Raw genomic sequence first — 288,358 nt, 5'->3', positions numbered from 1 at the left:
AACGGCGGAGAAAAATAATGAGTTTTACGAATTTTCAACGACATGCAAACCCAAATTACAAAATCCTATCAGCTCACAGCAGCCAGAAGGGCCATTAGCATACAGGCTGCAAACAATAAATGCTGAAGCGATTGTGGAGAAATGCGTACCCTCGATTCTAAGGGGGACGTGGTAAGTGCCACTAATGAAAACGCAAAGAAGGTGCTTTGAAAAGGGAAACACGGTGCTACCAGTCAGTCAATCACACCCACTGCTGGGCCTATCACCTGAGAACATGAGAATCAAAAAGTCACAGGCTGGCAATCCTGCACTCCAACAATATTTAACATCGCCAATGCTTGGAAGCAATGAAAATGTCCATCAACCGAGGAATGCACAAAGTAGAAGTGGTCCACGTACACAGTGGAAAATTACTCCAATAAGAAATAAAAATTAAGTTTAAAAATCCAACAAAAGTAAGGAGACATCAGATTGTGTGGGTGTGTCCGGGCACACTCCACTCTAATTTATAACCGAGAAACACCACAGGCCGCAAGGGCTTTTCCCTAGGTACCAGGGTGGGGAACATAGAAAGGCTGCCACCCTCTGGCAGTTACCTGCACAAGCAGCTTTAAAGCCTGTGCTAATGGTCATTGCATAGGAACAAGTACTGCAGAACTGTAAATGAAACCTGCCCTCAAAATGTCTTGAGGGAGGTAATGGCCAAAACATTTCAAAATGTGACACATACTTTAAGAGAACCCTCTGAAGAACGAAGGGGTAATCACAGCTTGAAAAATAAAAAGGACATGTCTTAAAGCTCAATTTCAACGGATTATGAGGCACGTGCGAATTCAACCACAAAGCGGTATCAGCTCACAAGTGGCAGAATAACCATCAGCAAGAAAACTACAAACAATAAATGCTGAAGGTGTTGTGGAGAAATGCCTACCGTCAACTTCAAGGGGGACGTAACTTGGAAAGGGCCACGAACGAGAACAGAAGGGAGGTGCCTTAAAAAGGTAAACATTGAGCTACCATATGATCCAGCAGGCCCACTCCTCGACCTATAATCTAAGAAGAGAGAATTGGAAAGACACAGGCAGGCAAATCTGCATGGCACAGTATTACAATAGCCAAGATATGGAAGTAACCAAGAAGTCCACCAACAGACGGGTGGACACAGAAGAACTCCTCCATGTACAGATGGAATATTCGCTAGTGAAAAAAATGAAACAATGCCATTTGCAGCACCATAGATGAGTCTAGACGTAATCACGCCACCTGTAGTAAGTGAGAAAGCAAAAGACACATATCCTATCATATCACTTTCAGGAGTTACTTCAAAATTGATACCAGTGAAGATATTTCCACAGAGAAAGGCAATCACAGATTCATTAAAAAACTTATGGTTCACCAAATAGAAAGGGATGAGGATTGGACACACTACCATATTGGGGTTAACAGAGATATACAAACCATGTGAAATATATAATCACCAAAGATGTACGGAAGACCAGGAGAAGACTACTCAACATTGTGTCATAACCTACATGGGAAAAGGATGCGAGGAAGAATAGATACACGTATATGTGTGAAAGAAGCACATCTTGCACACCTAGAACAAACAAGGCATTGTAATCAAATGTGCTGGGATAAAAAATAAAAAGTAAATTACAAATATGAACAAGAAGTAATGAGACATAACCTTAAAGGGCTTTTTCCTGGCACATTCCATTCTAATTTACAACCTAGAACACCACTTCCATTAAGCCTCTGTTTCCCTAGTAACCAAATTTGGTAAAGGAGAAATGCTGCCACCTTGTGGCCGTTTCCTGCAAGAGCAGCTTTAAACTCACAGCTAATGGTCACTTAACACTCAGAAGGACTGAGGGCTGTAAAGGACACCTGCCCTAAAAAAGTGTGCTGAAGTAGTGAGTGGACAAAAAAATTCAAAACAGGCAAATGTTTCAAGAGGAGGGTATGAAGAGTTAAGTTTTATTCACACTCTTTTTAAAAAGAAGGAAAATGGATAAAAGCTCAACCTCAGGGAGCGTTAGACCCATGCAATCTAATCTACAAAGAGTTTCAACTTACACCAGTCGACTGACCATCAGCAAAAAGTCTACAAACAATAAATGCTGAAGGGGTTTTAGAGAACTGTGTACCCTCTACCTGCTGGTGAGACGTAAAGGGGTCACAGCCAATAATGAGAACAGAAAGGAGCTGTGTTTCAAAGTAAAAATGGAGGTACCGTTCAATCCAGCAGGCGCACCATTGGACCTCTCACCTGAGAAGACAAGAATCGAGAAGACACAGGCCGCAAAAGCTGCAGAGCAGCCTTATTCACAATAGCCAAGAGAGTAAAGCAATCAAAATGTACAACAACAGGTGAATGGATAAAGAAGAAGTGGTCCATGTACACAATGGAATATTAGCTACGGAAAACAATGAACCATTGCTCTCTGAGGCACCACAAATGAGTCTGGAGATAATCATGAAACATGAGGTAGGTCGGAAAGCAAAAGACCTATACTCTATGATATCACTTATAGGCGTTATCTAATAACTGACACAAATGAACATATTTCCACAGAGAAAGACACTCACAGAGTTAGAAAACAAACTATGCTCATCTAAAAGGAAAGGTGGGGGGAATGGATAAATTAAGATTAGTGTTACTATATGTATACAAACACATATTATATACATATCTCAAAAAGACCGACAATATAGCAAGGGAGGTCTGCGGAACCCTCTGTATCATTTTACAAGGGAAGAGGATCTGTACTTGAATAGACATATGTAATGTACAAATGAACCAGATTGTGTACACCTAGGACAAACAATATGCTAAGCTTTGCCCCAATTAAAAAAAAATTTTAAAACCAAGAAGAAATAATGAGACATAAACTTATGGGGGTTTCTCCATGCACATTCCAATGTAATTTACAACCTAGGAACACGACTTCCAGAAAGGCTCTGCTGCCCTAGTACCCAGATTTGGGAATGGAGAAATGTTGCCTGCTTGAGGCCTCTTCCCACAACAGCAGCTTTAAACCCATTGCTAAAGGTCACTAAATATTCACCACACTTGCAGTTCGGTAAATGACACCTGCTCTCTAAAAAAATTCTGGGGTGGAAAATCGACCAAAAATTTCAAAAGACGGCAACCTTCCAAGACGACGATTTCAAGAGTTCTACTGTACTCCCAACTGTTTCCTTTTTTGAACAGAAAAGAAAACGGCGGAGAAAAATAATGAGTTTTACGAATTTTCAACGACATGCAAACCCAAATTACAAAATCCTATCAGCTCACAGCAGCCAGAAGGGCCATTAGCATACAGGCTGCAAACAATAAATGCTGAAGCGATTGTGGAGAAATGCGTACCCTCGATTCTAAGGGGGACGTGGTAAGTGCCACTAATGAAAACGCAAAGAAGGTGCTTTGAAAAGGGAAACACGGTGCTACCAGTCAGTCAATCACACCCACAGCTGGGCCTATCACCTGAGAACATGAGAATCAAAAAGTCACAGGCTGGCAATCCTGCACTCCAACAATATTTACCATCGCCAACGCTTGGAAGCAATGAAAATGTCCATCAACCGAGGAATGCACAAAGTAGAAGTGGTCCACGTACACAGTGGAAAATTACTCCAATAAAAAATAAAAATTAAATTTAAAAATCCAACAAAAGTAAGGAGACATCAGATTGTGTGGGTGGGTCCGGGCACACTCCACTCTAATTTATAACCGAGAAACACCACAGGCCGCAAGGGCTTTTCCCTAGGTACCAGGGTGGGGAACATAGAAAGGCTGCCCCCCTCTGGCAGTTACCTGCAAAAGCAGCTTTAAAGCCTGTGCTAATGGTCATTTCATAGGAACAAGTACTGCAGAACTGTAAATGAAACCTGCCCTCAAAATGTCTTGAGGGAGGTAATGGCCAAAACATTTCAAAATGTGACACATACTTTAAGAGAACCCTCTGAAGAACGAAGGGGTAATCACAGCTTGAAAAATAAAAAGGACATGTCTTAAAGCTCAATTTCAACGGATTATGAGGCACGTGTGAATTCAACCACAAAGAGGTATCAGCTCACAAGTGGCAGAATAACCATCAGCAATAAAACTACAAACAATAAATGCTGAAGGTGTTGTGGAGAAATGCCTACCCTCAACTTCAAGGGGGACGTAACTTGGAAAGGGCCACGAACGAGAACAGAATGGAGGTGCCATATGATCCAGCAGGCCCACTCCTCGACCTATAATCTAAGAAGAGAGAATTGGAAAGACACAGGCAGGCAAATCTGCATGGCACAGTATTACAATAGCCAAGATATGGAAGTAACCAAGAAGTCCACCAACCGACGGGTGGACACAGAAGAACTCCTCCATGTACAGACGGAATATTCGCTAGTGAAAAAAATGAAACAATGCCATTTGCAGCACCATAGATGAGTCTAGACGTAATCACGCCACCTGTAGTAAGTGAGAAAGCAAAAGACACATATCCTATCATATCACTTTCAGGAGTTACTTCAAAATTGATACCAGTGAAGATATTTCCACAGAGAAAGGCAATCACAGATTCATTAAAAAACTTATGGTTCACCAAATAGAAAGGGATGAGGATTGGATACACTACCATATTGGGGTTAACAGAGATATACAAACCATGTGAAATATATAATCACCAAAGATGTACGGAAGACCAGGAGAAGACTACTCAACATTGTGTCATAACCTACATGGGAAAAGGATGCGAGGAAGAATAGATACACGTATATGTGTGAAAGAAGCACATCTTGCACACCTAGAACAAACAAGGCATTGTAATCAAATGTGCTGGGATAAAAAATAAAAAGTAAATTACAAATATGAACAAGAAGTAATGAGACATAACCTTAAAGGGCTTTTTCCTGGCACATTCCATTCTAATTTACAACCTAGAACACCACTTCCATTAAGCCTCTGTTTCCCTAGTAACCAAATTTGGTAAAGGAGAAATGCTGCCACCTTGTGGCCGTTTCCTGCAAGAGCAGCTTTAAACTCACAGCTAATGGTCAGTTAACACTCACAAGGACTCAGGGCTGTAAAGGACACCTGCCCTAAAAAAGTGTGCTGAAGTAGGGAGTGGACAAAAAAATTCAAAACAGGCAAATGTTTCAAGAGGAGAGTATGAAGAGTTAAGTTTTATTCACACTCTTTTTAAAAAGAAGGAAAATGGATAAAAGCTCAACCTCAGGGAGTGTTAGACCCATGCAATCTAATCTACAAAAAGTTTCAACTTACACCAGTCGACTGACCATCAGCAAAAAGTCTACAAACAGTAAATGCTGAAGGGATTTTAGAGAACTGTGTACCCTCTACCTGCTGGTGAGACGTAAAGGGGTCACAGCCAATAATGAGAACAGAAAGGAGCTGTGTTTCAAAGTAAAAATGGAGGTACCGTTCAATCCAGCAGGCGCACCATTGGACCTCTCACCTGAGAAGACAAGAATCGAGAAGACACAGGCCGCAAAAGTGGCAGAGCAGCCTTATTCACAATAGCCAAGACAGTAAAGCAATCAAAATGTCCAACAACAGGTGAATGGATAAAGAAGAAGTGGTCCATGTACACAATGGAATATTAGCTACGGAAAACAATGAACCATTGCTCTCTGAGGCACCACAAATGAGTCTGGAGATAATCAGGAAACATGAGGTAGGTCGGAAAGCAAAAGACCTATATTCTATGATATCACTTATAGGCGTTATCTAATAACTGACACAAATGAACATATTTCCACAGAGAAAGACGCTCACAGAGTTAGAAAACAAACTATGCTCATCTAAAAGGAAAGGTGGGGGGAATGGATAAATTAAGATTAGTTTTACTATATGGATACAAACACATATTATATACATATCTCAAAAAGACCGACAATATAGCAAGGGAGGTCTGCGGAACCCTCTGTAACATTTTACAAGGGAAGAGGATCTGTACTTGAATAGACATGTGTAATGTACAAATGAACCAGATTGTGTACACCTAGGACAAACAATATGCTAAGCTTTACCCCAGTTTAAAAAAAAAAAAAATTAAAACCAAGAAGAAATAATGAGACATAAACTTATGGGGGTTTCTCCATGCACATTCCAATGTAATTTCCAACCTAGGAACACGACTTCCAGAAAGGCTCTGCTGCCCTAGTACCCAGATTTGAGAATGGAGAAATGCTGCCTGCTTGAGGCCTCTTCCCACAACAGCAGCTTTAAACCCATTGCTAAAGGTCACTAAATATTCACCACACTTGCAGTTCGGTAAATGACACCTGCTCTCTAAAAAAATTCTGGGGTGGAAAATCGACCAAAAATTTCAAAAGAGGGCAACCTTCCAAGAAGACGATTTCAAGAGTTCTACTGTACTCCCAACTGTTTCCTTTTTTGAACAGAAAAGAAAACGGCGGAGAAAAATAATGAGTTTTACGAATTTTCAACGACATGCAAACCCAAATTACAAAATCCTATCAGCTCACAGCAGCCAGAAGGGCCATTAGCATACAGGCTGCAAACAATAAATGCTGAAGCGATTGTGGAGAAATGCGTACCCTCGATTCTAAGGGGGACATGGTAAGTGCCACTAATGAAAATGGAAAGAAGGTGCTTTGAAAAGGGAAATACGGTGCTACCAGTCAGTCAATCACACCCACAGCTGGGCCTATCACCTGAGAACATGAGAATCAAAAAGTCACAGGCTGGCAATCCTGCACTCCAACCATATTTACCATAGCCAACGCTTGGAAGCAATGAAAATGTCCATCAACCGAGGAATGCACAAAGTAGAAGTGGTCCACGTAAACTGTGGAAAATTACTCCAATAAAAAATAAAAATTAAATTTAAAAATCCAACAAAAGTAAGGAGACATCAGATTGTGTGGGTGTGTCCGGGCACACTCCACTCTAATTTATAACCGAGAAACACCACAGGCCGCAAGAGCTTTTCCCTAGGTACCAGGGTGGGGAACATAGAAAGGCTGCCCCCCTCTGGCAGTTACCTGCAAAAGCAGCTTTAAAGCCTGTGCTAATGGTCATTGCATAGGAACAAGTACTGCAGAACTGTAAATGAAACCTGCCCTCAAAAGGTCTTGAGGGAGGTAATGGCCAAAACATTTCAAAATGTGACACATACTTTAAGAGAACCCTCTGAAGAACGAAGGGGTAATCACAGCTTGAAAAATAAAAAGCACATGTCTTAAAGCTCAATTTCAATGGATTATGAGGCACGTGTGAATTCAACCACAAAGAGGTATCAGCAAACAAGTGGCAGAATAACCATCAGCAAGAAAACTACAAACAATAAATGCTGAAGGTGTTGTGGAGAAATGCCTACCCTCAACTTCAAGGGGGACGTAACTTGGAAAGGGCCACGAACGAGAACAGAATGGAGGTGCCATATGATCCAGCAGGCCCACTCCTCGACCTATAATCTAAGAAGAGAGAATTGGAAAGACACAGGCAGGCAAATCTGCATGGCACAGTATTACAATAGCCAAGATATGGAAGTAACGAAAAAGTCCACCAACAGACGGGTGGACACAGAAGAACTCCTCCATGTACAGACGGAATATGCGCTAGTGAAAAAAATGAAACAATGCCATTTGCAGCACCGTAGATGAGTCTAGACGTAATCACGCCACCTGTAGTAAGTGAGAAAGCAAAAGACACATATCCTATCATATCACTTTCAGGAGTTACTTCAAAATTGATACCAGTGAAGATATTTCCACAGAGAAAGGCAATCACAGATTCATTAAAAAACTTATGGTTCACCAAATAGAAAGGGATGAGGATTGGATACACTACCATTTTGGGGTTAACAGAGATATACAAACCATGTGAAATATATAATCACCAAAGATGTACGGAAGGCCAGGAGAAGACTACTCAACATTGTGTCATAACCTACATGGGAAAAGGATGCGAGGAAGAATAGATACACGTATATGTGTGAAAGAACCACATCTTGCACAACTAGAACAAACAAGGCATTGTAATCAAATGTGCTGGGATAAAAAATAAAAAGTAAATTACAAATATGAACAAGAAGTAATGAGACATAACCTTAAAGGGCTTTTTCCTGGCACATTCCATTCTAATTTACAACCTAGAACACCACTTCCATTAAGCCTCTGTTTCCCTAGTAACCAAATTTGGTAAAGGAGAAATGCTGCCACCTTGTGGCCGTTTCCTGCAAGAGCAGCTTTAAACTCACAGCTAATGGTCACTTAACACTCACAAGGACTCAGGGCTGTAAAGGACACCTGTCCTAAAAAAACTGTGCTGAAGTAGGGAATGGACAAAAAAATTCAAAACAGGCAAATGTTTCAAGAGGAGAGTATGAAGAGTGAAGTTTTATTCACACTCTTTTTAAAAAAAAGGAAAATGGATAAAAGCTCAACCTCAGGGAGTGTTAGACCCATGCAATCTAATCTACAAAAAGTTTCAACTTACACCAGTCGACTGACCATCAGCAAAAAGTCTACAAACAGTAAATGCTGAAGGGATTTTAGAGAACTGTGTACCCTCTACCTGCTGGTGAGACGTAAAGGGGTCACAGCCAATAATGAGAACAGAAAGGAGCTGTGTTTCAAAGTAAAAATGGAGGTACCGTTCAATCCAGCAGGCGCACCATTGGACCTCTCACCTGAGAAGACAAGAATCGAGAAGACACAGGCCGCAAAAGCGGCAGAGCAGCCTTATTCACAATAGCCAAGACAGTAAAGCAATCAAAATGTCCAACAACAGGTGAATGGATAAAGAAGAAGTGGTCCATGTACACAATGGAATATTAGCTACGGAAAACAATGAACCATTGCTCTCTGAGGCACCACAAATGAGTCTGGAGATAATCAGGAAACATGAGGTAGGTCGGAAAGCAAAAGACCTATATTCTATGATATCACTTATAGGCGTTATCTAATAACTGACACAAATGAACATATTTCCACAGAGAAAGACGCTCACAGAGTTAGAAAACAAACTATGCTCATCTAAAAGGAAAGGTGGGGGGAATGGATAAATTAAGATTAGTGTTACTATATGGATACAAACACATATTATATACATATCTCAAAAAGACCGACAATATAGCAAGGGAGGTCTGCGGAACCCTCTGTAACATTTTACAAGGGAAGAGGATCTGTACTTGAATAGACATGTGTAATGTACAAATGAACCAGATTGTGTACACCGAGGACAAACAATATGCTAAGCTTTACCCCAATTTAAAAAAAAAAAAATTAAAACCAAGAAGAAATAATGAGACATAAACTTATGGGGGTTTCTCCATGCACATTCCAATGTAATTTCCAACCTAGGAACACGACTTCCAGAAAGGCTCTGCTGCCCTAGTACCCAGATTTGAGAATGGAGAAATGCTGCCTGCTTGAGGCCTCTTCCCACAACAGCAGCTTTAAACCCATTGCTAAAGGTCACTAAATATTCACCACACTTGCAGTTCGGTAAATGACACCTGCTCTCTAAAAAAATTCTGGGGTGGAAAATCGACCAAAAATTTCAAAAGAGGGCAACCTTCCAAGAAGACGATTTCAAGAGTTCTACTGTACTCCCAACTGTTTCCTTTTTTGAACAGAAAAGAAAACGGCGGAGAAAAATAATGAGTTTTACGAATTTTCAACGACATGCAAACCCAAATTACAAAATCCTATCAGCTCACAGCAGCCAGAAGGGCCATTAGCATACAGGCTGCAAACAATAAATGCTGAAGCGATTGTGGAGAAATGCGTACCCTCGATTCTAAGGGGGACATGGTAAGTGCCACTAATGAAAATGGAAAGAAGGTGCTTTGAAAAGGGAAATACGGTGCTACCAGTCAGTCAATCACACCCACAGCTGGGCCTATCACCTGAGAACATGAGAATCAAAAAGTCACAGGCTGGCAATCCTGCACTCCAACCATATTTACCATAGCCAACGCTTGGAAGCAATGAAAATGTCCATCAACCGAGGAATGCACAAAGTAGAAGTGGTCCACGTAAACTGTGGAAAATTACTCCAATAAAAAATAAAAATTAAATTTAAAAATCCAACAAAAGTAAGGAGACATCAGATTGTGTGGGTGTGTCCGGGCACACTCCACTCTAATTTATAACCGAGAAACACCACAGGCCGCAAGGGCTTTTCCCTAGGTACCAGGGTGGGGAACATAGAAAGGCTGCCCCCCTCTGGCAGTTACCTGCAAAAGCAGCTTTAAAGCCTGTGCTAATGGTCATTGCATAGGAACAAGTACTGCAGAACTGTAAATGAAACCTGCCCTCAAAAGGTCTTGAGGGAGGTAATGGCCAAAACATTTCAAAATGTGACACATACTTTAAGAGAACCCTCTGAAGAACGAAGGGGTAATCACAGCTTGAAAAATAAAAAGGACATGTCTTAAAGCTCAATTTCAATGCATTATGTGGCACGTGTGAATTCAACCACAAAGAGGTATCAGCTCACAAGTGGCAGAATAACCATCAGCAAGAAAACTACAAACAATAAATGCTGAAGGTGTTGTGGAGAAATGCCTACCCTCAACTTCAAGGGGGACGTAACTTGGAAAGGGCCACGAACGAGAACAGAATGGAGGTGCCATATGATCCAGCAGGCCCACTCCTCGACCTATAATCTAAGAAGAGAGAATTGGAAAGACACAGGCAGGCAAATCTGCATGGCACAGTATTACAATAGCCAAGATATGGAAGTAACGAAAAAGTCCACCAACAGACGGGTGGACACAGAAGAACTCCTCCATGTACAGACGGAATATGCGCTAGTGAAAAAAATGAAACAATGCCATTTGCAGCACCGTAGATGAGTCTAGACGTAATCACGCCACCTGTAGTAAGTGAGAAAGCAAAAGACACATATCCTATCATATCACTTTCAGGAGTTACTTCAAAATTGATACCAGTGAAGATATTTCCACAGAGAAAGGCAATCACAGATTCATTAAAAAACTTATGGTTCACCAAATAGAAAGGGATGAGGATTGGATACACTACCATTTTGGGGTTAACAGAGATATACAAACCATGTGAAATATATAATCACCAAAGATGTACGGAAGGCCAGGAGAAGACTACTCAACATTGTGTCATAACCTACATGGGAAAAGGATGCGAGGAAGAATAGATACACGTATATGTGTGAAAGAACCACATCTTGCACACCTAGAACAAACAAGGCATTGTAATCAAATTTGCTGGGATAAAAAATAAAAAGTAAATTACAAATATGAACAAGAAGTAATGAGACATAACCTTAAAGGGCTTTTTCCTGGCACATTCCATTCTAATTTACAACCTAGAACACCACTTCCATTAAGCCTCTGTTTCCCTAGTAACCAAATTTGGTAAAGGAGAAATGCTGCCACCTTGTGGCCATTTCCTGCAAGAGCAGCTTTAAACTCACAGCTAATGGTCACTTAACACTCACAAGGACTCAGGGCTGTAAAGGACACCTGCCCTAAAAAAACTGTGCTGAAGTAGGGAATGGACAAAAAAATTCAAAACAGGCAAATGTTTCAAGAGGAGAGTATGAGAGTGAAGTTTTATTCACACTCTTTTTAAAAAAAAGGAAAATGGATAAAAGCTCAACCTCAGGGAGTGTTAGACCCATGCAATCTAATCTACAAAAAGTTTCAACTTACACCAGTCGACTGACCATCAGCAAAAAGTCTACAAACAATAAATGCTGAATGGTGTTTTAGAGAACTGTGTACCCTCTACCTGCTGGTGAGACGTAAAGGGGTAACAGCCAATAATGAGAACAGAAAGGAGCTGTGTTTCAAAGTAAAAATGGAGGTACCGTTCAATCCAGCAGGCGCACCATTGGACCTCTCACCTGAGAAGACAAGAATCGAGAAGACACAGGCCGCAAAAGCGGCAGAGCAGCCTTATTCACAATAGCCAAGACAGTAAAGCAATCAAAATGTCCAACAACAGGTGAATGGATAAAGAAGAAGTGGTCCATGTACACAATGGAATATTAGCTAGGGAAAACAATGAACCATTGCTCTCTGAGGCACCACAAATGAGTCTGGAGATAATCAGGAAACATGAGGTAGGTCGGAAAGCAAAAGACCTATACACTATGATATCACTTATAGGCGTTATCTAATAACTGACACAAATGAACATATTTCCACAGAGAAAGACGCTCACAGACTTAGAAAACAAACTATGCTCATCTAAAAGGAAAGGTGGGGGGAATGGATAAATTAAGATTAGTGTTACTATATGTATACAAACACATATTATATACATATCTCAAAAAGACCGACAATATAGCAAGGGAGGTCTGCGGAACCCTCTGTAACATTTTACAAGGGAAGAGGATCTGTACTTGAATAGACATGTGTAATGTACAAATGAACCAGATTGTGTACACCTAGGACAAACAATATGCTCAGCTTTACCCCAATTAAAAAAAAAAAAAAATTAAAACCAAGAAGAAATAATGAGACATAAACTTATGGGGGTTTCTCCATGCACATTCCAATGTAATTTACAACCTAGGAACACGACTTCCAGAAAGGCTCTGCTGCCCTAGTACCCAGATTTGGGAATGGAGAAATGCTGCCTGCTTGAGGCCTCTTCCCACAACAGCAGCTTTAAACCCATTGCTAAAGGTCACTAAATATTCACCACACTTGCAGTTCGGTAAATGACACCTGCTCTCTAAAAAAATTCTGGGGTGGAAAATCGACCAAAAATTTCAAAAGAGGGCAACCTTCCAAGAGGACAATTTCAAGAGTTATACTGTACGCCCAACTGTTTCCTTTTTTGAACAGAAAAGAAAACGGCGGAGAAAAATAATGAGTTTTACGAATTTTCAACGACATGCAAACCCAAATTACAAAATCCTATCAGCTCACAGCAGCCAGAAGGGCCATTAGCATACAGGCTGCAAACAATAAATGCTGAAGCGATTGTGGAGAAATGCGTACCCTCGATTCTAAGGGGGACGTGGTAAGTGCCACTAATGAAAACGCAAAGAAGGTGCTTTGAAAAGGGAAACACGGTGCTACCAGTCAGTCAATCACACCCACAGCTGGGCCTATCACCTGAGAACATGAGAATCAAAAAGTCACAGGCTGGCAATCCTGCACTCCAACAATATTTACCATCGCCAACGCTTGGAAGCAATGAAAATGTCCATCAACCGAGGAATGCACAAAGTAGAAGTGGTCCACGTACACAGTGGAAAATTACTCCAATAAGAAATAAAAATTAAGTTTAAAAATCCAACAAAAGTAAGGAGACATCAGATTGTGTGGGTGTGTCCGGGCACACTCCACTCTAATTTATAACCGAGAAACACCACAGGCCGCAAGGGCTTTTCCCTAGGTACCAGGGTGGGGAACATAGAAAGGCTGCCACCCTCTGGCAGTTACCTGCACAAGCAGCTTTAAAGCCTGTGCTAATGGTCATTGCATAGGAACAAGTACTGCAGAACTGTAAATGAAACCTGCCCTCAAAATGTCTTGAGGGAGGTAATGGCCAAAACATTTCAAAATGTGACACATACTTTAAGAGAACCCTCTGAAGAACGAAGGGGTAATCACAGCTTGAAAAATAAAAAGGACATGTCTTAAAGCTCAATTTCAACGGATTATGAGGCACGTGCGAATTCAACCACAAAGCGGTATCAGCTCACAAGTGGCAGAATAACCATCAGCAAGAAAACTACAAACAATAAATGCTGAAGGTGTTGTGGAGAAATGCCTACCCTCAACTTCAAGGGGGACGTAACTTGGAAAGGGCCACGAACGAGAACAGAAGGGAGGTGCCTTAAAAAGGTAAACATTGAGCTACCATATGATCCAGCAGGCCCACTCCTCGACCTATAATCTAAGAAGAGAGAATTGGAAAGACACAGGCAGGCAAATCTGCATGGCACAGTATTACAATAGCCAAGATATGGAAGTAACCAAGAAGTCCACCAACAGACGGGTGGACACAGAAGAACTCCTCCATGTACAGATGGAATATTCGCTAGTGAAAAAAATGAAACAATGCCATTTGCAGCACCATAGATGAGTCTAGACGTAATCACGCCACCTGTAGTAAGTGAGAAAGCAAAAGACACATATCCTATCATATCACTTTCAGGAGTTACTTCAAAATTGATACCAGTGAAGATATTTCCACAGAGAAAGGCAATCACAGATTCATTAAAAAACTTATGGTTCACCAAATAGAAAGGGATGAGGATTGGACACACTACCATATTGGGGTTAACAGAGATATACAAACCATGTGAAATATATAATCACCAAAGATGTACGGAAGACCAGGAGAAGACTACTCAACATTGTGTCATAACCTACATGGGAAAAGGATGCGAGGAAGAATAGATACACGTATATGTGTGAAAGAAGCACATCTTGCACACCTAGAACAAACAAGGCATTGTAATCAAATGTGCTGGGATAAAAAATAAAAAGTAAATTACAAATATGAACAAGAAGTAATGAGACATAACCTTAAAGGGCTTTTTCCTGGCACATTCCATTCTAATTTACAACCTAGAACACCACTTCCATTAAGCCTCTGTTTCCCTAGTAACCAAATTTGGTAAAGGAGAAATGCTGCCACCTTGTGGCCGTTTCCTGCAAGAGCAGCTTTAAACTCACAGCTAATGGTCACTTAACACTCAGAAGGACTGAGGGCTGTAAAGGACACCTGCCCTAAAAAAGTGTGCTGAAGTAGTGAGTGGACAAAAAAATTCAAAACAGGCAAATGTTTCAAGAGGAGGGTATGAAGAGTTAAGTTTTATTCAAACTCTTTTTAAAAAGAAGGAAAATGGATAAAAGCTCAACCTCAGGGAGCGTTAGACCCATGCAATCTAATCTACAAAAAGTTTAAACTTACACCAGTCGACTGACCATCAGCAAAAAGTCTACAAACAATAAATGCTGAAGGGGTTTTAGAGAACTGTGTACCCTCTACCTGCTGGTGAGACGTAAAGGGGTCACAGCCAATAATGAGAACAGAAAGGAGCTCTGTTTCAAAGTAAAAATGGAGGTACCGTTCAATCCAGCAGGCGCACCATTGGACCTCTCACCTGAGAAGACAAGAATCGAGAAGACACAGGCCGCAAAAGCTGCAGAGCAGCCTTATTCACAATAGCCAAGAGAGTAAAGCAATCAAAATGTACAACAACAGGTGAATGGATAAAGAAGAAGTGGTCCATGTACACAATGGAATATTAGCTACGGAAAACAATGAACCATTGCTCTCTGAGGCACCACAAATGAGTCTGGAGATAATCATGAAACATGAGGTAGGTCGGAAAGCAAAAGACCTATACTCTATGATATCACTTATAGGCGTTATCTAATAACTGACACAAATGAACATATTTCCACAGAGAAAGACACTCACAGAGTTAGAAAACAAACTATGCTCATCTAAAAGGAAAGGTGGGGGGAATGGATAAATTAAGATTAGTGTTACTATATGTATACAAACACATATTATATACATATCTCAAAAAGACCGACAATATAGCAAGGGAGGTCTGCGGAACCCTCTGTAACATTTTACAAGGGAAGAGGATCTGTACTTGAATAGACATGTATAATGTACAAATGAACCAGATTGTGTACACCTAGGACAAACAATATGCTAAGCTTTGCCCCAATTAAAAAAAAAATTTAAAACCAAGAAGAAATAATGAGACATAAACTTATGGGGGTTTCTCCATGCACATTCCAATGTAATTTACAACCTAGGAACACGACTTCCAGAAAGGCTCTGCTGCCCTAGTACCCAGATTTGGGAATGGAGAAATGCTGCCTGCTTGAGGCCTCTTCCCACAACAGCAGCTTTAAACCCATTGCTAAAGGTCACTAAATATTCACCACACTTGCAGTTCGGTAAATGACACCTGCTCTCTAAAAAAATTCTGGGGTGGAAAATCGACCAAAAATTTCAAAAGAGGGCAACCTTCCAAGACGACGATTTCAAGAGTTCTACTGTACTCCCAACTGTTTCCTTTTTTGAACAGAAAAGAAAACGGCGGAGAAAAATAATGAGTTTTACGAATTTTCAACGACATGCAAACCCAAATTACAAAATCCTATCAGCTCACAGCAGCCAGAAGGGCCATTAGCATACAGGCTGCAAACAATAAATGCTGAAGCGATTGTGGAGAAATGCGTACCCTCGATTCTAAGGGGGACGTGGTAAGTGCCACTAATGAAAACGCAAAGAAGGTGCTTTGAAAAGGGAAACACGGTGCTACCAGTCAGTCAATCACACCCACAGCTGGGCCTATCACCTGAGAACATGAGAATCAAAAAGTCACAGGCTGGCAATCCTGCACTCCAACAATATTTACCATCGCCAACGCTTGGAAGCAATGAAAATGTCCATCAACCGAGGAATGCACAAAGTAGAAGTGGTCCACGTACACAGTGGAAAATTACTCCAATAAAAAATAAAAATTAAATTTAAAAATCCAACAAAAGTAAGGAGACATCAGATTGTTTGGGTGGTTCCGGGCACACTCCACTCTAATTTATAACCGAGAAACACCACAGGCCGCAAGGGCTTTTCCCTAGGTACCAGGGTGGGGAACATAGAAAGGCTGCCCCCCTCTGGCAGTTACCTGCAAAAGCAGCTTTAAAGCCTGTGCTAATGGTCATTTCATAGGAACAAGTACTGCAGAACTGTAAATGAAACCTGCCCTCAAAATGTCTTGAGGGAGGTAATGGCCAAAACATTTCAAAATGTGACACATACTTTAAGAGAACCCTCTGAAGAACGAAGGGGTAATCACAGCTTGAAAAATAAAAAGGACATGTCTTAAAGCTCAATTTCAACGGATTATGAGGCACGTGTGAATTCAACCACAAAGAGGTATCAGCTCACAAGTGGCAGAATAACCATCAGCAATAAAACTACAAACAGTAAATGCTGAAGGTGTTGTGGAGAAATGCCTACCCTCAACTTCAAGGGGGACGTAACTTGGAAAGGGCCGCGAACGAGAACAGAATGGAGGTGCCATATGATCCAGCAGGCCCACTCCTCGACCTATAATCTAAGAAGAGAGAATTGGAAAGACACAGGCAGGCAAATCTGCATGGCACAGTATTACAATAGAAAAGATATGGAAGTAACGAAAAAGTCCACCAACAGACGGGTGGACACAGAAGAACTCCTCCATGTACAGACGGAATATGCGCTAGTGAAAAAAATGAAACAATGCCATTTGCAGCACCATAGATGAGTCTAGACGTAATCACGCCACCTGTAGTAAGTGAGAAAGCAAAAGACACATATCCTATCATATCACTTTCAGGAGTTACTTCAAAATTGATACCAGTGAAGATATTTCCACAGAGAAAGGCAATCACAGATTCATTAAAAAACTTATGGTTCACCAAATAGAAAGGGATGAGGATTGGATACACTACCATATTGGGGTTAACAGAGATATACAAACCATGTGAAATATATAATCACCAAAGATGTACGGAAGGCCAGGAGAAGACTACTCAACATTGTGTCATAACCTACATGGGAAAAGGATGCGAGGAAGAATAGATACACGTATGTGTGTGAAAGAACCACATCTTGCACACCTAGAACAAACAAGGCATTGTAATCAAATTTGCTGGGATAAAAAATAAAAAGTAAATTACAAATATGAACAAGAAGTAATGAGACATAACCTTAAAGGGCTTTTTCCTGGCACATTCCATTCTAATTTACAACCTAGAACACCACTTCCATTAAGCCTCTGTTTCCCTAGTAACCAAATTTGGTAAAGGAGAAAGGCTGCCACCTTGTGACCATTTCCTGCAAGAGCAGCTTTAAACTCACAGCTAATGGTCACTTAACACTCACAAGGACTCAGGGCTGTAAAGGACACCTGCCATAAAAAAACTGTGCTGAAGTAGGGAATGGACAAAAAAATTCAAAACAGGCAAATGTTTCAAGAGGAGAGTATGAGAGTGAAGTTTTATTCACACTCTTTTTAAAAAAAAGGAAAATGGATAAAAGCTCAACCTCAGGGAGTGTTAGACCCATGCAATCTAATCTACAAAAAGTTTCAACTTACACCAGTCGACTGACCATCAGCAAAAAGTCTACAAACAATAAATGCTGAATGGTGTTTTAGAGAACTGTGTACCCTCTACCTGCTGGTGAGACGTAAAGGGGTAACAGCCAATAATGAGAACAGAAAGGAGCTGTGTTTCAAAGTAAAAATGGAGGTACCGTTCAATCCAGCAGGCGCACCATTGGACCTCTCACCTGAGAAGACAAGAATCGAGAAGACACAGGCCGCAAAAGCGGCAGAGCAGCCTTATTCACAATAGCCAAGACAGTAAAGCAATCAAAATGTCCAACAACATGTGAATGGATAAAGAAGAAGTGGTCCATGTACACAATGGAATATTAGCTAGGGAAAACAATGAACCATTGCTCTCTGAGGCACCACAAATGAGTCTGGAGATAATCAGGAAACATGAGGTAGGTCGGAAAGCAAAAGACCTATACACTATGATATCACTTATAGGCGTTATCTAATAACTGACACAAATGAACATATTTCCACAGAGAAAGACGCTCACAGACTTAGAAAACAAACTATGCTCATCTAAAAGGAAAGGTGGGGGGAATGGATAAATTAAGATTAGTGTTACTATATGTATACAAACACATATTATATACATATCTCAAAAAGACCGACAATATAGCAAGGGAGGTCTGCGGAACCCTCTGTAACATTTTACAAGGGAAGAGGATCTGTACTTGAATAGACATGTGTAATGTACAAATGAACCAGATTGTGTACACCTAGGACAAACAATATGCTAAGCTTTACCCCAATTAAAAAAAAAAAAATTAAAACCAAGAAGAAATAATGAGACATAAACTTATGGGGGTTTCTCCATGCACATTCCAATGTAATTTACAACCTAGGAACACGACTTCCAGAAAGGCTCTGATGCCCTAGTACCCAGATTTGGGAATGGAGAAATGCTGCCTGCTTGAGGCCTCTTCCCACAACAGCAGCTTTAAACCCATTGCTAAAGGTCACTAAATATTCACCACACTTGCAGTTCGGTAAATGACACCTGCTCTCTAAAAAAATTCTGGGGTGGAAAATCGACCAAAAATTTCAAAAGAGGGCAACCTTCCAAGAGGACAATTTCAAGAGTTATACTGTACGCCCAACTGTTTCCTTTTTTGAACAGAAAAGAAAACGGCGGAGAAAAATAATGAGTTTTACGAATTTTCAACGACATGCAAACCCAAATTACAAAATCCTATCAGCTCACAGCAGCCAGAAGGGCCATTAGCATACAGGCTGCAAACAATAAATGCTGAAGCGATTGTGGAGAAATGCGTACCCTCGATTCTAAGGGGGACGTGGTAAGTGCCACTAATGAAAACGCAAAGAAGGTGCTTTGAAAAGGGAAACACGGTGCTACCAGTCAGTCAATCACACCCACTGCTGGGCCTATCACCTGAGAACATGAGAATCAAAAAGTCACAGGCTGGCAATCCTGCACTCCAACAATATTTACCATCGCCAACGCTTGGAAGCAATGAAAATGTCCATCAACCGAGGAATGCACAAAGTAGAAGTGGTCCACGTACACAGTGGAAAATTACTCCAATAAGAAATAAAAATTAAGTTTAAAAATCCAACAAAAGTAAGGAGACATCAGATTGTGTGGGTGTGTCCGGGCACACTCCACTCTAATTTATAACCGAGAAACACCACAGGCCGCAAGGGCTTTTCCCTAGGTACCAGGGTGGGGAACATAGAAAGGCTGCCACCCTCTGGCAGTTACCTGCACAAGCAGCTTTAAAGCCTGTGCTAATGGTCATTGCATAGGAACAAGTACTGCAGAACTGTAAATGAAACCTGCCCTCAAAATGTCTTGAGGGAGGTAATGGCCAAAACATTTCAAAATGTGACACATACTTTAAGAGAACCCTCTGAAGAACGAAGGGGTAATCACAGCTTGAAAAATAAAAAGGACATGTCTTAAAGCTCAATTTCAACGGATTATGAGGCACGTGCGAATTCAACCACAAAGCGGTATCAGCTCACAAGTGGCAGAATAACCATCAGCAAGAAAACTACAAACAATAAATGCTGAAGGTGTTGTGGAGAAATGCCTACCCTCAACTTCAAGGGGGACGTAACTTGGAAAGGGCCACGAACGAGAACAGAAGGGAGGTGCCTTAAAAAGGTAAACATTGAGCTACCATATGATCCAGCAGGCCCACTCCTCGACCTATAATCTAAGAAGAGAGAATTGGAAAGACACAGGCAGGCAAATCTGCATGGCACAGTATTACAATAGCCAAGATATGGAAGTAACCAAGAAGTCCACCAACAGACGGGTGGACACAGAAGAACTCCTCCATGTACAGATGGAATATTCGCTAGTGAAAAAAATGAAACAATGCCATTTGCAGCACCATAGATGAGTCTAGACGTAATCACGCCACCTGTAGTAAGTGAGAAAGCAAAAGACACATATCCTATCATATCACTTTCAGGAGTTACTTCAAAATTGATACCAGTGAAGATATTTCCACAGAGAAAGGCAATCACAGATTCATTAAAAAACTTATGGTTCACCAAATAGAAAGGGATGAGGATTGGACACACTACCATATTGGGGTTAACAGAGATATACAAACCATGTGAAATATATAATCACCAAAGATGTACGGAAGACCAGGAGAAGACTACTCAACATTGTGTCATAACCTACATGGGAAAAGGATGCGAGGAAGAATAGATACACGTATATGTGTGAAAGAAGCACATCTTGCACACCTAGAACAAACAAGGCATTGTAATCAAATGTGCTGGGATAAAAAATAAAAAGTAAATTACAAATATGAACAAGAAGTAATGAGACATAACCTTAAAGGGCTTTTTCCTGGCACATTCCATTCTAATTTACAACCTAGAACACCACTTCCATTAAGCCTCTGTTTCCCTAGTAACCAAATTTGGTAAAGGAGAAATGCTGCCACCTTGTGGCCGTTTCCTGCAAGAGCAGCTTTAAACTCACAGCTAATGGTCACTTAACACTCAGAAGGACTGAGGGCTGTAAAGGACACCTGCCCTAAAAAAGTGTGCTGAAGTAGTGAGTGGACAAAAAAATTCAAAACAGGCAAATGTTTCAAGAGGAGGGTATGAAGAGTTAAGTTTTATTCACACTCTTTTTAAAAAGAAGGAAAATGGATAAAAGCTCAACCTCAGGGAGCGTTAGACCCATGCAATCTAATCTACAAAGAGTTTCAACTTACACCAGTCGACTGACCATCAGCAAAAAGTCTACAAACAATAAATGCTGAAGGGGTTTTAGAGAACTGTGTACCCTCTACCTGCTGGTGAGACGTAAAGGGGTCACAGCCAATAATGAGAACAGAAAGGAGCTGTGTTTCAAAGTAAAAATGGAGGTACCGTTCAATCCAGCAGGCGCACCATTGGACCTCTCACCTGAGAAGACAAGAATCGAGAAGACACAGGCCGCAAAAGCTGCAGAGCAGCCTTATTCACAATAGCCAAGAGAGTAAAGCAATCAAAATGTACAACAACAGGTGAATGGATAAAGAAGAAGTGGTCCATGTACACAATGGAATATTAGCTACGGAAAACAATGAACCATTGCTCTCTGAGGCACCACAAATGAGTCTGGAGATAATCATGAAACATGAGGTAGGTCGGAAAGCAAAAGACCTATACTCTATGATATCACTTATAGGCGTTATCTAATAACTGACACAAATGAACATATTTCCACAGAGAAAGACACTCACAGAGTTAGAAAACAAACTATGCTCATCTAAAAGGATAGGTGGGGGGAATGGATAAATTAAGATTAGTGTTACTATATGTATACAAACACATATTATATACATATCTCAAAAAGACCGACAATATAGCAAGGGAGGTCTGCGGATCCCTCTGTAACATTTTACAAGGGAAGAGGATCTGTACTTGAATACACATATGTAATGTACAAATGAACCAGATTGTGTACACCTAGGACAAACAATATGCTAAGCTTTGCCCCAATTAAAAAAAAATTTTAAAACCAAGAAGAAATAATGAGACATAAACTTATGGGGGTTTCTCCATGCACATTCCAATGTAATTTACAACCTAGGAACACGACTTCCAGAAAGGCTCTGCTGCCCTAGTACCCAGATTTGGGAATGGAGAAATGCTGCCTGCTTGAGGCCTCTTCCCACAACAGCAGCTTTAAACCCATTGCTAAAGGTCACTAAATATTCACCACACTTGCAGTTCGGTAAATGACACCTGCTCTCTAAAAAAATTCTGGGGTGGAAAATCGACCAAAAATTTCAAAAGAGGGCAACCTTCCAAGACGACGATTTCAAGAGTTCTACTGTACTCCCAACTGTTTCCTTTTTTGAACAGAAAAGAAAACGGCGGAGAAAAATAATGAGTTTTACGAATTTTCAACGACATGCAAACCCAAATTACAAAATCCTATCAGCTCACAGCAGCCAGAAGGGCCATTAGCATACAGGCTGCAAACAATAAATGCTGAAGCGATTGTGGAGAAATGCGTACCCTCGATTCTAAGGGGGACGTGGTAAGTGCCACTAATGAAAACGCAAAGAAGGTGCTTTGAAAAGGGAAACACGGTGCTACCAGTCAGTCAATCACACCCACAGCTGGGCCTATCACCTGAGAACATGAGAATCAAAAAGTCACAGGCTGGCAATCCTGCACTCCAACAATATTTACCATCGCCAACGCTTGGAAGCAATGAAAATGTCCATCAACCGAGGAATGCACAAAGTAGAAGTGGTCCACGTACACAGTGGAAAATTACTCCAATAAAAAATAAAAATTAAATTTAAAAATCCAACAAAAGTAAGGAGACATCAGATTGTGTGGGTGGGTCCGGGCACACTCCACTCTAATTTATAACCGAGAAACACCACAGGCCGCAAGGGCTTTTCCCTAGGTACCAGGGTGGGGAACATAGAAAGGCTGCCCCCCTCTGGCAGTTACCTGCAAAAGCAGCTTTAAAGCCTGTGCTAATGGTCATTTCATAGGAACAAGTACTGCAGAACTGTAAATGAAACCTGCCCTCAAAATGTCTTGAGGGAGGTAATGGCCAAAACATTTCAAAATGTGACACATACTTTAAGAGAACCCTCTGAAGAACGAAGGGGTAATCACAGCTTGAAAAATAAAAAGGACATGTCTTAAAGCTCAATTTCAACGGATTATGAGGCACGTGTGAATTCAACCACAAAGAGGTATCAGCTCACAAGTGGCAGAATAACCATCAGCAATAAAACTACAAACAATAAATGCTGAAGGTGTTGTGGAGAAATGCCTACCCTCAACTTCAAGGGGGACGTAACTTGGAAAGGGCCACGAACGAGAACAGAATGGAGGTGCCATATGATCCAGCAGGCCCACTCCTCGACCTATAATCTAAGAAGAGAGAATTGGAAAGACACAGGCAGGCAAATCTGCATGGCACAGTATTACAATAGCCAAGATATGGAAGTAATGAAAAAGTCCACCAACAGACGGGTGGACACAGAAGAACTCCTCCATGTACAGACGGAATATGCGCTAGTGAAAAAAATGAAACAATGCCATTTGCAGCACCGTAGATGAGTCTAGACGTAATCACGCCACCTGTAGTAAGTGAGAAAGCAAAAGACACATATCCTATCATATCACTTTCAGGAGTTACTTCAAAATTGATACCAGTGAAGATATTTCCACAGAGAAAGGCAATCACAGATTCATTAAAAAACTTATGGTTCACCAAATAGAAAGGGATGAGGATTGGACACACTACCATATTGGGGTTAACAGAGATATACAAACCATGTGAAATATATAATCACCAAAGATGTACGGAAGGCCAGGAGAAGACTACTCAACATTGTGTCATAACCTACATGGGAAAAGGATGTGAGGAAGAATAGATACACGTATGTGTGTGAAAGAACCACATCTTGCACACCTAGAACAAACAAGGCATTGTAATCAAATTTGCTGGGATAAAAAATAAAAAGTAAATTACAAATATGAACAAGAAGTAATGAGACATAACCTTAAAGGGCTTTTTCCTGGCACATTCCATTCTAATTTACAACCTAGAACACCACTTCCATTAAGCCTCTGTTTCCCTAGTAACCAAATTTGGTAAAGGAGAAATGCTGCCACCTTGTGGCCATTTCCTGCAAGAGCAGCTTTAAACTCACAGCTAATGGTCACTTAACACTCACAAGGACTCAGGGCTGTAAAGGACACCTGCCCTAAAAAAACTGTGCTGAAGTAGGGAATGGACAAAAAAATTCAAAACAGGCAAATGTTTCAAGAGGAGAGTATGAGAGTGAAGTTTTATTCACACTCTTTTTAAAAAAAAGGAAAATGGATAAAAGCTCAACCTCAGGGAGTGTTAGACCCATGCAATCTAATCTACAAAAAGTTTCAACTTACACCAGTCGACTGACCATCAGCAAAAAGTCTACAAACAATAAATGCTGAATGGTGTTTTAGAGAACTGTGTACCCTCTACCTGCTGGTGAGACGTAAAGGGGTAACAGCCAATAATGAGAACAGAAAGGAGCTGTGTTTCAAAGTAAAAATGGAGGTACCGTTCAATCCAGCAGGCGCACCATTGGACCTCTCACCTGAGAAGACAAGAATCGAGAAGACACAGGCCGCAAAGCGGCAGAGCAGCCTTATTCACAATAGCCAAGACAGTAAAGCAATCAAAATGTCCAACAACAGGTGAATGGATAAAGAAGAAGTGGTCCATGTACACAATGGAATATTAGCTATGGAAAACAATGAACCATTGCTCTCTGAGGCACCACAAATGAGTCTGGAGATAATCAGGAAACATGAGGTAGGTCGGAAAGCAAAAGACCTATACACTATGATATCACTTATAGGCGTTATCTAATAACTGACACAAATGAACATATTTCCACAGAGAAAGACGCTCACAGAGTTAGAAAACAAACTATGCTCATCTAAAAGGAAAGGTGGGGGGAATGGATAAATTAAGATTAGTGTTACTATATGGATACAAACACATATTATATACATATCTCAAAAAGACCGACAATATAGCAAGGGAGGTCTGCGGAACCCTCTGTAACATTTTACAAGGGAAGAGGATCTGTACTTGAATAGACATGTGTAATGTACAAATGAACCAGATTGTGTACACCTAGGACAAAAAAGATGCTAAGCTTTACCCCAATTAAAAAAAAAAAAATTAAAACCAAGAAGAAATAATGAGACATAAACTTATGGGGGTTTCTCCATGCACATTCCAATGTAATTTACAACCTAGGAACACGACTTCCAGAAAGGCTCTGCTGCCCTAGTACCCAGATTTGGGAATGGAGAAATGCTGCCTGCTTGAGGCCTCTTCCCACAACAGCAGCTTTAAACCCATTGCTAAAGGTCACTAAATATTCACCACACTTGCAGTTCGGTAAATGACACCTGCTCTCTAAAAAAATTCTGGGGTGGAAAATCGACCCAAAATTTCAAAAGAGGGCAACCTTCCAAGACGACGATTTCAAGAGTTATACTGTACTCCCAACTGTTTCCTTTTTTGAACAGAAAAGAAAACGGCGGAGAAAAATAATGAGTTTTACGAATTTTCAACGACATGCAAACCCAAATTACAAAATCCTATCAGCTCACAGCAGCCAGAAGGGCCATTAGCATACAGGCTGCAAACAATAAATGCTGAAGCGATTGTGGAGAAATGCGTACCCTCGATTCTAAGGGGGACGTGGTAAGTGCCACTAATGAAAACGCAAAGAAGGTGCTTTGAAAAGGGAAACACGGTGCTACCAGTCAGTCAATCACACCCACTGCTGGGCCTATCACCTGAGAACATGAGAATCAAAAAGTCACAGGCTGGCAATCCTGCACTCCAAGAATATTTACCATCGCCAACGCTTGGAAGCAATGAAAATGTCCATCAACCGAGGAATGCACAAAGTAGAAGTGGTCCACGTACACAGTGGAAAATTACTCCAATAAGAAATAAAAATTAAGTTTAAAAATCCAACAAAAGTAAGGAGACATCAGATTGTGTGGGTGTGTCCGGGCACACTCCACTCTAATTTATAACCGAGAAACACCACAGGCCGCAAGGGCTTTTCCCTAGGTACCAGGGTGGGGAACATAGAAAGGCTGCCCCCCTCTGGCAGTTACCTGCAAAAGCAGCTTTAAAGCCTGTGCTAATGGTCATTTCATAGGAACAAGTACTGCAGAACTGTAAATGAAACCTGCCCTCAAAATGTCTTGAGGGAGGTAATGGCCAAAACATTTCAAAATGTGACACATACTTTAAGAGAACCCTCTGAAGAACGAAGGGGTAATCACAGCTTGAAAAATAAAAAGGACATGTCTTAAAGCTCAATTTCAACAGATTATGAGGCACGTGTGAATTCAACCACAAAGAGGTATCAGCTCACAAGTGGCAGAATAACCATCAGCAATAAAACTACAAACAATAAATGCTGAAGGTGTTGTGGAGAAATGCCTACCCTCAACTTCAAGGGGGACGTAACTTGGAAAGGGCCACGAACGAGAACAGAATGGAGGTGCCATATGATCCAGCAGGCCCACTCCTCGACCTATAATCTAAGAAGAGAGAATTGGAAAGACACAGGCAGGCAAATCTGCATGGCACAGTATTACAATAGCCAAGATATGGAAGTAACGAAAAAGTCCACCAACAGACGGGTGGACACAGAAGAACTCCTCCATGTACAGACGGAATATGCGCTAGTGAAAAAAATGAAACAATGCCATTTGCAGCACCATAGATGAGTCTAGACGTAATCACGCCACCTGTAGTAAGTGAGAAAGCAAAAGACACATATCCTATCATATCACTTTCAGGAGTTACTTCAAAATTGATACCAGTGAAGATATTTCCACAGAGAAAGGCAATCACAGATTCATTAAAAAACTTATGGTTCACCAAATAGAAAGGGATGAGGATTGGATACACTACCATTTTGGGGTTAACAGAGATATACAAACCATGTGAAATATATAATCACCAAAGATGTACGGAAGGCCAGGAGAAGACTACTCAACATTGTGTCATAACCTACATGGGAAAAGGATGCGAGGAAGAATAGATACACGTATGTGTGTGAAAGAACCACATCTTGCACACCTAGAACAAACAAGGCATTGTAATCAAATTTGCTGGGATAAAAAATAAAAAGTAAATTACAAATATGAACAAGAAGTAATGAGACATAACCTTAAAGGGCTTTTTCCTGGCACATTCCATTCTAATTTACAACCTAGAACACCACTTCCATTAAGCCTCTGTTTCCCTAGTAACCAAATTTGGTAAAGGAGAAATGCTGCCACCTTGTGGCCATTTCCTGCAAGAGCAGCTTTAAACTCACAGCTAATGGTCACTTAACACTCACAAGGACTCAGGGCTGTAAAGGACACCTGCCCTAAAAAAACTGTGCTGAAGTAGGGAATGGACAAAAAAATTCAAAACAGGCAAATGTTTCAAGAGGAGAGTATGAGAGTGAAGTTTTATTCACACTCTTTTTAAAAAAAAGGAAAATGGATAAAAGCTCAACCTCAGGGAGTGTTAGACCCATGCAATCTAATCTACAAAAAGTTTCAACTTACACCAGTCGACTGACCATCAGCAAAAAGTCTACAAACAATAAATGCTGAATGGTGTTTTAGAGAACTGTGTACCCTCTACCTGCTGGTGAGACGTAAAGGGGTAACAGCCAATAATGAGAACAGAAAGGAGCTGTGTTTCAAAGTAAAAATGGAGGTACCGTTCAATCCAGCAGGCGCACCATTGGACCTCTCACCTGAGAAGACAAGAATCGAGAAGACACAGGCCGCAAAGCGGCAGAGCAGCCTTATTCACAATAGCCAAGACAGTAAAGCAATCAAAATGTCCAACAACAGGTGAATGGATAAAGAAGAAGTGGTCCATGTACACAATGGAATATTAGCTATGGAAAACAATGAACCATTGCTCTCTGAGGCACCACAAATGAGTCTGGAGATAATCAGGAAACATGAGGTAGGTCGGAAAGCAAAAGACCTATACACTATGATATCACTTATAGGCGTTATCTAATAACTGACACAAATGAACATATTTCCACAGAGAAAGACGCTCACAGAGTTAGAAAACAAACTATGCTCATCTAAAAGGAAAGGTGGGGGGAATGGATAAATTAAGATTAGTGTTACTATATGGATACAAACACATATTATATACATATCTCAAAAAGACCGACAATATAGCAAGGGAGGTCTGCGGAACCCTCTGTAACATTTTACAAGGGAAGAGGATCTGTACTTGAATAGACATGTGTAATGTACAAATGAACCAGATTGTGTACACCTAGGACAAACAATATGCTAAGCTTTACCCCAATTAAAAAAAAAAAAATTAAAACCAAGAAGAAATAATGAGACATAAACTTATGGGGGTTTCTCCATGCACATTCCAATGTAATTTACAACCTAGGAACACGACTTCCAGAAAGGCTCTGCTGCCCTAGTACCCAGATTTGGGAATGGAGAAATGCTGCCTGCTTGAGGCCTCTTCCCACAACAGCAGCTTTAAACCCATTGCTAAAGGTCACTAAATATTCACCACACTTGCAGTTCGGTAAATGACACCTGCTCTCTAAAAAAATTCTGGGGTGGAAAATCGACCAAAAATTTCAAAAGAGGGCAACCTTCCAAGACGACGATTTCAAGAGTTCTACTGTACTCCCAACTGTTTCCTTTTTTGAACAGAAAAGAAAACGGCGGAGAAAAATAATGAGTTTTACGAATTTTCAACGACATGCAAACCCAAATTACAAAATCCTATCAGCTCACAGCAGCCAGAAGGGCCATTAGCATACAGGCTGCAAACAATAAATGCTGAAGCGATTGTGGAGAAATGCGTACCCTCGATTCTAAGGGGGACGTGGTAAGTGCCACTAATGAAAACGCAAAGAAGGTGCTTTGAAAAGGGAAACACGGTGCTACCAGTCAGTCAATCACACCCACTGCTGGGCCTATCACCTGAGAACATGAGAATCAAAAAGTCACAGGCTGGCAATCCTGCACTCCAAGAATATTTACCATCGCCAACGCTTGGAAGCAATGAAAATGTCCATCAACCGAGGAATGCACAAAGTAGAAGTGGTCCACGTACACAGTGGAAAATTACTCCAATAAGAAATAAAAATTAAGTTTAAAAATCCAACAAAAGTAAGGAGACATCAGATTGTGTGGGTGTGTCCGGGCACACTCCACTCTAATTTATAACCGAGAAACACCACAGGCCGCAAGGGCTTTTCCCTAGGTACCAGGGTGGGGAACATAGAAAGGCTGCCCCCCTCTGGCAGTTACCTGCAAAAGCAGCTTTAAAGCCTGTGCTAATGGTCATTTCATAGGAACAAGTACTGCAGAACTGTAAATGAAACCTGCCCTCAAAATGTCTTGAGGGAGGTAATGGCCAAAACATTTCAAAATGTGACACATACTTTAAGAGAACCCTCTGAAGAACGAAGGGGTAATCACAGCTTGAAAAATAAAAAGGACATGTCTTAAAGCTCAATTTCAACGGATTATGAGGCACGTGTGAATTCAACCACAAAGAGGTATCAGCTCACAAGTGGCAGAATAACCATCAGCAATAAAACTACAAACAATAAATGCTGAAGGTGTTGTGGAGAAATGCCTACCCTCAACTTCAAGGGGGACGTAACTTGGAAAGGGCCACGAACGAGAACAGAATGGAGGTGCCATATGATCCAGCAGGCCCACTCCTCGACCTATAATCTAAGAAGAGAGAATTGGAAAGACACAGGCAGGCAAATCTGCATGGCACAGTATTACAATAGCCAAGATATGGAAGTAACGAAAAAGTCCACCAACAGACGGGTGGACACAGAAGAACTCCTCCATGTACAGACGGAATATGCGCTAGTGAAAAAAATGAAACAATGCCATTTGCAGCACCATAGATGAGTCTAGACGTAATCACGCCACCTGTAGTAAGTGAGAAAGCAAAAGACACATATCCTATCATATCACTTTCAGGAGTTACTTCAAAATTGATACCAGTGAAGATATTTCCACAGAGAAAGGCAATCACAGATTCATTAAAAAACTTATGGTTCACCAAATAGAAAGGGATGAGGATTGGATACACTACCATTTTGGGGTTAACAGAGATATACAAACCATGTGAAATATATAATCACCAAAGATGTACGGAAGGCCAGGAGAAGACTACTCAACATTGTGTCATAACCTACATGGGAAAAGGATGCGAGGAAGAATAGATACACGTATGTGTGTGAAAGAACCACATCTTGCACACCTAGAACAAACAAGGCATTGTAATCAAATTTGCTGGGATAAAAAATAAAAAGTAAATTACAAATATGAACAAGAAGTAATGAGACATAACCTTAAAGGGCTTTTTCCTGGCACATTCCATTCTAATTTACAACCTAGAACACCACTTCCATTAAGCCTCTGTTTCCCTAGTAACCAAATTTGGTAAAGGAGAAATGCTGCCACCTTTTGGCCGTTTCCTGCAAGAGCAGCTTTAAACTCACAGCTAATGGTCACTTAACACTCACAAGGACTCAGGGCTGTAAAGGACACCTGCCCTAAAAAAACTGTGCTGAAGTAGGGAATGGACAAAAAAATTCAAAACAGGCAAATGTTTCAAGAGGAGAGTATGAGAGTGAAGTTTTATTCACACTCTTTTTAAAAAAAAGGAAAATGGATAAAAGCTCAACCTCAGGGAGTGTTAGACCCATGCAATCTAATCTACAAAAAGTTTCAACTTACACCAGTCGACTGACCATCAGCAAAAAGTCTACAAACAATAAATGCTGAATGGTGTTTTAGAGAACTGTGTACCCTCTACCTGCTGGTGAGACGTAAAGGGGTAACAGCCAATAATGAGAACAGAAAGGAGCTGTGTTTCAAAGTAAAAATGGAGGTACCGTTCAATCCAGCAGGCGCACCATTGGACCTCTCACCTGAGAAGACAAGAATCGAGAAGACAAAGGCCGCAAAAGCGGCAGAGCAGGCTTATTCACAATAGCCAAGACAGTAAAGCAATCAAAATGTCCAACAACAGGTGAATGGATAAAGAAGAAGTGGTCCATGTACACAATGGAATATTAGCTATGGAAAACAATGAACCATTGCTCTCTGAGGCACCACAAATGAGTCTGGAGATAATCAGGAAACATGAGGTAGGTCGGAAAGCAAAAGACCTATACACTATGATATCACTTATAGGCGTTATCTAATAACTGACACAAATGAACATATTTCCACAGAGAAAGACGCTCACAGAGTTAGAAAACAAACTATGCTCATCTAAAAGGAAAGGTGGGGGGAATGGATAAATTAAGATTAGTGTTACTATATGGATACAAACACATATTATATACATATCTCAAAAAGACCGACAATATAGCAAGGGAGGTCTGCGGAACCCTCTGTAACATTTTACAAGGGAAGAGGATCTGTACTTGAATAGACATGTGTAATGTACAAATGAACCAGATTGTGTACACCTAGGACAAACAATATGCTAAGCTTTACCCCAATTAAAAAAAAAAAATTAAAACCAAGAAGAAATAATGAGACATAAACTTATGGGGGTTTCTCCATGCACATTCCAATGTAATTTACAACCTAGGAACACGACTTCCAGAAAGGCTCTGCTGCCCTAGTACCCAGATTTGGGAATGGAGAAATGCTGCCTGCTTGAGGCCTCTTCCCACAACAGCAGCTTTAAACCCATTGCTAAAGGTCACTAAATATTCACCACACTTGCAGTTCGGTAAATGACACCTGCTCTCTAAAAAAATTCTGGGGTGGAAAATCGACCCAAAATTTCAAAAGAGGGCAACCTTCCAAGACGACGATTTCAAGAGTTATACTGTACTCCCAACTGTTTCCTTTTTTGAACAGAAAAGAAAACGGCGGAGAAAAATAATGAGTTTTACGAATTTTCAACGACATGCAAACCCAAATTACAAAATCCTATCAGCTCACAGCAGCCAGAAGGGCCATTAGCATACAGGCTGCAAACAATAAATGCTGAAGCGATTGTGGAGAAATGCGTACCCTCGATTCTAAGGGGGACGTGGTAAGTGCCACTAATGAAAACGCAAAGAAGGTGCTTTGAAAAGGGAAACACGGTGCTACCAGTCAGTCAATCACACCCACTGCTGGGCCTATCACCTGAGAACATGAGAATCAAAAAGTCACAGGCTGGCAATCCTGCACTCCAAGAATATTTACCATCGCCAACGCTTGGAAGCAATGAAAATGTCCATCAACCGAGGAATGCACAAAGTAGAAGTGGTCCACGTACACAGTGGAAAATTACTCCAATAAGAAATAAAAATTAAGTTTAAAAATCCAACAAAAGTAAGGAGACATCAGATTGTGTGGGTGTGTCCGGGCACACTCCACTCTAATTTATAACCGAGAAACACCACAGGCCGCAAGGGCTTTTCCCTAGGTACCAGGGTGGGGAACATAGAAAGGCTGCCCCCCTCTGGCAGTTACCTGCAAAAGCAGCTTTAAAGCCTGTGCTAATGGTCATTTCATAGGAACAAGTACTGCAGAACTGTAAATGAAACCTGCCCTCAAAATGTCTTGAGGGAGGTAATGGCCAAAACATTTCAAAATGTGACACATACTTTAAGAGAACCCTCTGAAGAACGAAGGGGTAATCACAGCTTGAAAAATAAAAAGGACATGTCTTAAAGCTCAATTTCAACGGATTATGAGGCACGTGTGAATTCAACCACAAAGAGGTATCAGCTCACAAGTGGCAGAATAACCATCAGCAATAAAACTACAAACAATAAATGCTGAAGGTGTTGTGGAGAAATGCCTACCCTCAACTTCAAGGGGGACGTAACTTGGAAAGGGCCACGAACGAGAACAGAATGGAGGTGCCATATGATCCAGCAGGCCCACTCCTCGACCTATAATCTAAGAAGAGAGAATTGGAAAGACACAGGCAGGCAAATCTGCATGGCACAGTATTACAATAGCCAAGATATGGAAGTAACGAAAAAGTCCACCAACAGACGGGTGGACACAGAAGAACTCCTCCATGTACAGACGGAATATGCGCTAGTGAAAAAAATGAAACAATGCCATTTGCAGCACCATAGATGAGTCTAGACGTAATCACGCCACCTGTAGTAAGTGAGAAAGCAAAAGACACATATCCTATCATATCACTTTCAGGAGTTACTTCAAAATTGATACCAGTGAAGATATTTCCACAGAGAAAGGCAATCACAGATTCATTAAAAAACTTATGGTTCACCAAATAGAAAGGGATGAGGATTGGATACACTACCATTTTGGGGTTAACAGAGATATACAAACCATGTGAAATATATAATCACCAAAGATGTACGGAAGGCCAGGAGAAGACTACTCAACATTGTGTCATAACCTACATGGGAAAAGGATGCGAGGAAGAATAGATACACGTATGTGTGTGAAAGAACCACATCTTGCACACCTAGAACAAACAAGGCATTGTAATCAAATTTGCTGGGATAAAAAATAAAAAGTAAATTACAAATATGAACAAGAAGTAATGAGACATAACCTTAAAGGGCTTTTTCCTGGCACATTCCATTCTAATTTACAACCTAGAACACCACTTCCATTAAGCCTCTGTTTCCCTAGTAACCAAATTTGGTAAAGGAGAAATGCTGCCACCTTTTGGCCGTTTCCTGCAAGAGCAGCTTTAAACTCACAGCTAATGGTCACTTAACACTCACAAGGACTCAGGGCTGTAAAGGACACCTGCCCTAAAAAAACTGTGCTGAAGTAGGGAATGGACAAAAAAATTCAAAACAGGCAAATGTTTCAAGAGGAGAGTATGAGAGTGAAGTTTTATTCACACTCTTTTTAAAAAAAAGGAAAATGGATAAAAGCTCAACCTCAGGGAGTGTTAGACCCATGCAATCTAATCTACAAAAAGTTTCAACTTACACCAGTCGACTGACCATCAGCAAAAAGTCTACAAACAATAAATGCTGAATGGTGTTTTAGAGAACTGTGTACCCTCTACCTGCTGGTGAGACGTAAAGGGGTAACAGCCAATAATGAGAACAGAAAGGAGCTGTGTTTCAAAGTAAAAATGGAGGTACCGTTCAATCCAGCAGGCGCACCATTGGACCTCTCACCTGAGAAGACAAGAATCGAGAAGACAAAGGCCGCAAAAGCGGCAGAGCAGGCTTATTCACAATAGCCAAGACAGTAAAGCAATCAAAATGTCCAACAACAGGTGAATGGATAAAGAAGAAGTGGTCCATGTACACAATGGAATATTAGCTATGGAAAACAATGAACCATTGCTCTCTGAGGCACCACAAATGAGTCTGGAGATAATCAGGAAACATGAGGTAGGTCGGAAAGCAAAAGACCTATACACTATGATATCACTTATAGGCGTTATCTAATAACTGACACAAATGAACATATTTCCACAGAGAAAGACGCTCACAGAGTTAGAAAACAAACTATGCTCATCTAAAAGGAAAGGTGGGGGGAATGGATAAATTAAGATTAGTGTTACTATATGGATACAAACACATATTATATACATATCTCAAAAAGACCGACAATATAGCAAGGGAGGTCTGCGGAACCCTCTGTAACATTTTACAAGGGAAGAGGATCTGTACTTGAATAGACATGTGTAATGTACAAATGAACCAGATTGTGTACACCTAGGACAAACAATATGCTAAGCTTTACCCCAATTAAAAAAAAAAAATTAAAACCAAGAAGAAATAATGAGACATAAACTTATGGGGGTTTCTCCATGCACATTCCAATGTAATTTACAACCTAGGAACACGACTTCCAGAAAGGCTCTGCTGCCCTAGTACCCAGATTTGGGAATGGAGAAATGCTGCCTGCTTGAGGCCTCTTCCCACAACAGCAGCTTTAAACCCATTGCTAAAGGTCACTAAATATTCACCACACTTGCAGTTCGGTAAATGACACCTGCTCTCTAAAAAAATTCTGGGGTGGAAAATCGACCCAAAATTTCAAAAGAGGGCAACCTTCCAAGACGACGATTTCAAGAGTTATACTGTACTCCCAACTGTTTCCTTTTTTGAACAGAAAAGAAAACGGCGGAGAAAAATAATGAGTTTTACGAATTTTCAACGACATGCAAACCCAAATTACAAAATCCTATCAGCTCACAGCAGCCAGAAGGGCCATTAGCATACAGGCTGCAAACAATAAATGCTGAAGCGATTGTGGAGAAATGCGTACCCTCGATTCTAAGGGGGACGTGGTAAGTGCCACTAATGAAAACGCAAAGAAGGTGCTTTGAAAAGGGAAACACGGTGCTACCAGTCAGTCAATCACACCCACTGCTGGGCCTATCACCTGAGAACATGAGAATCAAAAAGTCACAGGCTGGCAATCCTGCACTCCAAGAATATTTACCATCGCCAACGCTTGGAAGCAATGAAAATGTCCATCAACCGAGGAATGCACAAAGTAGAAGTGGTCCACGTACACAGTGGAAAATTACTCCAATAAGAAATAAAAATTAAGTTTAAAAATCCAACAAAAGTAAGGAGACATCAGATTGTGTGGGTGTGTCCGGGCACACTCCACTCTAATTTATAACCGAGAAACACCACAGGCCGCAAGGGCTTTTCCCTAGGTACCAGGGTGGGGAACATAGAAAGGCTGCCACCCTCTGGCAGTTACCTGCACAAGCAGCTTTAAAGCCTGTGCTAATGGTCATTGCATAGGAACAAGTACTGCAGAACTGTAAATGAAACCTGCCCTCAAAATGTCTTGAGGGAGGTAATGGCCAAAACATTTCAAAATGTGACACATACTTTAAGAGAACCCTCTGAAGAACGAAGGGGTAATCACAGCTTGAAAAATAAAAAGGACATGTCTTAAAGCTCAATTTCAACGGATTATGAGGCACGTGCGAATTCAACCACAAAGCAGTATCAGCTCACAAGTGGCAGAATAACCATCAGCAAGAAAACTACAAACAATAAATGCTGAAGGTGTTGTGGAGAAATGCCTACCCTCAACTTCAAGGGGGACGTAACTTGGAAAGGGCCACGAACGAGAACAGAAGGGAGGTGCCTTAAAAAGGTAAACATTGAGCTACCATATGATCCAGCAGGCCCACTCCTCGACCTATAATCTAAGAAGAGAGAATTGGAAAGACACAGGCAGGCAAATCTGCATGGCACAGTATTACAATAGCCAAGATATGGAAGTAACCAAGAAGTCCACCAACAGACGGGTGGACACAGAAGAACTCCTCCATGTACAGATGGAATATTCGCTAGTGAAAAAAATGAAACAATGCCATTTGCAGCATCATAGATGAGTCTAGACGTAATCACGCCACCTGTAGTAAGTGAGAAAGCAAAAGACACATATCCTATCATATCACTTTCAGGAGTTACTTCAAAATTGATACCAGTGAAGATATTTCCACAGAGAAAGGCAATCACAGATTCATTAAAAAACTTATGGTTCACCAAATAGAGAGGGATGAGGATTGGACACACTACCATATTGGGGTTAACAGAGATATACAAACCATGTGAAATATATAATCACCAAAGATGTACGGAAGACCAGGAGAAGACTACTCAACATTGTGTCATAACCTACATGGGAAAAGGATGCGAGGAAGAATAGATACACGTATATGTGTGAAAGAAGCACATCTTGCACACCTAGAACAAACAAGGCATTGTAATCAAATGTGCTGGGATAAAAAATAAAAAGTAAATTACAAATATGAACAAGAAGTAATGAGACATAACCTTAAAGGGCTTTTTCCTGGCACATTCCATTCTAATTTACAACCTAGAACACCACTTCCATTAAGCCTCTGTTTCCCTAGTAACCAAATTTGGTAAAGGAGAAATGCTGCCACCTTGTGGCCGTTTCCTGCAAGAGCAGCTTTAAACTCACAGCTAATGGTCACTTAACACTCAGAAGGACTGAGGGCTGTAAAGGACACCTGCCCTAAAAAAGTGTGCTGAAGTAGGGAGTGGACAAAAAAATTCAAAACAGGCAAATGTTTCAAGAGGAGGGTATGAAGAGTTAAGTTTTATTCACACTCTTTTTAAAAAGAAGGAAAATGGATAAAAGCTCAACCTCAGGGAGCGTTAGACCCATGCAATCTAATCTACAAAAAGTTTCAACTTACACCAGTCGACTGACCATCAGCAAAAAGTCTACAAACAATAAATGCTGAAGGGGTTTTAGAGAACTGTGTACCCTCTACCTGCTGGTGAGACGTAAAGGGGTCACAGCCAATAATGAGAACAGAAAGGAGCTCTGTTTCAAAGTAAAAATGGAGGTACCGTTCAATCCAGCAGGCGCACCATTGGACCTCTCACCTGAGAAGACAAGAATCGAGAAGACACAGGCCGCAAAAGCTGCAGAGCAGCCTTATTCACAAGAGCCAAGAGAGTAAAGCAATCAAAATGTACAACAACAGGTGAATGGATAAAGAAGAAGTGGTCCATGTACACAATGGAATATTAGCTATGGAAAACAATGAACCATTGCTCTCTGAGGCACCACAAATGAGTCTGGAGATAATCATGAAACATGAGGTAGGTCGGAAAGCAAAAGACCTATACTCTATGATATCACGTATAGGCGTTATCTAATAACTGACACAAATGAACATATTTCCACAGAGAAAGACACTCACAGAGTTAGAAAACAAACTATGCTCATCTAAAAGGAAAGGTGGGGGGAATGGATAAATTAAGATTAGTGTTACTATATGGATACAAACACATATTATATACATATCTCAAAAAGACCGACAATATAGCAAGGGAGGTCTGCGGAACCCTCTGTAACATTTTACAAGGGAAGAGGATCTGTACTTGAATAGACATATGTAATGTACAAATGAACCAGATTGTGTACACCTAGGACAAACAATATGCTAAGCTTTGCCCCAATTAAAAAAAAATTTTAAAACCAAGAAGAAATAATGAGACATAAACTTATGGGGGTTTCTCCATGCACATTCCAATGTAATTTACAACCTAGGAACACGACTTCCAGAAAGGCTCTGCTGCCCTAGTACCCAGATTTGGGAATGGAGAAATGCTGCCTGCTTGAGGCCCCTTCCCACAACAGCAGCTTTAAACCCATTGCTAAAGGTCACTAAATATTCACCACACTTGCAGTTCGGTAAATGACACCTGCTCTCTAAAAAAATTCTGGGGTGGAAAATCGACCAAAAATTTCAAAAGAGGGCAACCTTCCAAGAAGACGATTTCAAGAGTTCTACTGTACTCCCAACCGTTTCCTTTTTTGAACAGAAAAGAAAACGGCGGAGAAAAATAATGAGTTTTACGAATTTTCAACGACATGCAAACCCAAATTACAAAATCCTATCAGCTCACAGCAGCCAGAAGGGCCATTAGCATACAGGCTGCAAACAATAAATGCTGAAGCGATTGTGGAGAAATGCGTACCCTCGATTCTAAGGGGGACATGGTAAGTGCCACTAATGCAAACGCAAAGAAGGTGCTTTGAAAAGGGAAACACGGTGCTACCAGTCAGTCAATCACACCCACAGCTGGGCCTATCACCTGAGAACATGAGAATCAAAAAGTCACAGGCTGGCAATCCTGCACTCCAACAATATTTACCATCGCCAACGCTTGGAAGCAATGAAAATGTCCATCAACCGAGGAATGCACAAAGTAGAAGTGGTCCACGTACACAGTGGAAAATTACTCCAATAAAAAATAAAAATTAAATTTAAAAATCCAACAAAAGTAAGGAGACATCAGATTGTGTGGGTGGGTCCGGGCACACTCCACTCTAATTTATAACCGAGAAACACCACAGGCCGCAAGGGCTTTTCCCTAGGTACCAGGGTGGGGAACATAGAAAGGCTGCCCCCCTCTGGCAGTTACCTGCAAAAGCAGCTTTAAAACCTGTGCTAATGGTCATTTCATAGGAACAAGTACTGCAGAACTGTAAATGAAACCTGCCCTCAAAATGTCTTGAGGGAGGTAATGGCCAAAACATTTCAAAATGTGACACATACTTTAAGAGAACCCTCTGAAGAACGAAGGGGTAATCACAGCTTGAAAAATAAAAAGGACATGTCTTAAAGCTCAATTTCAACTGATTATGAGGCACGTGCGAATTCAACCACAAAGCGGTTTCAGCTCACAAGTGGCAGAATAACCATCAGCAAGAAAACTACAAACAATAAATGCTGAAGGTGTTGTGGAGAAATGCCTACCCTCAACTTCAAGGGGGACGTAACTTGGAAAGGGCCACGAACGAGAACAGAAGGGAGGTGCCTTAAAAAGGTAAACATTGAGCTACCATATGATCCAGCAGGCCCACTCCTCGACCTATAATCTAAGAAGAGAGAATTGGAAAGACACAGGCAGGCAAATCTGCATGGCACAGTATTACAATAGCCAAGATATGGAAGTAACCAAGAAGTCCACCAACAGACGGGTGGACACAGAAGAACTCCTCCATGTACAGATGGAATATTCGCTAGTGAAAAAAATGAAACAATGCCATTTGCAGCACCATAGATGAGTCTAGACGTAATCACGCCACCTGTAGTAAGTGAGAAAGCAAAAGACACATATCCTATCATATCACTTTCAGGAGTTACTTCAAAATTGATACCAGTGAAGATATTTCCACAGAGAAAGGCAATCACAGATTCATTAAAAAACTTATGGTTCACCAAATAGAAAGGGATGAGGATTGGATACACTACCATATTGGGGTTAACAGAGATATACAAACCATGTGAAATATATAATCACCAAAGATGTACGGAAGACCAGGAGAAGACTACTCAACATTGTGTCATAACCTACATGGGAAAAGGATGCGAGGAAGAATAGATACACGTATATGTGTGAAAGAAGCACATCTTGCACACCTAGAACAAACAAGGCATTGTAATCAAATGTGCTGGGATAAAAAATAAAAAGTAAATTACAAATATGAACAAGAAGTAATGAGACATAACCTTAAAGGGCTTTTTCCTGGCACATTCCATTCTAATTTACAACCTAGAACACCACTTCCATTAAGCCTCTGTTTCCCTAGTAACCAAATTTGGTAAAGGAGAAATGCTGCCACCTTGTGGCCGTTTCCTGCAAGAGCAGCTTTAAACTCACAGCTAATGGTCACTTAACACTCAGAAGGACTGAGGGCTGTAAAGGACACCTGCCCTAAAAAAGTGTGCTGAAGTAGGGAGTGGACAAAAAAATTCAAAACAGGCAAATGTTTCAAGAGGAGGGTATGAAGAGTTAAGTTTTATTCACACTCTTTTTAAAAAGAAGGAAAATGGATAAAAGCTCAACCTCAGGGAGTGTTAGACCCATGCAATCTAATCTACAAAAGGTTTCAACTTACACCAGTCGACTGACCATCAGCAAAATGTCTACAAACAATAAATGCTGAAGGGGTTTTAGAGAACTGTGTACCCTCTACCTGCTGGTGAGACGTAAAGGGGTCACAGCCAATAATGAGAACAGAAAGGAGCTCTGTTTCAAAGTAAAAATGGAGGTACCGTTCAATCCAGCAGGCGCACCATTGGACCTCTCACCTGAGAAGACAAGAATCGAGAAGACACAGGCCGCAAAAACTGCAGAGCAGCCTTATTCACAAGAGCCAAGAGAGTAAAGCAATCAAAATGTACAACAACAGGTGAATGGATAAAGAAGAAGTGGTCCATGTACACAATGGAATATTAGCTATGGAAAACAATGAACCATTGCTCTCTGAGGCACCACAAATGAGTCTGGAGATAATCATGAAACATGAGGTAGGTCGGAAAGCAAAAGACCTATACTCTATGATATCACTTATAGGCGTTATCTAATGACTGACACAAATGAACATATTTCCACAGAGAAAGACACTCACAGAGTTAGAAAACAAACTATGCTCATCTAAAAGGAAAGGTGGGGGGAATGGATAAATTAAGATTAGTGTTACTATATGGATACAAACACATATTATATACATATCTCAAAAAGACCGACAATATAGCAAGGGAGGTCTGCGGAACCCTCTGTAACATTTTACAAGGGAAGAGGATCTGTACTTGAATAGACATGTGTAATGTACAAATGAACCAGATTGTGTACACCTAGGACAAACAATATGCTAAGCTTTACCCCAATTTAAAAAAAAAAAATAAAACCAAGAAGAAATAATGAGACATAAACTTATGGGGGTTTCTCCATGCACATTCCAATGTAATTTACAACCTAGGAACACGACTTCCAGAAAGGCTCTGCTGCCTTAGTACCCAGATTTGGGAATGGAGAAATGCTGCCTGCTTGAGGCCTCTTCCCACAACAGCAGCTTTAAACCCATTGCTAAAGGTCACTAAATATTCACCACACTTGCAGTTCGGTAAATGACACCTGCTCTCTAAAAAAATTCTGGGGTGGAAAATCGACCCAAAATTTCAAAAGAGGGCAACCTTCCAAGACGACGATTTCAAGAGTTATACTGTACTCCCAACTGTTTCCTTTTTTGAACAGAAAAGAAAACGGCGGAGAAAAATAATGAGTTTTACGAATTTTCAACGACATGCAAACCCAAATTACAAAATCCTATCAGCTCACAGCAGCCAGAAGGGCCATTAGCATACAGGCTGCAAACAATAAATGCTGAAGCGATTGTGGAGAAATGCGTACCCTCGATTCTAAGCGGGACGTGGTAAGTGCCACTAATGAAAACGCAAAGAAGGTGCTTTGAAAAGGGAAACACGGTGCTACCAGTCAGTCAATCACACCCACTGCTGGGCCTATCACCTGAGAACATGAGAATCAAAAAGTCACAGGCTGGCAATCCTGCACTCCAAGAATATTTACCATCGCCAACGCTTGGAAGCAATGAAAATGTCCATCAACCGAGGAATGCACAAAGTAGAAGTGGTCCACGTACACAGTGGAAAATTACTCCAATAAGAAATAAAAATTAAGTTTAAAAATCCAACAAAAGTAAGGAGACATCAGATTGTGTGGGTGTGTCCGGGCACACTCCACTCTAATTTATAACCGAGAAACACCACAGGCCGCAAGGGCTTTTCCCTAGGTACCAGGGTGGGGAACATAGAAAGGCTGCCACCCTCTGGCAGTTACCTGCACAAGCAGCTTTAAAGCCTGTGCTAATGGTCATTGCATAGGAACAAGTACTGCAGAACTGTAAATGAAACCTGCCCTCAAAATGTCTTGAGGGAGGTAATGGCCAAAACATTTCAAAATGTGACACATACTTTAAGAGAACCCTCTGAAGAACGAAGGGGTAATCACAGCTTGAAAAATAAAAAGGACATGTCTTAAAGCTCAATTTCAACGGATTATGAGGCACGTGCGAATTCAACCACAAAGCGGTATCAGCTCACAAGTGGCAGAATAACCATCAGCAAGAAAACTACAAACAATAAATGCTGAAGGTGTTGTGGAGAAATGCCTACCCTCAACTTCAAGGGGGACGTAACTTGGAAAGGGCCACGAACGAGAACAGAAGGGAGGTGCCTTAAAAAGGTAAACATTGAGCTACCATATGATCCAGCAGGCCCACTCCTCGACCTATAATCTAAGAAGAGAGAATTGGAAAGACACAGGCAGGCAAATCTGCATGGCACAGTATTACAATAGCCAAGATATGGAAGTAACCAAGAAGTCCACCAACAGACGGGTGGACACAGAAGAACTCCTCCATGTACAGATGGAATATTCGCTAGTGAAAAAAATGAAACAATGCCATTTGCAGCACCATAGATGAGTCTAGACGTAATCACGCCACCTGTAGTAAGTGAGAAAGCAAAAGACACATATCCTATCATATCACTTTCAGGAGTTACTTCAAAATTGATACCAGTGAAGATATTTCCACAGAGAAAGGCAATCACAGATTCATTAAAAAACTTATGGTTCACCAAATAGAAAGGGATGAGGATTGGACACACTACCATATTGGGGTTAACAGAGATATACAAACCATGTGAAATATATAATCACCAAAGATGTACGGAAGACCAGGAGAAGACTACTCAACATTGTGTCATAACCTACATGGGAAAAGGATGCGAGGAAGAATAGATACACGTATATGTGTGAAAGAAGCACATCTTGCACACCTAGAACAAACAAGGCATTGTAATCAAATGTGCTGGGATAAAAAATAAAAAGTAAATTACAAATATGAACAAGAAGTAATGAGACATAACCTTAAAGGGCTTTTTCCTGGCACATTCCATTCTAATTTACAACCTAGAACACCACTTCCATTAAGCCTCTGTTTCCCTAGTAACCAAATTTGGTAAAGGAGAAATGCTGCCACCTTGTGGCCGTTTCCTGCAAGAACAGCTTTAAACTCACAGCTAATGGTCACTTAACACTCAGAAGGACTGAGGGCTGTAAAGGACACCTGCCCTAAAAAAGTGTGCTGAAGTAGGGAGTGGACAAAAAAATTCAAAACAGGCAAATGTTTCAAGAGGAGGGTATGAAGAGTTAAGTTTTATTCACACTCTTTTTAAAAAGAAGGAAAATGGATAAAAGCTCAACCTCAGGGAGTGTTAGACCCATGCAATCTAATCTACAAAAGGTTTCAACTTACACCAGTCGACTGACCATCAGCAAAATGTCTACAAACAATAAATGCTGAAGGGGTTTTAGAGAACTGTGTACCCTCTACCTGCTGGTGAGACGTAAAGGGGTCACAGCCAATAATGAGAACAGAAAGGAGCTCTGTTTCAAAGTAAAAATGGAGGTACCGTTCAATCCAGCAGGCGCACCATTGGACCTCTCACCTGAGAAGACAAGAATCGAGAAGACACAGGCCGCAAAAACTGCAGAGCAGCCTTATTCACAAGAGCCAAGAGAGTAAAGCAATCAAAATGTACAACAACAGGTGAATGGATAAAGAAGAAGTGGTCCATGTACACAATGGAATATTAGCTATGGAAAACAATGAACCATTGCTCTCTGAGGCACCACAAATGAGTCTGGAGATAATCATGAAACATGAGGTAGGTCGGAAAGCAAAAGACCTATACTCTATGATATCACTTATAGGCGTTATCTAATGACTGACACAAATGAACATATTTCCACAGAGAAAGACACTCACAGAGTTAGAAAACAAACTATGCTCATCTAAAAGGAAAGGTGGGGGGAATGGATAAATTAAGATTAGTGTTACTATATGTATACAAACACATATTATATACATATCTCAAAAAGACCGACAATATAGCAAGGGAGGTCTGCGGAACCCTCTGTAACATTTTACAAGGGAAGAGGATCTGTACTTGAATAGACATATGTAATGTACAAATGAACCAGATTGTGTACACCTAGGACAAACAATATGCTAAGCTTTACCCCAATTAAAAAAAATTTTAAAACCAAGAAGAAATAATGAGACATAAACTTATGGGGGTTTCTCCATGCACATTCCAATGTAATTTACAACCTAGGAACACGACTTCCAGAAAGGCTCTGCTGCCCTAGTACCCAGATTTGGGAATGGAGAAATGCTGCCTGCTTGAGGCCTCTTCCCACAACAGCAGCTTTAAACCCATTGCTAAAGGTCACTAAATATTCACCACACTTGCAGTTCGGTAAATGACACCTGCTCTCTAAAAAAATTCTGGGGTGGAAAATCGACCAAAAATTTCAAAAGAGGGCAACCTTCCAAGACGACGATTTCAAGAGTTATACTGTACTCCCAACTGTTTCCTTTTTTGAACAGAAAAGAAAACGGCGGAGAAAAATAATGAGTTTTACGAATTTTCAACGACATGCAAACCCAAATTACAAAATCCTATCAGCTCACAGCAGCCAGAAGGGCCATTAGCATACAGGCTGCAAACAATAAATGCTGAAGCGATTGTGGAGAAATGCGTACCCTCGATTCTAAGGGGGACGTGGTAAGTGCCACTAATGAAAACGCAAAGAAGGTGCTTTGAAAAGGGAAACACGGTGCTACCAGTCAGTCAATCACACCCACTGCTGGGCCTATCACCTGAGAACATGAGAATCAAAAAGTCACAGGCTGGCAATCCTGCACTCCAACAATATTTACCATCGCCAACGCTTGGAAGCAATGAAAATGTCCATCAACCGAGGAATGCACAAAGTAGAAGTGGTCCACGTACACAGTGGAAAATTACTCCAATAAGAAATAAAAATTAAGTTTAAAAATCCAACAAAAGTAAGGAGACATCAGATTGTGTGGGTGTGTCCGGGCACACTCCACTCTAATTTATAACCGAGAAACACCACAGGCCGCAAGGGCTTTTCCCTAGGTACCAGGGTGGGGAACATAGAAAGGCTGCCACCCTCTGGCAGTTACCTGCACAAGCAGCTTTAAAGCCTGTGCTAATGGTCATTGCATAGGAACAAGTACTGCAGAACTGTAAATGAAACCTGCCCTCAAAATGTCTTGAGGGAGGTAATGGCCAAAACATTTCAAAATGTGACACATACTTTAAGAGAACCCTCTGAAGAACGAAGGGGTAATCACAGCTTGAAAAATAAAAAGGACATGTCTTAAAGCTCAATTTCAACGGATTATGAGGCACGTGCGAATTCAACCACAAAGCGGTATCAGCTCACAAGTGGCAGAATAACCATCAGCAAGAAAACTACAAACAATAAATGCTGAAGGTGTTGTGGAGAAATGCCTACCCTCAACTTCAAGGGGGACGTAACTTGGAAAGGGCCACGAACGAGAACAGAAGGGAGGTGCCTTAAAAAGGTAAACATTGAGCTACCATATGATCCAGCAGGCCCACTCCTCGACCTATAATCTAAGAAGAGAGAATTGGAAAGACACAGGCAGGCAAATCTGCATGGCACAGTATTACAATAGCCAAGATATGGAAGTAACCAAGAAGTCCACCAACAGACGGGTGGACACAGAAGAACTCCTCCATGTACAGATGGAATATTCGCTAGTGAAAAAAATGAAACAATGCCATTTGCAGCACCATAGATGAGTCTAGACGTAATCACGCCACCTGTAGTAAGTGAGAAAGCAAAAGACACATATCCTATCATATCACTTTCAGGAGTTACTTCAAAATTGATACCAGTGAAGATATTTCCACAGAGAAAGGCAATCACAGATTCATTAAAAAACTTATGGTTCACCAAATAGAAAGGGATGAGGATTGGACACACTACCATATTGGGGTTAACAGAGATATACAAACCATGTGAAATATATAATCACCAAAGATGTACGGAAGACCAGGAGAAGACTACTCAACATTGTGTCATAACCTACATGGGAAAAGGATGCGAGGAAGAATAGATACACGTATATGTGTGAAAGAAGCACATCTTGCACACCTAGAACAAACAAGGCATTGTAATCAAATGTGCTGGGATAAAAAATAAAAAGTAAATTACAAATATGAACAAGAAGTAATGAGACATAACCTTAAAGGGCTTTTTCCTGGCACATTCCATTCTAATTTACAACCTAGAACACCACTTCCATTAAGCCTCTGTTTCCCTAGTAACCAAATTTGGTAAAGGAGAAATGCTGCCACCTTGTGGCCGTTTCCTGCAAGAGCAGCTTTAAACTCACAGCTAATGGTCACTTAACACTCAGAAGGACTGAGGGCTGTAAAGGACACCTGCCCTAAAAAAGTGTGCTGAAGTAGGGAGTGGACAAAAAAATTCAAAACAGGCAAATGTTTCAAGAGGAGGGTATGAAGAGTTAAGTTTTATTCACACTCTTTTTAAAAAGAAGGAAAATGGATAAAAGCTCAACCTCAGGGAGTGTTAGACCCATGCAATCTAATCTACAAAAGGTTTCAACTTACACCAGTCGACTGACCATCAGCAAAATGTCTACAAACAATAAATGCTGAAGGGGTTTTAGAGAACTGTGTACCCTCTACCTGCTGGTGAGACGTAAAGGGGTCACAGCCAATAATGAGAACAGAAAGGAGCTCTGTTTCAAAGTAAAAATGGAGGTACCGTTCAATCCAGCAGGCGCACCATTGGACCTCTCACCTGAGAAGACAAGAATCGAGAAGACACAGGCCGCAAAAACTGCAGAGCAGCCTTATTCACAAGAGCCAAGAGAGTAAAGCAATCAAAATGTACAACAACAGGTGAATGGATAAAGAAGAAGTGGTCCATGTACACAATGGAATATTAGCTATGGAAAACAATGAACCATTGCTCTCTGAGGCACCACAAATGAGTCTGGAGATAATCATGAAACATGAGGTAGGTCGGAAAGCAAAAGACCTATACTCTATGATATCACTTATAGGCGTTATCTAATGACTGACACAAATGAACATATTTCCACAGAGAAAGACACTCACAGAGTTAGAAAACAAACTATGCTCATCTAAAAGGAAAGGTGGGGGGAATGGATAAATTAAGATTAGTGTTACTATATGTATACAAACACATATTATATACATATCTCAAAAAGACCGACAATATAGCAAGGGAGGTCTGCGGAACCCTCTGTAACATTTTACAAGGGAAGAGGATCTGTACTTGAATAGACATATGTAATGTACAAATGAACCAGATTGTGTACACCTAGGACAAACAATATGCTAAGCTTTACCCCAATTAAAAAAAATTTTAAAACCAAGAAGAAATAATGAGACATAAACTTATGGGGGTTTCTCCATGCACATTCCAATGTAATTTACAACCTAGGAACACGACTTCCAGAAAGGCTCTGCTGCCCTAGTACCCAGATTTGGGAATGGAGAAATGCTGCCTGCTTGAGGCCTCTTCCCACAACAGCAGCTTTAAACCCATTGCTAAAGGTCACTAAATATTCACCACACTTGCAGTTCGGTAAATGACACCTGCTCTCTAAAAAAATTCTGGGGTGGAAAATCGACCAAAAATTTCAAAAGAGGGCAACCTTCCAAGACGACGATTTCAAGAGTTATACTGTACTCCCAACTGTTTCCTTTTTTGAACAGAAAAGAAAACGGCGGAGAAAAATAATGAGTTTTACGAATTTTCAACGACATGCAAACCCAAATTACAAAATCCTATCAGCTCACAGCAGCCAGAAGGGCCATTAGCATACAGGCTGCAAACAATAAATGCTGAAGCGATTGTGGAGAAATGCGTACCCTCGATTCTAAGGGGGACGTGGTAAGTGCCACTAATGAAAACGCAAAGAAGGTGCTTTGAAAAGGGAAACACGGTGCTACCAGTCAGTCAATCACACCCACTGCTGGGCCTATCACCTGAGAACATGAGAATCAAAAAGTCACAGGCTGGCAATCCTGCACTCCAACAATATTTACCATCGCCAACGCTTGGAAGCAATGAAAATGTCCATCAACCGAGGAATGCACAAAGTAGAAGTGGTCCACGTACACAGTGGAAAATTACTCCAATAAGAAATAAAAATTAAGTTTAAAAATCCAACAAAAGTAAGGAGACATCAGATTGTGTGGGTGTGTCCGGGCACACTCCACTCTAATTTATAACCGAGAAACACCACAGGCCGCAAGGGCTTTTCCCTAGGTACCAGGGTGGGGAACATAGAAAGGCTGCCACCCTCTGGCAGTTACCTGCACAAGCAGCTTTAAAGCCTGTGCTAATGGTCATTGCATAGGAACAAGTACTGCAGAACTGTAAATGAAACCTGCCCTCAAAATGTCTTGAGGGAGGTAATGGCCAAAACATTTCAAAATGTGACACATACTTTAAGAGAACCCTCTGAAGAACGAAGGGGTAATCACAGCTTGAAAAATAAAAAGGACATGTCTTAAAGCTCAATTTCAACGGATTATGAGGCACGTGCGAATTCAACCACAAAGCGGTATCAGCTCACAAGTGGCAGAATAACCATCAGCAAGAAAACTACAAACAATAAATGCTGAAGGTGTTGTGGAGAAATGCCTACCCTCAACTTCAAGGGGGACGTAACTTGGAAAGGGCCACGAACGAGAACAGAAGGGAGGTGCCTTAAAAAGGTAAACATTGAGCTACCATATGATCCAGCAGGCCCACTCCTCGACCTATAATCTAAGAAGAGAGAATTGGAAAGACACAGGCAGGCAAATCTGCATGGCACAGTATTACAATAGCCAAGATATGGAAGTAACCAAGAAGTCCACCAACAGACGGGTGGACACAGAAGAACTCCTCCATGTACAGATGGAATATTCGCTAGTGAAAAAAATGAAACAATGCCATTTGCAGCACCATAGATGAGTCTAGACGTAATCACGCCACCTGTAGTAAGTGAGAAAGCAAAAGACACATATCCTATCATATCACTTTCAGGAGTTACTTCAAAATTGATACCAGTGAAGATATTTCCACAGAGAAAGGCAATCACAGATTCATTAAAAAACTTATGGTTCACCAAATAGAAAGGGATGAGGATTGGACACACTACCATATTGGGGTTAACAGAGATATACAAACCATGTGAAATATATAATCACCAAAGATGTACGGAAGACCAGGAGAAGACTACTCAACGTTGTGTCATAACCTACATGGGAAAAGGATGCGAGGAAGAATAGATACACGTATATGTGTGAAAGAAGCACATCTTGCACACCTAGAACAAACAAGGCATTGTAATCAAATGTGCTGGGATAAAAAATAAAAAGTAAATTACAAATATGAACAAGAAGTAATGAGACATAACCTTAAAGGGCTTTTTCCTGGCACATTCCATTCTAATTTACAACCTAGAACACCACTTCCATTAAGCCTCTGTTTCCCTAGTAACCAAATTTGGTAAAGGAGAAATGCTGCCACCTTGTGGCCGTTTCCTGCAAGAGCAGCTTTAAACTCACAGCTAATGGTCACTTAACACTCAGAAGGACTGAGGGCTGTAAAGGACACCTGCCCTAAAAAAGTGTGCTGAAGTAGGGAGTGGACAAAAAAATTCAAAACAGGCAAATGTTTCAAGAGGAGGGTATGAAGAGTTAAGTTTTATTCACACTCTTTTTAAAAAGAAGGAAAATGGATAAAAGCTCAACCTCAGGGAGTGTTAGACCCATGAAATCTAATCTACAAAAAGTTTCAACTTACACCAGTCGACTGACCATCAGCAAAAAGTCTACAAACAATAAATGCTGAAGGGGTTTTAGAGAACTGTGTACCCTCTACCTGCTGGTGAGACGTAAAGGGGTCACAGCCAATAATGAGAACAGAAAGGAGCTCTGTTTCAAAGTAAAAATGGAGGTACCGTTCAATCCAGCAGGTGCACCATTGGATCTCTCACCTGAGAAGACAAGAATCGAGAAGACACAGGCCGCAAAAGCTGCAGAGCAGCCTTATTCACAAGAGCCAAGAGAGTAAAGCAATCAAAATGTACAACAACAGGTGAATGGATAAAGAAGAAGTGGTCCATGTACACAATGGAATATTAGCTATGGAAAACAATGAACCATTGCTCTCTGAGGCACCACAAATGAGTCTGGAGATAATCATGAAACATGAGGTAGGTCGGAAAGCAAAAGACCTATACTCTATGATATCACTTATAGGCGTTATCTAATAACTGACACAAATGAACATATTTCCACAGAGAAAGACACTCACAGAGTTAGAAAACAAACTATGCTCATCTAAAAGGAAAGGTGGGGGGAATGGATAAATTAAGATTAGTGTTACTATATGGATACAAACACATATTATATACATATCTCAAAAAGACCGACAATATAGCAAGGGAGGTCTGCGGAACCCTCTGTAACATTTTACAAGGGAAGAGGATCTGTACTTGAATAGACATATGTAATGTACAAATGAACCAGATTGTGTACACCTAGGACAAACAATATGCTAAGCTTTGCCCCAATTAAAAAAAAATTTTAAAACCAAGAAGAAATAATGAGACATAAACTTATGGGGGTTTCTCCATGCACATTCCAATGTAATTTACAACCTAGGAACACGACTTCCAGAAAGGCTCTGCTGCCCTAGTACCCAGATTTGGGAATGGAGAAATGCTGCCTGCTTGAGGCCCCTTCCCACAACAGCAGCTTTAAACCCATTGCTAAAGGTCACTAAATATTCACCACACTTGCAGTTCGGTAAATGACACCTGCTCTCTAAAAAAATTCTGGGGTGGAAAATCGACCAAAAATTTCAAAAGAGGGCAACCTTCCAAGAAGACGATTTCAAGAGTTCTACTGTACTCCCAACTGTTTCCTTTTTCGAACAGAAAAGAAAACGGCGGAGAAAAATAATGAGTTTTACGAATTTTCAACGACATGCAAACCCAAATTACAAAATCCTATCAGCTCACAGCAGCCAGAAGGGCCATTAGCATACAGGCTGCAAACAATAAATGCTGAAGCGATTGTGGAGAAATGCGTACCCTCGATTCTAAGGGGGACATGGTAAGTGCCACTAATGCAAACGCAAAGAAGGTGCTTTGAAAAGGGAAACACGGTGCTACCAGTCAGTCAATCACACCCACAGCTGGGCCTATCACCTGAGAACATGAGAATCAAAAAGTCACAGGCTGGCAATCCTGCACTCCAACAATATTTACCATCGCCAACGCTTGGAAGCAATGAAAATGTCCATCAACCGAGGAATGCACAAAGTAGAAGTGGTCCACGTACACAGTGGAAAATTACTCCAATAAAAAATAAAAATTAAATTTAAAAATCCAACAAAAGTAAGGAGACATCAGATTGTGTGGGTGGGTCCGGGCACACTCCACTCTAATTTATAACCGAGAAACACCACAGGCCGCAAGGGCTTTTCCCTAGGTACCAGGGTGGGGAACATAGAAAGGCTGCCCCCCTCTGGCAGTTACCTGCAAAAGCAGCTTTAAAACCTGTGCTAATGGTCATTTCATAGGAACAAGTACTGCAGAACTCTAAATGAAACCTGCCCGCAAAATGTCTTGAGGGAGGTAATGGCCAAAACATTTCAAAATGTGACACATACTTTAAGAGAACCCTCTGAAGAACGAAGGGGTAATCACAGCTTGAAAAATAAAAAGGACATGTCTTAAAGCTCAATTTCAACGGATTATGAGGCACGTGCGAATTCAACCACAAAGCGGTTTCAGCTCACAAGTGGCAGAATAACCATCAGCAAGAAAACTACAAACAATAAATGCTGAAGGTGTTGTGGAGAAATGCCTACCCTCAACTTCAAGGGGGACGTAACTTGGAAAGGGCCACGAACGAGAACAGAAGGGAGGTGCCTTAAAAAGGTAAACATTGAGCTACCATATGATCCAGCAGGCCCACTCCTCGACCTATAATCTAAGAAGAGAGAATTGGAAAGACACAGGCAGGCAAATCTGCATGGCACAGTATTACAATAGCCAAGATATGGAAGTAACCAAGAAGTCCACCAACAGACGGGTGGACACAGAAGAACTCCTCCATGTACAGATGGAATATTCGCTAGTGAAAAAAATGAAACAATGCCATTTGCAGCACCATAGATGAGTCTAGACGTAATCACGCCACCTGTAGTAAGTGAGAAAGCAAAAGACACATATCCTATCATATCACTTTCAGGAGTTACTTCAAAATTGATACCAGTGAAGATATTTCCACAGAGAAAGGCAATCACAGATTCATTAAAAAACTTATGGTTCACCAAATAGAAAGGGATGAGGATTGGACACACTACCATATTGGGGTTAACAGAGATATACAAACCATGTGAAATATATAATCACCAAAGATGTACGGAAGACCAGGAGAAGACTACTCAACATTGTGTCATAACCTACATGGGAAAAGGATGCGAGGAAGAATAGATACACGTATATGTGTGAAAGAAGCACATCTTGCACACCTAGAACAAACAAGGCATTGTAATCAAATGTGCTGGGATAAAAAATAAAAAGTAAATTACAAATATGAACAAGAAGTAATGAGACATAACCTTAAAGGGCTTTTTCCTGGCACATTCCATTCTAATTTACAACCTAGAACACCACTTCCATTAAGCCTCTGTTTCCCTAGTAACCAAATTTGGTAAAGGAGAAATGCTGCCACCTTGTGGCCGTTTCCTGCAAGAGCAGCTTTAAACTCACAGCTAATGGTCACTTAACACTCAGAAGGACTGAGGGCTGTAAAGGACACCTGCCCTAAAAAAGTGTGCTGAAGTAGGGAGTGGACAAAAAAATTCAAAACAGGCAAATGTTTCAAGAGGAGGGTATGAAGAGTTAAGTTTTATTCACACTCTTTTTAAAAAGAAGGAAAATGGATAAAAGCTCAACCTCAGGGAGTGTTAGACCCATGCAATCTAATCTACAAAAGGTTTCAACTTACACCAGTCGACTGACCATCAGCAAAATGTCTACAAACAATAAATGCTGAAGGGGTTTTAGAGAACTGTGTACCCTCTACCTGCTGGTGAGACGTAAAGGGGTCACAGCCAATAATGAGAACAGAAAGGAGCTCTGTTTCAAAGTAAAAATGGAGGTACCGTTCAATCCAGCAGGCGCACCATTGGACCTCTCACCTGAGAAGACAAGAATCGAGAAGACACAGGCCGCAAAAACTGCAGAGCAGCCTTATTCACAAGAGCCAAGAGAGTAAAGCAATCAAAATGTACAACAACAGGTGAATGGATAAAGAAGAAGTGGTCCATGTACACAATGGAATATTAGCTATGGAAAACAATGAACCATTGCTCTCTGAGGCACCACAAATGAGTCTGGAGATAATCATGAAACATGAGGTAGGTCGGAAAGCAAAAGACCTATACTCTATGATATCACTTATAGGCGTTATCTAATAACTGACACAAATGAACATATTTCCACAGAGAAAGACACTCACAGAGTTAGAAAACAAACTATGCTCATCTAAAAGGAAAGGTGGGGGGAATGGATAAATTAAGATTAGTGTTACTATATGTATACAAACACATATTATATACATATCTCAAAAAGACCGACAATATAGCAAGGGAGGTCTGCGGAACACTCTGTAACATTTTACAAGGGAAGAGGATCTGTACTTGAATAGACATATGTAATGTACAAATGAACCAGATTGTGTACACCTAGGACAAACAATATGCTAAGCTTTACCCCAATTAAAAAAATTTTTAAAACCAAGAAGAAATAATGAGACATAAACTTATGGGGGTTTCTCCATGCACATTCCAATGTAATTTACAACCTAGGAACACGACTTCCAGAAAGGCTCTGCTGCCCTAGTACCCAGATTTGGGAATGGAGAAATGCTGCCTGCTTGAGGCCTCTTCCCACAACAGCAGCTTTAAACCCATTGCTAAAGGTCACTAAATATTCACCACACTTGCAGTTCGGTAAATGACACCTGCTCTCTAAAAAAATTCTGGGGTGGAAAATCGACCAAAAATTTCAAAAGAGGGCAACCTTCCAAGAAGACGATTTCAAGAGTTCTACTGTACTCCCAACTGTTCCCTTTTTTGAACAGAAAAGAAAACGGCGGAGAAAAATAATGAGTTTTACGAATTTTCAACGACATGCAAACCCAAATTACAAAATCCTATCAGCTCACAGCAGCCAGAAGGGCCATTAGCATACAGGCTGCAAACAATAAATGCTGAAGCGATTGTGGAGAAATGCGTACCCTCGATTCTAAGGGGGACATGGTAAGTGCCACTAATGAAAACGCAAAGAAGGTGCTTTGAAAAGGGAAACACGGTGCTACCAGTCAGTCAATCACACCCACAGCTGGGCCTATCACCTGAGAACATGAGAATCAAAAAGTCACAGGCTGGCAATCCTGCACTCCAACAATATTTACCATCGCCAACGCTTGGAAGCAATGAAAATGTCCATCAACCGAGGAATGCACAAAGTAGAAGTGGTCCACGTACACAGTGGAAAATTACTCCAATAAAAAATAAAAATTAAATTTAAAAATCCAACAAAAGTAAGGAGACATCAGATTGTGTGGGTGGGTCCGGGCACACTCCACTCTAATTTATAACCGAGAAACACCACAGGCCGCAAGGGCTTTTCCCTAGGTACCAGGGTGGGGAACATAGAAAGGCTGCCCCCCTCTGGCAGTTACCTGCAAAAGCAGCTTTAAAACCTGTGCTAATGGTCATTTCATAGGAACAAGTACTGCAGAACTGTAAATGAAACCTGCCCTCAAAATGTCTTGAGGGAGGTAATGGCCAAAACATTTCAAAATGTGACACATACTTTAAGAGAACCCTCTGAAGAACGAAGGGGTAATCACAGCTTGAAAAATAAAAAGGACATGTCTTAAAGCTCAATTTCAACGGATTATGAGGCACGTGCGAATTCAACCACAAAGCGGTATCAGCTCACAAGTGGCAGAATAACCATCAGCAAGAAAACTACAAACAATAAATGCTGAAGGTGTTGTGGAGAAATGCCTACCCTCAACTTCAAGGGGGACGTAACTTGGAAAGGGCCACGAACGAGAACAGAAGGGAGGTGCCTTAAAAAGGTAAACATTGAGCTACCATATGATCCAGCAGGCCCACTCCTCGACCTATAATCTAAGAAGAGAGAATTGGAAAGACACAGGCAGGCAAATCTGCATGGCACAGTATTACAATAGCCAAGATATGGAAGTAACCAAGAAGTCCACCAACAGACGGGTGGACACAGAAGAACTCCTCCATGTACAGATGGAATATTCGCTAGTGAAAAAAATGAAACAATGCCATTTGCAGCACCATAGATGAGTCTAGACGTAATCACGCCACCTGTAGTAAGTGAGAAAGCAAAAGACACATATCCTATCATATCACTTTCAGGAGTTACTTCAAAATTGATACCAGTGAAGATATTTCCACAGAGAAAGGCAATCACAGATTCATTAAAAAACTTATGGTTCACCAAATAGAAAGGGATGAGGATTGGACACACTACCATATTGGGGTTAACAGAGATATACAAACCATGTGAAATATATAATCACCAAAGATGTACGGAAGACCAGGAGAAGACTACTCAACATTGTGTCATAACCTACATGGGAAAAGGATGCGAGGAAGAATAGATACACGTATATGTGTGAAAGAAGCACATCTTGCACACCTAGAACAAACAAGGCATTGTAATCAAATGTGCTGGGATAAAAAATAAAAAGTAAATTACAAATATGAACAAGAAGTAATGAGACATAACCTTAAAGGGCTTTTTCCTGGCACATTCCATTCTAATTTACAACCTAGAACACCACTTCCATTAAGCCTCTGTTTCCCTAGTAACCAAATTTGGTAAAGGAGAAATGCTGCCACCTTGTGGCCGTTTCCTGCAAGAGCAGCTTTAAACTCACAGCTAATGGTCACTTAACACTCAGAAGGACTGAGGGCTGTAAAGGACACCTGCCCTAAAAAAGTGTGCTGAAGTAGGGAGTGGACAAAAAAATTCAAAACAGGCAAATGTTTCAAGAGGAGGGTATGAAGAGTTAAGTTTTATTCACACTCTTTTTAAAAAGAAGGAAAATGGATAAAAGCTCAACCTCAGGGAGTGTTAGACCCATGAAATCTAATCTACAAAAAGTTTCAACTTACACCAGTCGACTGACCATCAGCAAAAAGTCTACAAACAATAAATGCTGAAGGGGTTTTAGAGAACTGTGTACCCTCTACCTGCTGGTGAGACGTAAAGGGGTCACAGCCAATAATGAGAACAGAAAGGAGCTCTGTTTCAAAGTAAAAATGGAGGTACCGTTCAATCCAGCAGGCGCACCATTGGACCTCTCACCTGAGAAGACAAGAATCGAGAAGACACAGGCCGCAAAAGCTGCAGAGCAGCCTTATTCACAAGAGCCAAGAGAGTAAAGCAATCAAAATGTACAACAACAGGTGAATGGATAAAGAAGAAGTGGTCCATGTACACAATGGAATATTAGCTATGGAAAACAATGAACCATTGCTCTCTGAGGCACCACAAATGAGTCTGGAGATAATCATGAAACATGAGGTAGGTCGGAAAGCAAAAGACCTATACTCTATGATATCACTTATAGGCGTTATCTAATAACTGACACAAATGAACATATTTCCACAGAGAAAGACACTCACAGAGTTAGAAAACAAACTATGCTCATCTAAAAGGAAAGGTGGGGGGAATGGATAAATTAAGATTAGTGTTACTATATGTATACAAACACATATTATATACATATCTCAAAAAGACCGACAATATAGCAAGGGAGGTCTGCGGAACCCTCTGTAACATTTTACAAGGGAAGAGGATCTGTACTTGAATAGACATATGTAATGTACAAATGAACCAGATTGCGTACACCTAGGACAAACAATATGCTAAGCTTTGCCCCAATTAAAAAAAAAATTTAAAACCAAGAAGAAATAATGAGACATAAACTTATGGGGGTTTCTCCATGCACATTCCAATGTAATTTACAACCTAGGAACACGACTTCCAGAAAGGCTCTGCTGCCCTAGTACCCAGATTTGGGAATGGAGAGATGCTGCCTGCTTGAGGCCCCTTCCCACAACAGCAGCTTTAAACCCATTGCTAAAGGTCACTAAATATTCACCACACTTGCAGTTCGGTAAATGACACCTGCTCTCTAAAAAAATTCTGGGGTGGAAAATCGACCAAAAATTTCAAAAGAGGGCAACCTTCCAAGACGACGATTTCAAGAGTTCTACTGTACTCCCAACTCTTTCCTTTTTTGAACAGAAAAGAAAACGGCGGAGAAAAATAATGAGTTTTACGAATTTTCAACGACATGCAAACCCAAATTACAAAATCCTATCAGCTCACAGCAGCCAGAAGGGCCATTAGCATACAGGCTTCAAACAATAAATGCTGAAGCGATTGTGGAGAAATGCGTACCCTCGATTCTAAGGGGGACATGGTAAGTGCCACTAATGAAAACGCAAAGAAGGTGCTTTGAAAAGGGAAACACGGTGCTACCAGTCAGTCAATCACACCCACAGCTGGGCCTATCACCTGAGAACATGAGAATCAAAAAGTCACAGGCTGGCAATCCTGCACTCCAACAATATTTACCATCGCCAACGCTTGGAAGCAATGAAAATGTCCATCAACCGAGGAATGCACAAAGTAGAAGTGGTCCACGTACACAGTGGAAAATTACTCCAATAAAAAATAAAAATTAAATTTAAAAATCCAACAAAAGTAAGGAGACATCAGATTGTGTGGGTGGGTCCGGGCACACTCCACTCTAATTTATAACCGAGAAACACCACAGGCCGCAAGGGCTTTTCCCTAGGTACCAGGGTGGGGAACATAGAAAGGCTGCCCCCCTCTGGCAGTTACCTGCAAAAGCAGCTTTAAAACCTGTGCTAATGGTCATTTCATAGGAACAAGTACTGCAGAACTCTAAATGAAACCTGCCCGCAAAATGTCTTGAGGGAGGTAATGGCCAAAACATTTCAAAATGTGACACATACTTTAAGAGAACCCTCTGAAGAACGAAGGGGTAATCACAGCTTGAAAAATAAAAAGGACATGTCTTAAAGCTCAATTTCAACGGATTATGAGGCACGTGCGAATTCAACCACAAAGCGGTTTCAGCTCACAAGTGGCAGAATAACCATCAGCAAGAAAACTACAAACAATAAATGCTGAAGGTGTTGTGGAGAAATGCCTACCCTCAACTTCAAGGGGGACGTAACTTGGAAAGGGCCACGAACGAGAACAGAAGGGAGGTGCCTTAAAAAGGTAAACATTGAGCTACCATATGATCCAGCAGGCCCACTCCTCGACCTATAATCTAAGAAGAGAGAATTGGAAAGACACAGGCAGGCAAATCTGCATGGCACAGTATTACAATAGCCAAGATATGGAAGTAACCAAGAAGTCCACCAACAGACGGGTGGACACAGAAGAACTCCTCCATGTACAGATGGAATATTCGCTAGTGAAAAAAATGAAACAATGCCATTTGCAGCACCATAGATGAGTCTAGACGTAATCACGCCACCTGTAGTAAGTGAGAAAGCAAAAGACACATATCCTATCATATCACTTTCAGGAGTTACTTCAAAATTGATACCAGTGAAGATATTTCCACAGAGAAAGGCAATCACAGATTCATTAAAAAACTTATGGTTCACCAAATAGAAAGGGATGAGGATTGGACACACTACCATATTGGGGTTAACAGAGATATACAAACCATGTGAAATATATAATCACCAAAGATGTACGGAAGACCAGGAGAAGACTACTCAACATTGTGTCATAACCTACATGGGAAAAGGATGCGAGGAAGAATAGATACACGTATATGTGTGAAAGAAGCACATCTTGCACACCTAGAACAAACAAGGCATTGTAATCAAATGTGCTGGGATAAAAAATAAAAAGTAAATTACAAATATGAACAAGAAGTAATGAGACATAACCTTAAAGGGCTTTTTCCTGGCACATTCCATTCTAATTTACAACCTAGAACACCACTTCCATTAAGCCTCTGTTTCCCTAGTAACCAAATTTGGTAAAGGAGAAATGCTGCCACCTTGTGGCCGTTTCCTGCAAGAGCAGCTTTAAACTCACAGCTAATGGTCACTTAACACTCAGAAGGACTGAGGGCTGTAAAGGACACCTGCCCTAAAAAAGTGTGCTGAAGTAGGGAGTGGACAAAAAAATTCAAAACAGGCAAATGTTTCAAGAGGAGGGTATGAAGAGTTAAGTTTTATTCACACTCTTTTTAAAAAGAAGGAAAATGGATAAAAGCTCAACCTCAGGGAGTGTTAGACCCATGCAATCTAATCTACAAAAGGTTTCAACTTACACCAGTCGACTGACCATCAGCAAAATGTCTACAAACAATAAATGCTGAAGGGGTTTTAGAGAACTGTGTACCCTCTACCTGCTGGTGAGACGTAAAGGGGTCACAGCCAATAATGAGAACAGAAAGGAGCTCTGTTTCAAAGTAAAAATGGAGGTACCGTTCAATCCAGCAGGCGCACCATTGGACCTCTCACCTGAGAAGACAAGAATCGAGAAGACACAGGCCGCAAAAACTGCAGAGCAGCCTTATTCACAAGAGCCAAGAGAGTAAAGCAATCAAAATGTACAACAACAGGTGAATGGATAAAGAAGAAGTGGTCCATGTACACAATGGAATATTAGCTATGGAAAACAATGAACCATTGCTCTCTGAGGCACCACAAATGAGTCTGGAGATAATCATGAAACATGAGGTAGGTCGGAAAGCAAAAGACCTATACTCTATGATATCACTTATAGGCGTTATCTAATAACTGACACAAATGAACATATTTCCACAGAGAAAGACACTCACAGAGTTAGAAAACAAACTATGCTCATCTAAAAGGAAAGGTGGGGGGAATGGATAAATTAAGATTAGTGTTACTATATGTATACAAACACATATTATATACATATCTCAAAAAGACCGACAATATAGCAAGGGAGGTCTGCGGAACCCTCTGTAACATTTTACAAGGGAAGAGGATCTGTACTTGAATAGACATATGTAATGTACAAATGAACCAGATTGCGTACACCTAGGACAAACAATATGCTAAGCTTTGCCCCAATTAAAAAAAAAATTTAAAACCAAGAAGAAATAATGAGACATAAACTTATGGGGGTTTCTCCATGCACATTCCAATGTAATTTACAACCTAGGAACACGACTTCCAGAAAGGCTCTGCTGCCCTAGTACCCAGATTTGGGAATGGAGAGATGCTGCCTGCTTGAGGCCCCTTCCCACAACAGCAGCTTTAAACCCATTGCTAAAGGTCACTAAATATTCACCACACTTGCAGTTCGGTAAATGACACCTGCTCTCTAAAAAAATTCTGGGGTGGAAAATCGACCAAAAATTTCAAAAGAGGGCAACCTTCCAAGACGACGATTTCAAGAGTTCTACTGTACTCCCAACTCTTTCCTTTTTTGAACAGAAAAGAAAACGGCGGAGAAAAATAATGAGTTTTACGAATTTTCAACGACATGCAAACCCAAATTACAAAATCCTATCAGCTCACAGCAGCCAGAAGGGCCATTAGCATACAGGCTTCAAACAATAAATGCTGAAGCGATTGTGGAGAAATGCGTACCCTCGATTCTAAGGGGGACATGGTAAGTGCCACTAATGAAAACGCAAAGAAGGTGCTTTGAAAAGGGAAACACGGTGCTACCAGTCAGTCAATCACACCCACAGCTGGGCCTATCACCTGAGAACATGAGAATCAAAAAGTCACAGGCTGGCAATCCTGCACTCCAACAATATTTACCATCGCCAACGCTTGGAAGCAATGAAAATGTCCATCAACCGAGGAATGCACAAAGTAGAAGTGGTCCACGTACACAGTGGAAAATTACTCCAATAAAAAATAAAAATTAAATTTAAAAATCCAACAAAAGTAAGGAGACATCATATTGTGTGGGTGGGTCCGGGCACACTCCACTCTAATTTATAACCGAGAAACACCACAGGCCGCAAGGGCTTTTCCCTAGGTACCAGGGTGGGGAACATAGAAAGGCTGCCCCCCTCTGGCAGTTACCTGCAAAAGCAGCTTTAAAACCTGTGCTAATGGTCATTTCATAGGAACAAGTACTGCAGAACTCTAAATGAAACCTGCCCGCAAAATGTCTTGAGGGAGGTAATGGCCAAAACATTTCAAAATGTGACACATACTTTAAGAGAACCCTCTGAAGAACGAAGGGGTAATCACAGCTTGAAAAATAAAAAGGACATGTCTTAAAGCTCAATTTCAACGGATTATGAGGCACGTGCGAATTCAACCACAAAGCGGTTTCAGCTCACAAGTGGCAGAATAACCATCAGCAAGAAAACTACAAACAATAAATGCTGAAGGTGTTGTGGAGAAATGCCTACCCTCAACTTCAAGGGGGACGTAACTTGGAAAGGGCCACGAACGAGAACAGAAGGGAGGTGCCTTAAAAAGGTAAACATTGAGCTACCATATGATCCAGCAGGCCCACTCCTCGACCTATAATCTAAGAAGAGAGAATTGGAAAGACACAGGCAGGCAAATCTGCATGGCACAGTATTACAATAGCCAAGATATGGAAGTAACCAAGAAGTCCACCAACAGACGGGTGGACACAGAAGAACTCCTCCATGTACAGATGGAATATTCGCTAGTGAAAAAAATGAAACAATGCCATTTGCAGCACCATAGATGAGTCTAGACGTAATCACGCCACCTGTAGTAAGTGAGAAAGCAAAAGACACATATCCTATCATATCACTTTCAGGAGTTACTTCAAAATTGATACCAGTGAAGATATTTCCACAGAGAAAGGCAATCACAGATTCATTAAAAAACTTATGGTTCACCAAATAGAAAGGGATGAGGATTGGACACACTACCATATTGGGGTTAACAGAGATATACAAACCATGTGAAATATATAATCACCAAAGATGTACGGAAGACCAGGAGAAGACTACTCAACATTGTGTCATAACCTACATGGGAAAAGGATGCGAGGAAGAATAGATACACGTATATGTGTGAAAGAAGCACATCTTGCACACCTAGAACAAACAAGGCATTGTAATCAAATGTGCTGGGATAAAAAATAAAAAGTAAATTACAAATATGAACAAGAAGTAATGAGACATAACCTTAAAGGGCTTTTTCCTGGCACATTCCATTCTAATTTACAACCTAGAACACCACTTCCATTAAGCCTCTGTTTCCCTAGTAACCAAATTTGGTAAAGGAGAAATGCTGCCACCTTGTGGCCGTTTCCTGCAAGAGCAGCTTTAAACTCACAGCTAATGGTCACTTAACACTCAGAAGGACTGAGGGCTGTAAAGGACACCTGCCCTAAAAAAGTGTGCTGAAGTAGGGAGTGGACAAAAAAATTCAAAACAGGCAAATGTTTCAAGAGGAGGGTATGAAGAGTTAAGTTTTATTCACACTCTTTTTAAAAAGAAGGAAAATGGATAAAAGCTCAACCTCAGGGAGTGTTAGACCCATGCAATCTAATCTACAAAAGGTTTCAACTTACACCAGTCGACTGACCATCAGCAAAATGTCTACAAACAATAAATGCTGAAGGGGTTTTAGAGAACTGTGTACCCTCTACCTGCTGGTGAGACGTAAAGGGGTCACAGCCAATAATGAGAACAGAAAGGAGCTCTGTTTCAAAGTAAAAATGGAGGTACCGTTCAATCCAGCAGGCGCACCATTGGACCTCTCACCTGAGAAGACAAGAATCGAGAAGACACAGGCCGCAAAAACTGCAGAGCAGCCTTATTCACAAGAGCCAAGAGAGTAAAGCAATCAAAATGTACAACAACAGGTGAATGGATAAAGAAGAAGTGGTCCATGTACACAATGGAATATTAGCTATGGAAAACAATGAACCATTGCTCTCTGAGGCACCACAAATGAGTCTGGAGATAATCATGAAACATGAGGTAGGTCGGAAAGCAAAAGACCTATACTCTATGATATCACTTATAGGCGTTATCTAATAACTGACACAAATGAACATATTTCCACAGAGAAAGACACTCACAGAGTTAGAAAACAAACTATGCTCATCTAAAAGGAAAGGTGGGGGGAATGGATAAATTAAGATTAGTGTTACTATATGTATACAAACACATATTATATACATATCTCAAAAAGACCGACAATATAGCAAGGGAGGTCTGCGGAACCCTCTGTAACATTTTACAAGGGAAGAGGATCTGTACTTGAATAGACATATGTAATGTACAAATGAACCAGATTGCGTACACCTAGGACAAACAATATGCTAAGCTTTGCCCCAATTAAAAAAAAATTTTAAAACCAAGAAGAAATAATGAGACATAAACTTATGGGGGTTTCTCCATGCACATTCCAATGTAATTTACAACCTAGGAACACGACTTCCAGAAAGGCTCTGCTGCCCTAGTACCCAGATTTGGGAATGGAGAGATGCTGCCTGCTTGAGGCCTCTTCCCACAACAGCAGCTTTAAACCCATTGCTAAAGGTCACTAAATATTCACCACACTTGCAGTTCGGTAAATGACACCTGCTCTCTAAAAAAATTCTGGGGTGGAAAATCGACCAAAAATTTCAAAAGAGGGCAACCTTCCAAGACGACGATTTCAAGAGTTCTACTGTACTCCCAACTCTTTCCTTTTTTGAACAGAAAAGAAAACGGCGGAGAAAAATAATGAGTTTTACGAATTTTCAACGACATGCAAACCCAAATTACAAAATCCTATCAGCTCACAGCAGCCAGAAGGGCCATTAGCATACAGGCTGCAAACAATAAATGCTGAAGCGATTGTGGAGAAATGCGTACCCTCGATTCTAAGGGGGACATGGTAAGTGCCACTAATGAAAACGCAAAGAAGGTGCTTTGAAAAGGGAAACACGGTGCTACCAGTCAGTCAATCACACCCACAGCTGGGCCTATCACCTGAGAACATGAGAATCAAAAAGTCACAGGCTGGCAATCCTGCACTCCAACAATATTTACCATCGCCAACGCTTGGAAGCAATGAAAATGTCCATCAACCGAGGAATGCACAAAGTAGAAGTGGTCCACGTACACAGTGGAAAATTACTCCAATAAAAAATAAAAATTAAATTTAAAAATCCAACAAAAGTAAGGAGACATCAGATTGTGTGGGTGGGTCCGGGCACACTCCACTCTAATTTATAACCGAGAAACACCACAGGCCGCAAGGGCTTTTCCCTAGGTACCAGGGTGGGGAACATAGAAAGGCTGCCCCCCTCTGGCAGTTACCTGCAAAAGCAGCTTTAAAACCTGTGCTAATGGTCATTTCATAGGAACAAGTACTGCAGAACTGTAAATGAAACCTGACCTCAAAATGTCTTGAGGGAGTCATGGCCAAAACATTTCAAAATGTGACACATACTTTAAGAGAACCCTCTGAAGAACGAAGGGGTAATCACTGCTTGAAAAATAAAAAGGACATGTCTTAAAGCTCAATTTCAACGGATTATGAGGCACGTGCGAATTCAACCACAAAGCGGTATCAGCTCACAAGTGGCAGAATAACCATCAGCAAGAAAACTACAAACAATAAATGCTGAAGGTGTTGTGGAGAAATGCCTACCGTCAACTTCAAGGGGGACGTAACTTGGAAAGGGCCACGAACGAGAACAGAAGGGAGGTGCCTTAAAAAGGTAAACATTGAGCTACCATATGATCCAGCAGGCCCACTCCTCGACCTATAATCTAAGAAGAGAGAATTGGAAAGACACAGGCAGGCAAATCTGCATGGCACAGTATTACAATAGCCAAGATATGGAAGTAACCAAGAAGTCCACCAACAGACGGGTGGACACAGAAGAACTCCTCCATGTACAGATGGAATATTCGCTAGTGAAAAAAATGAAACAATGCCATTTGCAGCACCATAGATGAGTCTAGACGTAATCACGCCACCTGTAGTAAGTGAGAAAGCAAAAGACACATATCCTATCATATCACTTTCAGGAGTTACTTCAAAATTGATACCAGTGAAGATATTTCCACAGAGAAAGGCAATCACAGATTCATTAAAAAACTTATGGTTCACCAAATAGAAAGGGATGAGGATTGGACACACTACCATATTGGGGTTAACAGAGATATACAAACCATGTGAAATATATAATCACCAAAGATGTACGGAAGACCAGGAGAAGACTACTCAACATTGTGTCATAACCTACATGGGAAAAGGATGCGAGGAAGAATAGATACACGTATATGTGTGAAAGAAGCACATCTTGCACACCTAGAACAAACAAGGCATTGTAATCAAATGTGCTGGGATAAAAAATAAAAAGTAAATTACAAATATGAACAAGAAGTAATGAGACATAACCTTAAAGGGCTTTTTCCTGGCACATTCCATTCTAATTTACAACCTAGAACACCACTTCCATTAAGCCTCTGTTTCCCTAGTAACCAAATTTGGTAAAGGAGAAATGCTGCCACCTTGTGGCCGTTTCCTGCAAGAGCAGCTTTAAACTCACAGCTAATGGTCACTTAACACTCAGAAGGACTGAGGGCTGTAAAGGACACCTGCCCTAAAAAAGTGTGCTGAAGTAGGGAGTGGACAAAAAAATTCAAAACAGGCAAATGTTTCAAGAGGAGGGTATGAAGAGTTAAGTTTTATTCACACTCTTTTTAAAAAGAAGGAAAATGGATAAAAGCTCAACCTCAGGGAGTGTTAGACCCATGAAATCTAATCTACAAAAAGTTTCAACTTACACCAGTCGACTGACCATCAGCAAAAAGTCTACAAACAATAAATGCTGAAGGGGTTTTAGAGAACTGTGTACCCTCTACCTGCTGGTGAGACGTAAAGGGGTCACAGCCAATAATGAGAACAGAAAGGAGCTCTGTTTCAAAGTAAAAATGGAGGTACCGTTCAATCCAGCAGGCGCACCATTGGACCTCTCACCTGAGAAGACAAGAATCGAGAAGACACAGGCCGCAAAAGCTGCAGAGCAGCCTTATTCACAAGAGCCAAGAGAGTAAAGCAATCAAAATGTACAACAACAGGTGAATGGATAAAGAAGAAGTGGTCCATGTACACAATGGAATATTAGCTATGGAAAACAATGAACCATTGCTCTCTGAGGCACCACAAATGAGTCTGGAGATAATCATGAAACATGAGGTAGGTCGGAAAGCAAAAGACCTATACTCTATGATATCACTTATAGGCGTTATCTAATAACTGACACAAATGAACATATTTCCACAGAGAAAGACACTCACAGAGTTAGAAAACAAACTATGCTCATCTAAAAGGAAAGGTGGGGGGAATGGATAAATTAAGATTAGTGTTACTATATGGATACAAACACATATTATATACATATCTCAAAAAGACCGACAATATAGCAAGGGAGGTCTGCGGAACCCTCTGTAACATTTTACAAGGGAAGAGGATCTGTACTTGAATAGACATATGTAATGTACAAATGAACCAGATTGTGTACACCTAGGACAAACAATATGCTAAGCTTTGCCCCAATTAAAAAAAAATTTTAAAACCAAGAAGAAATAATGAGACATAAACTTATGGGGGTTTCTCCATGCACATTCCAATGTAATTTACAACCTAGGAACACGACTTCCAGAAAGGCTCTGCTGCCCTAGTACCCAGATTTGGGAATGGAGAAATGCTGCCTACTTGAGGCCCCTTCCCACAACAGCAGCTTTAAACCCATTGCTAAAGGTCACTAAATATTCACCACACTTGCAGTTCGGTAAATGACACCTGCTCTCTAAAAAAATTCTGGGGTGGAAAATCGACCAAAAATTTCAAAAGAGGGCAACCTTCCAAGACGACGATTTCAAGAGTTCTACTGTACTCCCAACTGTTTCCTTTTTTGAACAGAAAAGAAAACGGCGGAGAAAAATAATGAGTTTTACGAATTTTCAACGACATGCAAACCCAAATTACAAAATCCTATCAGCTCACAGCAGCCAGAAGGGCCATTAGCATACAGGCTGCAAACAATAAATGCTGAAGCGATTGTGGAGAAATGCGTACCCTCGATTCTAAGGGGGACATGGTAAGTGCCACTAATGAAAACGCAAAGAAGGTGCTTTGAAAAGGGAAACACGGTGCTACCAGTCAGTCAATCACACCCACAGCTGGGCCTATCACCTGAGAACATGAGAATCAAAAAGTCACAGGCTGGCAATCCTGCACTCCAACAATATTTACCATCGCCAACGCTTGGAAGCAATGAAAATGTCCATCAACCGAGGAATGCACAAAGTAGAAGTGGTCCACGTACACAGTGGAAAATTACTCCAATAAAAAATAAAAATTAAATTTAAAAATCCAACAAAAGTAAGGAGACATCAGATTGTGTGGGTGGGTCCGGGCACACTCCACTCTAATTTATAACCGAGAAACACCACAGGCCGCAAGGGCTTTTCCCTAGGTACCAGGGTGGGGAACATAGAAAGGCTGCCCCCCTCTGGCAGTTACCTGCAAAAGCAGCTTTAAAACCTGTGCTAATGGTCATTTCATAGGAACAAGTACTGCAGAACTGTAAATGAAACCTGACCTCAAAATGTCTTGAGGGAGGTCATGGCCAAAACATTTCAAAATGTGACACATACTTTAAGAGAACCCTCTGAAGAACGAAGGGGTAATCACAGCTTGAAAAATAAAAAGGACATGTCTTAAAGCTCAATTTCAACGGATTATGAGGCACGTGCGAATTCAACCACAAAGCGGTATCAGCTCACAAGTGGCAGAATAACCATCAGCAAGAAAACTACAAACAATAAATGCTGAAGGTGTTGTGGAGAAATGCCTACCGTCAACTTCAAGGGGGACGTAACTTGGAAAGGGCCACGAACGAGAACAGAAGGGAGGTGCCTTAAAAAGGTAAACATTGAGCTACCATATGATCCAGCAGGCCCACTCCTCGACCTATAATCTAAGAAGAGAGAATTGGAAAGACACAGGCAGGCAAATCTGCATGGCACAGTATTACAATAGCAAAGATATGGAAGTAACCAAGAAGTCCACCAACAGACGGGTGGACACAGAAGAACTCCTCCATGTACAGATGGAATATTCGCTAGTGAAAAAAATGAAACAATGCCATTTGCAGCACCATAGATGAGTCTAGACGTAATCACGCCACCTGTAGTAAGTGAGAAAGCAAAAGACACATATCCTATCATATCACTTTCAGGAGTTACTTCAAAATTGATACCAGTGAAGATATTTCCACAGAGAAAGGCAATCACAGATTCATTAAAAAACTTATGGTTCACCAAATAGAAAGGGATGAGGATTGGACACACTACCATATTGGGGTTAACAGAGATATACAAACCATGTGAAATATATAATCACCAAAGATGTACGGAAGACCAGGAGAAGACTACTCAACATTGTGTCATAACCTACATGGGAAAAGGATGCGAGGAAGAATAGATACACGTATATGTGTGAAAGAAGCACATCTTGCACACCTAGAACAAACAAGGCATTGTAATCAAATGTGCTGGGATAAAAAATAAAAAGTAAATTACAAATATGAACAAGAAGTAATGAGACATAACCTTAAAGGGCTTTTTCCTGGCACATTCCATTCTAATTTACAACCTAGAACACCACTTCCATTAAGCCTCTGTTTCCCTAGTAACCAAATTTGGTAAAGGAGAAATGCTGCCACCTTGTGGCCGTTTCCTGCAAGAGCAGCTTTAAACTCACAGCTAATGGTCACTTAACACTCAGAAGGACTGAGGGCTGTAAAGGACACCTGCCCTAAAAAAGTGTGCTGAAGTAGGGAGTGGACAAAAAAATTCAAAACAGGCAAATGTTTCAAGAGGAGGGTATGAAGAGTTAAGTTTTATTCACACTCTTTTTAAAAAGAAGGAAAATGGATAAAAGCTCAACCTCAGGGAGTGTTAGACCCATGAAATCTAATCTACAAAAAGTTTCAACTTACACCAGTCGACTGACCATCAGCAAAAAGTCTACAAACAATAAATGCTGAAGGGGTTTTAGAGAACTGTGTACCCTCTACCTGCTGGTGAGACGTAAAGGGGTCACAGCCAATAATGAGAACAGAAAGGAGCTCTGTTTCAAAGTAAAAATGGAGGTACCGTTCAATCCAGCAGGCGCACCATTGGACCTCTCACCTGAGAAGACAAGAATCGAGAAGACACAGGCCGCAAAAGCTGCAGAGCAGCCTTATTCACAAGAGCCAAGAGAGTAAAGCAATCAAAATGTACAACAACAGGTGAATGGATAAAGAAGAAGTGGTCCATGTACACAATGGAATATTAGCTATGGAAAACAATGAACCATTGCTCTCTGAGGCACCACAAATGAGTCTGGAGATAATCATGAAACATGAGGTAGGTCGGAAAGCAAAAGACCTATACTCTATGATATCACTTATAGGCGTTATCTAATAACTGACACAAATGAACATATTTCCACAGAGAAAGACACTCACAGAGTTAGAAAACAAACTATGCTCATCTAAAAGGAAAGGTGGGGGGAATGGATAAATTAAGATTAGTGTTACTATATGTATACAAACACATATTATATACATATCTCAAAAAGACCGACAATATAGCAAGGGAGGTCTGCGGAACACTCTGTAACATTTTACAAGGGAAGAGGATCTGTACTTGAATAGACATATGTAATGTACAAATGAACCAGATTGTGTACACCTAGGACAAACAATATGCTAAGCTTTACCCCAATTAAAAAAAAATTTTAAAACCAAGAAGAAATAATGAGACATAAACTTATGGGGGTTTCTCCATGCACATTCCAATGTAATTTACAACCTAGGAACACGACTTCCAGAAAGGCTCTGCTGCCCTAGTACCCAGATTTGGGAATGGAGAAATGCTGCCTGCTTGAGGCCTCTTCCCACAACAGCAGCTTTAAACCCATTGCTAAAGGTCACTAAATATTCACCACACTTGCAGTTCGGTAAATGACACCTGCTCTCTAAAAAAATTCTGGGGTGGAAAATCGACCAAAAATTTCAAAAGAGGGCAACCTTCCAAGACGACGATTTCAAGAGTTCTACTGTACTCCCAACTGTTTCCTTTTTTGAACAGAAAAGAAAACGGCGGAGAAAAATAATGAGTTTTACGAATTTTCAACGACATGCAAACCCAAATTACAAAATCCTATCAGCTCACAGCAGCCAGAAGGGCCATTAGCATACAGGCTGCAAACAATAAATGCTGAAGCGATTGTGGAGAAATGCGTACCCTCGATTCTAAGGGGGACGTGGTAAGTGCCACTAATGAAAACGCAAAGAAGGTGCTTTGAAAAGGGAAACACGGTGCTACCAGTCAGTCAATCACACCCACAGCTGGGCCTATCACCTGAGAACATGAGAATCAAAAAGTCACAGGCTGGCAATCCTGCACTCCAACAATATTTACCATCGCCAACGCTTGGAAGCAATGAAAATGTCAATCAACCGAGGAATGCACAAAGTAGAAGTGGTCCACGTACACAGTGGAAAATTACTCCAATAAAAAATAAAAATTAAATTTAAAAATCCAACAAAAGTAAGGAGACATCAGATTGTGTGGGTGGGTCCGGGCACACTCCACTCTAATTTATAACCGAGAAACACCACAGGCCGCAAGGGCTTTTCCCTAGGTACCAGGGTGGGGAACATAGAAAGGCTGCCCCCCTCTGGCAGTTACCTGCAAAAGCAGCTTTAAAGCCTGTGCTAATGGTCATTTCATAGGAACAAGTACTGCAGAACTGTAAATGAAACCTGCCCTCAAAATGTCTTGAGGGAGGTAATGGCCAAAACATTTCAAAATGTGACACATACTTTAAGAGAACCCTCTGAAGAACGAAGGGGTAATCACAGCTTGAAAAATAAAAAGGACATGTCTTAAAGCTCAATTTCAACGGATTATGAGGCACGTGTGAATTCAACCACAAAGAGGTATCAGCTCACAAGTGGCAGAATAACCATCAGCAATAAAACTACAAACAATAAATGCTGAAGGTGTTGTGGAGAAATGCCTACCCTCAACTTCAAGGGGGACGTAACTTGGAAAGGGCCACGAACGAGAAAAGAATGGAGGTGCCATATGATCCAGCAGGCCCACTCCTCGACCTATAATCTAAGAAGAGAGAATTGGAAAGACACAGGCAGGCAAATCTGCATGGCACAGTATTACAATAGCCAAGATATGGAAGTAACGAAAAAGTCCACCAACAGACGGGTGGACACAGAAGAACTCCTCCATGTACAGACGGAATATGCGCTAGTGAAAAAAATGAAACAATGCCATTTGCAGCACCATAGATGAGTCTAGACGTAATCACGCCACCTGTAGTAAGTGAGAAAGCAAAAGACACATATCCTATCATATCACTTTCAGGAGTTACTTCAAAATTGATACCAGTGAAGATATTTCCACAGAGAAAGGCAATCACAGATTCATTAAAAAACTTATGGTTCACCAAATAGAAAGGGATGAGGATTGGATACACTACCATTTTGGGGTTAACAGAGATATACAAACCATGTGAAATATATAATCACCAAAGATGTACGGAAGGCCAGGAGAAGACTACTCAACATTGTGTCATAACCTACATGGGAAAAGGATGCGAGGAAGAATAGATACACGTATGTGTGTGAAAGAACCACATCTTGCACACCTAGAACAAACAAGGCATTGTAATCAAATTTGCTGGGATAAAAAATAAAAAGTAAATTACAAATATGAACAAGAAGTAATGAGACATAACCTTAAAGGGCTTTTTCCTGGCACATTCCATTCTAATTTACAACCTAGAACACCACTTCCATTAAGCCTCTGTTTCCCTAGTAACCAAATTTGGTAAAGGAGAAATGCTGCCACCTTTTGGCCGTTTCCTGCAAGAGCAGCTTTAAACTCACAGCTAATGGTCACTTAACACTCACAAGGACTCAGGGCTGTAAAGGACACCTGCCCTAAAAAAACTGTGCTGAAGTAGGGAATGGACAAAAAAATTCAAAACAGGCAAATATTTCAAGAGGAGAGTATGAGAGTGAAGTTTTATTCACACTCTTTTTAAAAAAAAGGAAAATGGATAAAAGCTCAACCTCAGGGAGTGTTAGACCCATGCAATCTAATCTACAAAAAGTTTCAACTTACACCAGTCGACTGACCATCAGCAAAAAGTCTACAAACAATAAATGCTGAATGGTGTTTTAGAGAACTGTGTACCCTCTACCTGCTGGTGAGACGTAAAGGGGTAACAGCCAATAATGAGAACAGAAAGGAGCTGTGTTTCAAAGTAAAAATGGAGGTACCATTCAATCCAGCAGGCGCACCATTGGACCTCTCACCTGAGAAGACAAGAATCGAGAAGACACAGGCCGCAAAAGCGGCAGAGCAGCCTTATTCACAATAGCCAAGACAGTAAAGCAATCAAAATGTCCAACAACAGGTGAATGGATAAAGAAGAAGTGGTCCATGTACACAATGGAATATTAGCTATGGAAAACAATGAACCATTGCTCTCTGAGGCACCACAAATGAGTCTGGAGATAATCAGGAAACATGAGGTAGGTCGGAAAGCAAAAGACCTATACACTATGATATCACTTATAGGCGTTATCTAATAACTGACACAAATGAACATATTTCCACAGAGAAAGACGCTCACAGAGTTAGAAAACAAACTATGCTCATCTAAAAGGAAAGGTGGGGGGAATGGATAAATTAAGATTAGTGTTACTATATGGATACAAACACATATTATATACATATCTCAAAAAGACCGACAATATAGCAAGGGAGGTCTGCGGAACCCTCTGTAACATTTTACAAGGGAAGAGGATCTGTACTTGAATAGACATGTGTAATGTACAAATGAACCAGATTGTGTACACCTAGGACAAACAATATGCTAAGCTTTACCCCAATTTAAAAAAAAAAAATAAAACCAAGAAGAAATAATGAGACATAAACTTATGGGGGTTTCTCCATGCACATTCCAATGTAATTTACAACCTAGGAACACGACTTCCAGAAAGGCTCTGCTGCCTTAGTACCCAGATTTGGGAATGGAGAAATGCTGCCTGCTTGAGGCCTCTTCCCACAACAGCAGCTTTAAACCCATTGCTAAAGGTCACTAAATATTCACCACACTTGCAGTTCGGTAAATGACACCTGCTCTCTAAAAAAATTCTGGGGTGGAAAATCGACCCAAAATTTCAAAAGAGGGCAACCTTCCAAGACGACGATTTCAAGAGTTATACTGTACTCCCAACTGTTTCCTTTTTTGAACAGAAAAGAAAACGGCGGAGAAAAATAATGAGTTTTACGAATTTTCAACGACATGCAAACCCAAATTACAAAATCCTATCAGCTCACAGCAGCCAGAAGGGCCATTAGCATACAGGCTGCAAACAATAAATGCTGAAGCGATTGTGGAGAAATGCGTACCCTCGATTCTAAGCGGGACGTGGTAAGTGCCACTAATGAAAACGCAAAGAAGGTGCTTTGAAAAGGGAAACACGGTGCTACCAGTCAGTCAATCACACCCACTGCTGGGCCTATCACCTGAGAACATGAGAATCAAAAAGTCACAGGCTGGCAATCCTGCACTCCAAGAATATTTACCATCGCCAACGCTTGGAAGCAATGAAAATGTCCATCAACCGAGGAATGCACAAAGTAGAAGTGGTCCACGTACACAGTGGAAAATTACTCCAATAAGAAATAAAAATTAAGTTTAAAAATCCAACAAAAGTAAGGAGACATCAGATTGTGTGGGTGTGTCCGGGCACACTCCACTCTAATTTATAACCGAGAAACACCACAGGCCGCAAGGGCTTTTCCCTAGGTACCAGGGTGGGGAACATAGAAAGGCTGCCACCCTCTGGCAGTTACCTGCACAAGCAGCTTTAAAGCCTGTGCTAATGGTCATTGCATAGGAACAAGTACTGCAGAACTGTAAATGAAACCTGCCCTCAAAATGTCTTGAGGGAGGTAATGGCCAAAACATTTCAAAATGTGACACATACTTTAAGAGAACCCTCTGAAGAACGAAGGGGTAATCACAGCTTGAAAAATAAAAAGGACATGTCTTAAAGCTCAATTTCAACGGATTATGAGGCACGTGCGAATTCAACCACAAAGCGGTATCAGCTCACAAGTGGCAGAATAACCATCAGCAAGAAAACTACAAACAATAAATGCTGAAGGTGTTGTGGAGAAATGCCTACCCTCAACTTCAAGGGGGACGTAACTTGGAAAGGGCCACGAACGAGAACAGAAGGGAGGTGCCTTAAAAAGGTAAACATTGAGCTACCATATGATCCAGCAGGCCCACTCCTCGACCTATAATCTAAGAAGAGAGAATTGGAAAGACACAGGCAGGCAAATCTGCATGGCACAGTATTACAATAGCCAAGATATGGAAGTAACCAAGAAGTCCACCAACAGACGGGTGGACACAGAAGAACTCCTCCATGTACAGATGGAATATTCGCTAGTGAAAAAAATGAAACAATGCCATTTGCAGCACCATAGATGAGTCTAGACGTAATCACGCCACCTGTAGTAAGTGAGAAAGCAAAAGACACATATCCTATCATATCACTTTCAGGAGTTACTTCAAAATTGATACCAGTGAAGATATTTCCACAGAGAAAGGCAATCACAGATTCATTAAAAAACTTATGGTTCACCAAATAGAAAGGGATGAGGATTGGACACACTACCATATTGGGGTTAACAGAGATATACAAACCATGTGAAATATATAATCACCAAAGATGTACGGAAGACCAGGAGAAGACTACTCAACATTGTGTCATAACCTACATGGGAAAAGGATGCGAGGAAGAATAGATACACGTATATGTGTGAAAGAAGCACATCTTGCACACCTAGAACAAACAAGGCATTGTAATCAAATGTGCTGGGATAAAAAATAAAAAGTAAATTAAAAATATGAACAAGAAGTAATGAGACATAACCTTAAAGGGCTTTTTCCTGGCACATTCCATTCTAATTTACAACCTAGAACACCACTTCCATTAAGCCTCTGTTTCCCTAGTAACCAAATTTGGTAAAGGAGAAATGCTGCCACCTTGTGGCCGTTTCCTGCAAGAACAGCTTTAAACTCACAGCTAATGGTCACTTAACACTCAGAAGGACTGAGGGCTGTAAAGGACACCTGCCCTAAAAAAGTGTGCTGAAGTAGGAAGTGGACAAAAAAATTCAAAACAGGCAAATGTTTCAAGAGGAGGGTATGAAGAGTTAAGTTTTATTCACACTCTTTTTAAAAAGAAGGAAAATGGATAAAAGCTCAACCTCAGGGAGTGTTAGACCCATGCAATCTAATCTACAAAAGGTTTCAACTTACACCAGTCGACTGACCATCAGCAAAAAGTCTACAAACAATAAATGCTGAAGGGGTTTTAGAGAACTGTGTACCCTCTACCTGCTGGTGAGACGTAAAGGGGTCACAGCCAATAATGAGAACAGAAAGGAGCTCTGTTTCAAAGTAAAAATGGAGGTACCGTTCAATCCAGCAGGCGCACCATTGGACCTCTCACCTGAGAAGACAAGAATCGAGAAGACACAGGCCGCAAAAGCTGCAGAGCAGCCTTATTCACAAGAGCCAAGAGAGTAAAGCAATCAAAATGTACAACAACAGGTGAATGGATAAAGAAGAAGTGGTCCATGTACACAATGGAATATTAGCTATGGAAAACAATGAACCATTGCTCTCTGAGGCACCACAAATGAGTCTGGAGATAATCATGAAACATGAGGTAGGTCGGAAAGCAAAAGACCTATACTCTATGATATCACGTATAGGCGTTATCTAATAACTGACACAAATGAACATATTTCCACAGAGAAAGACACTCACAGAGTTAGAAAACAAACTATGCTCATCTAAAAGGAAAGGTGGGGGGAATGGATAAATTAAGATTAGTGTTACTATATGGATACAAACACATATTATATACATATCTCAAAAAGACCGACAATATAGCAAGGGAGGTCTGCGGAACCCTCTGTAACATTTTACAAGGGAAGAGGATCTGTACTTGAATAGACATATGTAATGTACAAATGAACCAGATTGTGTACACCTAGGACAAACAATATGCTAAGCTTTGCCCCAATTAAAAAAAAATTTTAAAACCAAGAAGAAATAATGAGACATAAACTTATGGGGGTTTCTCCATGCACATTCCAATGTAATTTACAACCTAGGAACACGACTTCCAGAAAGGCTCTGCTGCCCTAGTACCCAGATTTGGGAATGGAGAAATGCTGCCTGCTTGAGGCCCCTTCCCACAACAGCAGCTTTAAACCCATTGCTAAAGGTCACTAAATATTCACCACACTTGCAGTTCGGTAAATGACACCTGCTCTCTAAAAAAATTCTGGGGTGGAAAATCGACCAAAAATTTCAAAAGAGGGCAACCTTCCAAGAAGACGATTTCAAGAGTTCTACTGTACTCCCAACTGTTTCCTTTTTTGAACAGAAAAGAAAACGGCGGAGAAAAATAATGAGTTTTACGAATTTTCAACGACATGCAAACCCAAATTACAAAATCCTATCAGCTCACAGCAGCCAGAAGGGCCATTAGCATACAGGCTGCAAACAATAAATGCTGAAGCGATTGTGGAGAAATGCGTACCCTCGATTCTAAGGGGGACATGGTAAGTGCCACTAATGCAAACGCAAAGAAGGTGCTTTGAAAAGGGAAACACGGTGCTACCAGTCAGTCAATCACACCCACAGCTGGGCCTATCACCTGAGAACATGAGAATCAAAAAGTCACAGGCTGGCAATCCTGCACTCCAACAATATTTACCATCGCCAACGCTTGGAAGCAATGAAAATGTCCATCAACCGAGGAATGCACAAAGTAGAAGTGGTCCACGTACACAGTGGAAAATTACTCCAATAAAAAATAAAAATTAAATTTAAAAATCCAACAAAAGTAAGGAGACATCAGATTGTGTGGGTGGGTCCGGGCACACTCCACTCTAATTTATAACCGAGAAACACCACAGGCCGCAAGGGCTTTTCCCTAGGTACCAGGGTGGGGAACATAGAAAGGCTGCCCCCCTCTGGCAGTTACCTGCAAAAGCAGCTTTAAAACCTGTGCTAATGGTCATTTCATAGGAACAAGTACTGCAGAACTGTAAATGAAACCTGCCCTCAAAATGTCTTGAGGGAGGTAATGGCCAAAACATTTCAAAATGTGACACATACTTTAAGAGAACCCTCTGAAGAACGAAGGGGTAATCACAGCTTGAAAAATAAAAAGGACATGTCTTAAAGCTCAATTTCAACGGATTATGAGGCACGTGCGAATTCAACCACAAAGCGGTTTCAGCTCACAAGTGGCAGAATAACCATCAGCAAGAAAACTACAAACAATAAATGCTGAAGGTGTTGTGGAGAAATGCCTACCCTCAACTTCAAGGGGGACGTAACTTGGAAAGGGCCACGAACGAGAACAGAAGGGAGGTGCCTTAAAAAGGTAAACATTGAGCTACCATATGATCCAGCAGGCCCACTCCTCGACCTATAATCTAAGAAGAGAGAATTGGAAAGACACAGGCAGGCAAATCTGCATGGCACAGTATTACAATAGCCAAGATATGGAAGTAACCAAGAAGTCCACCAACAGACGGGTGGACACAGAAGAACTCCTCCATGTACAGATGGAATATTCGCTAGTGAAAAAAATGAAACAATGCCATTTGCAGCACCATAGATGAGTCTAGACGTAATCACGCCACCTGTAGTAAGTGAGAAAGCAAAAGACACATATCCTATCATATCACTTTCAGGAGTTACTTCAAAATTGATACCAGTGAAGATATTTCCACAGAGAAAGGCAATCACAGATTCATTAAAAAACTTATGGTTCACCAAATAGAAAGGGATGAGGATTGGATACACTACCATATTGGGGTTAACAGAGATATACAAACCATGTGAAATATATAATCACCAAAGATGTACGGAAGACCAGGAGAAGACTACTCAACATTGTGTCATAACCTACATGGGAAAAGGATGCGAGGAAGAATAGATACACGTATATGTGTGAAAGAAGCACATCTTGCACACCTAGAACAAACAAGGCATTGTAATCAAATGTGCTGGGATAAAAAATAAAAAGTAAATTACAAATATGAACAAGAAGTAATGAGACATAACCTTAAAGGGCTTTTTCCTGGCACATTCCATTCTAATTTACAACCTAGAACACCACTTCCATTAAGCCTCTGTTTCCCTAGTAACCAAATTTGGTAAAGGAGAAATGCTGCCACCTTGTGGCCGTTTCCTGCAAGAGCAGCTTTAAACTCACAGCTAATGGTCACTTAACACTCAGAAGGACTGAGGGCTGTAAAGGACACCTGCCCTAAAAAAGTGTGCTGAAGTAGGGAGTGGACAAAAAAATTCAAAACAGGCAAATGTTTCAAGAGGAGGGTATGAAGAGTTAAGTTTTATTCACACTCTTTTTAAAAAGAAGGAAAATGGATAAAAGCTCAACCTCAGGGAGTGTTAGACCCATGCAATCTAATCTACAAAAAGTTTCAACTTACACCAGTCGACTGACCATCAGCAAAAAGTCTACAAACAATAAATGCAGAAGGGGTTTTAGAGAACTGTGTACCCTCTACCTGCTGGTGAGACGTAAAGGGGTCACAGCCAATAATGAGAACAGAAAGGAGCTCTGTTTCAAAGTAAAAATGGAGGTACCGTTCAATCCAGCAGGCGCACCATTGGACCTCTCACCTGAGAAGACAAGAATCGAGAAGACACAGGCCGCAAAAGCTGCAGAGCAGCCTTATTCACAAGAGCCAAGAGAGTAAAGCAATCAAAATGTACAACAACAGGTGAATGGATAAAGAAGAAGTGGTCCATGTACACAATGGAATATTAGCTATGGAAAACAATGAACCATTGCTCTCTGAGGCACCACAAATGAGTCTGGAGATAATCATGAAACATGAGGTAGGTCGGAAAGCCAAAGACCTATACTCTATGATATCACTTATAGGCGTTATCTAATAACTGACACAAATGAACATATTTCCACAGAGAAAGACACTCACAGAGTTAGAAAACAAACTATGCTCATCTAAAAGGAAAGGTGGGGGGAATGGATAAATTAAGATTAGTGTTACTATATGTATACAAACACATATTATATACATATCTCAAAAAGACCGACAATATAGCAAGGGAGGTCTGCGGAACCCTCTGTAACATTTTACAAGGGAAGAGGATCTGTACTTGAATAGACATATGTAATGTACAAATGAACCAGATTGTGTACACCTAGGACAAACAATATGCTAAGCTTTGCCCCAATTAAAAAAAAAAATTTAAAACCAAGAAGAAATAATGAGACATAAACTTATGGGGGTTTCTCCATGCACATTCCAATGTAATTTACAACCTAGGAACACGACTTCCAGAAAGGCTCTGCTGCCCTAGTACCCAGATTTGGGAATGGAGAAATGCTGCCTGCTTGAGGCCCCTTCCCACAACAGCAGCTTTAAACCCATTGCTAAAGGTCACTAAATATTCACCACACTTGCAGTTCGGTAAATGACACCTGCTCTCTAAAAAAATTCTGGGGTGGAAAATCGACCAAAAATTTCAAAAGAGGGCAACCTTCCAAGACGACGATTTCAAGAGTTCTACTGTACTCCCAACTGTTTCCTTTTTTGAACAGAAAAGAAAACGGCGGAGAAAAATAATGAGTTTTACGAATTTTCAACGACATGCAAACCCAAATTACAAAATCCTATCAGCTCACAGCAGCCAGAAGGGCCATTAGCATACAGGCTGCAAACAATAAATGCTGAAGCGATTGTGGAGAAATGCGTACCCTCGATTCTAAGGGGGACATGGTAAGTGCCACTAATGAAAACGCAAAGAAGGTGCTTTGAAAAGGGAAACACGGTGCTACCAGTCAGTCAATCACACCCACAGCTGGGCCTATCACCTGAGAACATGAGAATCAAAAAGTCACAGGCTGGCAATCCTGCACTCCAACAATATTTACCATCGCCAACGCTTGGAAGCAATGAAAATGTCCATCAACCGAGGAATGCACAAAGTAGAAGTGGTCCACGTACACAGTGGAAAATTACTCCAATAAAAAATAAAAATTAAATTTAAAAATCCAACAAAAGTAAGGAGACATCAGATTGTGTGGGTGGGTCCGGGCACACTCCACTCTAATTTATAACCGAGAAACACCACAGGCCGCAAGGGCTTTTCCCTAGGTACCAGGGTGGGGAACATAGAAAGGCTGCCCCCCTCTGGCAGTTACCTGCAAAAGCAGCTTTAAAACCTGTGCTAATGGTCATTTCATAGGAACAAGTACTGCAGAACTGTAAATGAAACCTGCCCTCAAAATGTCTTGAGGGAGGTAATGGCCAAAACATTTCAAAATGTGACACATACTTTAAGAGAACCCTCTGAAGAACGAAGGGGTAATCACAGCTTGAAAAATAAAAAGGACATGTCTTAAAGCTCAATTTCAATGGATTATGAGGCACGTGCGAATTCAACCACAAATCGGTATCAGCTCACAAGTGGCAGAATAACCATCAGCAAGAAAACTACAAACAATAAATGCTGAAGGTGTTGTGGAGAAATGCCTACCCTCAACTTCAAGGGGGACGTAACTTGGAAAGGGCCACGAACGAGAACAGAAGGGAGGTGCCTTAAAAAGGTAAACATTGAGCTACCATATGATCCAGCAGGCCCACTCCTCGACCTATAATCTAAGAAGAGAGAATTGGAAAGACACAGGCAGGCAAATCTGCATGGCACAGTATTACAATAGCCAAGATATGGAAGTAACCAAGAAGTCCACCAACAGACGGGTGGACACAGAAGAACTCCTCCATGTACAGATGGAATATTCGCTAGTGAAAAAAATGAAACAATGCCATTTGCAGCACCATAGATGAGTCTAGACGTAATCACGCCACCTGTAGTAAGTGAGAAAGCAAAAGACACATATCCTATCATATCACTTTCAGGAGTTACTTCAAAATTGATACCAGTGAAGATATTTCCACAGAGAAAGGCAATCACAGATTCATTAAAAAACTTATGGTTCACCAAATAGAAAGGGATGAGGATTGGACACACTACCATATTGGGGTTAACAGAGATATACAAACCATGTGAAATATATAATCACCAAAGATGTACGGAAGACCAGGAGAAGACTACTCAACATTGTGTCATAACCTACATGGGAAAAGGATGCGAGGAAGAATAGATACACGTATATGTGTGAAAGAAGCACATCTTGCACACCTAGAACAAACAAGGCATTGTAATCAAATGTGCTGGGATAAAAAATAAAAAGTAAATTACAAATATGAACAAGAAGTAATGAGACATAACCTTAAAGGGCTTTTTCCTGGCACATTCCATTCTAATTTACAACCTAGAACACCACTTCCATTAAGCCTCTGTTTCCCTAGTAACCAAATTTGGTAAAGGAGAAATGCTGCCACCTTGTGGCCGTTTCCTGCAAGAGCAGCTTTAAACTCACAGCTAATGGTCACTTAACACTCAGAAGGACTGAGGGCTGTAAAGGACACCTGCCCTAAAAAAGTGTGCTGAAGTAGGGAGTGGACAAAAAAATTCAAAACAGGCAAATGTTTCAAGAGGAGGGTATGAAGAGTTAAGTTTTATTCACACTCTTTTTAAAAAGAAGGAAAATGGATAAAAGCTCAACCTCAGGGAGTGTTAGACCCATGCAATCTAATCTACAAAAAGTTTCAACTTACACCAGTCGACTGACCATCAGCAAAAAGTCTACAAACAATAAATGCTGAAGGGGTTTTAGAGAACTGTGTACCCTCTACCTGCTGGTGAGACGTAAAGGGGTCACAGCCAATAATGAGAACAGAAAGGAGCTCTGTTTCAAAGTAAAAATGGAGGTACCGTTCAATCCAGCAGGCGCACCATTGGACCTCTCACCTGAGAAGACAAGAATCGAGAAGACACAGGCCGCAAAAGCTGCAGAGCAGCCTTATTCACAAGAGCCAAGAGAGTAAAGCAATCAAAATGTACAACAACAGGTGAATGGATAAAGAAGAAGTGGTCCATGTACACAATGGAATATTAGCTATGGAAAACAATGAACCATTGCTCTCTGAGGCACCACAAATGAGTCTGGAGATAATCATGAAACATGAGGTAGGTCGGAAAGCCAAAGACCTATACTCTATGATATCACTTATAGGCGTTATCTAATAACTGACACAAATGAACATATTTCCACAGAGAAAGACACTCACAGAGTTAGAAAACAAACTATGCTCATCTAAAAGGAAAGGTGGGGGGAATGGATAAATTAAGATTAGTGTTACTATATGTATACAAACACATATTATATACATATCTCAAAAAGACCGACAATATAGCAAGGGAGGTCTGCGGAACCCTCTGTAACATTTTACAAGGGAAGAGGATCTGTACTTGAATAGACATATGTAATGTACAAATGAACCAGATTGTGTACACCTAGGACAAACAATATGCTAAGCTTTGCCCCAATTAAAAAAAAAAATTTAAAACCAAGAAGAAATAATGAGACATAAACTTATGGGGGTTTCTCCATGCACATTCCAATGTAATTTACAACCTAGGAACACGACTTCCAGAAAGGCTCTGCTGCCCTAGTACCCAGATTTGGGAATGGAGAAATGCTGCCTGCTTGAGGCCCCTTCCCACAACAGCAGCTTTAAACCCATTGCTAAAGGTCACTAAATATTCACCACACTTGCAGTTCGGTAAATGACACCTGCTCTCTAAAAAAATTCTGGGGTGGAAAATCGACCAAAAATTTCAAAAGAGGGCAACCTTCCAAGACGACGATTTCAAGAGTTCTACTGTACTCCCAACTGTTTCCTTTTTTGAACAGAAAAGAAAACGGCGGAGAAAAATAATGAGTTTTACGAATTTTCAACGACATGCAAACCCAAATTACAAAATCCTATCAGCTCACAGCAGCCAGAAGGGCCATTAGCATACAGGCTGCAAACAATAAATGCTGAAGCGAATGTGGAGAAATGCGTACCCTCGATTCTAAGGGGGACATGGTAAGTGCCACTAATGAAAACGCAAAGAAGGTGCTTTGAAAAGGGAAACACGGTGCTACCAGTCAGTCAATCACACCCACAGCTGGGCCTATCACCTGAGAACATGAGAATCAAAAAGTCACAGGCTGGCAATCCTGCACTCCAACAATATTTACCATCGCCAACGCTTGGAAGCAATGAAAATGTCCATCAACCGAGGAATGCACAAAGTAGAAGTGGTCCACGTACACAGTGGAAAATTACTCCAATAAAAAATAAAAATTAAATTTAAAAATCCAACAAAAGTAAGGAGACATCAGATTGTGTGGGTGGGTCCGGGCACACTCCACTCTAATTTATAACCGAGAAACACCACAGGCCGCAAGGGCTTTTCCCTAGGTACCAGGGTGGGGAACATAGAAAGGCTGCCCCCCTCTGGCAGTTACCTGCAAAAGCAGCTTTAAAACCTGTGCTAATGGTCATTTCATAGGAACAAGTACTGCAGAACTGTAAATGAAACCTGCCCTCAAAATGTCTTGAGGGAGGTAAAGGCCAAAACATTTCAAAATGTGACACATACTTTAAGAGAACCCTCTGAAGAACGAAGGGGTAATCACAGCTTGAAAAATAAAAAGGACATGTCTTAAAGCTCAATTTCAATGGATTATGAGGCACGTGCGAATTCAACCACAAATCGGTATCAGCTCACAAGTGGCAGAATAACCATCAGCAAGAAAACTACAAACAATAAATGCTGAAGGTGTTGTGGAGAAATGCCTACCCTCAACTTCAAGGGGGACGTAACTTGGAAAGGGCCACGAACGAGAACAGAAGGGAGGTGCCTTAAAAAGGTAAACATTGAGCTACCATATGATCCAGCAGGCCCACTCCTCGACCTATAATCTAAGAAGAGAGAATTGGAAAGACACAGGCAGGCAAATCTGCATGGCACAGTATTACAATAGCCAAGATATGGAAGTAACCAAGAAGTCCACCAACAGACGGGTGGACACAGAAGAACTCCTCCATGTACAGATGGAATATTCGCTAGTGAAAAAAATGAAACAATGCCATTTGCAGCACCATAGATGAGTCTAGACGTAATCACGCCACCTGTAGTAAGTGAGAAAGCAAAAGACACATATCCTATCATATCACTTTCAGGAGTTACTTCAAAATTGATACCAGTGAAGATATTTCCACAGAGAAAGGCAATCACAGATTCATTAAAAAACTTATGGTTCACCAAATAGAAAGGGATGAGGATTGGACACACTACCATATTGGGGTTAACAGAGATATACAAACCATGTGAAATATATAATCACCAAAGATGTACGGAAGACCAGGAGAAGACTACTCAACATTGTGTCATAACCTACATGGGAAAAGGATGCGAGGAAGAATAGATACACGTATATGTGTGAAAGAAGCACATCTTGCACACCTAGAACAAACAAGGCATTGTAATCAAATGTGCTGGGATAAAAAATAAAAAGTAAATTACAAATATGAACAAGAAGTAATGAGACATAACCTTAAAGGGCTTTTTCCTGGCACATTCCATTCTAATTTACAACCTAGAACACCACTTCCATTAAGCCTCTGTTTCCCTAGTAACCAAATTTGGTAAAGGAGAAATGCTGCCACCTTGTGGCCGTTTCCTGCAAGAGCAGCTTTAAACTCACAGCTAATGGTCACTTAACACTCAGAAGGACTGAGGGCTGTAAAGGACACCTGCCCTAAAAAAGTGTGCTGAAGTAGGGAGTGGACAAAAAAATTCAAAACAGGCAAATGTTTCAAGAGGAGGGTATGAAGAGTTAAGTTTTATTCACACTCTTTTTAAAAAGAAGGAAAATGGATAAAAGCTCAACCTCAGGGAGTGTTAGACCCATGCAATCTAATCTACAAAAGGTTTCAACTTACACCAGTCGACTGACCATCAGCAAAATGTCTACAAACAATAAATGCTGAAGGGGTTTTAGAGAACTGTGTACCCTCTACCTGCTGGTGAGACGTAAAGGGGTCACAGCCAATAATGAGAACAGAAAGGAGCTCTGTTTCAAAGTAAAAATGGAGGTACCGTTCAATCCAGCAGGCGCACCATTGGACCTCTCACCTGAGAAGACAAGAATCGAGAAGACACAGGCCGCAAAAACTGCAGAGCAGCCTTATTCACAAGAGCCAAGAGAGTAAAGCAATCAAAATGTACAACAACAGGTGAATGGATAAAGAAGAAGTGGTCCATGTACACAATGGAATATTAGCTATGGAAAACAATGAACCATTGCTCTCTGAGGCACCACAAATGAGTCTGGAGATAATCATGAAACATGAGGTAGGTCGGAAAGCCAAAGACCTATACTCTATGATATCACTTATAGGCGTTATCTAATAACTGACACAAATGAACATATTTCCACAGAGAAAGACACTCACAGAGTTAGAAAACAAACTATGCTCATCTAAAAGGAAAGGTGGGGGGAATGGATAAATTAAGATTAGTGTTACTATATGTATACAAACACATATTATATACATATCTCAAAAAGACCGACAATATAGCAAGGGAGGTCTGCGGAACCCTCTGTAACATTTTACAAGGGAAGAGGATCTGTACTTGAATAGACATATGTAATGTACAAATGAACCAGATTGTGTACACCTAGGACAAACAATATGCTAAGTTTTGCCCCAATTAAAAAAAAATTTTAAAACCAAGAAGAAATAATGAGACATAAACTTATGGGGGTTTCTCCATGCACATTCCAATGTAATTTACAACCTAGGAACACGACTTCCAGAAAGGCTCTGCTGCCCTAGTACCCAGATTTGGGAATGGAGAAATGCTGCCTGCTTGAGGCCCCTTCCCACAACAGCAGCTTTAAACCCATTGCTAAATGTCACTAAATATTCACCACACTTGCAGTTCGGTAAATGACACCTGCTCTCTAAAAAAATTCTGGGGTGGAAAATCGACCAAAAATTTCAAAAGAGGGCAACCTTCCAAGACGACGATTTCAAGAGTTCTACTGTACTCCCAACTGTTTCCTTTTTTGAACAGAAAAGAAAACGGCGGAGAAAAATAATGAGTTTTACGAATTTTCAACGACATGCAAACCCAAATTACAAAATCCTATCAGCTCACAGCAGCCAGAAGGGCCATTAGCATACAGGCTGCAAACAATAAATGCTGAAGCGATTGTGGAGAAATGCGTACCCTCGATTCTAAGGGGGACATGGTAAGTGCCACTAATGAAAACGCAAAGAAGGTGCTTTGAAAAGGGAAACACGGTGCTACCAGTCAGTCAATCACACCCACAGCTGGGCCTATCACCTGAGAACATGAGAATCAAAAAGTCACAGGCTGGCAATCCTGCACTCCAACAATATTTACCATCGCCAACGCTTGGAAGCAATGAAAATGTCCATCAACCGAGGAATGCACAAAGTAGAAGTGGTCCACGTACACAGTGGAAAATTACTCCAATAAAAAATAAAAATTAAATTTAAAAATCCAACAAAAGTAAGGAGACATCAGATTGTGTGGGTGGGTCCGGGCACACTCCACTCTAATTTATAACCGAGAAACACCACAGGCCGCAAGGGCTTTTCCCTAGGTACCAGGGTGGGGAACATAGAAAGGCTGCCCCCCTCTGGCAGTTACCTGCAAAAGCAGCTTTAAAACCTGTGCTAATGGTCATTTCATAGGAACAAGTACTGCAGAACTGTAAATGAAACCTGCCCTCAAAATGTCTTGAGGGAGGTCATGGCCAAAACATTTCAAAATGTGACACATACTTTAAGAGAACCCTCTGAAGAACGAAGGGGTAATCACAGCTTGAAAAATAAAAAGGACATGTCTTAAAGCTCAATTTCAACGGATTATGAGGCACGTGCGAATTCAACCACAAAGCGGTATCAGCTCACAAGTGGCAGAATAACCATCAGCAAGAAAACTACAAACAATAAATGCTGAAGGTGTTGTGGAGAAATGCCTACCCTCAACTTCAAGGGGGACGTAACTTGGAAAGGGCCACGAACGAGAACAGAAGGGAGGTGCCTTAAAAAGGTAAACATTGAGCTACCATATGATCCAGCAGGCCCACTCCTCGACCTATAATCTAAGAAGAGAGAATTGGAAAGACACAGGCAGGCAAATCTGCATGGCACAGTATTACAATAGCCAAGATATGGAAGTAACCAAGAAGTCCACCAACAGACGGGTGGACACAGAAGAACTCCTCCATGTACAGATGGAATATTCGCTAGTGAAAAAAATGAAACAATGCCATTTGCAGCACCATAGATGAGTCTAGACGTAATCACGCCACCTGTAGTAAGTGAGAAAGCAAAAGACACATATCCTATCATATCACTTTCAGGAGTACCTTCAAAATTGATACCAGTGAAGATATTTCCACAGAGAAAGGCAATCACAGATTCATTAAAAAACTTATGGTTCACCAAATAGAAAGGGATGAGGATTGGACACACTACCATATTGGGGTTAACAGAGATATACAAACCATGTGAAATATATAATCACCAAAGATGTACGGAAGACCAGGAGAAGACTACTCAACATTGTGTCATAACCTACATGGGAAAAGGATGCGAGGAAGAATAGATACACGTATATGTGTGAAAGAAGCACATCTTGCACACCTAGAACAAACAAGGCATTGTAATCAAATGTGCTGGGATAAAAAATAAAAAGTAAATTACAAATATGAACAAGAAGTAATGAGACATAACCTTAAAGGGCTTTTTCCTGGCACATTCCATTCTAATTTACAACCTAGAACACCACTTCCATTAAGCCTCTGTTTCCCTAGTAACCAAATTTGGTAAAGGAGAAATGCTGCCACCTTGTGGCCGTTTCCTGCAAGAGCAGCTTTAAACTCACAGCTAATGGTCACTTAACACTCAGAAGGACTGAGGGCTGTAAAGGACACCTGCCCTAAAAAAGTGTGCTGAAGTAGGGAGTGGACAAAAAAATTCAAAACAGCCAAATGTTTCAAGAGGAGGGTATGAAGAGTTAAGTTTTATTCACACTCTTTTTAAAAAGAAGGAAAATGGATAAAAGCTCAACCTCAGGGAGTGTTAGACCCATGCAATCTAATCTACAAAAAGTTTCAACTTACACCAGTCGACTGACCATCAGCAAAAAGTCTACAAACAATAAATGCTGAAGGGGTTTTAGAGAACTGTGTACCCTCTACCTGCTGGTGAGACGTAAAGGGGTCACAGCCAATAATGAGAACAGAAAGGAGCTCTGTTTCAAAGTAAAAATGGAGGTACCGTTCAATCCAGCAGGCGCACCATTGGACCTCTCACCTGAGAAGACAAGAATCGAGAAGACACAGGCCGCAAAAGCTGCAGAGCAGCCTTATTCACAAGAGCCAAGAGAGTAAAGCAATCAAAATGTACAACAACAGGTGAATGGATAAAGAAGAAGTGGTCCATGTACACAATGGAATATTAGCTATGGAAAACAATGAACCATTGCTCTCTGAGGCACCACAAATGAGTCTGGAGATAATCATGAAACATGAGGTAGGTCGGAAAGCAAAAGACCTATACTCTATGATATCACTTATAGGCGTTATCTAATAACTGACACAAATGAACATATTTCCACAGAGAAAGACACTCACAGAGTTAGAAAACAAACTATGCTCATCTAAAAGGAAAGGTGGGGGGAATGGATAAATTAAGATTAGTGTTACTATATGTATACAAACACATATTATATACATATCTCAAAAAGACCGACAATATAGCAAGGGAGGTCTGCGGAACCCTCTGTAACATTTTACAAGGGAAGAGGATCTGTACTTGAATAGACATATGTAATGTACAAATGAACCAGATTGTGTACACCTAGGACAAACAATATGCTAAGCTTTGCCCCAATTAAAAAAAAATTTTAAAACCAAGAAGAAATAATGAGACATAAACTTATGGGGGTTTCTCCATGCACATTCCAATGTAATTTACAACCTAGGAACACGACTTCCAGAAAGGCTCTGCTGCCCTAGTACCCAGATTTGGGAATGGAGAAATGCTGCCTGCTTGAGGCCCCTTCCCACAACAGCAGCTTTAAACCCATTGCTAAAGGTCACTAAATATTCACCACACTTGCAGTTCGGTAAATGACACCTGCTCTCTAAAAAAATTCTGGGGTGGAAAATCGACCAAAAATTTCAAAAGAGGGCAACCTTCCAAGACGACGATTTCAAGAGTTCTACTGTACTCCCAACTGTTTCCTTTTTTGAACAGAAAAGAAAACGGCGGAGAAAAATAATGAGTTTTACGAATTTTCAACGACATGCAAACCCAAATTACAAAATCCTATCAGCTCACAGCAGCCAGAAGGGCCATTAGCATACAGGCTGCAAACAATAAATGCTGAAGCGATTGTGGAGAAATGCGTACCCTCGATTCTAAGGGGGACATGGTAAGTGCCACTAATGAAAACGCAAAGAAGGTGCTTTGAAAAGGGAAACACGGTGCTACCAGTCAGTCAATCACACCCACAGCTGGGCCTATCACCTGAGAACATGAGAATCAAAAAGTCACAGGCTGGCAATCCTGCACTCCAACAATATTTACCATCGCCAACGCTTGGAAGCAATGAAAATGTCCATCAACCGAGGAATGCACAAAGTAGAAGTGGTCCACGTACACAGTGGAAAATTACTCCAATAAAAAATAAAAATTAAATTTAAAAATCCAACAAAAGTAAGGAGACATCAGATTGTGTGGGTGGGTCCGGGCACACTCCACTCTAATTTATAACCGAGAAACACCACAGGCCGCAAGGGCTTTTCCCTAGGTACCAGGGTGGGGAACATAGAAAGGCTGCCCCCCTCTGGCAGTTACCTGCAAAAGCAGCTTTAAAACCTGTGCTAATGGTCATTTCATAGGAACAAGTACTGCAGAACTGTAAATGAAACCTGCCCTCAAAATGTCTTGAGGGAGGTCATGGCCAAAACATTTCAAAATGTGACACATACTTTAAGAGAACCCTCTGAAGAACGAAGGGGTAATCACAGCTTGAAAAATAAAAAGGACATGTCTTAAAGCTCAATTTCAACGGATTATGAGGCACGTGCGAATTCAACCACAAAGCGGTATCAGCTCACAAGTGGCAGAATAACCATCAGCAAGAAAACTACAAACAATAAATGCTGAAGGTGTTGTGGAGAAATGCCTACCCTCAACTTCAAGGGGGACGTAACTTGGAAAGGGCCACGAACGAGAACAGAAGGGAGGTGCCTTAAAAAGGTAAACATTGAGCTACCATATGATCCAGCAGGCCCACTCCTCGACCTATAATCTAAGAAGAGAGAATTGGAAAGACACAGGCAGGCAAATCTGCATGGCACAGTATTACAATAGCCAAGATATGGAAGTAACCAAGAAGTCCACCAACAGACGGGTGGACACAGAAGAACTCCTCCATGTACAGATGGAATATTCGCTAGTGAAAAAAATGAAACAATGCCATTTGCAGCACCATAGATGAGTCTAGACGTAATCACGCCACCTGTAGTAAGTGAGAAAGCAAAAGACACATATCCTATCATATCACTTTCAGGAGTACCTTCAAAATTGATACCAGTGAAGATATTTCCACAGAGAAAGGCAATCACAGATTCATTAAAAAACTTATGGTTCACCAAATAGAAAGGGATGAGGATTGGACACACTACCATATTGGGGTTAACAGAGATATACAAACCATGTGAAATATATAATCACCAAAGATGTACGGAAGACCAGGAGAAGACTACTCAACATTGTGTCATAACCTACATGGGAAAAGGATGCGAGGAAGAATAGATACACGTATATGTGTGAAAGAAGCACATCTTGCACACCTAGAACAAACAAGGCATTGTAATCAAATGTGCTGGGATAAAAAATAAAAAGTAAATTACAAATATGAACAAGAAGTAATGAGACATAACCTTAAAGGGCTTTTTCCTGGCACATTCCATTCTAATTTACAACCTAGAACACCACTTCCATTAAGCCTCTGTTTCCCTAGTAACCAAATTTGGTAAAGGAGAAATGCTGCCACCTTGTGGCCGTTTCCTGCAAGAGCAGCTTTAAACTCACAGCTAATGGTCACTTAACACTCAGAAGGACTGAGGGCTGTAAAGGACACCTGCCCTAAAAAAGTGTGCTGAAGTAGGGAGTGGACAAAAAAATTCAAAACAGCCAAATGTTTCAAGAGGAGGGTATGAAGAGTTAAGTTTTATTCACACTCTTTTTAAAAAGAAGGAAAATGGATAAAAGCTCAACCTCAGGGAGTGTTAGACCCATGCAATCTAATCTACAAAAAGTTTCAACTTACACCAGTCGACTGACCATCAGCAAAAAGTCTACAAACAATAAATGCTGAAGGGGTTTTAGAGAACTGTGTACCCTCTACCTGCTGGTGAGACGTAAAGGGGTCACAGCCAATAATGAGAACAGAAAGGAGCTCTGTTTCAAAGTAAAAATGGAGGTACCGTTCAATCCAGCAGGCGCACCATTGGACCTCTCACCTGAGAAGACAAGAATCGAGAAGACACAGGCCGCAAAAGCTGCAGAGCAGCCTTATTCACAAGAGCCAAGAGAGTAAAGCAATCAAAATGTACAACAACAGGTGAATGGATAAAGAAGAAGTGGTCCATGTACACAATGGAATATTAGCTATGGAAAACAATGAACCATTGCTCTCTGAGGCACCACAAATGAGTCTGGAGATAATCATGAAACATGAGGTAGGTCGGAAAGCAAAAGACCTATACTCTATGATATCACTTATAGGCGTTATCTAATAACTGACACAAATGAACATATTTCCACAGAGAAAGACACTCACAGAGTTAGAAAACAAACTATGCTCATCTAAAAGGAAAGGTGGGGGGAATGGATAAATTAAGATTAGTGTTACTATATGTATACAAACACATATTATATACATATCTCAAAAAGACCGACAATATAGCAAGGGAGGTCTGCGGAACCCTCTGTAACATTTTACAAGGGAAGAGGATCTGTACTTGAATAGACATGTGTAATGTACAAATGAACCAGATTGTGTACACCTAGGACAAACAATATGCTAAGCTTTACCCCAATTAAAAAAAAAAAATTAAAACCAAGAAGAAATAATGAGACATAAACTTATGGGGGTTTCTCCATGCACATTCCAATGTAATTTACAACCTAGGAACACGACTTCCAGAAAGGCTCTGCTGCCCTAGTACCCAGATTTGGGAATGGAGAAATGCTGCCTGCTTGAGGCCTCTTCCCACAACAGCAGCTTTAAACCCATTGCTAAAGGTCACTAAATATTCACCACACTTGCAGTTCGGTAAATGACACCTGCTCTCTAAAAAAATTCTGGGGTGGAAAATCGACCAAAAATTTCAAAAGAGGGCAACCTTCCAAGACGACGATTTCAAGAGTTATACTGTACGCCCAACTGTTTCCTTTTTTGAACAGAAAAGAAAACGGCGGAGAAAAATAATGAGTTTTACGAATTTTCAACGACATGCAAACCCAAATTACAAAATCCTATCAGCTCACAGCAGCCAGAAGGGCCATTAGCATACAGGCTGCAAACAATAAATGCTGAAGCGATTGTGGAGAAATGCGTACCCTCGATTCTAAGGGGGACGTGGTAAGTGCCACTAATGAAAACGCAAAGAAGGTGCTTTGAAAAGGGAAACACGGTGCTACCAGTCAGTCAATCACACCCACTGCTGGGCCTATCACCTGAGAACATGAGAATCAAAAAGTCACAGGCTGGCAATCCTGCACTCCAACAATATTTAACATCGCCAATGCTTGGAAGCAATGAAAATGTCCATCAACCGAGGAATGCACAAAGTAGAAGTGGTCCACGTACACAGTGGAAAATTACTCCAATAAGAAATAAAAATTAAGTTTAAAAATCCAACAAAAGTAAGGAGACATCAGATTGTGTGGGTGTGTCCGGGCACACTCCACTCTAATTTATAACCGAGAAACACCACAGGCCGCAAGGGCTTTTCCCTAGGTACCAGGGTGGGGAACATAGAAAGGCTGCCACCCTCTGGCAGTTACCTGCACAAGCAGCTTTAAAGCCTGTGCTAATGGTCATTGCATAGGAACAAGTACTGCAGAACTGTAAATGAAACCTGCCCTCAAAATGTCTTGAGGGAGGTAATGGCCAAAACATTTCAAAATGTGACACATACTTTAAGAGAACCCTCTGAAGAACGAAGGGGTAATCACAGCTTGAAAAATAAAAAGGACATGTCTTAAAGCTCAATTTCAACGGATTATGAGGCACGTGCGAATTCAACCACAAAGCGGTATCAGCTCACAAGTGGCAGAATAACCATCAGCAAGAAAACTACAAACAATAAATGCTGAAGGTGTTGTGGAGAAATGCCTACCGTCAACTTCAAGGGGGACGTAACTTGGAAAGGGCCACGAACGAGAACAGAAGGGAGGTGCCTTAAAAAGGTAAACATTGAGCTACCATATGATCCAGCAGGCCCACTCCTCGACCTATAATCTAAGAAGAGAGAATTGGAAAGACACAGGCAGGCAAATCTGCATGGCACAGTATTACAATAGCCAAGATATGGAAGTAACCAAGAAGTCCACCAACAGACGGGTGGACACAGAAGAACTCCTCCATGTACAGATGGAATATTCGCTAGTGAAAAAAATGAAACAATGCCATTTGCAGCACCATAGATGAGTCTAGACGTAATCACGCCACCTGTAGTAAGTGAGAAAGCAAAAGACACATATCCTATCATATCACTTTCAGGAGTTACTTCAAAATTGATACCAGTGAAGATATTTCCACAGAGAAAGGCAATCACAGATTCATTAAAAAACTTATGGTTCACCAAATAGAAAGGGATGAGGATTGGACACACTACCATATTGGGGTTAACAGAGATATACAAACCATGTGAAATATATAATCACCAAAGATGTACGGAAGACCAGGAGAAGACTACTCAACATTGTGTCATAACCTACATGGGAAAAGGATGCGAGGAAGAATAGATACACGTATATGTGTGAAAGAAGCACATCTTGCACACCTAGAACAAACAAGGCATTGTAATCAAATGTGCTGGGATAAAAAATAAAAAGTAAATTACAAATATGAACAAGAAGTAATGAGACATAACCTTAAAGGGCTTTTTCCTGGCACATTCCATTCTAATTTACAACCTAGAACACCACTTCCATTAAGCCTCTGTTTCCCTAGTAACCAAATTTGGTAAAGGAGAAATGCTGCCACCTTGTGGCCGTTTCCTGCAAGAGCAGCTTTAAACTCACAGCTAATGGTCACTTAACACTCAGAAGGACTGAGGGCTGTAAAGGACACCTGCCCTAAAAAAGTGTGCTGAAGTAGTGAGTGGACAAAAAAATTCAAAACAGGCAAATGTTTCAAGAGGAGGGTATGAAGAGTTAAGTTTTATTCACACTCTTTTTAAAAAGAAGGAAAATGGATAAAAGCTCAACCTCAGGGAGCGTTAGATCCATGCAATCTAATCTACAAAGAGTTTCAACTTACACCAGTCGACTGACCATCAGCAAAAAGTCTACAAACAATAAATGCTGAAGGGGTTTTAGAGAACTGTGTACCCTCTACCTGCTGGTGAGACGTAAAGGGGTCACAGCCAATAATGAGAACAGAAAGGAGCTGTGTTTCAAAGTAAAAATGGAGGTACCGTTCAATCCAGCAGGCGCACCATTGGACCTCTCACCTGAGAAGACAAGAATCGAGAAGACACAGGCCGCAAAAGCTGCAGAGCAGCCTTATTCACAATAGCCAAGAGAGTAAAGCAATCAAAATGTACAACAACAGGTGAATGGATAAAGAAGAAGTGGTCCATGTACACAATGGAATATTAGCTACGGAAAACAATGAACCATTGCTCTCTGAGGCACCACAAATGAGTCTGGAGATAATCATGAAACATGAGGTAGGTCGGAAAGCAGAAGACCTATACTCTATGATATCACTTATAGGCGTTATCTAATAACTGACACAAATGAACATATTTCCACAGAGAAAGACACTCACAGAGTTAGAAAACAAACTATGCTCATCTAAAAGGAAAGGTGGGGGGAATGGATAAATTAAGATTAGTGTTACTATATGTATACAAACACATATTATATACATATCTCAAAAAGACCGACAATATAGCAAGGGAGGTCTGCGGAACCCTCTGTATCATTTTACAAGGGAAGAGGATCTGTACTTGAATAGACATATGTAATGTACAAATGAACCCGATTGTGTACACCTAGGACAAACAATATGCTAAGCTTTGCCCCAATTAAAAAAAAATTTTAAAACCAAGAAGAAATAATGAGACATAAACTTATGGGGGTTTCTCCATGCACATTCCAATGTAATTTACAACCTAGGAACACGACTTCCAGAAAGGCTCTGCTGCCCTAGTACCCAGATTTGGGAATGGAGAAATGCTGCCTGCTTGAGGCCTCTTCCCACAACAGCAGCTTTAAACCCATTGCTAAAGGTCACTAAATATTCACCACACTTGCAGTTCGGTAAATGACACCTGCTCTCTAAAAAAATTCTGGGGTGGAAAATCGACCAAAAATTTCAAAAGAGGGCAACCTTCCAAGACGACGATTTCAAGAGTTCTACTGTACTCCCAACTGTTTCCTTTTTTGAACAGAAAAGAAAACGGCGGAGAAAAATAATGAGTTTTACGAATTTTCAACGACATGCAAACCCAAATTACAAAATCCTATCAGCTCACAGCAGCCAGAAGGGCCATTAGCATACAGGCTGCAAACAATAAATGCTGAAGCGATTGTGGAGAAATGCGTACCCTCGATTCTAAGGGGGACGTGGTAAGTGCCACTAATGAAAACGCAAAGAAGGTGCTTTGAAAAGGGAAACACGGTGCTACCAGTCAGTCAATCACACCCACAGCTGGGCCTATCACCTGAGAACATGAGAATCAAAAAGTCACAGGCTGGCAATCCTGCACTCCAACAATATTTACCATCGCCAACGCTTGGAAGCAATGAAAATGTCCATCAACCGAGGAATGCACAAAGTAGAAGTGGTCCACGTACACAGTGGAAAATTACTCCAATAAAAAATAAAAATTAAATTTAAAAATCCAACAAAAGTAAGGAGACATCAGATTGTGTGGGTGGGTCCGGGCACACTCCACTCTAATTTATAACCGAGAAACACCACAGGCCGCAAGGGCTTTTCCCTAGGTACCAGGGTGGGGAACATAGAAAGGCTGCCCCCCTCTGGCAGTTACCTGCAAAAGCAGCTTTAAAGCCTGTGCTAATGGTCATTTCATAGGAACAAGTACTGCAGAACTGTAAATGAAACCTGCCCTCAAAATGTCTTGAGGGAGGTAATGGCCAAAACATTTCAAAATGTGACACATACTTTAAGAGAACCCTCTGAAGAACGAAGGGGTAATCACAGCTTGAAAAATAAAAAGGACATGTCTTAAAGCTCAATTTCAACGGATTATGAGGCACGTGTGAATTCAACCACAAAGAGGTATCAGCTCACAAGTGGCAGAATAACCATCAGCAATAAAACTACAAACAATAAATGCTGAAGGTGTTGTGGAGAAATGCCTACCCTCAACTTCAAAGGGGACGTAACTTGGAAAGGGCCACGAACGAGAACAGAATGGAGGTGCCATATGATCCAGCAGGCCCACTCCTCGACCTATAATCTAAGAAGAGAGAATTGGAAAGACACAGGCAGGCAAATCTGCATGGCACAGTATTACAATAGCCAAGATATGGAAGTAACGAAAAAGTCCACCAACAGACGGGTGGACACAGAAGAACTCCTCCATGTACAGACGGAATATGCGCTAGTGAAAAAAATGAAACAATGCCATTTGCAGCACCATAGATGAGTCTAGACGTAATCACGCCACCTGTAGTAAGTGAGAAAGCAAAAGACACATATCCTATCATATCACTTTCAGGAGTTACTTCAAAATTGATACCAGTGAAGATATTTCCACAGAGAAAGGCAATCACAGATTCATTAAAAAACTTATGGTTCACCAAATAGAAAGGGATGAGGATTGGATACACTACCATTTTGGGGTTAACAGAGATATACAAACCATGTGAAATATATAATCACCAAAGATGTACGGAAGGCCAGGAGAAGACTACTCAACATTGTGTCATAACCTACATGGGAAAAGGATGTGAGGAAGAATAGATACACGTATGTGTGTGAAAGAACCACATCTTGCACACCTAGAACAAACAAGGCATTGTAATCAAATTTGCTGGGATAAAAAATAAAAAGTAAATTACAAATATGAACAAGAAGTAATGAGACATAACCTTAAAGGGCTTTTTCCTGGCACATTCCATTCTAATTTACAACCTAGAACACCACTTCCATTAAGCCTCTGTTTCCCTAGTAACCAAATTTGGTAAAGGAGAAATGCTGCCACCTTGTGGCCATTTCCTGCAAGAGCAGCTTTAAACTCACAGCTAATGGTCACTTAACACTCACAAGGACTCAGGGCTGTAAAGGACACCTGCCCTAAAAAAACTGTGCTGAAGTAGGGAATGGACAAAAAAATTCAAAACAGGCAAATGTTTCAAGAGGAGAGTATGAGAGTGAAGTTTTATTCACACTCTTTTTAAAAAAAAGGAAAATGGATAAAAGCTCAACCTCAGGAAATGTTAGACCCATGCAATCTAATCTACAAAAAGTTTCAACTTACACCAGTCGACTGACCATCAGCAAAAAGTCTACAAACAATAAATGCTGAATGGTGTTTTAGAGAACTGTGTACCCTCTACCTGCTGGTGAGACGTAAAGGGGTAACAGCCAATAATGAGAACAGAAAGGAGCTGTGTTTCAAAGTAAAAATGGAGGTACCGTTCAATCCAGCAGGCGCACCATTGGACCTCTCACCTGAGACGACAAGAATCGAGAAGACACAGGCCGCAAAGCGGCAGAGCAGCCTTATTCACAATAGCCAAGACAGTAAAGCAATCAAAATGTCCAACAACAGGTGAATGGATAAAGAAGAAGTGGTCCATGTACACAATGGAATATTAGCTATGGAAAACAATGAACCATTGCTCTCTGAGGCACCACAAATGAGTCTGGAGATAATCAGGAAACATGAGGTAGGTCGGAAAGCAAAAGACCTATACACTATGATATCACTTATAGGCGTTATCTAATAACTGACACAAATGAACATATTTCCACAGAGAAAGACGCTCACAGAGTTAGAAAACAAACTATGCTCATCTAAAAGGAAAGGTGGGGGGAATGGATAAATTAAGATTAGTGTTACTATATGTATACAAACACATATTATATACATATCTCAAAAAGACCGACAATATAGCAAGGGAGGTCTGCGGAACCCTCTGTAACATTTTACAAGGGAAGAGGATCTGTACTTGAATAGACATGTGTAATGTACAAATGAACCAGATTGTGTACACCTAGGACAAACAATATGCTAAGCTTTACCCCAATTAAAAAAAAAAAATTAAAACCAAGAAGAAATAATGAGACATAAACTTATGGGGGTTTCTCCATGCACATTCCAATGTAATTTACAACCTAGGAACACGACTTCCAGAAAGGCTCTGCTGCCCTAGTACCCAGATTTGGGAATGGAGAAATGCTGCCTGCTTGAGGCCTCTTCCCACAACAGCAGCTTTAAACCCATTGCTAAAGGTCACTAAATATTCACCACACTTGCAGTTCGGTAAATGACACCTGCTCTCTAAAAAAATTCTGGGGTGGAAAATCGACCAAAAATTTCAAAAGAGGGCAACCTTCCAAGACGACGATTTCAAGAGTTATACTGTACGCCCAACTGTTTCCTTTTTTGAACAGAAAAGAAAACGGCGGAGAAAAATAATGAGTTTTACGAATTTTCAACGACATGCAAACCCAAATTACAAAATCCTATCAGCTCACAGCAGCCAGAAGGGCCATTAGCATACAGGCTGCAAACAATAAATGCTGAAGCGATTGTGGAGAAATGCGTACCCTCGATTCTAAGGGGGACGTGGTAAGTGCCACTAATGAAAACGCAAAGAAGGTGCTTTGAAAAGGGAAACACGGTGCTACCAGTCAGTCAATCACACCCACTGCTGGGCCTATCACCTGAGAACATGAGAATCAAAAAGTCACAGGCTGGCAATCCTGCACTCCAACAATATTTAACATCGCCAATGCTTGGAAGCAATGAAAATGTCCATCAACCGAGGAATGCACAAAGTAGAAGTGGTCCACGTACACAGTGGAAAATTACTCCAATAAGAAATAAAAATTAAGTTTAAAAATCCAACAAAAGTAAGGAGACATCAGATTGTGTGGGTGTGTCCGGGCACACTCCACTCTAATTTATAACCGAGAAACACCACAGGCCGCAAGGGCTTTTCCCTAGGTACCAGGGTGGGGAACATAGAAAGGCTGCCACCCTCTGGCAGTTACCTGCACAAGCAGCTTTAAAGCCTGTGCTAATGGTCATTGCATAGGAACAAGTACTGCAGAACTGTAAATGAAACCTGCCCTCAAAATGTCTTGAGGGAGGTAATGGCCAAAACATTTCAAAATGTGACACATACTTTAAGAGAACCCTCTGAAGAACGAAGGGGTAATCACAGCTTGAAAAATAAAAAGGACATGTCTTAAAGCTCAATTTCAACGGATTATGAGGCACGTGCGAATTCAACCACAAAGCGGTATCAGCTCACAAGTGGCAGAATAACCATCAGCAAGAAAACTACAAACAATAAATGCTGAAGGTGTTGTGGAGAAATGCCTACCGTCAACTTCAAGGGGGACGTAACTTGGAAAGGGCCACGAACGAGAACAGAAGGGAGGTGCCTTAAAAAGGTAAACATTGAGCTACCATATGATCCAGCAGGCCCACTCCTCGACCTATAATCTAAGAAGAGAGAATTGGAAAGACACAGGCAGGCAAATCTGCATGGCACAGTATTACAATAGCCAAGATATGGAAGTAACCAAGAAGTCCACCAACAGACGGGTGGACACAGAAGAACTCCTCCATGTACAGATGGAATATTCGCTAGTGAAAAAAATGAAACAATGCCATTTGCAGCACCATAGATGAGTCTAGACGTAATCACGCCACCTGTAGTAAGTGAGAAAGCAAAAGACACATATCCTATCATATCACTTTCAGGAGTTACTTCAAAATTGATACCAGTGAAGATATTTCCACAGAGAAAGGCAATCACAGATTCATTAAAAAACTTATGGTTCACCAAATAGAAAGGGATGAGGATTGGACACACTACCATATTGGGGTTAACAGAGATATACAAACCATGTGAAATATATAATCACCAAAGATGTACGGAAGACCAGGAGAAGACTACTCAACATTGTGTCATAACCTACATGGGAAAAGGATGCGAGGAAGAATAGATACACGTATATGTGTGAAAGAAGCACATCTTGCACACCTAGAACAAACAAGGCATTGTAATCAAATGTGCTGGGATAAAAAATAAAAAGTAAATTACAAATATGAACAAGAAGTAATGAGACATAACCTTAAAGGGCTTTTTCCTGGCACATTCCATTCTAATTTACAACCTAGAACACCACTTCCATTAAGCCTCTGTTTCCCTAGTAACCAAATTTGGTAAAGGAGAAATGCTGCCACCTTGTGGCCGTTTCCTGCAAGAGCAGCTTTAAACTCACAGCTAATGGTCACTTAACACTCAGAAGGACTGAGGGCTGTAAAGGACACCTGCCCTAAAAAAGTGTGCTGAAGTAGTGAGTGGACAAAAAAATTCAAAACAGGCAAATGTTTCAAGAGGAGGGTATGAAGAGTTAAGTTTTATTCACACTCTTTTTAAAAAGAAGGAAAATGGATAAAAGCTCAACCTCAGGGAGCGTTAGATCCATGCAATCTAATCTACAAAGAGTTTCAACTTACACCAGTCGACTGACCATCAGCAAAAAGTCTACAAACAATAAATGCTGAAGGGGTTTTAGAGAACTGTGTACCCTCTACCTGCTGGTGAGACGTAAAGGGGTCACAGCCAATAATGAGAACAGAAAGGAGCTGTGTTTCAAAGTAAAAATGGAGGTACCGTTCAATCCAGCAGGCGCACCATTGGACCTCTCACCTGAGAAGACAAGAATCGAGAAGACACAGGCCGCAAAAGCTGCAGAGCAGCCTTATTCACAATAGCCAAGAGAGTAAAGCAATCAAAATGTACAACAACAGGTGAATGGATAAAGAAGAAGTGGTCCATGTACACAATGGAATATTAGCTACGGAAAACAATGAACCATTGCTCTCTGAGGCACCACAAATGAGTCTGGAGATAATCATGAAACATGAGGTAGGTCGGAAAGCAAAAGACCTATACTCTATGATATCACGTATAGGCGTTATCTAATAACTGACACAAATGAACATATTTCCACAGAGAAAGACACTCACAGAGTTAGAAAACAAACTATGCTCATCTAAAAGGATAGGTGGGGGGAATGGATAAATTAAGATTAGTGTTACTATATGTATACAAACACATATTATATACATATCTCAAAAAGACCGACAATATAGCAAGGGAGGTCTGCGGATCCCTCTGTAACATTTTACAAGGGAAGAGGATCTGTACTTGAATAGACATATGTAATGTACAAATGAACCAGATTGTGTACACCTAGGACAAACAATATGCTAAGCTTTGCCCCAATTAAAAAAAAATTTTAAAACCAAGAAGAAATAATGAGACATAAACTTATGGGGGTTTCTCCATGCACATTCCAATGTAATTTACAACCTAGGAACACGACTTCCAGAAAGGCTCTGCTGCCCTAGTACCCAGATTTGGGAATGGAGAAATGCTGCCTGCTTGAGGCCTCTTCCCACAACAGCAGCTTTAAACCCATTGCTAAAGGTCACTAAATATTCACCACACTTGCAGTTCGGTAAATGACACCTGCTCTCTAAAAAAATTCTGGGGTGGAAAATCGACCAAAAATTTCAAAAGACGGCAACCTTCCAAGACGACGATTTCAAGAGTTCTACTGTACTCCCAACTGTTTCCTTTTTTGAACAGAAAAGAAAACGGCGGAGAAAAATAATGAGTTTTACGAATTTTCAACGACATGCAAACCCAAATTACAAAATCCTATCAGCTCACAGCAGCCAGAAGGGCCATTAGCATACAGGCTGCAAACAATAAATGCTGAAGCGATTGTGGAGAAATGCGTACCCTCGATTCTAAGGGGGACGTGGTAAGTGCCACTAATGAAAACGCAAAGAAGGTGCTTTGAAAAGGGAAACACGGTGCTACCAGTCAGTCAATCACACCCACAGCTGGGCCTATCACCTGAGAACATGAGAATCAAAAAGTCACAGGCTGGCAATCCTGCACTCCAACAATATTTACCATCGCCAACGCTTGGAAGCAATGAAAATGTCCATCAACCGAGGAATGCACAAAGTAGAAGTGGTCCACGTACACAGTGGAAAATTACTCCAATAAAAAATAAAAATTAAATTTAAAAATCCAACAAAAGTAAGGAGACATCAGATTGTGTGGGTGGGTCCGGGCACACTCCACTCTAATTTATAACCGAGAAACACCACAGGCCGCAAGGGCTTTTCCCTAGGTACCAGGGTGGGGAACATAGAAAGGCTGCCCCCCTCTGGCAGTTACCTGCAAAAGCAGCTTTAAAGCCTGTGCTAATGGTCATTTCATAGGAACAAGTACTGCAGAACTGTAAATGAAACCTGCCCTCAAAATGTCTTGAGGGAGGTAATGGCCAAAACATTTCAAAATGTGACACATACTTTAAGAGAACCCTCTGAAGAACGAAGGGGTAATCACAGCTTGAAAAATAAAAAGGACATGTCTTAAAGCTCAATTTCAACGGATTATGAGGCACGTGTGAATTCAACCACAAAGAGGTATCAGCTCACAAGTGGCAGAATAACCATCAGCAATAAAACTACAAACAATAAATGCTGAAGGTGTTGTGGAGAAATGCCTACCCTCAACTTCAAGGGGGACGTAACTTGGAAAGGGCCACGAACGAGAACAGAATGGAGGTGCCATATGATCCAGCAGGCCCACTCCTCGACCTATAATCTAAGAAGAGAGAATTGGAAAGACACAGGCAGGCAAATCTGCATGGCACAGTATTACAATAGCCAAGATATGGAAGTAACCAAGAAGTCCACCAACCGACGGGTGGACACAGAAGAACTCCTCCATGTACAGATGGAATATTCGCTAGTGAAAAAAATGAAACAATGCCATTTGCAGCACCATAGATGAGTCTAGACGTAATCACGCCACCTGTAGTAAGTGAGAAAGCAAAAGACACATATCCTATCATATCACTTTCAGGAGTTACTTCAAAATTGATACCAGTGAAGATATTTCCACAGAGAAAGGCAATCACAGATTCATTAAAAAACTTATGGTTCACCAAATAGAAAGGGATGAGGATTGGATACACTACCATATTGGGGTTAACAGAGATATACAAACCATGTGAAATATATAATCACCAAAGATGTACGGAAGACCAGGAGAAGACTACTCAACATTGTGTCATAACCTACATGGGAAAAGGATGCGAGGAAGAATAGATACACGTATATGTGTGAAAGAAGCACATCTTGCACACCTAGAACAAACAAGGCATTGTAATCAAATGTGCTGGGATAAAAAATAAAAAGTAAATTACAAATATGAACAAGAAGTAATGAGACATAACCTTAAAGGGCTTTTTCCTGGCACATTCCATTCTAATTTACAACCTAGAACACCACTTCCATTAAGCCTCTGTTTCCCTAGTAACCAAATTTGGTAAAGGAGAAATGCTGCCACCTTGTGGCCGTTTCCTGCAAGAGCAGCTTTAAACTCACAGCTAATGGTCAGTTAACACTCACAAGGACTCAGGGCTGTAAAGGACACCTGCCCTAAAAAAGTGTGCTGAAGTAGGGAGTGGACAAAAAAATTCAAAACAGGCAAATGTTTCAAGAGGAGAGTATGAAGAGTTAAGTTTTATTCACACTCTTTTTAAAAAGAAGGAAAATGGATAAAAGCTCAACCTCAGGGAGTGTTAGACCCATGCAATCTAATCTACAAAAAGTTTCAACTTACACCAGTCGACTGACCATCAGCAAAAAGTCTACAAACAGTAAATGCTGAAGGGATTTTAGAGAACTGTGTACCCTCTACCTGCTGGTGAGACGTAAAGGGGTCACAGCCAATAATGAGAACAGAAAGGAGCTGTGTTTCAAAGTAAAAATGGAGGTACCGTTCAATCCAGCAGGCGCACCATTGGACCTCTCACCTGAGAAGACAAGAATCGAGAAGACACAGGCCGCAAAAGTGGCAGAGCAGCCTTATTCACAATAGCCAAGACAGTAAAGCAATCAAAATGTCCAACAACAGGTGAATGGATAAAGAAGAAGTGGTCCATGTACACAATGGAATATTAGCTACGGAAAACAATGAACCATTGCTCTCTGAGGCACCACAAATGAGTCTGGAGATAATCAGGAAACATGAGGTAGGTCGGAAAGCAAAAGACCTATATTCTATGATATCACTTATAGGCGTTATCTAATAACTGACACAAATGAACATATTTCCACAGAGAAAGACGCTCACAGAGTTAGAAAACAAACTATGCTCATCTAAAAGGAAAGGTGGGGGGAATGGATAAATTAAGATTAGTTTTACTATATGGATACAAACACATATTATATACATATCTCAAAAAGACCGACAATATAGCAAGGGAGGTCTGCGGAACCCTCTGTAACATTTTACAAGGGAAGAGGATCTGTACTTGAATAGACATGTGTAATGTACAAATGAACCAGATTGTGTACACCTAGGACAAACAATATGCTAAGCTTTACCCCAGTTTAAAAAAAAAAAAAATTAAAACCAAGAAGAAATAATGAGACATAAACTTATGGGGGTTTCTCCATGCACATTCCAATGTAATTTCCAACCTAGGAACACGACTTCCAGAAAGGCTCTGCTGCCCTAGTACCCAGATTTGAGAATGGAGAAATGCTGCCTGCTTGAGGCCTCTTCCCACAACAGCAGCTTTAAACCCATTGCTAAAGGTCACTAAATATTCACCACACTTGCAGTTCGGTAAATGACACCTGCTCTCTAAAAAAATTCTGGGGTGGAAAATCGACCAAAAATTTCAAAAGAGGGCAACCTTCCAAGAAGACGATTTCAAGAGTTCTACTGTACTCCCAACTGTTTCCTTTTTTGAACAGAAAAGAAAACGGCGGAGAAAAATAATGAGTTTTACGAATTTTCAACGACATGCAAACCCAAATTACAAAATCCTATCAGCTCACAGCAGCCAGAAGGGCCATTAGCATACAGGCTGCAAACAATAAATGCTGAAGCGATTGTGGAGAAATGCGTACCCTCGATTCTAAGGGGGACATGGTAAGTGCCACTAATGAAAATGGAAAGAAGGTGCTTTGAAAAGGGAAATACGGTGCTACCAGTCAGTCAATCACACCCACAGCTGGGCCTATCACCTGAGAACATGAGAATCAAAAAGTCACAGGCTGGCAATCCTGCACTCCAACCATATTTACCATAGCCAACGCTTGGAAGCAATGAAAATGTCCATCAACCGAGGAATGCACAAAGTAGAAGTGGTCCACGTAAACTGTGGAAAATTACTCCAATAAAAAATAAAAATTAAATTTAAAAATCCAACAAAAGTAAGGAGACATCAGATTGTGTGGGTGTGTCCGGGCACACTCCACTCTAATTTATAACCGAGAAACACCACAGGCCGCAAGGGCTTTTCCCTAGGTACCAGGGTGGGGAACATAGAAAGGCTGCCCCCCTCTGGCAGTTACCTGCAAAAGCAGCTTTAAAGCCTGTGCTAATGGTCATTGCATAGGAACAAGTACTGCAGAACTGTAAATGAAACCTGCCCTCAAAAGGTCTTGAGGGAGGTAATGGCCAAAACATTTCAAAATGTGACACATACTTTAAGAGAACCCTCTGAAGAACGAAGGGGTAATCACAGCTTGAAAAATAAAAAGCACATGTCTTAAAGCTCAATTTCAATGGATTATGAGGCACGTGTGAATTCAACCACAAAGAGGTATCAGCAAACAAGTGGCAGAATAACCATCAGCAAGAAAACTACAAACAATAAATGCTGAAGGTGTTGTGGAGAAATGCCTACCCTCAACTTCAAGGGGGACGTAACTTGGAAAGGGCCACGAACGAGAACAGAATGGAGGTGCCATATGATCCAGCAGGCCCACTCCTCGACCTATAATCTAAGAAGAGAGAATTGGAAAGACACAGGCAGGCAAATCTGCATGGCACAGTATTACAATAGCCAAGATATGGAAGTAACGAAAAAGTCCACCAACAGACGGGTGGACACAGAAGAACTCCTCCATGTACAGACGGAATATGCGCTAGTGAAAAAAATGAAACAATGCCATTTGCAGCACCGTAGATGAGTCTAGACGTAATCACGCCACCTGTAGTAAGTGAGAAAGCAAAAGACACATATCCTATCATATCACTTTCAGGAGTTACTTCAAAATTGATACCAGTGAAGATATTTCCACAGAGAAAGGCAATCACAGATTCATTAAAAAACTTATGGTTCACCAAATAGAAAGGGATGAGGATTGGATACACTACCATTTTGGGGTTAACAGAGATATACAAACCATGTGAAATATATAATCACCAAAGATGTACGGAAGGCCAGGAGAAGACTACTCAATATTGTGTCATAACCTACATGGGAAAAGGATGCGAGGAAGAATAGATACACGTATATGTGTGAAAGAACCACATCTTGCACAACTAGAACAAACAAGGCATTGTAATCAAATGTGCTGGGATAAAAAATAAAAAGTAAATTACAAATATGAACAAGAAGTAATGAGACATAACCTTAAAGGGCTTTTTCCTGGCACATTCCATTCTAATTTACAACCTAGAACACCACTTCCATTAAGCCTCTGTTTCCCTAGTAACCAAATTTGGTAAAGGAGAAATGCTGCCACCTTGTGGCCGTTTCCTGCAAGAGCAGCTTTAAACTCACAGCTAATGGTCACTTAACACTCACAAGGACTCAGGGCTGTAAAGGACACCTGTCCTAAAAAAACTGTGCTGAAGTAGGGAATGGACAAAAAAATTCAAAACAGGCAAATGTTTCAAGAGGAGAGTATGAAGAGTGAAGTTTTATTCACACTCTTTTTAAAAAAAAGGAAAATGGATAAAAGCTCAACCTCAGGGAGTGTTAGACCCATGCAATCTAATCTACAAAAAGTTTCAACTTACACCAGTCGACTGACCATCAGCAAAAAGTCTACAAACAGTAAATGCTGAAGGGATTTTAGAGAACTGTGTACCCTCTACCTGCTGGTGAGACGTAAAGGGGTCACAGCCAATAATGAGAACAGAAAGGAGCTGTGTTTCAAAGTAAAAATGGAGGTACCGTTCAATCCAGCAGGCGCACCATTGGACCTCTCACCTGAGAAGACAAGAATCGAGAAGACACAGGCCGCAAAAGCGGCAGAGCAGCCTTATTCACAATAGCCAAGACAGTAAAGCAATCAAAATGTCCAACAACAGGTGAATGGATAAAGAAGAAGTGGTCCATGTACACAATGGAATATTAGCTACGGAAAACAATGAACCATTGCTCTCTGAGGCACCACAAATGAGTCTGGAGATAATCAGGAAACATGAGGTAGGTCGGAAAGCAAAAGACCTATATTCTATGATATCACTTATAGGCGTTATCTAATAACTGACACAAATGAACATATTTCCACAGAGAAAGACGCTCACAGAGTTAGAAAACAAACTATGCTCATCTAAAAGGAAAGGTGGGGGGAATGGATAAATTAAGATTAGTGTTACTATATGGATACAAACACATATTATATACATATCTCAAAAAGACCGACAATATAGCAAGGGAGGTCTGCGGAACCCTCTGTAACATTTTACAAGGGAAGAGGATCTGTACTTGAATAGACATGTGTAATGTACAAATGAACCAGATTGTGTACACCGAGGACAAACAATATGCTAAGCTTTACCCCAATTTAAAAAAAAAAAAATTAAAACCAAGAAGAAATAATGAGACATAAACTTATGGGGGTTTCTCCATGCACATTCCAATGTAATTTCCAACCTAGGAACACGACTTCCAGAAAGGCTCTGCTGCCCTAGTACCCAGATTTGAGAATGGAGAAATGCTGCCTGCTTGAGGCCTCTTCCCACAACAGCAGCTTTAAACCCATTGCTAAAGGTCACTAAATATTCACCACACTTGCAGTTCGGTAAATGACACCTGCTCTCTAAAAAAATTCTGGGGTGGAAAATCGACCAAAAATTTCAAAAGAGGGCAACCTTCCAAGAAGACGATTTCAAGAGTTCTACTGTACTCCCAACTGTTTCCTTTTTTGAACAGAAAAGAAAACGGCGGAGAAAAATAATGAGTTTTACGAATTTTCAACGACATGCAAACCCAAATTACAAAATCCTATCAGCTCACAGCAGCCAGAAGGGCCATTAGCATACAGGCTGCAAACAATAAATGCTGAAGCGATTGTGGAGAAATGCGTACCCTCGATTCTAAGGGGGACATGGTAAGTGCCACTAATGAAAATGGAAAGAAGGTGCTTTGAAAAGGGAAATACGGTGCTACCAGTCAGTCAATCACACCCACAGCTGGGCCTATCACCTGAGAACATGAGAATCAAAAAGTCACAGGCTGGCAATCCTGCACTCCAACCATATTTACCATAGCCAACGCTTGGAAGCAATGAAAATGTCCATCAACCGAGGAATGCACAAAGTAGAAGTGGTCCACGTAAACTGTGGAAAATTACTCCAATAAAAAATAAAAATTAAATTTAAAAATCCAACAAAAGTAAGGAGACATCAGATTGTGTGGGTGTGTCCGGGCACACTCCACTCTAATTTATAACCGAGAAACACCACAGGCCGCAAGGGCTTTTCCCTAGGTACCAGGGTGGGGAACATAGAAAGGCTGCCCCCCTCTGGCAGTTACCTGCAAAAGCAGCTTTAAAGCCTGTGCTAATGGTCATTGCATAGGAACAAGTACTGCAGAACTGTAAATGAAACCTGCCCTCAAAAGGTCTTGAGGGAGGTAATGGCCAAAACATTTCAAAATGTGACACATACTTTAAGAGAACCCTCTGAAGAACGAAGGGGTAATCACAGCTTGAAAAATAAAAAGGACATGTCTTAAAGCTCAATTTCAATGCATTATGTGGCACGTGTGAATTCAACCACAAAGAGGTATCAGCTCACAAGTGGCAGAATAACCATCAGCAAGAAAACTACAAACAATAAATGCTGAAGGTGTTGTGGAGAAATGCCTACCCTCAACTTCAAGGGGGACGTAACTTGGAAAGGGCCACGAACGAGAACAGAATGGAGGTGCCATATGATCCAGCAGGCCCACTCCTCGACCTATAATCTAAGAAGAGAGAATTGGAAAGACACAGGCAGGCAAATCTGCATGGCACAGTATTACAATAGCCAAGATATGGAAGTAACGAAAAAGTCCACCAACAGACGGGTGGACACAGAAGAACTCCTCCATGTACAGACGGAATATGCGCTAGTGAAAAAAATGAAACAATGCCATTTGCAGCACCGTAGATGAGTCTAGACGTAATCACGCCACCTGTAGTAAGTGAGAAAGCAAAAGACACATATCCTATCATATCACTTTCAGGAGTTACTTCAAAATTGATACCAGTGAAGATATTTCCACAGAGAAAGGCAATCACAGATTCATTAAAAAACTTATGGTTCACCAAATAGAAAGGGATGAGGATTGGATACACTACCATTTTGGGGTTAACAGAGATATACAAACCATGTGAAATATATAATCACCAAAGATGTACGGAAGGCCAGGAGAAGACTACTCAACATTGTGTCATAACCTACATGGGAAAAGGATGCGAGGAAGAATAGATACACGTATATGTGTGAAAGAACCACATCTTGCACACCTAGAACAAACAAGGCATTGTAATCAAATTTGCTGGGATAAAAAATAAAAAGTAAATTACAAATATGAACAAGAAGTAATGAGACATAACCTTAAAGGGCTTTTTCCTGGCACATTCCATTCTAATTTACAACCTAGAACACCACTTCCATTAAGCCTCTGTTTCCCTAGTAACCAAATTTGGTAAAGGAGAAATGCTGCCACCTTGTGGCCATTTCCTGCAAGAGCAGCTTTAAACTCACAGCTAATGGTCACTTAACACTCACAAGGACTCAGGGCTGTAAAGGACACCTGCCCTAAAAAAACTGTGCTGAAGTAGGGAATGGACAAAAAAATTCAAAACAGGCAAATGTTTCAAGAGGAGAGTATGAGAGTGAAGTTTTATTCACACTCTTTTTAAAAAAAAGGAAAATGGATAAAAGCTCAACCTCAGGGAGTGTTAGACCCATGCAATCTAATCTACAAAAAGTTTCAACTTACACCAGTCGACTGACCATCAGCAAAAAGTCTACAAACAATAAATGCTGAATGGTGTTTTAGAGAACTGTGTACCCTCTACCTGCTGGTGAGACGTAAAGGGGTAACAGCCAATAATGAGAACAGAAAGGAGCTGTGTTTCAAAGTAAAAATGGAGGTACCGTTCAATCCAGCAGGCGCACCATTGGACCTCTCACCTGAGAAGACAAGAATCGAGAAGACACAGGCCGCAAAAGCGGCAGAGCAGCCTTATTCACAATAGCCAAGACAGTAAAGCAATCAAAATGTCCAACAACAGGTGAATGGATAAAGAAGAAGTGGTCCATGTACACAATGGAATATTAGCTATGGAAAACAATGAACCATTGCTCTCTGAGGCACCACAAATGAGTCTGGAGATAATCAGGAAACATGAGGTAGGTCGGAAAGCAAAAGACCTATACACTATGATATCACTTATAGGCGTTATCTAATAACTGACACAAATGAACATATTTCCACAGAGAAAGACGCTCACAGACTTAGAAAACAAACTATGCTCATCTAAAAGGAAAGGTGGGGGGAATGGATAAATTAAGATTAGTGTTACTATATGTATACAAACACATATTATATACATATCTCAAAAAGACCGACAATATAGCAAGGGAGGTCTGCGGAACCCTCTGTAACATTTTACAAGGGAAGAGGATCTGTACTTGAATAGACATGTGTAATGTACAAATGAACCAGATTGTGTACACCTAGGACAAACAATATGCTCAGCTTTACCCCAATTAAAAAAAAAAAAAATTAAAACCAAGAAGAAATAATGAGACATAAACTTATGGGGGTTTCTCCATGCACATTCCAATGTAATTTACAACCTAGGAACACGACTTCCAGAAAGGCTCTGCTGCCCTAGTACCCAGATTTGGGAATGGAGAAATGCTGCCTGCTTGAGGCCTCTTCCCACAACAGCAGCTTTAAACCCATTGCTAAAGGTCACTAAATATTCACCACACTTGCAGTTCGGTAAATGACACCTGCTCTCTAAAAAAATTCTGGGGTGGAAAATCGACCAAAAATTTCAAAAGAGGGCAACCTTCCAAGAGGACAATTTCAAGAGTTATACTGTACGCCCAACTGTTTCCTTTTTTGAACAGAAAAGAAAACGGCGGAGAAAAATAATGAGTTTTACGAATTTTCAACGACATGCAAACCCAAATTACAAAATCCTATCAGCTCACAGCAGCCAGAAGGGCCATTAGCATACAGGCTGCAAACAATAAATGCTGAAGCGATTGTGGAGAAATGCGTACCCTCGATTCTAAGGGGGACGTGGTAAGTGCCACTAATGAAAACGCAAAGAAGGTGCTTTGAAAAGGGAAACACGGTGCTACCAGTCAGTCAATCACACCCACAGCTGGGCCTATCACCTGAGAACATGAGAATCAAAAAGTCACAGGCTGGCAATCCTGCACTCCAACAATATTTACCATCGCCAACGCTTGGAAGCAATGAAAATGTCCATCAACCGAGGAATGCACAAAGTAGAAGTGGTCCACGTACACAGTGGAAAATTACTCCAATAAGAAATAAAAATTAAGTTTAAAAATCCAACAAAAGTAAGGAGACATCAGATTGTGTGGGTGTGTCCGGGCACACTCCACTCTAATTTATAACCGAGAAACACCACAGGCCGCAAGGGCTTTTCCCTAGGTACCAGGGTGGGGAACATAGAAAGGCTGCCACCCTCTGGCAGTTACCTGCACAAGCAGCTTTAAAGCCTGTGCTAATGGTCATTGCATAGGAACAAGTACTGCAGAACTGTAAATGAAACCTGCCCTCAAAATGTCTTGAGGGAGGTAATGGCCAAAACATTTCAAAATGTGACACATACTTTAAGAGAACCCTCTGAAGAACGAAGGGGTAATCACAGCTTGAAAAATAAAAAGGACATGTCTTAAAGCTCAATTTCAACGGATTATGAGGCACGTGCGAATTCAACCACAAAGCGGTATCAGCTCACAAGTGGCAGAATAACCATCAGCAAGAAAACTACAAACAATAAATGCTGAAGGTGTTGTGGAGAAATGCCTACCCTCAACTTCAAGGGGGACGTAACTTGGAAAGGGCCACGAACGAGAACAGAAGGGAGGTGCCTTAAAAAGGTAAACATTGAGCTACCATATGATCCAGCAGGCCCACTCCTCGACCTATAATCTAAGAAGAGAGAATTGGAAAGACACAGGCAGGCAAATCTGCATGGCACAGTATTACAATAGCCAAGATATGGAAGTAACCAAGAAGTCCACCAACAGACGGGTGGACACAGAAGAACTCCTCCATGTACAGATGGAATATTCGCTAGTGAAAAAAATGAAACAATGCCATTTGCAGCACCGTAGATGAGTCTAGACGTAATCACGCCACCTGTAGTAAGTGAGAAAGCAAAAGACACATATCCTATCATATCACTTTCAGGAGTTACTTCAAAATTGATACCAGTGAAGATATTTCCACAGAGAAAGGCAATCACAGATTCATTAAAAAACTTATGGTTCACCAAATAGAAAGGGATGAGGATTGGATACACTACCATTTTGGGGTTAACAGAGATATACAAACCATGTGAAATATATAATCACCAAAGATGTACGGAAGGCCAGGAGAAGACTACTCAACATTGTGTCATAACCTACATGGGAAAAGGATGCGAGGAAGAATAGATACACGTATATGTGTGAAAGAACCACATCTTGCACAACTAGAACAAACAAGGCATTGTAATCAAATGTGCTGGGATAAAAAATAAAAAGTAAATTACAAATATGAACAAGAAGTAATGAGACATAACCTTAAAGGGCTTTTTCCTGGCACATTCCATTCTAATTTACAACCTAGAACACCACTTCCATTAAGCCTCTGTTTCCCTAGTAACCAAATTTGGTAAAGGAGAAATGCTGCCACCTTGTGGCCGTTTCCTGCAAGAGCAGCTTTAAACTCACAGCTAATGGTCACTTAACACTCACAAGGACTCAGGGCTGTAAAGGACACCTGTCCTAAAAAAACTGTGCTGAAGTAGGGAATGGACAAAAAAATTCAAAACAGGCAAATGTTTCAAGAGGAGAGTATGAAGAGTGAAGTTTTATTCACACTCTTTTTAAAAAAAAGGAAAATGGATAAAAGCTCAACCTCAGGGAGTGTTAGACCCATGCAATCTAATCTACAAAAAGTTTCAACTTACACCAGTCGACTGACCATCAGCAAAAAGTCTACAAACAGTAAATGCTGAAGGGATTTTAGAGAACTGTGTACCCTCTACCTGCTGGTGAGACGTAAAGGGGTCACAGCCAATAATGAGAACAGAAAGGAGCTGTGTTTCAAAGTAAAAATGGAGGTACCGTTCAATCCAGCAGGCGCACCATTGGACCTCTCACCTGAGAAGACAAGAATCGAGAAGACACAGGCCGCAAAAGCGGCAGAGCAGCCTTATTCACAATAGCCAAGACAGTAAAGCAATCAAAATGTCCAACAACAGGTGAATGGATAAAGAAGAAGTGGTCCATGTACACAATGGAATATTAGCTACGGAAAACAATGAACCATTGCTCTCTGAGGCACCACAAATGAGTCTGGAGATAATCAGGAAACATGAGGTAGGTCGGAAAGCAAAAGACCTATATTCTATGATATCACTTATAGGCGTTATCTAATAACTGACACAAATGAACATATTTCCACAGAGAAAGACGCTCACAGAGTTAGAAAACAAACTATGCTCATCTAAAAGGAAAGGTGGGGGGAATGGATAAATTAAGATTAGTGTTACTATATGGATACAAACACATATTATATACATATCTCAAAAAGACCGACAATATAGCAAGGGAGGTCTGCGGAACCCTCTGTAACATTTTACAAGGGAAGAGGATCTGTACTTGAATAGACATGTGTAATGTACAAATGAACCAGATTGTGTACACCGAGGACAAACAATATGCTAAGCTTTACCCCAATTTAAAAAAAAAAAAATTAAAACCAAGAAGAAATAATGAGACATAAACTTATGGGGGTTTCTCCATGCACATTCCAATGTAATTTCCAACCTAGGAACACGACTTCCAGAAAGGCTCTGCTGCCCTAGTACCCAGATTTGAGAATGGAGAAATGCTGCCTGCTTGAGGCCTCTTCCCACAACAGCAGCTTTAAACCCATTGCTAAAGGTCACTAAATATTCACCACACTTGCAGTTCGGTAAATGACACCTGCTCTCTAAAAAAATTCTGGGGTGGAAAATCGACCAAAAATTTCAAAAGAGGGCAACCTTCCAAGAAGACGATTTCAAGAGTTCTACTGTACTCCCAACTGTTTCCTTTTTTGAACAGAAAAGAAAACGGCGGAGAAAAATAATGAGTTTTACGAATTTTCAACGACATGCAAACCCAAATTACAAAATCCTATCAGCTCACAGCAGCCAGAAGGGCCATTAGCATACAGGCTGCAAACAATAAATGCTGAAGCGATTGTGGAGAAATGCGTACCCTCGATTCTAAGGGGGACATGGTAAGTGCCACTAATGAAAATGGAAAGAAGGTGCTTTGAAAAGGGAAATACGGTGCTACCAGTCAGTCAATCACACCCACAGCTGGGCCTATCACCTGAGAACATGAGAATCAAAAAGTCACAGGCTGGCAATCCTGCACTCCAACCATATTTACCATAGCCAACGCTTGGAAGCAATGAAAATGTCCATCAACCGAGGAATGCACAAAGTAGAAGTGGTCCACGTAAACTGTGGAAAATTACTCCAATAAAAAATAAAAATTAAATTTAAAAATCCAACAAAAGTAAGGAGACATCAGATTGTGTGGGTGTGTCCGGGCACACTCCACTCTAATTTATAACCGAGAAACACCACAGGCCGCAAGGGCTTTTCCCTAGGTACCAGGGTGGGGAACATAGAAAGGCTGCCCCCCTCTGGCAGTTACCTGCAAAAGCAGCTTTAAAGCCTGTGCTAATGGTCATTGCATAGGAACAAGTACTGCAGAACTGTAAATGAAACCTGCCCTCAAAAGGTCTTGAGGGAGGTAATGGCCAAAACATTTCAAAATGTGACACATACTTTAAGAGAACCCTCTGAAGAACGAAGGGGTAATCACAGCTTGAAAAATAAAAAGGACATGTCTTAAAGCTCAATTTCAATGCATTATGTGGCACGTGTGAATTCAACCACAAAGAGGTATCAGCTCACAAGTGGCAGAATAACCATCAGCAAGAAAACTACAAACAATAAATGCTGAAGGTGTTGTGGAGAAATGCCTACCCTCAACTTCAAGGGGGACGTAACTTGGAAAGGGCCACGAACGAGAACAGAATGGAGGTGCCATATGATCCAGCAGGCCCACTCCTCGACCTATAATCTAAGAAGAGAGAATTGGAAAGACACAGGCAGGCAAATCTGCATGGCACAGTATTACAATAGCCAAGATATGGAAGTAACGAAAAAGTCCACCAACAGACGGGTGGACACAGAAGAACTCCTCCATGTACAGACGGAATATGCGCTAGTGAAAAAAATGAAACAATGCCATTTGCAGCACCGTAGATGAGTCTAGACGTAATCACGCCACCTGTAGTAAGTGAGAAAGCAAAAGACACATATCCTATCATATCACTTTCAGGAGTTACTTCAAAATTGATACCAGTGAAGATATTTCCACAGAGAAAGGCAATCACAGATTCATTAAAAAACTTATGGTTCACCAAATAGAAAGGGATGAGGATTGGATACACTACCATTTTGGGGTTAACAGAGATATACAAACCATGTGAAATATATAATCACCAAAGATGTACGGAAGGCCAGGAGAAGACTACTCAACATTGTGTCATAACCTACATGGGAAAAGGATGCGAGGAAGAATAGATACACGTATATGTGTGAAAGAACCACATCTTGCACACCTAGAACAAACAAGGCATTGTAATCAAATTTGCTGGGATAAAAAATAAAAAGTAAATTACAAATATGAACAAGAAGTAATGAGACATAACCTTAAAGGGCTTTTTCCTGGCACATTCCATTCTAATTTACAACCTAGAACACCACTTCCATTAAGCCTCTGTTTCCCTAGTAACCAAATTTGGTAAAGGAGAAATGCTGCCACCTTGTGGCCATTTCCTGCAAGAGCAGCTTTAAACTCACAGCTAATGGTCACTTAACACTCACAAGGACTCAGGGCTGTAAAGGACACCTGCCCTAAAAAAACTGTGCTGAAGTAGGGAATGGACAAAAAAATTCAAAACAGGCAAATGTTTCAAGAGGAGAGTATGAGAGTGAAGTTTTATTCACACTCTTTTTAAAAAAAAGGAAAATGGATAAAAGCTCAACCTCAGGGAGTGTTAGACCCATGCAATCTAATCTACAAAAAGTTTCAACTTACACCAGTCGACTGACCATCAGCAAAAAGTCTACAAACAATAAATGCTGAATGGTGTTTTAGAGAACTGTGTACCCTCTACCTGCTGGTGAGACGTAAAGGGGTAACAGCCAATAATGAGAACAGAAAGGAGCTGTGTTTCAAAGTAAAAATGGAGGTACCGTTCAATCCAGCAGGCGCACCATTGGACCTCTCACCTGAGAAGACAAGAATCGAGAAGACACAGGCCGCAAAAGCGGCAGAGCAGCCTTATTCACAATAGCCAAGACAGTAAAGCAATCAAAATGTCCAACAACAGGTGAATGGATAAAGAAGAAGTGGTCCATGTACACAATGGAATATTAGCTATGGAAAACAATGAACCATTGCTCTCTGAGGCACCACAAATGAGTCTGGAGATAATCAGGAAACATGAGGTAGGTCGGAAAGCAAAAGACCTATACACTATGATATCACTTATAGGCGTTATCTAATAACTGACACAAATGAACATATTTCCACAGAGAAAGACGCTCACAGACTTAGAAAACAAACTATGCTCATCTAAAAGGAAAGGTGGGGGGAATGGATAAATTAAGATTAGTGTTACTATATGTATACAAACACATATTATATACATATCTCAAAAAGACCGACAATATAGCAAGGGAGGTCTGCGGAACCCTCTGTAACATTTTACAAGGGAAGAGGATCTGTACTTGAATAGACATGTGTAATGTACAAATGAACCAGATTGTGTACACCTAGGACAAACAATATGCTCAGCTTTACCCCAATTAAAAAAAAAAAAAATTAAAACCAAGAAGAAATAATGAGACATAAACTTATGGGGGTTTCTCCATGCACATTCCAATGTAATTTACAACCTAGGAACACGACTTCCAGAAAGGCTCTGCTGCCCTAGTACCCAGATTTGGGAATGGAGAAATGCTGCCTGCTTGAGGCCTCTTCCCACAACAGCAGCTTTAAACCCATTGCTAAAGGTCACTAAATATTCACCACACTTGCAGTTCGGTAAATGACACCTGCTCTCTAAAAAAATTCTGGGGTGGAAAATCGACCAAAAATTTCAAAAGAGGGCAACCTTCCAAGAGGACAATTTCAAGAGTTATACTGTACGCCCAACTGTTTCCTTTTTTGAACAGAAAAGAAAACGGCGGAGAAAAATAATGAGTTTTACGAATTTTCAACGACATGCAAACCCAAATTACAAAATCCTATCAGCTCACAGCAGCCAGAAGGGCCATTAGCATACAGGCTGCAAACAATAAATGCTGAAGCGATTGTGGAGAAATGCGTACCCTCGATTCTAAGGGGGACGTGGTAAGTGCCACTAATGAAAACGCAAAGAAGGTGCTTTGAAAAGGGAAACACGGTGCTACCAGTCAGTCAATCACACCCACAGCTGGGCCTATCACCTGAGAACATGAGAATCAAAAAGTCACAGGCTGGCAATCCTGCACTCCAACAATATTTACCATCGCCAACGCTTGGAAGCAATGAAAATGTCCATCAACCGAGGAATGCACAAAGTAGAAGTGGTCCACGTACACAGTGGAAAATTACTCCAATAAGAAATAAAAATTAAGTTTAAAAATCCAACAAAAGTAAGGAGACATCAGATTGTGTGGGTGTGTCCGGGCACACTCCACTCTAATTTATAACCGAGAAACACCACAGGCCGCAAGGGCTTTTCCCTAGGTACCAGGGTGGGGAACATAGAAAGGCTGCCACCCTCTGGCAGTTACCTGCACAAGCAGCTTTAAAGCCTGTGCTAATGGTCATTGCATAGGAACAAGTACTGCAGAACTGTAAATGAAACCTGCCCTCAAAATGTCTTGAGGGAGGTAATGGCCAAAACATTTCAAAATGTGACACATACTTTAAGAGAACCCTCTGAAGAACGAAGGGGTAATCACAGCTTGAAAAATAAAAAGGACATGTCTTAAAGCTCAATTTCAACGGATTATGAGGCACGTGCGAATTCAACCACAAAGCGGTATCAGCTCACAAGTGGCAGAATAACCATCAGCAAGAAAACTACAAACAATAAATGCTGAAGGTGTTGTGGAGAAATGCCTACCCTCAACTTCAAGGGGGACGTAACTTGGAAAGGGCCACGAACGAGAACAGAAGGGAGGTGCCTTAAAAAGGTAAACATTGAGCTACCATATGATCCAGCAGGCCCACTCCTCGACCTATAATCTAAGAAGAGAGAATTGGAAAGACACAGGCAGGCAAATCTGCATGGCACAGTATTACAATAGCCAAGATATGGAAGTAACCAAGAAGTCCACCAACAGACGGGTGGACACAGAAGAACTCCTCCATGTACAGATGGAATATTCGCTAGTGAAAAAAATGAAACAATGCCATTTGCAGCACCATAGATGAGTCTAGACGTAATCACGCCACCTGTAGTAAGTGAGAAAGCAAAAGACACATATCCTATCATATCACTTTCAGGAGTTACTTCAAAATTGATACCAGTGAAGATATTTCCACAGAGAAAGGCAATCACAGATTCATTAAAAAACTTATGGTTCACCAAATAGAAAGGGATGAGGATTGGACACACTACCATATTGGGGTTAACAGAGATATACAAACCATGTGAAATATATAATCACCAAAGATGTACGGAAGACCAGGAGAAGACTACTCAACATTGTGTCATAACCTACATGGGAAAAGGATGCGAGGAAGAATAGATACACGTATATGTGTGAAAGAAGCACATCTTGCACACCTAGAACAAACAAGGCATTGTAATCAAATGTGCTGGGATAAAAAATAAAAAGTAAATTACAAATATGAACAAGAAGTAATGAGACATAACCTTAAAGGGCTTTTTCCTGGCACATTCCATTCTAATTTACAACCTAGAACACCACTTCCATTAAGCCTCTGTTTCCCTAGTAACCAAATTTGGTAAAGGAGAAATGCTGCCACCTTGTGGCCGTTTCCTGCAAGAGCAGCTTTAAACTCACAGCTAATGGTCACTTAACACTCAGAAGGACTGAGGGCTGTAAAGGACACCTGCCCTAAAAAAGTGTGCTGAAGTAGTGAGTGGACAAAAAAATTCAAAACAGGCAAATGTTTCAAGAGGAGGGTATGAAGAGTTAAGTTTTATTCAAACTCTTTTTAAAAAGAAGGAAAATGGATAAAAGCTCAACCTCAGGGAGCGTTAGACCCATGCAATCTAATCTACAAAAAGTTTAAACTTACACCAGTCGACTGACCATCAGCAAAAAGTCTACAAACAATAAATGCTGAAGGGGTTTTAGAGAACTGTGTACCCTCTACCTGCTGGTGAGACGTAAAGGGGTCACAGCCAATAATGAGAACAGAAAGGAGCTCTGTTTCAAAGTAAAAATGGAGGTACCGTTCAATCCAGCAGGCGCACCATTGGACCTCTCACCTGAGAAGACAAGAATCGAGAAGACACAGGCCGCAAAAGCTGCAGAGCAGCCTTATTCACAATAGCCAAGAGAGTAAAGCAATCAAAATGTACAACAACAGGTGAATGGATAAAGAAGAAGTGGTCCATGTACACAATGGAATATTAGCTACGGAAAACAATGAACCATTGCTCTCTGAGGCACCACAAATGAGTCTGGAGATAATCATGAAACATGAGGTAGGTCGGAAAGCAAAAGACCTATACTCTATGATATCACTTATAGGCGTTATCTAATAACTGACACAAATGAACATATTTCCACAGAGAAAGACACTCACAGAGTTAGAAAACAAACTATGCTCATCTAAAAGGAAAGGTGGGGGGAATGGATAAATTAAGATTAGTGTTACTATATGTATACAAACACATATTATATACATATCTCAAAAAGACCGACAATATAGCAAGGGAGGTCTGCGGAACCCTCTGTAACATTTTACAAGGGAAGAGGATCTGTACTTGAATAGACATGTGTAATGTACAAATGAACCAGATTGTGTACACCTAGGACAAACAATATGCTAAGCTTTGCCCCAATTAAAAAAAAAATTTAAAACCAAGAAGAAATAATGAGACATAAACTTATGGGGGTTTCTCCATGCACATTCCAATGTAATTTACAACCTAGGAACACGACTTCCAGAAAGGCTCTGCTGCCCTAGTACCCAGATTTGGGAATGGAGAAATGCTGCCTGCTTGATGCCTCTTCCCACAACAGCAGCTTTAAACCCATTGCTAAAGGTCACTAAATATTCACCACACTTGCAGTTCGGTAAATGACACCTGCTCTCTAAAAAAATTCTGGGGTGGAAAATCGACCAAAAATTTCAAAAGAGGGCAACCTTCCAAGACGACGATTTCAAGAGTTCTACTGTACTCCCAACTGTTTCCTTTTTTGAACAGAAAAGAAAACGGCGGAGAAAAATAATGAGTTTTACGAATTTTCAACGACATGCAAACCCAAATTACAAAATCCTATCAGCTCACAGCAGCCAGAAGGGCCATTAGCATACAGGCTGCAAACAATAAATGCTGAAGTGATTGTGGAGAAATGCGTACCCTCGATTCTAAGGGGGACGTGGTAAGTGCCACTAATGAAAACGCAAAGAAGGTGCTTTGAAAAGGGAAACACGGTGCTACCAGTCAGTCAATCACACCCACAGCTGGGCCTATCACCTGAGAACATGAGAATCAAAAAGTCACAGGCTGGCAATCCTGCACTCCAACAATATTTACCATCGCCAACGCTTGGAAGCAATGAAAATGTCCATCAACCGAGGAATGCACAAAGTAGAAGTGGTCCACGTACACAGTGGAAAATTACTCCAATAAAAAATAAAAATTAAATTTAAAAATCCAACAAAAGTAAGGAGACATCAGATTGTTTGGGTGGTTCCGGGCACACTCCACTCTAATTTATAACCGAGAAACACCACAGGCCGCAAGGGCTTTTCCCTAGGTACCAGGGTGGGGAACATAGAAAGGCTGCCCCCCTCTGGCAGTTACCTGCAAAAGCAGCTTTAAAGCCTGTGCTAATGGTCATTTCATAGGAACAAGTACTGCAGAACTGTAAATGAAACCTGCCCTCAAAATGTCTTGAGGGAGGTAATGGCCAAAACATTTCAAAATGTGACACATACTTTAAGAGAACCCTCTGAAGAACGAAGGGGTAATCACAGCTTGAAAAATAAAAAGGACATGTCTTAAAGCTCAATTTCAACGGATTATGAGGCACGTGTGAATTCAACCACAAAGAGGTATCAGCTCACAAGTGGCAGAATAACCATCAGCAATAAAACTACAAACAGTAAATGCTGAAGGTGTTGTGGAGAAATGCCTACCCTCAACTTCAAGGGGGACGTAACTTGGAAAGGGCCGCGAACGAGAACAGAATGGAGGTGCCATATGATCCAGCAGGCCCACTCCTCGACCTATAATCTAAGAAGAGAGAATTGGAAAGACACAGGCAGGCAAATCTGCATGGCACAGTATTACAATAGAAAAGATATGGAAGTAACGAAAAAGTCCACCAACAGACGGGTGGACACAGAAGAACTCCTCCATGTACAGACGGAATATGCGCTAGTGAAAAAAATGAAACAATGCCATTTGCAGCACCATAGATGAGTCTAGACGTAATCACGCCACCTGTAGTAAGTGAGAAAGCAAAAGACACATATCCTATCATATCACTTTCAGGAGTTACTTCAAAATTGATACCAGTGAAGATATTTCCACAGAGAAAGGCAATCACAGATTCATTAAAAAACTTATGGTTCACCAAATAGAAAGGGATGAGGATTGGATACACTACCATATTGGGGTTAACAGAGATATACAAACCATGTGAAATATATAATCACCAAAGATGTACGGAAGGCCAGGAGAAGACTACTCAACATTGTGTCATAACCTACATGGGAAAAGGATGCGAGGAAGAATAGATACACGTATGTGTGTGAAAGAACCACATCTTGCACACCTAGAACAAACAAGGCATTGTAATCAAATTTGCTGGGATAAAAAATAAAAAGTAAATTACAAATATGAACAAGAAGTAATGAGACATAACCTTAAAGGGCTTTTTCCTGGCACATTCCATTCTAATTTACAACCTAGAACACCACTTCCATTAAGCCTCTGTTTCCCTAGTAACCAAATTTGGTAAAGGAGAAAGGCTGCCACCTTGTGACCATTTCCTGCAAGAGCAGCTTTAAACTCACAGCTAATGGTCACTTAACACTCACAAGGACTCAGGGCTGTAAAGGACACCTGCCATAAAAAAACTGTGCTGAAGTAGGGAATGGACAAAAAAATTCAAAACAGGCAAATGTTTCAAGAGGAGAGTATGAGAGTGAAGTTTTATTCACACTCTTTTTAAAAAAAAGGAAAATGGATAAAAGCTCAACCTCAGGGAGTGTTAGACCCATGCAATCTAATCTACAAAAAGTTTCAACTTACACCAGTCGACTGACCATCAGCAAAAAGTCTACAAACAATAAATGCTGAATGGTGTTTTAGAGAACTGTGTACCCTCTACCTGCTGGTGAGACGTAAAGGGGTAACAGCCAATAATGAGAACAGAAAGGAGCTGTGTTTCAAAGTAAAAATGGAGGTACCGTTCAATCCAGCAGGCGCACCATTGGACCTCTCACCTGAGAAGACAAGAATCGAGAAGACACAGGCCGCAAAAGCGGCAGAGCAGCCTTATTCACAATAGCCAAGACAGTAAAGCAATCAAAATGTCCAACAACATGTGAATGGATAAAGAAGAAGTGGTCCATGTACACAATGGAATATTAGCTAGGGAAAACAATGAACCATTGCTCTCTGAGGCACCACAAATGAGTCTGGAGATAATCAGGAAACATGAGGTAGGTCGGAAAGCAAAAGACCTATACACTATGATATCACTTATAGGCGTTATCTAATAACTGACACAAATGAACATATTTCCACAGAGAAAGACGCTCACAGACTTAGAAAACAAACTATGCTCATCTAAAAGGAAAGGTGGGGGGAATGGATAAATTAAGATTAGTGTTACTATATGTATACAAACACATATTATATACATATCTCAAAAAGACCGACAATATAGCAAGGGAGGTCTGCGGAACCCTCTGTAACATTTTACAAGGGAAGAGGATCTGTACTTGAATAGACATGTGTAATGTACAAATGAACCAGATTGTGTACACCTAGGACAAACAATATGCTAAGCTTTACCCCAATTAAAAAAAAAAAAATTAAAACCAAGAAGAAATAATGAGACATAAACTTATGGGGGTTTCTCCATGCACATTCCAATGTAATTTACAACCTAGGAACACGACTTCCAGAAAGGCTCTGATGCCCTAGTACCCAGATTTGGGAATGGAGAAATGCTGCCTGCTTGAGGCCTCTTCCCACAACAGCAGCTTTAAACCCATTGCTAAAGGTCACTAAATATTCACCACACTTGCAGTTCGGTAAATGACACCTGCTCTCTAAAAAAATTCTGGGGTGGAAAATCGACCAAAAATTTCAAAAGAGGGCAACCTTCCAAGAGGACAATTTCAAGAGTTATACTGTACGCCCAACTGTTTCCTTTTTTGAACAGAAAAGAAAACGGCGGAGAAAAATAATGAGTTTTACGAATTTTCAACGACATGCAAACCCAAATTACAAAATCCTATCAGCTCACAGCAGCCAGAAGGGCCATTAGCATACAGGCTGCAAACAATAAATGCTGAAGCGATTGTGGAGAAATGCGTACCCTCGATTCTAAGGGGGACGTGGTAAGTGCCACTAATGAAAACGCAAAGAAGGTGCTTTGAAAAGGGAAACACGGTGCTACCAGTCAGTCAATCACACCCACTGCTGGGCCTATCACCTGAGAACATGAGAATCAAAAAGTCACAGGCTGGCAATCCTGCACTCCAACAATATTTACCATCGCCAACGCTTGGAAGCAATGAAAATGTCCATCAACCGAGGAATGCACAAAGTAGAAGTGGTCCACGTACACAGTGGAAAATTACTCCAATAAGAAATAAAAATTAAGTTTAAAAATCCAACAAAAGTAAGGAGACATCAGATTGTGTGGGTGTGTCCGGGCACACTCCACTCTAATTTATAACCGAGAAACACCACAGGCCGCAAGGGCTTTTCCCTAGGTACCAGGGTGGGGAACATAGAAAGGCTGCCACCCTCTGGCAGTTACCTGCACAAGCAGCTTTAAAGCCTGTGCTAATGGTCATTGCATAGGAACAAGTACTGCAGAACTGTAAATGAAACCTGCCCTCAAAATGTCTTGAGGGAGGTAATGGCCAAAACATTTCAAAATGTGACACATACTTTAAGAGAACCCTCTGAAGAACGAAGGGGTAATCACAGCTTGAAAAATAAAAAGGACATGTCTTAAAGCTCAATTTCAACGGATTATGAGGCACGTGCGAATTCAACCACAAAGCGGTATCAGCTCACAAGTGGCAGAATAACCATCAGCAAGAAAACTACAAACAATAAATGCTGAAGGTGTTGTGGAGAAATGCCTACCCTCAACTTCAAGGGGGACGTAACTTGGAAAGGGCCACGAACGAGAACAGAAGGGAGGTGCCTTAAAAAGGTAAACATTGAGCTACCATATGATCCAGCAGGCCCACTCCTCGACCTATAATCTAAGAAGAGAGAATTGGAAAGACACAGGCAGGCAAATCTGCATGGCACAGTATTACAATAGCCAAGATATGGAAGTAACCAAGAAGTCCACCAACAGACGGGTGGACACAGAAGAACTCCTCCATGTACAGATGGAATATTCGCTAGTGAAAAAAATGAAACAATGCCATTTGCAGCACCATAGATGAGTCTAGACGTAATCACGCCACCTGTAGTAAGTGAGAAAGCAAAAGACACATATCCTATCATATCACTTTCAGGAGTTACTTCAAAATTGATACCAGTGAAGATATTTCCACAGAGAAAGGCAATCACAGATTCATTAAAAAACTTATGGTTCACCAAATAGAAAGGGATGAGGATTGGACACACTACCATATTGGGGTTAACAGAGATATACAAACCATGTGAAATATATAATCACCAAAGATGTACGGAAGACCAGGAGAAGACTACTCAACATTGTGTCATAACCTACATGGGAAAAGGATGCGAGGAAGAATAGATACACGTATATGTGTGAAAGAAGCACATCTTGCACACCTAGAACAAACAAGGCATTGTAATCAAATGTGCTGGGATAAAAAATAAAAAGTAAATTACAAATATGAACAAGAAGTAATGAGACATAACCTTAAAGGGCTTTTTCCTGGCACATTCCATTCTAATTTACAACCTAGAACACCACTTCCATTAAGCCTCTGTTTCCCTAGTAACCAAATTTGGTAAAGGAGAAATGCTGCCACCTTGTGGCCGTTTCCTGCAAGAGCAGCTTTAAACTCACAGCTAATGGTCACTTAACACTCAGAAGGACTGAGGGCTGTAAAGGACACCTGCCCTAAAAAAGTGTGCTGAAGTAGTGAGTGGACAAAAAAATTCAAAACAGGCAAATGTTTCAAGAGGAGGGTATGAAGAGTTAAGTTTTATTCACACTCTTTTTAAAAAGAAGGAAAATGGATAAAAGCTCAACCTCAGGGAGCGTTAGACCCATGCAATCTAATCTACAAAAAGTTTCAACTTACACCAGTCGACTGACCATCAGCAAAAAGTCTACAAACAATAAATGCTGAAGGGGTTTTAGAGAACTGTGTACCCTCTACCTGCTGGTGAGACGTAAAGGGGTCACAGCCAATAATGAGAACAGAAAGGAGCTCTGTTTCAAAGTAAAAATGGAGGTACCGTTCAATCCAGCAGGCGCACCATTGGACCTCTCACCTGAGAAGACAAGAATCGAGAAGACACAGGCCGCAAAAGCTGCAGAGCAGCCTTATTCACAATAGCCAAGAGAGTAAAGCAATCAAAATGTACAACAACAGGTGAATGGATAAAGAAGAAGTGGTCCATGTACACAATGGAATATTAGCTACGGAAAACAATGAACCATTGCTCTCTGAGGCACCACAAATGAGTCTGGAGATAATCATGAAACATGAGGTAGGTCGGAAAGCAAAAGACCTATACTCTATGATATCACTTATAGGCGTTATCTAATAACTGACACAAATGAACATATTTCCACAGAGAAAGACACTCACAGAGTTAGAAAACAAACTATGCTCATCTAAAAGGAAAGGTGGGGGGAATGGATAAATTAAGATTAGTGTTACTATATGTATACAAACACATATTATATACATATCTCAAAAAGACCGACAATATAGCAAGGGAGGTCTGCGGAACCCTCTGTATCATTTTACAAGGGAAGAGGATCTGTACTTGAATAGACATATGTAATGTACAAATGAACCAGATTGTGTACACCTAGGACAAACAATATGCTAAGCTTTGCCCCAATTAAAAAAAAATTTTAAAACCAAGAAGAAATAATGAGACATAAACTTATGGGGGTTTCTCCATGCACATTCCAATGTAATTTACAACCTAGGAACACGACTTCCAGAAAGGCTCTGCTGCCCTAGTACCCAGATTTGGGAATGGAGAAATGTTGCCTGCTTGAGGCCTCTTCCCACAACAGCAGCTTTAAACCCATTGCTAAAGGTCACTAAATATTCACCACACTTGCAGTTCGGTAAATGACACCTGCTCTCTAAAAAAATTCTGGGGTGGAAAATCGACCAAAAATTTCAAAAGAGGGCAACCTTCCAAGACGACGATTTCAAGAGTTCTACTGTACTCCCAACTGTTTCCTTTTTTGAACAGAAAAGAAAACGGCGGAGAAAAATAATGAGTTTTACGAATTTTCAACGACATGCAAACCCAAATTACAAAATCCTATCAGCTCACAGCAGCCAGAAGGGCCATTAGCATACAGGCTGCAAACAATAAATGCTGAAGCGATTGTGGAGAAATGCGTACCCTTGATTCTAAGGGGGACGTGGTAAGTGCCACTAATGAAAACGCAAAGAAGGTGCTTTGAAAAGGGAAACACGGTGCTACCAGTCAGTCAATCACACCCACAGCTGGGCCTATCACCTGAGAACATGAGAATCAAAAAGTCACAGGCTGGCAATCCTGCACTCCAACAATATTTACCATCGCCAACGCTTGGAAGCAATGAAAATGTCCATCAACCGAGGAATGCACAAAGTAGAAGTGGTCCACGTACACAGTGGAAAATTACTCCAATAAAAAATAAAAATTAAATTTAAAAATCCAACAAAAGTAAGGAGACATCAGATTGTGTGGGTGGGTCCGGGCACACTCCACTCTAATTTATAACCGAGAAACACCACAGGCCGCAAGGGCTTTTCCCTAGGTACCAGGGTGGGGAACATAGAAAGGCTGCCCCCCTCTGGCAGTTACCTGCAAAAGCAGCTTTAAAGCCTGTGCTAATGGTCATTTCATAGGAACAAGTACTGCAGAACTGTAAATGAAACCTGCCCTCAAAATGTCTTGAGGGAGGTAATGGCCAAAACATTTCAAAATGTGACACATACTTTAAGAGAACCCTCTGAAGAACGAAGGGGTAATCACAGCTTGAAAAATAAAAAGGACATGTCTTAAAGCTCAATTTCAACGGATTATGAGGCACGTGTGAATTCAACCACAAAGAGGTATCAGCTCACAAGTGGCAGAATAACCATCAGCAATAAAACTACAAACAATAAATGCTGAAGGTGTTGTGGAGAAATGCCTACCCTCAACTTCAAGGGGGACGTAACTTGGAAAGGGCCACGAACGAGAACAGAATGGAGGTGCCATATGATCCAGCAGGCCCACTCCTCGACCTATAATCTAAGAAGAGAGAATTGGAAAGACACAGGCAGGCAAATCTGCATGGCACAGTATTACAATAGCCAAGATATGGAAGTAATGAAAAAGTCCACCAACAGACGGGTGGACACAGAAGAACTCCTCCATGTACAGACGGAATATGCGCTAGTGAAAAAAATGAAACAATGCCATTTGCAGCACCGTAGATGAGTCTAGACGTAATCACGCCACCTGTAGTAAGTGAGAAAGCAAAAGACACATATCCTATCATATCACTTTCAGGAGTTACTTCAAAATTGATACCAGTGAAGATATTTCCACAGAGAAAGGCAATCACAGATTCATTAAAAAACTTATGGTTCACCAAATAGAAAGGGATGAGGATTGGACACACTACCATATTGGGGTTAACAGAGATATACAAACCATGTGAAATATATAATCACCAAAGATGTACGGAAGGCCAGGAGAAGACTACTCAACATTGTGTCATAACCTACATGGGAAAAGGATGTGAGGAAGAATAGATACACGTATGTGTGTGAAAGAACCACATCTTGCACACCTAGAACAAACAAGGCATTGTAATCAAATTTGCTGGGATAAAAAATAAAAAGTAAATTACAAATATGAACAAGAAGTAATGAGACATAACCTTAAAGGGCTTTTTCCTGGCACATTCCATTCTAATTTACAACCTAGAACACCACTTCCATTAAGCCTCTGTTTCCCTAGTAACCAAATTTGGTAAAGGAGAAATGCTGCCACCTTGTGGCCATTTCCTGCAAGAGCAGCTTTAAACTCACAGCTAATGGTCACTTAACACTCACAAGGACTCAGGGCTGTAAAGGACACCTGCCCTAAAAAAACTGTGCTGAAGTAGGGAATGGACAAAAAAATTCAAAACAGGCAAATGTTTCAAGAGGAGAGTATGAGAGTGAAGTTTTATTCACACTCTTTTTAAAAAAAAGGAAAATGGATAAAAGCTCAACCTCAGGGAGTGTTAGACCCATGCAATCTAATCTACAAAAAGTTTCAACTTACACCAGTCGACTGACCATCAGCAAAAAGTCTACAAACAATAAATGCTGAATGGTGTTTTAGAGAACTGTGTACCCTCTACCTGCTGGTGAGACGTAAAGGGGTAACAGCCAATAATGAGAACAGAAAGGAGCTGTGTTTCAAAGTAAATATGGAGGTACCGTTCAATCCAGCAGGCGCACCATTGGACCTCTCACCTGAGAAGACAAGAATCGAGAAGACACAGGCCGCAAAGCGGCAGAGCAGCCTTATTCACAATAGCCAAGACAGTAAAGCAATCAAAATGTCCAACAACAGGTGAATGGATAAAGAAGAAGTGGTCCATGTACACAATGGAATATTAGCTATGGAAAACAATGAACCATTGCTCTCTGAGGCACCACAAATGAGTCTGGAGATAATCAGGAAACATGAGGTAGGTCGGAAAGCAAAAGACCTATACACTATGATATCACTTATAGGCGTTATCTAATAACTGACACAAATGAACATATTTCCACAGAGAAAGACGCTCACAGAGTTAGAAAACAAACTATGCTCATCTAAAAGGAAAGGTGGGGGGAATGGATAAATTAAGATTAGTGTTACTATATGGATACAAACACATATTATATACATATCTCAAAAAGACCGACAATATAGCAAGGGAGGTCTGCGGAACCCTCTGTAACATTTTACAAGGGAAGAGGATCTGTACTTGAATAGACATGTGTAATGTACAAATGAACCAGATTGTGTACACCTAGGACAAACAATATGCTAAGCTTTACCCCAATTAAAAAAAAAAAAATTAAAACCAAGAAGAAATAATGAGACATAAACTTATGGGGGTTTCTCCATGCACATTCCAATGTAATTTACAACCTAGGAACACGACTTCCAGAAAGGCTCTGCTGCCCTAGTACCCAGATTTGGGAATGGAGAAATGCTGCCTGCTTGAGGCCTCTTCCCACAACAGCAGCTTTAAACCCATTGCTAAAGGTCACTAAATATTCACCACACTTGCAGTTCGGTAAATGACACCTGCTCTCTAAAAAAATTCTGGGGTGGAAAATCGACCCAAAATTTCAAAAGAGGGCAACCTTCCAAGACGACGATTTCAAGAGTTATACTGTACTCCCAACTGTTTCCTTTTTTGAACAGAAAAGAAAACGGCGGAGAAAAATAATGAGTTTTACGAATTTTCAACGACATGCAAACCCAAATTACAAAATCCTATCAGCTCACAGCAGCCAGAAGGGCCATTAGCATACAGGCTGCAAACAATAAATGCTGAAGCGATTGTGGAGAAATGCGTACCCTCGATTCTAAGGGGGACGTGGTAAGTGCCACTAATGAAAACGCAAAGAAGGTGCTTTGAAAAGGGAAACACGGTGCTACCAGTCAGTCAATCACACCCACTGCTGGGCCTATCACCTGAGAACATGAGAATCAAAAAGTCACAGGCTGGCAATCCTGCACTCCAAGAATATTTACCATCGCCAACGCTTGGAAGCAATGAAAATGTCCATCAACCGAGGAATGCACAAAGTAGAAGTGGTCCACGTACACAGTGGAAAATTACTCCAATAAGAAATAAAAATTAAGTTTAAAAATCCAACAAAAGTAAGGAGACATCAGATTGTGTGGGTGTGTCCGGGCACACTCCACTCTAATTTATAACCGAGAAACACCACAGGCCGCAAGGGCTTTTCCCTAGGTACCAGGGTGGGGAACATAGAAAGGCTGCCCCCCTCTGGCAGTTACCTGCAAAAGCAGCTTTAAAGCCTGTGCTAATGGTCATTTCATAGGAACAAGTACTGCAGAACTGTAAATGAAACCTGCCCTCAAAATGTCTTGAGGGAGGTAATGGCCAAAACATTTCAAAATGTGACACATACTTTAAGAGAACCCTCTGAAGAACGAAGGGGTAATCACAGCTTGAAAAATAAAAAGGACATGTCTTAAAGCTCAATTTCAACGGATTATGAGGCACGTGTGAATTCAACCACAAAGAGGTATCAGCTCACAAGTGGCAGAATAACCATCAGCAATAAAACTACAAACAATAAATGCTGAAGGTGTTGTGGAGAAATGCCTACCCTCAACTTCAAGGGGGACGTAACTTGGAAAGGGCCACGAACGAGAACAGAATGGAGGTGCCATATGATCCAGCAGGCCCACTCCTCGACCTATAATCTAAGAAGAGAGAATTGGAAAGACACAGGCAGGCAAATCTGCATGGCACAGTATTACAATAGCCAAGATATGGAAGTAACGAAAAAGTCCACCAACAGACGGGTGGACACAGAAGAACTCCTCCATGTACAGACGGAATATGCGCTAGTGAAAAAAATGAAACAATGCCATTTGCAGCACCATAGATGAGTCTAGACGTAATCACGCCACCTGTAGTAAGTGAGAAAGCAAAAGACACATATCCTATCATATCACTTTCAGGAGTTACTTCAAAATTGATACCAGTGAAGATATTTCCACAGAGAAAGGCAATCACAGATTCATTAAAAAACTTATGGTTCACCAAATAGAAAGGGATGAGGATTGGATACACTACCATTTTGGGGTTAACAGAGATATACAAACCATGTGAAATATATAATCACCAAAGATGTACGGAAGGCCAGGAGAAGACTACTCAACATTGTGTCATAACCTACATGGGAAAAGGATGCGAGGAAGAATAGATACACGTATGTGTGTGAAAGAACCACATCTTGCACACCTAGAACAAACAAGGCATTGTAATCAAATTTGCTGGGATAAAAAATAAAAAGTAAATTACAAATATGAACAAGAAGTAATGAGACATAACCTTAAAGGGCTTTTTCCTGGCACATTCCATTCTAATTTACAACCTAGAACACCACTTCCATTAAGCCTCTGTTTCCCTAGTAACCAAATTTGGTAAAGGAGAAATGCTGCCACCTTGTGGCCATTTCCTGCAAGAGCAGCTTTAAACTCACAGCTAATGGTCACTTAACACTCACAAGGACTCAGGGCTGTAAAGGACACCTGCCCTAAAAAAACTGTGCTGAAGTAGGGAATGGACAAAAAAATTCAAAACAGGCAAATGTTTCAAGAGGAGAGTATGAGAGTGAAGTTTTATTCACACTCTTTTTAAAAAAAAGGAAAATGGATAAAAGCTCAACCTCAGGGAGTGTTAGACCCATGCAATCTAATCTACAAAAAGTTTCAACTTACACCAGTCGACTGACCATCAGCAAAAAGTCTACAAACAATAAATGCTGAATGGTGTTTTAGAGAACTGTGTACCCTCTACCTGCTGGTGAGACGTAAAGGGGTAACAGCCAATAATGAGAACAGAAAGGAGCTGTGTTTCAAAGTAAAAATGGAGGTACCGTTCAATCCAGCAGGCGCACCATTGGACCTCTCACCTGAGAAGACAAGAATCGAGAAGACACAGGCCGCAAAGCGGCAGAGCAGCCTTATTCACAATAGCCAAGACAGTAAAGCAATCAAAATGTCCAACAACAGGTGAATGGATAAAGAAGAAGTGGTCCATGTACACAATGGAATATTAGCTATGGAAAACAATGAACCATTGCTCTCTGAGGCACCACAAATGAGTCTGGAGATAATCAGGAAACATGAGGTAGGTCGGAAAGCAAAAGACCTATACACTATGATATCACTTATAGGCGTTATCTAATAACTGACACAAATGAACATATTTCCACAGAGAAAGACGCTCACAGAGTTAGAAAACAAACTATGCTCATCTAAAAGGAAAGGTGGGGGGAATGGATAAATTAAGATTAGTGTTACTATATGGATACAAACACATATTATATACATATCTCAAAAAGACCGACAATATAGCAAGGGAGGTCTGCGGAACCCTCTGTAACATTTTACAAGGGAAGAGGATCTGTACTTGAATAGACATGTGTAATGTACAAATGAACCAGATTGTGTACACCTAGGACAAACAATATGCTAAGCTTTACCCCAATTAAAAAAAAAAAAAATTAAAACCAAGAAGAAATAATGAGACATAAACTTATGGGGGTTTCTCCATGCACATTCCAATGTAATTTACAACCTAGGAACACGACTTCCAGAAAGGCTCTGCTGCCCTAGTACCCAGATTTGGGAATGGAGAAATGCTGCCTGCTTGAGGCCTCTTCCCACAACAGCAGCTTTAAACCCATTGCTAAAGGTCACTAAATATTCACCACACTTGCAGTTCGGTAAATGACACCTGCTCTCTAAAAAAATTCTGGGGTGGAAAATCGACCCAAAATTTCAAAAGAGGGCAACCTTCCAAGACGACGATTTCAAGAGTTATACTGTACTCCCAACTGTTTCCTTTTTTGAACAGAAAAGAAAACGGCGGAGAAAAATAATGAGTTTTACGAATTTTCAACGACATGCAAACCCAAATTACAAAATCCTATCAGCTCACAGCAGCCAGAAGGGCCATTAGCATACAGGCTGCAAACAATAAATGCTGAAGCGATTGTGGAGAAATGCGTACCCTCGATTCTAAGGGGGACGTGGTAAGTGCCACTAATGAAAACGCAAAGAAGGTGCTTTGAAAAGGGAAACACGGTGCTACCAGTCAGTCAATCACACCCACTGCTGGGCCTATCACCTGAGAACATGAGAATCAAAAAGTCACAGGCTGGCAATCCTGCACTCCAAGAATATTTACCATCGCCAACGCTTGGAAGCAATGAAAATGTCCATCAACCGAGGAATGCACAAAGTAGAAGTGGTCCACGTACACAGTGGAAAATTACTCCAATAAGAAATAAAAATTAAGTTTAAAAATCCAACAAAAGTAAGGAGACATCAGATTGTGTGGGTGTGTCCGGGCACACTCCACTCTAATTTATAACCGAGAAACACCACAGGCCGCAAGGGCTTTTCCCTAGGTACCAGGGTGGGGAACATAGAAAGGCTGCCCCCCTCTGGCAGTTACCTGCAAAAGCAGCTTTAAAGCCTGTGCTAATGGTCATTTCATAGGAACAAGTACTGCAGAACTGTAAATGAAACCTGCCCTCAAAATGTCTTGAGGGAGGTAATGGCCAAAACATTTCAAAATGTGACACATACTTTAAGAGAACCCTCTGAAGAACGAAGGGGTAATCACAGCTTGAAAAATAAAAAGGACATGTCTTAAAGCTCAATTTCAACGGATTATGAGGCACGTGTGAATTCAACCACAAAGAGGTATCAGCTCACAAGTGGCAGAATAACCATCAGCAATAAAACTACAAACAATAAATGCTGAAGGTGTTGTGGAGAAATGCCTACCCTCAACTTCAAGGGGGACTTAACTTGGAAAGGGCCACGAACGAGAACAGAATGGAGGTGCCATATGATCCAGCAGGCCCACTCCTCGACCTATAATCTAAGAAGAGAGAATTGGAAAGACACAGGCAGGCAAATCTGCATGGCACAGTATTACAATAGCCAAGATATGGAAGTAACGAAAAAGTCCACCAACAGACGGGTGGACACAGAAGAACTCCTCCATGTACAGACGGAATATGCGCTAGTGAAAAAAATGAAACAATGCCATTTGCAGCACCATAGATGAGTCTAGACGTAATCACGCCACCTGTAGTAAGTGAGAAAGCAAAAGACACATATCCTATCATATCACTTTCAGGAGTTACTTCAAAATTGATACCAGTGAAGATATTTCCACAGAGAAAGGCAATCACAGATTCATTAAAAAACTTATGGTTCACCAAATAGAAAGGGATGAGGATTGGATACACTACCATTTTGGGGTTAACAGAGATATACAAACCATGTGAAATATATAATCACCAAAGATGTACGGAAGGCCAGGAGAAGACTACTCAACATTGTGTCATAACCTACATGGGAAAAGGATGCGAGGAAGAATAGATACACGTATGTGTGTGAAAGAACCACATCTTGCACACCTAGAACAAACAAGGCATTGTAATCAAATTTGCTGGGATAAAAAATAAAAAGTAAATTACAAATATGAACAAGAAGTAATGAGACATAACCTTAAAGGGCTTTTTCCTGGCACATTCCATTCTAATTTACAACCTAGAACACCACTTCCATTAAGCCTCTGTTTCCCTAGTAACCAAATTTGGTAAAGGAGAAATGCTGCCACCTTTTGGCCGTTTCCTGCAAGAGCAGCTTTAAACTCACAGCTAATGGTCACTTAACACTCACAAGGACTCAGGGCTGTAAAGGACACCTGCCCTAAAAAAACTGTGCTGAAGTAGGGAATGGACAAAAAAATTCAAAACAGGCAAATGTTTCAAGAGGAGAGTATGAGAGTGAAGTTTTATTCACACTCTTTTTAAAAAAAAGGAAAATGGATAAAAGCTCAACCTCAGGGAGTGTTAGACCCATGCAATCTAATCTACAAAAAGTTTCAACTTACACCAGTCGACTGACCATCAGCAAAAAGTCTACAAACAATAAATGCTGAATGGTGTTTTAGAGAACTGTGTACCCTCTACCTGCTGGTGAGACGTAAAGGGGTAACAGCCAATAATGAGAACAGAAAGGAGCTGTGTTTCAAAGTAAAAATGGAGGTACCGTTCAATCCAGCAGGCGCACCATTGGACCTCTCACCTGAGAAGACAAGAATCGAGAAGACAAAGGCCGCAAAAGCGGCAGAGCAGGCTTATTCACAATAGCCAAGACAGTAAAGCAATCAAAATGTCCAACAACAGGTGAATGGATAAAGAAGAAGTGGTCCATGTACACAATGGAATATTAGCTATGGAAAACAATGAACCATTGCTCTCTGAGGCACCACAAATGAGTCTGGAGATAATCAGGAAACATGAGGTAGGTCGGAAAGCAAAAGACCTATACACTATGATATCACTTATAGGCGTTATCTAATAACTGACACAAATGAACATATTTCCACAGAGAAAGACGCTCACAGAGTTAGAAAACAAACTATGCTCATCTAAAAGGAAAGGTGGGGGGAATGGATAAATTAAGATTAGTGTTACTATATGGATACAAACACATATTATATACATATCTCAAAAAGACCGACAATATAGCAAGGGAGGTCTGCGGAACCCTCTGTAACATTTTACAAGGGAAGAGGATCTGTACTTGAATAGACATGTGTAATGTACAAATGAACCAGATTGTGTACACCTAGGACAAACAATATGCTAAGCTTTACCCCAATTAAAAAAAAAAAATTAAAACCAAGAAGAAATAATGAGACATAAACTTATGGGGGTTTCTCCATGCACATTCCAATGTAATTTACAACCTAGGAACACGACTTCCAGAAAGGCTCTGCTGCCCTAGTACCCAGATTTGGGAATGGAGAAATGCTGCCTGCTTGAGGCCTCTTCCCACAACAGCAGCTTTAAACCCATTGCTAAAGGTCACTAAATATTCACCACACTTGCAGTTCGGTAAATGACACCTGCTCTCTAAAAAAATTCTGGGGTGGAAAATCGACCCAAAATTTCAAAAGAGGGCAACCTTCCAAGACGACGATTTCAAGAGTTATACTGTACTCCCAACTGTTTCCTTTTTTGAACAGAAAAGAAAACGGCGGAGAAAAATAATGAGTTTTACGAATTTTCAACGACATGCAAACCCAAATTACAAAATCCTATCAGCTCACAGCAGCCAGAAGGGCCATTAGCATACAGGCTGCAAACAATAAATGCTGAAGCGATTGTGGAGAAATGCGTACCCTCGATTCTAAGGGGGACGTGGTAAGTGCCACTAATGAAAACGCAAAGAAGGTGCTTTGAAAAGGGAAACACGGTGCTACCAGTCAGTCAATCACACCCACTGCTGGGCCTATCACCTGAGAACATGAGAATCAAAAAGTCACAGGCTGGCAATCCTGCACTCCAAGAATATTTACCATCGCCAACGCTTGGAAGCAATGAAAATGTCCATCAACCGAGGAATGCACAAAGTAGAAGTGGTCCACGTACACAGTGGAAAATTACTCCAATAAGAAATAAAAATTAAGTTTAAAAATCCAACAAAAGTAAGGAGACATCAGATTGTGTGGGTGTGTCCGGGCACACTCCACTCTAATTTATAACCGAGAAACACCACAGGCCGCAAGGGCTTTTCCCTAGGTACCAGGGTGGGGAACATAGAAAGGCTGCCCCCCTCTGGCAGTTACCTGCAAAAGCAGCTTTAAAGCCTGTGCTAATGGTCATTTCATAGGAACAAGTACTGCAGAACTGTAAATGAAACCTGCCCTCAAAATGTCTTGAGGGAGGTAATGGCCAAAACATTTCAAAATGTGACACATACTTTAAGAGAACCCTCTGAAGAACGAAGGGGTAATCACAGCTTGAAAAATAAAAAGGACATGTCTTAAAGCTCAATTTCAACGGATTATGAGGCACGTGTGAATTCAACCACAAAGAGGTATCAGCTCACAAGTGGCAGAATAACCATCAGCAATAAAACTACAAACAATAAATGCTGAAGGTGTTGTGGAGAAATGCCTACCCTCAACTTCAAGGGGGACGTAACTTGGAAAGGGCCACGAACGAGAACAGAATGGAGGTGCCATATGATCCAGCAGGCCCACTCCTCGACCTATAATCTAAGAAGAGAGAATTGGAAAGACACAGGCAGGCAAATCTGCATGGCACAGTATTACAATAACCAAGATATGGAAGTAACGAAAAAGTCCACCAACAGACGGGTGGACACAGAAGAACTCCTCCATGTACAGACGGAATATGCGCTAGTGAAAAAAATGAAACAATGCCATTTGCAGCACCATAGATGAGTCTAGACGTAATCACGCCACCTGTAGTAAGTGAGAAAGCAAAAGACACATATCCTATCATATCACTTTCAGGAGTTACTTCAAAATTGATACCAGTGAAGATATTTCCACAGAGAAAGGCAATCACAGATTCATTAAAAAACTTATGGTTCACCAAATAGAAAGGGATGAGGATTGGATACACTACCATTTTGGGGTTAACAGAGATATACAAACCATGTGAAATATATAATCACCAAAGATGTACGGAAGGCCAGGAGAAGACTACTCAACATTGTGTCATAACCTACATGGGAAAAGGATGCGAGGAAGAATAGATACACGTATGTGTGTGAAAGAACCACATCTTGCACACCTAGAACAAACAAGGCATTGTAATCAAATTTGCTGGGATAAAAAATAAAAAGTAAATTACAAATATGAACAAGAAGTAATGAGACATAACCTTAAAGGGCTTTTTCCTGGCACATTCCATTCTAATTTACAACCTAGAACACCACTTCCATTAAGCCTCTGTTTCCCTAGTAACCAAATTTGGTAAAGGAGAAATGCTGCCACCTTTTGGCCGTTTCCTGCAAGAGCAGCTTTAAACTCACAGCTAATGGTCACTTAACACTCACAAGGACTCAGGGCTGTAAAGGACACCTGCCCTAAAAAAACTGTGCTGAAGTAGGGAATGGACAAAAAAATTCAAAACAGGCAAATGTTTCAAGAGGAGAGTATGAGAGTGAAGTTTTATTCACACTCTTTTTAAAAAAAAGGAAAATGGATAAAAGCTCAACCTCAGGGAGTGTTAGACCCATGCAATCTAATCTACAAAAAGTTTCAACTTACACCAGTCGACTGACCATCAGCAAAAAGTCTACAAACAATAAATGCTGAATGGTGTTTTAGAGAACTGTGTACCCTCTACCTGCTGGTGAGACGTAAAGGGGTAACAGCCAATAATGAGAACAGAAAGGAGCTGTGTTTCAAAGTAAAAATGGAGGTACCGTTCAATCCAGCAGGCGCACCATTGGACCTCTCACCTGAGAAGACAAGAATCGAGAAGACAAAGGCCGCAAAAGCGGCAGAGCAGGCTTATTCACAATAGCCAAGACAGTAAAGCAATCAAAATGTCCAACAACAGGTGAATGGATAAAGAAGAAGTGGTCCATGTACACAATGGAATATTAGCTATGGAAAACAATGAACCATTGCTCTCTGAGGCACCACAAATGAGTCTGGAGATAATCAGGAAACATGAGGTAGGTCGGAAAGCAAAAGACCTATACACTATGATATCACTTATAGGCGTTATCTAATAACTGACACAAATGAACATATTTCCACAGAGAAAGACGCTCACAGAGTTAGAAAACAAACTATGCTCATCTAAAAGGAAAGGTGGGGGGAATGGATAAATTAAGATTAGTGTTACTATATGGATACAAACACATATTATATACATATCTCAAAAAGACCGACAATATAGCAAGGGAGGTCTGCGGAACCCTCTGTAACATTTTACAAGGGAAGAGGATCTGTACTTGAATAGACATGTGTAATGTACAAATGAACCAGATTGTGTACACCTAGGACAAACAATATGCTAAGCTTTACCCCAATTAAAAAAAAAAAATTAAAACCAAGAAGAAATAATGAGACATAAACTTATGGGGGTTTCTCCATGCACATTCCAATGTAATTTACAACCTAGGAACACGACTTCCAGAAAGGCTCTGCTGCCCTAGTACCCAGATTTGGGAATGGAGAAATGCTGCCTGCTTGAGGCCTCTTCCCACAACAGCAGCTTTAAACCCATTGCTAAAGGTCACTAAATATTCACCACACTTGCAGTTCGGTAAATGACACCTGCTCTCTAAAAAAATTCTGGGGTGGAAAATCGACCCAAAATTTCAAAAGAGGGCAACCTTCCAAGACGACGATTTCAAGAGTTATACTGTACTCCCAACTGTTTCCTTTTTTGAACAGAAAAGAAAACGGCGGAGAAAAATAATGAGTTTTACGAATTTTCAACGACATGCAAACCCAAATTACAAAATCCTATCAGCTCACAGCAGCCAGAAGGGCCATTAGCATACAGGCTGCAAACAATAAATGCTGAAGCGATTGTGGAGAAATGCGTACCCTCGATTCTAAGGGGGACGTGGTAAGTGCCACTAATGAAAACGCAAAGAAGGTGCTTTGAAAAGGGAAACACGGTGCTACCAGTCAGTCAATCACACCCACTGCTGGGCCTATCACCTGAGAACATGAGAATCAAAAAGTCACAGGCTGGCAATCCTGCACTCCAAGAATATTTACCATCGCCAACGCTTGGAAGCAATGAAAATGTCCATCAACCGAGGAATGCACAAAGTAGAAGTGGTCCACGTACACAGTGGAAAATTACTCCAATAAGAAATAAAAATTAAGTTTAAAAATCCAACAAAAGTAAGGAGACATCAGATTGTGTGGGTGTGTCCGGGCACACTCCACTCTAATTTATAACCGAGAAACACCACAGGCCGCAAGGGCTTTTCCCTAGGTACCAGGGTGGGGAACATAGAAAGGCTGCCACCCTCTGGCAGTTACCTGCACAAGCAGCTTTAAAGCCTGTGCTAATGGTCATTGCATAGGAACAAGTACTGCAGAACTGTAAATGAAACCTGCCCTCAAAATGTCTTGAGGGAGGTAATGGCCAAAACATTTCAAAATGTGACACATACTTTAAGAGAACCCTCTGAAGAACGAAGGGGTAATCACAGCTTGAAAAATAAAAAGGACATGTCTTAAAGCTCAATTTCAACGGATTATGAGGCACGTGCGAATTCAACCACAAAGCAGTATCAGCTCACAAGTGGCAGAATAACCATCAGCAAGAAAACTACAAACAATAAATGCTGAAGGTGTTGTGGAGAAATGCCTACCCTCAACTTCAAGGGGGACGTAACTTGGAAAGGGCCACGAACGAGAACAGAAGGGAGGTGCCTTAAAAAGGTAAACATTGAGCTACCATATGATCCAGCAGGCCCACTCCTCGACCTATAATCTAAGAAGAGAGAATTGGAAAGACACAGGCAGGCAAATCTGCATGGCACAGTATTACAATAGCCAAGATATGGAAGTAACCAAGAAGTCCACCAACAGACGGGTGGACACAGAAGAACTCCTCCATGTACAGATGGAATATTCGCTAGTGAAAAAAATGAAACAATGCCATTTGCAGCACCATAGATGAGTCTAGACGTAATCACGCCACCTGTAGTAAGTGAGAAAGCAAAAGACACATATCCTATCATATCACTTTCAGGAGTTACTTCAAAATTGATACCAGTGAAGATATTTCCACAGAGAAAGGCAATCACAGATTCATTAAAAAACTTATGGTTCACCAAATAGAGAGGGATGAGGATTGGACACACTACCATATTGGGGTTAACAGAGATATACAAACCATGTGAAATATATAATCACCAAAGATGTACGGAAGACCAGGAGAAGACTACTCAACATTGTGTCATAACCTACATGGGAAAAGGATGCGAGGAAGAATAGATACACGTATATGTGTGAAAGAAGCACATCTTGCACACCTAGAACAAACAAGGCATTGTAATCAAATGTGCTGGGATAAAAAATAAAAAGTAAATTACAAATATGAACAAGAAGTAATGAGACATAACCTTAAAGGGCTTTTTCCTGGCACATTCCATTCTAATTTACAACCTAGAACACCACTTCCATTAAGCCTCTGTTTCCCTAGTAACCAAATTTGGTAAAGGAGAAATGCTGCCACCTTGTGGCCGTTTCCTGCAAGAGCAGCTTTAAACTCACAGCTAATGGTCACTTAACACTCAGAAGGACTGAGGGCTGTAAAGGACACCTGCCCTAAAAAAGTGTGCTGAAGTAGGGAGTGGACAAAAAAATTCAAAACAGGCAAATGTTTCAAGAGGAGGGTATGAAGAGTTAAGTTTTATTCACACTCTTTTTAAAAAGAAGGAAAATGGATAAAAGCTCAACCTCAGGGAGCGTTAGACCCATGCAATCTAATCTACAAAAAGTTTCAACTTACACCAGTCGACTGACCATCAGCAAAAAGTCTACAAACAATAAATGCTGAAGGGGTTTTAGAGAACTGTGTACCCTCTACCTGCTGGTGAGACGTAAAGGGGTCACAGCCAATAATGAGAACAGAAAGGAGCTCTGTTTCAAAGTAAAAATGGAGGTACCGTTCAATCCAGCAGGCGCACCATTGGACCTCTCACCTGAGAAGACAAGAATCGAGAAGACACAGGCCGCAAAAGCTGCAGAGCAGCCTTATTCACAAGAGCCAAGAGAGTAAAGCAATCAAAATGTACAACAACAGGTGAATGGATAAAGAAGAAGTGGTCCATGTACACAATGGAATATTAGCTATGGAAAACAATGAACCATTGCTCTCTGAGGCACCACAAATGAGTCTGGAGATAATCATGAAACATGAGGTAGGTCGGAAAGCAAAAGACCTATACTCTATGATATCACGTATAGGCGTTATCTAATAACTGACACAAATGAACATATTTCCACAGAGAAAGACACTCACAGAGTTAGAAAACAAACTATGCTCATCTAAAAGGAAAGGTGGGGGGAATGGATAAATTAAGATTAGTGTTACTATATGGATACAAACACATATTATATACATATCTCAAAAAGACCGACAATATAGCAAGGGAGGTCTGCGGAACCCTCTGTAACATTTTACAAGGGAAGAGGATCTGTACTTGAATAGACATATGTAATGTACAAATGAACCAGATTGTGTACACCTAGGACAAACAATATGCTAAGCTTTGCCCCAATTAAAAAAAAATTTTAAAACCAAGAAGAAATAATGAGACATAAACTTATGGGGGTTTCTCCATGCACATTCCAATGTAATTTACAACCTAGGAACACGACTTCCAGAAAGGCTCTGCTGCCCTAGTACCCAGATTTGGGAATGGAGAAATGCTGCCTGCTTGAGGCCCCTTCCCACAACAGCAGCTTTAAACCCATTGCTAAAGGTCACTAAATATTCACCACACTTGCAGTTCGGTAAATGACACCTGCTCTCTAAAAAAATTCTGGGGTGGAAAATCGACCAAAAATTTCAAAAGAGGGCAACCTTCCAAGAAGACGATTTCAAGAGTTCTACTGTACTCCCAACCGTTTCCTTTTTTGAACAGAAAAGAAAACGGCGGAGAAAAATAATGAGTTTTACGAATTTTCAACGACATGCAAACCCAAATTACAAAATCCTATCAGCTCACAGCAGCCAGAAGGGCCATTAGCATACAGGCTGCAAACAATAAATGCTGAAGCGATTGTGGAGAAATGCGTACCCTCGATTCTAAGGGGGACATGGTAAGTGCCACTAATGCAAACGCAAAGAAGGTGCTTTGAAAAGGGAAACACGGTGCTACCAGTCAGTCAATCACACCCACAGCTGGGCCTATCACCTGAGAACATGAGAATCAAAAAGTCACAGGCTGGCAATCCTGCACTCCAACAATATTTACCATCGCCAACGCTTGGAAGCAATGAAAATGTCCATCAACCGAGGAATGCACAAAGTAGAAGTGGTCCACGTACACAGTGGAAAATTACTCCAATAAAAAATAAAAATTAAATTTAAAAATCCAACAAAAGTAAGGAGACATCAGATTGTGTGGGTGGGTCCGGGCACACTCCACTCTAATTTATAACCGAGAAACACCACAGGCCGCAAGGGCTTTTCCCTAGGTACCAGGGTGGGGAACATAGAAAGGCTGCCCCCCTCTGGCAGTTACCTGCAAAAGCAGCTTTAAAACCTGTGCTAATGGTCATTTCATAGGAACAAGTACTGCAGAACTGTAAATGAAACCTGCCCTCAAAATGTCTTGAGGGAGGTAATGGCCAAAACATTTCAAAATGTGACACATACTTTAAGAGAACCCTCTGAAGAACGAAGGGGTAATCACAGCTTGAAAAATAAAAAGGACATGTCTTAAAGCTCAATTTCAACTGATTATGAGGCACGTGCGAATTCAACCACAAAGCGGTTTCAGCTCACAAGTGGCAGAATAACCATCAGCAAGAAAACTACAAACAATAAATGCTGAAGGTGTTGTGGAGAAATGCCTACCCTCAACTTCAAGGGGGACGTAACTTGGAAAGGGCCACGAACGAGAACAGAAGGGAGGTGCCTTAAAAAGGTAAACATTGAGCTACCATATGATCCAGCAGGCCCACTCCTCGACCTATAATCTAAGAAGAGAGAATTGGAAAGACACAGGCAGGCAAATCTGCATGGCACAGTATTACAATAGCCAAGATATGGAAGTAACCAAGAAGTCCACCAACAGACGGGTGGACACAGAAGAACTCCTCCATGTACAGATGGAATATTCGCTAGTGAAAAAAATGAAACAATGCCATTTGCAGCACCATAGATGAGTCTAGACGTAATCACGCCACCTGTAGTAAGTGAGAAAGCAAAAGACACATATCCTATCATATCACTTTCAGGAGTTACTTCAAAATTGATACCAGTGAAGATATTTCCACAGAGAAAGGCAATCACAGATTCATTAAAAAACTTATGGTTCACCAAATAGAAAGGGATGAGGATTGGATACACTACCATATTGGGGTTAACAGAGATATACAAACCATGTGAAATATATAATCACCAAAGATGTACGGAAGACCAGGAGAAGACTACTCAACATTGTGTCATAACCTACATGGGAAAAGGATGCGAGGAAGAATAGATACACGTATATGTGTGAAAGAAGCACATCTTGCACACCTAGAACAAACAAGGCATTGTAATCAAATGTGCTGGGATAAAAAATAAAAAGTAAATTACAAATATGAACAAGAAGTAATGAGACATAACCTTAAAGGGCTTTTTCCTGGCACATTCCATTCTAATTTACAACCTAGAACACCACTTCCATTAAGCCTCTGTTTCCCTAGTAACCAAATTTGGTAAAGGAGAAATGCTGCCACCTTGTGGCCGTTTCCTGCAAGAGCAGCTTTAAACTCACAGCTAATGGTCACTTAACACTCAGAAGGACTGAGGGCTGTAAAGGACACCTGCCCTAAAAAAGTGTGCTGAAGTAGGGAGTGGACAAAAAAATTCAAAACAGGCAAATGTTTCAAGAGGAGGGTATGAAGAGTTAAGTTTTATTCACACTCTTTTTAAAAAGAAGGAAAATGGATAAAAGCTCAACCTCAGGGAGTGTTAGACCCATGCAATCTAATCTACAAAAGGTTTCAACTTACACCAGTCGACTGACCATCAGCAAAATGTCTACAAACAATAAATGCTGAAGGGGTTTTAGAGAACTGTGTACCCTCTACCTGCTGGTGAGACGTAAAGGGGTCACAGCCAATAATGAGAACAGAAAGGAGCTCTGTTTCAAAGTAAAAATGGAGGTACCGTTCAATCCAGCAGGCGCACCATTGGACCTCTCACCTGAGAAGACAAGAATCGAGAAGACACAGGCCGCAAAAACTGCAGAGCAGCCTTATTCACAAGAGCCAAGAGAGTAAAGCAATCAAAATGTACAACAACAGGTGAATGGATAAAGAAGAAGTGGTCCATGTACACAATGGAATATTAGCTATGGAAAACAATGAACCATTGCTCTCTGAGGCACCACAAATGAGTCTGGAGATAATCATGAAACATGAGGTAGGTCGGAAAGCAAAAGACCTATACTCTATGATATCACTTATAGGCGTTATCTAATGACTGACACAAATGAACATATTTCCACAGAGAAAGACACTCACAGAGTTAGAAAACAAACTATGCTCATCTAAAAGGAAAGGTGGGGGGAATGGATAAATTAAGATTAGTGTTACTATATGGATACAAACACATATTATATACATATCTCAAAAAGACCGACAATATAGCAAGGGAGGTCTGCGGAACCCTCTGTAACATTTTACAAGGGAAGAGGATCTGTACTTGAATAGACATGTGTAATGTACAAATGAACCAGATTGTGTACACCTAGGACAAACAATATGCTAAGCTTTACCCCAATTTAAAAAAAAAAATAAAACCAAGAAGAAATAATGAGACATAAACTTATGGGGGTTTCTCCATGCACATTCCAATGTAATTTACAACCTAGGAACACGACTTCCAGAAAGGCTCTGCTGCCTTAGTACCCAGATTTGGGAATGGAGAAATGCTGCCTGCTTGAGGCCTCTTCCCACAACAGCAGCTTTAAACCCATTGCTAAAGGTCACTAAATATTCACCACACTTGCAGTTCGGTAAATGACACCTGCTCTCTAAAAAAATTCTGGGGTGGAAAATCGACCCAAAATTTCAAAAGAGGGCAACCTTCCAAGACGACGATTTCAAGAGTTATACTGTACTCCCAACTGTTTCCTTTTTTGAACAGAAAAGAAAACGGCGGAGAAAAATAATGAGTTTTACGAATTTTCAACGACATGCAAACCCAAATTACAAAATCCTATCAGCTCACAGCAGCCAGAAGGGCCATTAGCATACAGGCTGCAAACAATAAATGCTGAAGCGATTGTGGAGAAATGCGTACCCTCGATTCTAAGCGGGACGTGGTAAGTGCCACTAATGAAAACGCAAAGAAGGTGCTTTGAAAAGGGAAACACGGTGCTACCAGTCAGTCAATCACACCCACTGCTGGGCCTATCACCTGAGAACATGAGAATCAAAAAGTCACAGGCTGGCAATCCTGCACTCCAAGAATATTTACCATCGCCAACGCTTGGAAGCAATGAAAATGTCCATCAACCGAGGAATGCACAAAGTAGAAGTGGTCCACGTACACAGTGGAAAATTACTCCAATAAGAAATAAAAATTAAGTTTAAAAATCCAACAAAAGTAAGGAGACATCAGATTGTGTGGGTGTGTCCGGGCACACTCCACTCTAATTTATAACCGAGAAACACCACAGGCCGCAAGGGCTTTTCCCTAGGTACCAGGGTGGGGAACATAGAAAGGCTGCCACCCTCTGGCAGTTACCTGCACAAGCAGCTTTAAAGCCTGTGCTAATGGTCATTGCATAGGAACAAGTACTGCAGAACTGTAAATGAAACCTGCCCTCAAAATGTCTTGAGGGAGGTAATGGCCAAAACATTTCAAAATGTGACACATACTTTAAGAGAACCCTCTGAAGAACGAAGGGGTAATCACAGCTTGAAAAATAAAAAGGACATGTCTTAAAGCTCAATTTCAACGGATTATGAGGCACGTGCGAATTCAACCACAAAGCGGTATCAGCTCACAAGTGGCAGAATAACCATCAGCAAGAAAACTACAAACAATAAATGCTGAAGGTGTTGTGGAGAAATGCCTACCCTCAACTTCAAGGGGGACGTAACTTGGAAAGGGCCACGAACGAGAACAGAAGGGAGGTGCCTTAAAAAGGTAAACATTGAGCTACCATATGATCCAGCAGGCCCACTCCTCGACCTATAATCTAAGAAGAGAGAATTGGAAAGACACAGGCAGGCAAATCTGCATGGCACAGTATTACAATAGCCAAGATATGGAAGTAACCAAGAAGTCCACCAACAGACGGGTGGACACAGAAGAACTCCTCCATGTACAGATGGAATATTCGCTAGTGAAAAAAATGAAACAATGCCATTTGCAGCACCATAGATGAGTCTAGACGTAATCACGCCACCTGTAGTAAGTGAGAAAGCAAAAGACACATATCCTATCATATCACTTTCAGGAGTTACTTCAAAATTGATACCAGTGAAGATATTTCCACAGAGAAAGGCAATCACAGATTCATTAAAAAACTTATGGTTCACCAAATAGAAAGGGATGAGGATTGGACACACTACCATATTGGGGTTAACAGAGATATACAAACCATGTGAAATATATAATCACCAAAGATGTACGGAAGACCAGGAGAAGACTACTCAACATTGTGTCATAACCTACATGGGAAAAGGATGCGAGGAAGAATAGATACACGTATATGTGTGAAAGAAGCACATCTTGCACACCTAGAACAAACAAGGCATTGTAATCAAATGTGCTGGGATAAAAAATAAAAAGTAAATTACAAATATGAACAAGAAGTAATGAGACATAACCTTAAAGGGCTTTTTCCTGGCACATTCCATTCTAATTTACAACCTAGAACACCACTTCCATTAAGCCTCTGTTTCCCTAGTAACCAAATTTGGTAAAGGAGAAATGCTGCCACCTTGTGGCCGTTTCCTGCAAGAGCAGCTTTAAACTCACAGCTAATGGTCACTTAACACTCAGAAGGACTGAGGGCTGTAAAGGACACCTGCCCTAAAAAAGTGTGCTGAAGTAGGGAGTGGACAAAAAAATTCAAAACAGGCAAATGTTTCAAGAGGAGGGTATGAAGAGTTAAGTTTTATTCACACTCTTTTTAAAAAGAAGGAAAATGGATAAAAGCTCAACCTCAGGGAGTGTTAGACCCATGCAATCTAATCTACAAAAGGTTTCAACTTACACCAGTCGACTGACCATCAGCAAAATGTCTACAAACAATAAATGCTGAAGGGGTTTTAGAGAACTGTGTACCCTCTACCTGCTGGTGAGACGTAAAGGGGTCACAGCCAATAATGAGAACAGAAAGGAGCTCTGTTTCAAAGTAAAAATGGAGGTACCGTTCAATCCAGCAGGCGCACCATTGGACCTCTCACCTGAGAAGACAAGAATCGAGAAGACACAGGCCGCAAAAACTGCAGAGCAGCCTTATTCACAAGAGCCAAGAGAGTAAAGCAATCAAAATGTACAACAACAGGTGAATGGATAAAGAAGAAGTGGTCCATGTACACAATGGAATATTAGCTATGGAAAACAATGAACCATTGCTCTCTGAGGCACCACAAATGAGTCTGGAGATAATCATGAAACATGAGGTAGGTCGGAAAGCAAAAGACCTATACTCTATGATATCACTTATAGGCGTTATCTAATAACTGACACAAATGAACATATTTCCACAGAGAAAGACACTCACAGAGTTAGAAAACAAACTATGCTCATCTAAAAGGAAAGGTGGGGGGAATGGATAAATTAAGATTAGTGTTACTATATGTATACAAACACATATTATATACATATCTCAAAAAGACCGACAATATAGCAAGGGAGGTCTGCGGAACCCTCTGTAACATTTTACAAGGGAAGAGGATCTGTACTTGAATAGACATATGTAATGTACAAATGAACCAGATTGTGTACACCTAGGACAAACAATATGCTAAGCTTTACCCCAATTAAAAAAAATTTTAAAACCAAGAAGAAATAATGAGACATAAACTTATGGGGGTTTCTCCATGCACATTCCAATGTAATTTACAACCTAGGAACACGACTTCCAGAAAGGCTCTGCTGCCCTAGTACCCAGATTTGGGAATGGAGAAATGCTGCCTGCTTGAGGCCTCTTCCCACAACAGCAGCTTTAAACCCATTGCTAAAGGTCACTAAATATTCACCACACTTGCAGTTCGGTAAATGACACCTGCTCTCTAAAAAAATTCTGGGGTGGAAAATCGACCAAAAATTTCAAAAGAGGGCAACCTTCCAAGACGACGATTTCAAGAGTTATACTGTACTCCCAACTGTTTCCTTTTTTGAACAGAAAAGAAAACGGCGGAGAAAAATAATGAGTTTTACGAATTTTCAACGACATGCAAACCCAAATTACAAAATCCTATCAGCTCACAGCAGCCAGAAGGGCCATTAGCATACAGGCTGCAAACAATAAATGCTGAAGCGATTGTGGAGAAATGCGTACCCTCGATTCTAAGGGGGACGTGGTAAGTGCCACTAATGAAAACGCAAAGAAGGTGCTTTGAAAAGGGAAACACGGTGCTACCAGTCAGTCAATCACACCCACTGCTGGGCCTATCACCTGAGAACATGAGAATCAAAAAGTCACAGGCTGGCAATCCTGCACTCCAACAATATTTACCATCGCCAACGCTTGGAAGCAATGAAAATGTCCATCAACCGAGGAATGCACAAAGTAGAAGTGGTCCACGTACACAGTGGAAAATTACTCCAATAAGAAATAAAAATTAAGTTTAAAAATCCAACAAAAGTAAGGAGACATCAGATTGTGTGGGTGTGTCCGGGCACACTCCACTCTAATTTATAACCGAGAAACACCACAGGCCGCAAGGGCTTTTCCCTAGGTACCAGGGTGGGGAACATAGAAAGGCTGCCACCCTCTGGCAGTTACCTGCACAAGCAGCTTTAAAGCCTGTGCTAATGGTCATTGCATAGGAACAAGTACTGCAGAACTGTAAATGAAACCTGCCCTCAAAATGTCTTGAGGGAGGTAATGGCCAAAACATTTCAAAATGTGACACATACTTTAAGAGAACCCTCTGAAGAACGAAGGGGTAATCACAGCTTGAAAAATAAAAAGGACATGTCTTAAAGCTCAATTTCAACGGATTATGAGGCACGTGCGAATTCAACCACAAAGCGGTATCAGCTCACAAGTGGCAGAATAACCATCAGCAAGAAAACTACAAACAATAAATGCTGAAGGTGTTGTGGAGAAATGCCTACCCTCAACTTCAAGGGGGACGTAACTTGGAAAGGGCCACGAACGAGAACAGAAGGGAGGTGCCTTAAAAAGGTAAACATTGAGCTACCATATGATCCAGCAGGCCCACTCCTCGACCTATAATCTAAGAAGAGAGAATTGGAAAGACACAGGCAGGCAAATCTGCATGGCACAGTATTACAATAGCCAAGATATGGAAGTAACCAAGAAGTCCACCAACAGACGGGTGGACACAGAAGAACTCCTCCATGTACAGATGGAATATTCGCTAGTGAAAAAAATGAAACAATGCCATTTGCAGCACCATAGATGAGTCTAGACGTAATCACGCCACCTGTAGTAAGTGAGAAAGCAAAAGACACATATCCTATCATATCACTTTCAGGAGTTACTTCAAAATTGATACCAGTGAAGATATTTCCACAGAGAAAGGCAATCACAGATTCATTAAAAAACTTATGGTTCACCAAATAGAAAGGGATGAGGATTGGACACACTACCATATTGGGGTTAACAGAGATATACAAACCATGTGAAATATATAATCACCAAAGATGTACGGAAGACCAGGAGAAGACTACTCAACATTGTGTCATAACCTACATGGGAAAAGGATGCGAGGAAGAATAGATACACGTATATGTGTGAAAGAAGCACATCTTGCACACCTAGAACAAACAAGGCATTGTAATCAAATGTGCTGGGATAAAAAATAAAAAGTAAATTACAAATATGAACAAGAAGTAATGAGACATAACCTTAAAGGGCTTTTTCCTGGCACATTCCATTCTAATTTACAACCTAGAACACCACTTCCATTAAGCCTCTGTTTCCCTAGTAACCAAATTTGGTAAAGGAGAAATGCTGCCACCTTGTGGCCGTTTCCTGCAAGAGCAGCTTTAAACTCACAGCTAATGGTCACTTAACACTCAGAAGGACTGAGGGCTGTAAAGGACACCTGCCCTAAAAAAGTGTGCTGAAGTAGGGAGTGGACAAAAAAATTCAAAACAGGCAAATGTTTCAAGAGGAGGGTATGAAGAGTTAAGTTTTATTCACACTCTTTTTAAAAAGAAGGAAAATGGATAAAAGCTCAACCTCAGGGAGTGTTAGACCCATGAAATCTAATCTACAAAAAGTTTCAACTTACACCAGTCGACTGACCATCAGCAAAAAGTCTACAAACAATAAATGCTGAAGGGGTTTTAGAGAACTGTGTACCCTCTACCTGCTGGTGAGACGTAAAGGGGTCACAGCCAATAATGAGAACAGAAAGGAGCTCTGTTTCAAAGTAAAAATGGAGGTACCGTTCAATCCAGCAGGTGCACCATTGGATCTCTCACCTGAGAAGACAAGAATCGAGAAGACACAGGCCGCAAAAGCTGCAGAGCAGCCTTATTCACAAGAGCCAAGAGAGTAAAGCAATCAAAATGTACAACAACAGGTGAATGGATAAAGAAGAAGTGGTCCATGTACACAATGGAATATTAGCTATGGAAAACAATGAACCATTGCTCTCTGAGGCACCACAAATGAGTCTGGAGATAATCATGAAACATGAGGTAGGTCGGAAAGCAAAAGACCTATACTCTATGATATCACTTATAGGCGTTATCTAATAACTGACACAAATGAACATATTTCCACAGAGAAAGACACTCACAGAGTTAGAAAACAAACTATGCTCATCTAAAAGGAAAGGTGGGGGGAATGGATAAATTAAGATTAGTGTTACTATATGGATACAAACACATATTATATACATATCTCAAAAAGACCGACAATATAGCAAGGGAGGTCTGCGGAACCCTCTGTAACATTTTACAAGGGAAGAGGATCTGTACTTGAATAGACATATGTAATGTACAAATGAACCAGATTGTGTACACCTAGGACAAACAATATGCTAAGCTTTGCCCCAATTAAAAAAAAATTTTAAAACCAAGAAGAAATAATGAGACATAAACTTATGGGGGTTTCTCCATGCACATTCCAATGTAATTTACAACCTAGGAACACGACTTCCAGAAAGGCTCTGCTGCCCTAGTACCCAGATTTGGGAATGGAGAAATGCTGCCTGCTTGAGGCCCCTTCCCACAACAGCAGCTTTAAACCCATTGCTAAAGGTCACTAAATATTCACCACACTTGCAGTTCGGTAAATGACACCTGCTCTCTAAAAAAATTCTGGGGTGGAAAATCGACCAAAAATTTCAAAAGAGGGCAACCTTCCAAGAAGACGATTTCAAGAGTTCTACTGTACTCCCAACTGTTTCCTTTTTCGAACAGAAAAGAAAACGGCGGAGAAAAATAATGAGTTTTACGAATTTTCAACGACATGCAAACCCAAATTACAAAATCCTATCAGCTCACAGCAGCCAGAAGGGCCATTAGCATACAGGCTGCAAACAATAAATGCTGAAGCGATTGTGGAGAAATGCGTACCCTCGATTCTAAGGGGGACATGGTAAGTGCCACTAATGCAAACGCAAAGAAGGTGCTTTGAAAAGGGAAACACGGTGCTACCAGTCAGTCAATCACACCCACAGCTGGGCCTATCACCTGAGAACATGAGAATCAAAAAGTCACAGGCTGGCAATCCTGCACTCCAACAATATTTACCATCGCCAACGCTTGGAAGCAATGAAAATGTCCATCAACCGAGGAATGCACAAAGTAGAAGTGGTCCACGTACACAGTGGAAAATTACTCCAATAAAAAATAAAAATTAAATTTAAAAATCCAACAAAAGTAAGGAGACATCAGATTGTGTGGGTGGGTCCGGGCACACTCCACTCTAATTTATAACCGAGAAACACCACAGGCCGCAAGGGCTTTTCCCTAGGTACCAGGGTGGGGAACATAGAAAGGCTGCCCCCCTCTGGCAGTTACCTGCAAAAGCAGCTTTAAAACCTGTGCTAATGGTCATTTCATAGGAACAAGTACTGCAGAACTCTAAATGAAACCTGCCCGCAAAATGTCTTGAGGGAGGTAATGGCCAAAACATTTCAAAATGTGACACATACTTTAAGAGAACCCTCTGAAGAACGAAGGGGTAATCACAGCTTGAAAAATAAAAAGGACATGTCTTAAAGCTCAATTTCAACGGATTATGAGGCACGTGCGAATTCAACCACAAAGCGGTTTCAGCTCACAAGTGGCAGAATAACCATCAGCAAGAAAACTACAAACAATAAATGCTGAAGGTGTTGTGGAGAAATGCCTACCCTCAACTTCAAGGGGGACGTAACTTGGAAAGGGCCACGAACGAGAACAGAAGGGAGGTGCCTTAAAAAGGTAAACATTGAGCTACCATATGATCCAGCAGGCCCACTCCTCGACCTATAATCTAAGAAGAGAGAATTGGAAAGACACAGGCAGGCAAATCTGCATGGCACAGTATTACAATAGCCAAGATATGGAAGTAACCAAGAAGTCCACCAACAGACGGGTGGACACAGAAGAACTCCTCCATGTACAGATGGAATATTCGCTAGTGAAAAAAATGAAACAATGCCATTTGCAGCACCATAGATGAGTCTAGACGTAATCACGCCACCTGTAGTAAGTGAGAAAGCAAAAGACACATATCCTATCATATCACTTTCAGGAGTTACTTCAAAATTGATACCAGTGAAGATATTTCCACAGAGAAAGGCAATCACAGATTCATTAAAAAACTTATGGTTCACCAAATAGAAAGGGATGAGGATTGGACACACTACCATATTGGGGTTAACAGAGATATACAAACCATGTGAAATATATAATCACCAAAGATGTACGGAAGACCAGGAGAAGACTACTCAACATTGTGTCATAACCTACATGGGAAAAGGATGCGAGGAAGAATAGATACACGTATATGTGTGAAAGAAGCACATCTTGCACACCTAGAACAAACAAGGCATTGTAATCAAATGTGCTGGGATAAAAAATAAAAAGTAAATTACAAATATGAACAAGAAGTAATGAGACATAACCTTAAAGGGCTTTTTCCTGGCACATTCCATTCTAATTTACAACCTAGAACACCACTTCCATTAAGCCTCTGTTTCCCTAGTAACCAAATTTGGTAAAGGAGAAATGCTGCCACCTTGTGGCCGTTTCCTGCAAGAGCAGCTTTAAACTCACAGCTAATGGTCACTTAACACTCAGAAGGACTGAGGGCTGTAAAGGACACCTGCCCTAAAAAAGTGTGCTGAAGTAGGGAGTGGACAAAAAAATTCAAAACAGGCAAATGTTTCAAGAGGAGGGTATGAAGAGTTAAGTTTTATTCACACTCTTTTTAAAAAGAAGGAAAATGGATAAAAGCTCAACCTCAGGGAGTGTTAGACCCATGCAATCTAATCTACAAAAAGTTTCAACTTACACCAGTCGACTGACCATCAGCAAAAAGTCTACAAACAATAAATGCTGAAGGGGTTTTAGAGAACTGTGTACCCTCTACCTGCTGGTGAGACGTAAAGGGGTCACAGCCAATAATGAGAACAGAAAGGAGCTCTGTTTCAAAGTAAAAATGGAGGTACCGTTCAATCCAGCAGGTGCACCATTGGATCTCTCACCTGAGAAGACAAGAATCGAGAAGACACAGGCCGCAAAAGCTGCAGAGCAGCCTTATTCACAAGAGCCAAGAGAGTAAAGCAATCAAAATGTACAACAACAGGTGAATGGATAAAGAAGAAGTGGTCCATGTACACAATGGAATATTAGCTATGGAAAACAATGAACCATTGCTCTCTGAGGCACCACAAATGAGTCTGGAGATAATCATGAAACATGAGGTAGGTCGGAAAGCAAAAGACCTATACTCTATGATATCACTTATAGGCGTTATCTAATAACTGACACAAATGAACATATTTCCACAGAGAAAGACACTCACAGAGTTAGAAAACAAACTATGCTCATCTAAAAGGAAAGGTGGGGGGAATGGATAAATTAAGATTAGTGTTACTATATGGATACAAACACATATTATATACATATCTCAAAAAGACCGACAATATAGCAAGGGAGGTCTGCGGAACCCTCTGTAACATTTTACAAGGGAAGAGGATCTGTACTTGAATAGACATATGTAATGTACAAATGAACCAGATTGTGTACACCTAGGACAAACAATATGCTAAGCTTTGCCCCAATTAAAAAAAAATTTTAAAACCAAGAAGAAATAATGAGACATAAACTTATGGGGGTTTCTCCATGCACATTCCAATGTAATTTACAACCTAGGAACACGACTTCCAGAAAGGCTCTGCTGCCCTAGTACCCAGATTTGGGAATGGAGAAATGCTGCCTGCTTGAGGCCCCTTCCCACAACAGCAGCTTTAAACCCATTGCTAAAGGTCACTAAATATTCACCACACTTGCAGTTCGGTAAATGACACCTGCTCTCTAAAAAAATTCTGGGGTGGAAAATCGACCAAAAATTTCAAAAGAGGGCAACCTTCCAAGAAGACGATTTCAAGAGTTCTACTGTACTCCCAACTGTTTCCTTTTTCGAACAGAAAAGAAAACGGCGGAGAAAAATAATGAGTTTTACGAATTTTCAACGACATGCAAACCCAAATTACAAAATCCTATCAGCTCACAGCAGCCAGAAGGGCCATTAGCATACAGGCTGCAAACAATAAATGCTGAAGCGATTGTGGAGAAATGCGTACCCTCGATTCTAAGGGGGACATGGTAAGTGCCACTAATGCAAACGCAAAGAAGGTGCTTTGAAAAGGGAAACACGGTGCTACCAGTCAGTCAATCACACCCACTGCTGGGCCTATCACCTGAGAACATGAGAATCAAAAAGTCACAGGCTGGCAATCCTGCACTCCAACAATATTTACCATCGCCAACGCTTGGAAGCAATGAAAATGTCCATCAACCGAGGAATGCACAAAGTAGAAGTGGTCCACGTACACAGTGGAAAATTACTCCAATAAAAAATAAAAATTAAATTTAAAAATCCAACAAAAGTAAGGAGACATCAGATTGTGTGGGTGGGTCCGGGCACACTCCACTCTAATTTATAACCGAGAAACACCACAGGCCGCAAGGGCTTTTCCCTAGGTACCAGGGTGGGGAACATAGAAAGGCTGCCCCCCTCTGGCAGTTACCTGCAAAAGCAGCTTTAAAACCTGTGCTAATGGTCATTTCATAGGAACAAGTACTGCAGAACTCTAAATGAAACCTGCCCGCAAAATGTCTTGAGGGAGGTAATGGCCAAAACATTTCAAAATGTGACACATACTTTAAGAGAACCCTCTGAAGAACGAAGGGGTAATCACAGCTTGAAAAATAAAAAGGACATGTCTTAAAGCTCAATTTCAACGGATTATGAGGCACGTGCGAATTCAACCACAAAGCGGTTTCAGCTCACAAGTGGCAGAATAACCATCAGCAAGAAAACTACAAACAATAAATGCTGAAGGTGTTGTGGAGAAATGCCTACCCTCAACTTCAAGGGGGACGTAACTTGGAAAGGGCCACGAACGAGAACAGAAGGGAGGTGCCTTAAAAAGGTAAACATTGAGCTACCATATGATCCAGCAGGCCCACTCCTCGACCTATAATCTAAGAAGAGAGAATTGGAAAGACACAGGCAGGCAAATCTGCATGGCACAGTATTACAATAGCCAAGATATGGAAGTAACCAAGAAGTCCACCAACAGACGGGTGGACACAGAAGAACTCCTCCATGTACAGATGGAATATTCGCTAGTGAAAAAAATGAAACAATGCCATTTGCAGCACCATAGATGAGTCTAGACGTAATCACGCCACCTGTAGTAAGTGAGAAAGCAAAAGACACATATCCTATCATATCACTTTCAGGAGTTACTTCAAAATTGATACCAGTGAAGATATTTCCACAGAGAAAGGCAATCACAGATTCATTAAAAAACTTATGGTTCACCAAATAGAAAGGGATGAGGATTGGACACACTACCATATTGGGGTTAACAGAGATATACAAACCATGTGAAATATATAATCACCAAAGATGTACGGAAGACCAGGAGAAGACTACTCAACATTGTGTCATAACCTACATGGGAAAAGGATGCGAGGAAGAATAGATACACGTATATGTGTGAAAGAAGCACATCTTGCACACCTAGAACAAACAAGGCATTGTAATCAAATGTGCTGGGATAAAAAATAAAAAGTAAATTACAAATATGAACAAGAAGTAATGAGACATAACCTTAAAGGGCTTTTTCCTGGCACATTCCATTCTAATTTACAACCTAGAACACCACTTCCATTAAGCCTCTGTTTCCCTAGTAACCAAATTTGGTAAAGGAGAAATGCTGCCACCTTGTGGCCGTTTCCTGCAAGAGCAGCTTTAAACTCACAGCTAATGGTCACTTAACACTCAGAAGGACTGAGGGCTGTAAAGGACACCTGCCCTAAAAAAGTGTGCTGAAGTAGGGAGTGGACAAAAAAATTCAAAACAGGCAAATGTTTCAAGAGGAGGGTATGAAGAGTTAAGTTTTATTCACACTCTTTTTAAAAAGAAGGAAAATGGATAAAAGCTCAACCTCAGGGAGTGTTAGACCCATGCAATCTAATCTACAAAAGGTTTCAACTTACACCAGTCGACTGACCATCAGCAAAATGTCTACAAACAATAAATGCTGAAGGGGTTTTAGAGAACTGTGTACCCTCTACCTGCTGGTGAGACGTAAAGGGGTCACAGCCAATAATGAGAACAGAAAGGAGCTCTGTTTCAAAGTAAAAATGGAGGTACCGTTCAATCCAGCAGGCGCACCATTGGACCTCTCACCTGAGAAGACAAGAATCGAGAAGACACAGGCCGCAAAAACTGCAGAGCAGCCTTATTCACAAGAGCCAAGAGAGTAAAGCAATCAAAATGTACAACAACAGGTGAATGGATAAAGAAGAAGTGGTCCATGTACACAATGGAATATTAGCTATGGAAAACAATGAACCATTGCTCTCTGAGGCACCACAAATGAGTCTGGAGATAATCATGAAACATGAGGTAGGTCGGAAAGCAAAAGACCTATACTCTATGATATCACTTATAGGCGTTATCTAATAACTGACACAAATGAACATATTTCCACAGAGAAAGACACTCACAGAGTTAGAAAACAAACTATGCTCATCTAAAAGGAAAGGTGGGGGGAATGGATAAATTAAGATTAGTGTTACTATATGTATACAAACACATATTATATACATATCTCAAAAAGACCGACAATATAGCAAGGGAGGTCTGCGGAACACTCTGTAACATTTTACAAGGGAAGAGGATCTGTACTTGAATAGACATATGTAATGTACAAATGAACCAGATTGTGTACACCTAGGACAAACAATATGCTAAGCTTTACCCCAATTAAAAAAATTTTTAAAACCAAGAAGAAATAATGAGACATAAACTTATGGGGGTTTCTCCATGCACATTCCAATGTAATTTACAACCTAGGAACACGACTTCCAGAAAGGCTCTGCTGCCCTAGTACCCAGATTTGGGAATGGAGAAATGCTGCCTGCTTGAGGCCTCTTCCCACAACAGCAGCTTTAAACCCATTGCTAAAGGTCACTAAATATTCACCACACTTGCAGTTCGGTAAATGACACCTGCTCTCTAAAAAAATTCTGGGGTGGAAAATCGACCAAAAATTTCAAAAGAGGGCAACCTTCCAAGAAGACGATTTCAAGAGTTCTACTGTACTCCCAACTCTTTCCTTTTTTGAACAGAAAAGAAAACGGCGGAGAAAAATAATGAGTTTTACGAATTTTCAACGACATGCAAACCCAAATTACAAAATCCTATCAGCTCACAGCAGCCAGAAGGGCCATTAGCATACAGGCTGCAAACAATAAATGCTGAAGCGATTGTGGAGAAATGCGTACCCTCGATTCTAAGGGGGACATGGTAAGTGCCACTAATGAAAACGCAAAGAAGGTGCTTTGAAAAGGGAAACACGGTGCTACCAGTCAGTCAATCACACCCACAGCTGGGCCTATCACCTGAGAACATGAGAATCAAAAAGTCACAGGCTGGCAATCCTGCACTCCAACAATATTTACCATCGCCAACGCTTGGAAGCAATGAAAATGTCCATCAACCGAGGAATGCACAAAGTAGAAGTGGTCCACGTACACAGTGGAAAATTACTCCAATAAAAAATAAAAATTAAATTTAAAAATCCAACAAAAGTAAGGAGACATCAGATTGTGTGGGTGGGTCCGGGCACACTCCACTCTAATTTATAACCGAGAAACACCACAGGCCGCAAGGGCTTTTCCCTAGGTACCAGGGTGGGGAACATAGAAAGGCTGCCCCCCTCTGGCAGTTACCTGCAAAAGCAGCTTTAAAACCTGTGCTAATGGTCATTTCATAGGAACAAGTACTGCAGAACTCTAAATGAAACCTGCCCGCAAAATGTCTTGAGGGAGGTAATGGCCAAAACATTTCAAAATGTGACACATACTTTAAGAGAACCCTCTGAAGAACGAAGGGGTAATCACAGCTTGAAAAATAAAAAGGACATGTCTTAAAGCTCAATTTCAACGGATTATGAGGCACGTGCGAATTCAACCACAAAGCGGTTTCAGCTCACAAGTGGCAGAATAACCATCAGCAAGAAAACTACAAACAATAAATGCTGAAGGTGTTGTGGAGAAATGCCTACCCTCAACTTCAAGGGGGACGTAACTTGGAAAGGGCCACGAACGAGAACAGAAGGGAGGTGCCTTAAAAAGGTAAACATTGAGCTACCATATGATCCAGCAGGCCCACTCCTCGACCTATAATCTAAGAAGAGAGAATTGGAAAGACACAGGCAGGCAAATCTGCATGGCACAGTATTACAATAGCCAAGATATGGAAGTAACCAAGAAGTCCACCAACAGACGGGTGGACACAGAAGAACTCCTCCATGTACAGATGGAATATTCGCTAGTGAAAAAAATGAAACAATGCCATTTGCAGCACCATAGATGAGTCTAGACGTAATCACGCCACCTGTAGTAAGTGAGAAAGCAAAAGACACATATCCTATCATATCACTTTCAGGAGTTACTTCAAAATTGATACCAGTGAAGATATTTCCACAGAGAAAGGCAATCACAGATTCATTAAAAAACTTATGGTTCACCAAATAGAAAGGGATGAGGATTGGACACACTACCATATTGGGGTTAACAGAGATATACAAACCATGTGAAATATATAATCACCAAAGATGTACGGAAGACCAGGAGAAGACTACTCAACATTGTGTCATAACCTACATGGGAAAAGGATGCGAGGAAGAATAGATACACGTATATGTGTGAAAGAAGCACATCTTGCACACCTAGAACAAACAAGGCATTGTAATCAAATGTGCTGGGATAAAAAATAAAAAGTAAATTACAAATATGAACAAGAAGTAATGAGACATAACCTTAAAGGGCTTTTTCCTGGCACATTCCATTCTAATTTACAACCTAGAACACCACTTCCATTAAGCCTCTGTTTCCCTAGTAACCAAATTTGGTAAAGGAGAAATGCTGCCACCTTGTGGCCGTTTCCTGCAAGAGCAGCTTTAAACTCACAGCTAATGGTCACTTAACACTCAGAAGGACTGAGGGCTGTAAAGGACACCTGCCCTAAAAAAGTGTGCTGAAGTAGGGAGTGGACAAAAAAATTCAAAACAGGCAAATGTTTCAAGAGGAGGGTATGAAGAGTTAAGTTTTATTCACACTCTTTTTAAAAAGAAGGAAAATGGATAAAAGCTCAACCTCAGGGAGTGTTAGACCCATGCAATCTAATCTACAAAAGGTTTCAACTTACACCAGTCGACTGACCATCAGCAAAATGTCTACAAACAATAAATGCTGAAGGGGTTTTAGAGAACTGTGTACCCTCTACCTGCTGGTGAGACGTAAAGGGGTCACAGCCAATAATGAGAACAGAAAGGAGCTCTGTTTCAAAGTAAAAATGGAGGTACCGTTCAATCCAGCAGGCGCACCATTGGACCTCTCACCTGAGAAGACAAGAATCGAGAAGACACAGGCCGCAAAAGCTGCAGAGCAGCCTTATTCACAAGAGCCAAGAGAGTAAAGCAATCAAAATGTACAACAACAGGTGAATGGATAAAGAAGAAGTGGTCCATGTACACAATGGAATATTAGCTATGGAAAACAATGAACCATTGCTCTCTGAGGCACCACAAATGAGTCTGGAGATAATCATGAAACATGAGGTAGGTCGGAAAGCAAAAGACCTATACTCTATGATATCACTTATAGGCGTTATCTAATAACTGACACAAATGAACATATTTCCACAGAGAAAGACACTCACAGAGTTAGAAAACAAACTATGCTCATCTAAAAGGAAAGGTGGGGGGAATGGATAAATTAAGATTAGTGTTACTATATGTATACAAACACATATTATATACATATCTCAAAAAGACCGACAATATAGCAAGGGAGGTCTGCGGAACCCTCTGTAACATTTTACAAGGGAAGAGGATCTGTACTTGAATAGACATATGTAATGTACAAATGAACCAGATTGCGTACACCTAGGACAAACAATATGCTAAGCTTTGCCCCAATTAAAAAAAAAATTTAAAACCAAGAAGAAATAATGAGACATAAACTTATGGGGGTTTCTCCATGCACATTCCAATGTAATTTACAACCTAGGAACACGACTTCCAGAAAGGCTCTGCTGCCCTAGTACCCAGATTTGGGAATGGAGAGATGCTGCCTGCTTGAGGCCCCTTCCCACAACAGCAGCTTTAAACCCATTGCTAAAGGTCACTAAATATTCACCACACTTGCAGTTCGGTAAATGACACCTGCTCTCTAAAAAAATTCTGGGGTGGAAAATCGACCAAAAATTTCAAAAGAGGGCAACCTTCCAAGACGACGATTTCAAGAGTTCTACTGTACTCCCAACTCTTTCCTTTTTTGAACAGAAAAGAAAACGGCGGAGAAAAATAATGAGTTTTACGAATTTTCAACGACATGCAAACCCAAATTACAAAATCCTATCAGCTCACAGCAGCCAGAAGGGCCATTAGCATACAGGCTTCAAACAATAAATGCTGAAGCGATTGTGGAGAAATGCGTACCCTCGATTCTAAGGGGGACATGGTAAGTGCCACTAATGAAAACGCAAAGAAGGTGCTTTGAAAAGGGAAACACGGTGCTACCAGTCAGTCAATCACACCCACAGCTGGGCCTATCACCTGAGAACATGAGAATCAAAAAGTCACAGGCTGGCAATCCTGCACTCCAACAATATTTACCATCGCCAACGCTTGGAAGCAATGAAAATGTCCATCAACCGAGGAATGCACAAAGTAGAAGTGGTCCACGTACACAGTGGAAAATTACTCCAATAAAAAATAAAAATTAAATTTAAAAATCCAACAAAAGTAAGGAGACATCAGATTGTGTGGGTGGGTCCGGGCACACTCCACTCTAATTTATAACCGAGAAACACCACAGGCCGCAAGGGCTTTTCCCTAGGTACCAGGGTGGGGAACATAGAAAGGCTGCCCCCCTCTGGCAGTTACCTGCAAAAGCAGCTTTAAAACCTGTGCTAATGGTCATTTCATAGGAACAAGTACTGCAGAACTCTAAATGAAACCTGCCCGCAAAATGTCTTGAGGGAGGTAATGGCCAAAACATTTCAAAATGTGACACATACTTTAAGAGAACCCTCTGAAGAACGAAGGGGTAATCACAGCTTGAAAAATAAAAAGGACATGTCTTAAAGCTCAATTTCAACGGATTATGAGGCACGTGCGAATTCAACCACAAAGCGGTTTCAGCTCACAAGTGGCAGAATAACCATCAGCAAGAAAACTACAAACAATAAATGCTGAAGGTGTTGTGGAGAAATGCCTACCCTCAACTTCAAGGGGGACGTAACTTGGAAAGGGCCACGAACGAGAACAGAAGGGAGGTGCCTTAAAAAGGTAAACATTGAGCTACCATATGATCCAGCAGGCCCACTCCTCGACCTATAATCTAAGAAGAGAGAATTGGAAAGACACAGGCAGGCAAATCTGCATGGCACAGTATTACAATAGCCAAGATATGGAAGTAACCAAGAAGTCCACCAACAGACGGGTGGACACAGAAGAACTCCTCCATGTACAGATGGAATATTCGCTAGTGAAAAAAATGAAACAATGCCATTTGCAGCACCATAGATGAGTCTAGACGTAATCACGCCACCTGTAGTAAGTGAGAAAGCAAAAGACACATATCCTATCATATCACTTTCAGGAGTTACTTCAAAATTGATACCAGTGAAGATATTTCCACAGAGAAAGGCAATCACAGATTCATTAAAAAACTTATGGTTCACCAAATAGAAAGGGATGAGGATTGGACACACTACCATATTGGGGTTAACAGAGATATACAAACCATGTGAAATATATAATCACCAAAGATGTACGGAAGACCAGGAGAAGACTACTCAACATTGTGTCATAACCTACATGGGAAAAGGATGCGAGGAAGAATAGATACACGTATATGTGTGAAAGAAGCACATCTTGCACACCTAGAACAAACAAGGCATTGTAATCAAATGTGCTGGGATAAAAAATAAAAAGTAAATTACAAATATGAACAAGAAGTAATGAGACATAACCTTAAAGGGCTTTTTCCTGGCACATTCCATTCTAATTTACAACCTAGAACACCACTTCCATTAAGCCTCTGTTTCCCTAGTAACCAAATTTGGTAAAGGAGAAATGCTGCCACCTTGTGGCCGTTTCCTGCAAGAGCAGCTTTAAACTCACAGCTAATGGTCACTTAACACTCAGAAGGACTGAGGGCTGTAAAGGACACCTGCCCTAAAAAAGTGTGCTGAAGTAGGGAGTGGACAAAAAAATTCAAAACAGGCAAATGTTTCAAGAGGAGGGTATGAAGAGTTAAGTTTTATTCACACTCTTTTTAAAAAGAAGGAAAATGGATAAAAGCTCAACCTCAGGGAGTGTTAGACCCATGCAATCTAATCTACAAAAGGTTTCAACTTACACCAGTCGACTGACCATCAGCAAAATGTCTACAAACAATAAATGCTGAAGGGGTTTTAGAGAACTGTGTACCCTCTACCTGCTGGTGAGACGTAAAGGGGTCACAGCCAATAATGAGAACAGAAAGGAGCTCTGTTTCAAAGTAAAAATGGAGGTACCGTTCAATCCAGCAGGCGCACCATTGGACCTCTCACCTGAGAAGACAAGAATCGAGAAGACACAGGCCGCAAAAACTGCAGAGCAGCCTTATTCACAAGAGCCAAGAGAGTAAAGCAATCAAAATGTACAACAACAGGTGAATGGATAAAGAAGAAGTGGTCCATGTACACAATGGAATATTAGCTATGGAAAACAATGAACCATTGCTCTCTGAGGCACCACAAATGAGTCTGGAGATAATCATGAAACATGAGGTAGGTCGGAAAGCAAAAGACCTATACTCTATGATATCACTTATAGGCGTTATCTAATAACTGACACAAATGAACATATTTCCACAGAGAAAGACACTCACAGAGTTAGAAAACAAACTATGCTCATCTAAAAGGAAAGGTGGGGGGAATGGATAAATTAAGATTAGTGTTACTATATGTATACAAACACATATTATATACATATCTCAAAAAGACCGACAATATAGCAAGGGAGGTCTGCGGAACCCTCTGTAACATTTTACAAGGGAAGAGGATCTGTACTTGAATAGACATATGTAATGTACAAATGAACCAGATTGCGTACACCTAGGACAAACAATATGCTAAGCTTTGCCCCAATTAAAAAAAAAATTTAAAACCAAGAAGAAATAATGAGACATAAACTTATGGGGGTTTCTCCATGCACATTCCAATGTAATTTACAACCTAGGAACACGACTTCCAGAAAGGCTCTGCTGCCCTAGTACCCAGATTTGGGAATGGAGAGATGCTGCCTGCTTGAGGCCCCTTCCCACAACAGCAGCTTTAAACCCATTGCTAAAGGTCACTAAATATTCACCACACTTGCAGTTCGGTAAATGACACCTGCTCTCTAAAAAAATTCTGGGGTGGAAAATCGACCAAAAATTTCAAAAGAGGGCAACCTTCCAAGACGACGATTTCAAGAGTTCTACTGTACTCCCAACTCTTTCCTTTTTTGAACAGAAAAGAAAACGGCGGAGAAAAATAATGAGTTTTACGAATTTTCAACGACATGCAAACCCAAATTACAAAATCCTATCAGCTCACAGCAGCCAGAAGGGCCATTAGCATACAGGCTTCAAACAATAAATGCTGAAGCGATTGTGGAGAAATGCGTACCCTCGATTCTAAGGGGGACATGGTAAGTGCCACTAATGAAAACGCAAAGAAGGTGCTTTGAAAAGGGAAACACGGTGCTACCAGTCAGTCAATCACACCCACAGCTGGGCCTATCACCTGAGAACATGAGAATCAAAAAGTCACAGGCTGGCAATCCTGCACTCCAACAATATTTACCATCGCCAACGCTTGGAAGCAATGAAAATGTCCATCAACCGAGGAATGCACAAAGTAGAAGTGGTCCACGTACACAGTGGAAAATTACTCCAATAAAAAATAAAAATTAAATTTAAAAATCCAACAAAAGTAAGGAGACATCAGATTGTGTGGGTGGGTCCGGGCACACTCCACTCTAATTTATAACCGAGAAACACCACAGGCCGCAAGGGCTTTTCCCTAGGTACCAGGGTGGGGAACATAGAAAGGCTGCCCCCCTCTGGCAGTTACCTGCAAAAGCAGCTTTAAAACCTGTGCTAATGGTCATTTCATAGGAACAAGTACTGCAGAACTGTAAATGAAACCTGACCTCAAAATGTCTTGAGGGAGTCATGGCCAAAACATTTCAAAATGTGACACATACTTTAAGAGAACCCTCTGAAGAACGAAGGGGTAATCACAGCTTGAAAAATAAAAAGGACATGTCTTAAAGCTCAATTTCAACGGATTATGAGGCACGTGCGAATTCAACCACAAAGCGGTATCAGCTCACAAGTGGCAGAATAACCATCAGCAAGAAAACTACAAACAATAAATGCTGAAGGTGTTGTGGAGAAATGCCTACCGTCAACTTCAAGGGGGACGTAACTTGGAAAGGGCCACGAACGAGAACAGAAGGGAGGTGCCTTAAAAAGGTAAACATTGAGCTACCATATGATCCAGCAGGCCCACTCCTCGACCTATAATCTAAGAAGAGAGAATTGGAAAGACACAGGCAGGCAAATCTGCATGGCACAGTATTACAATAGCCAAGATATGGAAGTAACCAAGAAGTCCACCAACAGACGGGTGGACACAGAAGAACTCCTCCATGTACAGATGGAATATTCGCTAGTGAAAAAAATGAAACAATGCCATTTGCAGCACCATAGATGAGTCTAGACGTAATCACGCCACCTGTAGTAAGTGAGAAAGCAAAAGACACATATCCTATCATATCACTTTCAGGAGTTACTTCAAAATTGATACCAGTGAAGATATTTCCACAGAGAAAGGCAATCACAGATTCATTAAAAAACTTATGGTTCACCAAATAGAAAGGGATGAGGATTGGACACACTACCATATTGGGGTTAACAGAGATATACAAACCATGTGAAATATATAATCACCAAAGATGTACGGAAGACCAGGAGAAGACTACTCAACATTGTGTCATAACCTACATGGGAAAAGGATGCGAGGAAGAATAGATACACGTATATGTGTGAAAGAAGCACATCTTGCACACCTAGAACAAACAAGGCATTGTAATCAAATGTGCTGGGATAAAAAATAAAAAGTAAATTACAAATATGAACAAGAAGTAATGAGACATAACCTTAAAGGGCTTTTTCCTGGCACATTCCATTCTAATTTACAACCTAGAACACCACTTCCATTAAGCCTCTGTTTCCCTAGTAACCAAATTTGGTAAAGGAGAAATGCTGCCACCTTGTGGCCGTTTCCTGCAAGAGCAGCTTTAAACTCACAGCTAATGGTCACTTAACACTCAGAAGGACTGAGGGCTGTAAAGGACACCTGCCCTAAAAAAGTGTGCTGAAGTAGGGAGTGGACAAAAAAATTCAAAACAGGCAAATGTTTCAAGAGGAGGGTATGAAGAGTTAAGTTTTATTCACACTCTTTTTAAAAAGAAGGAAAATGGATAAAAGCTCAACCTCAGGGAGTGTTAGACCCATGAAATCTAATCTACAAAAAGTTTCAACTTACACCAGTCGACTGACCATCAGCAAAAAGTCTACAAACAATAAATGCTGAAGGGGTTTTAGAGAACTGTGTACCCTCTACCTGCTGGTGAGACGTAAAGGGGTCACAGCCAATAATGAGAACAGAAAGGAGCTCTGTTTCAAAGTAAAAATGGAGGTACCGTTCAATCCAGCAGGCGCACCATTGGACCTCTCACCTGAGAAGACAAGAATCGAGAAGACACAGGCCGCAAAAGCTGCAGAGCAGCCTTATTCACAAGAGCCAAGAGAGTAAAGCAATCAAAATGTACAACAACAGGTGAATGGATAAAGAAGAAGTGGTCCATGTACACAATGGAATATTAGCTATGGAAAACAATGAACCATTGCTCTCTGAGGCACCACAAATGAGTCTGGAGATAATCATGAAACATGAGGTAGGTCGGAAAGCAAAAGACCTATACTCTATGATATCACTTATAGGCGTTATCTAATAACTGACACAAATGAACATATTTCCACAGAGAAAGACACTCACAGAGTTAGAAAACAAACTATGCTCATCTAAAAGGAAAGGTGGGGGGAATGGATAAATTAAGATTAGTGTTACTATATGGATACAAACACATATTATATACATATCTCAAAAAGACCGACAATATAGCAAGGGAGGTCTGCGGAACCCTCTGTAACATTTTACAAGGGAAGAGGATCTGTACTTGAATAGACATATGTAATGTACAAATGAACCAGATTGCGTACACCTAGGACAAACAATATGCTAAGCTTTGCCCCAATTAAAAAAAAATTTTAAAACCAAGAAGAAATAATGAGACATAAACTTATGGGGGTTTCTCCATGCACATTCCAATGTAATTTACAACCTAGGAACACGACTTCCAGAAAGGCTCTGCTGCCCTAGTACCCAGATTTGGGAATGGAGAAATGCTGCCTACTTGAGGCCCCTTCCCACAACAGCAGCTTTAAACCCATTGCTAAAGGTCACTAAATATTCACCACACTTGCAGTTCGGTAAATGACACCTGCTCTCTAAAAAAATTCTGGGGTGGAAAATCGACCAAAAATTTCAAAAGAGGGCAACCTTCCAAGACGACGATTTCAAGAGTTCTACTGTACTCCCAACTGTTTCCTTTTTTGAACAGAAAAGAAAACGGCGGAGAAAAATAATGAGTTTTACGAATTTTCAACGACATGCAAACCCAAATTACAAAATCCTATCAGCTCACAGCAGCCAGAAGGGCCATTAGCATACAGGCTGCAAACAATAAATGCTGAAGCGATTGTGGAGAAATGCGTACCCTCGATTCTAAGGGGGACATGGTAAGTGCCACTAATGAAAACGCAAAGAAGGTGCTTTGAAAAGGGAAACACGGTGCTACCAGTCAGTCAATCACACCCACAGCTGGGCCTATCACCTGAGAACATGAGAATCAAAAAGTCACAGGCTGGCAATCCTGCACTCCAACAATATTTACCATCGCCAACGCTTGGAAGCAATGAAAATGTCCATCAACCGAGGAATGCACAAAGTAGAAGTGGTCCACGTACACAGTGGAAAATTACTCCAATAAAAAATAAAAATTAAATTTAAAAATCCAACAAAAGTAAGGAGACATCAGATTGTGTGGGTGGGTCCGGGCACACTCCACTCTAATTTATAACCGAGAAACACCACAGGCCGCAAGGGCTTTTCCCTAGGTACCAGGGTGGGGAACATAGAAAGGCTGCCCCCCTCTGGCAGTTACCTGCAAAAGCAGCTTTAAAACCTGTGCTAATGGTCATTTCATAGGAACAAGTACTGCAGAACTGTAAATGAAACCTGACCTCAAAATGTCTTGAGGGAGGTCATGGCCAAAACATTTCAAAATGTGACACATACTTTAAGAGAACCCTCTGAAGAACGAAGGGGTAATCACAGCTTGAAAAATAAAAAGGACATGTCTTAAAGCTCAATTTCAACGGATTATGAGGCACGTGCGAATTCAACCACAAAGCGGTATCAGCTCACAAGTGGCAGAATAACCATCAGCAAGAAAACTACAAACAATAAATGCTGAAGGTGTTGTGGAGAAATGCCTACCGTCAACTTCAAGGGGGACGTAACTTGGAAAGGGCCACGAACGAGAACAGAAGGGAGGTGCCTTAAAAAGGTAAACATTGAGCTACCATATGATCCAGCAGGCCCACTCCTCGACCTATAATCTAAGAAGAGAGAATTGGAAAGACACAGGCAGGCAAATCTGCATGGCACAGTATTACAATAGCCAAGATATGGAAGTAACCAAGAAGTCCACCAACAGACGGGTGGACACAGAAGAACTCCTCCATGTACAGATGGAATATTCGCTAGTGAAAAAAATGAAACAATGCCATTTGCAGCACCATAGATGAGTCTAGACGTAATCACGCCACCTGTAGTAAGTGAGAAAGCAAAAGACACATATCCTATCATATCACTTTCAGGAGTTACTTCAAAATTGATACCAGTGAAGATATTTCCACAGAGAAAGGCAATCACAGATTCATTAAAAAACTTATGGTTCACCAAATAGAAAGGGATGAGGATTGGACACACTACCATATTGGGGTTAACAGAGATATACAAACCATGTGAAATATATAATCACCAAAGATGTACGGAAGACCAGGAGAAGACTACTCAACATTGTGTCATAACCTACATGGGAAAAGGATGCGAGGAAGAATAGATACACGTATATGTGTGAAAGAAGCACATCTTGCACACCTAGAACAAACAAGGCATTGTAATCAAATGTGCTGGGATAAAAAATAAAAAGTAAATTACAAATATGAACAAGAAGTAATGAGACATAACCTTAAAGGGCTTTTTCCTGGCACATTCCATTCTAATTTACAACCTAGAACACCACTTCCATTAAGCCTCTGTTTCCCTAGTAACCAAATTTGGTAAAGGAGAAATGCTGCCACCTTGTGGCCGTTTCCTGCAAGAGCAGCTTTAAACTCACAGCTAATGGTCACTTAACACTCAGAAGGACTGAGGGCTGTAAAGGACACCTGCCCTAAAAAAGTGTGCTGAAGTAGGGAGTGGACAAAAAAATTCAAAACAGGCAAATGTTTCAAGAGGAGGGTATGAAGAGTTAAGTTTTATTCACACTCTTTTTAAAAAGAAGGAAAATGGATAAAAGCTCAACCTCAGGGAGTGTTAGACCCATGAAATCTAATCTACAAAAAGTTTCAACTTACACCAGTCGACTGACCATCAGCAAAAAGTCTACAAACAATAAATGCTGAAGGGGTTTTAGAGAACTGTGTACCCTCTACCTGCTGGTGAGACGTAAAGGGGTCACAGCCAATAATGAGAACAGAAAGGAGCTCTGTTTCAAAGTAAAAATGGAGGTACCGTTCAATCCAGCAGGCGCACCATTGGACCTCTCACCTGAGAAGACAAGAATCGAGAAGACACAGGCCGCAAAAGCTGCAGAGCAGCCTTATTCACAAGAGCCAAGAGAGTAAAGCAATCAAAATGTACAACAACAGGTGAATGGATAAAGAAGAAGTGGTCCATGTACACAATGGAATATTAGCTATGGAAAACAATGAACCATTGCTCTCTGAGGCACCACAAATGAGTCTGGAGATAATCATGAAACATGAGGTAGGTCGGAAAGCAAAAGACCTATACTCTATGATATCACTTATAGGCGTTATCTAATAACTGACACAAATGAACATATTTCCACAGAGAAAGACACTCACAGAGTTAGAAAACAAACTATGCTCATCTAAAAGGAAAGGTGGGGGGAATGGATAAATTAAGATTAGTGTTACTATATGTATACAAACACATATTATATACATATCTCAAAAAGACCGACAATATAGCAAGGGAGGTCTGCGGAACACTCTGTAACATTTTACAAGGGAAGAGGATCTGTACTTGAATAGACATATGTAATGTACAAATGAACCAGATTGTGTACACCTAGGACAAACAATATGCTAAGCTTTACCCCAATTAAAAAAAAATTTTAAAACCAAGAAGAAATAATGAGACATAAACTTATGGGGGTTTCTCCATGCACATTCCAATGTAATTTACAACCTAGGAACACGACTTCCAGAAAGGCTCTGCTGCCCTAGTACCCAGATTTGGGAATGGAGAAATGCTGCCTGCTTGAGGCCTCTTCCCACAACAGCAGCTTTAAACCCATTGCTAAAGGTCACTAAATATTCACCACACTTGCAGTTCGGTAAATGACACCTGCTCTCTAAAAAAATTCTGGGGTGGAAAATCGACCAAAAATTTCAAAAGAGGGCAACCTTCCAAGACGACGATTTCAAGAGTTCTACTGTACTCCCAACTGTTTCCTTTTTTGAACAGAAAAGAAAACGGCGGAGAAAAATAATGAGTTTTACGAATTTTCAACGACATGCAAACCCAAATTACAAAATCCTATCAGCTCACAGCAGCCAGAAGGGCCATTAGCATACAGGCTGCAAACAATAAATGCTGAAGCGATTGTGGAGAAATGCGTACCCTCGATTCTAAGGGGGACGTGGTAAGTGCCACTAATGAAAACGCAAAGAAGGTGCTTTGAAAAGGGAAACACGGTGCTACCAGTCAGTCAATCACACCCACAGCTGGGCCTATCACCTGAGAACATGAGAATCAAAAAGTCACAGGCTGGCAATCCTGCACTCCAACAATATTTACCATCGCCAACGCTTGGAAGCAATGAAAATGTCAATCAACCGAGGAATGCACAAAGTAGAAGTGGTCCACGTACACAGTGGAAAATTACTCCAATAAAAAATAAAAATTAAATTTAAAAATCCAACAAAAGTAAGGAGACATCAGATTGTGTGGGTGGGTCCGGGCACACTCCACTCTAATTTATAACCGAGAAACACCACAGGCCGCAAGGGCTTTTCCCTAGGTACCAGGGTGGGGAACATAGAAAGGCTGCCCCCCTCTGGCAGTTACCTGCAAAAGCAGCTTTAAAGCCTGTGCTAATGGTCATTTCATAGGAACAAGTACTGCAGAACTGTAAATGAAACCTGCCCTCAAAATGTCTTGAGGGAGGTAATGGCCAAAACATTTCAAAATGTGACACATACTTTAAGAGAACCCTCTGAAGAACGAAGGGGTAATCACAGCTTGAAAAATAAAAAGGACATGTCTTAAAGCTCAATTTCAACGGATTATGAGGCACGTGTGAATTCAACCACAAAGAGGTATCAGCTCACAAGTGGCAGAATAACCATCAGCAATAAAACTACAAACAATAAATGCTGAAGGTGTTGTGGAGAAATGCCTACCCTCAACTTCAAGGGGGACGTAACTTGGAAAGGGCCACGAACGAGAAAAGAATGGAGGTGCCATATGATCCAGCAGGCCCACTCCTCGACCTATAATCTAAGAAGAGAGAATTGGAAAGACACAGGCAGGCAAATCTGCATGGCACAGTATTACAATAGCCAAGATATGGAAGTAACGAAAAAGTCCACCAACAGACGGGTGGACACAGAAGAACTCCTCCATGTACAGACGGAATATGCGCTAGTGAAAAAAATGAAACAATGCCATTTGCAGCACCATAGATGAGTCTAGACGTAATCACGCCACCTGTAGTAAGTGAGAAAGCAAAAGACACATATCCTATCATATCACTTTCAGGAGTTACTTCAAAATTGATACCAGTGAAGATATTTCCACAGAGAAAGGCAATCACAGATTCATTAAAAAACTTATGGTTCACCAAATAGAAAGGGATGAGGATTGGATACACTACCATTTTGGGGTTAACAGAGATATACAAACCATGTGAAATATATAATCACCAAAGATGTACGGAAGGCCAGGAGAAGACTACTCAACATTGTGTCATAACCTACATGGGAAAAGGATGCGAGGAAGAATAGATACACGTATGTGTGTGAAAGAACCACATCTTGCACACCTAGAACAAACAAGGCATTGTAATCAAATTTGCTGGGATAAAAAATAAAAAGTAAATTACAAATATGAACAAGAAGTAATGAGACATAACCTTAAAGGGCTTTTTCCTGGCACATTCCATTCTAATTTACAACCTAGAACACCACTTCCATTAAGCCTCTGTTTCCCTAGTAACCAAATTTGGTAAAGGAGAAATGCTGCCACCTTTTGGCCGTTTCCTGCAAGAGCAGCTTTAAACTCACAGCTAATGGTCACTTAACACTCAGAAGGACTGAGGGCTGTAAAGGACACCTGCCCTAAAAAAACTGTGCTGAAGTAGGGAATGGACAAAAAAATTCAAAACAGGCAAATATTTCAAGAGGAGAGTATGAGAGTGAAGTTTTATTCACACTCTTTTTAAAAAAAAGGAAAATGGATAAAAGCTCAACCTCAGGGAGTGTTAGACCCATGCAATCTAATCTACAAAAAGTTTCAACTTACACCAGTCGACTGACCATCAGCAAAAAGTCTACAAACAATAAATGCTGAATGGTGTTTTAGAGAACTGTGTACCCTCTACCTGCTGGTGAGACGTAAAGGGGTAACAGCCAATAATGAGAACAGAAAGGAGCTGTGTTTCAAAGTAAAAATGGAGGTCCCATTCAATCCAGCAGGCGCACCATTGGACCTCTCACCTGAGAAGACAAGAATCGAGAAGACACAGGCCGCAAAAGCGGCAGAGCAGCCTTATTCACAATAGCCAAGACAGTAAAGCAATCAAAATGTCCAACAACAGGTGAATGGATAAAGAAGAAGTGGTCCATGTACACAATGGAATATTAGCTATGGAAAACAATGAACCATTGCTCTCTGAGGCACCACAAATGAGTCTGGAGATAATCAGGAAACATGAGGTAGGTCGGAAAGCAAAAGACCTATACACTATGATATCACTTATAGGCGTTATCTAATAACTGACACAAATGAACATATTTCCACAGAGAAAGACGCTCACAGAGTTAGAAAACAAACTATGCTCATCTAAAAGGAAAGGTGGGGGGAATGGATAAATTAAGATTAGTGTTACTATATGGATACAAACACATATTATATACATATCTCAAAAAGACCGACAATATAGCAAGGGAGGTCTGCGGAACCCTCTGTAACATTTTACAAGGGAAGAGGATCTGTACTTGAATAGACATGTGTAATGTACAAATGAACCAGATTGTGTACACCTAGGACAAACAATATGCTAAGCTTTACCCCAATTAAAAAAAAAAAAATAAAACCAAGAAGAAATAATGAGACATAAACTTATGGGGGTTTCTCCATGCACATTCCAATGTAATTTACAACCTAGGAACACGACTTCCAGAAAGGCTCTGCTGCCTTAGTACCCAGATTTGGGAATGGAGAAATGCTGCCTGCTTGAGGCCTCTTCCCACAACAGCAGCTTTAAACCCATTGCTAAAGGTCACTAAATATTCACCACACTTGCAGTTCGGTAAATGACACCTGCTCTCTAAAAAAATTCTGGGGTGGAAAATCGACCCAAAATTTCAAAAGAGGGCAACCTTCCAAGACGACGATTTCAAGAGTTATACTGTACTCCCAACTGTTTCCTTTTTTGAACAGAAAAGAAAACGGCGGAGAAAAATAATGAGTTTTACGAATTTTCAACGACATGCAAACCCAAATTACAAAATCCTATCAGCTCACAGCAGCCAGAAGGGCCATTAGCATACAGGCTGCAAACAATAAATGCTGAAGCGATTGTGGAGAAATGCGTACCCTCGATTCTAAGCGGGACGTGGTAAGTGCCACTAATGAAAACGCAAAGAAGGTGCTTTGAAAAGGGAAACACGGTGCTACCAGTCAGTCAATCACACCCACTGCTGGGCCTATCACCTGAGAACATGAGAATCAAAAAGTCACAGGCTGGCAATCCTGCACTCCAAGAATATTTACCATCGCCAACGCTTGGAAGCAATGAAAATGTCCATCAACCGAGGAATGCACAAAGTAGAAGTGGTCCACGTACACAGTGGAAAATTACTCCAATAAGAAATAAAAATTAAGTTTAAAAATCCAACAAAAGTAAGGAGACATCAGATTGTGTGGGTGTGTCCGGGCACACTCCACTCTAATTTATAACCGAGAAACACCACAGGCCGCAAGGGCTTTTCCCTAGGTACCAGGGTGGGGAACATAGAAAGGCTGCCACCCTCTGGCAGTTACCTGCACAAGCAGCTTTAAAGCCTGTGCTAATGGTCATTGCATAGGAACAAGTACTGCAGAACTGTAAATGAAACCTGCCCTCAAAATGTCTTGAGGGAGGTAATGGCCAAAACATTTCAAAATGTGACACATACTTTAAGAGAACCCTCTGAAGAACGAAGGGGTAATCACAGCTTGAAAAATAAAAAGGACATGTCTTAAAGCTCAATTTCAACGGATTATGAGGCACGTGCGAATTCAACCACAAAGCGGTATCAGCTCACAAGTGGCAGAATAACCATCAGCAAGAAAACTACAAACAATAAATGCTGAAGGTGTTGTGGAGAAATGCCTACCCTCAACTTCAAGGGGGACGTAACTTGGAAAGGGCCACGAACGAGAACAGAAGGGAGGTGCCTTAAAAAGGTAAACATTGAGCTACCATATGATCCAGCAGGCCCACTCCTCGACCTATAATCTAAGAAGAGAGAATTGGAAAGACACAGGCAGGCAAATCTGCATGGCACAGTATTACAATAGCCAAGATATGGAAGTAACCAAGAAGTCCACCAACAGACGGGTGGACACAGAAGAACTCCTCCATGTACAGATGGAATATTCGCTAGTGAAAAAAATGAAACAATGCCATTTGCAGCACCATAGATGAGTCTAGACGTAATCACACCACCTGTAGTAAGTGAGAAAGCAAAAGACACATATCCTATCATATCACTTTCAGGAGTTACTTCAAAATTGATACCAGTGAAGATATTTCCACAGAGAAAGGCAATCACAGATTCATTAAAAAACTTATGGTTCACCAAATAGAAAGGGATGAGGATTGGACACACTACCATATTGGGGTTAACAGAGATATACAAACCATGTGAAATATATAATCACCAAAGATGTACGGAAGACCAGGAGAAGACTACTCAACATTGTGTCATAACCTACATGGGAAAAGGATGCGAGGAAGAATAGATACACGTATATGTGTGAAAGAAGCACATCTTGCACACCTAGAACAAACAAGGCATTGTAATCAAATGTGCTGGGATAAAAAATAAAAAGTAAATTACAAATATGAACAAGAAGTAATGAGACATAACCTTAAAGGGCTTTTTCCTGGCACATTCCATTCTAATTTACAACCTAGAACACCACTTCCATTAAGCCTCTGTTTCCCTAGTAACCAAATTTGGTAAAGGAGAAATGCTGCCACCTTGTGGCCGTTTCCTGCAAGAACAGCTTTAAACTCACAGCTAATGGTCACTTAACACTCAGAAGGACTGAGGGCTGTAAAGGACACCTGCCCTAAAAAAGTGTGCTGAAGTAGGGAGTGGACAAAAAAATTCAAAACAGGCAAATGTTTCAAGAGGAGGGTATGAAGAGTTAAGTTTTATTCACACTCTTTTTAAAAAGAAGGAAAATGGATAAAAGCTCAACCTCAGGGAGTGTTAGACCCATGCAATCTAATCTACAAAAGGTTTCAACTTACACCAGTCGACTGACCATCAGCAAAAAGTCTACAAACAATAAATGCTGAAGGGGTTTTAGAGAACTGTGTACCCTCTACCTGCTGGTGAGACGTAAAGGGGTCACAGCCAATAATGAGAACAGAAAGGAGCTCTGTTTCAAAGTAAAAATGGAGGTACCGTTCAATCCAGCAGGCGCACCATTGGACCTCTCACCTGAGAAGACAAGAATCGAGAAGACACAGGCCGCAAAAGCTGCAGAGCAGCCTTATTCACAAGAGCCAAGAGAGTAAAGCAATCAAAATGTACAACAACAGGTGAATGGATAAAGAAGAAGTGGTCCATGTACACAATGGAATATTAGCTATGGAAAACAATGAACCATTGCTCTCTGAGGCACCACAAATGAGTCTGGAGATAATCATGAAACATGAGGTAGGTCGGAAAGCAAAAGACCTATACTCTATGATATCACGTATAGGCGTTATCTAATAACTGACACAAATGAACATATTTCCACAGAGAAAGACACTCACAGAGTTAGAAAACAAACTATGCTCATCTAAAAGGAAAGGTGGGGGGAATGGATAAATTAAGATTAGTGTTACTATATGGATACAAACACATATTATATACATATCTCAAAAAGACCGACAATATAGCAAGGGAGGTCTGCGGAACCCTCTGTAACATTTTACAAGGGAAGAGGATCTGTACTTGAATAGACATATGTAATGTACAAATGAACCAGATTGTGTACACCTAGGACAAACAATATGCTAAGCTTTGCCCCAATTAAAAAAAAATTTTAAAACCAAGAAGAAATAATGAGACATAAACTTATGGGGGTTTCTCCATGCACATTCCAATGTAATTTACAACCTAGGAACACGACTTCCAGAAAGGCTCTGCTGCCCTAGTACCCAGATTTGGGAATGGAGAAATGCTGCCTGCTTGAGGCCCCTTCCCACAACAGCAGCTTTAAACCCATTGCTAAAGGTCACTAAATATTCACCACACTTGCAGTTCGGTAAATGACACCTGCTCTCTAAAAAAATTCTGGGGTGGAAAATCGACCAAAAATTTCAAAAGAGGGCAACCTTCCAAGAAGACGATTTCAAGAGTTCTACTGTACTCCCAACTGTTTCCTTTTTTGAACAGAAAAGAAAACGGCGGAGAAAAATAATGAGTTTTACGAATTTTCAACGACATGCAAACCCAAATTACAAAATCCTATCAGCTCACAGCAGCCAGAAGGGCCATTAGCATACAGGCTGCAAACAATAAATGCTGAAGCGATTGTGGAGAAATGCGTACCCTCGATTCTAAGGGGGACATGGTAAGTGCCACTAATGCAAACGCAAAGAAGGTGCTTTGAAAAGGGAAACACGGTGCTACCAGTCAGTCAATCACACCCACAGCTGGGCCTATCACCTGAGAACATGAGAATCAAAAAGTCACAGGCTGGCAATCCTGCACTCCAACAATATTTACCATCGCCAACGCTTGGAAACAATGAAAATGTCCATCAACCGAGGAATGCACAAAGTAGAAGTGGTCCACGTACACAGTGGAAAATTACTCCAATAAAAAATAAAAATTAAATTTAAAAATCCAACAAAAGTAAGGAGACATCAGATTGTGTGGGTGGGTCCGGGCACACTCCACTCTAATTTATAACCGAGAAACACCACAGGCCGCAAGGGCTTTTCCCTAGGTACCAGGGTGGGGAACATAGAAAGGCTGCCCCCCTCTGGCAGTTACCTGCAAAAGCAGCTTTAAAACCTGTGCTAATGGTCATTTCATAGGAACAAGTACTGCAGAACTGTAAATGAAACCTGCCCTCAAAATGTCTTGAGGGAGGTAATGGCCAAAACATTTCAAAATGTGACACATACTTTAAGAGAACCCTCTGAAGAACGAAGGGGTAATCACAGCTTGAAAAATAAAAAGGACATGTCTTAAAGCTCAATTTCAACGGATTATGAGGCACGTGCGAATTCAACCACAAAGCGGTTTCAGCTCACAAGTGGCAGAATAACCATCAGCAAGAAAACTACAAACAATAAATGCTGAAGGTGTTGTGGAGAAATGCCTACCCTCAACTTCAAGGGGGACGTAACTTGGAAAGGGCCACGAACGAGAACAGAAGGGAGGTGCCTTAAAAAGGTAAACATTGAGCTACCATATGATCCAGCAGGCCCACTCCTCGACCTATAATCTAAGAAGAGAGAATTGGAAAGACACAGGCAGGCAAATCTGCATGGCACAGTATTACAATAGCCAAGATATGGAAGTAACCAAGAAGTCCACCAACAGACGGGTGGACACAGAAGAACTCCTCCATGTACAGATGGAATATTCGCTAGTGAAAAAAATGAAACAATGCCATTTGCAGCACCATAGATGAGTCTAGACGTAATCACGCCACCTGTAGTAAGTGAGAAAGCAAAAGACACATATCCTATCATATCACTTTCAGGAGTTACTTCAAAATTGATACCAGTGAAGATATTTCCACAGAGAAAGGCAATCACAGATTCATTAAAAAACTTATGGTTCACCAAATAGAAAGGGATGAGGATTGGATACACTACCATATTGGGGTTAACAGAGATATACAAACCATGTGAAATATATAATCACCAAAGATGTACGGAAGACCAGGAGAAGACTACTCAACATTGTGTCATAACCTACATGGGAAAAGGATGCGAGGAAGAATAGATACACGTATATGTGTGAAAGAAGCACATCTTGCACACCTAGAACAAACAAGGCATTGTAATCAAATGTGCTGGGATAAAAAATAAAAAGTAAATTACAAATATGAACAAGAAGTAATGAGACATAACCTTAAAGGGCTTTTTCCTGGCACATTCCATTCTAATTTACAACCTAGAACACCACTTCCATTAAGCCTCTGTTTCCCTAGTAACCAAATTTGGTAAAGGAGAAATGCTGCCACCTTGTGGCCGTTTCCTGCAAGAGCAGCTTTAAACTCACAGCTAATGGTCACTTAACACTCAGAAGGACTGAGGGCTGTAAAGGACACCTGCCCTAAAAAAGTGTGCTGAAGTAGGGAGTGGACAAAAAAATTCAAAACAGGCAAATGTTTCAAGAGGAGGGTATGAAGAGTTAAGTTTTATTCACACTCTTTTTAAAAAGAAGGAAAATGGATAAAAGCTCAACCTCAGGGAGTGTTAGACCCATGCAATCTAATCTACAAAAGGTTTCAACTTACACCAGTCGACTGACCATCAGCAAAATGTGTACAAACAATAAATGCTGAAGGGGTTTTAGAGAACTGTGTACCCTCTACCTGCTGGTGAGACGTAAAGGGGTCACAGCCAATAATGAGAACAGAAAGGAGCTCTGTTTCAAAGTAAAAATGGAGGTACCGTTCAATCCAGCAGGCGCACCATTGGACCTCTCACCTGAGAAGACAAGAATCGAGAAGACACAGGCCGCAAAAACTGCAGAGCAGCCTTATTCACAAGAGCCAAGAGAGTAAAGCAATCAAAATGTACAACAACAGGTGAATGGATAAAGAAGAAGTGGTCCATGTACACAATGGAATATTAGCTATGGAAAACAATGAACCATTGCTCTCTGAGGCACCACAAATGAGTCTGGAGATAATCATGAAACATGAGGTAGGTCGGAAAGCAAAAGACCTATACTCTATGATATCACTTATAGGCGTTATCTAATGACTGACACAAATGAACATATTTCCACAGAGAAAGACACTCACAGAGTTAGAAAACAAACTATGCTCATCTAAAAGGAAAGGTGGGGGGAATGGATAAATTAAGATTAGTGTTACTATATGTATACAAACACATATTATATACATATCTCAAAAAGACCGACAATATAGCAAGGGAGGTCTGCGGAACCCTCTGTAACATTTTACAAGGGAAGAGGATCTGTACTTGAATAGACATATGTAATGTACAAATGAACCAGATTGTGTACACCGAGGACAAACAATATGCTAAGCTTTACCCCAATTAAAAAAAATTTTAAAACCAAGAAGAAATAATGAGACATAAACTTATGGGGGTTTCTCCATGCACATTCCAATGTAATTTACAACCTAGGAACACGACTTCCAGAAAGGCTCTGCTGCCCTAGTACCCAGATTTGGGAATGGAGAAATGCTGCCTGCTTGAGGCCTCTTCCCACAACAGCAGCTTTAAACCCATTGCTAAAGGTCACTAAATATTCACCACACTTGCAGTTCGGTAAATGACACCTGCTCTCTAAAAAAATTCTGGGGTGGAAAATCGACCAAAAATTTCAAAAGAGGGCAACCTTCCAAGACGACGATTTCAAGAGTTATACTGTACTCCCAACTGTTTCCTTTTTTGAACAGAAAAGAAAACGGCGGAGAAAAATAATGAGTTTTACGAATTTTCAACGACATGCAAACCCAAATTACAAAATCCTATCAGCTCACAGCAGCCAGAAGGGCCATTAGCATACAGGCTGCAAACAATAAATGCTGAAGCGATTGTGGAGAAATGCGTACCCTCGATTCTAAGGGGGACGTGGTAAGTGCCACTAATGAAAACGCAAAGAAGGTGCTTTGAAAAGGGAAACACGGTGCTACCAGTCAGTCAATCACACCCACTGCTGGGCCTATCACCTGAGAACATGAGAATCAAAAAGTCACAGGCTGGCAATCCTGCACTCCAACAATATTTACCATCGCCAACGCTTGGAAGCAATGAAAATGTCCATCAACCGAGGAATGCACAAAGTAGAAGTGGTCCACGTACACAGTGGAAAATTACTCCAATAAGAAATAAAAATTAAGTTTAAAAATCCAACAAAAGTAAGGAGACATCAGATTGTGTGGGTGTGTCCGGGCACACTCCACTCTAATTTATAACCGAGAAACACCACAGGCCGCAAGGGCTTTTCCCTAGGTACCAGGGTGGGGAACATAGAAAGGCTGCCACCCTCTGGCAGTTACCTGCACAAGCAGCTTTAAAGCCTGTGCTAATGGTCATTGCATAGGAACAAGTACTGCAGAACTGTAAATGAAACCTGCCCTCAAAATGTCTTGAGGGAGGTAATGGCCAAAACATTTCAAAATGTGACACATACTTTAAGAGAACCCTCTGAAGAACGAAGGGGTAATCACAGCTTGAAAAATAAAAAGGACATGTCTTAAAGCTCAATTTCAACGGATTATGAGGCACGTGCGAATTCAACCACAAAGCGGTATCAGCTCACAAGTGGCAGAATAACCATCAGCAAGAAAACTACAAACAATAAATGCTGAAGGTGTTGTGGAGAAATGCCTACCCTCAACTTCAAGGGGGACGTAACTTGGAAAGGGCCACGAACGAGAACAGAAGGGAGGTGCCTTAAAAAGGTAAACATTGAGCTACCATATGATCCAGCAGGCCCACTCCTCGACCTATAATCTAAGAAGAGAGAATTGGAAAGACACAGGCAGGCAAATCTGCATGGCACAGTATTACAATAGCCAAGATATGGAAGTAACCAAGAAGTCCACCAACAGACGGGTGGACACAGAAGAACTCCTCCATGTACAGATGGAATATTCGCTAGTGAAAAAAATGAAACAATGCCATTTGCAGCACCATAGATGAGTCTAGACGTAATCACGCCACCTGTAGTAAGTGAGAAAGCAAAAGACACATATCCTATCATATCACTTTCAGGAGTTACTTCAAAATTGATACCAGTGAAGATATTTCCACAGAGAAAGGCAATCACAGATTCATTAAAAAACTTATGGTTCACCAAATAGAAAGGGATGAGGATTGGACACACTACCATATTGGGGTTAACAGAGATATACAAACCATGTGAAATATATAATCACCAAAGATGTACGGAAGACCAGGAGAAGACTACTCAACATTGTGTCATAACCTACATGGGAAAAGGAAGCGAGGAAGAATAGATACACGTATATGTGTGAAAGAAGCACATCTTGCACACCTAGAACAAACAAGGCATTGTAATCAAATGTGCTGGGATAAAAAATAAAAAGTAAATTACAAATATGAACAAGAAGTAATGAGACATAACCTTAAAGGGCTTTTTCCTGGCACATTCCATTCTAATTTACAACCTAGAACACCACTTCCATTAAGCCTCTGTTTCCCTAGTAACCAAATTTGGTAAAGGAGAAATGCTGCCACCTTGTGGCCGTTTCCTGCAAGAACAGCTTTAAACTCACAGCTAATGGTCACTTAACACTCAGAAGGACTGAGGGCTGTAAAGGACACCTGCCCTAAAAAAGTGTGCTGAAGTAGGGAGTGGACAAAAAAATTCAAAACAGGCAAATGTTTCAAGAGGAGGGTATGAAGAGTTAAGTTTTATTCACACTCTTTTTAAAAAGAAGGAAAATGGATAAAAGCTCAACCTCAGGGAGTGTTAGACCCATGCAATCTAATCTACAAAAGGTTTCAACTTACACCAGTCGACTGACCATCAGCAAAAAGTCTGCAAACAATAAATGCTGAAGGGGTTTTAGAGAACTGTGTACCCTCTACCTGCTGGTGAGACGTAAAGGGGTCACAGCCAATAATGAGAACAGAAAGGAGCTCTGTTTCAAAGTAAAAATGGAGGTACCGTTCAATCCAGCAGGCGCACCATTGGACCTCTCACCTGAGAAGACAAGAATCGAGAAGACACAGGCCGCAAAAGCTGCAGAGCAGCCTTATTCACAAGAGCCAAGAGAGTAAAGCAATCAAAATGTACAACAACAGGTGAATGGATAAAGAAGAAGTGGTCCATGTACACAATGGAATATTAGCTATGGAAAACAATGAACCATTGCTCTCTGAGGCACCACAAATGAGTCTGGAGATAATCATGAAACATGAGGTAGGTCGGAAAGCAAAAGACCTATACTCTATGATATCACTTATAGGCGTTATCTAATAACTGACACAAATGAACATATTTCCACAGAGAAAGACACTCACAGAGTTAGAAAACAAACTATGCTCATCTAAAAGGAAAGGTGGGGGGAATGGATAAATTAAGATTAGTGTTACTATATGGATACAAACACATATTATATACATATCTCAAAAAGACCGACAATATAGCAAGGGAGGTCTGCGGAACCCTCTGTAACATTTTACAAGGGAAGAGGATCTGTACTTGAATAGACATATGTAATGTACAAATGAACCAGATTGTGTACACCTAGGACAAACAATATGCTAAGCTTTACCCCAATTAAAAAAAATTTTAAAACCAAGAAGAAATAATGAGACATAAACTTATGGGGGTTTCTCCATGCACATTCCAATGTAATTTACAACCTAGGAACACGACTTCCAGAAAGGCTCTGCTGCCCTAGTACCCAGATTTGGGAATGGAGAAATGCTGCCTGCTTGAGGCCTCTTCCCACAACAGCAGCTTTAAACCCATTGCTAAAGGTCACTAAATATTCACCACACTTGCAGTTCGGTAAATGACACCTGCTCTCTAAAAAAATTCTGGGGTGGAAAATCGACCAAAAATTTCAAAAGAGGGCAACCTTCCAAGAAGACGATTTCAAGAGTTCTACTGTACTCCCAACTGTTTCCTTTTTTGAACAGAAAAGAAAACGGCGGAGAAAAATAATGAGTTTTACGAATTTTCAACGACATGCAAACCCAAATTACAAAATCCTATCAGCTCACAGCAGCCAGAAGGGCCATTAGCATACAGGCTGCAAACAATAAATGCTGAAGCGATTGTGGAGAAATGCGTACCCTCGATTCTAAGGGGGACATGGTAAGTGCCACTAATGCAAACGCAAAGAAGGTGCTTTGAAAAGGGAAACACGGTGCTACCAGTCAGTCAATCACACCCACAGCTGGGCCTATCACCTGAGAACATGAGAATCAAAAAGTCACAGGCTGGCAATCCTGCACTCCAACAATATTTACCATCGCCAACGCTTGGAAGCAATGAAAATGTCCATCAACCGAGGAATGCACAAAGTAGAAGTGGTCCACGTACACAGTGGAAAATTACTCCAATAAAAAATAAAAATTAAATTTAAAAATCCAACAAAAGTAAGGAGACATCAGATTGTGTGGGTGGGTCCGGGCACACTCCACTCTAATTTATAACCGAGAAACACCACAGGCCGCAAGGGCTTTTCCCTAGGTACCAGGGTGGGGAACATAGAAAGGCTGCCCCCCTCTGGCAGTTACCTGCAAAAGCAGCTTTAAAACCTGTGCTAATGGTCATTTCATAGGAACAAGTACTGCAGAACTCTAAATGAAACCTGCCCTCAAAATGTCTTGAGGGAGGTAATGGCCAAAACATTTCAAAATGTGACACATACTTTAAGAGAACCCTCTGAAGAACGAAGGGGTAATCACAGCTTGAAAAATAAAAAGGACATGTCTTAAAGCTCAATTTCAACGGATTATGAGGCACGTGCGAATTCAACCACAAAGCGGTTTCAGCTCACAAGTGGCAGAATAACCATCAGCAAGAAAACTACAAACAATAAATGCTGAAGGTGTTGTGGAGAAATGCCTACCCTCAACTTCAAGGGGGACGTAACTTGGAAAGGGCCACGAACGAGAACAGAAGGGAGGTGCCTTAAAAAGGTAAACATTGAGCTACCATATGATCCAGCAGGCCCACTCCTCGACCTATAATCTAAGAAGAGAGAATTGGAAAGACACAGGCAGGCAAATCTGCATGGCACAGTATTACAATAGCCAAGATATGGAAGTAACCAAGAAGTCCACCAACAGACGGGTGGACACAGAAGAACTCCTCCATGTACAGATGGAATATTCGCTAGTGAAAAAAATGAAACAATGCCATTTGCAGCACCATAGATGAGTCTAGACGTAATCACGCCACCTGTAGTAAGTGAGAAAGCAAAAGACACATATCCTATCATATCACTTTCAGGAGTTACTTCAAAATTGATACCAGTGAAGATATTTCCACAGAGAAAGGCAATCACAGATTCATTAAAAAACTTATGGTTCACCAAATAGAAAGGGATGAGGATTGGACACACTACCATATTGGGGTTAACAGAGATATACAAACCATGTGAAATATATAATCACCAAAGATGTACGGAAGACCAGGAGAAGACTACTCAACATTGTGTCATAACCTACATGGGAAAAGGATGCGAGGAAGAATAGATACACGTATATGTGTGAAAGAAGCACATCTTGCACACCTAGAACAAACAAGGCATTGTAATCAAATGTGCTGGGATAAAAAATAAAAAGTAAATTACAAATATGAACAAGAAGTAATGAGACATAACCTTAAAGGGCTTTTTCCTGGCACATTCCATTCTAATTTACAACCTAGAACACCACTTCCATTAAGCCTCTGTTTCCCTAGTAACCAAATTTGGTAAAGGAGAAATGCTGCCACCTTGTGGCCGTTTCCTGCAAGAGCAGCTTTAAACTCACAGCTAATGGTCACTTAACACTCAGAAGGACTGAGGGCTGTAAAGGACACCTGCCCTAAAAAAGTGTGCTGAAGTAGGGAGTGGACAAAAAAATTCAAAACAGGCAAATGTTTCAAGAGGAGGGTATGAAGAGTTAAGTTTTATTCACACTCTTTTTAAAAAGAAGGAAAATGGATAAAAGCTCAACCTCAGGGAGTGTTAGACCCATGAAATCTAATCTACAAAAAGTTTCAACTTACACCAGTCGACTGACCATCAGCAAAAAGTCTACAAACAATAAATGCTGAAGGGGTTTTAGAGAACTGTGTACCCTCTACCTGCTGGTGAGACGTAAAGGGGTCACAGCCAATAATGAGAACAGAAAGGAGCTCTGTTTCAAAGTAAAAATGGAGGTACCGTTCAATCCAGCAGGCGCACCATTGGACCTCTCACCTGAGAAGACAAGAATCGAGAAGACACAGGCCGCAAAAGCTGCAGAGCAGCCTTATTCACAAGAGCCAAGAGAGTAAAGCAATCAAAATGTACAACAACAGGTGAATGGATAAAGAAGAAGTGGTCCATGTACACAATGGAATATTAGCTATGGAAAACAATGAACCATTGCTCTCTGAGGCACCACAAATGAGTCTGGAGATAATCATGAAACATGAGGTAGGTCGGAAAGCAAAAGACCTATACTCTATGATATCACTTATAGGCGTTATCTAATAACTGACACAAATGAACATATTTCCACAGAGAAAGACACTCACAGAGTTAGAAAACAAACTATGCTCATCTAAAAGGAAAGGTGGGGGGAATGGATAAATTAAGATTAGTGTTACTATATGGATACAAACACATATTATATACATATCTCAAAAAGACCGACAATATAGCAAGGGAGGTCTGCGGAACCCTCTGTAACATTTTACAAGGGAAGAGGATCTGTACTTGAATAGACATATGTAATGTACAAATGAACCAGATTGTGTACACCTAGGACAAACAATATGCTAAGCTTTGCCCCAATTAAAAAAAAATTTTAAAACCAAGAAGAAATAATGAGACATAAACTTATGGGGGTTTCTCCATGCACATTCCAATGTAATTTACAACCTAGGAACACGACTTCCAGAAAGGCTCTGCTGCCCTAGTACCCAGATTTGGGAATGGAGAAATGCTGCCTGCTTGAGGCCCCTTCCCACAACAGCAGCTTTAAACCCATTGCTAAAGGTCACTAAATATTCACCACACTTGCAGTTCGGTAAATGACACCTGCTCTCTAAAAAAATTCTGGGGTGGAAAATCGACCAAAAATTTCAAAAGAGGGCAACCTTCCAAGAAGACGATTTCAAGAGTTCTACTGTACTCCCAACTGTTTCCTTTTTTGAACAGAAAAGAAAACGGCGGAGAAAAATAATGAGTTTTACGAATTTTCAACGACATGCAAACCCAAATTACAAAATCCTATCAGCTCACAGCAGCCAGAAGGGCCATTAGCATACAGGCTGCAAACAATAAATGCTGAAGCGATTGTGGAGAAATGCGTACCCTCGATTCTAAGGGGGACATGGTAAGTGCCACTAATGCAAACGCAAAGAAGGTGCTTTGAAAAGGGAAACACGGTGCTACCAGTCAGTCAATCACACCCACAGCTGGGCCTATCACCTGAGAACATGAGAATCAAAAAGTCACAGGCTGGCAATCCTGCACTCCAACAATATTTACCATCGCCAACGCTTGGAAGCAATGAAAATGTCCATCAACCGAGGAATGCACAAAGTAGAAGTGGTCCACGTACACAGTGGAAAATTACTCCAATAAAAAATAAAAATTAAATTTAAAAATCCAACAAAAGTAAGGAGACATCAGATTGTGTGGGTGGGTCCGGGCACACTCCACTCTAATTTATAACCGAGAAACACCACAGGCCGCAAGGGCTTTTCCCTAGGTACCAGGGTGGGGAACATAGAAAGGCTGCCCCCCTCTGGCAGTTACCTGCAAAAGCAGCTTTAAAACCTGTGCTAATGGTCATTTCATAGGAACAAGTACTGCAGAACTCTAAATGAAACCTGCCCGCAAAATGTCTTGAGGGAGGTAATGGCCAAAACATTTCAAAATGTGACACATACTTTAAGAGAACCCTCTGAAGAACGAAGGGGTAATCACAGCTTGAAAAATAAAAAGGACATGTCTTAAAGCTCAATTTCAACGGATTATGAGGCACGTGCGAATTCAACCACAAAGCGGTTTCAGCTCACAAGTGGCAGAATAACCATCAGCAAGAAAACTACAAACAATAAATGCTGAAGGTGTTGTGGAGAAATGCCTACCCTCAACTTCAAGGGGGACGTAACTTGGAAAGGGCCACGAACGAGAACAGAAGGGAGGTGCCTTAAAAAGGTAAACATTGAGCTACCATATGATCCAGCAGGCCCACTCCTCGACCTATAATCTAAGAAGAGAGAATTGGAAAGACACAGGCAGGCAAATCTGCATGGCACAGTATTACAATAGCCAAGATATGGAAGTAACCAAGAAGTCCACCAACAGACGGGTGGACACAGAAGAACTCCTCCATGTACAGATGGAATATTCGCTAGTGAAAAAAATGAAACAATGCCATTTGCAGCACCATAGATGAGTCTAGACGTAATCACGCCACCTGTAGTAAGTGAGAAAGCAAAAGACACATATCCTATCATATCACTTTCAGGAGTTACTTCAAAATTGATACCAGTGAAGATATTTCCACAGAGAAAGGCAATCACAGATTCATTAAAAAACTTATGGTTCACCAAATAGAAAGGGATGAGGATTGGACACACTACCATATTGGGGTTAACAGAGATATACAAACCATGTGAAATATATAATCACCAAAGATGTACGGAAGACCAGGAGAAGACTACTCAACATTGTGTCATAACCTACATGGGAAAAGGATGCGAGGAAGAATAGATACACGTATATGTGTGAAAGAAGCACATCTTGCACACCTAGAACAAACAAGGCATTGTAATCAAATGTGCTGGGATAAAAAATAAAAAGTAAATTACAAATATGAACAAGAAGTAATGAGACATAACCTTAAAGGGCTTTTTCCTGGCACATTCCATTCTAATTTACAACCTAGAACACCACTTCCATTAAGCCTCTGTTTCCCTAGTAACCAAATTTGGTAAAGGAGAAATGCTGCCACCTTGTGGCCGTTTCCTGCAAGAACAGCTTTAAACTCACAGCTAATGGTCACTTAACACTCAGAAGGACTGAGGGCTGTAAAGGACACCTGCCCTAAAAAAGTGTGCTGAAGTAGGGAGTGGACAAAAAAATTCAAAACAGGCAAATGTTTCAAGAGGAGGGTATGAAGAGTTAAGTTTTATTCACACTCTTTTTAAAAAGAAGGAAAATGGATAAAAGCTCAACCTCAGGGAGTGTTAGACCCATGAAATCTAATCTACAAAAAGTTTCAACTTACACCAGTCGACTGACCATCAGCAAAAAGTCTACAAACAATAAATGCTGAAGGGGTTTTAGAGAACTGTGTACCCTCTACCTGCTGGTGAGACGTAAAGGGGTCACAGCCAATAATGAGAACAGAAAGGAGCTCTGTTTCAAAGTAAAAATGGAGGTACCGTTCAATCCAGCAGGCGCACCATTGGACCTCTCACCTGAGAAGACAAGAATCGAGAAGACACAGGCCGCAAAAGCTGCAGAGCAGCCTTATTCACAAGAGCCAAGAGAGTAAAGCAATCAAAATGTACAACAACAGGTGAATGGATAAAGAAGAAGTGGTCCATGTACACAATGGAATATTAGCTATGGAAAACAATGAACCATTGCTCTCTGAGGCACCACAAATGAGTCTGGAGATAATCATGAAACATGAGGTAGGTCGGAAAGCAAAAGACCTATACTCTATGATATCACTTATAGGCGTTATCTAATAACTGACACAAATGAACATATTTCCACAGAGAAAGACACTCACAGAGTTAGAAAACAAACTATGCTCATCTAAAAGGAAAGGTGGGGGGAATGGATAAATTAAGATTAGTGTTACTATATGGATACAAACACATATTATATACATATCTCAAAAAGACCGACAATATAGCAAGGGAGGTCTGCGGAACCCTCTGTAACATTTTACAAGGGAAGAGGATCTGTACTTGAATAGACATATGTAATGTACAAATGAACCAGATTGTGTACACCTAGGACAAACAATATGCTAAGCTTTGCCCCAATTAAAAAAAAATTTTAAAACCAAGAAGAAATAATGAGACATAAACTTATGGGGGTTTCTCCATGCACATTCCAATGTAATTTACAACCTAGGAACACGACTTCCAGAAAGGCTCTGCTGCCCTAGTACCCAGATTTGGGAATGGAGAAATGCTGCCTGCTTGAGGCCCCTTCCCACAACAGCAGCTTTAAACCCATTGCTAAAGGTCACTAAATATTCACCACACTTGCAGTTCGGTAAATGACACCTGCTCTCTAAAAAAATTCTGGGGTGGAAAATCGACCAAAAATTTCAAAAGAGGGCAACCTTCCAAGAAGACGATTTCAAGAGTTCTACTGTACTCCCAACTGTTTCCTTTTTTGAACAGAAAAGAAAACGGCGGAGAAAAATAATGAGTTTTACGAATTTTCAACGACATGCAAACCCAAATTACAAAATCCTATCAGCTCACAGCAGCCAGAAGGGCCATTAGCATACAGGCTGCAAACAATAAATGCTGAAGCGATTGTGGAGAAATGCGTACCCTCGATTCTAAGGGGGACATGGTAAGTGCCACTAATGCAAACGCAAAGAAGGTGCTTTGAAAAGGGAAACACGGTGCTACCAGTCAGTCAATCACACCCACAGCTGGGCCTATCACCTGAGAACATGAGAATCAAAAAGTCACAGGCTGGCAATCCTGCACTCCAACAATATTTACCATCGCCAACGCTTGGAAGCAATGAAAATGTCCATCAACCGAGGAATGCACAAAGTAGAAGTGGTCCACGTACACAGTGGAAAATTACTCCAATAAAAAATAAAAATTAAATTTAAAAATCCAACAAAAGTAAGGAGACATCAGATTGTGTGGGTGGGTCCGGGCACACTCCACTCTAATTTATAACCGAGAAACACCACAGGCCGCAAGGGCTTTTCCCTAGGTACCAGGGTGGGGAACATAGAAAGGCTGCCCCCCTCTGGCAGTTACCTGCAAAAGCAGCTTTAAAACCTGTGCTAATGGTCATTTCATAGGAACAAGTACTGCAGAACTCTAAATGAAACCTGCCCGCAAAATGTCTTGAGGGAGGTAATGGCCAAAACATTTCAAAATGTGACACATACTTTAAGAGAACCCTCTGAAGAACGAAGGGGTAATCACAGCTTGAAAAATAAAAAGGACATGTCTTAAAGCTCAATTTCAACGGATTATGAGGCACGTGCGAATTCAACCACAAAGCGGTTTCAGCTCACAAGTGGCAGAATAACCATCAGCAAGAAAACTACAAACAATAAATGCTGAAGGTGTTGTGGAGAAATGCCTACCCTCAACTTCAAGGGGGACGTAACTTGGAAAGGGCCACGAACGAGAACAGAAGGGAGGTGCCTTAAAAAGGTAAACATTGAGCTACCATATGATCCAGCAGGCCCACTCCTCGACCTATAATCTAAGAAGAGAGAATTGGAAAGACACAGGCAGGCAAATCTGCATGGCACAGTATTACAATAGCCAAGATATGGAAGTAACCAAGAAGTCCACCAACAGACGGGTGGACACAGAAGAACTCCTCCATGTACAGATGGAATATTCGCTAGTGAAAAAAATGAAACAATGCCATTTGCAGCACCATAGATGAGTCTAGACGTAATCACGCCACCTGTAGTAAGTGAGAAAGCAAAAGACACATATCCTATCATATCACTTTCAGGAGTTACTTCAAAATTGATACCAGTGAAGATATTTCCACAGAGAAAGGCAATCACAGATTCATTAAAAAACTTATGGTTCACCAAATAGAAAGGGATGAGGATTGGACACACTACCATATTGGGGTTAACAGAGATATACAAACCATGTGAAATATATAATCACCAAAGATGTACGGAAGACCAGGAGAAGACTACTCAACATTGTGTCATAACCTACATGGGAAAAGGATGCGAGGAAGAATAGATACACGTATATGTGTGAAAGAAGCACATCTTGCACACCTAGAACAAACAAGGCATTGTAATCAAATGTGCTGGGATAAAAAATAAAAAGTAAATTACAAATATGAACAAGAAGTAATGAGACATAACCTTAAAGGGCTTTTTCCTGGCACATTCCATTCTAATTTACAACCTAGAACACCACTTCCATTAAGCCTCTGTTTCCCTAGTAACCAAATTTGGTAAAGGAGAAATGCTGCCACCTTGTGGCCGTTTCCTGCAAGAACAGCTTTAAACTCACAGCTAATGGTCACTTAACACTCAGAAGGACTGAGGGCTGTAAAGGACACCTGCCCTAAAAAAGTGTGCTGAAGTAGGGAGTGGACAAAAAAATTCAAAACAGGCAAATGTTTCAAGAGGAGGGTATGAAGAGTTAAGTTTTATTCACACTCTTTTTAAAAAGAAGGAAAATGGATAAAAGCTCAACCTCAGGGAGTGTTAGACCCATGCAATCTAATCTACAAAAGGTTTCAACTTACACCAGTCGACTGACCATCAGCAAAATGTCTACAAACAATAAATGCTGAAGGGGTTTTAGAGAACTGTGTACCCTCTACCTGCTGGTGAGACGTAAAGGGGTCACAGCCAATAATGAGAACAGAAAGGAGCTCTGTTTCAAAGTAAAAATGGAGGTACCGTTCAATCCAGCAGGCGCACCATTGGACCTCTCACCTGAGAAGACAAGAATCGAGAAGACACAGGCCGCAAAAGCTGCAGAGCAGCCTTATTCACAAGAGCCAAGAGAGTAAAGCAATCAAAATGTACAACAACAGGTGAATGGATAAAGAAGAAGTGGTCCATGTACACAATGGAATATTAGCTATGGAAAACAATGAACCATTGCTCTCTGAGGCACCACAAATGAGTCTGGAGATAATCATGAAACATGAGGTAGGTCGGAAAGCAAAAGACCTATACTCTATGATATCACTTATAGGCGTTATCTAATAACTGACACAAATGAACATATTTCCACAGAGAAAGACACTCACAGAGTTAGAAAACAAACTATGCTCATCTAAAAGGAAAGGTGGGGGGAATGGATAAATTAAGATTAGTGTTACTATATGTATACAAACACATATTATATACATATCTCAAAAAGACCGACAATATAGCAAGGGAGGTCTGCGGAACCCTCTGTAACATTTTACAAGGGAAGAGGATCTGTACTTGAATAGACATATGTAATGTACAAATGAACCAGATTGCGTACACCTAGGACAAACAATATGCTAAGCTTTGCCCCAATTAAAAAAAAAATTTAAAACCAAGAAGAAATAATGAGACATAAACTTATGGGGGTTTCTCCATGCACATTCCAATGTAATTTACAACCTAGGAACACGACTTCCAGAAAGGCTCTGCTGCCCTAGTACCCAGATTTGGGAATGGAGAGATGCTGCCTGCTTGAGGCCCCTTCCCACAACAGCAGCTTTAAACCCATTGCTAAAGGTCACTAAATATTCACCACACTTGCAGTTCGGTAAATGACACCTGCTCTCTAAAAAAATTCTGGGGTGGAAAATCGACCAAAAATTTCAAAAGAGGGCAACCTTCCAAGACGACGATTTCAAGAGTTCTACTGTACTCCCAACTCTTTCCTTTTTTGAACAGAAAAGAAAACGGCGGAGAAAAATAATGAGTTTTACGAATTTTCAACGACATGCAAACCCAAATTACAAAATCCTATCAGCTCACAGCAGCCAGAAGGGCCATTAGCATACAGGCTGCAAACAATAAATGCTGAAGCGATTGTGGAGAAATGCGTACCCTCGATTCTAAGGGGGACATGGTAAGTGCCACTAATGAAAACGCAAAGAAGGTGCTTTGAAAAGGGAAACACGGTGCTACCAGTCAGTCAATCACACCCACAGCTGGGCCTATCACCTGAGAACATGAGAATCAAAAAGTCACAGGCTGGCAATCCTGCACTCCAACAATATTTACCATCGCCAACGCTTGGAAGCAATGAAAATGTCCATCAACCGAGGAATGCACAAAGTAGAAGTGGTCCACGTACACAGTGGAAAATTACTCCAATAAAAAATAAAAATTAAATTTAAAAATCCAACAAAAGTAAGGAGACATCAGATTGTGTGGGTGGGTCCGGGCACACTCCACTCTAATTTATAACCGAGAAACACCACAGGCCGCAAGGGCTTTTCCCTAGGTACCAGGGTGGGGAACATAGAAAGGCTGCCCCCCTCTGGCAGTTACCTGCAAAAGCAGCTTTAAAACCTGTGCTAATGGTCATTTCATAGGAACAAGTACTGCAGAACTGTAAATGAAACCTGCCCGCAAAATGTCTTGAGGGAGGTCATGGCCAAAACATTTCAAAATGTGACACATACTTTAAGAGAACCCTCTGAAGAACGAAGGGGTAATCACAGCTTGAAAAATAAAAAGGACATGTCTTAAAGCTCAATTTCAACGGATTATGAGGCACGTGCGAATTCAACCACAAATCGGTTTCAGCTCACAAGTGGCAGAATAACCATCAGCAAGAAAACTACAAACAATAAATGCTGAAGGTGTTGTGGAGAAATGCCTACCCTCAACTTCAAGGGGGACGTAACTTGGAAAGGGCCACGAACGAGAACAGAAGGGAGGTGCCTTAAAAAGGTAAACATTGAGCTACCATATGATCCAGCAGGCCCACTCCTCGACCTATAATCTAAGAAGAGAGAATTGGAAAGACACAGGCAGGCAAATCTGCATGGCACAGTATTACAATAGCCAAGATATGGAAGTAACCAAGAAGTCCACCAACAGACGGGTGGACACAGAAGAACTCCTCCATGTACAGATGGAATATTCGCTAGTGAAAAAAATGAAACAATGCCATTTGCAGCACCATAGATGAGTCTAGACGTAATCACGCCACCTGTAGTAAGTGAGAAAGCAAAAGACACATATCCTATCATATCACTTTCAGGAGTACCTTCAAAATTGATACCAGTGAAGATATTTCCACAGAGAAAGGCAATCACAGATTCATTAAAAAACTTATGGTTCACCAAATAGAAAGGGATGAGGATTGGACACACTACCATATTGGGGTTAACAGAGATATACAAACCATGTGAAATATATAATCACCAAAGATGTACGGAAGACCAGGAGAAGACTACTCAACATTGTGTCATAACCTACATGGGAAAAGGATGCGAGGAAGAATAGATACACGTATATGTGTGAAAGAAGCACATCTTGCACACCTAGAACAAACAAGGCATTGTAATCAAATGTGCTGGGATAAAAAATAAAAAGTAAATTACAAATATGAACAAGAAGTAATGAGACATAACCTTAAAGGGCTTTTTCCTGGCACATTCCATTCTAATTTACAACCTAGAACACCACTTCCATTAAGCCTCTGTTTCCCTAGTAACCAAATTTGGTAAAGGAGAAATGCTGCCACCTTGTGGCCGTTTCCTGCAAGAGCAGCTTTAAACTCACAGCTAATGGTCACTTAACACTCAGAAGGACTGAGGGCTGTAAAGGACACCTGCCCTAAAAAAGTGTGCTGAAGTAGGGAGTGGACAAAAAAATTCTAAACAGGCAAATGTTTCAAGAGGAGGGTATGAAGAGTTAAGTTTTATTCACACTCTTTTTAAAAAGAAGGAAAATGGATAAAAGCTCAACCTCAGGGAGTGTTAGACCCATGAAATCTAATCTACAAAAAGTTTCAACTTACACCAGTCGACTGACCATCAGCAAAAAGTCTACAAACAATAAATGCTGAAGGGGTTTTAGAGAACTGTGTACCCTCTACCTGCTGGTGAGACGTAAAGGGGTCACAGCCAATAATGAGAACAGAAAGGAGCTCTGTTTCAAAGTAAAAATGGAGGTACCGTTCAATCCAGCAGGCGCACCATTGGACCTCTCACCTGAGAAGACAAGAATCGAGAAGACACAGGCCGCAAAAGCTGCAGAGCAGCCTTATTCACAAGAGCCAAGAGAGTAAAGCAATCAAAATGTACAACAACAGGTGAATGGATAAAGAAGAAGTGGTCCATGTACACAATGGAATATTAGCTATGGAAAACAATGAACCATTGCTCTCTGAGGCACCACAAATGAGTCTGGAGATAATCATGAAACATGAGGTAGGTCGGAAAGCAAAAGACCTATACTCTATGATATCACTTATAGGCGTTATCTAATAACTGACACAAATGAACATATTTCCACAGAGAAAGACACTCACAGAGTTAGAAAACAAACTATGCTCATCTAAAAGGAAAGGTGGGGGGAATGGATAAATTAAGATTAGTGTTACTATATGTATACAAACACATATTATATACATATCTCAAAAAGACCGACAATATAGCAAGGGAGGTCTGCGGAACCCTCTGTAACATTTTACAAGGGAAGAGGATCTGTACTTGAATAGACATATGTAATGTACAAATGAACCAGATTGCGTACACCTAGGACAAACAATATGCTAAGCTTTGCCCCAATTAAAAAAAAAATTTAAAACCAAGAAGAAATAATGAGACATAAACTTATGGGGGTTTCTCCATGCACATTCCAATGTAATTTACAACCTAGGAACACGACTTCCAGAAAGGCTCTGCTGCCCTAGTACCCAGATTTGGGAATGGAGAAATGCTGCCTGCTTGAGGCCCCTTCCCACAACAGCAGCTTTAAACCCATTGCTAAAGGTCACTAAATATTCACCACACTTGCAGTTCGGTAAATGACACCTGCTCTCTAAAAAAATTCTGGGGTGGAAAATCGACCAAAAATTTCAAAAGAGGGCAACCTTCCAAGACGACGATTTCAAGAGTTCTACTGTACTCCCAACTGTTTCCTTTTTTGAACAGAAAAGAAAACGGCGGAGAAAAATAATGAGTTTTACGAATTTTCAACGACATGCAAACCCAAATTACAAAATCCTATCAGCTCACAGCAGCCAGAAGGGCCATTAGCATACAGGCTGCAAACAATAAATGCTGAAGCGATTGTGGAGAAATGCGTACCCTCGATTCTAAGGGGGACATGGTAAGTGCCACTAATGAAAACGCAAAGAAGGTGCTTTGAAAAGGGAAACACGGTGCTACCAGTCAGTCAATCACACCCACAGCTGGGCCTATCACCTGAGAACATGAGAATCAAAAAGTCACAGGCTGGCAATCCTGCACTCCAACAATATTTACCATCGCCAACGCTTGGAAGCAATGAAAATGTCCATCAACCGAGGAATGCACAAAGTAGAAGTGGTCCACGTACACAGTGGAAAATTACTCCAATAAAAAATAAAAATTAAATTTAAAAATCCAACAAAAGTAAGGAGACATCAGATTGTGTGGGTGGGTCCGGGCACACTCCACTCTAATTTATAACCGAGAAACACCACAGGCCGCAAGGGCTTTTCCCTAGGTACCAGGGTGGGGAACATAGAAAGGCTGCCCCCCTCTGGCAGTTACCTGCAAAAGCAGCTTTAAAACCTGTGCTAATGGTCATTTCATAGGAACAAGTACTGCAGAACTGTAAATGAAACCTGACCTCAAAATGTCTTGAGGGAGGTCATGGCCAAAACATTTCAAAATGTGACACATACTTTAAGAGAACCCTCTGAAGAACGAAGGGGTAATCACAGCTTGAAAAATAAAAAGGACATGTCTTAAAGCTCAATTTCAACGGATTATGAGGCACGTGCGAATTCAACCACAAAGCGGTATCAGCTCACAAGTGGCAGAATAACCATCAGCAAGAAAACTACAAACAATAAATGCTGAAGGTGTTGTGGAGAAATGCCTACCCTCAACTTCAAGGGGGACGTAACTTGGAAAGGGCCACGAACGAGAACAGAAGGGAGGTGCCTTAAAAAGGTAAACATTGAGCTACCATATGATCCAGCAGGCCCACTCCTCGACCTATAATCTAAGAAGAGAGAATTGGAAAGACACAGGCAGGCAAATCTGCATGGCACAGTATTACAATAGCCAAGATATGGAAGTAACCAAGAAGTCCACCAACAGACGGGTGGACACAGAAGAACTCCTCCATGTACAGATGGAATATTCGCTAGTGAAAAAAATGAAACAATGCCATTTGCAGCACCATAGATGAGTCTAGACGTAATCACGCCACCTGTAGTAAGTGAGAAAGCAAAAGACACATATCCTATCATATCACTTTCAGGAGTACCTTCAAAATTGATACCAGTGAAGATATTTCCACAGAGAAAGGCAATCACAGATTCATTAAAAAACTTATGGTTCACCAAATAGAAAGGGATGAGGATTGGACACACTACCATATTGGGGTTAACAGAGATATACAAACCATGTGAAATATATAATCACCAAAGATGTACGGAAGACCAGGAGAAGACTACTCAACATTGTGTCATAACCTACATGGGAAAAGGATGCGAGGAAGAATAGATACACGTATATGTGTGAAAGAAGCACATCTTGCACACCTAGAACAAACAAGGCATTGTAATCAAATGTGCTGGGATAAAAAATAAAAAGTAAATTACAAATATGAACAAGAAGTAATGAGACATAACCTTAAAGGGCTTTTTCCTGGCACATTCCATTCTAATTTACAACCTAGAACACCACTTCCATTAAGCCTCTGTTTCCCTAGTAACCAAATTTGGTAAAGGAGAAATGCTGCCACCTTGTGGCCGTTTCCTGCAAGAGCAGCTTTAAACTCACAGCTAATGGTCACTTAACACTCAGAAGGACTGAGGGCTGTAAAGGACACCTGCCCTAAAAAAGTGTGCTGAAGTAGGGAGTGGACAAAAAAATTCTAAACAGGCAAATGTTTCAAGAGGAGGGTATGAAGAGTTAAGTTTTATTCACACTCTTTTTAAAAAGAAGGAAAATGGATAAAAGCTCAACCTCAGGGAGTGTTAGACCCATGAAATCTAATCTACAAAAAGTTTCAACTTACACCAGTCGACTGACCATCAGCAAAAAGTCTACAAACAATAAATGCTGAAGGGGTTTTAGAGAACTGTGTACCCTCTACCTGCTGGTGAGACGTAAAGGGGTCACAGCCAATAATGAGAACAGAAAGGAGCTCTGTTTCAAAGTAAAAATGGAGGTACCGTTCAATCCAGCAGGCGCACCATTGGACCTCTCACCTGAGAAGACAAGAATCGAGAAGACACAGGCCGCAAAAGCTGCAGAGCAGCCTTATTCACAAGAGCCAAGAGAGTAAAGCAATCAAAATGTACAACAACAGGTGAATGGATAAAGAAGAAGTGGTCCATGTACACAATGGAATATTAGCTATGGAAAACAATGAACCATTGCTCTCTGAGGCACCACAAATGAGTCTGGAGATAATCATGAAACATGAGGTAGGTCGGAAAGCAAAAGACCTATACTCTATGATATCACTTATAGGCGTTATCTAATAACTGACACAAATGAACATATTTCCACAGAGAAAGACACTCACAGAGTTAGAAAACAAACTATGCTCATCTAAAAGGAAAGGTGGGGGGAATGGATAAATTAAGATTAGTGTTACTATATGTATACAAACACATATTATATACATATCTCAAAAAGACCGACAATATAGCAAGGGAGGTCTGCGGAACCCTCTGTAACATTTTACAAGGGAAGAGGATCTGTACTTGAATAGACATATGTAATGTACAAATGAACCAGATTGCGTACACCTAGGACAAACAATATGCTAAGCTTTGCCCCAATTAAAAAAAAAATTTAAAACCAAGAAGAAATAATGAGACATAAACTTATGGGGGTTTCTCCATGCACATTCCAATGTAATTTACAACCTAGGAACACGACTTCCAGAAAGGCTCTGCTGCCCTAGTACCCAGATTTGGGAATGGAGAAATGCTGCCTGCTTGAGGCCCCTTCCCACAACAGCAGCTTTAAACCCATTGCTAAAGGTCACTAAATATTCACCACACTTGCAGTTCGGTAAATGACACCTGCTCTCTAAAAAAATTCTGGGGTGGAAAATCGACCAAAAATTTCAAAAGAGGGCAACCTTCCAAGACGACGATTTCAAGAGTTCTACTGTACTCCCAACTGTTTCCTTTTTTGAACAGAAAAGAAAACGGCGGAGAAAAATAATGAGTTTTACGAATTTTCAACGACATGCAAACCCAAATTACAAAATCCTATCAGCTCACAGCAGCCAGAAGGGCCATTAGCATACAGGCTGCAAACAATAAATGCTGAAGCGATTGTGGAGAAATGCGTACCCTCGATTCTAAGGGGGACATGGTAAGTGCCACTAATGAAAACGCAAAGAAGGTGCTTTGAAAAGGGAAACACGGTGCTACCAGTCAGTCAATCACACCCACAGCTGGGCCTATCACCTGAGAACATGAGAATCAAAAAGTCACAGGCTGGCAATCCTGCACTCCAACAATATTTACCATCGCCAACGCTTGGAAGCAATGAAAATGTCCATCAACCGAGGAATGCACAAAGTAGAAGTGGTCCACGTACACAGTGGAAAATTACTCCAATAAAAAATAAAAATTAAATTTAAAAATCCAACAAAAGTAAGGAGACATCAGATTGTGTGGGTGGGTCCGGGCACACTCCACTCTAATTTATAACCGAGAAACACCACAGGCCGCAAGGGCTTTTCCCTAGGTACCAGGGTGGGGAACATAGAAAGGCTGCCCCCCTCTGGCAGTTACCTGCAAAAGCAGCTTTAAAACCTGTGCTAATGGTCATTTCATAGGAACAAGTACTGCAGAACTGTAAATGAAACCTGACCTCAAAATGTCTTGAGGGAGGTCATGGCCAAAACATTTCAAAATGTGACACATACTTTAAGAGAACCCTCTGAAGAACGAAGGGGTAATCACAGCTTGAAAAATAAAAAGGACATGTCTTAAAGCTCAATTTCAACGGATTATGAGGCACGTGCGAATTCAACCACAAAGCGGTATCAGCTCACAAGTGGCAGAATAACCATCAGCAAGAAAACTACAAACAATAAATGCTGAAGGTGTTGTGGAGAAATGCCTACCCTCAACTTCAAGGGGGACGTAACTTGGAAAGGGCCACGAACGAGAACAGAAGGGAGGTGCCTTAAAAAGGTAAACATTGAGCTACCATATGATCCAGCAGGCCCACTCCTCGACCTATAATCTAAGAAGAGAGAATTGGAAAGACACAGGCAGGCAAATCTGCATGGCACAGTATTACAATAGCCAAGATATGGAAGTAACCAAGAAGTCCACCAACAGACGGGTGGACACAGAAGAACTCCTCCATGTACAGATGGAATATTCGCTAGTGAAAAAAATGAAACAATGCCATTTGCAGCACCATAGATGAGTCTAGACGTAATCACGCCACCTGTAGTAAGTGAGAAAGCAAAAGACACATATCCTATCATATCACTTTCAGGAGTACCTTCAAAATTGATACCAGTGAAGATATTTCCACAGAGAAAGGCAATCACAGATTCATTAAAAAACTTATGGTTCACCAAATAGAAAGGGATGAGGATTGGACACACTACCATATTGGGGTTAACAGAGATATACAAACCATGTGAAATATATAATCACCAAAGATGTACGGAAGACCAGGAGAAGACTACTCAACATTGTGTCATAACCTACATGGGAAAAGGATGCGAGGAAGAATAGATACACGTATATGTGTGAAAGAAGCACATCTTGCACACCTAGAACAAACAAGGCATTGTAATCAAATGTGCTGGGATAAAAAATAAAAAGTAAATTACAAATATGAACAAGAAGTAATGAGACATAACCTTAAAGGGCTTTTTCCTGGCACATTCCATTCTAATTTACAACCTAGAACACCACTTCCATTAAGCCTCTGTTTCCCTAGTAACCAAATTTGGTAAAGGAGAAATGCTGCCACCTTGTGGCCGTTTCCTGCAAGAGCAGCTTTAAACTCACAGCTAATGGTCACTTAACACTCAGAAGGACTGAGGGCTGTAAAGGACACCTGCCCTAAAAAAGTGTGCTGAAGTAGGGAGTGGACAAAAAAATTCTAAACAGGCAAATGTTTCAAGAGGAGGGTATGAAGAGTTAAGTTTTATTCACACTCTTTTTAAAAAGAAGGAAAATGGATAAAAGCTCAACCTCAGGGAGTGTTAGACCCATGAAATCTAATCTACAAAAAGTTTCAACTTACACCAGTCGACTGACCATCAGCAAAAAGTCTACAAACAATAAATGCTGAAGGGGTTTTAGAGAACTGTGTACCCTCTACCTGCTGGTGAGACGTAAAGGGGTCACAGCCAATAATGAGAACAGAAAGGAGCTCTGTTTCAAAGTAAAAATGGAGGTACCGTTCAATCCAGCAGGCGCACCATTGGACCTCTCACCTGAGAAGACAAGAATCGAGAAGACACAGGCCGCAAAAGCTGCAGAGCAGCCTTATTCACAAGAGCCAAGAGAGTAAAGCAATCAAAATGTACAACAACAGGTGAATGGATAAAGAAGAAGTGGTCCATGTACACAATGGAATATTAGCTATGGAAAACAATGAACCATTGCTCTCTGAGGCACCACAAATGAGTCTGGAGATAATCATGAAACATGAGGTAGGTCGGAAAGCAAAAGACCTATACTCTATGATATCACTTATAGGCGTTATCTAATAACTGACACAAATGAACATATTTCCACAGAGAAAGACACTCACAGAGTTAGAAAACAAACTATGCTCATCTAAAAGGAAAGGTGGGGGGAATGGATAAATTAAGATTAGTGTTACTATATGTATACAAACACATATTATATACATATCTCAAAAAGACCGACAATATAGCAAGGGAGGTCTGCGGAACCCTCTGTAACATTTTACAAGGGAAGAGGATCTGTACTTGAATAGACATATGTAATGTACAAATGAACCAGATTGCGTACACCTAGGACAAACAATATGCTAAGCTTTGCCCCAATTAAAAAAAAAATTTAAAACCAAGAAGAAATAATGAGACATAAACTTATGGGGGTTTCTCCATGCACATTCCAATGTAATTTACAACCTAGGAACACGACTTCCAGAAAGGCTCTGCTGCCCTAGTACCCAGATTTGGGAATGGAGAAATGCTGCCTGCTTGAGGCCCCTTCCCACAACAGCAGCTTTAAACCCATTGCTAAAGGTCACTAAATATTCACCACACTTGCAGTTCGGTAAATGACACCTGCTCTCTAAAAAAATTCTGGGGTGGAAAATCGACCAAAAATTTCAAAAGAGGGCAACCTTCCAAGACGACGATTTCAAGAGTTCTACTGTACTCCCAACTGTTTCCTTTTTTGAACAGAAAAGAAAACGGCGGAGAAAAATAATGAGTTTTACGAATTTTCAACGACATGCAAACCCAAATTACAAAATCCTATCAGCTCACAGCAGCCAGAAGGGCCATTAGCATACAGGCTGCAAACAATAAATGCTGAAGCGATTGTGGAGAAATGCGTACCCTCGATTCTAAGGGGGACATGGTAAGTGCCACTAATGAAAACGCAAAGAAGGTGCTTTGAAAAGGGAAACACGGTGCTACCAGTCAGTCAATCACACCCACAGCTGGGCCTATCACCTGAGAACATGAGAATCAAAAAGTCACAGGCTGGCAATCCTGCACTCCAACAATATTTACCATCGCCAACGCTTGGAAGCAATGAAAATGTCCATCAACCGAGGAATGCACAAAGTAGAAGTGGTCCACGTACACAGTGGAAAATTACTCCAATAAAAAATAAAAATTAAATTTAAAAATCCAACAAAAGTAAGGAGACATCAGATTGTGTGGGTGGGTCCGGGCACACTCCACTCTAATTTATAACCGAGAAACACCACAGGCCGCAAGGGCTTTTCCCTAGGTACCAGGGTGGGGAACATAGAAAGGCTGCCCCCCTCTGGCAGTTACCTGCAAAAGCAGCTTTAAAACCTGTGCTAATGGTCATTTCATAGGAACAAGTACTGCAGAACTGTAAATGAAACCTGACCTCAAAATGTCTTGAGGGAGGTCATGGCCAAAACATTTCAAAATGTGACACATACTTTAAGAGAACCCTCTGAAGAACGAAGGGGTAATCACAGCTTGAAAAATAAAAAGGACATGTCTTAAAGCTCAATTTCAACGGATTATGAGGCACGTGCGAATTCAACCACAAAGCGGTATCAGCTCACAAGTGGCAGAATAACCATCAGCAAGAAAACTACAAACAATAAATGCTGAAGGTGTTGTGGAGAAATGCCTACCCTCAACTTCAAGGGGGACGTAACTTGGAAAGGGCCACGAACGAGAACAGAAGGGAGGTGCCTTAAAAAGGTAAACATTGAGCTACCATATGATCCAGCAGGCCCACTCCTCGACCTATAATCTAAGAAGAGAGAATTGGAAAGACACAGGCAGGCAAATCTGCATGGCACAGTATTACAATAGCCAAGATATGGAAGTAACCAAGAAGTCCACCAACAGACGGGTGGACACAGAAGAACTCCTCCATGTACAGATGGAATATTCGCTAGTGAAAAAAATGAAACAATGCCATTTGCAGCACCATAGATGAGTCTAGACGTAATCACGCCACCTGTAGTAAGTGAGAAAGCAAAAGACACATATCCTATCATATCACTTTCAGGAGTACCTTCAAAATTGATACCAGTGAAGATATTTCCACAGAGAAAGGCAATCACAGATTCATTAAAAAACTTATGGTTCACCAAATAGAAAGGGATGAGGATTGGACACACTACCATATTGGGGTTAACAGAGATATACAAACCATGTGAAATATATAATCACCAAAGATGTACGGAAGACCAGGAGAAGACTACTCAACATTGTGTCATAACCTACATGGGAAAAGGATGCGAGGAAGAATAGATACACGTATATGTGTGAAAGAAGCACATCTTGCACACCTAGAACAAACAAGGCATTGTAATCAAATGTGCTGGGATAAAAAATAAAAAGTAAATTACAAATATGAACAAGAAGTAATGAGACATAACCTTAAAGGGCTTTTTCCTGGCACATTCCATTCTAATTTACAACCTAGAACACCACTTCCATTAAGCCTCTGTTTCCCTAGTAACCAAATTTGGTAAAGGAGAAATGCTGCCACCTTGTGGCCGTTTCCTGCAAGAGCAGCTTTAAACTCACAGCTAATGGTCACTTAACACTCAGAAGGACTGAGGGCTGTAAAGGACACCTGCCCTAAAAAAGTGTGCTGAAGTAGGGAGTGGACAAAAAAATTCTAAACAGGCAAATGTTTCAAGAGGAGGGTATGAAGAGTTAAGTTTTATTCACACTCTTTTTAAAAAGAAGGAAAATGGATAAAAGCTCAACCTCAGGGAGTGTTAGACCCATGCAATCTAATCTACAAAAAGTTTCAACTTACACCAGTCGACTGACCATCAGCAAAAAGTCTACAAACAATAAATGCTGAAGGGGTTTTAGAGAACTGTGTACCCTCTACCTGCTGGTGAGACGTAAAGGGGTCACAGCCAATAATGAGAACAGAAAGGAGCTCTGTTTCAAAGTAAAAATGGAGGTACCGTTCAATCCAGCAGGCGCACCATTGGACCTCTCACCTGAGAAGACAAGAATCGAGAAGACACAGGCCGCAAAAGCTGCAGAGCAGCCTTATTCACAAGAGCCAAGAGAGTAAAGCAATCAAAATGTACAACAACAGGTGAATGGATAAAGAAGAAGTGGTCCATGTACACAATGGAATATTAGCTATGGAAAACAATGAACCATTGCTCTCTGAGGCACCACAAATGAGTCTGGAGATAATCATGAAACATGAGGTAGGTCGGAAAGCAAAAGACCTATACTCTATGATATCACTTATAGGCGTTATCTAATAACTGACACAAATGAACATATTTCCACAGAGAAAGACACTCACAGAGTTAGAAAACAAACTATGCTCATCTAAAAGGAAAGGTGGGGGGAATGGATAAATTAAGATTAGTGTTACTATATGTATACAAACACATATTATATACATATCTCAAAAAGACCGACAATATAGCAAGGGAGGTCTGCGGAACCCTCTGTAACATTTTACAAGGGAAGAGGATCTGTACTTGAATAGACATATGTAATGTACAAATGAACCAGATTGCGTACACCTAGGACAAACAATATGCTAAGCTTTGCCCCAATTAAAAAAAAAATTTAAAACCAAGAAGAAATAATGAGACATAAACTTATGGGGGTTTCTCCATGCACATTCCAATGTAATTTACAACCTAGGAACACGACTTCCAGAAAGGCTCTGCTGCCCTAGTACCCAGATTTGGGAATGGAGAAATGCTGCCTGCTTGAGGCCCCTTCCCACAACAGCAGCTTTAAACCCATTGCTAAAGGTCACTAAATATTCACCACACTTGCAGTTCGGTAAATGACACCTGCTCTCTAAAAAAATTCTGGGGTGGAAAATCGACCAAAAATTTCAAAAGAGGGCAACCTTCCAAGACGACGATTTCAAGAGTTCTACTGTACTCCCAACTGTTTCCTTTTTTGAACAGAAAAGAAAACGGCGGAGAAAAATAATGAGTTTTACGAATTTTCAACGACATGCAAACCCAAATTACAAAATCCTATCAGCTCACAGCAGCCAGAAGGGCCATTAGCATACAGGCTGCAAACAATAAATGCTGAAGCGATTGTGGAGAAATGCGTACCCTCGATTCTAAGGGGGACATGGTAAGTGCCACTAATGAAAACGCAAAGAAGGTGCTTTGAAAAGGGAAACACGGTGCTACCAGTCAGTCAATCACACCCACAGCTGGGCCTATCACCTGAGAACATGAGAATCAAAAAGTCACAGGCTGGCAATCCTGCACTCCAACAATATTTACCATCGCCAACGCTTGGAAGCAATGAAAATGTCCATCAACCGAGGAATGCACAAAGTAGAAGTGGTCCACGTACACAGTGGAAAATTACTCCAATAAAAAATAAAAATTAAATTTAAAAATCCAACAAAAGTAAGGAGACATCAGATTGTGTGGGTGGGTCCGGGCACACTCCACTCTAATTTATAACCGAGAAACACCACAGGCCGCAAGGGCTTTTCCCTAGGTACCAGGGTGGGGAACATAGAAAGGCTGCCCCCCTCTGGCAGTTACCTGCAAAAGCAGCTTTAAAACCTGTGCTAATGGTCATTTCATAGGAACAAGTACTGCAGAACTGTAAATGAAACCTGACCTCAAAATGTCTTGAGGGAGGTCATGGCCAAAACATTTCAAAATGTGACACATACTTTAAGAGAACCCTCTGAAGAACGAAGGGGTAATCACAGCTTGAAAAATAAAAAGGACATGTCTTAAAGCTCAATTTCAACGGATTATGAGGCACGTGCGAATTCAACCACAAAGCGGTATCAGCTCACAAGTGGCAGAATAACCATCAGCAAGAAAACTACAAACAATAAATGCTGAAGGTGTTGTGGAGAAATGCCTACCCTCAACTTCAAGGGGGACGTAACTTGGAAAGGGCCACGAACGAGAACAGAAGGGAGGTGCCTTAAAAAGGTAAACATTGAGCTACCATATGATCCAGCAGGCCCACTCCTCGACCTATAATCTAAGAAGAGAGAATTGGAAAGACACAGGCAGGCAAATCTGCATGGCACAGTATTACAATAGCCAAGATATGGAAGTAACCAAGAAGTCCACCAACAGACGGGTGGACACAGAAGAACTCCTCCATGTACAGATGGAATATTCGCTAGTGAAAAAAATGAAACAATGCCATTTGCAGCACCATAGATGAGTCTAGACGTAATCACGCCACCTGTAGTAAGTGAGAAAGCAAAAGACACATATCCTATCATATCACTTTCAGGAGTACCTTCAAAATTGATACCAGTGAAGATATTTCCACAGAGAAAGGCAATCACAGATTCATTAAAAAACTTATGGTTCACCAAATAGAAAGGGATGAGGATTGGACACACTACCATATTGGGGTTAACAGAGATATACAAACCATGTGAAATATATAATCACCAAAGATGTACGGAAGACCAGGAGAAGACTACTCAACATTGTGTCATAACCTACATGGGAAAAGGATGCGAGGAAGAATAGATACACGTATATGTGTGAAAGAAGCACATCTTGCACACCTAGAACAAACAAGGCATTGTAATCAAATGTGCTGGGATAAAAAATAAAAAGTAAATTACAAATATGAACAAGAAGTAATGAGACATAACCTTAAAGGGCTTTTTCCTGGCACATTCCATTCTAATTTACAACCTAGAACACCACTTCCATTAAGCCTCTGTTTCCCTAGTAACCAAATTTGGTAAAGGAGAAATGCTGCCACCTTGTGGCCGTTTCCTGCAAGAGCAGCTTTAAACTCACAGCTAATGGTCACTTAACACTCAGAAGGACTGAGGGCTGTAAAGGACACCTGCCCTAAAAAAGTGTGCTGAAGTAGGGAGTGGACAAAAAAATTCTAAACAGGCAAATGTTTCAAGAGGAGGGTATGAAGAGTTAAGTTTTATTCACACTCTTTTTAAAAAGAAGGAAAATGGATAAAAGCTCAACCTCAGGGAGTGTTAGACCCATGAAATCTAATCTACAAAAAGTTTCAACTTACACCAGTCGACTGACCATCAGCAAAAAGTCTACAAACAATAAATGCTGAAGGGGTTTTAGAGAACTGTGTACCCTCTACCTGCTGGTGAGACGTAAAGGGGTCACAGCCAATAATGAGAACAGAAAGGAGCTCTGTTTCAAAGTAAAAATGGAGGTACCGTTCAATCCAGCAGGCGCACCATTGGACCTCTCACCTGAGAAGACAAGAATCGAGAAGACACAGGCCGCAAAAGCTGCAGAGCAGCCTTATTCACAAGAGCCAAGAGAGTAAAGCAATCAAAATGTACAACAACAGGTGAATGGATAAAGAAGAAGTGGTCCATGTACACAATGGAATATTAGCTATGGAAAACAATGAACCATTGCTCTCTGAGGCACCACAAATGAGTCTGGAGATAATCATGAAACATGAGGTAGGTCGGAAAGCAAAAGACCTATACTCTATGATATCACTTATAGGCGTTATCTAATAACTGACACAAATGAACATATTTCCACAGAGAAAGACACTCACAGAGTTAGAAAACAAACTATGCTCATCTAAAAGGAAAGGTGGGGGGAATGGATAAATTAAGATTAGTGTTACTATATGTATACAAACACATATTATATACATATCTCAAAAAGACCGACAATATAGCAAGGGAGGTCTGCGGAACCCTCTGTAACATTTTACAAGGGAAGAGGATCTGTACTTGAATAGACATATGTAATGTACAAATGAACCAGATTGCGTACACCTAGGACAAACAATATGCTAAGCTTTGCCCCAATTAAAAAAAAAATTTAAAACCAAGAAGAAATAATGAGACATAAACTTATGGGGGTTTCTCCATGCACATTCCAATGTAATTTACAACCTAGGAACACGACTTCCAGAAAGGCTCTGCTGCCCTAGTACCCAGATTTGGGAATGGAGAAATGCTGCCTGCTTGAGGCCCCTTCCCACAACAGCAGCTTTAAACCCATTGCTAAAGGTCACTAAATATTCACCACACTTGCAGTTCGGTAAATGACACCTGCTCTCTAAAAAAATTCTGGGGTGGAAAATCGACCAAAAATTTCAAAAGAGGGCAACCTTCCAAGACGACGATTTCAAGAGTTCTACTGTACTCCCAACTGTTTCCTTTTTTGAACAGAAAAGAAAACGGCGGAGAAAAATAATGAGTTTTACGAATTTTCAACGACATGCAAACCCAAATTACAAAATCCTATCAGCTCACAGCAGCCAGAAGGGCCATTAGCATACAGGCTGCAAACAATAAATGCTGAAGCGATTGTGGAGAAATGCGTACCCTCGATTCTAAGGGGGACATGGTAAGTGCCACTAATGAAAACGCAAAGAAGGTGCTTTGAAAAGGGAAACACGGTGCTACCAGTCAGTCAATCACACCCACAGCTGGGCCTATCACCTGAGAACATGAGAATCAAAAAGTCACAGGCTGGCAATCCTGCACTCCAACAATATTTACCATCGCCAACGCTTGGAAGCAATGAAAATGTCCATCAACCGAGGAATGCACAAAGTAGAAGTGGTCCACGTACACAGTGGAAAATTACTCCAATAAAAAATAAAAATTAAATTTAAAAATCCAACAAAAGTAAGGAGACATCAGATTGTGTGGGTGGGTCCGGGCACACTCCACTCTAATTTATAACCGAGAAACACCACAGGCCGCAAGGGCTTTTCCCTAGGTACCAGGGTGGGGAACATAGAAAGGCTGCCCCCCTCTGGCAGTTACCTGCAAAAGCAGCTTTAAAACCTGTGCTAATGGTCATTTCATAGGAACAAGTACTGCAGAACTGTAAATGAAACCTGACCTCAAAATGTCTTGAGGGAGGTCATGGCCAAAACATTTCAAAATGTGACACATACTTTAAGAGAACCCTCTGAAGAACGAAGGGGTAATCACAGCTTGAAAAATAAAAAGGACATGTCTTAAAGCTCAATTTCAACGGATTATGAGGCACGTGCGAATTCAACCACAAAGCGGTATCAGCTCACAAGTGGCAGAATAACCATCAGCAAGAAAACTACAAACAATAAATGCTGAAGGTGTTGTGGAGAAATGCCTACCCTCAACTTCAAGGGGGACGTAACTTGGAAAGGGCCACGAACGAGAACAGAAGGGAGGTGCCTTAAAAAGGTAAACATTGAGCTACCATATGATCCAGCAGGCCCACTCCTCGACCTATAATCTAAGAAGAGAGAATTGGAAAGACACAGGCAGGCAAATCTGCATGGCACAGTATTACAATAGCCAAGATATGGAAGTAACCAAGAAGTCCACCAACAGACGGGTGGACACAGAAGAACTCCTCCATGTACAGATGGAATATTCGCTAGTGAAAAAAATGAAACAATGCCATTTGCAGCACCATAGATGAGTCTAGACGTAATCACGCCACCTGTAGTAAGTGAGAAAGCAAAAGACACATATCCTATCATATCACTTTCAGGAGTACCTTCAAAATTGATACCAGTGAAGATATTTCCACAGAGAAAGGCAATCACAGATTCATTAAAAAACTTATGGTTCACCAAATAGAAAGGGATGAGGATTGGACACACTACCATATTGGGGTTAACAGAGATATACAAACCATGTGAAATATATAATCACCAAAGATGTACGGAAGACCAGGAGAAGACTACTCAACATTGTGTCATAACCTACATGGGAAAAGGATGCGAGGAAGAATAGATACACGTATATGTGTGAAAGAAGCACATCTTGCACACCTAGAACAAACAAGGCATTGTAATCAAATGTGCTGGGATAAAAAATAAAAAGTAAATTACAAATATGAACAAGAAGTAATGAGACATAACCTTAAAGGGCTTTTTCCTGGCACATTCCATTCTAATTTACAACCTAGAACACCACTTCCATTAAGCCTCTGTTTCCCTAGTAACCAAATTTGGTAAAGGAGAAATGCTGCCACCTTGTGGCCGTTTCCTGCAAGAGCAGCTTTAAACTCACAGCTAATGGTCACTTAACACTCAGAAGGACTGAGGGCTGTAAAGGACACCTGCCCTAAAAAAGTGTGCTGAAGTAGGGAGTGGACAAAAAAATTCTAAACAGGCAAATGTTTCAAGAGGAGGGTATGAAGAGTTAAGTTTTATTCACACTCTTTTTAAAAAGAAGGAAAATGGATAAAAGCTCAACCTCAGGGAGTGTTAGACCCATGCAATCTAATCTACAAAAAGTTTCAACTTACACCAGTCGACTGACCATCAGCAAAAAGTCTACAAACAATAAATGCTGAAGGGGTTTTAGAGAACTGTGTACCCTCTACCTGCTGGTGAGACGTAAAGGGGTCACAGCCAATAATGAGAACAGAAAGGAGCTCTGTTTCAAAGTAAAAATGGAGGTACCGTTCAATCCAGCAGGCGCACCATTGGACCTCTCACCTGAGAAGACAAGAATCGAGAAGACACAGGCCGCAAAAGCTGCAGAGCAGCCTTATTCACAAGAGCCAAGAGAGTAAAGCAATCAAAATGTACAACAACAGGTGAATGGATAAAGAAGAAGTGGTCCATGTACACAATGGAATATTAGCTATGGAAAACAATGAACCATTGCTCTCTGAGGCACCACAAATGAGTCTGGAGATAATCATGAAACATGAGGTAGGTCGGAAAGCAAAAGACCTATACTCTATGATATCACTTATAGGCGTTATCTAATAACTGACACAAATGAACATATTTCCACAGAGAAAGACACTCACAGAGTTAGAAAACAAACTATGCTCATCTAAAAGGAAAGGTGGGGGGAATGGATAAATTAAGATTAGTGTTACTATATGTATACAAACACATATTATATACATATCTCAAAAAGACCGACAATATAGCAAGGGAGGTCTGCGGAACCCTCTGTAACATTTTACAAGGGAAGAGGATCTGTACTTGAATAGACATATGTAATGTACAAATGAACCAGATTGCGTACACCTAGGACAAACAATATGCTAAGCTTTGCCCCAATTAAAAAAAAAATTTAAAACCAAGAAGAAATAATGAGACATAAACTTATGGGGGTTTCTCCATGCACATTCCAATGTAATTTACAACCTAGGAACACGACTTCCAGAAAGGCTCTGCTGCCCTAGTACCCAGATTTGGGAATGGAGAAATGCTGCCTGCTTGAGGCCCCTTCCCACAACAGCAGCTTTAAACCCATTGCTAAAGGTCACTAAATATTCACCACACTTGCAGTTCGGTAAATGACACCTGCTCTCTAAAAAAATTCTGGGGTGGAAAATCGACCAAAAATTTCAAAAGAGGGCAACCTTCCAAGACGACGATTTCAAGAGTTCTACTGTACTCCCAACTGTTTCCTTTTTTGAACAGAAAAGAAAACGGCGGAGAAAAATAATGAGTTTTACGAATTTTCAACGACATGCAAACCCAAATTACAAAATCCTATCAGCTCACAGCAGCCAGAAGGGCCATTAGCATACAGGCTGCAAACAATAAATGCTGAAGCGATTGTGGAGAAATGCGTACCCTCGATTCTAAGGGGGACATGGTAAGTGCCACTAATGAAAACGCAAAGAAGGTGCTTTGAAAAGGGAAACACGGTGCTACCAGTCAGTCAATCACACCCACAGCTGGGCCTATCACCTGAGAACATGAGAATCAAAAAGTCACAGGCTGGCAATCCTGCACTCCAACAATATTTACCATCGCCAACGCTTGGAAGCAATGAAAATGTCCATCAACCGAGGAATGCACAAAGTAGAAGTGGTCCACGTACACAGTGGAAAATTACTCCAATAAAAAATAAAAATTAAATTTAAAAATCCAACAAAAGTAAGGAGACATCAGATTGTGTGGGTGGGTCCGGGCACACTCCACTCTAATTTATAACCGAGAAACACCACAGGCCGCAAGGGCTTTTCCCTAGGTACCAGGGTGGGGAACATAGAAAGGCTGCCCCCCTCTGGCAGTTACCTGCAAAAGCAGCTTTAAAACCTGTGCTAATGGTCATTTCATAGGAACAAGTACTGCAGAACTGTAAATGAAACCTGACCTCAAAATGTCTTGAGGGAGGTCATGGCCAAAACATTTCAAAATGTGACACATACTTTAAGAGAACCCTCTGAAGAACGAAGGGGTAATCACAGCTTGAAAAATAAAAAGGACATGTCTTAAAGCTCAATTTCAACGGATTATGAGGCACGTGCGAATTCAACCACAAAGCGGTATCAGCTCACAAGTGGCAGAATAACCATCAGCAAGAAAACTACAAACAATAAATGCTGAAGGTGTTGTGGAGAAATGCCTACCCTCAACTTCAAGGGGGACGTAACTTGGAAAGGGCCACGAACGAGAACAGAAGGGAGGTGCCTTAAAAAGGTAAACATTGAGCTACCATATGATCCAGCAGGCCCACTCCTCGACCTATAATCTAAGAAGAGAGAATTGGAAAGACACAGGCAGGCAAATCTGCATGGCACAGTATTACAATAGCCAAGATATGGAAGTAACCAAGAAGTCCACCAACAGACGGGTGGACACAGAAGAACTCCTCCATGTACAGATGGAATATTCGCTAGTGAAAAAAATGAAACAATGCCATTTGCAGCACCATAGATGAGTCTAGACGTAATCACGCCACCTGTAGTAAGTGAGAAAGCAAAAGACACATATCCTATCATATCACTTTCAGGAGTACCTTCAAAATTGATACCAGTGAAGATATTTCCACAGAGAAAGGCAATCACAGATTCATTAAAAAACTTATGGTTCACCAAATAGAAAGGGATGAGGATTGGACACACTACCATATTGGGGTTAACAGAGATATACAAACCATGTGAAATATATAATCACCAAAGATGTACGGAAGACCAGGAGAAGACTACTCAACATTGTGTCATAACCTACATGGGAAAAGGATGCGAGGAAGAATAGATACACGTATATGTGTGAAAGAAGCACATCTTGCACACCTAGAACAAACAAGGCATTGTAATCAAATGTGCTGGGATAAAAAATAAAAAGTAAATTACAAATATGAACAAGAAGTAATGAGACATAACCTTAAAGGGCTTTTTCCTGGCACATTCCATTCTAATTTACAACCTAGAACACCACTTCCATTAAGCCTCTGTTTCCCTAGTAACCAAATTTGGTAAAGGAGAAATGCTGCCACCTTGTGGCCGTTTCCTGCAAGAGCAGCTTTAAACTCACAGCTAATGGTCACTTAACACTCAGAAGGACTGAGGGCTGTAAAGGACACCTGCCCTAAAAAAGTGTGCTGAAGTAGGGAGTGGACAAAAAAATTCAAAACAGGCAAATGTTTCAAGAGGAGGGTATGAAGAGTTAAGTTTTATTCACACTCTTTTTAAAAAGAAGGAAAATGGATAAAAGCTCAACCTCAGGGAGTGTTAGACCCATGCAATCTAATCTACAAAAAGTTTCAACTTACACCAGTCGACTGACCATCAGCAAAAAGTCTACAAACAATAAATGCTGAAGGGGTTTTAGAGAACTGTGTACCCTCTACCTGCTGGTGAGACGTAAAGGGGTCACAGCCAATAATGAGAACAGAAAGGAGCTCTGTTTCAAAGTAAAAATGGAGGTACCGTTCAATCCAGCAGGCGCACCATTGGACCTCTCACCTGAGAAGACAAGAATCGAGAAGACACAGGCCGCAAAAGCTGCAGAGCAGCCTTATTCACAAGAGCCAAGAGAGTAAAGCAATCAAAATGTACAACAACAGGTGAATGGATAAAGAAGAAGTGGTCCATGTACACAATGGAATATTAGCTATGGAAAACAATGAACCATTGCTCTCTGAGGCACCACAAATGAGTCTGGAGATAATCATGAAACATGAGGTAGGTCGGAAAGCAAAAGACCTATACTCTATGATATCACTTATAGGCGTTATCTAATAACTGACACAAATGAACATATTTCCACAGAGAAAGACACTCACAGAGTTAGAAAACAAACTATGCTCATCTAAAAGGAAAGGTGGGGGGAATGGATAAATTAAGATTAGTGTTACTATATGTATACAAACACATATTATATACATATCTCAAAAAGACCGACAATATAGCAAGGGAGGTCTGCGGAACCCTCTGTAACATTTTACAAGGGAAGAGGATCTGTACTTGAATAGACATATGTAATGTACAAATGAACCAGATTGCGTACACCTAGGACAAACAATATGCTAAGCTTTGCCCCAATTAAAAAAAAAATTTAAAACCAAGAAGAAATAATGAGACATAAACTTATGGGGGTTTCTCCATGCACATTCCAATGTAATTTACAACCTAGGAACACGACTTCCAGAAAGGCTCTGCTGCCCTAGTACCCAGATTTGGGAATGGAGAAATGCTGCCTGCTTGAGGCCCCTTCCCACAACAGCAGCTTTAAACCCATTGCTAAAGGTCACTAAATATTCACCACACTTGCAGTTCGGTAAATGACACCTGCTCTCTAAAAAAATTCTGGGGTGGAAAATCGACCAAAAATTTCAAAAGAGGGCAACCTTCCAAGACGACGATTTCAAGAGTTCTACTGTACTCCCAACTGTTTCCTTTTTTGAACAGAAAAGAAAACGGCGGAGAAAAATAATGAGTTTTACGAATTTTCAACGACATGCAAACCCAAATTACAAAATCCTATCAGCTCACAGCAGCCAGAAGGGCCATTAGCATACAGGCTGCAAACAATAAATGCTGAAGCGATTGTGGAGAAATGCGTACCCTCGATTCTAAGGGGGACATGGTAAGTGCCACTAATGAAAACGCAAAGAAGGTGCTTTGAAAAGGGAAACACGGTGCTACCAGTCAGTCAATCACACCCACAGCTGGGCCTATCACCTGAGAACATGAGAATCAAAAAGTCACAGGCTGGCAATCCTGCACTCCAACAATATTTACCATCGCCAACGCTTGGAAGCAATGAAAATGTCCATCAACCGAGGAATGCACAAAGTAGAAGTGGTCCACGTACACAGTGGAAAATTACTCCAATAAAAAATAAAAATTAAATTTAAAAATCCAACAAAAGTAAGGAGACATCAGATTGTGTGGGTGGGTCCGGGCACACTCCACTCTAATTTATAACCGAGAAACACCACAGGCCGCAAGGGCTTTTCCCTAGGTACCAGGGTGGGGAACATAGAAAGGCTGCCCCCCTCTGGCAGTTACCTGCAAAAGCAGCTTTAAAACCTGTGCTAATGGTCATTTCATAGGAACAAGTACTGCAGAACTGTAAATGAAACCTGACCTCAAAATGTCTTGAGGGAGGTCATGGCCAAAACATTTCAAAATGTGACACATACTTTAAGAGAACCCTCTGAAGAACGAAGGGGTAATCACAGCTTGAAAAATAAAAAGGACATGTCTTAAAGCTCAATTTCAACGGATTATGAGGCACGTGCGAATTCAACCACAAAGCGGTATCAGCTCACAAGTGGCAGAATAACCATCAGCAAGAAAACTACAAACAATAAATGCTGAAGGTGTTGTGGAGAAATGCCTACCCTCAACTTCAAGGGGGACGTAACTTGGAAAGGGCCACGAACGAGAACAGAAGGGAGGTGCCTTAAAAAGGTAAACATTGAGCTACCATATGATCCAGCAGGCCCACTCCTCGACCTATAATCTAAGAAGAGAGAATTGGAAAGACACAGGCAGGCAAATCTGCATGGCACAGTATTACAATAGCCAAGATATGGAAGTAACCAAGAAGTCCACCAACAGACGGGTGGACACAGAAGAACTCCTCCATGTACAGATGGAATATTCGCTAGTGAAAAAAATGAAACAATGCCATTTGCAGCACCATAGATGAGTCTAGACGTAATCACGCCACCTGTAGTAAGTGAGAAAGCAAAAGACACATATCCTATCATATCACTTTCAGGAGTACCTTCAAAATTGATACCAGTGAAGATATTTCCACAGAGAAAGGCAATCACAGATTCATTAAAAAACTTATGGTTCACCAAATAGAAAGGGATGAGGATTGGACACACTACCATATTGGGGTTAACAGAGATATACAAACCATGTGAAATATATAATCACCAAAGATGTACGGAAGACCAGGAGAAGACTACTCAACATTGTGTCATAACCTACATGGGAAAAGGATGCGAGGAAGAATAGATACACGTATATGTGTGAAAGAAGCACATCTTGCACACCTAGAACAAACAAGGCATTGTAATCAAATGTGCTGGGATAAAAAATAAAAAGTAAATTACAAATATGAACAAGAAGTAATGAGACATAACCTTAAAGGGCTTTTTCCTGGCACATTCCATTCTAATTTACAACCTAGAACACCACTTCCATTAAGCCTCTGTTTCCCTAGTAACCAAATTTGGTAAAGGAGAAATGCTGCCACCTTGTGGCCGTTTCCTGCAAGAGCAGCTTTAAACTCACAGCTAATGGTCACTTAACACTCAGAAGGACTGAGGGCTGTAAAGGACACCTGCCCTAAAAAAGTGTGCTGAAGTAGGGAGTGGACAAAAAAATTCTAAACAGGCAAATGTTTCAAGAGGAGGGTATGAAGAGTTAAGTTTTATTCACACTCTTTTTAAAAAGAAGGAAAATGGATAAAAGCTCAACCTCAGGGAGTGTTAGACCCATGAAATCTAATCTACAAAAAGTTTCAACTTACACCAGTCGACTGACCATCAGCAAAAAGTCTACAAACAATAAATGCTGAAGGGGTTTTAGAGAACTGTGTACCCTCTACCTGCTGGTGAGACGTAAAGGGGTCACAGCCAATAATGAGAACAGAAAGGAGCTCTGTTTCAAAGTAAAAATGGAGGTACCGTTCAATCCAGCAGGCGCACCATTGGACCTCTCACCTGAGAAGACAAGAATCGAGAAGACACAGGCCGCAAAAGCTGCAGAGCAGCCTTATTCACAAGAGCCAAGAGAGTAAAGCAATCAAAATGTACAACAACAGGTGAATGGATAAAGAAGAAGTGGTCCATGTACACAATGGAATATTAGCTATGGAAAACAATGAACCATTGCTCTCTGAGGCACCACAAATGAGTCTGGAGATAATCATGAAACATGAGGTAGGTCGGAAAGCAAAAGACCTATACTCTATGATATCACTTATAGGCGTTATCTAATAACTGACACAAATGAACATATTTCCACAGAGAAAGACACTCACAGAGTTAGAAAACAAACTATGCTCATCTAAAAGGAAAGGTGGGGGGAATGGATAAATTAAGATTAGTGTTACTATATGTATACAAACACATATTATATACATATCTCAAAAAGACCGACAATATAGCAAGGGAGGTCTGCGGAACCCTCTGTAACATTTTACAAGGGAAGAGGATCTGTACTTGAATAGACATATGTAATGTACAAATGAACCAGATTGCGTACACCTAGGACAAACAATATGCTAAGCTTTGCCCCAATTAAAAAAAAAATTTAAAACCAAGAAGAAATAATGAGACATAAACTTATGGGGGTTTCTCCATGCACATTCCAATGTAATTTACAACCTAGGAACACGACTTCCAGAAAGGCTCTGCTGCCCTAGTACCCAGATTTGGGAATGGAGAAATGCTGCCTGCTTGAGGCCCCTTCCCACAACAGCAGCTTTAAACCCATTGCTAAAGGTCACTAAATATTCACCACACTTGCAGTTCGGTAAATGACACCTGCTCTCTAAAAAAATTCTGGGGTGGAAAATCGACCAAAAATTTCAAAAGAGGGCAACCTTCCAAGACGACGATTTCAAGAGTTCTACTGTACTCCCAACTGTTTCCTTTTTTGAACAGAAAAGAAAACGGCGGAGAAAAATAATGAGTTTTACGAATTTTCAACGACATGCAAACCCAAATTACAAAATCCTATCAGCTCACAGCAGCCAGAAGGGCCATTAGCATACAGGCTGCAAACAATAAATGCTGAAGCGATTGTGGAGAAATGCGTACCCTCGATTCTAAGGGGGACATGGTAAGTGCCACTAATGAAAACGCAAAGAAGGTGCTTTGAAAAGGGAAACACGGTGCTACCAGTCAGTCAATCACACCCACAGCTGGGCCTATCACCTGAGAACATGAGAATCAAAAAGTCACAGGCTGGCAATCCTGCACTCCAACAATATTTACCATCGCCAACGCATGGAAGCAATGAAAATGTCCATCAACCGAGGAATGCACAAAGTAGAAGTGGTCCACGTACACAGTGGAAAATTACTCCAATAAAAAATAAAAATTAAATTTAAAAATCCAACAAAAGTAAGGAGACATCAGATTGTGTGGGTGGGTCCGGGCACACTCCACTCTAATTTATAACCGAGAAACACCACAGGCCGCAAGGGCTTTTCCCTAGGTACCAGGGTGGGGAACATAGAAAGGCTGCCCCCCTCTGGCAGTTACCTGCAAAAGCAGCTTTAAAACCTGTGCTAATGGTCATTTCATAGGAACAAGTACTGCAGAACTGTAAATGAAACCTGACCTCAAAATGTCTTGAGGGAGGTCATGGCCAAAACATTTCAAAATGTGACACATACTTTAAGAGAACCCTCTGAAGAACGAAGGGGTAATCACAGCTTGAAAAATAAAAAGGACATGTCTTAAAGCTCAATTTCAACGGATTATGAGGCACGTGCGAATTCAACCACAAAGCGGTATCAGCTCACAAGTGGCAGAATAACCATCAGCAAGAAAACTACAAACAATAAATGCTGAAGGTGTTGTGGAGAAATGCCTACCCTCAACTTCAAGGGGGACGTAACTTGGAAAGGGCCACGAACGAGAACAGAAGGGAGGTGCCTTAAAAAGGTAAACATTGAGCTACCATATGATCCAGCAGGCCCACTCCTCGACCTATAATCTAAGAAGAGAGAATTGGAAAGACACAGGCAGGCAAATCTGCATGGCACAGTATTACAATAGCCAAGATATGGAAGTAACCAAGAAGTCCACCAACAGACGGGTGGACACAGAAGAACTCCTCCATGTACAGATGGAATATTCGCTAGTGAAAAAAATGAAACAATGCCATTTGCAGCACCATAGATGAGTCTAGACGTAATCACGCCACCTGTAGTAAGTGAGAAAGCAAAAGACACATATCCTATCATATCACTTTCAGGAGTACCTTCAAAATTGATACCAGTGAAGATATTTCCACAGAGAAAGGCAATCACAGATTCATTAAAAAACTTATGGTTCACCAAATAGAAAGGGATGAGGATTGGACACACTACCATATTGGGGTTAACAGAGATATACAAACCATGTGAAATATATAATCACCAAAGATGTACGGAAGACCAGGAGAAGACTACTCAACATTGTGTCATAACCTACATGGGAAAAGGATGCGAGGAAGAATAGATACACGTATATGTGTGAAAGAAGCACATCTTGCACACCTAGAACAAACAAGGCATTGTAATCAAATGTGCTGGGATAAAAAATAAAAAGTAAATTACAAATATGAACAAGAAGTAATGAGACATAACCTTAAAGGGCTTTTTCCTGGCACATTCCATTCTAATTTACAACCTAGAACACCACTTCCATTAAGCCTCTGTTTCCCTAGTAACCAAATTTGGTAAAGGAGAAATGCTGCCACCTTGTGGCCGTTTCCTGCAAGAGCAGCTTTAAACTCACAGCTAATGGTCACTTAACACTCAGAAGGACTGAGGGCTGTAAAGGACACCTGCCCTAAAAAAGTGTGCTGAAGTAGGGAGTGGACAAAAAAATTCTAAACAGGCAAATGTTTCAAGAGGAGGGTATGAAGAGTTAAGTTTTATTCACACTCTTTTTAAAAAGAAGGAAAATGGATAAAAGCTCAACCTCAGGGAGTGTTAGACCCATGAAATCTAATCTACAAAAAGTTTCAACTTACACCAGTCGACTGACCATCAGCAAAAAGTCTACAAACAATAAATGCTGAAGGGGTTTTAGAGAACTGTGTACCCTCTACCTGCTGGTGAGACGTAAAGGGGTCACAGCCAATAATGAGAACAGAAAGGAGCTCTGTTTCAAAGTAAAAATGGAGGTACCGTTCAATCCAGCAGGCGCACCATTGGACCTCTCACCTGAGAAGACAAGAATCGAGAAGACACAGGCCGCAAAAGCTGCAGAGCAGCCTTATTCACAAGAGCCAAGAGAGTAAAGCAATCAAAATGTACAACAACAGGTGAATGGATAAAGAAGAAGTGGTCCATGTACACAATGGAATATTAGCTATGGAAAACAATGAACCATTGCTCTCTGAGGCACCACAAATGAGTCTGGAGATAATCATGAAACATGAGGTAGGTCGGAAAGCAAAAGACCTATACTCTATGATATCACTTATAGGCGTTATCTAATAACTGACACAAATGAACATATTTCCACAGAGAAAGACACTCACAGAGTTAGAAAACAAACTATGCTCATCTAAAAGGAAAGGTGGGGGGAATGGATAAATTAAGATTAGTGTTACTATATGTATACAAACACATATTATATACATATCTCAAAAAGACCGACAATATAGCAAGGGAGGTCTGCGGAACCCTCTGTAACATTTTACAAGGGAAGAGGATCTGTACTTGAATAGACATATGTAATGTACAAATGAACCAGATTGCGTACACCTAGGACAAACAATATGCTAAGCTTTGCCCCAATTAAAAAAAAATTTTAAAACCAAGAAGAAATAATGAGACATAAACTTATGGGGGTTTCTCCATGCACATTCCAATGTAATTTACAACCTAGGAACACGACTTCCAGAAAGGCTCTGCTGCCCTAGTACCCAGATTTGGGAATGGAGAAATGCTGCCTGCTTGAGGCCCCTTCCCACAACAGCAGCTTTAAACCCATTGCTAAAGGTCACTAAATATTCACCACACTTGCAGTTCGGTAAATGACACCTGCTCTCTAAAAAAAATTCTGGGGTGGAAAATCGACCAAAAATTTCAAAAGAGGGCAACCTTCCAAGACGACGATTTCAAGAGTTCTACTGTACTCCCAACTGTTTCCTTTTTTGAACAGAAAAGAAAACGGCGGAGAAAAATAATGAGTTTTACGAATTTTCAACGACATGCAAACCCAAATTACAAAATCCTATCAGCTCACAGCAGCCAGAAGGGCCATTAGCATACAGGCTGCAAACAATAAATGCTGAAGCGATTGTGGAGAAATGCGTACCCTCGATTCTAAGGGGGACATGGTAAGTGCCACTAATGAAAACGCAAAGAAGGTGCTTTGAAAAGGGAAACACGGTGCTACCAGTCAGTCAATCACACCCACAGCTGGGCCTATCACCTGAGAACATGAGAATCAAAAAGTCACAGGCTGGCAATCCTGCACTCCAACAATATTTACCATCGCCAACGCTTGGAAGCAATGAAAATGTCCATCAACCGAGGAATGCACAAAGTAGAAGTGGTCCACGTACACAGTGGAAAATTACTCCAATAAAAAATAAAAATTAAATTTAAAAATCCAACAAAAGTAAGGAGACATCAGATTGTGTGGGTGGGTCCGGGCACACTCCACTCTAATTTATAACCGAGAAACACCACAGGCCGCAAGGGCTTTTCCCTAGGTACCAGGGTGGGGAACATAGAAAGGCTGCCCCCCTCTGGCAGTTACCTGCAAAAGCAGCTTTAAAACCTGTGCTAATGGTCATTTCATAGGAACAAGTACTGCAGAACTGTAAATGAAACCTGACCTCAAAATGTCTTGAGGGAGGTCATGGCCAAAACATTTCAAAATGTGACACATACTTTAAGAGAACCCTCTGAAGAACGAAGGGGTAATCACAGCTTGAAAAATAAAAAGGACATGTCTTAAAGCTCAATTTCAACGGATTATGAGGCACGTGCGAATTCAACCACAAAGCGGTATCAGCTCACAAGTGGCAGAATAACCATCAGCAAGAAAACTACAAACAATAAATGCTGAAGGTGTTGTGGAGAAATGCCTACCCTCAACTTCAAGGGGGACGTAACTTGGAAAGGGCCACGAACGAGAACAGAAGGGAGGTGCCTTAAAAAGGTAAACATTGAGCTACCATATGATCCAGCAGGCCCACTCCTCGACCTATAATCTAAGAAGAGAGAATTGGAAAGACACAGGCAGGCAAATCTGCATGGCACAGTATTACAATAGCCAAGATATGGAAGTAACCAAGAAGTCCACCAACAGACGGGTGGACACAGAAGAACTCCTCCATGTACAGATGGAATATTCGCTAGTGAAAAAAATGAAACAATGCCATTTGCAGCACCATAGATGAGTCTAGACGTAATCACGCCACCTGTAGTAAGTGAGAAAGCAAAAGACACATATCCTATCATATCACTTTCAGGAGTACCTTCAAAATTGATACCAGTGAAGATATTTCCACAGAGAAAGGCAATCACAGATTCATTAAAAAACTTATGGTTCACCAAATAGAAAGGGATGAGGATTGGACACACTACCATATTGGGGTTAACAGAGATATACAAACCATGTGAAATATATAATCACCAAAGATGTACGGAAGACCAGGAGAAGACTACTCAACATTGTGTCATAACCTACATGGGAAAAGGATGCGAGGAAGAATAGATACACGTATATGTGTGAAAGAAGCACATCTTGCACACCTAGAACAAACAAGGCATTGTAATCAAATGTGCTGGGATAAAAAATAAAAAGTAAATTACAAATATGAACAAGAAGTAATGAGACATAACCTTAAAGGGCTTTTTCCTGGCACATTCCATTCTAATTTACAACCTAGAACACCACTTCCATTAAGCCTCTGTTTCCCTAGTAACCAAATTTGGTAAAGGAGAAATGCTGCCACCTTGTGGCCGTTTCCTGCAAGAGCAGCTTTAAACTCACAGCTAATGGTCACTTAACACTCAGAAGGACTGAGGGCTGTAAAGGACACCTGCCCTAAAAAAGTGTGCTGAAGTAGGGAGTGGACAAAAAAATTCAAAACAGGCAAATGTTTCAAGAGGAGGGTATGAAGAGTTAAGTTTTATTCACACTCTTTTTAAAAAGAAGGAAAATGGATAAAAGCTCAACCTCAGGGAGTGTTAGACCCATGCAATCTAATCTACAAAAAGTTTCAACTTACACCAGTCGACTGACCATCAGCAAAAAGTCTACAAACAATAAATGCTGAAGGGGTTTTAGAGAACTGTGTACCCTCTACCTGCTGGTGAGACGTAAAGGGGTCACAGCCAATAATGAGAACAGAAAGGAGCTCTGTTTCAAAGTAAAAATGGAGGTACCGTTCAATCCAGCAGGCGCACCATTGGACCTCTCACCTGAGAAGACAAGAATCGAGAAGAAACAGGCCGCAAAAGCTGCAGAGCAGCCTTATTCACAAGAGCCAAGAGAGTAAAGCAATCAAAATGTACAACAACAGGTGAATGGATAAAGAAGAAGTGGTCCATGTACACAATGGAATATTAGCTATGGAAAACAATGAACCATTGCTCTCTGAGGCACCACAAATGAGTCTGGAGATAATCATGAAACATGAGGTAGGTCGGAAAGCAAAAGACCTATACTCTATGATATCACTTATAGGCGTTATCTAATGACTGACACAAATGAACATATTTCCACAGAGAAAGACACTCACAGAGTTAGAAAACAAACTATGCTCATCTAAAAGGAAAGGTGGGGGGAATGGATAAATTAAGATTAGTGTTACTATATGTATACAAACACATATTATATACATATCTCAAAAAGACCGACAATATAGCAAGGGAGGTCTGCGGAACCCTCTGTAACATTTTACAAGGGAAGAGGATCTGTACTTGAATAGACATATGTAATGTACAAATGAACCAGATTGTGTACACCTAGGACAAACAATATGCTAAGCTTTGCCCCAATTAAAAAAAAATTTTAAAACCAAGAAGAAATAATGAGACATAAACTTATGGGGGTTTCTCCATGCACATTCCAATGTAATTTACAACCTAGGAACACGACTTCCAGAAAGGCTCTGCTGCCCTAGTACCCAGATTTGGGAATGGAGAAATGCTGCCTGCTTGAGGCCCCTTCCCACAACAGCAGCTTTAAACCCATTGCTAAAGGTCACTAAATATTCACCACACTTGCAGTTCGGTAAATGACACCTGCTCTCTAAAAAAATTCTGGGGTGGAAAATCGACCAAAAATTTCAAAAGAGGGCAACCTTCCAAGACGACGATTTCAAGAGTTCTACTGTACTCCCAACTGTTTCCTTTTTTGAACAGAAAAGAAAACGGCGGAGAAAAATAATGAGTTTTACGAATTTTCAACGACATGCAAACCCAAATTACAAAATCCTATCAGCTCACAGCAGCCAGAAGGGCCATTAGCATACAGGCTGCAAACAATAAATGCTGAAGCGATTGTGGAGAAATGCGTACCCTCGATTCTAAGGGGGACATGGTAAGTGCCACTAATGAAAACGCAAAGAAGGTGCTTTGAAAAGGGAAACACGGTGCTACCAGTCAGTCAATCACACCCACAGCTGGGCCTATCACCTGAGAACATGAGAATCAAAAAGTCACAGGCTGGCAATCCTGCACTCCAACAATATTTACCATCGCCAACGCTTGGAAGCAATGAAAATGTCCATCAACCGAGGAATGCACAAAGTAGAAGTGGTCCACGTACACAGTGGAAAATTACTCCAATAAAAAATAAAAATTAAATTTAAAAATCCAACAAAAGTAAGGAGACATCAGATTGTGTGGGTGGGTCCGGGCACACTCCACTCTAATTTATAACCGAGAAACACCACAGGCCGCAAGGGCTTTTCCCTAGGTACCAGGGTGGGGAACATAGAAAGGCTGCCCCCCTCTGGCAGTTACCTGCAAAAGCAGCTTTAAAACCTGTGCTAATGGTCATTTCATAGGAACAAGTACTGCAGAACTGTAAATGAAACCTGCCCTCAAAATGTCTTGAGGGAGGTCATGGCCAAAACATTTCAAAATGTGACACATACTTTAAGAGAACCCTCTGAAGAACGAAGGGGTAATCACAGCTTGAAAAATAAAAAGGACATGTCTTAAAGCTCAATTTCAACGGATTATGAGGCACGTGCGAATTCAACCACAAAGCGGTATCAGCTCACAAGTGGCAGAATAACCATCAGCAAGAAAACTACAAACAATAAATGCTGAAGGTGTTGTGGAGAAATGCCTACCCTCAACTTCAAGGGGGACGTAACTTGGAAAGGGCCACGAACGAGAACAGAAGGGAGGTGCCTTAAAAAGGTAAACATTGAGCTACCATATGATCCAGCAGGCCCACTCCTCGACCTATAATCTAAGAAGAGAGAATTGGAAAGACACAGGCAGGCAAATCTGCATGGCACAGTATTACAATAGCCAAGATATGGAAGTAACCAAGAAGTCCACCAACAGACGGGTGGACACAGAAGAACTCCTCCATGTACAGATGGAATATTCGCTAGTGAAAAAAATGAAACAATGCCATTTGCAGCACCATAGATGAGTCTAGACGTAATCACGCCACCTGTAGTAAGTGAGAAAGCAAAAGACACATATCCTATCATATCACTTTCAGGAGTTACTTCAAAATTGATACCAGTGAAGATATTTCCACAGAGAAAGGCAATCACAGATTCATTAAAAAACTTATGGTTCACCAAATAGAAAGGGATGAGGATTGGACACACTACCATATTGGGGTTAACAGAGATATACAAACCATGTGAAATATATAATCACCAAAGATGTACGGAAGACCAGGAGAAGACTACTCAACATTGTGTCATAACCTACATGGGAAAAGGATGCGAGGAAGAATAGATACACGTATATGTGTGAAAGAAGCACATCTTGCACACCTAGAACAAACAAGGCATTGTAATCAAATGTGCTGGGATAAAAAATAAAAAGTAAATTACAAATATGAACAAGAAGTAATGAGACATAACCTTAAAGGGCTTTTTCCTGGCACATTCCATTCTAATTTACAACCTAGAACACCACTTCCATTAAGCCTCTGTTTCCCTAGTAACCAAATTTGGTAAAGGAGAAATGCTGCCACCTTGTGGCCGTTTCCTGCAAGAGCAGCTTTAAACTCACAGCTAATGGTCACTTAACACTCAGAAGGACTGAGGGCTGTAAAGGACACCTGCCCTAAAAAAGTGTGCTGAAGTAGGGAGTGGACAAAAAAATTCAAAACAGGCAAATGTTTCAAGAGGAGGGTATGAAGAGTTAAGTTTTATTCACACTCTTTTTAAAAAGAAGGAAAATGGATAAAAGCTCAACCTCAGGGAGTGTTAGACCCATGCAATCTAATCTACAAAAGGTTTCAACTTACACCAGTCGACTGACCATCAGCAAAATGTCTACAAACAATAAATGCTGAAGGGGTTTTAGAGAACTGTGTACCCTCTACCTGCTGGTGAGACGTAAAGGGGTCACAGCCAATAATGAGAACAGAAAGGAGCTCTGTTTCAAAGTAAAAATGGAGGTACCGTTCAATCCAGCAGGCGCACCATTGGACCTCTCACCTGAGAAGACAAGAATCGAGAAGACACAGGCCGCAAAAACTGCAGAGCAGCCTTATTCACAAGAGCCAAGAGAGTAAAGCAATCAAAATGTACAACAACAGGTGAATGGATAAAGAAGAAGTGGTCCATGTACACAATGGAATATTAGCTATGGAAAACAATGAACCATTGCTCTCTGAGGCACCACAAATGAGTCTGGAGATAATCATGAAACATGAGGTAGGTCGGAAAGCAAAAGACCTATACTCTATGATATCACTTATAGGCGTTATCTAATAACTGACACAAATGAACATATTTCCACAGAGAAAGACACTCACAGAGTTAGAAAACAAACTATGCTCATCTAAAAGGAAAGGTGGGGGGAATGGATAAATTAAGATTAGTGTTACTATATGTATACAAACACATATTATATACATATCTCAAAAAGACCGACAATATAGCAAGGGAGGTCTGCGGAACCCTCTGTAACATTTTACAAGGGAAGAGGATCTGTACTTGAATAGACATATGTAATGTACAAATGAACCAGATTGTGTACACCTAGGACAAACAATATGCTAAGCTTTGCCCCAATTAAAAAAAAATTTTAAAACCAAGAAGAAATAATGAGACATAAACTTATGGGGGTTTCTCCATGCACATTCCAATGTAATTTACAACCTAGGAACACGACTTCCAGAAAGGCTCTGCTGCCCTAGTACCCAGATTTGGGAATGGAGAAATGCTGCCTGCTTGAGGCCTCTTCCCACAACAGCAGCTTTAAACCCATTGCTAAAGGTCACTAAATATTCACCACACTTGCAGTTCGGTAAATGACACCTGCTCTCTAAAAAAATTCTGGGGTGGAAAATCGACCAAAAATTTCAAAAGAGGGCAACCTTCCAAGAAGACGATTTCAAGAGTTCTACTGTACTCCCAACTGTTTCCTTTTTTGAACAGAAAAGAAAACGGCGGAGAAAAATAATGAGTTTTACGAATTTTCAACGACATGCAAACCCAAATTACAAAATCCTATCAGCTCACAGCAGCCAGAAGGGCCATTAGCATACAGGCTGCAAACAATAAATGCTGAAGCGATTGTGGAGAAATGCGTACCCTCGATTCTAAGGGGGACATGGTAAGTGCCACTAATGAAAACGCAAAGAAGGTGCTTTGAAAAGGGAAACACGGTGCTACCAGTCAGTCAATCACACCCACAGCTGGGCCTATCACCTGAGAACATGAGAATCAAAAAGTCACAGGCTGGCAATCCTGCACTCCAACAATATTTACCATCGCCAACGCTTGGAAGCAATGAAAATGTCCATCAACCGAGGAATGCACAAAGTAGAAGTGGTCCACGTACACAGTGGAAAATTACTCCAATAAAAAATAAAAATTAAATTTAAAAATCCAACAAAAGTAAGGAGACATCAGATTGTGTGGGTGGGTCCGGGCACACTCCACTCTAATTTATAACCGAGAAACACCACAGGCCGCAAGGGCTTTTCCCTAGGTACCAGGGTGGGGAACATAGAAAGGCTGCCCCCCTCTGGCAGTTACCTGCAAAAGCAGCTTTAAAACCTGTGCTAATGGTCATTTCATAGGAACAAGTACTGCAGAACTGTAAATGAAACCTGCCCTCAAAATGTCTTGAGGGAGGTCATGGCCAAAACATTTCAAAATGTGACACATACTTTAAGAGAACCCTCTGAAGAACGAAGGGGTAATCACAGCTTGAAAAATAAAAAGGACATGTCTTAAAGCTCAATTTCAACGGATTATGAGGCACGTGCGAATTCAACCACAAAGCGGTATCAGCTCACAAGTGGCAGAATAACCATCAGCAAGAAAACTACAAACAATAAATGCTGAAGGTGTTGTGGAGAAATGCCTACCCTCAACTTCAAGGGGGACGTAACTTGGAAAGGGCCACGAACGAGAACAGAAGGGAGGTGCCTTAAAAAGGTAAACATTCAGCTACCATATGATCCAGCAGGCCCACTCCTCGACCTATAATCTAAGAAGAGAGAATTGGAAAGACACAGGCAGGCAAATCTGCATGGCACAGTATTACAATAGCCAAGATATGGAAGTAACCAAGAAGTCCACCAACAGACGGGTGGACACAGAAGAACTCCTCCATGTACAGATGGAATATTCGCTAGTGAAAAAAATGAAACAATGCCATTTGCAGCACCATAGATGAGTCTAGACGTAATCACGCCACCTGTAGTAAGTGAGAAAGCAAAAGACACATATCCTATCATATCACTTTCAGGAGTTACTTCAAAATTGATACCAGTGAAGATATTTCCACAGAGAAAGGCAATCACAGATTCATTAAAAAACTTATGGTTCACCAAATAGAAAGGGATGAGGATTGGACACACTACCATATTGGGGTTAACAGAGATATACAAACCATGTGAAATATATAATCACCAAAGATGTACGGAAGACCAGGAGAAGACTACTCAACATTGTGTCATAACCTACATGGGAAAAGGATGCGAGGAAGAATAGATACACGTATATGTGTGAAAGAAGCACATCTTGCACACCTAGAACAAACAAGGCATTGTAATCAAATGTGCTGGGATAAAAAATAAAAAGTAAATTACAAATATGAACAAGAAGTAATGAGACATAACCTTAAAGGGCTTTTTCCTGGCACATTCCATTCTAATTTACAACCTAGAACACCACTTCCATTAAGCCTCTGTTTCCCTAGTAACCAAATTTGGTAAAGGAGAAATGCTGCCACCTTGTGGCCGTTTCCTGCAAGAGCAGCTTTAAACTCACAGCTAATGGTCACTTAACACTCAGAAGGACTGAGGGCTGTAAAGGACACCTGCCCTAAAAAAGTGTGCTGAAGTAGGGAGTGGACAAAAAAATTCAAAACAGGCAAATGTTTCAAGAGGAGGGTATGAAGAGTTAAGTTTTATTCACACTCTTTTTAAAAAGAAGGAAAATGGATAAAAGCTCAACCTCAGGGAGTGTTAGACCCATGCAATCTAATCTACAAAAAGTTTCAACTTACACCAGTCGACTGACCATCAGCAAAAAGTCTACAAACAATAAATGCTGAAGGGGTTTTAGAGAACTGTGTACCCTCTACCTGCTGGTGAGACGTAAAGGGGTCACAGCCAATAATGAGAACAGAAAGGAGCTCTGTTTCAAAGTAAAAATGGAGGTACCGTTCAATCCAGCAGGCGCACCATTGGACCTCTCACCTGAGAAGACAAGAATCGAGAAGACACAGGCCGCAAAAGCTGCAGAGCAGCCTTATTCACAAGAGCCAAGAGAGTAAAGCAATCAAAATGTACAACAACAGGTGAATGGATAAAGAAGAAGTGGTCCATGTACACAATGGAATATTAGCTATGGAAAACAATGAACCATTGCTCTCTGAGGCACCACAAATGAGTCTGGAGATAATCATGAAACATGAGGTAGGTCGGAAAGCCAAAGACCTATACTCTATGATATCACTTATAGGCGTTATCTAATAACTGACACAAATGAACATATTTCCACAGAGAAAGACACTCACAGAGTTAGAAAACAAACTATGCTCATCTAAAAGGAAAGGTGGGGGGAATGGATAAATTAAGATTAGTGTTACTATATGTATACAAACACATATTATATACATATCTCAAAAAGACCGACAATATAGCAAGGGAGGTCTGCGGAACCCTCTGTAACATTTTACAAGGGAAGAGGATCTGTACTTGAATAGACATATGTAATGTACAAATGAACCAGATTGTGTACACCTAGGACAAACAATATGCTAAGCTTTGCCCCAATTAAAAAAAAAAATTTAAAACCAAGAAGAAATAATGAGACATAAACTTATGGGGGTTTCTCCATGCACATTCCAATGTAATTTACAACCTAGGAACACGACTTCCAGAAAGGCTCTGCTGCCCTAGTACCCAGATTTGGGAATGGAGAAATGCTGCCTGCTTGAGGCCCCTTCCCACAACAGCAGCTTTAAACCCATTGCTAAAGGTCACTAAATATTCACCACACTTGCAGTTCGGTAAATGACACCTGCTCTCTAAAAAAATTCTGGGGTGGAAAATCGACCAAAAATTTCAAAAGAGGGCAACCTTCCAAGACGACGATTTCAAGAGTTCTACTGTACTCCCAACTGTTTCCTTTTTTGAACAGAAAAGAAAACGGCGGAGAAAAATAATGAGTTTTACGAATTTTCAACGACATGCAAACCCAAATTACAAAATCCTATCAGCTCACAGCAGCCAGAAGGGCCATTAGCATACAGGCTGCAAACAATAAATGCTGAAGCGATTGTGGAGAAATGCGTACCCTCGATTCTAAGGGGGACATGGTAAGTGCCACTAATGAAAACGCAAAGAAGGTGCTTTGAAAAGGGAAACACGGTGCTACCAGTCAGTCAATCACACCCACAGCTGGGCCTATCACCTGAGAACATGAGAATCAAAAAGTCACAGGCTGGCAATCCTGCACTCCAACAATATTTACCATCGCCAACGCTTGGAAGCAATGAAAATGTCCATCAACCGAGGAATGCACAAAGTAGAAGTGGTCCACGTACACAGTGGAAAATTACTCCAATAAAAAATAAAAATTAAATTTAAAAATCCAACAAAAGTAAGGAGACATCAGATTGTGTGGGTGGGTCCGGGCACACTCCACTCTAATTTATAACCGAGAAACACCACAGGCCGCAAGGGCTTTTCCCTAGGTACCAGGGTGGGGAACATAGAAAGGCTGCCCCCCTCTGGCAGTTACCTGCAAAAGCAGCTTTAAAACCTGTGCTAATGGTCATTTCATAGGAACAAGTACTGCAGAACTGTAAATGAAACCTGCCCTCAAAATGTCTTGAGGGAGGTAAAGGCCAAAACATTTCAAAATGTGACACATACTTTAAGAGAACCCTCTGAAGAACGAAGGGGTAATCACAGCTTGAAAAATAAAAAGGACATGTCTTAAAGCTCAATTTCAACGGATTATGAGGCACGTGCGAATTCAACCACAAATCGGTATCAGCTCACAAGTGGCAGAATAACCATCAGCAAGAAAACTACAAACAATAAATGCTGAAGGTGTTGTGGAGAAATGCCTACCGACAACTTCAAGGGGGACGTAACTTGGAAAGGGCCACGAACGAGAACAGAAGGGAGGTGCCTTAAAAAGGTAAACATTGAGCTACCATATGATCCAGCAGGCCCACTCCTCGACCTATAATCTAAGAAGAGAGAATTGGAAAGACACAGGCAGGCAAATCTGCATGGCACAGTATTACAATAGCCAAGATATGGAAGTAACCAAGAAGTCCACCAACAGACGGGTGGACACAGAAGAACTCCTCCATGTACAGATGGAATATTCGCTAGTGAAAAAAATGAAACAATGCCATTTGCAGCACCATAGATGAGTCTAGACGTAATCACGCCACCTGTAGTAAGTGAGAAAGCAAAAGACACATATCCTATCATATCACTTTCAGGAGTTACTTCAAAATTGATACCAGTGAAGATATTTCCACAGAGAAAGGCAATCACAGATTCATTAAAAAACTTATGGTTCACCAAATAGAAAGGGATGAGGATTGGACACACTACCATATTGGGGTTAACAGAGATATACAAACCATGTGAAATATATAATCACCAAAGATGTACGGAAGACCAGGAGAAGACTACTCAACATTGTGTCATAACCTACATGGGAAAAGGATGCGAGGAAGAATAGATACACGTATATGTGTGAAAGAAGCACATCTTGCACACCTAGAACAAACAAGGCATTGTAATCAAATGTGCTGGGATAAAAAATAAAAAGTAAATTACAAATATGAACAAGAAGTAATGAGACATAACCTTAAAGGGCTTTTTCCTGGCACATTCCATTCTAATTTACAACCTAGAACACCACTTCCATTAAGCCTCTGTTTCCCTAGTAACCAAATTTGGTAAAGGAGAAATGCTGCCACCTTGTGGCCGTTTCCTGCAAGAGCAGCTTTAAACTCACAGCTAATGGTCACTTAACACTCAGAAGGACTGAGGGCTGTAAAGGACACCTGCCCTAAAAAAGTGTGCTGAAGTAGGGAGTGGACAAAAAAATTCAAAACAGGCAAATGTTTCAAGAGGAGGGTATGAAGAGTTAAGTTTTATTCACACTCTTTTTAAAAAGAAGGAAAATGGATAAAAGCTCAACCTCAGGGAGTGTTAGACCCATGCAATCTAATCTACAAAAAGTTTCAACTTACACCAGTCGACTGACCATCAGCAAAAAGTCTACAAACAATAAATGCAGAAGGGGTTTTAGAGAACTGTGTACCCTCTACCTGCTGGTGAGACGTAAAGGGGTCACAGCCAATAATGAGAACAGAAAGGAGCTCTGTTTCAAAGTAAAAATGGAGGTACCGTTCAATCCAGCAGGCGCACCATTGGACCTCTCACCTGAGAAGACAAGAATCGAGAAGACACAGGCCGCAAAAGCTGCAGAGCAGCCTTATTCACAAGAGCCAAGAGAGTAAAGCAATCAAAATGTACAACAACAGGTGAATGGATAAAGAAGAAGTGGTCCATGTACACAATGGAATATTAGCTATGGAAAACAATGAACCATTGCTCTCTGAGGCACCACAAATGAGTCTGGAGATAATCATGAAACATGAGGTAGGTCGGAAAGCCAAAGACCTATACTCTATGATATCACTTATAGGCGTTATCTAATAACTGACACAAATGAACATATTTCCACAGAGAAAGACACTCACAGAGTTAGAAAACAAACTATGCTCATCTAAAAGGAAAGGTGGGGGGAATGGATAAATTAAGATTAGTGTTACTATATGTATACAAACACATATTATATACATATCTCAAAAAGACCGACAATATAGCAAGGGAGGTCTGCGGAACCCTCTGTAACATTTTACAAGGGAAGAGGATCTGTACTTGAATAGACATATGTAATGTACAAATGAACCAGATTGTGTACACCTAGGACAAACAATATGCTAAGCTTTGCCCCAATTAAAAAAAAAAATTTAAAACCAAGAAGAAATAATGAGACATAAACTTATGGGGGTTTCTCCATGCACATTCCAATGTAATTTACAACCTAGGAACACGACTTCCAGAAAGGCTCTGCTGCCCTAGTACCCAGATTTGGGAATGGAGAAATGCTGCCTGCTTGAGGCCCCTTCCCACAACAGCAGCTTTAAACCCATTGCTAAAGGTCACTAAATATTCACCACACTTGCAGTTCGGTAAATGACACCTGCTCTCTAAAAAAATTCTGGGGTGGAAAATCGACCAAAAATTTCAAAAGAGGGCAACCTTCCAAGACGACGATTTCAAGAGTTCTACTGTACTCCCAACTGTTTCCTTTTTTGAACAGAAAAGAAAACGGCGGAGAAAAATAATGAGTTTTACGAATTTTCAACGACATGCAAACCCAAATTACAAAATCCTATCAGCTCACAGCAGCCAGAAGGGCCATTAGCATACAGGCTGCAAACAATAAATGCTGAAGCGATTGTGGAGAAATGCGTACCCTCGATTCTAAGGGGGACATGGTAAGTGCCACTAATGAAAACGCAAAGAAGGTGCTTTGAAAAGGGAAACACGGTGCTACCAGTCAGTCAATCACACCCACAGCTGGGCCTATCACCTGAGAACATGAGAATCAAAAAGTCACAGGCTGGCAATCCTGCACTCCAACAATATTTACCATCGCCAACGCTTGGAAGCAATGAAAATGTCCATCAACCGAGGAATGCACAAAGTAGAAGTGGTCCACGTACACAGTGGAAAATTACTCCAATAAAAAATAAAAATTAAATTTAAAAATCCAACAAAAGTAAGGAGACATCAGATTGTGTGGGTGGGTCCGGGCACACTCCACTCTAATTTATAACCGAGAAACACCACAGGCCGCAAGGGCTTTTCCCTAGGTACCAGGGTGGGGAACATAGAAAGGCTGCCCCCCTCTGGCAGTTACCTGCAAAAGCAGCTTTAAAACCTGTGCTAATGGTCATTTCATAGGAACAAGTACTGCAGAACTGTAAATGAAACCTGCCCTCAAAATGTCTTGAGGGAGGTAATGGCCAAAACATTTCAAAATGTGACACATACTTTAAGAGAACCCTCTGAAGAACGAAGGGGTAATCACAGCTTGAAAAATAAAAAGGACATGTCTTAAAGCTCAATTTCAATGGATTATGAGGCACGTGCGAATTCAACCACAAATCGGTATCAGCTCACAAGTGGCAGAATAACCATCAGCAAGAAAACTACAAACAATAAATGCTGAAGGTGTTGTGGAGAAATGCCTACCCTCAACTTCAAGGGGGACGTAACTTGGAAAGGGCCACGAACGAGAACAGAAGGGAGGTGCCTTAAAAAGGTAAACATTGAGCTACCATATGATCCAGCAGGCCCACTCCTCGACCTATAATCTAAGAAGAGAGAATTGGAAAGACACAGGCAGGCAAATCTGCATGGCACAGTATTACAATAGCCAAGATATGGAAGTAACCAAGAAGTCCACCAACAGACGGGTGGACACAGAAGAACTCCTCCATGTACAGATGGAATATTCGCTAGTGAAAAAAATGAAACAATGCCATTTGCAGCACCATAGATGAGTCTAGACGTAATCACGCCACCTGTAGTAAGTGAGAAAGCAAAAGACACATATCCTATCATATCACTTTCAGGAGTTACTTCAAAATTGATACCAGTGAAGATATTTCCACAGAGAAAGGCAATCACAGATTCATTAAAAAACTTATGGTTCACCAAATAGAAAGGGATGAGGATTGGACACACTACCATATTGGGGTTAACAGAGATATACAAACCATGTGAAATATATAATCACCAAAGATGTACGGAAGACCAGGAGAAGACTACTCAACATTGTGTCATAACCTACATGGGAAAAGGATGCGAGGAAGAATAGATACACGTATATGTGTGAAAGAAGCACATCTTGCACACCTAGAACAAACAAGGCATTGTAATCAAATGTGCTGGGATAAAAAATAAAAAGTAAATTACAAATATGAACAAGAAGTAATGAGACATAACCTTAAAGGGCTTTTTCCTGGCACATTCCATTCTAATTTACAACCTAGAACACCACTTCCATTAAGCCTCTGTTTCCCTAGTAACCAAATTTGGTAAAGGAGAAATGCTGCCACCTTGTGGCCGTTTCCTGCAAGAGCAGCTTTAAACTCACAGCTAATGGTCACTTAACACTCAGAAGGACTGAGGGCTGTAAAGGACACCTGCCCTAAAAAAGTGTGCTGAAGTAGGGAGTGGACAAAAAAATTCAAAACAGGCAAATGTTTCAAGAGGAGGGTATGAAGAGTTAAGTTTTATTCACACTCTTTTTAAAAAGAAGGAAAATGGATAAAAGCTCAACCTCAGGGAGTGTTAGACCCATGCAATCTAATCTACAAAAAGTTTCAACTTACACCAGTCGACTGACCATCAGCAAAAAGTCTACAAACAATAAATGCAGAAGGGGTTTTAGAGAACTGTGTACCCTCTACCTGCTGGTGAGACGTAAAGGGGTCACAGCCAATAATGAGAACAGAAAGGAGCTCTGTTTCAAAGTAAAAATGGAGGTACCGTTCAATCCAGCAGGCGCACCATTGGACCTCTCACCTGAGAAGACAAGAATCGAGAAGACACAGGCCGCAAAAGCTGCAGAGCAGCCTTATTCACAAGAGCCAAGAGAGTAAAGCAATCAAAATGTACAACAACAGGTGAATGGATAAAGAAGAAGTGGTCCATGTACACAATGGAATATTAGCTATGGAAAACAATGAACCATTGCTCTCTGAGGCACCACAAATGAGTCTGGAGATAATCATGAAACATGAGGTAGGTCGGAAAGCCAAAGACCTATACTCTATGATATCACTTATAGGCGTTATCTAATAACTGACACAAATGAACATATTTCCACAGAGAAAGACACTCACAGAGTTAGAAAACAAACTATGCTCATCTAAAAGGAAAGGTGGGGGGAATGGATAAATTAAGATTAGTGTTACTATATGTATACAAACATATATTATATACATATCTCAAAAAGACCGACAATATAGCAAGGGAGGTCTGCGGAACCCTCTGTAACATTTTACAAGGGAAGAGGATCTGTACTTGAATAGACATATGTAATGTACAAATGAACCAGATTGTGTACACCTAGGACAAACAATATGCTAAGCTTTGCCCCAATTAAAAAAAAAAATTTAAAACCAAGAAGAAATAATGAGACATAAACTTATGGGGGTTTCTCCATGCACATTCCAATGTAATTTACAACCTAGGAACACGACTTCCAGAAAGGCTCTGCTGCCCTAGTACCCAGATTTGGGAATGGAGAAATGCTGCCTGCTTGAGGCCCCTTCCCACAACAGCAGCTTTAAACCCATTGCTAAAGGTCACTAAATATTCACCACACTTGCAGTTCGGTAAATGACACCTGCTCTCTAAAAAAATTCTGGGGTGGAAAATCGACCAAAAATTTCAAAAGAGGGCAACCTTCCAAGACGACGATTTCAAGAGTTCTACTGTACTCCCAACTGTTTCCTTTTTTGAACAGAAAAGAAAACGGCGGAGAAAAATAATGAGTTTTACGAATTTTCAACGACATGCAAACCCAAATTACAAAATCCTATCAGCTCACAGCAGCCAGAAGGGCCATTAGCATACAGGCTGCAAACAATAAATGCTGAAGCGATTGTGGAGAAATGCGTACCCTCGATTCTAAGGGGGACATGGTAAGTGCCACTAATGAAAACGCAAAGAAGGTGCTTTGAAAAGGGAAACACGGTGCTACCAGTCAGTCAATCACACCCACAGCTGGGCCTATCACCTGAGAACATGAGAATCAAAAAGTCACAGGCTGGCAATCCTGCACTCCAACAATATTTACCATCGCCAACGCTTGGAAGCAATGAAAATGTCCATCAACCGAGGAATGCACAAAGTAGAAGTGGTCCACGTACACAGTGGAAAATTACTCCAATAAAAAATAAAAATTAAATTTAAAAATCCAACAAAAGTAAGGAGACATCAGATTGTGTGGGTGGGTCCGGGCACACTCCACTCTAATTTATAACCGAGAAACACCACAGGCCGCAAGGGCTTTTCCCTAGGTACCAGGGTGGGGAACATAGAAAGGCTGCCCCCCTCTGGCAGTTACCTGCAAAAGCAGCTTTAAAACCTGTGCTAATGGTCATTTCATAGGAACAAGTACTGCAGAACTGTAAATGAAACCTGCCCTCAAAATGTCTTGAGGGAGGTCATGGCCAAAACATTTCAAAATGTGACACATACTTTAAGAGAACCCTCTGAAGAACGAAGGGGTAATCACAGCTTGAAAAATAAAAAGGACATGTCTTAAAGCTCAATTTCAATGGATTATGAGGCACGTGCGAATTCAACCACAAATCGGTATCAGCTCACAAGTGGCAGAATAACCATCAGCAAGAAAACTACAAACAATAAATGCTGAAGGTGTTGTGGAGAAATGCCTACCCTCAACTTCAAGGGGGACGTAACTTGGAAAGGGCCACGAACGAGAACAGAAGGGAGGTGCCTTAAAAAGGTAAACATTGAGCTACCATATGATCCAGCAGGCCCACTCCTCGACCTATAATCTAAGAAGAGAGAATTGGAAAGACACAGGCAGGCAAATCTGCATGGCACAGTATTACAATAGCCAAGATATGGAAGTAACCAAGAAGTCCACCAACAGACGGGTGGACACAGAAGAACTCCTCCATGTACAGATGGAATATTCGCTAGTGAAAAAAATGAAACAATGCCATTTGCAGCACCATAGATGAGTCTAGACGTAATCACGCCACCTGTAGTAAGTGAGAAAGCAAAAGACACATATCCTATCATATCACTTTCAGGAGTTACTTCAAAATTGATACCAGTGAAGATATTTCCACAGAGAAAGGCAATCACAGATTCATTAAAAAACTTATGGTTCACCAAATAGAAAGGGATGAGGATTGGACACACTACCATATTGGGGTTAACAGAGATATACAAACCATGTGAAATATATAATCACCAAAGATGTACGGAAGACCAGGAGAAGACTACTCAACATTGTGTCATAACCTACATGGGAAAAGGATGCGAGGAAGAATAGATACACGTATATGTGTGAAAGAAGCACATCTTGCACACCTAGAACAAACAAGGCATTGTAATCAAATGTGCTGGGATAAAAAATAAAAAGTAAATTACAAATATGAACAAGAAGTAATGAGACATAACCTTAAAGGGCTTTTTCCTGGCACATTCCATTCTAATTTACAACCTAGAACACCACTTCCATTAAGCCTCTGTTTCCCTAGTAACCAAATTTGGTAAAGGAGAAATGCTGCCACCTTGTGGCCGTTTCCTGCAAGAGCAGCTTTAAACTCACAGCTAATGGTCACTTAACACTCAGAAGGACTGAGGGCTGTAAAGGACACCTGCCCTAAAAAAGTGTGCTGAAGTAGGGAGTGGACAAAAAAATTCAAAACAGGCAAATGTTTCAAGAGGAGGGTATGAAGAGTTAAGTTTTATTCACACTCTTTTTAAAAAGAAGGAAAATGGATAAAAGCTCAACCTCAGGGAGTGTTAGACCCATGCAATCTAATCTACAAAAGGTTTCAACTTACACCAGTCGACTGACCATCAGCAAAAAGTCTACAAACAATAAATGCTGAAGGGGTTTTAGAGAACTGTGTACCCTCTACCTGCTGGTGAGACGTAAAGGGGTCACAGCCAATAATGAGAACAGAAAGGAGCTCTGTTTCAAAGTAAAAATGGAGGTACCGTTCAATCCAGCAGGCGCACCATTGGACCTCTCACCTGAGAAGACAAGAATCGAGAAGACACAGGCCGCAAAAGCTGCAGAGCAGCCTTATTCACAAGAGCCAAGAGAGTAAAGCAATCAAAATGTACAACAACAGGTGAATGGATAAAGAAGAAGTGGTCCATGTACACAATGGAATATTAGCTATGGAAAACAATGAACCATTGCTCTCTGAGGCACCACAAATGAGTCTGGAGATAATCATGAAACATGAGGTAGGTCGGAAAGCCAAAGACCTATACTCTATGATATCACTTATAGGCGTTATCTAATAACTGACACAAATGAACATATTTCCACAGAGAAAGACACTCACAGAGTTAGAAAACAAACTATGCTCATCTAAAAGGAAAGGTGGGGGGAATGGATAAATTAAGATTAGTGTTACTATATGTATACAAACACATATTATATACATATCTCAAAAAGACCGACAATATAGCAAGGGAGGTCTGCGGAACCCTCTGTAACATTTTACAAGGGAAGAGGATCTGTACTTGAATAGACATATGTAATGTACAAATGAACCAGATTGTGTACACCTAGGACAAACAATATGCTAAGCTTTGCCCCAATTAAAAAAAAAAATTTAAAACCAAGAAGAAATAATGAGACATAAACTTATGGGGGTTTCTCCATGCACATTCCAATGTAATTTACAACCTAGGAACACGACTTCCAGAAAGGCTCTGCTGCCCTAGTACCCAGATTTGGGAATGGAGAAATGCTGCCTGCTTGAGGCCCCTTCCCACAACAGCAGCTTTAAACCCATTGCTAAAGGTCACTAAATATTCACCACACTTGCAGTTCGGTAAATGACACCTGCTCTCTAAAAAAATTCTGGGGTGGAAAATCGACCAAAAATTTCAAAAGAGGGCAACCTTCCAAGACGACGATTTCAAGAGTTCTACTGTACTCCCAACTGTTTCCTTTTTTGAACAGAAAAGAAAACGGCGGAGAAAAATAATGAGTTTTACGAATTTTCAACGACATGCAAACCCAAATTACAAAATCCTATCAGCTCACAGCAGCCAGAAGGGCCATTAGCATACAGGCTGCAAACAATAAATGCTGAAGCGATTGTGGAGAAATGCGTACCCTCGATTCTAAGGGGGACATGGTAAGTGCCACTAATGAAAACGCAAAGAAGGTGCTTTGAAAAGGGAAACACGGTGCTACCAGTCAGTCAATCACACCCACAGCTGGGCCTATCACCTGAGAACATGAGAATCAAAAAGTCACAGGCTGGCAATCCTGCACTCCAACAATATTTACCATCGCCAACGCTTGGAAGCAATGAAAATGTCCATCAACCGAGGAATGCACAAAGTAGAAGTGGTCCACGTACACAGTGGAAAATTACTCCAATAAAAAATAAAAATTAAATTTAAAAATCCAACAAAAGTAAGGAGACATCAGATTGTGTGGGTGGGTCCGGGCACACTCCACTCTAATTTATAACCGAGAAACACCACAGGCCGCAAGGGCTTTTCCCTAGGTACCAGGGTGGGGAACATAGAAAGGCTGCCCCCCTCTGGCAGTTACCTGCAAAAGCAGCTTTAAAACCTGTGCTAATGGTCATTGCATAGGAACAAGTACTGCAGAACTGTAAATGAAACCTGCCCTCAAAATGTCTTGAGGGAGGTCATGGCCAAAACATTTCAAAATGTGACACATACTTTAAGAGAACCCTCTGAAGAACGAAGGGGTAATCACAGCTTGAAAAATAAAAAGGACATGTCTTAAAGCTCAATTTCAACGGATTATGAGGCACGTGCGAATTCAACCACAAAGCGGTATCAGCTCACAAGTGGCAGAATAACCATCAGCAAGAAAACTACAAACAATAAATGCTGAAGGTGTTGTGGAGAAATGCCTACCCTCAACTTCAAGGGGGACGTAACTTGGAAAGGGCCACGAACGAGAACAGAAGGGAGGTGCCTTAAAAAGGTAAACATTGAGCTACCATATGATCCAGCAGGCCCACTCCTCGACCTATAATCTAAGAAGAGAGAATTGGAAAGACACAGGCAGGCAAATCTGCATGGCACAGTATTACAATAGCCAAGATATGGAAGTAACCAAGAAGTCCACCAACAGACGGGTGGACACAGAAGAACTCCTCCATGTACAGATGGAATATTCGCTAGTGAAAAAAATGAAACAATGCCATTTGCAGCACCATAGATGAGTCTAGACGTAATCACGCCACCTGTAGTAAGTGAGAAAGCAAAAGACACATATCCTATCATATCACTTTCAGGAGTTACTTCAAAATTGATACCAGTGAAGATATTTCCACAGAGAAAGGCAATCACAGATTCATTAAAAAACTTATGGTTCACCAAATAGAAAGGGATGAGGATTGGACACACTACCATATTGGGGTTAACAGAGATATACAAACCATGTGAAATATATAATCACCAAAGATGTACGGAAGACCAGGAGAAGACTACTCAACATTGTGTCATAACCTACATGGGAAAAGGATGCGAGGAAGAATAGATACACGTATATGTGTGAAAGAAGCACATCTTGCACACCTAGAACAAACAAGGCATTGTAATCAAATGTGCTGGGATAAAAAATAAAAAGTAAATTACAAATATGAACAAGAAGTAATGAGACATAACCTTAAAGGGCTTTTTCCTGGCACATTCCATTCTAATTTACAACCTAGAACACCACTTCCATTAAGCCTCTGTTTCCCTAGTAACCAAATTTGGTAAAGGAGAAATGCTGCCACCTTGTGGCCGTTTCCTGCAAGAGCAGCTTTAAACTCACAGCTAATGGTCACTTAACACTCAGAAGGACTGAGGGCTGTAAAGGACACCTGCCCTAAAAAAGTGTGCTGAAGTAGGGAGTGGACAAAAAAATTCAAAACAGGCAAATGTTTCAAGAGGAGGGTATGAAGAGTTAAGTTTTATTCACACTCTTTTTAAAAAGAAGGAAAATGGATAAAAGCTCAACCTCAGGGAGTGTTAGACCCATGCAATCTAATCTACAAAAGGTTTCAACTTACACCAGTCGACTGACCATCAGCAAAAAGTCTACAAACAATAAATGCTGAAGGGGTTTTAGAGAACTGTGTACCCTCTACCTGCTGGTGAGACGTAAAGGGGTCACAGCCAATAATGAGAACAGAAAGGAGCTCTGTTTCAAAGTAAAAATGGAGGTACCGTTCAATCCAGCAGGCGCACCATTGGACCTCTCACCTGAGAAGACAAGAATCGAGAAGACACAGGCCGCAAAAGCTGCAGAGCAGCCTTATTCACAAGAGCCAAGAGAGTAAAGCAATCAAAATGTACAACAACAGGTGAATGGATAAAGAAGAAGTGGTCCATGTACACAATGGAATATTAGCTATGGAAAACAATGAACCATTGCTCTCTGAGGCACCACAAATGAGTCTGGAGATAATCATGAAACATGAGGTAGGTCGGAAAGCCAAAGACCTATACTCTATGATATCACTTATAGGCGTTATCTAATAACTGACACAAATGAACATATTTCCACAGAGAAAGACACTCACAGAGTTAGAAAACAAACTATGCTCATCTAAAAGGAAAGGTGGGGGGAATGGATAAATTAAGATTAGTGTTACTATATGTATACAAACACATATTATATACATATCTCAAAAAGACCGACAATATAGCAAGGGAGGTCTGCGGAACCCTCTGTAACATTTTACAAGGGAAGAGGATCTGTACTTGAATAGACATATGTAATGTACAAATGAACCAGATTGTGTACACCTAGGACAAACAATATGCTAAGCTTTGCCCCAATTAAAAAAAAAAATTTAAAACCAAGAAGAAATAATGAGACATAAACTTATGGGGGTTTCTCCATGCACATTCCAATGTAATTTACAACCTAGGAACACGACTTCCAGAAAGGCTCTGCTGCCCTAGTACCCAGATTTGGGAATGGAGAAATGCTGCCTGCTTGAGGCCCCTTCCCACAACAGCAGCTTTAAACCCATTGCTAAAGGTCACTAAATATTCACCACACTTGCAGTTCGGTAAATGACACCTGCTCTCTAAAAAAATTCTGGGGTGGAAAATCGACCAAAAATTTCAAAAGAGGGCAACCTTCCAAGACGACGATTTCAAGAGTTCTACTGTACTCCCAACTGTTTCCTTTTTTGAACAGAAAAGAAAACGGCGGAGAAAAATAATGAGTTTTACGAATTTTCAACGACATGCAAACCCAAATTACAAAATCCTATCAGCTCACAGCAGCCAGAAGGGCCATTAGCATACAGGCTGCAAACAATAAATGCTGAAGCGATTGTGGAGAAATGCGTACCCTCGATTCTAAGGGGGACATGGTAAGTGCCACTAATGAAAACGCAAAGAAGGTGCTTTGAAAAGGGAAACACGGTGCTACCAGTCAGTCAATCACACCCACAGCTGGGCCTATCACCTGAGAACATGAGAATCAAAAAGTCACAGGCTGGCAATCCTGCACTCCAACAATATTTACCATCGCCAACGCTTGGAAGCAATGAAAATGTCCATCAACCGAGGAATGCACAAAGTAGAAGTGGTCCACGTACACAGTGGAAAATTACTCCAATAAAAAATAAAAATTAAATTTAAAAATCCAACAAAAGTAAGGAGACATCAGATTGTGTGGGTGGGTCCGGGCACACTCCACTCTAATTTATAACCGAGAAACACCACAGGCCGCAAGGGCTTTTCCCTAGGTACCAGGGTGGGGAACATAGAAAGGCTGCCCCCCTCTGGCAGTTACCTGCAAAAGCAGCTTTAAAACCTGTGCTAATGGTCATTGCATAGGAACAAGTACTGCAGAACTGTAAATGAAACCTGCCCTCAAAATGTCTTGAGGGAGGTCATGGCCAAAACATTTCAAAATGTGACACATACTTTAAGAGAACCCTCTGAAGAACGAAGGGGTAATCACAGCTTGAAAAATAAAAAGGACATGTCTTAAAGCTCAATTTCAACGGATTATGAGGCACGTGCGAATTCAACCACAAAGCGGTATCAGCTCACAAGTGGCAGAATAACCATCAGCAAGAAAACTACAAACAATAAATGCTGAAGGTGTTGTGGAGAAATGCCTACCCTCAACTTCAAGGGGGACGTAACTTGGAAAGGGCCACGAACGAGAACAGAAGGGAGGTGCCTTAAAAAGGTAAACATTGAGCTACCATATGATCCAGCAGGCCCACTCCTCGACCTATAATCTAAGAAGAGAGAATTGGAAAGACACAGGCAGGCAAATCTGCATGGCACAGTATTACAATAGCCAAGATATGGAAGTAACCAAGAAGTCCACCAACAGACGGGTGGACACAGAAGAACTCCTCCATGTACAGATGGAATATTCGCTAGTGAAAAAAATGAAACAATGCCATTTGCAGCACCATAGATGAGTCTAGACGTAATCACGCCACCTGTAGTAAGTGAGAAAGCAAAAGACACATATCCTATCATATCACTTTCAGGAGTACCTTCAAAATTGATACCAGTGAAGATATTTCCACAGAGAAAGGCAATCACAGATTCATTAAAAAACTTATGGTTCACCAAATAGAAAGGGATGAGGATTGGACACACTACCATATTGGGGTTAACAGAGATATACAAACCATGTGAAATATATAATCACCAAAGATGTACGGAAGACCAGGAGAAGACTACTCAACATTGTGTCATAACCTACATGGGAAAAGGATGCGAGGAAGAATAGATACACGTATATGTGTGAAAGAAGCACATCTTGCACACCTAGAACAAACAAGGCATTGTAATCAAATGTGCTGGGATAAAAAATAAAAAGTAAATTACAAATATGAACAAGAAGTAATGAGACATAACCTTAAAGGGCTTTTTCCTGGCACATTCCATTCTAATTTACAACCTAGAACACCACTTCCATTAAGCCTCTGTTTCCCTAGTAACCAAATTTGGTAAAGGAGAAATGCTGCCACCTTGTGGCCGTTTCCTGCAAGAGCAGCTTTAAACTCACAGCTAATGGTCACTTAACACTCAGAAGGACTGAGGGCTGTAAAGGACACCTGCCCTAAAAAAGTGTGCTGAAGTAGGGAGTGGACAAAAAAATTCAAAACAGGCAAATGTTTCAAGAGGAGGGTATGAAGAGTTAAGTTTTATTCACACTCTTTTTAAAAAGAAGGAAAATGGATAAAAGCTCAACCTCAGGGAGTGTTAGACCCATGCAATCTAATCTACAAAAGGTTTCAACTTACACCAGTCGACTGACCATCAGCAAAATGTCTACAAACAATAAATGCTGAAGGGGTTTTAGAGAACTGTGTACCCTCTACCTGCTGGTGAGACGTAAAGGGGTCACAGCCAATAATGAGAACAGAAAGGAGCTCTGTTTCAAAGTAAAAATGGAGGTACCGTTCAATCCAGCAGGCGCACCATTGGACCTCTCACCTGAGAAGACAAGAATCGAGAAGACACAGGCCGCAAAAACTGCAGAGCAGCCTTATTCACAAGAGCCAAGAGAGTAAAGCAATCAAAATGTACAACAACAGGTGAATGGATAAAGAAGAAGTGGTCCATGTACACAATGGAATATTAGCTATGGAAAACAATGAACCATTGCTCTCTGAGGCACCACAAATGAGTCTGGAGATAATCATGAAACATGAGGTAGGTCGGAAAGCCAAAGACCTATACTCTATGATATCACTTATAGGCGTTATCTAATAACTGACACAAATGAACATATTTCCACAGAGAAAGACACTCACAGAGTTAGAAAACAAACTATGCTCATCTAAAAGGAAAGGTGGGGGGAATGGATAAATTAAGATTAGTGTTACTATATGTATACAAACACATATTATATACATATCTCAAAAAGACCGACAATATAGCAAGGGAGGTCTGCGGAACCCTCTGTAACATTTTACAAGGGAAGAGGATCTGTACTTGAATAGACATATGTAATGTACAAATGAACCAGATTGTGTACACCTAGGACAAACAATATGCTAAGTTTTGCCCCAATTAAAAAAAAATTTTAAAACCAAGAAGAAATAATGAGACATAAACTTATGGGGGTTTCTCCATGCACATTCCAATGTAATTTACAACCTAGGAACACGACTTCCAGAAAGGCTCTGCTGCCCTAGTACCCAGATTTGGGAATGGAGAAATGCTGCCTGCTTGAGGCCCCTTCCCACAACAGCAGCTTTAAACCCATTGCTAAATGTCACTAAATATTCACCACACTTGCAGTTCGGTAAATGACACCTGCTCTCTAAAAAAATTCTGGGGTGGAAAATCGACCAAAAATTTCAAAAGAGGGCAACCTTCCAAGACGACGATTTCAAGAGTTCTACTGTACTCCCAACTGTTTCCTTTTTTGAACAGAAAAGAAAACGGCGGAGAAAAATAATGAGTTTTACGAATTTTCAACGACATGCAAACCCAAATTACAAAATCCTATCAGCTCACAGCAGCCAGAAGGGCCATTAGCATACAGGCTGCAAACAATAAATGCTGAAGCGATTGTGGAGAAATGCGTACCCTCGATTCTAAGGGGGACATGGTAAGTGCCACTAATGAAAACGCAAAGAAGGTGCTTTGAAAAGGGAAACACGGTGCTACCAGTCAGTCAATCACACCCACAGCTGGGCCTATCACCTGAGAACATGAGAATCAAAAAGTCACAGGCTGGCAATCCTGCACTCCAACAATATTTACCATCGCCAACGCTTGGAAGCAATGAAAATGTCCATCAACCGAGGAATGCACAAAGTAGAAGTGGTCCACGTACACAGTGGAAAATTACTCCAATAAAAAATAAAAATTAAATTTAAAAATCCAACAAAAGTAAGGAGACATCAGATTGTGTGGGTGGGTCCGGGCACACTCCACTCTAATTTATAACCGAGAAACACCACAGGCCGCAAGGGCTTTTCCCTAGGTACCAGGGTGGGGAACATAGAAAGGCTGCCCCCCTCTGGCAGTTACCTGCAAAAGCAGCTTTAAAACCTGTGCTAATGGTCATTTCATAGGAACAAGTACTGCAGAACTGTAAATGAAACCTGCCCTCAAAATGTCTTGAGGGAGGTCATGGCCAAAACATTTCAAAATGTGACACATACTTTAAGAGAACCCTCTGAAGAACGAAGGGGTAATCACAGCTTGAAAAATAAAAAGGACATGTCTTAAAGCTCAATTTCAACGGATTATGAGGCACGTGCGAATTCAACCACAAAGCGGTATCAGCTCACAAGTGGCAGAATAACCATCAGCAAGAAAACTACAAACAATAAATGCTGAAGGTGTTGTGGAGAAATGCCTACCCTCAACTTCAAGGGGGACGTAACTTGGAAAGGGCCACGAACGAGAACAGAAGGGAGGTGCCTTAAAAAGGTAAACATTGAGCTACCATATGATCCAGCAGGCCCACTCCTCGACCTATAATCTAAGAAGAGAGAATTGGAAAGACACAGGCAGGCAAATCTGCATGGCACAGTATTACAATAGCCAAGATATGGAAGTAACCAAGAAGTCCACCAACAGACGGGTGGACACAGAAGAACTCCTCCATGTACAGATGGAATATTCGCTAGTGAAAAAAATGAAACAATGCCATTTGCAGCACCATAGATGAGTCTAGACGTAATCACGCCACCTGTAGTAAGTGAGAAAGCAAAAGACACATATCCTATCATATCACTTTCAGGAGTACCTTCAAAATTGATACCAGTGAAGATATTTCCACAGAGAAAGGCAATCACAGATTCATTAAAAAACTTATGGTTCACCAAATAGAAAGGGATGAGGATTGGACACACTACCATATTGGGGTTAACAGAGATATACAAACCATGTGAAATATATAATCACCAAAGATGTACGGAAGACCAGGAGAAGACTACTCAACATTGTGTCATAACCTACATGGGAAAAGGATGCGAGGAAGAATAGATACACGTATATGTGTGAAAGAAGCACATCTTGCACACCTAGAACAAACAAGGCATTGTAATCAAATGTGCTGGGATAAAAAATAAAAAGTAAATTACAAATATGAACAAGAAGTAATGAGACATAACCTTAAAGGGCTTTTTCCTGGCACATTCCATTCTAATTTACAACCTAGAACACCACTTCCATTAAGCCTCTGTTTCCCTAGTAACCAAATTTGGTAAAGGAGAAATGCTGCCACCTTGTGGCCGTTTCCTGCAAGAGCAGCTTTAAACTCACAGCTAATGGTCACTTAACACTCAGAAGGACTGAGGGCTGTAAAGGACACCTGCCCTAAAAAAGTGTGCTGAAGTAGGGAGTGGACAAAAAAATTCAAAACAGGCAAATGTTTCAAGAGGAGGGTATGAAGAGTTAAGTTTTATTCACACTCTTTTTAAAAAGAAGGAAAATGGATAAAAGCTCAACCTCAGGGAGTGTTAGACCCATGCAATCTAATCTACAAAAAGTTTCAACTTACACCAGTCGACTGACCATCAGCAAAAAGTCTACAAACAATAAATGCTGAAGGGGTTTTAGAGAACTGTGTACCCTCTACCTGCTGGTGAGACGTAAAGGGGTCACAGCCAATAATGAGAACAGAAAGGAGCTCTGTTTCAAAGTAAAAATGGAGGTACCGTTCAATCCAGCAGGCGCACCATTGGACCTCTCACCTGAGAAGACAAGAATCGAGAAGACACAGGCCGCAAAAGCTGCAGAGCAGCCTTATTCACAAGAGCCAAGAGAGTAAAGCAATCAAAATGTACAACAACAGGTGAATGGATAAAGAAGAAGTGGTCCATGTACACAATGGAATATTAGCTATGGAAAACAATGAACCATTGCTCTCTGAGGCACCACAAATGAGTCTGGAGATAATCATGAAACATGAGGTAGGTCGGAAAGCAAAAGACCTATACTCTATGATATCACTTATAGGCGTTATCTAATAACTGACACAAATGAACATATTTCCACAGAGAAAGACACTCACAGAGTTAGAAAACAAACTATGCTCATCTAAAAGGAAAGGTGGGGGGAATGGATAAATTAAGATTAGTGTTACTATATGTATACAAACACATATTATATACATATCTCAAAAAGACCGACAATATAGCAAGGGAGGTCTGCGGAACCCTCTGTAACATTTTACAAGGGAAGAGGATCTGTACTTGAATAGACATATGTAATGTACAAATGAACCAGATTGTGTACACCTAGGACAAACAATATGCTAAGCTTTGCCCCAATTAAAAAAAAAATTTAAAACCAAGAAGAAATAATGAGACATAAACTTATGGGGGTTTCTCCATGCACATTCCAATGTAATTTACAACCTAGGAACACGACTTCCAGAAAGGCTCTGCTGCCCTAGTACCCAGATTTGGGAATGGAGAAATGCTGCCTGCTTGAGGCCCCTTCCCACAACAGCAGCTTTAAACCCATTGCTAAAGGTCACTAAATATTCACCACACTTGCAGTTCGGTAAATGACACCTGCTCTCTAAAAAAATTCTGGGGTGGAAAATCGACCAAAAATTTCAAAAGAGGGCAACCTTCCAAGACGACGATTTCAAGAGTTCTACTGTACTCCCAACTGTTTCCTTTTTTGAACAGAAAAGAAAACGGCGGAGAAAAATAATGAGTTTTACGAATTTTCAACGACATGCAAACCCAAATTACAAAATCCTATCAGCTCACAGCAGCCAGAAGGGCCATTAGCATACAGGCTGCAAACAATAAATGCTGAAGCGATTGTGGAGAAATGCGTACCCTCGATTCTAAGGGGGACATGGTAAGTGCCACTAATGAAAACGCAAAGAAGGTGCTTTGAAAAGGGAAACACGGTGCTACCAGTCAGTCAATCACACCCACAGCTGGGCCTATCACCTGAGAACATGAGAATCAAAAAGTCACAGGCTGGCAATCCTGCACTCCAACAATATTTACCATCGCCAACGCTTGGAAGCAATGAAAATGTCCATCAACCGAGGAATGCACAAAGTAGAAGTGGTCCACGTACACAGTGGAAAATTACTCCAATAAAAAATAAAAATTAAATTTAAAAATCCAACAAAAGTAAGGAGACATCAGATTGTGTGGGTGGGTCCGGGCACACTCCACTCTAATTTATAACCGAGAAACACCACAGGCCGCAAGGGCTTTTCCCTAGGTACCAGGGTGGGGAACATAGAAAGGCTGCCCCCCTCTGGCAGTTACCTGCAAAAGCAGCTTTAAAACCTGTGCTAATGGTCATTTCATAGGAACAAGTACTGCAGAACTGTAAATGAAACCTGCCCTCAAAATGTCTTGAGGGAGGTCATGGCCAAAACATTTCAAAATGTGACACATACTTTAAGAGAACCCTCTGAAGAACGAAGGGGTAATCACAGCTTGAAAAATAAAAAGGACATGTCTTAAAGCTCAATTTCAACGGATTATGAGGCACGTGCGAATTCAACCACAAAGCGGTATCAGCTCACAAGTGGCAGAATAACCATCAGCAAGAAAACTACAAACAATAAATGCTGAAGGTGTTGTGGAGAAATGCCTACCCTCAACTTCAAGGGGGACGTAACTTGGAAAGGGCCACGAACGAGAACAGAAGGGAGGTGCCTTAAAAAGGTAAACATTGAGCTACCATATGATCCAGCAGGCCCACTCCTCGACCTATAATCTAAGAAGAGAGAATTGGAAAGACACAGGCAGGCAAATCTGCATGGCACAGTATTACAATAGCCAAGATATGGAAGTAACCAAGAAGTCCACCAACAGACGGGTGGACACAGAAGAACTCCTCCATGTACAGATGGAATATTCGCTAGTGAAAAAAATGAAACAATGCCATTTGCAGCACCATAGATGAGTCTAGACGTAATCACGCCACCTGTAGTAAGTGAGAAAGCAAAAGACACATATCCTATCATATCACTTTCAGGAGTACCTTCAAAATTGATACCAGTGAAGATATTTCCACAGAGAAAGGCAATCACAGATTCATTAAAAAACTTATGGTTCACCAAATAGAAAGGGATGAGGATTGGACACACTACCATATTGGGGTTAACAGAGATATACAAACCATGTGAAATATATAATCACCAAAGATGTACGGAAGACCAGGAGAAGACTACTCAACATTGTGTCATAACCTACATGGGAAAAGGATGCGAGGAAGAATAGATACACGTATATGTGTGAAAGAAGCACATCTTGCACACCTAGAACAAACAAGGCATTGTAATCAAATGTGCTGGGATAAAAAATAAAAAGTAAATTACAAATATGAACAAGAAGTAATGAGACATAACCTTAAAGGGCTTTTTCCTGGCACATTCCATTCTAATTTACAACCTAGAACACCACTTCCATTAAGCCTCTGTTTCCCTAGTAACCAAATTTGGTAAAGGAGAAATGCTGCCACCTTGTGGCCGTTTCCTGCAAGAGCAGCTTTAAACTCACAGCTAATGGTCACTTAACACTCAGAAGGACTGAGGGCTGTAAAGGACACCTGCCCTAAAAAAGTGTGCTGAAGTAGGGAGTGGACAAAAAAATTCAAAACAGCCAAATGTTTCAAGAGGAGGGTATGAAGAGTTAAGTTTTATTCACACTCTTTTTAAAAAGAAGGAAAATGGATAAAAGCTCAACCTCAGGGAGTGTTAGACCCATGCAATCTAATCTACAAAAAGTTTCAACTTACACCAGTCGACTGACCATCAGCAAAAAGTCTACAAACAATAAATGCTGAAGGGGTTTTAGAGAACTGTGTACCCTCTACCTGCTGGTGAGACGTAAAGGGGTCACAGCCAATAATGAGAACAGAAAGGAGCTCTGTTTCAAAGTAAAAATGGAGGTACCGTTCAATCCAGCAGGCGCACCATTGGACCTCTCACCTGAGAAGACAAGAATCGAGAAGACACAGGCCGCAAAAGCTGCAGAGCAGCCTTATTCACAAGAGCCAAGAGAGTAAAGCAATCAAAATGTACAACAACAGGTGAATGGATAAAGAAGAAGTGGTCCATGTACACAATGGAATATTAGCTATGGAAAACAATGAACCATTGCTCTCTGAGGCACCACAAATGAGTCTGGAGATAATCATGAAACATGAGGTAGGTCGGAAAGCAAAAGACCTATACTCTATGATATCACTTATAGGCGTTATCTAATAACTGACACAAATGAACATATTTCCACAGAGAAAGACACTCACAGAGTTAGAAAACAAACTATGCTCATCTAAAAGGAAAGGTGGGGGGAATGGATAAATTAAGATTAGTGTTACTATATGTATACAAACACATATTATATACATATCTCAAAAAGACCGACAATATAGCAAGGGAGGTCTGCGGAACCCTCTGTAACATTTTACAAGGGAAGAGGATCTGTACTTGAATAGACATATGTAATGTACAAATGAACCAGATTGTGTACACCTAGGACAAACAATATGCTAAGCTTTGCCCCAATTAAAAAAAAATTTTAAAACCAAGAAGAAATAATGAGACATAAACTTATGGGGGTTTCTCCATGCACATTCCAATGTAATTTACAACCTAGGAACACGACTTCCAGAAAGGCTCTGCTGCCCTAGTACCCAGATTTGGGAATGGAGAAATGCTGCCTGCTTGAGGCCCCTTCCCACAACAGCAGCTTTAAACCCATTGCTAAAGGTCACTAAATATTCACCACACTTGCAGTTCGGTAAATGACACCTGCTCTCTAAAAAAATTCTGGGGTGGAAAATCGACCAAAAATTTCAAAAGTGGGCAACCTTCCAAGACGACGATTTCAAGAGTTCTACTGTACTCCCAACTGTTTCCTTTTTTGAACAGAAAAGAAAACGGCGGAGAAAAATAATGAGTTTTACGAATTTTCAACGACATGCAAACCCAAATTACAAAATCCTATCAGCTCACAGCAGCCAGAAGGGCCATTAGCATACAGGCTGCAAACAATAAATGCTGAAGCGATTGTGGAGAAATGCGTACCCTCGATTCTAAGGGGGACATGGTAAGTGCCACTAATGAAAACGCAAAGAAGGTGCTTTGAAAAGGGAAACACGGTGCTACCAGTCAGTCAATCACACCCACAGCTGGGCCTATCACCTGAGAACATGAGAATCAAAAAGTCACAGGCTGGCAATCCTGCACTCCAACAATATTTACCATCGCCAACGCTTGGAAGCAATGAAAATGTCCATCAACCGAGGAATGCACAAAGTAGAAGTGGTCCACGTACACAGTGGAAAATTACTCCAATAAAAAATAAAAATTAAATTTAAAAATCCAACAAAAGTAAGGAGACATCAGATTGTGTGGGTGGGTCCGGGCACACTCCACTCTAATTTATAACCGAGAAACACCACAGGCCGCAAGGGCTTTTCCCTAGGTACCAGGGTGGGGAATATAGAAAGGCTGCCCCCCTCTGGCAGTTACCTGCAAAAGCAGCTTTAAAACCTGTGCTAATGGTCATTTCATAGGAACAAGTACTGCAGAACTGTAAATGAAACCTTCCCTCAAAATGTCTTGAGGGAGGTAATGGCCAAAACATTTCAAAATGTGACACATACTTTAAGAGAACCCTCTGAAGAACGAAGGGGTAATCACAGCTTGAAAAATAAAAAGGACATGTCTTAAAGCTCAATTTCAACGGATTATGAGGCACGTGCGAATTCAACCACAAATCGGTATCAGCTCACAAGTGGCAGAATAACCATCAGCAAGAAAACTACAAACAATAAATGCTGAAGGTGTTGTGGAGAAATGCCTACCCTCAACTTCAAGGGGGACGTAACTTGGAAAGGGCCACGAACGAGAACAGAAGGGAGGTGCCTTAAAAAGGTAAACATTGAGCTACCATATGATCCAGCAGGCCCACTCCTCGACCTATAATCTAAGAAGAGAGAATTGGAAAGACACAGGCAGGCAAATCTGCATGGCACAGTATTACAATAGCCAAGATATGGAAGTAACCAAGAAGTCCACCAACAGACGGGTGGACACAGAAGAACTCCTCCATGTACAGATGGAATATTCGCTAGTGAAAAAAATGAAACAATGCCATTTGCAGCACCATAGATGAGTCTAGACGTAATCACGCCACCTGTAGTAAGTGAGAAAGCAAAAGACACATATCCTATCATATCACTTTCAGGAGTACCTTCAAAATTGATACCAGTGAAGATATTTCCACAGAGAAAGGCAATCACAGATTCATTAAAAAACTTATGGTTCACCAAATAGAAAGGGATGAGGATTGGACACACTACCATATTGGGGTTAACAGAGATATACAAACCATGTGAAATATATAATCACCAAAGATGTACGGAAGACCAGGAGAAGACTACTCAACATTGTGTCATAACCTACATGGGAAAAGGATGCGAGGAAGAATAGATACACGTATATGTGTGAAAGAAGCACATCTTGCACACCTAGAACAAACAAGGCATTGTAATCAAATGTGCTGGGATAAAAAATAAAAAGTAAATTACAAATATGAACAAGAAGTAATGAGACATAACCTTAAAGGGCTTTTTCCTGGCACATTCCATTCTAATTTACAACCTAGAACACCACTTCCATTAAGCCTCTGTTTCCCTAGTAACCAAATTTGGTAAAGGAGAAATGCTGCCACCTTGTGGCCGTTTCCTGCAAGAGCAGCTTTAAACTCACAGCTAATGGTCACTTAACACTCAGAAGGACTGAGGGCTGTAAAGGACACCTGCCCTAAAAAAGTGTGCTGAAGTAGGGAGTGGACAAAAAAATTCAAAACAGGCAAATGTTTCAAGAGGAGGGTATGAAGAGTTAAGTTTTATTCACACTCTTTTTAAAAAGAAGGAAAATGGATAAAAGCTCAACCTCAGGGAGTGTTAGACCCATGCAATCTAATCTACAAAAGGTTTCAACTTACACCAGTCGACTGACCATCAGCAAAATGTCTACAAACAATAAATGCTGAAGGGGTTTTAGAGAACTGTGTACCCTCTACCTGCTGGTGAGACGTAAAGGGGTCACAGCCAATAATGAGAACAGAAAGGAGCTCTGTTTCAAAGTAAAAATGGAGGTACCGTTCAATCCAGCAGGCGCACCATTGGACCTCTCACCTGAGAAGACAAGAATCGAGAAGACACAGGCCGCAAAAACTGCAGAGCAGCCTTATTCACAAGATCCAAGAGAGTAAAGCAATCAAAATGTACAACAACAGGTGAATGGATAAAGAAGAAGTGGTCCATGTACACAATGGAATATTAGCTATGGAAAACAATGAACCATTGCTCTCTGAGGCACCACAAATGAGTCTGGAGATAATCATGAAACATGAGGTAGGTCGGAAAGCAAAAGACCTATACTCTATGATATCACTTATAGGCGTTATCTAATAACTGACACAAATGAACATATTTCCACAGAGAAAGACACTCACAGAGTTAGAAAACAAACTATGCTCATCTAAAAGGAAAGGTGGGGGGAATGGATAAATTAAGATTAGTGTTACTATATGTATACAAACACATATTATATACATATCTCAAAAAGACCGACAATATAGCAAGGGAGGTCTGCGGAACCCTCTGTAACATTTTACAAGGGAAGAGGATCTGTACTTGAATAGACATATGTAATGTACAAATGAACCAGATTGTGTACACCTAGGACAAACAATATGCTAAGCTTTACCCCAATTAAAAAAAATTTTAAAACCAAGAAGAAATAATGAGACATAAACTTATGGGGGTTTCTCCATGCACATTCCAATGTAATTTACAACCTAGGAACACGACTTCCAGAAAGGCTCTGCTGCCCTAGTACCCAGATTTGGGAATGGAGAAATGCTGCCTGCTTGAGGCCTCTTCCCACAACAGCAGCTTTAAACCCATTGCTAAAGGTCACTAAATATTCACCACACTTGCAGTTCGGTAAATGACACCTGCTCTCTAAAAAAATTCTGGGGTGGAAAATCGACCAAAAATTTCAAAAGAGGGCAACCTTCCAAGAAGACGATTTCAAGAGTTCTACTGTACTCCCAACTGTTCCCTTTTTTGAACAGAAAAGAAAACGGCGGAGAAAAATAATGAGTTTTACGAATTTTCAACGACATGCAAACACAAATTACAAAATCCTATCAGCTCACAGCAGCCAGAAGGGCCATTAGCATACAGGCTGCAAACAATAAATGCTGAAGCGATTGTGGAGAAATGCGTACCCTCGATTCTAAGGGGGACATGGTAAGTGCCACTAATGAAAACGCAAAGAAGGTGCTTTGAAAAGGGAAACACGGTGCTACCAGTCAGTCAATCACACCCACAGCTGGGCCTATCACCTGAGAACATGAGAATCAAAAAGTCACAGGCTGGCAATCCTGCACTCCAACAATATTTACCATCGCCAACGCTTGGAAGCAATGAAAATGTCCATCAACCGAGGAATGCACAAAGTAGAAGTGGTCCACGTACACAGTGGAAAATTACTCCAATAAAAAATAAAAATTAAATTTAAAAATCCAACAAAAGTAAGGAGACATCAGATTGTGTGGGTGGGTCCGGGCACACTCCACTCTAATTTATAACCGAGAAACACCACAGGCCGCAAGGGCTTTTCCCTAGGTACCAGGGTGGGGAACATAGAAAGGCTGCCCCCCTCTGGCAGTTACCTGCAAAAGCAGCTTTAAAACCTGTGCTAATGGTCATTTCATAGGAACAAGTACTGCAGAACTGTAAATGAAACCTGCCCTCAAAATGTCTTGAGGGAGGTCATGGCCAAAACATTTCAAAATGTGACACATACTTTAAGAGAACCCTCTGAAGAACGAAGGGGTAATCACAGCTTGAAAAATAAAAAGGACATGTCTTAAAGCTCAATTTCAACGGATTATGAGGCACGTGCGAATTCAACCACAAAGCGGTATCAGCTCACAAGTGGCAGAATAACCATCAGCAAGAAAACTACAAACAATAAATGCTGAAGGTGTTGTGGAGAAATGCCTACCCTCAACTTCAAGGGGGACGTAACTTGGAAAGGGCCACGAACGAGAACAGAAGGGAGGTGCCTTAAAAAGGTAAACATTGAGCTACCATATGATCCAGCAGGCCCACTCCTCGACCTATAATCTAAGAAGAGAGAATTGGAAAGACACAGGCAGGCAAATCTGCATGGCACAGTATTACAATAGCCAAGATATGGAAGTAACCAAGAAGTCCACCAACAGACGGGTGGACACAGAAGAACTCCTCCATGTACAGATGGAATATTCGCTAGTGAAAAAAATGAAACAATGCCATTTGCAGCACCATAGATGAGTCTAGACGTAATCACGCCACCTGTAGTAAGTGAGAAAGCAAAAGACACATATCCTATCATATCACTTTCAGGAGTTACTTCAAAATTGATACCAGTGAAGATATTTCCACAGAGAAAGGCAATCACAGATTCATTAAAAAACTTATGGTTCACCAAATAGAAAGGGATGAGGATTGGACACACTACCATATTGGGGTTAACAGAGATATACAAACCATGTGAAATATATAATCACCAAAGATGTACGGAAGACCAGGAGAAGACTACTCAACATTGTGTCATAACCTACATGGGAAAAGGATGCGAGGAAGAATAGATACACGTATATGTGTGAAAGAAGCACATCTTGCACACCTAGAACAAACAAGGCATTGTAATCAAATGTGCTGGGATAAAAAATAAAAAGTAAATTACAAATATGAACAAGAAGTAATGAGACATAACCTTAAAGGGCTTTTTCCTGGCACATTCCATTCTAATTTACAACCTAGAACACCACTTCCATTAAGCCTCTGTTTCCCTAGTAACCAAATTTGGTAAAGGAGAAATGCTGCCACCTTGTGGCCGTTTCCTGCAAGAGCAGCTTTAAACTCACAGCTAATGGTCACTTAACACTCAGAAGGACTGAGGGCTGTAAAGGACACCTGCCCTAAAAAAGTGTGCTGAAGTAGGGAGTGGACAAAAAAATTCAAAACAGGCAAATGTTTCAAGAGGAGGGTATGAAGAGTTAAGTTTTATTCACACTCTTTTTAAAAAGAAGGAAAATGGATAAAAGCTCAACCTCAGGGAGTGTTAGACCCATGCAATCTAATCTACAAAAAGTTTCAACTTACACCAGTCGACTGACCATCAGCAAAAAGTCTACAAACAATAAATGCTGAAGGGGTTTTAGAGAACTGTGTACCCTCTACCTGCTGGTGAGACGTAAAGGGGTCACAGCCAATAATGAGAACAGAAAGGAGCTCTGTTTCAAAGTAAAAATGGAGGTACCGTTCAATCCAGCAGGCGCACCATTGGACCTCTCACCTGAGAAGACAAGAATCGAGAAGACACAGGCCGCAAAAGCTGCAGAGCAGCCTTATTCACAAGAGCCAAGAGAGTAAAGCAATCAAAATGTACAACAACAGGTGAATGGATAAAGAAGAAGTGGTCCATGTACACAATGGAATATTAGCTATGGAAAACAATGAACCATTGCTCTCTGAGGCACCACAAATGAGTCTGGAGATAATCATGAAACATGAGGTAGGTCGGAAAGCAAAAGACCTATACTCTATGATATCACTTATAGGCGTTATCTAATAACTGACACAAATGAACATATTTCCACAGAGAAAGACACTCACAGAGTTAGAAAACAAACTATGCTCATCTAAAAGGAAAGGTGGGGGGAATGGATAAATTAAGATTAGTGTTACTATATGTATACAAACACATATTATATACATATCTCAAAAAGACCGACAATATAGCAAGGGAGGTCTGCGGAACCCTCTGTAACATTTTACAAGGGAAGAGGATCTGTACTTGAATAGACATATGTAATGTACAAATGAACCAGATTGTGTACACCTAGGACAAACAATATGCTAAGCTTTGCCCCAATTAAAAAAAAATTTTAAAACCAAGAAGAAATAATGAGACATAAACTTATGGGGGTTTCTCCATGCACATTCCAATGTAATTTACAACCTAGGAACACGACTTCCAGAAAGGCTCTGCTGCCCTAGTACCCAGATTTGGGAATGGAGAAATGCTGCCTGCTTGAGGCCCCTTCCCACAACAGCAGCTTTAAACCCATTGCTAAAGGTCACTAAATATTCACCACACTTGCAGTTCGGTAAATGACACCTGCTCTCTAAAAAAATTCTGGGGTGGAAAATCGACCAAAAATTTCAAAAGAGGGCAACCTTCCAAGACGACGATTTCAAGAGTTCTACTGTACTCCCAACTGTTTCCTTTTTTGAACAGAAAAGAAAACGGCGGAGAAAAATAATGAGTTTTACGAATTTTCAACGACATGCAAACCCAAATTACAAAATCCTATCAGCTCACAGCAGCCAGAAGGGCCATTAGCATACAGGCTGCAAACAATAAATGCTGAAGCGATTGTGGAGAAATGCGTACCCTCGATTCTAAGGGGGACATGGTAAGTGCCACTAATGAAAACGCAAAGAAGGTGCTTTGAAAAGGGAAACACGGTGCTACCAGTCAGTCAATCACACCCACAGCTGGGCCTATCACCTGAGAACATGAGAATCAAAAAGTCACAGGCTGGCAATCCTGCACTCCAACAATATTTACCATCGCCAACGCTTGGAAGCAATGAAAATGTCCATCAACCGAGGAATGCACAAAGTAGAAGTGGTCCACGTACACAGTGGAAAATTACTCCAATAAAAAATAAAAATTAAATTTAAAAATCCAACAAAAGTAAGGAGACATCAGATTGTGTGGGTGGGTCCGGGCACACTCCACTCTAATTTATAACCGAGAAACACCACAGGCCGCAAGGGCTTTTCCCTAGGTACCAGGGTGGGGAACATAGAAAGGCTGCCCCCCTCTGGCAGTTACCTGCAAAAGCAGCTTTAAAACCTGTGCTAATGGTCATTTCATAGGAACAAGTACTGCAGAACTGTAAATGAAACCTGCCCTCAAAATGTCTTGAGGGAGGTCATGGCCAAAACATTTCAAAATGTGACACATACTTTAAGAGAACCCTCTGAAGAACGAAGGGGTAATCACAGCTTGAAAAATAAAAAGGACATGTCTTAAAGCTCAATTTCAACGGATTATGAGGCACGTGCGAATTCAACCACAAATCGGTATCAGCTCACAAGTGGCAGAATAACCATCAGCAAGAAAACTACAAACAATAAATGCTGAAGGTGTTGTGGAGAAATGCCTACCCTCAACTTCAAGGGGGACGTAACTTGGAAAGGGCCACGAACGAGAACAGAAGGGAGGTGCCTTAAAAAGGTAAACATTGAGCTACCATATGATCCAGCAGGCCCACTCCTCGACCTATAATCTAAGAAGAGAGAATTGGAAAGACACAGGCAGGCAAATCTGCATGGCACAGTATTACAATAGCCAAGATATGGAAGTAACCAAGAAGTCCACCAACAGACGGGTGGACACAGAAGAACTCCTCCATGTACAGATGGAATATTCGCTAGTGAAAAAAATGAAACAATGCCATTTGCAGCACCATAGATGAGTCTAGACGTAATCACGCCACCTGTAGTAAGTGAGAAAGCAAAAGACACATATCCTATCATATCACTTTCAGGAGTACCTTCAAAATTGATACCAGTGAAGATATTTCCACAGAGAAAGGCAATCACAGATTCATTAAAAAACTTATGGTTCACCAAATAGAAAGGGATGAGGATTGGACACACTACCATATTGGGGTTAACAGAGATATACAAACCATGTGAAATATATAATCACCAAAGATGTACGGAAGACCAGGAGAAGACTACTCAACATTGTGTCATAACCTACATGGGAAAAGGATGCGAGGAAGAATAGATACACGTATATGTGTGAAAGAAGCACATCTTGCACACCTAGAACAAACAAGGCATTGTAATCAAATGTGCTGGGATAAAAAATAAAAAGTAAATTACAAATATGAACAAGAAGTAATGAGACATAACCTTAAAGGGCTTTTTCCTGGCACATTCCATTCTAATTTACAACCTAGAACACCACTTCCATTAAGCCTCTGTTTCCCTAGTAACCAAATTTGGTAAAGGAGAAATGCTGCCACCTTGTGGCCGTTTCCTGCAAGAGCAGCTTTAAACTCACAGCTAATGGTCACTTAACACTCAGAAGGACTGAGGGCTGTAAAGGACACCTGCCCTAAAAAAGTGTGCTGAAGTAGGGAGTGGACAAAAAAATTCAAAACAGGCAAATGTTTCAAGAGGAGGGTATGAAGAGTTAAGTTTTATTCACACTCTTTTTAAAAAGAAGGAAAATGGATAAAAGCTCAACCTCAGGGAGTGTTAGACCCATGCAATCTAATCTACAAAAAGTTTCAACTTACACCAGTCCACTGACCATCAGCAAAAAGTCTACAAACAATAAATGCTGAAGGGGTTTTAGAGAACTGTGTACCCTCTACCTGCTGGTGAGACGTAAAGGGGTCACAGCCAATAATGAGAACAGAAAGGAGCTCTGTTTCAAAGTAAAAATGGAGGTACCGTTCAATCCAGCAGGCGCACCATTGGACCTCTCACCTGAGAAGACAAGAATCGAGAAGACACAGGCCGCAAAAGCTGCAGAGCAGCCTTATTCACAATAGCCAAGAGAGTAAAGCAATCAAAATGTACAACAACAGGTGAATGGAAAAAGAAGAAGTGGTCCATGTACACAATGGAATATTAGCTACGGAAAACAATGAACCATTGCTCTCTGAGGCACCACAAATGAGTCTGGAGATAATCATGAAACATGAGGTAGGTCGGAAAGCAAAAGACCTATACTCTATGATATCACTTATAGGCGTTATCTAATGACTGACACAAATGAACATATTTCCACAGAGAAAGACACTCACAGAGTTAGAAAACAAACTATGCTCATCTAAAAGGAAAGGTGGGGGGAATGGATAAATTAAGATTAGTGTTACTATATGGATACAAACACATATTATATACATATCTCAAAAAGACCGACAATATAGCAAGGGAGGTCTGTGGAACCCTCTGTAACATTTTACAAGGGAAGAGGATCTGTACTTGAATAGACATATGTAATGTACAAATGAACCAGATTGTGTACACCTAGGACAAACAATATGCTAAGCTTTACCCCAATTAAAAAAATTTTTAAAACCAAGAAGAAATAATGAGACATAAACTTATGGGGGTTTCTCCATGCACATTCCAATGTAATTTACAACCTAGGAACACGACTTCCAGAAAGGCTCTGCTGCCCTAGTACCCAGATTTGGAATGGAGAAATGCTGCCTGCTTGAGGCCTCTTCCCACAACAGCAGCTTTAAACCCATTGCTAAAGGTCACTAAATATTCACCACACTTGCAGTTCGGTAAATGACACCTGCTCTCTAAAAAAATTCTGGGGTGGAAAATCGACCAAAAATTTCAAAAGAGGGCAACCTTCCAAGAGGACGATTTCAAGAGTTATACTGTACGCCCAACTGTTTCCTTTTTTGAACAGAAAAGAAAACGGCGGAGAAAAATAATGAGTTTTACGAATTTTCAACGACATGCAAACCCAAATTACAAAATCCTATCAGCTCACAGCAGCCAGAAGGGCCATTAGCATACAGGCTGCAAACAATAAATGCTGAAGCGATTGTGGAGAAATGCGTACCCTCGATTCTAAGGGGGACGTGGTAAGTGCCACTAATGAAAACGCAAAGAAGGTGCTTTGAAAAGGGAAACACGGTGCTACCAGTCAGTCAATCACACCCACTGCTGGGCCTATCACCTGAGAACATGAGAATCAAAAAGTCACAGACTGGCAATCCTGCACTCCAACAATATTTACCATCGCCAACGCTTGGAAGCAATGAAAATGTCCATCAACCGAGGAATGCACAAAGTAGAAGTGGTCCACGTACACAGTGGAAAATTACTCCAATAAGAAATAAAAATTAAGTTTAAAAATCCAACAGAAGTAAGGAGACATCAGATTGTGTGGGTGTGTCCGGGCACACTCCACTCTAATTTATAACCGAGAAACACCACAGGCCGCAAGGGCTTTTCCCTAGGTACCAGGGTGGGGAACATAGAAAGGCTGCCACCCTCTGGCAGTTACCTGCACAAGCAGCTTTAAAGCCTGTGCTAATGGTCATTGCATAGGAACAAGTACTGCAGAACTGTAAATGAAACCTGCCCTCAAAATGTCTTGAGGGAGGTCATGGCCAAAACATTTCAAAATGTGACACATACTTTAAGAGAACCCTCTGAAGAACGAAGGGGTAATCACAGCTTGAAAAATAAAAAGGACATGTCTTAAAGCTCAATTTCAACGGATTATGAGGCACGTGCGAATTCAACCACAAAGCGGTATCAGCTCACAAGTGGCAGAATAACCATCAGCAAGAAAACTACAAACAATAAATGCTGAAGGTGTTGTGGAGAAATGCCTACCCTCAACTTCAAGGGGGACGTAACTTGGAAAGGGCCACGAACGAGAACAGAAGGGAGGTGCCTTAAAAAGGTAAACATTGAGCTACCATATGATCCAGCAGGCCCACTCCTCGACCTATAATCTAAGAAGAGAGAATTGGAAAGACACAGGCAGGCAAATCTGCATGGCACAGTATTACAATAGCCAAGATATGGAAGTAACCAAGAAGTCCACCAACAGACGGGTGGACACAGAAGAACTCCTCCATGTACAGATGGAATATTCGCTAGTGAAAAAAATGAAACAATGCCATTTGCAGCACCATAGATGAGTCTAGACGTAATCACGCCACCTGTAGTAAGTGAGAAAGCAAAAGACACATATCCTATCATATCACTTTCAGGAGTTACTTCAAAATTGATACCAGTGAAGATATTTCCACAGAGAAAGGCAATCACAGATTCATTAAAAAACTTATGGTTCACCAAATAGAAAGGGATGAGGATTGGACACACTACCATATTGGGGTTAACAGAGATATACAAACCATGTGAAATATATAATCACCAAAGATGTACGGAAGACCAGGAGAAGACTACTCAACATTGTGTCATAACCTACATGGGAAAAGGATGCGAGGAAGAATAGATACACGTATATGTGTGAAAGAAGCACATCTTGCACACCTAGAACAAACAAGGCATTGTAATCAAATGTGCTGGGATAAAAAATAAAAAGTAAATTACAAATATGAACAAGAAGTAATGAGACATAACCTTAAAGGGCTTTTTCCTGGCACATTCCATTCTAATTTACAACCTAGAACACCACTTCCATTAAGCCTCTGTTTCCCTAGTAACCAAATTTGGTAAAGGAGAAATGCTGCCACCTTGTGGCCGTTTCCTGCAAGAGCAGCTTTAAACTCACAGCTAATGGTCACTTAACACTCAGAAGGACTGAGGGCTGTAAAGGACACCTGCCCTAAAAAAGTGTGCTGAAGTAGGGAGTGGACAAAAAAATTCAAAACAGGCAAATGTTTCAAGAGGAGGGTATGAAGAGTTAAGTTTTATTCACACTCTTTTTAAAAAGAAGGAAAATGGATAAAAGCTCAACCTCAGGGAGTGTTAGACCCATGCAATCTAATCTACAAAAAGTTTCAACTTACACCAGTCGACTGACCATCAGCAAAAAGTCTACAAACAATAAATGCTGAAGGGGTTTTAGAGAACTGTGTACCCTCTACCTGCTGGTGAGACGTAAAGGGGTCACAGCCAATAATGAGAACAGAAAGGAGCTCTGTTTCAAAGTAAAAATGGAGGTACCGTTCAATCCAGCAGGCGCACCATTGGACCTCTCACCTGAGAAGACAAGAATCGAGAAGACACAGGCCGCAAAAGCTGCAGAGCAGCCTTATTCACAAGAGCCAAGAGAGTAAAGCAATCAAAATGTACAACAACAGGTGAATGGATAAAGAAGAAGTGGTCCATGTACACAATGGAATATTAGCTATGGAAAACAATGAACCATTGCTCTCTGAGGCACCACAAATGAGTCTGGAGATAATCATGAAACATGAGGTAGGTCGGAAAGCAAAAGACCTATACTCTATGATATCACTTATAGGCGTTATCTAATAACTGACACAAATGAACATATTTCCACAGAGAAAGACACTCACAGAGTTAGAAAACAAACTATGCTCATCTAAAAGGAAAGGTGGGGGGAATTGATAAATTAAGATTAGTGTTACTATATGTATACAAACACATATTATATACATATCTCAAAAAGACCGACAATATAGCAAGGGAGGTCTGCGGAACCCTCTGTAACATTTTACAAGGGAAGAGGATCTGTACTTGAATAGACATATGTAATGTACAAATGAACCAGATTGTGTACACCTAGGACAAACAATATGCTAAGCTTTGCCCCAATTAAAAAAAAAATTTAAAACCAAGAAGAAATAATGAGACATAAACTTATGGAGGTTTCTCCATGCACATTCCAATGTAATTTACAACCTAGGAACACGACTTCCAGAAAGGCTCTGCTGCCCTAGTACCCAGATTTGGGAATGGAGAAATGCTGCCTGCTTGAGGCCCCTTCCCACAACAGCAGCTTTAAACCCATTGCTAAAGGTCACTAAATATTCACCACACTTGCAGTTCGGTAAATGACACCTGCTCTCTAAAAAAATTCTGGGGTGGAAAATCGACCAAAAATTTCAAAAGAGGGCAACCTTCCAAGACGACGATTTCAAGAGTTCTACTGTACTCCCAACTGTTTCCTTTTTTGAACAGAAAAGAAAACGGCGGAGAAAAATAATGAGTTTTACGAATTTTCAACGACATGCAAACCCAAATTACAAAATCCTATCAGCTCACAGCAGCCAGAAGGGCCATTAGCATACAGGCTGCAAACAATAAATGCTGAAGCGATTGTGGAGAAATGCGTACCCTCGATTCTAAGGGGGACATGGTAAGTGCCACTAATGAAAACGCAAAGAAGGTGCTTTGAAAAGGGAAACACGGTGCTACCAGTCAGTCAATCACACCCACAGCTGGGCCTATCACCTGAGAACATGAGAATCAAAAAGTCACAGGCTGGCAATCCTGCACTCCGACAATATTTACCATCGCCAACGCTTGGAAGCAATGAAAATGTCCATCAACCGAGGAATGCACAAAGTAGAAGTGGTCCACGTACACAGTGGAAAATTACTCCAATAAAAAATAAAAATTAAATTTAAAAATCCAACAAAAGTAAGGAGACATCAGATTGTGTGGGTGGGTCCGGGCACACTCCACTCTAATTTATAACCGAGAAACACCACAGGCCGCAAGGGCTTTTCCCTAGGTACCAGGGTGGGGAACATAGAAAGGCTGCCCCCCTCTGGCAGTTACCTGCAAAAGCAGCTTTAAAACCTGTGCTAATGGTCATTTCATAGGAACAAGTACTGCAGAACTGTAAATGAAACCTGCCCTCAAAATGTCTTGAGGGAGGTAAAGGCCAAAACATTTCAAAATGTGACACATACTTTAAGAGAACCCTCTGAAGAACGAAGGGGTAATCACAGCTTGAAAAATAAAAAGGACATGTCTTAAAGCTCAATTTCAATGGATTATGAGGCACGTGCGAATTCAACCACAAATCGGTATCAGCTCACAAGTGGCAGAATAACCATCAGCAAGAAAACTACAAACAATAAATGCTGAAGGTGTTGTGGAGAAATGCCTACCCTCAACTTCAAGGGGGACGTAACTTGGAAAGGGCCACGAACGAGAACAGAAGGGAGGTGCCTTAAAAAGGTAAACATTGAGCTACCATATGATCCAGCAGGCCCACTCCTCGACCTATAATCTAAGAAGAGAGAATTGGAAAGACACAGGCAGGCAAATCTGCATGGCACAGTATTACAATAGCCAAGATATGGAAGTAACCAAGAAGTCCACCAACAGACGGGTGGACACAGAAGAACTCCTCCATGTACAGATGGAATATTCGCTAGTGAAAAAAATGAAACAATGCCATTTGCAGCACCATAGATGAGTCTAGACGTAATCACGCCACCTGTAGTAAGTGAGAAAGCAAAAGACACATATCCTATCATATCACTTTCAGGAGTTACTTCAAAATTGATACCAGTGAAGATATTTCCACAGAGAAAGGCAATCACAGATTCATTAAAAAACTTATGGTTCACCAAATAGAAAGGGATGAGGATTGGATACACTACCATATTGGGGTTAACAGAGATATACAAACCATGTGAAATATATAATCACCAAAGATGTACGGAAGACCAGGAGAAGACTACTCAACATTGTGTCATAACCTACATGGGAAAAGGATGCGAGGAAGAATAGATACACGTATATGTGTGAAAGAAGCACATCTTGCACACCTAGAACAAACAAGGCATTGTAATCAAATGTGCTGGGATAAAAAATAAAAAGTAAATTACAAATATGAACAAGAAGTAATGAGACATAACCTTAAAGGGCTTTTTCCTGGCACATTCCATTCTAATTTACAACCTAGAACACCACTTCCATTAAGCCTCTGTTTCCCTAGTAACCAAATTTGGTAAAGGAGAAATGCTGCCACCTTGTGGCCGTTTCCTGCAAGAGCAGCTTTAAACTCACAGCTAATGGTCACTTAACACTCAGAAGGACTGAGGGCTGTAAAGGACACCTGCCCTAAAAAAGTGTGCTGAAGTAGGGAGTGGACAAAAAAATTCAAAACAGGCAAATGTTTCAAGAGGAGGGTATGAAGAGTTAAGTTTTATTCACACTCTTTTTAAAAAGAAGGAAAATGGATAAAAGCTCAACCTCAGGGAGTGTTAGACCCATGCAATCTAATCTACAAAAGGTTTCAACTTACACCAGTCGACTGACCATCAGCAAAATGTCTACAAACAATAAATGCTGAAGGGGTTTTAGAGAACTGTGTACCCTCTACCTGCTGGTGAGACGTAAAGGGGTCACAGCCAATAATGAGAACAGAAAGGAGCTCTGTTTCAAAGTAAAAATGGAGGTACCGTTCAATCCAGCAGGCACACCATTGGACCTCTCACCTGAGAAGACAAGAATCGAGAAGACACAGGCCGCAAAAACTGCAGAGCAGCCTTATTCACAAGAGCCAAGAGAGTAAAGCAATCAAAATGTACAACAACAGGTGAATGGATAAAGAAGAAGTGGTCCATGTACACAATGGAATATTAGCTATGGAAAACAATGAACCATTGCTCTCTGAGGCACCACAAATGAGTCTGGAGATAATCATGAAACATGAGGTAGGTCGGAAAGCAAAAGACCTATACTCTATGATATCACTTATAGGCGTTATCTAATAACTGACACAAATGAACATATTTCCACAGAGAAAGACACTCACAGAGTTAGAAAACAAACTATGCTCATCTAAAAGGAAAGGTGGGGGGAATGGATAAATTAAGATTAGTGTTACTATATGTATACAAACACATATTATATACATATCTCAAAAAGACCGACAATATAGCAAGGGAGGTCTGCGGAACCCTCTGTAACATTTTACAAGGGAAGAGGATCTGTACTTGAATAGACATATGTAATGTACAAATGAACCAGATTGTGTACACCTAGGACAAACAATATGCTAAGTTTTGCCCCAATTAAAAAAAAATTTTAAAACCAAGAAGAAATAATGAGACATAAACTTATGGGGGTTTCTCCATGCACATTCCAATGTAATTTACAACCTAGGAACACGACTTCCAGAAAGGCTCTGCTGCCCTAGTACCCAGATTTGGGAATGGAGAAATGCTGCCTGCTTGAGGCCCCTTCCCACAACAGCAGCTTTAAACCCATTGCTAAAGGTCACTAAATATTCACCACACTTGCAGTTCGGTAAATGACACCTGCTCTCTAAAAAAATTCTGGGGTGGAAAATCGACCAAAAATTTCAAAAGAGGGCAACCTTCCAAGACGACGATTTCAAGAGTTCTACTGTACTCCCAACTGTTTCCTTTTTTGAACAGAAAAGAAAACGGCGGAGAAAAATAATGAGTTTTACGAATTTTCAACGACATGCAAACCCAAATTACAAAATCCTATCAGCTCACAGCAGCCAGAAGGGCCATTAGCATACAGGCTGCAAACAATAAATGCTGAAGCGATTGTGGAGAAATGCGTACCCTCGATTCTAAGGGGGACATGGTAAGTGCCACTAATGAAAACGCAAAGAAGGTGCTTTGAAAAGGGAAACACGGTGCTACCAGTCAGTCAATCACACCCACAGCTGGGCCTATCACCTGAGAACATGAGAATCAAAAAGTCACAGGCTGGCAATCCTGCACTCCAACAATATTTACCATCGCCAACGCTTGGAAGCAATGAAAATGTCCATCAACCGAGGAATGCACAAAGTAGAAGTGGTCCACGTACACAGTGGAAAATTACTCCAATAAAAAATAAAAATTAAATTTAAAAATCCAACAAAAGTAAGGAGACATCAGATTGTGTGGGTGGGTCCGGGCACACTCCACTCTAATTTATAACCGAGAAACACCACAGGCCGCAAGGGCTTTTCCCTAGGTACCAGGGTGGGGAACATAGAAAGGCTGCCCCCCTCTGGCAGTTACCTGCAAAAGCAGCTTTAAAACCTGTGCTAATGGTCATTTCATAGGAACAAGTACTGCAGAACTGTAAATGAAACCTGCCCTCAAAATGTCTTGAGGGAGGTAAAGGCCAAAACATTTCAAAATGTGACACATACTTTAAGAGAACCCTCTGAAGAACGAAGGGGTAATCACAGCTTGAAAAATAAAAAGGACATGTCTTAAAGCTCAATTTCAATGGATTATGAGGCACGTGCGAATTCAACCACAAATCGGTATCAGCTCACAAGTGGCAGAATAACCATCAGCAAGAAAACTACAAACAATAAATGCTGAAGGTGTTGTGGAGAAATGCCTACCGTCAACTTCAAGGGGGACGTAACTTGGAAAGGGCCACGAACGAGAACAGAAGGGAGGTGCCTTAAAAAGGTAAACATTGAGCTACCATATGATCCAGCAGGCCCACTCCTCGACCTATAATCTAAGAAGAGAGAATTGGAAAGACACAGGCAGGCAAATCTGCATGGCACAGTATTACAATAGCCAAGATATGGAAGTAACCAAGAAGTCCACCAACAGACGGGTGGACACAGAAGAACTCCTCCATGTACAGATGGAATATTCGCTAGTGAAAAAAATGAAACAATGCCATTTGCAGCACCATAGATGAGTCTAGACGTAATCACGCCACCTGTAGTAAGTGAGAAAGCAAAAGACACATATCCTATCATATCACTTTCAGGAGTTACTTCAAAATTGATACCAGTGAAGATATTTCCACAGAGAAAGGCAATCACAGATTCATTAAAAAACTTATGGTTCACCAAATAGAAAGGGATGAGGATTGGACACACTACCATATTGGGGTTAACAGAGATATACAAACCATGTGAAATATATAATCACCAAAGATGTACGGAAGACCAGGAGAAGACTACTCAACATTGTGTCATAACCTACATGGGAAAAGGATGCGAGGAAGAATAGATACACGTATATGTGTGAAAGAAGCACATCTTGCACACCTAGAACAAACAAGGCATTGTAATCAAATGTGCTGGGATAAAAAATAAAAAGTAAATTACAAATATGAACAAGAAGTAATGAGACATAACCTTAAAGGGCTTTTTCCTGGCACATTCCATTCTAATTTACAACCTAGAACACCACTTCCATTAAGCCTCTGTTTCCCTAGTAACCAAATTTGGTAAAGGAGAAATGCTGCCACCTTGTGGCCGTTTCCTGCAAGAGCAGCTTTAAACTCACAGCTAATGGTCACTTAACACTCAGAAGGACTGAGGGCTGTAAAGGACACCTGCCCTAAAAAAGTGTGCTGAAGTAGGGAGTGGACAAAAAAATTCAAAACAGCCAAATGTTTCAAGAGGAGGGTATGAAGAGTTAAGTTTTATTCACACTCTTTTTAAAAAGAAGGAAAATGGATAAAAGCTCAACCTCAGGGAGTGTTAGACCCATGCAATCTAATCTACAAAAGGTTTCAACTTACACCAGTCGACTGACCATCAGCAAAATGTCTACAAACAATAAATGCTGAAGGGGTTTTAGAGAACTGTGTACCCTCTACCTGCTGGTGAGACGTAAAGGGGTCACAGCCAATAATGAGAACAGAAAGGAGCTCTGTTTCAAAGTAAAAATGGAGGTACCGTTCAATCCAGCAGGCGCACCATTGGACCTCTCACCTGAGAAGACAAGAATCGAGAAGACACAGGCCGCAAAAGCTGCAGAGCAGCCTTATTCACAAGAGCAAAGAGAGTAAAGCAATCAAAATGTACAACAACAGGTGAATGGATAAAGAAGAAGTGGTCCATGTACACAATGGAATATTAGCTATGGAAAACAATGAACCATTGCTCTCTGAGGCACCACAAATGAGTCTGGAGATAATCATGAAACATGAGGTAGGTCGGAAAGCCAAAGACCTATACTCTATGATATCACTTATAGGCGTTATCTAATAACTGACACAAATGAACATATTTCCACAGAGAAAGACACTCACAGAGTTAGAAAACAAACTATGCTCATCTAAAAGGAAAGGTGGGGGGAATGGATAAATTAAGATTAGTGTTACTATATGTATACAAACACATATTATATACATATCTCAAAAAGACCGACAATATAGCAAGGGAGGTCTGCGGAACCCTCTGTAACATTTTACAAGGGAAGAGGATCTGTACTTGAATAGACATATGTAATGTACAAATGAACCAGATTGTGTACACCTAGGACAAACAATATGCTAAGCTTTGCCCCAATTAAAAAAAAAATTTAAAACCAAGAAGAAATAATGAGACATAAACTTATGGGGGTTTCTCCATGCACATTCCAATGTAATTTACAACCTAGGAACACGACTTCCAGAAAGGCTCTGCTGCCCTAGTACCCAGATTTGGGAATGGAGAAATGCTGCCTGCTTGAGGCCCCTTCCCACAACAGCAGCTTTAAACCCATTGCTAAAGGTCACTAAATATTCACCACACTTGCAGTTCGGTAAATGACACCTGCTCTCTAAAAAAATTCTGGGGTGGAAAATCGACCAAAAATTTCAAAAGAGGGCAACCTTCCAAGACGACGATTTCAAGAGTTCTACTGTACTCCCAACTGTTTCCTTTTTTGAACAGAAAAGAAAACGGCGGAGAAAAATAATGAGTTTTACGAATTTTCAACGACATGCAAACCCAAATTACAAAATCCTATCAGCTCACAGCAGCCAGAAGGGCCATTAGCATACAGGCTGCAAACAATAAATGCTGAAGCGATTGTGGAGAAATGCGTACCCTCGATTCTAAGGGGGACATGGTAAGTGCCACTAATGAAAACGCAAAGAAGGTGCTTTGAAAAGGGAAACACGGTGCTACCAGTCAGTCAATCACACCCACAGCTGGGCCTATCACCTGAGAACATGAGAATCAAAAAGTCACAGGCTGGCAATCCTGCACTCCAACAATATTTACCATCGCCAACGCTTGGAAGCAATGAAAATGTCCATCAACCGAGGAATGCACAAAGTAGAAGTGGTCCACGTACACAGTGGAAAATTACTCCAATAAAAAATAAAAATTAAATTTAAAAATCCAACAAAAGTAAGGAGACATCAGATTGTGTGGGTGGGTCCGGGCACACTCCACTCTAATTTATAACCGAGAAACACCACAGGCCGCAAGGGCTTTTCCCTAGGTACCAGGGTGGGGAACATAGAAAGGCTGCCCCCCTCTGGCAGTTACCTGCAAAAGCAGCTTTAAAACCTGTGCTAATGGTCATTTCATAGGAACAAGTACTGCAGAACTGTAAATGAAACCTGCCCTCAAAATGTCTTGAGGGAGGTAATGGCCAAAACATTTCAAAATGTGACACATACTTTAAGAGAACCCTCTGAAGAACGAAGGGGTAATCACAGCTTGAAAAATAAAAAGGACATGTCTTAAAGCTCAATTTCAATGGATTATGAGGCACGTGCGAATTCAACCACAAATCGGTATCAGCTCACAAGTGGCAGAATAACCATCAGCAAGAAAACTACAAACAATAAATGCTGAAGGTGTTGTGGAGAAATGCCTACCCTCAACTTCAAGGGGGACGTAACTTGGAAAGGGCCACGAACGAGAACAGAAGGGAGGTGCCTTAAAAAGGTAAACATTGAGCTACCATATGATCCAGCAGGCCCACTCCTCGACCTATAATCTAAGAAGAGAGAATTGGAAAGACACAGGCAGGCAAATCTGCATGGCACAGTATTACAATAGCCAAGATATGGAAGTAACCAAGAAGTCCACCAACAGACGGGTGGACACAGAAGAACTCCTCCATGTACAGATGGAATATTCGCTAGTGAAAAAAATGAAACAATGCCATTTGCAGCACCATAGATGAGTCTAGACGTAATCACGCCACCTGTAGTAAGTGAGAAAGCAAAAGACACATATCCTATCATATCACTTTCAGGAGTTACTTCAAAATTGATACCAGTGAAGATATTTCCACAGAGAAAGGCAATCACAGATTCATTAAAAAACTTATGGTTCACCAAATAGAAAGGGATGAGGATTGGATACACTACCATATTGGGGTTAACAGAGATATACAAACCATGTGAAATATATAATCACCAAAGATGTACGGAAGACCAGGAGAAGACTACTCAACATTGTGTCATAACCTACATGGGAAAAGGATGCGAGGAAGAATAGATACACGTATATGTGTGAAAGAAGCACATCTTGCACACCTAGAACAAACAAGGCATTGTAATCAAATGTGCTGGGATAAAAAATAAAAAGTAAATTACAAATATGAACAAGAAGTAATGAGACATAACCTTAAAGGGCTTTTTCCTGGCACATTCCATTCTAATTTACAACCTAGAACACCACTTCCATTAAGCCTCTGTTTCCCTAGTAACCAAATTTGGTAAAGGAGAAATGCTGCCACCTTGTGGCCGTTTCCTGCAAGAGCAGCTTTAAACTCACAGCTAATGGTCACTTAACACTCAGAAGGACTGAGGGCTGTAAAGGACACCTGCCCTAAAAAAGTGTGCTGAAGTAGGGAGTGGACAAAAAAATTCAAAACAGGCAAATGTTTCAAGAGGAGGGTATGAAGAGTTAAGTTTTATTCACACTCTTTTTAAAAAGAAGGAAAATGGATAAAAGCTCAACCTCAGGGAGTGTTAGACCCATGCAATCTAATCTACAAAAGGTTTCAACTTACACCAGTCGACTGACCATCAGCAAAATGTCTACAAACAATAAATGCTGAAGGGGTTTTAGAGAACTGTGTACCCTCTACCTGCTGGTGAGACGTAAAGGGGTCACAGCCAATAATGAGAACAGAAAGGAGTTCTGTTTCAAAGTAAAAATGGAGGTACCGTTCAATCCAGCAGGCGCACCATTGGACCTCTCACCTGAGAAGACAAGAATCGAGAAGACACAGGCCGCAAAAACTGCAGAGCAGCCTTATTCACAAGAGCCAAGAGAGTAAAGCAATCAAAATGTACAACAACAGGTGAATGGATAAAGAAGAAGTGGTCCATGTACACAATGGAATATTAGCTATGGAAAACAATGAACCATTGCTCTCTGAGGCACCACAAATGAGTCTGGAGATAATCATGAAACATGAGGTAGGTCGGAAAGCAAAAGACCTATACTCTATGATATCACTTATAGGCGTTATCTAATAACTGACACAAATGAACATATTTCCACAGAGAAAGACACTCACAGAGTTAGAAAACAAACTATGCTCATCTAAAAGGAAAGGTGGGGGGAATGGATAAATTAAGATTAGTGTTACTATATGTATACAAACACATATTATATACATATCTCAAAAAGACCGACAATATAGCAAGGGAGGTCTGCGGAACCCTCTGTAACATTTTACAAGGGAAGAGGATCTGTACTTGAATAGACATATGTAATGTACAAATGAACCAGATTGTGTACACCTAGGACAAACAATATGCTAAGCTTTACCCCAATTAAAAAAAATTTTAAAACCAAGAAGAAATAATGAGACATAAACTTATGGGGGTTTCTCCATGCACATTCCAATGTAATTTACAACCTAGGAACACGACTTCCAGAAAGGCTCTGCTGCCCTAGTACCCAGATTTGGGAATGGAGAAATGCTGCCTGCTTGAGGCCTCTTCCCACAACAGCAGCTTTAAACCCATTGCTAAAGGTCACTAAATATTCACCACACTTGCAGTTCGGTAAATGACACCTGCTCTCTAAAAAAATTCTGGGGTGGAAAATCGACCAAAAATTTCAAAAGAGGGCAACCTTCCAAGAAGACGATTTCAAGAGTTCTACTGTACTCCCAACTGTTTCCTTTTTTGAACAGAAAAGAAAACGGCGGAGAAAAATAATGAGTTTTACGAATTTTCAACGACATGCAAACCCAAATTACAAAATCCTATCAGCTCACAGCAGCCAGAAGGGCCATTAGCATACAGGCTGCAAACAATAAATGCTGAAGCGATTGTGGAGAAATGCGTACCCTCGATTCTAAGGGGGACATGGTAAGTGCCACTAATGAAAACGCAAAGAAGGTGCTTTGAAAAGGGAAACACGGTGCTACCAGTCAGTCAATCACACCCACAGCTGGGCCTATCACCTGAGAACATGAGAATCAAAAAGTCACAGGCTGGCAATCCTGCACTCCAACAATATTTACCATCGCCAACGCTTGGAAGCAATGAAAATGTCCATCAACCGAGGAATGCACAAAGTAGAAGTGGTCCACGTACACAGTGGAAAATTACTCCAATAAAAAATAAAAATTAAATTTAAAAATCCAACAAAAGTAAGGAGACATCAGATTGTGTGGGTGGGTCCGGGCACACTCCACTCTAATTTATAACCGAGAAACACCACAGGCCGCAAGGGCTTTTCCCTAGGTACCAGGGTGGGGAACATAGAAAGGCTGCCCCCCTCTGGCAGTTACCTGCAAAAGCAGCTTTAAAACCTGTGCTAATGGTCATTTCATAGGAACAAGTACTGCAGAACTGTAAATGAAACCTGCCCTCAAAATGTCTTGAGGGAGGTCATGGCCAAAACATTTCAAAATGTGACACATACTTTAAGAGAACCCTCTGAAGAACGAAGGGGTAATCACAGCTTGAAAAATAAAAAGGACATGTCTTAAAGCTCAATTTCAACGGATTATGAGGCACGTGCGAATTCAACCACAAAGCGGTATCAGCTCACAAGTGGCAGAATAACCATCAGCAAGAAAACTACAAACAATAAATGCTGAAGGTGTTGTGGAGAAATGCCTACCCTCAACTTCAAGGGGGACGTAACTTGGAAAGGGCCACGAACGAGAACAGAAGGGAGGTGCCTTAAAAAGGTAAACATTGAGCTACCATATGATCCAGCAGGCCCACTCCTCGACCTATAATCTAAGAAGAGAGAATTGGAAAGACACAGGCAGGCAAATCTGCATGGCACAGTATTACAATAGCCAAGATATGGAAGTAACCAAGAAGTCCACCAACAGACGGGTGGACACAGAAGAACTCCTCCATGTACAGATGGAATATTCGCTAGTGAAAAAAATGAAACAATGCCATTTGCAGCACCATAGATGAGTCTAGACGTAATCACGCCACCTGTAGTAAGTGAGAAAGCAAAAGACACATATCCTATCATATCACTTTCAGGAGTTACTTCAAAATTGATACCAGTGAAGATATTTCCACAGAGAAAGGCAATCACAGATTCATTAAAAAACTTATGGTTCACCAAATAGAAAGGGATGAGGATTGGACACACTACCATATTGGGGTTAACAGAGATATACAAACCATGTGAAATATATAATCACCAAAGATGTACGGAAGACCAGGAGAAGACTACTCAACATTGTGTCATAACCTACATGGGAAAAGGATGCGAGGAAGAATAGATACACGTATATGTGTGAAAGAAGCACATCTTGCACACCCAGAACAAACAAGGCATTGTAATCAAATGTGCTGGGATAAAAAATAAAAAGTAAATTACAAATATGAACAAGAAGTAATGAGACATAACCTTAAAGGGCTTTTTCCTGGCACATTCCATTCTAATTTACAACCTAGAACACCACTTCCATTAAGCCTCTGTTTCCCTAGTAACCAAATTTGGTAAAGGAGAAATGCTGCCACCTTGTGGCCGTTTCCTGCAAGAGCAGCTTTAAACTCACAGCTAATGGTCACTTAACACTCAGAAGGACTGAGGGCTGTAAAGGACACCTGCCCTAAAAAAGTGTGCTGAAGTAGGGAGTGGACAAAAAAATTCAAAACAGGCAAATGTTTCAAGAGGAGGGTATGAAGAGTTAAGTTTTATTCACACTCTTTTTAAAAAGAAGGAAAATGGATAAAAGCTCAACCTCAGGGAGTGTTAGACCCATGCAATCTAATCTACAAAAAGTTTCAACTTACACCAGTCGACTGACCATCAGCAAAAAGTCTACAAACAATAAATGCTGAAGGGGTTTTAGAGAACTGTGTACCCTCTACCTGCTGGTGAGACGTAAAGGGGTCACAGCCAATAATGAGAACAGAAAGGAGCTCTGTTTCAAAGTAAAAATGGAGGTACCGTTCAATCCAGCAGGCGCACCATTGGACCTCTCACCTGAGAAGACAAGAATCGAGAAGACACAGGCCGCAAAAGCTGCAGAGCAGCCTTATTCACAAGAGCCAAGAGAGTAAAGCAATCAAAATGTACAACAACAGGTGAATGGATAAAGAAGAAGTGGTCCATGTACACAATGGAATATTAGCTATGGAAAACAATGAACCATTGCTCTCTGAGGCACCACAAATGAGTCTGGAGATAATCATGAAACATGAGGTAGGTCGGAAAGCAAAAGACCTATACTCTATGATATCACTTATAGGCGTTATCTAATAACTGACACAAATGAACATATTTCCACAGAGAAAGACACTCACAGAGTTAGAAAACAAACTATGCTCATCTAAAAGGAAAGGTGGGGGGAATGGATAAATTAAGATTAGTGTTACTATATGGATACAAACACATATTATATACATATCTCAAAAAGACCGACAATATAGCAAGGGAGGTCTGCGGAACCCTCTGTAACATTTTACAAGGGAAGAGGATCTGTACTTGAATAGACATATGTAATGTACAAATGAACCAGATTGTGTACACCTAGGACAAACAATATGCTAAGCTTTGCCCCAATTAAAAAAAAATTTTAAAACCAAGAAGAAATAATGAGACATAAACTTATGGGGGTTTCTCCATGCACATTCCAATGTAATTTACAACCTAGGAACACGACTTCCAGAAAGGCTCTGCTGCCCTAGTACCCAGATTTGGGAATGGAGAAATGCTGCCTGCTTGAGGCCCCTTCCCACAACAGCAGCTTTAAACCCATTGCTAAAGGTCACTAAATATTCACCACACTTGCAGTTCGGTAAATGACACCTGCTCTCTAAAAAAATTCTGGGGTGGAAAATCGACCAAAAATTTCAAAAGAGGGCAACCTTCCAAGACGACGATTTCAAGAGTTCTACTGTACTCCCAACTGTTTCCTTTTTTGAACAGAAAAGAAAACGGCGGAGAAAAATAATGAGTTTTACGAATTTTCAACGACATGCAAACCCAAATTACAAAATCCTATCAGCTCACAGCAGCCAGAAGGGCCATTAGCATACAGGCTGCAAACAATAAATGCTGAAGCGATTGTGGAGAAATGCGTACCCTCGATTCTAAGGGGGACATGGTAAGTGCCACTAATGAAAACGCAAAGAAGGTGCTTTGAAAAGGGAAACACGGTGCTACCAGTCAGTCAATCACACCCACAGCTGGGCCTATCACCTGAGAACATGAGAATCAAAAAGTCACAGGCTGGCAATCCTGCACTCCGACAATATTTACCATCGCCAACGCTTGGAAGCAATGAAAATGTCCATCAACCGAGGAATGCACAAAGTAGAAGTGGTCCACGTACACAGTGGAAAATTACTCCAATAAAAAATAAAAATTAAATTTAAAAATCCAACAAAAGTAAGGAGACATCAGATTGTGTGGGTGGGTCCGGGCACACTCCACTCTAATTTATAACCGAGAAACACCACAGGCCGCAAGGGCTTTTCCCTAGGTACCAGGGTGGGGAACATAGAAAGGCTGCCCCCCTCTGGCAGTTACCTGCAAAAGCAGCTTTAAAACCTGTGCTAATGGTCATTTCATAGGAACAAGTACTGCAGAACTGTAAATGAAACCTGCCCTCAAAATGTCTTGAGGGAGGTAATGGCCAAAACATTTCAAAATGTGACACATACTTTAAGAGAACTCTCTGAAGAACGAAGGGGTAATCACAGCTTGAAAAATAAAAAGGACATGTCTTAAAGCTCAATTTCAACGGATTATGAGGCACGTGCGAATTCAACCACAAATCGGTATCAGCTCACAAGTGGCAGAATAACCATCAGCAAGAAAACTACAAACAATAAATGCTGAAGGTGTTGTGGAGAAATGCCTACCCTCAACTTCAAGGGGGACGTAACTTGGAAAGGGCCACGAACGAGAACAGAAGGGAGGTGCCTTAAAAAGGTAAACATTGAGCTACCATATGATCCAGCAGGCCCACTCCTCGACCTATAATCTAAGAAGAGAGAATTGGAAAGACACAGGCAGGCAAATCTGCATGGCACAGTATTACAATAGCCAAGATATGGAAGTAACCAAGAAGTCCACCAACAGACGGGTGGACACAGAAGAACTCCTCCATGTACAGATGGAATATTCGCTAGTGAAAAAAATGAAACAATGCCATTTGCAGCACCATAGATGAGTCTAGACGTAATCACGCCACCTGTAGTAAGTGAGAAAGCAAAAGACACATATCCTATCATATCACTTTCAGGAGTACCTTCAAAATTGATACCAGTGAAGATATTTCCACAGAGAAAGGCAATCACAGATTCATTAAAAAACTTATGGTTCACCAAATAGAAAGGGATGAGGATTGGACACACTACCATATTGGGGTTAACAGAGATATACAAACCATGTGAAATATATAATCACCAAAGATGTACGGAAGACCAGGAGAAGACTACTCAACATTGTGTCATAACCTACATGGGAAAAGGATGCGAGGAAGAATAGATACACGTATATGTGTGAAAGAAGCACATCTTGCACACCTAGAACAAACAAGGCATTGTAATCAAATGTGCTGGGATAAAAAATAAAAAGTAAATTACAAATATGAACAAGAAGTAATGAGACATAACCTTAAAGGGCTTTTTCCTGGCACATTCCATTCTAATTTACAACCTAGAACACCACTTCCATTAAGCCTCTGTTTCCCTAGTAACCAAATTTGGTAAAGGAGAAATGCTGCCACCTTGTGGCCGTTTCCTGCAAGAGCAGCTTTAAACTCACAGCTAATGGTCACTTAACACTCAGAAGGACTGAGGGCTGTAAAGGACACCTGCCCTAAAAAAGTGTGCTGAAGTAGGGAGTGGACAAAAAAATTCAAAACAGGCAAATGTTTCAAGAGGAGGGTATGAAGAGTTAAGTTTTATTCACACTCTTTTTAAAAAGAAGGAAAATGGATAAAAGCTCAACCTCAGGGAGTGTTAGACCCATGCAATCTAATCTACAAAAAGTTTCAACTTACACCAGTCCACTGACCATCAGCAAAAAGTCTACAAACAATAAATGCTGAAGGGGTTTTAGAGAACTGTGTACCCTCTACCTGCTGGTGAGACGTAAAGGGGTCACAGCCAATAATGAGAACAGAAAGGAGCTCTGTTTCAAAGTAAAAATGGAGGTACCGTTCAATCCAGCAGGCGCACCATTGGACCTCTCACCTGAGAAGACAAGAATCGAGAAGACACAGGCCGCAAAAGCTGCAGAGCAGCCTTATTCACAAGAGCCAAGAGAGTAAAGCAATCAAAATGTACAACAACAGGTGAATGGATAAAGAAGAAGTGGTCCATGTACACAATGGAATATTAGCTATGGAAAACAATGAACCATTGCTCTCTGAGGCACCACAAATGAGTCTGGAGATAATCATGAAACATGAGGTAGGTCGGAAAGCAAAAGACCTATACTCTATGATATCACTTATAGGCGTTATCTAATAACTGACACAAATGAACATATTTCCACAGAGAAAGACACTCACAGAGTTAGAAAACAAACTATGCTCATCTAAAAGGAAAGGTGGGGGGAATGGATAAATTAAGATTAGTGTTACTATATGGATACAAACACATATTATATACATATCTCAAAAAGACCGACAATATAGCAAGGGAGGTCTGCGGAACCCTCTGTAACATTTTACAAGGGAAGAGGATCTGTACTTGAATAGACATATGTAATGTACAAATGAACCAGATTGTGTACACCTAGGACAAACGATATGCTAAGCTTTGCCCCAATTAAAAAAAAAATTTAAAACCAAGAAGAAATAATGAGACATAAACTTATGGGGGTTTCTCCATGCACATTCCAATGTAATTTACAACCTAGGAACACGACTTCCAGAAAGGCTCTGCTGCCCTAGTACCCAGATTTGGGAATGGAGAAATGCTGCCTGCTTGAGGCCTCTTCCCACAACAGCAGCTTTAAACCCATTGCTAAAGGTCACTAAATATTCACCACACTTGCAGTTCGGTAAATGACACCTGCTCTCTAAAAAAATTCTGGGGTGGAAAATCGACCAAAAATTTCAAAAGAGGGCAACCTTCCAAGAGGACGATTTCAAGAGTTATACTGTACGCCCAACTGTTTCCTTTTTTGAACAGAAAAGAAAACGGCGGAGAAAAATAATGAGTTTTACGAATTTTCAACGACATGCAAACCCAAATTACAAAATCCTATCAGCTCACAGCAGCCAGAAGGGCCATTAGCATACAGGCTGCAAACAATAAATGCTGAAGCGATTGTGGAGAAATGCGTACCCTCGATTCTAAGGGGGACGTGGTAAGTGCCACTAATGAAAACGCAAAGAAGGTGCTTTGAAAAGGGAAACACGGTGCTACCAGTCAGTCAATCACACCCACTGCTGGGCCTATCACCTGAGAACATGAGAATCAAAAAGTCACAGGCTGGCAATCCTGCACTCCAACAATATTTACCATCGCCAACGCTTGGAAGCAATGAAAATGTCCATCAACCGAGGAATGCACAAAGTAGAAGTGGTCCACGTACACAGTGGAAAATTACTCCAATAAGAAATAAAAATTAAGTTTAAAAATCCAACAAAAGTAAGGAGACATCAGATTGTGTGGGTGTGTCCGGGCACACTCCACTCTAATTTATAACCGAGAAACACCACAGGCCGCAAGGGCTTTTCCCTAGGTACCAGGGTGGGGAACATAGAAAGGCTGCCACCCTCTGGCAGTTACCTGCACAAGCAGCTTTAAAGCCTGTGCTAATGGTCATTGCATAGGAACAAGTACTGCAGAACTGTAAATGAAACCTGCCCTCAAAATGTCTTGAGGGAGGTAATGGCCAAAACATTTCAAAATGTGACACATACTTTAAGAGAACCCTCTGAAGAACGAAGGGGTAATCACAGCTTGAAAAATAAAAAGGACATGTCTTAAAGCTCAATTTCAACGGATTATGAGGCACGTGCGAATTCAACCACAAAGCGGTATCAGCTCACAAGTGGCAGAATAACCATCAGCAAGAAAACTACAAACAATAAATGCTGAAGGTGTTGTGGAGAAATGCCTACCCTCAACTTCAAGGGGGACGTAACTTGGAAAGGGCCACGAACGAGAACAGAAGGGAGGTGCCTTAAAAAGGTAAACATTGAGCTACCATATGATCCAGCAGGCCCACTCCTCGACCTATAATCTAAGAAGAGAGAATTGGAAAGACACAGGCAGGCAAATCTGCATGGCACAGTATTACAATAGCCAAGATATGGAAGTAACCAAGAAGTCCACCAACAGACGGGTGGACACAGAAGAACTCCTCCATGTACAGATGGAATATTCGCTAGTGAAAAAAATGAAACAATGCCATTTGCAGCACCATAGATGAGTCTAGACGTAATCACGCCACCTGTAGTAAGTGAGAAAGCAAAAGACACATATCCTATCATATCACTTTCAGGAGTACCTTCAAAATTGATACCAGTGAAGATATTTCCACAGAGAAAGGCAATCACAGATTCATTAAAAAACTTATGGTTCACCAAATAGAAAGGGATGAGGATTGGACACACTACCATATTGGGGTTAACAGAGATATACAAACCATGTGAAATATATAATCACCAAAGATGTACGGAAGACCAGGAGAAGACTACTCAACATTGTGTCATAACCTACATGGGAAAAGGATGCGAGGAAGAATAGATACACGTATATGTGTGAAAGAAGCACATCTTGCACACCTAGAACAAACAAGGCATTGTAATCAAATGTGCTGGGATAAAAAATAAAAAGTAAATTACAAATATGAACAAGAAGTAATGAGACATAACCTTAAAGGGCTTTTTCCTGGCACATTCCATTCTAATTTACAACCTAGAACACCACTTCCATTAAGCCTCTGTTTCCCTAGTAACCAAATTTGGTAAAGGAGAAATGCTGCCACCTTGTGGCCGTTTCCTGCAAGAGCAGCTTTAAACTCACAGCTAATGGTCACTTAACACTCAGAAGGACTGAGGGCTGTAAAGGACACCTGCCCTAAAAAAGTGTGCTGAAGTAGGGAGTGGACAAAAAAATTCAAAACAGGCAAATGTTTCAAGAGGAGGGTATGAAGAGTTAAGTTTTATTCACACTCTTTTTAAAAAGAAGGAAAATGGATAAAAGCTCAACCTCAGGGAGTGTTAGACCCATGCAATCTAATCTACAAAAGGTTTCAACTTACACCAGTCGACTGACCATCAGCAAAATGTCTACAAACAATAAATGCTGAAGGGGTT

This window comes from Eschrichtius robustus, chromosome 8 (genome assembly GCF_028021215.1).
Source record: "Eschrichtius robustus isolate mEscRob2 chromosome 8, mEscRob2.pri, whole genome shotgun sequence".
Classification (NCBI taxonomy): Eukaryota; Metazoa; Chordata; class Mammalia; order Artiodactyla; family Eschrichtiidae; genus Eschrichtius; species Eschrichtius robustus.
This window is presented reverse-complemented; position numbering follows the sequence as displayed.